Below are 216433 nucleotides of genomic sequence, written 5' to 3'. Positions count from 1 at the left end.
ACTGCTCCTGGACAAAATGGGGCTTGCTCCAGGTAAGTCATGTTTGTGAATTCCCCATTTTACTCTGGTGAGCATCATAGGTGACACTAATAGAACCACCTATTGTTAAGGTTGCACAACACTTTCCATTAGAAGAACCTGTTTTCAGTCGTGTCTAACTTTGCCAGACTTTGACTGCATGTGCTGAAATTTTCTGTGCTGGGTGTATGCCTGAGGGTGAATGTTTTTGAAAAATTTCACTAAAATTATTTAGCCATTTCTGAGACCAAGATTAGGGGGAAATACAATGTTTTATCCAGGTTAAAAAATCTGTCCAACCATTTTTTGAGAAAATATTGCACTTCTATGCTTTGATGCGGGCACTTGACGTTTGGCAGGGGTACCCCTGCTGCGAACACAAACATGGCCAAGTAATAAGGCTCACAAAAATTGCTTGGTACAGTTTGTTAAAGTTTGGCAGTTTAACTCCCCAAAGATTCCACCTGTAAAGTCAAGCTCCATCCTAGAGCTTCACAGGTTGAGCAGGACTTTCAGCGTGATTGCAGGGGTAGGAGGGGGCAGCTGTGGTTTGATGCCAGGCACAGGAACTGAGAGCAAGGACAAAGTCTCTCTTGTGCTTCTCCTGCTGCTGCTCAGGCAGCATGGAGGCAATGGAGAAAACAGCCTGGTTGAAACGCAGACACATGAGAAATGAGGGTGGGGCAGAAATGATGTGGGGAATGGGGACGGGGGGGCAGGAACCAGTGGGAGGGTAGCAGCCAGCGAGCAAGGGTCAGAGGGGTGAAAGAGCCAGTGGAGGGAGGGGGCTGGACAAGAGTAGCGGGAAGGGGAGCGGGCAGGAGCCAGGGGATGGGAATTTGGAAAGGAGAAGAGAAGAGGAGAGGGAGTCTGGTGCCCAGAAATGGATGGTTGGAGAGGAACTGAGCAGGGAAGGAGGTAGTAGGTAGACTAGGGACACACAAAAGCAAAGTAGGGACAGAAGCATAGGGAGAGGGGTCAGGAGCTGGGATGGGTCAAATAGATAGGAGAAGAATAGAACAGATAGGGGCCACAGGGGGAGAACGGTCTATAACCACTGGAGCACATTCCCCAAATCTGAGTGCGTGGCATAGCAACGTGGTACATAGCATCGCAGCATCACTACTCAGGTTGGGCCTGGCTGCCCCTCTGTCATGGAGAGCAGCGCCCTGAACAGCTGAAAGAAGAGCAGCCAGTTGTGTCGGATTCACACCAAGGCCAGTCCCGGCGCAGAGAGTTACTGTATGACTGTTTATTGTTATTCGTGAGAAGGTAGGGGCCCAAACATTATGTTTGCCCATGATGGGTTAATCCAGCCCTGCTGAGCACTCACAGTTGCAACTGAAATCAATTGGAGTTATGCATATAAAGTGCTATAAAAATGCTAAGTACTCTGGAATATCCTACTCTAGGGGTCTCAAACTGGGCAATCAAAATTCGTGGACACATTTGCAGTGTTGATCTTCATCTTTCTGTGCTTCTGTTCCTCAGATGTAAAATGGGTATAATCCCACCTAATCTCACAGGGATGACCTTAATACTGGCATTTTGAATTCTTGCCTTTGCATCCTGGGATTGCTTTTAAAGTAGTTTTTTGGATGTAATATATACACATACGGGGCACACAGCACTGGTGGGAAAAAAAATCCCCTAGTACAGGCAGGGCTTCAATCCTCCACCGTTAATAAGCATTTAACTGTCTTTGTAAGGTGGGTTCAACTATTTTTTAAACCACAGGAATCAGATAATGAGAAACTTTCATCTTATTTCTATAGAATCAAAACTGAGTGTCTAAGTGTTATTGCAGTGCAGGAATGACTAACTTTCATGCTCACAGGAAGAAGTTATTTCATAACATGAATGTCTTTGGTATTTCTACAACTGGGGTGCCCAAACTTTACTTAACTAAGGGCTGCCACTAATTTGCATAACATGGAGCCAACTGCAGTCACCTTTATCTAATACAAAGGCAAGGAGATCACAAGTCCCAGTATGCAATATGGCCTATCTGCTAATGCTCAGGTAGAACACAGACCTGTATTCTCTGCAGCCCACACAGCCGTACTAAAGGTGAGAGAGGCTAAGGGCCACATTGTAAAACTGTTTGAGTTGCACTGCAGCAGCCTTTAGTTTTCAAGAGACAAGGTGGGTGAAGTAATTTCTTTTATTGGACCAACTTCTGTTGGTGAAAGAGACTTTCCTTCAAGCTTACACAGAGCTCTTCCTGAGGTCTGGGAAACAGACTCAATTTTCAAGATCTTGTGCAGGAACATTTTGGAATGTAAATAAAATCAGCTACATCACTACCTTGCAGCATTGCCAGCTCTTGCAACGTCTTCTTGATTGTCTGGCTGGGCCGAAAGAATGACAGGAGACATTAGATATGGGTTTAATCAGGCCGCAACTTTATTATTAGACAGATGTCTGGGACTAACCCGGCAGATAAAATGCGTACAGTGCAGGTGTAAAATTTATGTCCCTCCAGCAGAGTCACAGCCGGGACCTTACCAATTCCAGCCAATTGTGGGGGAGGGGGGCCTTCCACAACTCCTCACCATTTATCTAGGTCCCTCCAGCAATTCCCTTGCCATGACTTTATCAATTCCGGGGGGTGAGAGGGGGAGGGGCTTTCACCAGCTCTTCCCCCCCCCCCTTTTCATCCAGGTCCCTCCAGCAATTTTCTTGCAGGGACTTTACCGACCACCCCCCTTGTAGGAGGGGTTAAGATGGACTATAATGATGGGGAGGTTGGCTCTGCTGTACCAATCACAGGAGTCCACAACTGCCCCCAGCTTGCTCAGTTACCAAGCACCTCTCCTTAATTCCTTTTCCAAGCCATTTTTCCGTTCTTTTGTGCCTTAATAAGGAGTACCTGCACTGAACATCCGCCACAAGGACGTGCCAGCCATTAGCTTGGCAGCCTCCTCCGCACACCCAGCTGGGTTCCCAGACATCTCTAAATGGTCTTTTGCCTAGCAGCCCTACTGGGGAGAAAGAACCCATTGTCTCATGTGTGATCATTGAGGGGCACCAGCAGCTGCATTGTCCTTGACTCGGTACTGGAATAACCTCCCTCCATGGAGGGCTGCATAGGCGACTCACTCTCAAGATCCTTGAACTGACAAGACTCCTTAAAAGAAAATGAAATAAACAACTTGTAAGCTGGAGCTGAAAATCTCCATTCCGCCTACCACATCACATTCCAAGGTTCCAGAGAGCCCAAGGCATGTGCTCGGGTTCACTGCTAGCCCTCTGTTGCAAGCTCACAAAATCTGTCAAACTGGAAAAGAGATAAGGCGTCTGCTATGCCATTATCCATCCCTGGCATGTGCTTGGAAGAAAAACAGATGTTGAAGGTTAAACATTGTAGAACGCCCTTACCAACTTCAGAACCCTGTGCAATCTGGAAGTTTGGCGACTGATAACCTGAACCACTGCCATGTTGTTGCACCAGAAGTGCACCCTTATATTAGCCAGCTCTGATCCCCAAATGACCACCGCAACTAAAATGGGAAAAAATTCCAAGGAGGTCATGTCATGCACAATCCCTTTTTGTGTCCAGGTGGTGGGCCATTTTGTGCACACCATTTGCCTTGATAAAACACTCCAAAACCTGCACTCCCTGCCACATATGAGTGTATTTTTTATGCCCTTTGTAATAACCATTGCCACCTCCACAATGATACCCCATTAAATTGACTCAGAAAACTTTTCCACCCCCTCACGTGTTCCTTCAGACGTCTAGTGACTGGTATGCAATGGTGTGGCCTGGCTATGCCGGCCATTGCTGCTGCCCGCCGGGCATAAAACAGGGCAACAACCCTGCAAGCAAAGTTCAGGGTGTCCCAGGCGAAGAAAAAAAAAATTATCCAAATAATGCACTCCTTGGTTTAGTCCCGCTGACCGCACCACTGCCCAGTGCAACATTATACTGAATTACTGAAAAGTTGCCCAGGAGACTGAACAGCCCACGGGTGTAGCCTTGTCGAAATAGAATTGCCGGCAGGCGTCGTCTCGCAAACATGCCTGTATCTACAGGGGTTGTGAAAACAACCACCATCATTAAATGCCCAGCAAATACTATTACGTGCCTGGGGCCCCTCCCGAGCTTGTTGCAGTATGAACAAACCCCTGGCGCCCTCGGTGTTCATGCACTGCAACCACAGCGTGTGATGCCACCTTATCCCAGTTTGTGTTGCTGCCCTTAATAAAACTGCTAATTATAATTAAACCAGGACATGTCCCCAAACATATTGTGTGGCCGCCTAATTATATCCATATACTTAACCAAGGCAGGGCTCCTCTGTGGGGAAGCGTTGCCTTCTTCTCCCGGCCAGCCAGACAAACCCCTCCCTGCTTAAAGTGCAGGGTGGTGAATCTTATGATTTTGATCAGAATTTTCAGAGTTTTGCTGCAAACACAAAGAAAGGATGGATAGAAACAACTTTTAAAACTTTATTTTAGAAGTTTTATTCCTAGATGGTCTAAGGCTGCGATGTTTGGATTTGGATCCAGATTAGGTTTCAATGGTGCCAAAATCCCAGGAGCTGTTCGAGTGGGATTTTTGTCAGCAAATGGCAATGAGAGCTGCTGTTCTTGGGAAATTTCCACTATCTTGAGCCAAAATCTCTCAGATACTGTCCTCCCACTATTTCTGCAATGTCCCAACTAGATCTGAAAAACAGCTACCTTCGAGTTTTGGTTTTGTCAAAGATCCAGAATTTCAAATCTGATAAACCCTTGTCCTTTCCCTTTGAAATTTAAAATATTTGGATTTGAGATTCTGATTCTGGCCAGTCTCCAGATTTACTGCAAAAGTTTTTTGTTAGAAGTAAAAAAGTGAAAGAGGAAGAGAAAGAAGAGACAAGGCTAAGGATTTAGCTACACTTGCAAGTTAGAGCATATTAAGTCAGCCCCGGGCTGAGCCCCTAACTCCTGAGGTGTCTACACTGGCAAGTCACGTAGAGTGCCTGGACTCAGCGGCTGGAGCACTCCTGGTACTCCACCTCCACAAGAAGCATAACGCTTGCTGCGCCCCGTCTGGAGCGCCGCAGTGCCAGTGTGGACACCCTGGTCTGTTAGTGTCCTCTGATCGGCCTCCAGAAGCGTCCCACAACCTGTTCTAGCCATTCTGGTCATCACTTTGAACTCTACTGCCCTGCCCTCAGGTGACCAACCATCAGACCTGCCCTTTAAATTCTCTGGGAATTTTGAAAATCCCCTTCCTGTTTGCTCAGCAAGGTGTGGAGTGCTCTCAGCAAATCTTTCCAGGTGACCATGCCTCCACCCGCCAGGCGATCCCCAGTATGGAGCAATGGCGAGGTGCTGGACCGCATCAGTGTTTGGGGGAGGAAGCTGTCCAGTCCCAGCTGCGCTCCAGCCATAGGAATTACAATACCTATGGGCAGTTATCAAGGGCCATGATGGAAAGGGACACACTGCCATGAAGGGTTAAAGTGAAGGAGCTGCGGAATGCCTACCACAAAGCGCGGAGGCAAACCACTGCTCCAGTGCTGCCCCTGCAACCTGCCGTTTCTACAAAGAACTGGATGCGATACTTGGGGGTGACCCCACCTCCACTCCGAGTACCACCATGGACACTTCAGAGGCTGTAGCAGCAAAGAGTTCAACAAGGCAGGAGGAGGAAAGCGGGAGCGAAGGTGCTGAGGAGGAGGGGGACAGCCCAGCATCCCTAGATGCATGCAGCCAGGAGCTATTTTCATGCCAGGAGGAAGGTAGCCAGTCGCAGCAGACGGTGCTTGGGGAAGAACAAACAGCAGAGGAGGTGCCCGGTAAGTGGCTTTTATTTTGGGAAGGTAGTTGTTTGGTGTGGGCTCTTGGGGCAAGGAGAGTTGCAGAAAGAAGGGTTAGGGCTGCATGCATGCCTAGATGCAGAATAGGGCATTGATGTGCTCTCTCACATTGTGGTACTGGGCCTCAGTGATCTCTTCAAAGGTCTCATGCAGAAGCTGGGCAATACCCTTGCGCAGTTCCTTGGGAGAGCTACTGTGCTCCTTGTCCCAGGCTAACATGTCCACGCCACTGTGCTGTGAGGGGCGGGGAGACCATTGCTGCACACAGGCAAGCGGCATAAGGGCCAGGGTGGAAGCTGCATTGTAGTAGAAGACCCTCCCTTGCTTCCCAGGTCACCCTCAGCAGTGAGATATCTTCCAGGACAAACTCCTGTGGAAAATGTGGGGACTGTGTTCAGCATAGGGGCCCCTTGCAGCTGTTAGCTCTCCCCAAGGCACAGAAACCCAGAGGACAGTACAGCCATGAAACAATCAGTCCCCCTTGCCCTGTGCTTACTCACCATTTTGGGGCTCCTGTGGCTTATGTGCACTCGCTTTGGGACGGGCAATTTCTGCTATTGTGTAGACTGTACTTGCCTTTAAGTACGGGGGAATCATTGCTCTGTCTGATGTGAACAATGCTGCCTCTGTTAAGTGTTGCATTTTGGCTTTATAGATGCACCCTTGAGATCCCAGCCATCCTTGTTATGAATGGCTGAAAGATTCCAAAGAATCAGGAAGCGTCCATGAAAAACCAAAGAGGACCTGCTGCAAGAAGTCACGCAGCCATGCAGCACTCCCTTACTGAAAATCAAAAAGTACAGGAGTGGCGGGAGACCAAAAGGAGGCTCTGCCAGCAGAATGTGGATCGCCGGCACCAAAGCACAGGGCGGCTCCTAAGCATTATGGAGCGCCAAGCAGACTCGATACAGGCATTCGTAGCACTGCAGACGGAGCACATCCGCCCCCGCCCCCGACTCCCACAGCCCTTGTCCCGCAACTCTTTCCCTTGTGCCCCCATGTCACCGCCAACCCACTTTCCCCCACATCCGGGTTCTTATCACCACCAGCTGCCTCCAACACCTGTAGCTTCACCACCCAGCCCTGCAAACTACAACCCTTACCCACTGCACTCAACCCCCATCACCATGCAGTATAGCCAGCCTGAAGTGCAGCACTCATTACACAGCACTCCAGACAGGAAGGCTGAGTATGATAACAGGACATATGCAAATCTGTGATTGTCCCGTTCCCCACCCCGCCCCCTTCCTCCTCCCACACAGCACAGATGTGTCATGCCCTTTCTATTTTCCAAGCAGTTGTGTTTCTTTTCAATAAATGGATTTTTTGGCTTTGAAAACATACTTTATTGCACGAAGTAAAAGATACTGTAGCCCAGGAAAGCAACAGGACTGCAAGTCAGTGCATGATACGCAGCAAACACAAATGCCTACTAGCCCTGGAACCACTGCACTTCACTCCCGTGCAGGGCACCAGACATTACTGGTGGCTTTCAGCATCGAATTGCTCCCTCAAGGCATCCCTAATCCTTGCAGCCCCGCGCTGGGCCCCTCTAGTAGCCCTGGTCTCTGGCTGTTCAAATTCAGCCTCCAGGTGTTGAACCTCCATGGTCCATCCCTGAGTGAAGCTTTCACCCTTCCCTTCACAAATGTTATGGAGGGTACAGCACACGGCGATAACCGTGGGGATGTTGTCATCGGCCAGGTCCAGCTTCCCATACAGACAGCACTAGTGGCCCTTTAAATGGCCAAAAGCACACTCAACAGTCATTCTGCACCGACTCAGCCTGTTGTTGAACCGCTCCTTGCCTCTGTCAAGGCTCCCTGTGTAGGGTTTCATGAGCCATGGCATTAAAGGATAAGTGGGGTCTCCAAGGATCACAATGGGTATTTTGACTTCCCCTTTGGTGATCTTCTGGTCTGGGAAGGAAGTCCCGGCTTGCAGCTTCCTGAACAGGCCTGTGTTCCGAAAGACGCGTGCATCATGCACCTTTCTGGACCAGCCTCCATTAATGTCCATGAAATGCTAACAGTGATTCAAAAGCACCTGGAGAACCATAGAGAAATACCCCTTCCGATTTATGTACTTGGAGGCTCGGTGGTCTGGTGCCAGAATTGGAATATGCGTCCCATCTATCGCCCCTCTGCAGTTAGCGAAACCCATTTCCGCAAAGCGAGCCACAATGTCACTCATGTTGCCCAGAGTCACGGTTCTTCTGAACAGGATGCGATTAATGGCCCTGCAAACTTACATCAACACGATTCCAATGGTCCAAACTGGTTAACGACCAATTGGTAGCTGTCTGGAGTTGCCAGTTTTCAGATTGCAATAGCCACCACTGCTTCTCCACTGGCAGGGCAGCTCTCAATCTCATGTCCTTGTGTCGCAGGGTGGGGGGGCGAGCTCCTCACACAGTCCCATGAAAGTGGCTTTCCTCATTCGAAAGTTCTGCAGCCACTGCTCCTCATCCCAGAGTTGCATGACGATGTGATCCCACCGCTCAGTGCTTGTTTCCCGAGCCCAAAAGCGGCATTCCACGGTGGTGAGCATGTCTGTGAATGCCACAAGCAATCTCGTGTCATATGAGTTACGCGAGTTGACATCATCGTCGGACTCGTCACTGTCACTTTGTAGCTTAAGGAGTAACTCGACTGCAATTTGTAACGTGCTGGAGAGACCCATCAGCATATTCCTCACAAGTTCGGGCTCCATTCCTGCAGACCGAAAGGGAAGACAGAGCGCGCAGTACAAAAAACGTTGAAAGATGGCGCTAAATGTGGACGGAAGCACAGGGATTGCTGGGATGCTAAGTGATGCATTACGGGGCATTGAGACAGGACCCAGAATGCCCCCCACCCCCATCCCACAAGCCACAGCATCAGAATGGGAAGAGGTGCTCTGTGGGATAGCTGCCCATAATGCACCGCTCCCAATGCCGCTGCAAGTGTCGCAAATGTGGCCATGCCACTGTGCTTGCAGCTGACAGTGTGAACACATGGGAGCGCCTTCCCTGCTGCGGTCTGCAAGTGTAGCCATGCCCCAAAATGGAAAATATCTTGTACATACTTCCAGCTGTCTCTTGTACACAGTATTACCATAGTATTTGACAAGTTAGCTAGAGATGAGTATGAGCCAATTCCCCCATATCCAAAATACCCCTGAGTTTTGGGGAATCCTGTTTGAACTTCATCATTGTCCACTACAATGGTCTGAACTAATTCATTGTCATCTGAATCAAAATCCTGGGTCAAAACACATCCAAATGTAGGGGAAGTCTTTATCTGTTTCTCAACATGGTACCTTGGACCAACTCTGATATTTACAGTTACAGCCTGGAACCACTTGTACAATAAAGCTAATCTTATGTTTACATATAGTCTTCAGTACACATGGATCTCAAAGCACTTTATATATTTTTCTAGCTGATTATACAAACTCTCTTCATCCACCAATAAAGCACAGCCACAGGCGATGAACAATAGCAACAGTTAATATTGCATTATGTTATGTTCACAGCATACACACAGAGAAAATAGAACAAAGTACTCTTCTGGAAGGTTGCAACATAGCATTACTTTATTTCTTAGAATCCTGGACCCTAACCCACAACAACCACAACAGAGAGACAGACGTAGCTGGCTGCTGCCTAAAGTAGATGGGCATAATGCAATTCACCTTGCTCCAGGCTGGCTCTTTCCAGCCTGCCCATGCCCCAGACAGATACAGATCACATGGCTTTCCCAGAATTCCATAGTCTGCAAACAGGACTCCTACAAATTAAAGTTATATAGCTTATACTTCTAACACAGTGTTCAATACGCCACACACTAAATTGAAACAACAAAAAACGTAGGTAGCAGAATGTAACTGTCTTACGTAAGTTCAGAGAAGGGCTAAAAAATCAGATCAGAGTAATTGGAACATGGACAAAACTAGTTGGAGGCAAAAGGTTCAGATCACTAACAGTCAAACCATTGCATAATACCCGAGTACATGGCCATCATCTTGAGCCATATCCCATCATCTCCACTGAAGTTCTTTTAATGATAAATTGGTATTGAATTGGTTGGAAACTGACTTACAGTGTCCTTCATAGGACTTCTCACAGTATAATAAATGGTATCACTTTTCAGTGAGTGACTCACCACAAGCAGGAGGGTCAGATGTGCAAATAGCTGTTCCAAAAGTCAGACAGTGTTACTGAACCTTTTTACACCAGCTCCGAATTTGGCCCTTTTGTAATATATCTCAAAGTTTATTCATGATGAGACATGCTCCTTACTTTATGAACTTTGGCGAGGCTGCCACAAATAGGTGGAGCTTACTTTCACTATTATAACAAAGTACCTGTTGATCGGCACATAGGACCATGTTTTGTTCAAAAGAAGAAGCCACTTCCTTTGACTTGCTTTATTTTTTTAATAAAGCAGAAAACTTTTTTTTTTTTTGCAATTCCTCTTTTACTTCAGTGCCTGGCAACATTGTATGTGTACATGCTCGTGAACAGTTCCTTCTGCTCATCATTTAGTTCGTTATTCTACTTTCTAGGTTGAGTGTTCCCAAACACATGAGCCTTAGGACCTTCCTTGCCCTTGACAAAGGTGCCTCCCATACCATCTGAAACATGGATAACTTGTTTTGCTCCTGCACCTGTTGAAAGGAAAGCATTTCATAAACACAGGCTAAAACCACAATTTCATCTCTGCTATCTTATCTTCATCTGATTTCTGATCTGAGGCACACTGCTCCATAAGAGAGGTACTACGGAGCATAATGTTCACAGTGGTGTTCAGCAAGCACAAAGGGGCATTTTCAGTAATCAATGATTGTGGGACTAAACAATACCACTAGCAGCATAGATCAAAGATTCATAGATTCCAAGGCTAGAAGGGACCATTGTGATCATCTAGTCTGACTTCCAGCCATAGAACACAAGCCATAGAACTTCCCCAAAATAATTCCTAGAGCATAGCTATTAGAAAAATATCCAATATTAATTGAAAAATTGTCAGTGATGGAAGATCCATTACAACACTTGGTAAATTGTTCCAATGGCCATTTGCATTCACTGTCAAAAATTTACCCTCATTTCCAATCTGAATTTATCTAGCTTCAACTTCTGACCATTGAATCATGTTACATCTTTGCACTAGATTGAAGAGCCCATTATTAAATATTTGTTCCCATGCAGAAATTTATAGACTGTAATCAAGTCACCCCTTATTCTTTTTTTTATTAAGCTAAATAGATTGAGCTCTTTGAATCTATCAATGTAAGGCATATTTTCTAATCCTTTAATCATTCTCATAGCTCTTCTCTGAACCCTCTAAAATTTATCAATCTCCTTCTTCAGTTGTGGATACCAGAACAGTATTCCAGCAGTGCCAAATACAGAGGTAAAATAACCACCCTACTTCTACTCAAGATTCCCCTGTTTATGCATCCCAGGGTCTCTCATTAGCTCTTTTCACCACAGCACTTTGTTGGGAGCTCATGTTCAGCTGATTATCCACCACGACCCACAAATCTTTTTCAGAGTCACTACTTTCCAGGGTAGAGTCCTCCATCCTGTAAGAATGGTCTACATTCTTTGTTCCTAGATGTATACATTTACATTTAGCCCTATTAAAAATCATATTGCTTGCTTGCGCCGTTTACCAAATGCTCCAGATCACTCTGAGTCAGTGACCTGTGCTCTTCGTTATTTACGAACTTTTGTATCAACTGAAAATTTGCCAGTGATGATTTTATGTTTTCTTCCAGTTCATTGATAAAAATGTTAAATAACGTAGGACCAAAAACCAATCCCTACAGGACCCCACTGGACACCCACTCAATGATGGTTCCCCATTTACAGTTACATTTTTAATCCATTTAATGTGTGCCATGTTAATTTTATATCATTCTAGTTTTGTAATCAAAATGTTGCATGGCACCTTCTCAAACACTTTACAGAAGTCTAAATATATTACTTCAACACTATTACTTTTATCAACCAAACTTGTAGTCTCATAAAAAAAAAGATACCTAGTTTGACATGATCTATTTTCAATATACCCATGTTGACTTGCATTAATTTCATTACCCTCCTCTACTTCTTTATTAATTGAGTGTTGTATCAGTCGCTCCACTATTTTGCACAGGATTGATGTCAGACTGAAAGGCCTATAATTACCCAGATCATCCTGTTTACCCTTTTTTAAAATTGGCACAACAATAGCTTTTTTCCAGTCTTCTGGAACTTCCCCAGTGTCCCAAGACTTATTGAAAATCAACATTAATGGTCCAGTAATCTCCTCAATCAGCTCTTTTAAAACTCTTGGATGCAAGTTATCTGGACATGCTAATTTAAAAATGTCTAACTTTACGAGCTTTTGTTTAACATCAATATTGTTACAATGTCAGCAGGTCGTCCTCATCACAGGTTTGTAGCAATCTTTTATAAAAACATATTTTCTTATATTAGTTGTGCACAGAATAACTGAATTATAACAGGAAGGTTTCATATGTCAAGAAAGTTCCTACTATGAATTACCACTGCACAGTATCACAAAATGAAAGTTATATATTCTACAGAGAGCAAGAGAAATCATGCTGTCATTACTCAAAGTTCAATCTTGCAAGCTACTGAGCAACTTTTGTAAGCTGCTGAGACTCCTTGTCTCCCATTGACTTATGGAACCAAACCTTCTCTTTACTCTATCAATGTTAACTGCCTGAGTAAGGAAAGCACAATTTATGCTGTGAAATGTGAGTGAAACCCTGGCTGTATCAAAGTCAATGGCAAAACCCACATTGACTTCAGTGGTGCCAGAATTTCAACCTTTTGAAAACACATTATGGGAACAAAACATTAAGGCTGCACAATTAATCACCTGATAATCAGTAAGTGCCAAAGTTATGGTTTCAAGTGCACCCATAGCTCTGTTTCCTGGTGGGTGTGTATGGTATAAAATAGACTTTAGTTATAATATCACAGATTTCTTCTGAAATATAATCTAATAGATAATTTATTGTACAACATCATTGTAATTGTTTATCCTTCTATTCTTACAGTATTGTCATTGCCGTGTAAAGTGTCTCTCACACATTACAGCACTGTACAAATAAAAACAATAATATATTTATTGACAGAATTTGTATATGATAAGTTTCCTTCTCACTAAGATATAGGTTTTTCAGAATTTAGTCAGCAGTTAATCAACCACCAGCAGACTCTTTCGTAGATTCAATACCATGATGAGGCATTTAACTACAAAAACATCTTAGTTAGGAAGATAAAGTAGAGGCAATATACACTGCAGCAAATTTTCGATATTACTCTGAGTGGTAACAGATAACCTGCATTGTATTAATTTGTGTCGAATACCATTAACTGTTCAGTTTTTATAAATGACTCATGGATCCTGGCATAGACAGAGTAGTACTTGGTAGTAAAAGATGTTACATGTAGGCATCTAAGACATAAAATGACATATTGCATTTCAGAAACGCAATGTGGAGCATGTAATTAACAACTGTATCATGCTGTATGTGCACAAAGGGGCAGAATGAAGATTGCATTTGTAATCTTCACTTTGACATTTCATGACTCGAGTATTTACCATGCAATCGTAATGTTCTCTCCATGTAATTTTTTGTCTAGAATTTCCTACTTTGCAGGGAGGATTTTAAAGACAAAGGACAGAAATAAGACAAACATAAAGAGAAGGCATTTTACTCGTTTGAATTTCAAAATTCTGCTGACCTGTCAAGAATTCTAGAAGCACAGTATTTCGCTAGCCGTCACAAGAATGCCCGGCTCGCATGCACCTTAGCATAGCCATGGGGGAGATTTCTTCTCCTGCAAACTTTCACAGGTATGCAACTGTGGAAAGTACTCTCCTCAGCTGGAAAGGTCCTACAGTGCCTCAGGTTCCTAAGATGTCTCCCTTCAGCCTGCCTTATAAATGGTACAGAAATCCTCTCCCTTGCCCCTTAAAAGATATGCAGTTCCTAAAGATAGCATTCTTGAAGTGCCCTCAGAGCTCACACCTCAGCTTCCACGCACCTTATACAGTGTGCAGCAGCTCCTCCAACCCCTCATTCTTTTAATTTTCACTACACAGATAAATTAGCCACAACCCTGGGCGCAATGAGACAATGATTAGTAAAGCAACAAGCCCTGCCCCAAATTATTTTGATTTTTTTGTATTATGGCAGCACCTAGAGATCCAGGCCCTGTTGTGCTAGGTCCTGTACAAAAGAACACAGACACAGTTCCTGCCTCAGAAAGCTTACAATCTAAATAGTCAAGTCAGACTAAGTGTGGGAAGGAAAATAGCCAGAGGTGCAGTGATTTACCCAAGCCCAAACAGCAGTTCAGTAGAACACCCAGGAATACCTCCCAAGTCTCCTGACTTCCAGTCTAATGTATTAGCCAGTAAGACCATGCTGTCACTCATACATGCAAATGTTCTGCTCCTATGCAGAATAGAATTGTCAAATCAAAGTCAATTTTCCCTTGGAACACAAAAGCATGTCCTATCTCTGAAGAATTACCACTCATCACAGTGATTTATTCTGTGTGAACAGGCCAGTGCAGCGCCCACTTAGTGCTGTGTGAAGTTTCCTCTCCATTTGCACGGCCTCTTTTAGCTGCTTCTTTCTCTTTTCTCGAACATATTTTGCTGTCTGTCATTCTGAACGTACTGGTTGCTTTGGTCTGTTGATGACACACACTTCCTAAAATAATAAAATTAATAACACCCAGTGTGTATCTAGCACTTTTCATCAGTAGTTTTCAAAGCGCTTTGCAAAGGGGTCAGGATTATTATCCCCAGTTTACAGATGGGGAAACTGAAGCACTAATTAGCTTCGCTATAATTAGGAGTAACCACAATTGGACTAGAATAACTGAAGAAAGTAGCCTAGTGTCAAGGCTTACTTAGCAGATAAATCCCACTGAAACCCTATTTTGAAGACTTATATGGGACTTAGGTAGTACACAAGTCTTGTGCTGACTATTTGCATGGGTATACATTTCACCGTAAGAATGGGAAGAGATGTTATGATCCCCTAATACTCAACAGTTTGTCGGTATTTCCATTACAAGTCCTCTTTCAGGAGTTTGCAATTTGCTAAAAATATTCTCCAGGGTGAAACTTGGCATGCAAAAATTCTCAGCCATTCATTTATGTTTATTACATTTTTCAAAAATATTTTGACTGGGTTTTAACACATTTTCATTATTCAATCCCCAGACATGTACTCAAAAGGGGCAGATCCTCCAGGGAGCTTTGTGAGTTTATATCAGCTGAGAGTTTACTCAAAACTGTCTTCCTTTTTAAGTTAAATATTGTAGTTGAATAGCCTGTAAAAAACTGTTATTAACTTTCCATAACTGTTGTTCTTCGAAATGTGTTGCTCATTTCCATTCCCATGTAGGTGTGCGCCTGCCATATGTACTGCTGCCGGAAAGTTTTCCCTCAGTGTCATCTGACGGGTTGGCTCTGGTGCCCCCTGGAGTCGTGCCCTCATAGCACCGGTATATAGGGCCCTGCCGACCCGCCTCCACCTCAGTTCCTTTTTGCTGGCTAACTCCAATGGGGGAGGGGGTGAGGTTGGAATGGACATGAGCTACACATCTTGAAGAACAACATTAATGGAAGGTTATTAACTGTTTTTTCTTCTTCGAGTGCTTGCTCATGTCCATGCAAATGTAGGTGGCTCTCAAGCAGATCTAGGAGTAGAGTTCGGAGTTCATTAATGAGCAGACTGTAGCACTGCTCTGCCAAATCCAGCATCATCTCTGGCCTGCTGAGTGATGGCATAGTGCAATGCAAAAGTGTGGACTGACGACCATGTAGCCACTCTACAGATGCCCTGGATTGGGACCTGTGCCAGGAATGCAGCTGAAGATGCTTGTGGCCTTGTGGAATATCCCGTTAGGGTTGGGGCAGGGACCTTTGTTAGGTCGTAGCATGGGCAGATACAAGAAGTGATCCACAATGAGATTCTCTGGGATGAGATTGGAAGACCTCTTATCCTGTCTGCCACAAAGAGTTGAGTAGTTTTCCAAGATGATTTAGTCCTTTCTACATAGAAGTCAAGAACTCATTTGACATCTAGTGAGTGAAGTCTCTGTTCTTGGCTATAGGCATTGGTTTCAGATAGAAGACTGGCATAAAAATGTCCTGGTTACAATGGAATTGTGAAACCACCTTCAGAAGGAAGGCTGGGTGAGGACGCAGCTGGACCTTGTCCTTGAAGAATACCATGCAAGGAGGTTCTGAAGTAAGGGCCTTAATCTCCGAGACCCTTCTAGCCAAAGTAATGGCCACCAGAAAGGCACCATCCAGACAAGTAGAGGAGAGAGCACATTGCCAAAGGTTTGAATGGGGGACCCTTGAGCCTGGATAATACCAGGTTGAGATCCCAATGTGGGATTGGTTGTTGTACTTGGGGATACAGCCTGTCCCGGCCTGTGAGGAAACGACTACAGATTGAACACCGACAGCCCTTGCTGCTCCCTAAAAGGACCCTTCAAACCATGGACCATCCAGGCTATGAGATAAAGGGACTCATGACAGAGGAGGTTCAGGTGACGTAGGCAGCCGTGGTCCTGGGAGATCAGATCTGGAAATGGAGGTAGGCTGATTGGTGTTTCCACCGAGAGATCCAGAAGGGTGGTGAACCAATGCTGACCTGGTCAGGCCAGGGCTATCATGATCAGGCTCGTTCCTTCTGACCTTCAGCAGAACCTTGTGTAAAAGCGGAATGGGAGGCAATGCATAAAAGAGATGGTCCTTCCAAGAGAGAAGAGATGAATCTCTGAGCAAGCCTGGGCTGTGATTCAGGAAGGAGCAGAACTGCAGATACTTCCTGTTGTGCCTCGTCACGAACAAATCTATCTGGGGAGCTCCCCACCTCTGGAAAACATCCTTCACGATGTCTGGGCAAATGGACCACTTGTGATTGGAGAAGGATCTGCTGAGACGATCCGCTAATTCATTCTGTGCCCCCAGAAAATCGGAGGCTTCAAAGTAGATTGAGTGGGTTATGCAGAATTCCCACTGGTGAAGGGCTTCATGGCACGGGTGAGAGGAGCAAACTCCACCCTGTCTGTTTATATAGAATATCGCTGCCATGTTGTCAGTAAGCGCCGACACGCACTTGCCTTCCAGGGCGGGGCTGGAACTCTTGGCAGGCAAGGCACACTGCTCTGAGTTTCCTCACATTGATATGTAGCTAGAGCTCTGCCTGGGATGAGAGGCCCTGGGTTTTGAGTACCCCTAGATGAGCACCCCCAACCCAGAGCAGATGTGTCGGTGACTAGAGATATTGATGGATGTGGTCTTGAGAATGGGATACTTGCACCTACTGTCCTCAGGTCCAAACACCAGAGGAGCGTGGTGATCACTGAAGGGGGAAATGTGACAACCATGTCCAAGCGATCCCAGTCCGGCTGATACACTGATGCTAGCCAAGTCTGGAGAGGTCTGAGTCATAATCTTGCATGCTGCACCACGTAAGTGCACAAGGACATGTGCCCCAGGAGTTTTAGGTGGTTTCCAGCCGTGGTGGTGGGGTGGTTTCTGAGACTCTCTATGAACATGCCTCGGGCCCGGAACTGGGTCTCCAGAAAGAAGGCTCGGGCCTGGACCAAGTTGAGGACCTCCTCTATAAATTCAATTCTTTGAACTGGTGAGAGTATCGATTTCTACATGTTTATCAACAGGCCTAGCTTCTTGAAGGCTGACAGTATTAAACTTACATATGCCTCCACTTGGGTCTTGGTCTGACCATAGGCACCAACTCCATGGGTGCTCCAGGGCTGGAGCACCCATGGGGAAACAATGGTGAGTGCTGAGCAGTGTTCCCTCTAATTTTTCCCACCCATGTGTAGAATTAATTTTATGTGCACCAATATGAAGGTGGTGTGTGACACATCATCTTTATATTGGTGCACATAACAAAATTAATGTGGTGGGGATGGGGCCGAAGGGTTCGGAGTGTGGGAGGGGGCTCAGGGCTGGGGAGAGGGTTGGGGTGCAGGAGTGTGAGGGCTCCGGCTGGGGGTGTGGACTCTGCGGTGGGGCCGGGGATGAGGGGTTTAGGGGTGGGGCAGAGGGTTGGGGTGCCGCACCTGCGCTGGGGGAGGTAGGAGCACCTCTCCCCACCGTGAGAGATCTGGGGCTGCAGGATAGGCACCCCTCCCCCAGCCCCAGCAGGTCGGGCTCCTCCAGGGTCAAGCCAGGACATGCTGCCCCGACTGCCAATCTGGCCACGACTGGGCCTGATCCTGCTGCTCTGGCTGCGCTGCCCTGGCCGCGGCAGGTCTGGGCCGCAGGCTGTGCTGGGGCCAGGGGAGGGGTGCCCTTCCTGCATCAGGTTGGGGGCTGGTCCAGGGCGGGTTCCCTAAGAACCTGCGCGGCGCTAAATAGGCTGCTTCATGGCTGCCCAGCTTACAGGGAACTTAGGTGCTGAGCACCCACCGGCAGCCCCCTATCAGCATCTCCCCCTCCCCCCAGTACCTCCTGCCCACCAGTGGGCCCAACCGATCAGTGACTCCCCCTCCCTTCCAGCGCCTCCCACCCGTCGCAATCAGCTGTTTCGTGGCATGCAGGAGGCTCGGGAGGGAGGGGCTGGAGCAAGAATGCGGCGTGCTCGGGGGAGGGGGCACAATGGGGCGGGAAGAGGCGGGATGGGTATGGTGGGGGTGCGGCATTGAGGGAAGGGGTGGAGTGGGGGTGGGGCTTGGGGCAGAGCCGTGGGACGATTACCTCCCAGCACAATGAAAAGTCAGCACCTGTGGGTCTTGATCAGCCAGTCGTTGAGATAAGGAAAAACCTGAACCTTTTGCTTCCTAAAGATGGCTGCGACAACTGCAGGCCGAATGGAAGCTGGATAAACTGGTAGTGTACCTGGTTCGCAATGAATTGGAGGAATTTCCAGTGACCTTGGAAGACTGAGATATGAAAGTAAGCCTCCTTCAAGTTGAGGGTAGCATACCAGTCCCCTGGATCCAGGGAAAGGATAATGGAGGTCCAATAGACCATGTAGAAAATCAGATTCTTCATGAATCTGTTGAGGTTTCGCAGGTCCAGGATGGATCTGAGACCGCCGCGGGCCTTCGGAATTAGCAAATAGTGGGAGTAGAATCCTCTGCCCTCTTAGCTCCAGAGGAACTTTCTCTACCACTCCCATTTGCAGGAGTGTTTGCACCTCCTGGATTAGAAGTTGCTTGTGAGAAGGGTCCCTGAAGAGGGACGGGGAGAGAGGGTGGGAAGGAGGAGAACAACTGAATGGCAGGGTGTATCCCAGTCCTATCGTGCATAGCACCCAGCAGTCTGAGGTGATATGGCCCATACCCAATAGAAGTGTGATAACTGGTCCACAAAAATTGGGGAAGATGGATCCAGACACTGTCCTGGTATGCTGTCCTTGAGCATACCCTCAAAAGTTTTGTTTAGACCCCAATGATTGTCTGGCGGGGTCAGACCTATGGGCCTATGAGAACTGGGGAGGAGGCCTCCTTAAAACTCCTGCCCTGCCTCTTATTGTAGTCTTGCTTTGACTGAGGCTGGTAGAAATGGGGCAATGGTTGGGGCTTAAAATGCTTCCTTATAGGAGCCGGTGTGTGCAACCCTAGGGATTTTAGGGTAGTTCTAGAGCTTTGAATCTGTTTGCTCTGAAAAGAGTGATGTGCCCTTGAAAGGGAGGTCCTGGGCAGTTTGCTGGACCTCATAGGGGAGGCCCGAGGCCTGCAGCCATGAGCTTCTTCTCATGACCACAGCGGAAGTCACGGTTTGAGCAGCAGAATCCGCTATGTCCAAGGCTGCTTGAAGGGATGCTTTTGTCACCGGTCTCCCTTCCTCTACTAGAGCAGAGAATTTGACTCTGGACTCCTGTGGTAACAACTCTTTGAACTTGGACATCACGCCCCAAAAGTTGAAGTAGTAGCAGCTCAGGAGCACCTGTTGGTTGGCAATCTGTAGTTGGAGCCCTCCCGGTAGAGTATACATTCCTGTCAAAGAGATCCAATTTTTTAGCATCTTTGGCCTTTGGGGGAAGGTCCTTGCTGCCCTTGTCTCTCCTGTTTGTTGGCCGCTGATACCACTAGCAACCCCAACGGAGGACAGATATGTAAAAATTCGAACCCTTTTGTAGAGACAAAGTACTTTTTCTCCATCCTCTTTGCTGTGGGTTGCAGCAAGGCTGGAGTCTTCCAGAGGACCTCAATAAGTTCTAGAATGGCATCATTCAGGGGCAATGCCACTCCTGACAGACTGGAAGAGGCCATGATGTCCATCAAGGCAGGGAGAATTCAGAGATATTCTCTGCCTGGACCCCCAGGCTTTGAGCAACTATTCTGAGGAGCTCCTGGTGAGCCCTGTAATCATCCTGAGAGGGCTCAATCGAGTCCCTGCTACCGTCTCGTCAGGTGAGGAAGATGAAGATGCCTGCATGGGTATAGGGCCTTGTTCTTCCTTGGTCCTGGAAGGATCCCGCGGTACCGGGTCCTGGGGTTCCTTGCTGGGCCTGGTACCGACTTGAGGTTTTTGCACCAAGGATGGTGGTGAGGGGAGCTCTACGTGCCAAAAAATAGAGTACGATTTCCTCCAATGTGACCCCTCAGCTGGTTGAAATACTTAGGGGTTCAAGAAGGGCCACATTGCACCAGCATTTGCCACTGTGCTGGCCAGGCCATTGGTGGGATCTCTTGGCTCATGTCAGCCATCAGATAATGGTGGTCAGATCAATGCTGGCTCCTGTGGGAAGTATAAGACTCCGCCTTGGAGTCTAACTGAGAGGCGTCGTTTATTGGCGACTATGGTGGACCAGTACTGGCTGGTGCCGGAGAGCAGAGGGAGGCAACCAGCTCTCTGCCATCATTGCTGGTTTCCCTTTCGACGGCACCTGAGGCCTCGGTGCCGCAGGAGATCTTGCCTCTGGTGCCAGTTCATGCCTGGGGGATGGCGGTACCGGGTGTAATAGTAGCTCCCTTGCTGCCCTGATTGCCTTTGGCATAGATGGTAGTGCCAGGGCTGTATCCCGATGGCTCGGTCTCTTCCTGGGGCAGGAGTCAATGGTACTATTGGGGCAGCTGTTGAGTCTGAGTGGCCTGGCATGGCTTGCACTCAGCTGACTTCCCTGTGAGCAGCAGACCTTGGAATTGGTGAGCACCCCCGGTCCATCTTCTGCTGCTTCCTCTTCTGCACCGATGATTGGGAGCAGGCTGAGAGTCCCGTTGCAGTGTGGACCTCCTCTGCACCGGAAATGCCTGATGATGCTGAGAGTCCCAGGACGTGGAAGAAGAGTCCTTCCTCGGTGCCGGATTGGCAGAGCTGCACTGTCTGTCCATCCCTCAGAGAAACCAGAGAGCTTCTCACCAAGGTGGAGGCGCTCATTGCTGAGACAGCATGGCTCGGCTCTGAGGGGGGATGGAGAGCTGCCTCCATAAGAAGGAATTTGAGTCTTTGATCCCTGTCCTTGGTATGGGGCTTGAACTCCTTACAGATCCTGCAGCATGCCGGTCAATGGGACTCAAAGGCAGCTAGAATGGGGCTCACTAATGGGCCTGGGCTTGTGGCAAGCTGCACACAGTTTAAACTCCAAGGACCAAGGCGTACCCTGATGCTGGGTAAGTGGGAACCCCAGTAAGCAGGGTTCCAATCTACTAAACAAACTAAATTCTAAATTCCAACCACTATAATTAACTATATACAGGTAGAGAAAACTAAAGTCCACTTAGAGAAATACTTGCGTGAACACAAGGACAAGCTGAAGTTCCAGCAACTATCATGGACAGTAAAAAGGAACTGAGGGGGAGATGGGTCTGCAGGGCCCTATATACCAGTGCTATGAGGGCGCGACTCCACAGGGCGCCAAAACCAACCCAACGGCTACCAATGAGGGAAAACTTTCTAACATGCACACACTGGAATGGACATGAGCAAGCACTCGAAGAACGATGTTGACATTCTTTGGTATTTTCAAAATAAAAAATGGCTAAGATGTACAGATTTTAAAGGCCACTACAGGGCAAGCACAGTTATTTCCCAAAAAGTTATTCACGTCAAGAACGCTACACCATTTGCAGCTAAATGCCTGTCACACTGTGCAGTAAGTTAATACAGACTGCACACTTTTATTAGTACAAAGAATGGACCCTGTAGTGGTCTTGTGCTGTGAACGAATAGTCAGGAAAATTACTAACATACTTGAATCCCTTGAAAGAACCTCAAACCCAATTGCATCTGAAGGACAAGCACATGTGTGCGGTTCTTCCATTTTTTCAGATTAAACCAGAGCTACTGATCCTGATTCTCTCTTCACACAGGTTTTGCATTGGTGTAACACTAGAGTTTTCTACTGACTCACAGTCCTAATGGCATCTCACAGCAGTGTCAGGGGAATCAGGGAATTCTAGGGGCAATCACATTTAAGGGTGTGATTTAAGAACACAACTATCAGAAAATTCAGCATAAAGGCACAAGTTACACCTTTAACTCACTTCATTGATCTTCTAAATACAGCACGTCTCCAACCATGGTCTTACACAGCACACATGCAAGCAAAACCCAAGCAGTGTTATAGATAACATGTAGTATTTTAGTCTTTTCTCACTTTGGTGAGTTTAAAGCCTTTAACAACACTAGGGTGACCAGATGTCCCGATTTTATAGGGACAGTCCCGATCTTTGCGTCTTTTTCTTACATAGGCTCCTATTACCCCCCACCCCTTGTCCCGATTTTTCACATTTGCTGTCTGGTCACCCTAAACAATACATACTTGTGGTTTAGTGTTCTGGTATAAATCACTTCCTTAACTAGTGAGCAAGAACGAAATCTATTTCTTGTAATATATGAAAAAGGAGGTGGGAGTGGGGGGGAATGGTGAGATCTTCAAAATATTCAGCTTGGGGAATTTGCTGGGTTTTTTCATTCCTTTCTCAAATTACAAACAAAGAACTGCATAAATGTTATTGTGCTACAAAGAGAAGCCAGATGAAAGAGCACCACCTTGCCTCGTAAGGCTCAGCCCTCTGCACAGCATGAAGCGGAAGGGGAGTACACAGACGAAGCTACTTTTTGCTGGAGGAAGCAGGTATCTCACGGCTGACAAGTGATACATGGATCTCATTCAGTCACCACCCATACGATGCTGACTAGATTAGGAAAGGCAGAGCAGTCTTCGTTTTTGGTCTTCTCTCTCTGTTCCTGCTCGCTGCAAGGCACAGAAGGGTTTTTACTGAAGCACTAGAAGGGGATTTTTTCAGGGACTATTAGAAGAATATTACATTTAATAAATGTACCACTAATATAGCACAGGAGAAAGAGCTGAGACAAGAGCTTCTCAACAGCCACCACCACCTCTTGGCCACCACCTCATCAGCCCCTGGTAAGCCAGCTCTGCTTGTCTTATTTTCTTATAGGTGTTGTGCTTTCAGAGACTGAATTTGGCAGTGCAAGGAAAAAAATGACTAAGTGGTTGTTTAAATAGGACCTTATCTGAAAAGCATCTCTAATTAACTAATTGTATTTTAGCTTTTTTGGGAACAGACAGAGATCTAGTTTTAATAAGACAGTACAGTGTCTATTTTCGGCAGAATGAATGTCTTTAAACAAGTTTTCTACTAGGCTGTACTGTAACCATTGTGATTAAGAGGTAAATTTACCTACAAAATGATTTATGTAACACTGCTGGAAAGTTTAATCTGCTCAATTTGGACAGGCTAGAATACATGGGATTTTGCTAGAGCATTTCTCCCAGTTTGATCTTTGTTTGGAGGTGTGTGTGTGCGCACACGTGTGTGTGTGCATGCACGCTCTGTCTTTTCTGAGTGACTTTTTCTTCATGTGGATTGAAAGAAGTTTGAGTGCTATTCCACAATGCAAGTGAATTACTGTACAACACTGCTCCTCCCAAGTAACCAGGAAAGTGTCAACTCTGATCTGCCATGTTTTCAAAAGGTTTCAGGGAATTTTAGTCGGCTTTGGAGGCTTGTACGGGGCTCCATCTCAGGATGGTCTGAACATTTGTCCACACCTCACAACCATCGAGTTCGATAGCCTTCAGCACGATTCACCAGCTCTGCTCTGGAGAGGCTGTTGCTTTGGCAGAGCAGTGTGGTTAGCTTGCACCGCGCCTACCTTTGCTATGCCTAGCCACTGTTACATACACACCTACTCACTATTGATTGAATTGAGGCATCTACGTGAGGAGTCAGGCTAGGAGCAGGGGGGCAGAGGAAGGATGCACTACGCGAGTGGCAGTGGCAGCAGCAGGCATCCTGGCTGCAGAGGTGCTCCCCAGCAGCCCGAGCGGCACCATCAGCAAGTGATAAGACCAGAAAACCAAACCACAAGTGTGACATGATAAAAGGATCTAATTGAATCCCACCAAAGTCAGGAAATGGTCACATTCTGTGTATCGTCTACCACACTGAGCTCATGTTTTGCTGCACAGACCCTCTGTGACAAGACACGGTTTCGAAAGACACGTGCTATTGTAAAGCCATTGTGCTTTGGCACAGTGAGGGAGGCGAAGGGTGGAATTCAAGTTTAAAGATGCATTTCTCTGACATAGACTTCTTGTTGGGCATTGGGCAAGTTTGTGTACCTCAGTTTCCCCATGTGGAAACTGGAAATAATACTTACCTACCTTGGACGGGTGCTATGAGCATTAATATTATGTAACATGCCAGATAAGTACTGAGGAGACAACATTTAAATATACAAAAAGGCAGGAGAGAGAGAATAAAATGAAGGGTAAATACAAACAAAATAGCGGTGCCTAAGAGTTCCCTGTTGAAAAGGAGAAAGATAAGGAAACAGAGCTAAAGAGAAGGAACATAAGAAACAACCCTTCTCCCACCCACGGAGGCACTCAGAAAGATGATTTATTTTTCGTATTTATTTGTATCGTACTTAGAGTTCCAACTGAGATCCATTGTGCTAGATACTACACAGACACGTAGTGAGACAGTCTCTGACCCAAAGACACTGTGGTCATGATAACAGATGGGCCAAACCAATGCTGGGAGGAGATACAGACGTGTAGGGCGGCGAAGTGACCCACTTCCCTAAGATCTGGGAACAGGTCAGTGGAAGAGCCAAGAAAAGAACTCAGGTAGCAAGACTCCCCATCCTGTGCCCAATACACTTGATCATGCTGCCTCCTGTTGCAGTAACAACAGTAAACAAAACAATATTAATGCCTCACATTTGCAACCATAAAATTAGAGATGGGCGGAACTTACAAAACTGGGATATGGATTTACAACCTTCAGAGTTTGGGGTGCACAGATTTGGAGTTTTGAGCTAGCACGCTACTAAGATAAAAGAGGTGTGAAAAATCTGGGTTCAGATTCTGAACACTGCTGGCCCAAAATTCGGGGGGGGGGGGAAGGGGTTAGCTGTAGGTTTTCAGTTCAATCCCCTCTCTGCCTACTGAGAACACAAGGCGAAAGCACATGCAATATAAGATATTTTGTTCAATGACTAGTTTGCGATGTAGATCTTTCCAGTGGGCTTGGGACCCAATCAATTGTTAAGGACCAAAAAAATACATATCCCTGCAGTATGGCAATTACAGTAATTATGTTTTAGCAGCAATACGCAAAGAATAATAGCAGTTTGGAGACATGACTTCCCATTTCAGAGACCCTCACAATAAGCAGTTAGAAGGCAACTTTCTCAGTGTGCTGGTTAAAAGGCAGGTAAGGACCCATCCTATTTCAGCAGTATCTATTGTGAGAGGAAACAACAGCAAAGAAGAGGGAGTGCAAGGTTCATTATATAGTGTGTGCAAGTAAACAGCCTTACTTTTGAGTGCAAATAAAGGAGACTGGGTGTAACCAACATTTGAATTTGTCTCCTTACCTTTATGTGTTGGAAAAATGATACCAACTAGTTTTATTTGACGTCTAAAAGTATAGGTAGGAGCTACTGACTCCCAAGCCAACCTGGAGCCCTGGTGTATTAGAGCAGCAAATGGGAAATCAGGAACTTTACTAAAGACAGAACAACGTTATTGTCTTGGGGTGCTTGGGTGAGTAAGGACCACATTCAAACTGAGTGGAGAATTCAGGATTTGGCCATATACACTCAGCTGAGGAAAAGTGTTGATATAATCTATAGCTATTACAGTTTGTAATTGTACAAGGTTTTTAAACAGCCACAAATAAATACAGAGATATGGTTCTTCAAATGGATACTTTTCTCCTTGCTCCCTTTTCTGGCACAGGCTGTCAAAACAAAAGAAAGTTATATTTTATTGACCTTCCCCTTCTAAATTTCCCCTCCTCTATCATGTAATTTTCTATTTGAAATTCCACATCTCCCTCTCTATAATGATACCATGTCTCATCCACCAGACATGTTTTACAGGCAGCAACAACTTCTGACACACTGTGACACAACACCCCCTGCTATTAGTTTCCAAGCTAAAGGGTTCTGAAGAAAAAAATAAGTCACAGTCTTTGTTCAGAATGTTACACTAAGATCACTAGGAACTGAGTTTCCCAAATGACTAAACCTGCTCATCATGGCTCAGAACATACTCAGAGTGTGGAAATTCGCTGTTCAAATGAGAACTCTCACTTCTTTTGTATGAGAGTCTACTAAAGTATGAGAGTCTACTAAAGTACAAAGCCTAAGTAGTTTTATCATCTGTCAAAACAGATAGTGCACATTATTAGTAAGCTGCTAATGTCATGTCTTTTCTTCTGCCAAGGAGAAGTCCACAGAATGGCTACCACTGCTGCTACTGTTGCATCTCAGCTAACGGTCTTCACTTACAGCAATGAAAGCAGCTGCGACGTGTATAACCACCACTTTGCAGCGAAAGTAATTTTTTCATTCTTTTACACTGTCCTGCTGGTCTTTGGCTCTTGTGGAAACGTCCTTGCCCTTTATGTCACCTTCCACCGAGGGAAGAAAATCAACTCAACTGATCTCTACTTAATCAACCTTGCTGTGTCAGATGCCCTTTTCACGCTTGCTCTGCCTGGAAGAATTGCTTATTACATCTTAGAATTCAACTGGCCTTTTGGAGACTGGTTCTGCAGGGTGACGGCATTCATCTTTTACATGAACACGTATGTGGGCATCTACTTTATGACATGTGTGAGTGTCGACCGCTACATCGCCGTTGTCCACACCCGGCGGCTTGGCAGATTTAGGAAAGTGAGCAGAGTGAAGTATATCTGCATGCTGATATGGTTCATTGTGTTCCTGCAGACAATATCATTACTCTTCAGGCCCATGACCAAGAAGATAGGAGATAAGCTGACCTGCATGGAATATTTCAACTTTGAAGAAATTCCTAAGTTGCCATTTATCCTTCTGGGGGCTTGCATGATTGGATTCTGCCTACCAGTGGGAATTATATTAGTTTGTTATGTGCAGATCAACCTAAAACTGTGCAGAGCAGCCAAAGAAAACCCCCTGACAGATAAGAATGGGCACCACAGAAAGGCTTTCACAATCATACTGGTTGTGCTCCTTGCAGTTGTGATCTGCTTTAGTCCTTACCATTTAAATATCATTCAGTTCATGGTCAGAAAGATACTATACCAGCCATCTTGCTCAGCACAGAAAGCCTTCAAGATGTCTCTTCAAATCACAGTGGCTTTTATGAACATGAACTGTTGCATTGATCCAATAATTTACTTCTTTGCATTTAGAGGGTATAAGAGAAGACTCCTAAGACTATTTAGAACCAGTGGCTCCGTTCCATCCTCCTCCACTGGAAAGTCATATTCAGAAAGCAACAGCAACAGCCACAACCAAGGAGTTTGCTCATCCTCAGCTTAGCTATAACATTTTCAATTTGTCCATGTCTACTCAGAGCTCTTATCTTAAAATTACCCATTGTTGCACTGGAGAAATTCCATAGGTGGCAGCAAAGGTGGGAGCATAAGTATAGACAAGTTGCTGGTGTCTTTGCCACTGTATCATCTAACACTCGCCACAACAAGATGGCATGGTAGTAAAACCACCAGCACCTCTTCCACACTTATACTCCCACCATTCAATGGAGCTGACCCTGTGGCAGGAGAAGGGTCGAAATCTTAAGAAAAGAGTTGGGTATCGACAAGGTCTTAGACCAAGATATATATTTTTACACACACACACACACACGATATCAGAAGTCTGAGCAGTCACCATTTTATGATTTCTGAAACTTGTTAAAACAGCATGGTATTAGAAATTCATTACAATTTGAACATGTATTTCTTATAGAAGTTTATGGCTTGGAATTCAGTAGGTGTACAAACTGTACAAACAAATGGACAGAGTGAGAGCCTCATCTTCTCAATAGTCGTTAAAATAAACAATTAAAACATATTCATAGTCCTTTGGAAATGGCATGCACAAAACTGTGCTTTATACAGAGCACAGCTTCTTGAAAATGGTAAAAAGTCTGTATGTTTGTTAAATCTGGAATGATGCTCTGAAATAGTAAATATTCAGGTATTAATCCAGTTCAATTAAAGTGATGAAGCAGCACGATGAAACAACTAATCGCACCCAGTGTTCTATAGCTATTTGACATGAAGCCAGTCTTCCATTTTCCTGTCTTGTGATTGAAATTGTACTTATTAGCATCTACTGGACTCTGGGAGATGGCTGAAATCAGTAGCAGGAATGTCCCTCTTTCAAAAGTCTGACCTCATCTGTATAATCCCAGAGTATCTACAGTATATTTTAAAACTGAAACTGACTCAAAATTTCTCAGATTATCTTGTGGCTTGATATGTCTGTACTGTGGAAAAAGACAAATCAGAACTGCAACTGGCCACAACAATTCCTGTAACAAGTGAATGTAATCTAATAATTAGCAGTGGCGAGCTGCTAAAAAAAGAAGTTTGGACATGAGGGAAGCTAAATGTTTTCATTCTACTTTCAAATTTAAGATTGTAAATTTATTTTGAATATTAGGGGCTAAGCGTACATTGGATTGTCAAGTGTGGAATATTTTAACACAATTTAAAGGTTTTCAGAAAAAAACAGGTCCCTATTTCTGCCCCATTCAAAATGGTCAAAAGCAGTTTCGTTGTCTCAAGTTATTCTAGACAAACCATATGTAATAGGAGGTAACATAGTGCAATATTCTGAAGAATGTAGATTTTATAAATTATTTGGAGTCACAGATTCATCAAAGATAGGAGCTCACCTTACAGAATAACTTTCCATTCTGTTTGGTGTAAAACTGGCCAGCTAATTTTGTTGGAAGGTATTTTAAGCTATAAATGTCTTTGCAAATGAGAGTCATGACAAAGAAATAGAGACAAAGAGTTTGTGGGTTACGTATGGTTCTAGACGTATATAATAATCATTAACAGAAGAAAAATAAAAATGTAGGTCTGGAAGGGATTTAGTGAGGCCAGCCCGCACTGAGGCAGGACTAAGTATACTAAGACCATCCCTGACGGTAGTTTGTCTAACCTGTTCTTAAAAAACTCCAATGATGGAGATTCCACAACCTCCCTAGGTAACCTATTCCAGTGCTTAACTATCCTTATAGTTGAAAGTTTTTCCTAATGTCTAACCTCAATCTCCCTCACTGCAGATTAAACAGATTACTTCTTGTCCAACCTTCAGTGAACATGGAGGACAATTGATCACTGTGCTCTTTATGACAGCCTTTTAACATATCTGAAGACTGTTATCAGGTCTCCACTCAGCCTTTTTTCCAAGTCTAAACTAATCCAGTTAAAATGCCCATTATGAGGATAAGCCCCCTAGAAAGATTTTGGCCCAATCTCAGAATCTGAACAGAGGAGGATAGATAGTAGTTTATGCTTTGCACATTGCCCATCTTTAACCTTTTTAAGGAGGAGGGTGATTGAGATCTTTGAAGTTCCTCCATAGAGTTAGTTTATAACCATTCTCCTGAGGAGGTGGAAGAGTAACATTACAATTTTTATCAAACATCAATATTTTAAAAATGTATATGTCTAGCTGCTTTTCAAGACTTTACATTAGAAATTTCAGATTCTGTATAAGATCTGGTGACGAAATTACTTTGGAAATCCATTCAAATAGTTGAGTACAACAGAGAGCACAAACCAATGCACCCATTTTCTCTCATACACACACTATAAGAAGGCTGAGGGAATAAAGAGTCTTTTAAAAATTCTTGGAAAACCTCACACACACTTTCCTTTGTCAAACAAGACTTTTGCCCCATGATTCTTTGTGATGGGTAGGATATTTTTTTTCCCCAAAAGAAGCCTTGTCTTTCAGACTGGTTCTGTTCTTCATTGCATTTTCTTCTTCAAATAAAAACTTTGTCTTGTGAATTGCAAACTTTATTTTTGCTTGTAATAAAGCTTCCAGGTGTTCTTAAAATGATCTCAGTTGTTGGAACAGTAGTTAGATCTGGTGTCCATGTATTGCTCTTGCACAAAAACCCTCCTTAAAATGCACTTCTTCCACCAAACCTACTAAATTTAAGCCCCTTAAATTAGAAGCACTATTACACACTTATTTTTTTTAATTGCAATCAGCACCTGAGAGGATCATGATCTAAATGACAAACCAAACCAAACCAAGGTGATGATTACCCTGTGCAAGGGGCACTCTCTAGTCTCACTGAAGTCAACGGGAGGTGAAGCTAACAGCACCTTGCAAGACTGAGCCTCAGCTCATAAAATCAGTGAGGTAAAGACAGCACTTTCCTCCGTGTTTTGTACCTTGCTGATGGAGTCATTGGAGTTTTGTTACAGCTGAATGTCCTGTTTTGGAGCAAACATTTGAGATTACAACACACCTGTGACGGGTTGGATCACAGAAACCCCCTTGGGACTGCCACCTGATGTGCTGGGACTACCTTTGAGCCTGTTTTCCCTGGCAGCTTGGGACTTCAGTACCCTGTGTTGGTGAGCCAGACACGCTAGCCTGCTGCAAACACAGACCGAGGTCTGAACCACATCTCCCAACAAGCTGCAGGTTTAACTGAAAACAGTTTAAGAAGTGCTCCTGTCTCCAGCACCCAGATACCCAGTTCCCAATGGGGTCCAAACCCCAAATAAATCAGTGTTACTCTGTATAAAGCTCATACAGGGTAAACTCATAAATTGTTCGCCCTCTATAACACTGATAGAGAGATATGCACAGCTGTTTGCTCCCCCAGGTATTAATACTTGCTCTGGGTTAATTAATAAGCAATATTTCTCAGATTACCTAGTGGCTTGATATGTCTGTACTGTGGAAAAAGACAAATCAGAACTGCAACTGGCCACAACAATTCCTGTAACAAGTGAATGTAATCTAATAATTAGCAGTGGTGAGCTGCTAAAAAAAGAAGTTTGGACATGAGGGGAGCTAAATGTTTTCATTCTACTTTCAAATTTAAGATTGTAAATTTATTTTGAATATTAGGGGCTAAGCATATGTTGGATTGTCAAGTGTGGAATATTTTAACACAATTTAAAGGTTTTCAGAAAAAAACAGGTCCCTATTTCTGTCCCATTCAAAATGGTCAAAAGCAGTTTCATTGTCTCAAGTTATTCTTGAGACATACACCAAAGAGCATGCAGCACAACCTTAACCCAGGTCTCTCAATTCTGCATGCCTCCTGCACACTTCCATTTACCAAACTACACCCTTCCAGCACTAATAGTTGTAGATCTTTTGTATCTTGGAATAGGGTAGTTTGGTAGAAGACATGATGAAAAGCTGTCATCACTAGAAGTGTGTATTAATTTCCTATGGTGTCTACAAATGCCTTGTGGGGGACTCGACAAACAAAAAGATTTTATTAAATATAAAAAAGTAGGATTTAAGTGGTTCCTAGTAATAACAGACAGAACAAAGTAAATTACCAAGCAAAATAAAACAAAAACACGCAAGTCTAAGCCTAATACAGTAGGAAACTAAATGCAGGTAAATCTCACCCTCAGAGATGTTCCAATAAGCTTCTCACACAGACTAGACTCCTTCCTAGTCTGGGTCCAGCAATCACTCACACCCCTGTAGTTACTGTTTCTTTCAGGCATCTCTTTGGGGTAGAGAGGCTATCTTTTGAGCCAGGTGAAGACAAAATTGAGGGATTTCCCTGGCCTTTTATATTCTCTCTCGTGGGCAGAAACCCCTTTTTTTCCTCTGCAGAATCACAGCTACAAGATGGAGTTTTGAGTCACATGGGCAAGTCACATGTCCATGCATGACTCAGTTCTTTACACGCCGACGCCATTGTTTACATGTTAGTTTGAATGTTCCCAGGAAAGCTCAGATGCAGATTAGTATCTCCCAAAGTTCACTGTCAGTTAAGTGTTTCTTGATTGGGCACTTACTGAGAATATTTCTTTCTGAAGAAGCTGACCAAATGCTTCACCGAGGCTACTTAAAACTCAAAACACATTGAGATACAAGTACATAGCCAATATTAATAACTTCAACTACAAAAATGATACACACATACAGATAGCATAATCATAACCAGCAAATCATAATCCTTCCATAGACACCTTACATGACAACCTTTGTAGAATATTTGCTGCAAATATATAACAGTGGTTGCAACAATGATCTATAAAGTCACAGTTTATGTCAATAACATCACAACAACTATTTATTATTTATTTCTGCCCCAAAGAGCTCGGATTCAAACAGACAAAAGGAAAGGGATAGGAATACTACATACACTACATGTCAAGTGTTCAAGGTATTACATTGGCCACAATAAGTAACATAATGGTGTGATAACACAATGAATTGTCCTGTCATATTGTAAATATAAAGATTATCCCATAGTAATCACAATTTAATCCTAGGGCTTGATTCAAAGCTCACTGAAATCTATGGAAAGATTGGCTTTGGATCAGTTCCATAAATCATTCCATTCAAGAGCCAGCTCTGTTTAGATGGTACGAGCTTTGGGATTCATGCTGTGTCTTCCTTTTTCGTTTGTAAAAATGTAACGCAGCACTGCCATCCTGGTCTGCTCTCAACAAATAACTAATAAATAACTAAAGTACAAAAACACTTTGCTGAGAAGCAGTCAAGGTGGCCAGATGCATAACATACCTGGCACAAACCCACAAACCCAAGAAATGTTATGCCATTCAACTGTACGTATCCTCTACTCCACCCACAGCCACACAATACTTCTTACCATTACCGCAACGACCATACACCAAAGAGCATGCAGCACAACCTTAACCCAGGTCTCTCAATTCTGCATGCCTCCTGCACACTTCCGTTTACCAAACTACGCCCTTCCAGCACTAATAGTTGTAGATCTTTTGTATCTTGGAATAGGGTAGTTTGGTAGAGGACATGATGAAAAGCTGTTATCACTAGAGGTGTGTATTAATTTCCTATGGTGTCTACAAATGCCTTGTGAGGGACTCGACAAAGGACCCTGGTGCCCTGGAGGTTGGTTCTGAAGCTGTGCCACAGAAGTATAGCATCATAGAAATGTAGGGCTGGAAAGGACCTTGAGAAGCCATCAAGTCCAGCCTCCTGTGCTGAGGCAGGACCAAGTAAACCTGGAACATCCCTGGCAGATGTTTATCCAGCCTATTCTTAAAAACCTCCCTTGGAAGCCTATTTTAGAGCTTAACTACCCTTATACTTAGACAGTGTTCCTAAACCTAAATCTCTCTTGCTGCCAATTAAGACCATTACTTCTTGTCCTACCCTCAGAAGACATGGACAACAATCGTTAACTGTTCTCTTTATAAGAGCCTTTTACATATTTGAAGACTATTACTGGGTTCTCACTCAGTCTTCTTTTCTCAAGACTAAACAAAACCAGGTTTTTTTAACCTTTCCTCGTAGGCCAGGTTTTTTAAACCTTTGATCATTTTTGTTGCTCTTCTCTATTCTATTTTATCTGACTCAAGTTCTTTTATTGCTCTCATCATTGTGGTATCTGGACACCTTCAGAAATGACATAATCAATGTAGCTAACATCTGTTACTTGTGGTTTGTCCTTTCTCCCATCCCCTGCCTAGGAGGAAAAGTGTGTGAGCTGATGGAAAAAAAGACATTATCCATCAGCTGCTGCACTTCTTTGACAACTAAAATCTCCTTTGTCAGAAGTTGAACATAAAACTTCTTGTTGTAGAATAAAATTCGACAGAAGAATGCAGCTTTTATGATGTTATGCACTGGCTATTCATGGTGCATAAGTTTTCAGTGGTTGAATAACAGCAAAAAAAGGCATTTAATTTCTAATAATTTCTACTCAAAGACTATTGAGTGTTCCAGATCTACTCAAGGTTCTTTTGTATGTCCATTTGTGTGCAGAGAGGCAAAGTTTTTTAGAATATATCAGTGGATAAAAAAGTGGGGAGAAAGGATCAACCTGACATGGACAAATTTCAACAGCAGACCAAGTTCAAACAGATCTTATTAAAAGTTTATGAAAAGAAATCAGAAAAACAATACTTGGAAAATCAAAAGGGCATAAACGCTAACACTAGGTGAAATTTCACACTGAAGGGCTACCTCCACGTAAAGAAAAACAGGCATTTAAAATTATGACCCAAATTAAGCCCATCTCAGGACACAACCCTAACTAAGGAGCCACAGTAAATGCCTCTATAATAATGAACTAATAAATATGTTAAATGCCTCCCTGAGTGAGGAGGGATCAATTTCTTATATCACACAATAGTTATTAATGTGAACAGAGCAGTTCAGCGTCAGTTAAGTAAAAGACTGGGAGGTTTACATTTTGACACTTATATGGTAAACTTTTTGCATTCTAGTCATGTCCAGAAATTATAGTTTTCACCCAGGAAAGCAGAAAATATCTAATGAGGTACTTATCCGGTCTCCAGCTGCATGGCAACTAAGCTCCTCCCAGCTACTGAAATGCATAAATGAGAAATCACCATCTCTCTCTCTCTTTCCCTTCCACTTCTTAGAAGAGAGATATTGATTAGTATATGGATTTTGTGAATGAATTGGTATGTTGTATGCCTGTGTGTGTGTGTGTATACGTAAATTGCTCCTCCATATATCTTGTAGGAATGAGTCCCATGGTCCTTGCTGTGAAAGCTGTGTGTTTTGCTCCCTTGCAGCTGATCTTTATGGAGAAAGAGAACAAAAACTCCTTGTAGTGAGTGGTGCTAGATCCTGCTGTGGACTTCAGGTAGTCCAGGAAGAGATTCAGCCACCCCAAATAGCTGTTTGGAACATGTTTTGGTGGGTAAGAGGGATCTCTTGTCTATAATAGAGCCTCAACATAAACCTGTACAAAACCTTTGCATTTCAATTGGTCTGCTTCAGCCCAAGTGTTTTTGTTTTTTTTTTTAATTAAAAATGATCCTGTTGCAAATTAATTTAAAACAACATAGTAAAGAGTATACAAAATTTTAGGCACAATAAACTTTTTCTGTATTTCATTCATCTGCCTCATATGTCATAATTCACTCATAAAATGTGTAATCAGTTAACACATTAGCACAACAGTTATTCTGTGGAAATCTATTTCCTGCTATTCAGTTTGTAGGGTAAGTATATTTACTAAGAATTGATTTAATCCTTATTCTTATCAGCCACTATATGTAACTGAATCTCTTCTGCTTTTGCTCTGAGCCTGACATTTTTCAGTGCAAACATACCTTAAATTACCATCGAGATTCTGAGATTAGATACAGGATACCTGCACAGGGACGCATATAAAAGCACTCATACTAAAGCAGCACAGAGATAACATCTGAAGAACAATGTTCGGAATTTGTAAACCACAGGGTTATATGTATAGCATACATATATAACAACCCCACACTTGCAGGGAAAAAAATTGAGCTGTTTTAAAGCAAGATACATACCATACTTATAAAGTCTAAATACCTGTGCCCAGCCACCTTATTCACTATGTGACTTTATAAGCTGCCAGTCTAACCCTCCACCAATCATTTTTACATTCCTATGCTGTGGTTTGATGGAGGTAGAGAGAAATTTCTTCTCTGTAAGCATCCTTTTGCAAAATCAGTATGAATGGAGCATTTTATTATCTTATTTCATAGAATCATAGAATTACAGAATATCAGGGTTGGAAGGGACCTCAGGAGGTCATTTAGTCCAACCCCCTGCTCAAAGCAGGACCAACACCAACTAAATCATCCCAGACAGGGCTTTGTCAAGCCTGACCTTAAAAACTGCTAAGGAAGGAGATTCCACCACCTCCCTAGGTAACGCATTCCTCCTAGTGAAAAAGTTTTTCCTAATATGCAACCTAAACCTCCTCCAATGCAACTTGAGACCATTACTCCTCGTTCTGTCATCTGCTACCACTGAGAACAGTCTAGAGCCATCCTCTTTGGAACCCCCTTTCAGGTAGTTGAAAGCAGCTATCAAATCCCCCCTCATTCTTCTCTTCCGCAGACTAAACAATCCCAGTTCCCTCAGCCTCTCCCCATAAGTCATGTGTTCCAGTCCCCTAATCATTTTTGTTGCCCTCCGCTGGACATTTTCCAATTTTTCCACATCCTTCTTGTAGTGTGGGGCCCAAAACTGGACACAGTACTCCAGATGAGGCCTCACCAATGTCGAATAGAGGGGAACGATCACGTCCCTCGATCTGCTGGCAATGCCCCTACTTATACAGCCCAAAATGCCATTGGCCTTCTTGGCAACAAGGGCACACTGTTGACTCATATCCAGCTTCTCATCCACTGTAACCTCTAGGTCCTTTTCTGCAGAACTGCTGCCGAGCCATTCGGTCCCTAGTCTGTAGCGGTGCCTGGGATTCTTCTGTCCTAAGTGCAGGACTCTGCACTTGTCCTTGTTGAACCTCATCAGATTTCTTTTGGCCAATCCTCTAATTTGTCTAGGGCCCTCTGTGTCCTATCCCTACCCTTCAGCGTATCTACCTCTCCCCCCAGTTTAGTGTCATCTGCAAACTTGCTGAGGGTGCAATCCACACCATCCTCCAGATCATTTATGAAGATATTGAACAAAACCGGTTCCAGGACCGACCCTTGGGGCACTCCACTTGATACCAGCTGCCAACTAGACATGGAGACATTGATCACTACCCGTTGAGCCCGACAATCTAGCCAACTTTCTATCCACCTTATCGTCCATTCATCCAGCCCATACTTCTTTAACTTACTGGCAAGAATACTGTGGGAGACCGTGTCAAAAGCTTTGCTAAAGTCAAGGAACAACACGTCCACGGCTTTCCCCTCATCCACAGAGCCAGGTATCTTGTCATAGAAGGCAATTAGATTAGTCAGGCATGACTTGCCCTTGGTGAATCCATGCTGACTGTTCCTGACCACTTTCCTCTCCTCTAAGTGCTTCAGAATTGATTCCTTGATGACCTGCTCCATGATTTTTCCAGGGACTGAGGTGAGGCTGACTGGCCTGTAGTTCCCAGGATCCTCCTTCTTCCCTTTTTTAAAGATGGGCACTACCTTAGCCTTTTTCCAGTCGTCCGGGACCTCCCCTGATTGCCATGAGTTTTCAAAGATAATGGCCAATGGCTCTGCAATCACAGCCGCCAACTCCTTTAGCACTCTCGGATGCAGCGCATCCGGCCCCATGGACTTGTGCACATCCAGCTTTTCTAAATAGTCCCGTACCACTTCTTTCTCCACAGAGGGCTGGTCACCTCCTCCCCATGCTGTGCTGCCCAGTGCAGCAGTCTGGGAGCTGATCTTGTTCGTGAAGACAGAGGCAAAAAAAGCATTGAGTACATTAGCTTTTTCCACATCCTCTGTCACAGGTTGCCTCTCTCATTCAGTAAGGGGCCCACACTTTCCTTGACTTTCTTCTTGTTGCTAACATACCTGAAGAAACCCTTCTTGTTACTCGTAACATCTCTTGCTAGCTGCAACTCCAGGTGTGATTTGGCCTTCCTGATTTCACTCCTGCATGCCCGAGCAATATTTTTATACTCTTCCCTGGTCATTTGTCCAATCTTCCATTTCTTGTAAGCTTGTAAGCTTTGCAAAGGTCTGAAGCAATGTGTAAAGGTGAATAGGGAGTGGAATGCTGAAAGAGCTAATTAAAACCTAATATAGATATCAGTTTACCTTTAAAACCTTTGTTTCTTCCAGGTAGCGAACCTGAAATAGAAGTACAACTATTATTTGTATGTTTCAATGCCTCCAGAACTAAGCCCTAAAACAGTATTGCCACCTAGTGGTCATGCTTGAATCTTTTAAGTCACAGCACAGTACAGTAGAATTCTTTAACTGGAGAATGCAGAGTACACTTTCTTTTAACATTTTTAAAATCGCTAATTTACAGTTAATCATAGCAATCTGACAGAAAAATAGGTTCTTACCAAAACCATGATTGCTACTCAGTATGAATTCAAAATATCTTAAACATGATTTTCATGGAGCAGACTGCAAAATTTACTTGTAAAGAACCCGGTCTCACATCCAGAAAATATCCCAGTTATATCAACTTTAATTCTTATCCAGACAAGAATATGACCAAAAAAAAGTAAGAGTTTTAAAAGGCATGCCATCAACATGAAATCTAGTCAATGAAATAAAAAAAAAAGAGAGAAAAAGTAGATTCAGATATTAGACCTTCCACCGGCTAAATTTGTGATTTTACAACCACTTTCCCTTTTTTGGGGTTATAAATATTCCCCTATTGAAAATCTTCCTACAAAATGTGATTTTTAAAGTTGACAGTATCCCTTTAATTTTAAAATTTACTAGTCTGTATTCAAAAAGTATTAGCAATTATTAATGATATTTGATGACTTTCATATTAAGATTAATTTACAATTGTAAGTTATAAAGTCATATTGCAGTTGGACATTTCTAAACTAACTTGTTAGGATCTAACCTATTGTAATACTAAATTGTGTTTTAATAGAAAGAAGGAAAAAATTGTAGTTTTTCAAATTAGGTTAGAGCATAGACTTTTGGGTGTGTGTATAGACATATATAATTGTATATATTTTATATGCACACATTGTGCAAATTGATATTTCCTTTAGCAAATTTGTGCAGCGAGAGTCCACGTGCATGACTCTTATGCACCAACAACTTCAAACACAACATAAATCTAACTGTTTCCTGATTTTTTTCCTGCACTTGATGCAACCATGACAGCAAAGCCGGTAAGAAGCTGTCAACTAGTAAGCTGCTTGGAGGCAGATCCAGTTTGGCTTTCTCATTGGCCTTTTTAGACACCAATCCAGAAAAGACTTTAAGGCAGGGAGATGTAGCATTTGTGCTGTTTTTGACCCAGACTCTCAGTATTCATAGGATGAAATTGAAAATGAGGAGGAGTCAAATGCATTGGAGGAATTCATGCTCGAAGAGCGTTACATGATTTGTACTGCTTTGATACAGTTAAAATGAAAGATGACTTAACGAACTCATGCACGGTAGACTAGCAGATGAAGCAAAAGGAGTTTTTTAAAAGAGGAAAAAGAAGTTGGGACCCTCCAAAATCTTTGTGGTCATGGAGGGAAATATAAAAGTGAGGGCTACCTAAGGAGAAATTACAATGGCAAGAAGTACTTTGCAGTACCACAGGGCCTCCAAGAGGGTGTTATAGCTATTTAGGCAGAAGGCTGAAGAAAGAGAGTATCTTTTTTGTCATCTGATCAAATTAATTTAGAGCTGGGATGTTTCACTAGTGACTGACAGACAGGCAGTTGATTTTTATACAATACACCTGAGAGTTATCCTGTTTAAGTGAGGAAGCAAAGGTGACTAGTTAATGGCGATGGCTAGGGTTCAACTAGGCCGTTATGCAGTGGTGTAGCATATTGACTCCTCTCCCATGCTGCAATTTTGTGCTTCAGAATCTCAGCAGTGTAATAATAATAATATATAACCGTTTTAATAGTAAATCTCTAGCTGTTATGATTGCAATGAAAACCTTGAAAATGTGAACCAAGTGTAACTAATGAAACAATATCTTCCTGAGTCTGGAAAAATAGTTCAGTGATGAGAACTGCACCGTGAGGTGTGAGTTAATAATGCTGACATTTAAATCATTGTCTCTGGGCATCTGAATGATTTTATTCCTCATAAAAGGAAGTAAGGAAGGAGAGGATCATAGATCTGCACCAGAATATCTTATTGGCACCATGAGTGGGTGACATTTTGGAGATAATACCAACTTCCCTGCAGTCAAAGCCCAAGTGACTTAGCAAGACTCACCAAGGGGGAGCCAAGCCCGCCCTGGAACCCAGTGGAGCACTGACAGCATGCACAATCATATCTGAACATCTGTACAACATCTGAACCATTCCTCACTCTGGCAGCTTGCATGGGTGGAACTTAGAGAAGTACGACCACCTTTCAACCCTGCCCCCTTCCCAGTTTGAGTCTTGGAGGTGATGGTTCATGCTATTAAGCTAATAGCTGAGAGCACAGCTTGAACAGGGAGGTCTGGGGATGAGATAACATTATCCTCTGGAAAAATAACTTCTGTACAACACACATTTATCCCACCATTTCAGATGTTTTGAATTAAAAATATTTAATTTAGAGCAGGGGTTCTCAAATTTCATTGCAACAGGACTCCCTTCTGACAACAAAAATTACTACACGACGCCATAAGGGGGGACCAAAGCCTGAGCCCACCCAAGCCCCGCTGCCCAGGGTGGGGGCCAAAGCCAAAGGGCTTCATCCCCAGGCAGGGTGCCTAATAACCTGAAGCCTAAGCTGGAGCCCCAGGTGGTGGAGCTCAGGCTTTGGCTTTGGTCCTGGATCCCAGCCAGTCTAAAGCCAGCCCTGGAGACCTCTGGAGACAGGGTCATGACCCTCTTTGGGGTCCTGACCCACAGTTGGAGAACTGCTGATTTAGAGACCACCTTTCTTGTGAGATGACAATAAAATGCTGCCATCCAAAAACACATCTACACACAATGTATGTTCCTTGTCCCCAAGTAATGAGCCCCTATACTACTATTCTGGGCAGGTGAGTGGGGGCGACTGAAGGAAATATTTCCAGTTTTTCTGAGGTGCATATGCAAGTGGCAAAGGTGGCAGCTTATCACCCGTACACTCCAAACAAATCCTCAAAAACAGCAAGGGACAAAAGACTAGGTCTTCTGTGTCCTTTGTATAGGAAATTTGATCCCAAACAAAGGTAAATCAAATCTAACTTTGATGGAAAACAAAGGTAGTACTGTAGTTCCCTCTGATGGCATATGGACTGAGAAGTCTCCCACATTTCCGCAGGAAGAACACTGGCTTGCTGGGCATGGGGGAGTGGCCTTGGGCCATCTATGTAACAGGCCTCTCTCCCTTCAGTCTGGGAGAGAGTGCCATAAAAGTACCCACGCTGGTAGGGATAACAACACTGTAGAAAACCTAAGATTTGTTTTTTACTTTCTTTTTGCTATTTTGTTTTATTGTGGAACAGTGTAAGTTGTGATTTCAGTGCTCACTGTCTTTTTACCATCCCATATACAAAGGAATGGAGTGAAACTGAATCATTCCTCTGTCAAACAAGAGAGGGCTCCTCTTGAACACTGAACTAGCCACAGTGTTTCACCAATTTTCATTAGATCTGACAAACAAGATTTAGCTTTGAACTTCTGTAATTTAACAGCTCATCTTTGAATAAGGGGCTGTACTTTGAGAGTCTTTAGCTGTTTGATTTTGCAACCACAATCAAAGCAGTTTTCAAAATGAGAATTATTTGGCTGCAACTCTTTAGACCAGGGGTCTCAAACTCCCAGCCCGCGGGCCATGAACCTCCCCAATGTGGCCCGTGGGACTCCAGCAGCTTTGGGGACGGATCTCTCCCTTGGCCCCACCTGCCGCCCTAGGGTGAGCAGACAGCAAAGGTGAAAAATCGGGACGGGGGTGGGGGGTAATAGGAGCCTATATAATAAAAGACCCAAAAATCAGGACTGTCCCCTATAAAATCAGGACATCTATTCACCCTATGCCACCCCCGGGCGCCCCCCCCCAGGGGCCCCGGCAGCGCAGGGGAGTTGAGTGGCATCTGCCTACTTGCTCCAGTGGCTGCTGGCCCCTCCCTGCGGCCCCGGGGTGGGATGGGACTGTGCCTCCACGCGCTGCCCCCGCCTCGAGCGCCCCTGTGGCCAATGGGAAGCTACAGGGACGGTGCCTGGGGGCAGCAGCATGCAGAGGCCCCCCGGCCTGCCCCGACTTGGAGCCCCAGGTAAGCGCAGCACCCCCTCCCCCATCCCAGAGCCAAACTTCCTCCCAGAGTCTGCACCCCAGACCCCCTCCCCCACCCAAACTCCCTCCCAGAGCCTGCACCCCAATCCCCTACCCCAGACCTCCTCCCAAATCCAAACTCCATCCCAGAGCCTTAGGCAGGTGGTGGGCGGAGTTTTGGGAGGGGCAGAGTTTTGGGGGGCGGGTTCTGGTTGGTATGAGTGATATTATTGGCCCACTGGGAGGATTTGAGGACTGGCAGTGGCCCTAAGGTAAATTCAGTTTGAGACCCCTGCTTTAGACCAACAGTAGAAATCCATTTTCTAAAGCTAAAATACATTTTAAAATTTAATCCTTACAAAAAGTAAACTTGAAGTGCTAATGTATACAATAAACACTAATATACTACTACCAGATAATTGAGGATGTATAAAATAAAGAGCTTGAGGGGAAATTGTTTTCTCATTGTGGAAAAATTTTGAGATTTAAAAGCTTTTTGTCCCAATTGGAATGAGAAAAAGTCAAAATCTTGAAAATGCTCAGAAACTAGAACAAATAAATTTGGGGCCAACAAAATGTTTCATTTCTACCAATTTGAAATGTCATGTTTCAATTTTGACCTTTTCATATTTTTTAAATTTTTTAATACAAATCACTTAAATTTCAAAACAAAACGTGACCTTGAACAAAAAATTGAACTTCTCATTTGGAAAATTTTGAAACAGGGCATTTTGACACTTTTGAAACTTTCCTCTACAAACAAATTTTTAAATGGGAAATGTGTTAAATTGACTCTTCCCTGCAAAAAGCTTTGGTTTTGACAAATCTAACTTTGATGGAAAAATGTTTTGTTGAAAAATTCTTGATCAGCTCTAAAAAAATATTAGTCCAAGTGTAAGCGGGGGAATGGTCCCGCTATTGTGGGGAATTTTCATGGCTTATACACTACCCCAGTGAAGTGGGCTAGCGAAAGGATCTGAGTCCTTGGCTCCCACTTCCTTTACCCAAAGGCCTGCCTGACTTCAAGGGCTCCCCTTCCACTCTGCTGTGTGGCGGAGTCCTTGTAACCCCAATAAGTCTGGGCCCAGGATTCCTGGGGGGCTCAACCCCCAACCTCGTTTTGGTCACTTAGGACAGGGAAGAGGGTGTCCCCATTCTGGGGTGCTCTCTCGACACTGGATGCTCCCCTGACGCACTGATCGTTACATACAGTTCAAAGCAAATACAATTTATTACACAGCAATCAATTAAAAAAAAAAAAGGAAAAAATGGGAAAGGTTAAAGGAAAACACAGAACCCCACTCTGTGGCAAGGGAACATCACAACCAGCGTCTCTGGAATGTAAGGGAAGTTCAGTCTGTTCCTTACAAGTCCCAGGCCCCTTCTCAGGCCCTCGCTGTGCTGCCAGGATGCTGTGGGTCAGACACTTGCTCTGGTGGTGCCCACACACCCTCAGGCACTAGGAGGCAGGGCCCTTCTTCCCAGAGTCGCCCCCGCTCCGTCAGTGTTTCGATCCCCCTCCAAGTCTTGCCTGCAAGGCGTCTGGGCTGGGGGTATCTCCCTGCGTTGGCCTGCTGCCCAGGGTCCCCCTCGCTGTCCCCAGCTGCTCACCGTACCCAGCTCTGGACTGCTCCAGCCCCACCTCCACTCTGCCTCAGCACAGCTGCTGCTGCTGCTCTGCCTCCAGCAACCTGGGCTGCTTCTCTGGCCCCTCTGGCTCTGGTTGCTACAGCTCTGCTCCCAGGACAGGTCTGCTCTGTGACACTGCTTCCAGCACTGACCTGCTTCCTGGGCTGCTTTTCTGGCCCCTCTGGCTGGCACAGCTCTGCTCCCCAGCTCAGCTCGGCCCCACTCTGTCTAACCCAGGCAATTCCAGCTCACACAGAGGACAGGACCCCCCGGCCTCCTGACTCCCTCATTAGCCTGTCTGCCCTGTCAATCAGGCTGACCTGGAGCATCGGCCTCTCCCCATTGTTCCTGGGGACTGTCAGTCTCAGGATCCTGATTTCCCACTGATCCCTTCCCCTTTCTTTTGGTACTGGGAGCTAGCCAACCAAAACACCCCCACTGAGTTTTAGTGTCCCCTTACACAATGGCCATCTCTCCCTGAAATTATATGGTAAAATCAAGCTAATCAATGCCAGGTTTTTCTCTCTAGTGAATTGACAATTGATTTCTATTCATTTATCAAGGTAGGTACAAATACAAAAAATAGTGTGCATGTTCATAGACAAACTAGATTGCAAAGTGTCAAGCGTGGTTCCTAGTGCTGTAAAGTTTGGGCACCTCTGATATATAGTTAAACACAAGTACAATAAATGCATACATACAGTAAAAGAGAGAGGATTCCTGGAATGCATCTTTTTAATTTTCTTTTAACCAACCCATATTATAGCCACAATAAAACGTTCCAGAGTTACATACAGCATCATAACCACATATGTAAGATGGCTGAGTATTTTGCCAAGTGTCTCGGACTCCTAGGATGTATTTTGCTTGGTTTTGTACAAAAATATCTGCACATAATCTTTTGCTTAAATAATTAGTTTCTTAAGGCATCAATAGGCACTACAAACCACAGCTATGTATATAAGAAGCTAAATGTTACTGTAAATTTAATCATTTGAGAGGTAGTAATCTCTGTCCCCTATACTGTGAGAGGAGGACATTTCTGACAAGTACAATGTCTTCTGGAGAGAGCTCCACCATATTGCACCTTAAAACAAAGGAAAGACCCTGGGAACCTGCTGTTCCCACTGTAGAGTTCTGCAGTCATCCCATGGAAAGCTATGTGTATTTCCCAAATACCATACAACAGGTAAAGATCTCACTCTGATAAATTATTCTCATCAACAGAAGCTTCATCATTAAAGAATGTTCTTAGCCTTAGTGAAATCTGTGATAGTGACCACTACTTGAGACTCTTAGGCTGTTTGTCTATACTGCAGCTGGGAGAAAGCTTTCCAGCCCAGGTGGACTTGTGCTAGCGGGACTCGAGTTGGTGCACTAACAGCAGCAGCATGGACATTGAGGCTTGGGCGGCACTCAGGCTCCTTGCCCACCCGACACACTAGGTCTGAGCTCGGGTGGCTAGAGCCACGTCCACCCTGGTATTTTTAGCAAGCTTGCTCAAGTGAATCTAGTGCAAGTCTGTCTAGCTAGGTTGGGAGGCTCCCAGCTGCAGTGTAGACATACCCTCCAGGTGAGACTATGGTTTTAATAAAGTCAATGACAATTTTGCCACTCACTTCAACAGGGCCTGGATTTCGTCCTTGCAGCCTTTTCCTATAGAAAATCGATTTGTTTTCTGCTAAAGGGAAAGGGCAGACTCTTTCTTTTGCCTCTTCAAAAAATGTCTGGAGTGCACTCAACATGGAAACCATATCATCTCACACATTTAAAAGTAGACTGGACAAAGCACTAGTAAATATGCTCTAAGGAACTATCTTGCACATACATGGAGATGGTCTACAGCAGGTGACCCAACAGACCTTTTCCAGCTCTAATTTCTACAAGTCCCACTTTGCTGAATGAATCACCTTCAAAATTTCTTCAGTAGAGTCTGGGATCAAAAAGAAAAAAAAAGTTTTTGTATGAAGACAATAGAAGACTGCAAGCATTTTAAGACAGGGGCCCTGGGTGAAATCCTGGCCCCTTTGAAGTCAAATGGGAGTTTTGTCGCTGACTTCAGCAAGGCTAGGATTTCACCCAATATGTTTGTACATTCATAGAGTGCCTACCACAATGGACCTAGGTCTGAATTGGGACACCAGGATACCACTGCAATATAAAACAAAAATAAAATATTTAGACATACAGAATATTAATCTGCAAATACTCTAGTAATGTCCTGAACTGCACTCTGATTACATACTTGCAAATTCTGAGTGTAAAATCTGTACAGAATCTGGATGCAGCTCTATTGGCCCTTGTTTCTATAGTAGGACAGTATCTGGAAGGGTATCTGTTATATTTAATTTTTTACTTTTACACTGGGTAAGATATAAATAAATAATTCTGTCCATGGGTAACTGATTCTATCTGCAATTATTTATCACCGTTTATGGCCACCTATTATACAATTATTCTGATAATGATGGGGAGACTTTAGACGCGTTTTAAAATAAAAAAGTATGACCTCTTAGACTTATACTCCAAAAGTTTTAAGTGAGCTGCAAATCAGCATACTGTTTTTGAACAGATTCTTTTTAAGGTTCCGGGGCTTCTCTTTATGATCCAGGCAGTTTTCAGACTTAGCAGACTCCAGACATCTCCTTAACCCATGCAAGAAAAATGCCAGTCATCTTTATGTGAACAAAATAATATTTCACTTAAAAACGCAGGAAGAGTATACAAAAAGACTGCAGCTGCATGCAAATACCTCACGTTACAACGTTCACAAGATAAAATAATGGTCTCTCATTTCAAATCTCTTAATCAGTCCAATGGAAATTAAGACATGAGCACAATAATCTGTATTGTAAGTACATTATGTACCTAAGTGTGAACAAAATCTGATGTTATTTTCTGTTCATTTTGCAGAATACTGTAAAGCTGCCATTTTCAGAAATCCCAATTATCCCCTCATTTTGATTTCTAAAATATAGTTCTCCCTCCTCTCTCTCTGCCCCCTCTGTTCTCTTCTTCCCTTCCAACTTCTTACTCCACCCACTTCATTCTCCACGACATCTTCAGTCCTGTTCTCAGTCATATATGTATAATACATATAGTACGCACATATATAAAATACATGTTACACATGTATATATTATACATTTAAGTGCAAAACTCAACTTAACTTTAATTATGGAGCTAGAACTGGCACCTCCATAATAACTGGCTTGATTTGCTGGGGTGCTGAGTACCCAGTAACTCCCAAGCTGAGGAGGCACAGCACTTCTGAAAAAGAGGTGAAATATGTATATTTATCATTTTAAACTCTAAAACCCATTTCTTGCGCCCCTGCCATTAGACTCCTGTTGGCTTGAGTCAATCCTTCCAAAGGCTAGGCTTCCAGTCAGTGACTGACAGTAAGTGCAGCCTCCAACAGTACACCGAGGGTGGTCTGCATCTATAACAGTGGAAAACTAAGACCAGACAGAACCAGAAGAATGGTCTTTTCCTCTGCCTGGTTTGTATTTTTTTTTTTAAAGAAATGTATAGGCTGCTCAAAAAACCAAAACAAACACACAGCATCACTAAACTAAACACATCCATCATGTTACCATGGAAATCTGCCCAAATCAAATTAATGATGTCAGGCCTGATTTTATTGTAATCAGCTAATTCCTTTTACCACTTCCATTCAAGTATTTTCATGCTGTCTGATCTGTATAGTCATCTACACAATTTGTATAGTTTAAATTTATACCGGTCACTTAATGTAACCTGCAATACGCACATAACAGTTCTGGTATCCTACATGAATTATGGTATTGAATGACAACTTTTATTTAAAAAGGATTTTGAGAGAGAGAGAGAGAGAGAGAGAGAAAGACAGAAAATATTACAAACATTAATAAAACTTCTTGATGAATGACATGTTAGTCACATAATTCTTTATGGAAATAACATTACCCACCACATCTGAACATTTTCTCATTACTGTGATCAAAAATCAAATACTGTAAAATATTAAATAAGAGTTACAGTTTTAGAGCAAAGAAATTGAAAAAAGAATAGAATTGTAATTTTTCCTGATAGGTAAATTTAGCTGTTTGCAGCAGTTTGAGTTGCTTCTGTATTTCCTAGTTATTAATAATGATAATATCTTTAATACTGATTTAAAAGAGAAAGACACCAAATTTTTTAAAATAAATTTTGATGATATCATGTAACATATAGAGATTCAAGTTACTTTTAAAGAATAACCAGAACAGTAACCACCACTTTATTTGGTGGTTTAGGAACAGTCAGTGTCATCCATTAACACTACTTTGAAATATTGCGTATAGTAGACATTTCTTCTTCTTGGCTTTTGCTCTTTATGAGTCTATCCAGCAGGTGGCTTTGATCCTCTTTCTGCTGGTAGATAAACATATCAACTAAAGTTTTTTATCAGAAGCGATCATCAGTGCTGCAGTAGGAAGTTGGTAGCTACATTAAGGTCATTATTTGAAGCTCTCAGAGCTTCCAAAGCATCTACCCTGGAAAATCCCATTTCCATAAGTCGTGCAACCTGTAAGAGAAATAAAAAAGAACACCTTTAATCACAGTTTTATTCATTTTTCCTTTTAAAGTTATCATATAGCAGCAAAACCGTATGGTTTATTACTGAACAGTCTGTGCAATGACAGGTCTTTTTTTTTAAATATCACTTATCTGATATGACGTGGTTGGATCAGCCAGAAAACATTACTGCAGTTGATAAAATACAGTTTGCAATAAAACAGTAATTCCAGTGGTCAATAGGTACTTGAGAAGCATCTTTTACATGCTACAATATAATTTTGATGGCTAACTTTTTGCCTGCCAACTTTCTTTTATACATGCTGACTCAAACAGCACTGCATTTAAATCCAGTTTTGTTCTATGTTATAACACAGTGTGATACATTCAATATCTAAATGGATAAATCATACCAGTTTCAAGCTGGAGGAATTGTAAAATCTACATTTTTTTATTGGGTTTAGTTATAAGTGAAAATCTGACTGATTTCTTTTGAAATAGTTTTATTTTTATTCCAATCACAGCTGACAGTAAATTAAAATTTTTGGCAAAATTCACCAAATGGTCATGGCAGCAGAAGCACTCACTATTACGCCCTTACTGGGGGATAAGGCCTGAAACCAGACAGCATAGCCCCAGAAGTGGTAAGCCACAAGCAGGCTGGGAGATACTTTGATTCGTCCTCCACTGGCAGGTCCCTATGGAGCCTGCATTGAAGATTAAAACTGCCCTTCCCCAAAAGGAAACATTGAGAGATGGGTAGGTATCAGTGCAACTGCCTGTTCCCTCTAGGGCACAGCAGCAAATATGCATTTTCCTGCATCACAAGACTAATAGATTTCCAAGGGACATTGTGGTCCCTAGTCTGACCGCATGTATAACACAGGACACAGAACTTCCCCAAAATAATTCCTTTTTAACTAGAGCATATCTTAACAAAAAAAATCCAATCTTGATTTTAAAATTGCCAGTGATAAAGAATCCATCATGACCCTTGGTAAGTTTTTCCAAACGTTAATTACCCTCATTTTAAATATTTATGTCTTATTTCTAGTCTGAATTTGTCTTACTTCAACTTCCAGCCACTGGAGTTTGTTATACAGTTCTGTTGGACTGAAGAGGTCTTTATCAAATATTTGTATCCAGTCACTGCTTAACTTTCTCTTTGTTAAACTAAATAGATGGAGCTCCTAGAATCTATTTATCACCAACTAATCCTTTAACCATTCTTATGGCTCTTCTCTGAATCCCTCCAATTTATCAACCTCCTTCTTGAATTGTGGGCACAAGAACTGCACACTGTATTTCAACAGCAGTCACCACAGTGCCAAATACAGAGGTAAAATAACTTCTTTCCTCCTACTTGAGATTCCTCTGCTTATGCATCCAACAATCACATTAAGCCCTTCTGGCCACAGCGTTGCACTGGGAGCTCATGTTCAGCTGCTTATCCACCATGACTCCCCAATTTTTTCAGAGTTACTGCTTCCCAGAATAAAGACCCACCATCATTGTAGTATGGCCTACATTCTTTGTTCCTAGATGTGTATTTTTTACATTTAGCCATATTAAAATGCAAATTATTTGCTTGTGCCCAGTTTACCAAGTTATCCAGACCTGTCCTCTTCATTATTTATCACTTCCCGAACCTTTATGCTGTCTGAAAACTTTATCAGTGGTGATTTTATGTTTTCTTCCAGGTCATTGATAAAAACGTTAAATAGTGTAAATAGAGTGAATCTAGCATTTGTATCTGGAAATGTAGACTGTGCATATTCTGAACATAATTTTGACTGGATGTTGGCAAGAAAGCTACATTTTGTTTTTTTGGCAGTACTTTCAGTATTGTAACATTTATCCTGGATTTCAAAAATATTTTCCTCTGATTTAATCTATGCATATATTACTAAAGGTTTTGAAAACTAATAAATTGTCAGGTTGTCAAATAGGTCACTGATAATTTTTGTGTGAGTGTCCCTTTTAAATGCAACATTTATGTCTCATCTTTATGGGAAGAATGAATTATGCTACTTTTGACATCTTTGCAACAATAGTCTCACATCAAACTAGATTTCATACCAAAGCAGCATCTAAAAGTCCCTGTGTGGGGAAAGGTGACCAGACAGCAAGTGTGAAAAATCAGAATACTTTTTTTCCTCCCAGGTGGGGGGGATAGAAAAAACCTGTAATATCGATCAGGACGGGATAATATCAGGATGCCTGGCCAGGGCCAGCCCACAACATTTTGGCACCTGAGGCGGGGAGCTCAAATGATGCCCCCATGCCCCCTCGCTTGGGCCAAAACTTGGAAAGGTCCCAATTCTGACTTCTTCCTGTTCTACTCCTCTCATGGTACTGCTCTGCTACCTACCCCAATAAAGGAGAACTAGCAATTTAAAATGCCTTGTTCAAAAATGTTAAGTAACACTTAACTTTCAAAAGCCTGAACAGCAAATGTAACTTTTCTTGTCTGCATAGTAAACACTGGCATTTTTATCTGTTTGAATAATCAAAGTGGTGCTTTCCGTGCCTTCTTGGTTGCAAAGATTTGAACTGCTTCCTGAAGGTCATGCTCTATTGAGATGGTTGCAAGGCCAACCAGCCTCTCCTGTGTCATTGTGGAGCGTAGATGTGTTTTTATTAGCAGCTTCTCCAAGCTGAAGTTTTCTCCACTGGCAACTGTTACAGGAAGTGTTAGAAGTATGTGCAGAGCAACTAAAGCATTTGGAAAGAGGGCGGTCATCTTATTTGTGTACATATATTCCAGAACAACCTTTGGACTTGATCTCACCTAAATGTATCTTGAAAGGGCTTTCAGTTCCTCCCCTAAATCACTCGCATCAATATTGTGCATGTCATCATGTGTCAACACTGTCTCTAGTCCCTGCATTGCTGGTGTAGGTCTTTTTCAGGTATAATGAGGAGTTTTGGAATATTATACAACATCCCAAATATACTGCTGTGTTCCTTGAGCTGCACGAAATGTTCTTCAACTGACTGTATTGCACTATCTAGCACCTGGTTAAAGAATTCAACTTCGAATTGTTGTTTGGGGTCTCTTATGGAATTATCCCATGCCTCGTAATCAAAATGTCTTCTTCTTCGGTGATTCTTGTATTCTTGAATGGGTGGGAAAATAGCTTCAGTGTGAAGATCCTCTGCCAATCTCTGTGCACTCTTCAGAACGTTTTGAAATCCCTCATTTGACCGGTAAGACTGTAGGTATGACGTTGCTTTGTACAGTTGTTCCATTGCTCCAGATATATCAAGGTCAACACCATGGAGTCTCTTGCTTACAACATTTATTTCAAACAGTATGTCATGCCACAACACTAAGCCACACAGAATTTTGAAGTTATGTATGTTTCTGGTGATTCCATTTCCCTCTGCCACTGTTCTCCCACGAACAATTCCTGTCATAGCATTATCCTTCATAATGGCAACATCTATCTTCCCAACTTGGTGTTTGATAGGCTTTATCGCCTCCACTCGACTTTCCCATTGTGTGGCCCTCAGCGGTTTCAGTGTCAGAAAGGATGTTCCCAGATGTTGCTTCAAAGTTTGCCATCGATGAGTTGATGCAGAGAAAAATACACAGATGCTTTGAATTACATTAAAAAAATTCAGCAGCCTCACTAGAAGCTGATGCTGCATCACTGACCATCAAGTTCAATGAATGAGAACTATATGGGACAAAAAAAGCTCGAGGGTTCAACTCTCGGATCCGTGTCTGCACTCCTCTGTTCTTTCCTCTCAGGTTGGCACCATTATCGTAGCCCTGACCTCTTATGTCAGCTATCACAATTCCCATATCTTCCAGCTTTTTAAGAAGCACATTTGTCATACCAGCTCCTGTAGTATCATCAATGTCAATAAATTCTCGAAAATGCTCTCTGACAGTCACCACTGCAGGGACATTTTCACTAGGTTCTGGTGTTGTTACAAAACGCACCATTAAAATCATTTGTTCCGTATGGCTGATGTCAGGAGTGCAATCCAGAATAACAGAGTAATATCTTGCTGACTTCAGATCTGCCACAATCTTCTGTTTGACTTTTGTTGCCAGTAACTGTATGATCTCATTTTGAATTGTTTTTCCAAGGTAGTGTTGTGTGTACATTTCTTTGGTGGTTTCAGAGTAACAGCCGTGTTAGTCTGTATTCGCAAAAAGAAAAGGAGTACTTGTGGCACTTTAGAGACTAACCAATTTATTTGAGCATAAGCTTTCGTGAGCTACAGCTCACTTCATCGGATGCATACTGTGGAAAATACAGAAGATGTTCTTACACATACAAACCATGAAAAAATGGGTGTTTACCACTACAAAAGGTTTTCTCTCCCCTCACCCCACTCTCCTGCTGGTAATAGCTTATCTAAAGTGATCACTCTCCTTACAACGTGTATGATAATGTTGCCGGCACCCAGTGCCGAGAGGCTAAACAACAGCTGGAGTTGGTTCGCTACCCGGTATGCTACACCCGATAATCACAACGGGGTGGAGAAGCAGAAAAGTTTATTTGCAGCTGCAAAAAGGTACAGGGAGAATAAGATCTCAAATCCTGCACACAGAGCAGGAAGTTACACAGGCTTTTATACATCCTTTTTTCCAGCATACTTATCCAATAGCAAGCTGCCCTAAGTATCCATATAGCCAGCCAATCCAGTTCCCAGCTAGTTCTCTTGTTCTCTGTATCATTTGTTAAACCATACATAAAGCTCCTTTATTCAGCATTTTTCTTCCATATCTGCCCTGTTTGGCCTTGTTTAGTTTCAGGCAGTCTGACTCTGCAACATATTGTTGCAGATCCTCAGCATAACTGCTGCGAGTGCCTCCAGGCGGGGGGGCCAAGGACACTTGGGCCTAGTACGCAGAGCTGCTGTGAGTGCCTCCAGGCGGGGGGGGGGGGCCAAGGACACCTGGGCCTAGTGCGAGGGGGCTTCATCAACACTCGTGGTCTTCCATCCCCTCGAGTTACCTAGTGGCCATGTCCCAGTGTCCCCAACAACTATCAAGGTGGGCCATTTCCAGCACAAATCCAGGTTTTCTCCCCCCCCCCGTTTTTTTTCCCACCCACACAAACCCACTTTCCTGTTGGTAATAGCTTATCTAAAGTGATCACTCTCCTTACAATGTGTATGATAATCAAGGTGGGCCATTTCCAGCACAAATCCAGGGTTTAACAAGAACGTCTGAGGAACGGGGGAGGGGGGGTAGGTAGGAAAAAACAAGGGGAAATAGGTTACCTTGCATAATGACTTAGCCACTCCCAGTCTCTATTCAAGCCTAAGTTAATTGTATCCAATTTGCAAATGAATTCCAATTCAACAGTCTCTCGCTGGAGTCTGTCCTGTAGTACGTGACTTCTGGGAACTCTTCTGGCTCTATCAATCTGTTTCTTCACTTCCGCTGGTGGGTATTGTAGTTGTAAGAATGCTTGATAGAGATCTTGTAGATGTTTGTCTCTGTCTGAGGGGTTGGAGCAAATGCGGTTGTATCGCAGAGCTTGGCTGTAGACGATGGATCGTGTGGTGTGGTCAGGGTGAAAGCTGGAGGCATGTAGGTAGGAATAGCGGTCAGTAGGTTTCCAGTATAGGGTGGTGTTTATGTGACCATCGTTTATTAGCACTGTAGTGTCCAGGAAGTGGATCTCTTGTGTGGACTGGACCAGGCTGAGGTTGATGGTGGGATGGAAATTGTTGAAATCATGGTGGAATTCCTCAAGGGCTTCTTTTCCATGGGTCCAGATGATGAAGATGTCATCAATATAGCACAAGTAGAGTAGGGGTGTTAGGGGACGAGAGCTGAGGAAGCGTTGTTCTAAGTCAGCCATAAAAATGTTGGCATACTGTGGGGCCATGCGGGTACCCATAGCAGTGCCGCTGATTTGAAGGTATACATTGTCCCCAAATGTAAAATAGTTATGGGTAAGGACAAAGTCACAAAGTTCAGCCACCAGGTTAGCCGTGACATTATCGGGGATAGTGTTCTTGACGGCTTGTAGTCCATCTTTGTGTGGAATGTTGGTGTAGAGGGCTTCTACATCCATAGTGGCCAGGATGGTGTTATCAGGAAGATCACCGATGGATTGTAGTTTCCTCAGGAAGTCAGTGGTGTCTCGACTCTTCTTAGATGCTCCTGGAGTATAGCATCAGCACATACAGCTGATCTGAAGTGCCGCCCAGTGCTAGGTTTTGGGTAGCAAGCATTCTCACAATGGCAATGAGCCTTTTCAGAACATTTTGCCAGTAAAGAGACTGATGCAATCTTCTCTTGATGCTGATCATCTATGGTGGCCTTTAACCTTAGTCTCATCTCAAGCTCTTTCCACCTATGGAATGCTCTCTGGTGACTTGCTGCCTTCTCATGGCATGCCAGATTTCTAGCCAGATTTTTCCAGTCCTTTGTTCCTATAGAACCCAAAGTGGCTGGAATATTAGACTGGAAGAGTTTGCCACAAAAACAGTATGCAGCATTCTGAGTTTTTGAGTACATAAGCCATGGCCTCTCACTTTGTCACCATTGGGGATTTCACGCCAGTAATGTGTTCGATGGAAACTTCTATTTTCACTGTCTTTGGGGAACATGAAGTTTTTCACTTGCTGTAGCCCATGCAGGACAAGGAAGTCCCTCAGGCTACTGCTCAAGTGGGTCCACAGTCCTGGATCATCTAGACTTATGGAACTAAACTCAGCAGCAGCAGCTGTTTCTTGCACCTCCACCACACTCTTCTGTGGTCTACACTTTTCTTCAGGAATGTGCATGGTTACATCCATTTGAGATGGAGATATGGATGGTCCAGTAGCTGCAAAACTGCACTCTGGCTAACTGGAAGATCAGGCATCTCCTCACCACTCACATCCTCACTGGGGCCGGAAAGCTCACCGTGAACATTTGTGTCTATATATCTCAGGAGAGCTCCTTCCTGCTTAGATAGAAAAGCTTCCTTTGCTTTCTTTCTTTGTCTGAATGCTGCCCCAGAGGGCCATTTTTTTCTTTCACTCATGACTGCTGTTCTGTGCCAGCTATAGTGGCTCTCAACACTCAATTGAAGGGGACAAATAAGCAGGCTGGTAGCAGGGCCTGAGTGAGGGAAAATATCAGCGTCTTAAGGCCCTAACTGACTCCTACTAATTCAGTTGACTGCCTGTTCTCCTCAAGAGGGCTCAGGGAAGCAGCAGGAAACAAGAAACTCCCAGAGAAGCTGGTGTTAATCAGTCCAGGCTCCTGGGGATGCTAGAGAGGTACATAAGAGGCTCCTCCTCCTCTCTCTCTCCCTGCAGCTCCTGCTGCTTTCTGTTATTCCCTCTCACCTTTTCTCCTGCCTGCCTGTTACGTCTCTTGTGCCCTCTTTCCTCCAGCACAGCACTCCACCATCTCTGTGCATCTAGAGCAGAGAGAATACATATGCACCAGCAGCAGACACAATTTTCTACACTCCGGGTCCTAGTGGCACCCCCCTCACAGTCTGGCACCTGAGGCAGCAGCCACCTCAGTTCGCCTCATGGTAAGGCCAGCCCTGCATCTGGTCACCTTAGATGGGGTTTACCAGGTCTTCGTGATCCCCTGCTGGAGGACCCACTGCTCTACTACATCCCACCCCAGGAAAAAGCTTTCTGAGAGGAAAAGGGAAACGATCATTAGACCTCTGGGCATAGGCACCAACTTTTACTTTTCCCAGGAAGTGCTCCACCCCCGCTCTGCCCTGAGGCCCTGCCCCTTGCTCCTACCTTGCTCCTTCCCCCAAGGCCTTGCCTTCTCTCTGTCTCTTCCCACCCCACTCTCCCGAGTCCCCAACCTCACTCCGGCTCCCACCCCCTGCCCTTACTCCACTGATGTCCATTCCAATTAGGTGTTCGCACGTTGTGTGCACAGATGTCGGAAACTTTTTCCCTTAACAGCTCCTGTCAGGAGGGCAGGGGAATCCCCTAGAGAGGCGCCCTTATGGCAGTGTGTATATTGTACCCTGCTGGCCCAACCCTCCTTCAGTTCCTTCTTGCTGTTGACTCAGACAGAGGGGGAGGGGTATGGGTACTGTAGTGGACATGAACAACACATCTCGAAGAACAACAATTACGAGAGGTAAGTAACCATCTTTTCTTCTTCAAGTGCTTATTCATGTCCATTGCAATTAGGTGACTTCCAGGCTTACCATCAGAGGTGGGTAGGAGTCATGGAACGATTGACTGAAGGACAGCCCTGCCAACCGCTGCATCATCTCTGGCCTGCTGATTGATGGCATAATGGGCTGTGAATGTATGCACTGAAGACCAGGTAACTGCCTTGCAGATCTCATGGATGGGGCCTGCACCAGAAAGGCAGTCGAAGACGCTTGCGCTCTGGTCAAATGGGCTATGATTGCTGGGGCTGGGATCTTGGCCAACTCATAGCACATGCGAACGCAGTCTGTGATCCAGGGCGATATGTGTTGCACAGAAATTGGAAGGCCCGTCATTCTACTGGCTATGGCCACAAACAATTGCGTTGATTTGTGGAAAGACCTCGTGCACTCTGTGTAGAACGTGAAGGCCCTTCGAACATCCAGCATGTGTAAGCTGTGGTGCTATGGGCTCGTATGGGGCTTTGGAAAGAACACTGGCAGACAAATATCCTGTCCCATGTGGAATTGGGAGACCAGTTTGGGGAGGAATTTAGGGTGCGGTCTAAGCTGCACCTTGTCCTTATGAAACACCATGTAAGGGGGTTCAGAGGTGAGAGCTCTCAGCTCAGAGACCCTCCTTGCCGACGTAATGGCCACCAGGAACGCTACCTTCCATGAAAGGTAGAGGAGGGAACAAGTGGCCAGGGGTTCGAATGGTGGGCTCATGAGTTTGGAGAGGACCAGGTTCAGATTCCAGGTTGGGACTGGAAGACGAGAATATGGGTACACCCTCCAGTCCCTTAAGGAAGCGCAACACCATGGGATTTGAGAACACCGAATGCCCAGATTCCCCTGGATGGAAAGCTGAGATAGCTGCCAGGTGCACTCTGATACACGAAAGAGACAGGCCTTGTTGCTTGAGGTGTAGCAGGTAGTCCAGAACAATCGGGATAGAAACCTGGAGCGGTGGAAGATGTTTGGGTTCACACCAGCAGGAGAACTTTTTCCATTTTGCCAGATATGTTGCCCTGGTAGAAGGTTTCCTATTACCAAGGAGAATCTGTCTCACTGGCTGAGAGCACTGGCTCTCCATGGGATTTAGCCATGGAGTTTCCAAGCCATGATGTGCAGAGACTGTAGGTTTGGGTGGAGAAGGCACCCGTGGTCCTGTGTGATCAGATCTGGGTAGAGGGGCAGGGCTATCGGGGCATCTTCAGACAGCTCTAGGAGGAGAGTCATGTACCAATGCTGCCACAGCCAAGACGGGGCAATCATGATTACCATCACCCTCTCCCTGAGAATTTTGAGCAGGACCTGGTGGACCAGCAGGATTGTAGGGAAGGCATACTTCAGCCCCTCGCCCCACAGTATTAAGAACATGTCGGAAATTGAACCCAGGCTGTGGTTTTGAAATGAGCAGAACTGAGGGCACTGTCTGTTGTCTTTGGTGGCAAAGAGATCTACTTGGGGATAACACCACCTTTGGAAAACTGACTGCATGATGTCTGATCTGATCGACCATTCGTGAGTCTCATAGGAGCTGCTGAGGTGAACTGCCAGCTCGTTCTGTACCCCGGGGTGGTAGGATGCTTCCAGCTGAATGGACCGGGATATACAGAAGTCCCAGAGGAGAAGGGTCTCGTGGCAGAGGGGTGAGGAGCGAGCTCCGCCCTTTTTGTTTATGTAGAACATGGCAGTGGTGTGGTCTGTCAGGACTCTCACGCTGTGACCTTGCAAAGTGGTGTGAAAGGTTTGACAGGCCAGACGAACCGCTCCGAGCTCCTTCAGGTTGATACAGACGGGTATGTCATCTTGCGACCACAGATGCTGTGTTCTCAGATCCCCTAAGTGTGCATCCCAGCCCAGATCTGATGTGTCCGTTATTAGCGTCAGAGAAGGATGGGGCGCAGCAAAGGGGACTTCTGCACAGACTACTGGTCAGTCCAGCCACCAACACAGGGACTCTCGGACCTGCCCGGGTATTGTTACTATCAGGTTCAGGGGGGTCTCAGGACGGGCAGTAACATGCTGCGAGCCATGCCCATATGGGCCTGAACCTCAGTCTGGCATGCTTGACCATGGACGTACAGGCTGCCATATGTGCTATTAGCTAATTCCTTACATTCGTGGTGGGGTATTGTAACATTGTCCTGACAATTTGCTCTATGGCTTGAAATCTGGGCTCTGGAAGGCTCGCTTTCACCTGTACTGAGTCCAGGATTGCCCCTCTGAACGCTATCCTTTGGGAAGGTATGAGTGACCACTTGTGTATGTTGAGGAGGAGCCCCAGTCTGTGAAAGCTGACAGTTGTCACTTGGGACTGTACCTGGTCCGTGGATCGTCCTGTCAGTAGCCAGTCACCGAGGTACAGGTACACTCAAATTTGCCTTTTTCACAGGAAGGGCACCACCACCGCCACGCACTTGGTGAACACGTGGACAGACTGAATGGGAGCACCGTGAACAGGTAGTGCTCTTGGTTTATTACAAACCGGAGGAAGCGTCTGTGTGCCGGATGGATGGCAATGTGGAAATAGGCATCCTTCATGTTGAGGTCAGCGTACCAATCTCCTGGATCCAGTGACGGGATGATAGTGCTTAGGGAGACCATGTGGAACCGGAGCTTGACCATAAATTTGTTGAGTCTGTGAAGGTCAAGAATGGGTCGGAGATCCCCCTTTGCCTTGGGAATTAGGAAGTAACGGGAGTAAAATCCCTTTCCCCTTAGCTCCTGGGGAACCTTCTCCACTGCCCCATCTCGAGGAGTGAACGGACCTCCTGCATAAGTAAGTTGCTTGTGAGAGAGGTCCCTGAAGAGGGACGGGGAAGGAGGAGAACTGGAGGGAGTATCCCACCTGTACCGTGTGTAGGACTGAGCGGTCCGATGTTATACAGGACCATGCACGGTAGAAGTGGGATAGCCAGTTTAAAAACCAGGGGAATGGATCCTGGAACTGGGTTGGTAGGCTGTCCTCGAGTGTGCCTTCAAAACCCTTGCTTGTTCCCTGGCTGGGGTTTATTCTGGTCTTGGTTAGGCATGTTATTTGACGGCCTACACCTGTTATTTCTGTCCTGTCTGTGACATGGGTTGTGCCTGGGGTGAGGTTGGTACTGCCTCTGCTGCAGAGGCTGGGGCCTGAAGGGCTTCCTCGGGGTTGCTGGTGTATGCATCCCTAGAGATTTCAGCATGGCCCTAGAATCCTTAAGGCTGTGTAGCCTGGAGTCAGTTTGCTCTGAAAAGAGGCCCAAGCCCTCCAAGGGTAGGTCTTGCAGGGTGTTTTGGATCTTGGGGGGAGGCCAGACACCTGTAGCCACGCTGAACACCGCATGACCACTCCTGAGGCTATGGTTCTGGCCGCAAAGTCAGAGTAGGGGTAGGAGTAGGGTGGCAGAACAAGAACTCGTAGCCCTTGGATGGGGCGAAGTATTTTCTTTCCACCCCCGTGGCCGTTGGTGTGATGGAGGCCGGGGTTTGCCAGATTGTATTGTAGTTGCTCTGTATGGTCTTTATCAGAGGAAGCGCAACTCTGGAGGGACCTCCAGGAGCCAGGATGTCCACCATCGGATCCTCCTGCTCGACAGTTTCCTCCACCTTGAGGCCCATGTTGAGGGCAATCCTGCGGAGAAGCTCTTGGTGGGCCCTATGGTTGATCAGTGGCGGTCCTGAAACTGATGTATCTGCCACCGCTTCGTCTGGGGAAGAGGAGGACGTGAGCTGCTGTTGGTTGCCCTTGTCCTGACCTTCCTGTAAGTCCTCATGGTCCTGGGCTGCGTCAGGGCCCGACGAGGCTGCCACCTCCTGAGACGTTGCCTGTCTTGGTAACAGCGCGAGCACTGGACCTGTCACTGTCAGCTGCTCTTGGGGATCCGAGGGCGGTCTAGAGAGTGTGGCCTCTCTCACCCTCAAGGTGTGCCTATATGGTGACCTAGAGTGGCGTCGCATAGAGTGCCCAGACCTAGACGCTCTAGAAAGAGTGCCCTGTTGTTGATGATAGGCCCATGGGGTCCAGAAAGGCCACTGTCCTAGAGGTGGCCACTGTGGCTGCCACACTGTGTGGGACTCTCTGCTGCTCACGGTCCAGTGCCTGTTGTAATTAGAGCCACTGGAGTTGGCTTCGGAGCCGGAGGATGCCGACGGAGAGGACCAAGGCAGTGCCGATGCTTGAGCGGCCACAGGATGCCATGAGGTGCGAGTTGGGGACCGGTGCCAAGATGATCGGGACCGCGAACAGTACAAGGTGTCCCAGGACCGGCGTCTCTCATGTGGTGCTGGGGAGGTAGTTGGCACTGTGCTCCGGTGCTGGGCGACTGCCGGCATCATGGAACGGTGCCTAGTCGCTGACGAGGGTGCCGTGGGTACATCGGCCTCCAGTGCCGTAACGTTGCGTTGGGTCGTGCGTGCCGGGGAGTGGCATTACACCGAGCTTGAACGGGAACGGTGCTGTATCGGTGACCTTGAGTGGCACACCATTGCTGGTTTCCCTCTGGACGGCACCTGCCTGGGCGGTGCTGGAGGCTTCTCCCTGCATGGGAGGGGATTTGGCGCCGACAGCTCGATGAGGTTCTTCGCTGCCTCAAATGTATCAGGAATGGAGGGGTGTTCCAGGACCTCTTCCAGCCACTCATTGGCACTGAAGTCGTTGGGCACCAGATTCAATGGGGCTTGTGGTGCCAGAGTCGACGGTGCCCGTTCCTGGTGGGGGCCTGCATCCTGTTTATGCATGCCAGGAGCCTCTCTAAGCATCTTGGTTGCTCTTTGAGGGGAGCGCCCTCTTTCCCCCTTCTTATGACACTTAGCCGGTGCTGGAGAGGTTGAGCGGTTGGTTGGCCTGCCTTGGTGCCGGTGATTTGCGGTGCCAGATCACGCACCGATGCCAGGACACTTCTGACCGAGGAACCCGAGCCTGGTACCAGGTGGTCTGGGCCCACTGTTGCAGCGCGGCCTCCATGAGCAGCTGCTTAAGACGAAAGTCTCTTAGTGTGTGGCTTGAAGGCCTTGCAGATTTTGCAGTGCTCAGCCTGATGCACCTCTCCCAGACACCAGAGACAGGAGTCGTGGGGGTCGCTGTTGGGCATAGACGTGTGGCAAGTGGCGCAAGCTTTGAAATCCTGGGCTTGCGGCATTCCCCGCACCCAAGGCTGGTGCTGGAACTAACTCCCAGACACCTAAAACTACAAACTGTATCTAACTAACTTGATAACTATCTAAGAACAACTCTAACCAGAAAAACCAAATTAGCTAAGGGATAACTCGCAAGTGAGAGAGAGAAAGTTCCAGTGCCGTCAGGGACGGTAAGAAGGAACTGAAGGGGGGTTGGGCCAGCAGGGTACTATATACAATGCCATAAGGGCGCCACTCTAGGGGACTCCCACCGTCCCGATGGTAGCAGCTAAGGGAAAAAGTTTCCAAAGTCTGTGCACGTGACACACGCACACCTAATTGGAATGGACATGAACAAGCACTCCAAGAACATAGCAATTCCTGTCTTATTTTAATGAAACAGAACTGTATTTACTGAGTTTTATACTGCACATGTGTAGCCATTCACAGCTGGCATAAAATTTTTATTTGTGTTATGTGGCTTGATGTGTATACATGACGGCATGTGGAAATTTTAGAGGGCAAGCTCAATGAAGGAGAATCAAAACTTCCCTAATAATAGCTCCACACATATTCAACATGAATAATGCAAACCAATTGCCATTCTCCATTTGTTTACCATATTTGAATAGTAAAACTAGCTGGTTGTTTTTTAAAAAAAAAGCTATATACAAAGCCAGAAATTCTAAAATAAATTTGCAGCTCTAATCCCATAAAAGCAATTGCATTAGTTCAATCTGTCTTTATGTTGTAACTGTCATTTAGTATTCTCATTTGAGCTACCAACATATTAACTGTATAGAGGGTTACCACAGGTATAATGTTACAGATTATGATAAATAGTACATGTAGCCAACCCCTCATCCATTTAAATTATGTTTTAAAATACAAAAATATTTACCTGTTCCTCAGAAACCTCAGCAGGTGGAGGTGCCTCTTGCTCAGACTGGCGATTATCTTGATAATTTGCATGATGTCTACGACGTAAAGGAGGAAAGAGTCGATTCCAGTTAATCACCCTGCCCTGAAACCAGATATTTATTATTATTAGTCCTTTAACCCAAAAAGGATATAAAAACTGACAGTTTTGTATCAATTGTATTGAATAAAATGTTTATTTCAAACAATAACTTCTATAATATCATAGTCTTTAATAATTACAGTACTCAAAAGGATATATTTTCTTGCTTTACTAATTAATCAAAATGTTTCTGCTACATTAAGGAAACATATACTAATAAATAGGAGCTATCTGTTGTATTTATTTCCTGTTTAAGGCTCATGTTAGCATTCCATATGTGTTGAAGGAGCTGCAGCCCACCACCATGAAGGAGAGCAACTCTGAGTTCTGGTCTCTTGTTCCCCAAGTAAACAGAGGTTTGACTGCTTCTGTTGCAACAGACATAAAACCTGATCTTTCACTTGCTCTGTGTAGCTGCCTGGAGTTCCATGCACTGACTGCAGGATCAAGCCCATAACGTCAAGATGTGTGAGCACTTTGTATTACTTAACAGCAGCTCTGCTCACCGATTAAAGGTTGGAATCGATAATTCTGAAGTCTAGTTCTCCCTGGGCAGAACGATAGTGGCTGAAACATAGATCATCACAGATGGGAAAGGCAAAAAATGCAGGAGATTAAGGAGGAGGCAATGAGTGGATTTCTCAGGGCACCAACAAAATCACAGAGGTAAACTCAGGATAAAGCCTACTGAGAATGTCTATGATACAGTTGCCATGTAAAAGTTTTCTACAGCCATCACTGTACTATCTAAGTGCCTGTATGAATCTAATACAGTTGAAATGACTTTGAAAACATTCTCCTCCTTGCCTAGATTTACTCTATTAAATATCATGTTTCACATTTTGGCATTGTTCCAAAGTAAATGCATTTTGTACAAAGTGTGTTACAAAAACAGAAATTTAATTTAAAATGTAAATGTAACCAAACAGAATTGTAAAGAATTGAAAAAGAAATTGTAAGGTGCTTACTTTTTAAAGTATAACGAATACATACAGTAACGTCAAGTGTTATTTACATAATTGCCCAGAGGTAACAGTGATGTATCAGCAAAGTTTTTTTTGACAGATTATGGGTAATATTAGAACCACTGCCCATGAAAAAAACATCTGTTCCTTTACAATCTTTCTATTTTATGTGTTTTTTCCTGATGCTTGTGTGTCTAAAAGGCAGCTTGTTCACCCTCACTCCCCGTGTCTCCCTCCCTCTTCTCTCTCACTATTGTGGAAAGTCCTTCTTCCTTTCATTTTGTATGGGATCTGGGCTTCCTTCCTGCAGCTGCTCTATTTTGGGCCTAGAACTCTTTCTCAGAAGACCTTCCTCTTAAAAAAAGTTATTTTTTTTCCAGCTCTGCTTTTCCCTTTAAGCTTCGTTGGGCTGGGGCAATTAATTTAAAATCTAACCAGAATGTTGCATTAATTCAGTTTCGTTTGTATTTATTTCCTTTAAACGATCAAGGGACAAAAAGACATTGGTGTATTTAACAATGTATTCCAAGAAAAATTGATGTATTGAAGAAGGTTGTCTATGTTATGACATTTTTATTCTATGCATTGGAAATCATAAGGCATCAGACAGTCAAAAAATGTGCTAATTTATAAATGTACTGGTCTATCTGACAACTGAAATAAGTGTAGCTGCCTTTCCAACTGTACCTATAGCATGGTTAATTACTTATTTATTCTATTTGGTCTACAAAATCTTCACAAGTACATGTTATTTGTCAACTGACACTGCAAAGGGACACCCTATCTCTCAGAAATGAGCCTTCTATTTGGCACCCGCAACACACAAAAACAAAGTGTTTTCAATCTTTAAAAAAGCAGTTTCTGTACTAAGTATTTAGAGCATCACTTTAGCAACAGACATCTTACTAAACTACGGATGCAGATAATGTAGTAAGAACAGATTCAAGCAGATACCACAGTGACACATTTCCTAGAAATACCTACATCAGATCAGATAAGTAATTTTTCACAGCTTTAAATTGCCTTTAAATCATTTCACTGGCCTTTGGATCTAGGTCCCATTATCCAGTATTCTTTATTTATTAATTATAGGGAATATCATAAATGCAGCAATAATACGATCAGGCAAATCTGTAAAGTGTTTAAGGTTTAGCACTATATAAAAAGCTGAGAATTTAACTAAATCCAGCCCCAGAGCAGGTAGGATGGAAAAATCATCATGAAGTCAAGTAATCCCACATATGCCAGTTTTTAAAAATAGACAAAAAGGGGAGGGAAAAAAAAGACTACTGCCAAGCCTTGCCTTACAGGAAATCATTTTCAGACCCTCCCCCCACATTCATACACAGTTTTATGGCAAATATTAAATTGCAGTGTATTTTATGCCCCCTAACATACTTAATATGCAAATATCCAGGTACACTTCAGAGGAATATCTGCACTATGGTCGACTGACCTGACTGAATGGAGCGTCTCATCTTTTAAAGGGTCATCTATTATTAGCACACAATTTCTATGCAAAAGGAGCATATTTCATTGTAGATTTGCAATTGGCCTCTCCGCCACTCTCATTGACAGTGACATCTGTTCCAAGCTGTCTGGTGACATCCAAGCAGAGCTTGTGAACTGGCTGTTTATTATGTGAACTAAATTCAAATTTAATGATAAATAAGGGAGAACATAAGAGGTTTCAGACCAGGCAATTCTAACTGTGCCACACCGCTCACACCCAGAGTCAATCCCAACAACTTTTTGAGATCTCCCAGGTATCTTGGACAATGGTAATCTCAAGACTGTCCCTAGGAAGATGTATGTGAAATCTCCCCCTGCCTTTCCCCATTCATGGTTCTCGAAAGCCGCTGCTGCTCGTGTTTTCTACAGGGGAGATGGGACTACCAGCTTGTGCCTCTTTTCTTAGCTCCGGTTTTAGTGCTCTACTTTATCAGTGGATGGAAGTCATGAAAGAATTACTGGAAGGAAGGAAACTTTCCCTTTGACCTCCCTACTTGTGCACCCTATTCCTCCGAGAGTCGTGGGATGGCTTTTTTTCCAATCTGGGTCTCGAAGCAGCAGAAAGTTTGTCACAGTGAGTAGGCAGGATGTCGCCATCAGCTTTCAAACATTAGTCCCTAGAATTGGATGCTATGAGGAAAGGAGCTGTAGAAGGTCTATTCCCCATGTCAGGAGCCACCCCCTCTCTCTTAGGGTTGACCTGCATTATTTAGAAACTGTTTTAAAGTAAGGGCTTGCTTCTTAGGCCACAGCAGAGAAGACAATTAAGTTGCATTACCATTAAAAATCAATGTTAGGGCAGAAATGATCAAGTTGCTGACAGTGCCTTCCCCACCACAGTCTCGTAGCTGGGAGAGGTTTTGTCTAGGCCAGCAGGGGAAAGTAAACGCTTGGACATTTTAAGGAATGCACACACCCTGCTCAGCCTCCTCACAGGTTTGAGGGGGGGAGCTCCTTGGCGATTGGTTGGATAGAGAGATGTAGCAAAAGTCTAACGGCTCCACAAACAAGGGGAGGTCTTATGAACCCTTCTTCATGCCCAGGGCACCATTCCTCACTAGGAATGAAAGCTCCTCCTTCTGCCCACTGGGATTAGAATAGGGGCGGGTTTGGGGGCCTTGCTGTGAGCATCGTGCTAGTTGCCCTTTGGGGGCTGGGAAGGAATTTTTTTCTCACTGCCAGATTGACCTGGGCAGTGTGGGTTGGTGTTTTCCTTTCTCTCAGCACCCCAGGGACCCAGTGGGTATATCAGGTTGTGAAATTTATTTTATCACAACTTGGCAGGTGCCCAGTGCAGGTACTCTTTCAATCGGGGGTCCTGTTCCCTGATAAACCAGAATTGGAAGCAGATTAGGAAAAGGCATCTCCTAGAGAAGGTGGGGAATGGGCTTGGGGCTCCAAATGGCTGGAACGGCAAGGAGACAACCCTCTCGATTGTCACAGGAGAGTGGTGGGGTCCCAGCAACAGTTCTGGGAGCATATTAAAGGGATGAGGGGCTCACAGCATCCCTCCGCAAGGTGGTACAGGTTACAAATGAAGGATGGTCTGCACAGGACAAGTCACTGCTGGATAGTTCCCAGATATGTTACTTAATTAAGCTGTGAACTAGTTAAACCACTTTCCTGGTATCTCATCTTTCTGCGGTATACAAGACAATGCATGTTGCACATAAAAGACATACACGCCTTTTTGTATAGACTCAGGTAGAGTCATTTATAGTAATGAACCTAGTTATTCAGATCATACACACAACAAAAAAAGCACAAAAGTGCATTTTACTCAGTGTTTGCAAAATAAAAAAAGTTATATTTTGGGCAGCTACTAATTGTCAACTAAATAGCAATTAAACATCTGTCAATCCTATTCACTTAGATAGAGAAAGAAAATGTGTTTTAGAAGTTTTCTTGAAAGCTCTGTAAGCACTCAGATATTTTGATAATGCAATGCATGTGCCTGAGTTAATGCCAGCTTGCCATCTGTTTGCACAAACAGGAAACACCTCCTAATATCTGACCTCTACACCTTTTCTAAAGACGTAACCACATAGTGAGAGATGGAAAAAAGGAAACAGCTTTTGCATTTCATTTTTTAAATAACACACAATCTGCCCCGTACTCATAATCTACACAATAGGAGATATTTTGTGCAGGGCCAGATATTCTGACTGTCCCAGTGGTTTTATGTAAGTTTTTTCTTTTTAAATTAAGGCCTCTAATGTGCTAAAAGTAATTTCTCAAATATTTCCTTTCTGATAAAACTTCATACAAATTTTGAATTTTACTACTACCTCATTCAAGGAGAGGGTAATAATCCCAGGTGGGGGAAAAAAGAGACTATAGGCTTTGCTATAGAGTGAAAGTTTTAATATTTCTTGTTTTAAGACAGATGTAAAAATAGTGTCATTAACTCTAGCTAAGAATTTTATACTGCCACCCACTATGGTATCTGAGTACCTTCCATGAATAACAATAGCAAAAAGTTTCTGGTGAACTTCATGGAGTCTCTGGCACTTCTCCCATTTCAGGGTCAAAACTTTGCTTGGGGTAGGATCTTGGTTTTGATTTTTTTGTACTCTAAGCCTGTAGAGGTTTAGAGTACAAGGAAGTGTCACTGTTGTGATTGTCATTCTTATGTTAACAATACTTTTTGAAACAGGAAAGTTTTGCAGTGATTCCTAAAAATGGTCAGACTGAATTTGCCTGATCTCCTCTGGAAGTTCATTACATAGCCATATCCCTTTGAATAAGAATGCTTTGTCTCTAGTGCTCACTTGCTTCATCCTGGGTTATGGATTGGTGTTGCACCAGACGAATGCAACTGTCACATAGATTCATAGGTTAACATTCGGTCTTTGATGTAGCTGTGGTTTGATCCATTGATTACTTTGAAACTTAGGACCAAGGCCTTTAAATTGGCTGGGAGCCAGTGAAGGGATTTGAGTATGGACCTGATATGCTCACAGTGGCCTAAGCCATGGAGAAGGTAGGCAGCCACATTCTGCAGCACCTTTGGAGTCTGTCCATCATCTTCACACTCAAATGGTGAGTTACAGCAATCCAGATCAGCGGTGACAAATGCATGGACCACTGTGGCCAGGTCCTTGTCCAGAAAGAAGGGATGACTTTTCCTAGCAAGTTGGAGGTGAAAAAAGGCATTTTGGGGAACTGCTGCTTCCCAATCATCCAAGCTCAGTGTGCAGTCAAACAGGACTTTGAGGCACGGCACCACTTTGACAAATGAGGGAGACAATATCTTGGCTCTCTCTTAAAAGCATTTCTCTTTACAACCAGCATCATTTGGGTTTTGCCAGGGTACATTCGGAGCCAGCTCTTCTGTGCCAAAGAGCCGATTTCCTGTATGCATTCTGACATCGTAGCCGTGGCAGTGGTTGCATCAGTTGAGAATGAGACATAGTTTAGTGCCCATCCTGTTGGCAGCTGCGACCACAGCATTTCATTCTCTGCCCCGGTGGCCTCATGTATATTGAAGAGAAGAGGTGATAGTATGGATCCTTGGGGGACCCTGCAGGTAAGGGCCTTTAAAGAGGAGGAGGACGAGGAATTGCCGACCACCACTCTCTGAATTCTGCTGGAGACAAATGATTGGAGTAACTGTAGTGCTGGGCCATCTACTTCTGCTATGTCAGCTAGATGCATCAGCAGCATCTTGTGGACTAGGTGTGTCAAAGGCTGCAGACAGATGCAGCAGTATGCACAGGGAGATTTTACCTGTGTCTGTGGTCATAAGGAGGTCATCTTTTAGTGCTGCTAGATGTGTCTCTGGGCTGTGCCCTGGTCTGAATCCTGAAATGTGAGGCAGTCAGGATGTTGACTGATGCTACATGTTGTTGAAGGTTGGTGGTTAGATACTTAAACTCACCTCTACTCACTTCCTGTATACAAAACCTGTTCTTTTAACAGAAGTAAAGACCAAGAAGAATCTAAAATAGTAGATTCTACAATTGTGCTTTGAGGAGTACATTTTGTAAGACACTACCAATGAAAATGTAAAAACAAAGTACAAAGTACAAAATACATTGCAATAAATGTGTACAACTGCTGTGTGCATATACAGGGCCTGTAAATGATTCAGTGAATGAGTGCATTAGCCTTTCAGCTCTGGAAACCTGGATTCAAATTCTGTCTTAAGCTACAGATGGAAATAAACTTTGCAGTCTCATCCTGGTTGCCCAGTTGGTCAGAATCACCACCGCAAAATCCGACATGAATGGCAGTCTCTTCTCAAGAGAGGCACACAAGCAGAATAGCCAGGGGGTTGCAGGTCAGAATTAAGAGAGCTGTCTGGGGAAGCGTGCATAACACTTGCCTACACTGTGCTTCTTAAGCCAGTGCTATTACTGAATTTTATATATCAAATCCGACACATTTTCCAGAAAAATACAAACTAAATAAGTTACAGGAAATAGAAAAATACAGATAATATCCATATCCTGTATAAAAAGCTAATTAACTGCAAACATAATTGCAGGGGTAACAGCTTTAGAAAGATAGTTACAGCATGATTTGATGCTGAAGTTCTTGATTCCTCTAACTATATTTCTATAAAAAGGAAAAGGCAAACTTAACTATTCTATCCAATCTAAATTCCAGATATTAACTTATTAAGCGCTGGGAACCTATACATATCTACTAAAACAAATGAGCAGCAAACACAGCACTGTACAAGGCAGAAAATACACATTCCTAAATAAATCTGATGATGGAAAGGTTTAAACACTTAGCAAAAGAATGACCATAAAAACCTAGCCATAAATTAAATCCAATTATCACCCATCAACATCGTGAAGCAAAGCCCTGCAATTTGTTGAAAGTAAGAAGTGATTGGTATGGCAGATGAGGACCTGCTATATAATAATTTTGTGAATATTGTATGTGACCTAGTTATTGAGATAGACTGTACAGCTATATTAGGGTTAGTGTAATGTTTATTATATGCCTATATTGCTTTAATTCAATGGGGGCTGTCACCTGGAATAGAAGACAGTGGCTCCCAGATAGGAACATCCCACAACACACTTGAAAGGCAACGGGGAAAACTGTTAGATTTGAGGATTCTACATTCTATCTCCAGCAAAGTTGCAAGCCTTGTTTAGCCAATGCTGGAAGCTAACAGATCAAAGGGTTATAAACAGCTAAAAAGCTATTTGGGTCCTGCAAGAGCATATCAAAGACTGAGCAAGATTTGAAGACACTCTCCCCAAAGCAGTGAGAGAGAACTGGTTTGTGAGTTAAGGGATCAGATTGTGCCATCCAGACCACAGAGGTTTTGGGGTGTCTAGTGGAATCTTACACCTACCAGGAGCCCCATGTGGTAGATGGCTAGACACCTGGTAAGCTAGACATATGTAGAGAAACCAGGAGAGGTAGAGGTGCAGTAATCCTGGTAATTGTGACAACTGGCTACTAATTTAGAATATTTTCTATGTACTATAGTAGCACCCACTAGTGCTTCTATACTTATGGGTTTGTCAGTTTCCATGAATAAGGTTTAGAATAAAGAGTGAAGTCAGGAAAAGAAAGTGCAGCAGGCTCATTACCTGCATCAGTACCCAGAAAATTTAATATTTTAATTAATTAAGAGCCTAAATTTTTAAATTTATGGAAACGTGTCAGTAAATTGCAATCAGAAAAGTGGGGACATACTTCTGGACTACATCTATGGACTTGGACACATTTGAACAAACAGGTAAGAATACCTGAGTAAAACTGAGTTATCTACTTTTGGGAACATTTCTATTTAAAATGGTGCATTTTAGAAGCAAGCACAAAAGAAGCCAATCTCGGTAGCATCCAAAGAGTTTTTATACTTGGCAAGCTTTGAGTAGCAAGCCCCTTTCGGAAAAAACTTTTGCTAAAAAGAGAGGTCAGAGAATAAATTTTTATCCAGCTGGATAAGTAAGGAGGCAGCACCACTGGCCACACAAATTGATATTAACTACAGTTATTAGAATTCTTTACAGTTTGCTCCTAAAGCCCTATATGTTACAGTACTCAATGCAATGATAGCATATGAAAAGGGTTAAAAGAATGAGTGCATGCCCCCGACCCAGGGTGGTTGTGAACTACAGTATTTAAGATTTTATTTCACACTCAGATTGGAGGCACCCAAGTGTTTTATTTGCACAAAATAGAATAAAGTCCTTCATGTGCTCTAGATTCCCTTGGTGGTAGCTGGTGCATGCATTTGACTATCATCTTTTCAGTTATTGTTGCTGTAGGAAAGGCAGGCCTAAGTAGTGAGTTTTGCATTTCTCTCTGAAAGTAGACAGAAATGCAGTCATTCTTCCCCTCTGGGAGGTAGTTCCATAGTCTTGGCCCTGTAGCTGAGAAAGACTTGTCTCCTGCTCTCATGAACTTCATTCTTGAGGATGACAGATTTGCAGTTCCCGCTCCTACTGAGGGAAAGACACCAAAGTGTGGGCCCCTTACTGAATGAGGGAGGCAACCCAGTGACAGAGGATGTGGAAAAAGCTAATGTACTCAATGCTTTTTTTGCCTCTGTCTTCACGAACAAAATCAGCTCCCAGACTGCTGCACTGGGCAGCACAGCATGGGGAGGAGGTGACCAGCCCTCCGTGGAGAAAGAAGTGGTTCGGGACTATTTAGAAAAGCTGAATGTGCACAAGTCCATGGGGCCGGATGCGCTGCATCCAAGAGTGCTAAAGGAGTTGGCAGATGTGATTGCAGGGCCATTGGCCATTATCTTTGAAAACTCATGGCGATCAGGGGAAGTCCCGGACAACTGGAAAAAGGCTAATGTAGTGCCCATCCTTAAAAAAGGGAAGGAGGAGGATCCTGGGAACTACAGGCCAGTCAGCCTCACCTCAGTCCCTGGAAAAATCATGGAGCAGGTCCTCAAGGAATCAATTCTGAAGCACTTAGAGGAGAGGAAAGTGATCAGGAACAGTCAGCATGGATTCACCAAGGGCAAGTCATGCTTGACTAATCTAATTGCCTTCTATGACGAGATAACTGGCTCTGTGGATGAAGGGAAAGCAGTGGACGTGTCGTTCCTTGACTTTAGTAAAGCTTTTGACACTGTCTCCCACAGTATTCTTGCCAGCAAGTTAAAAAAGTATGGATTAGATGAATGGACTATAAGGTGGATAGAAAGCTGGCTAGATTGTTGGGCTCAACGGGTAGTGATCAATGGCTCAATGTCTAGTTGGCAGCCGGTATCAAGCGGAGTGCCCTGGGGTTAGTCCTGGGGCCAGTTTTGTTCAACATCTTCATTAATGATCTGGAGGATAGGATGGATTGCACCCTCAGCAAGTTTGCAGATGACACTAAACTGGGGGAGAGGTAGATATGCTGGAGGGTAGGGATAGGGTCCAGAGTGACCTAGACAAATTGGAGTATTGGGCCAAAAGAAATCTGATGAGGTTCAACAAGGACAAGTGCAGAGTCCTGCACTTAGGACAGAAGAATCCCATGCACCGCTACAGACTAGGGACCGAATGGCTCGGCAGCAGTTCTGCAGAAAAGGACCTAGGGGTTACAGTGGACGAGAAGCTGGATATGAGTCAACAGTGTGCCCTTGTTGCCAAGAAGGCCAATGGCATTTTGGGCTGTATAAGTAGGGGCAATGCCAGCAGATCGACGGACGTGATCGTTCCCCTCTATTGGACATTGGTGAGGCCTCATCTGGAGTACTGTGTCCAGTTTTGGGCCCCACACTACAAGAAGGATGTGGAAAAACTGGAAAGAGTCCAGTGGAGGGCAACAAAAATGATTAGGGGACTGGAACACATGACTTATGAGGAGAGGCTGAGGGAACTGGGGATGTTTACTCTGCGGAAGAGAAGAATGAGGGGCGATTTGATAGCTGCTTTCAACTACCTGAAAGGGGGTTCCAAAGAGGATGGATCTAGACTGTTCTCAGTGGTAGCAGATGACAGAACAAGGAGTAATGGTCTCAAGTTGCAGTGGGGGAGATTTAGGTTGGATATTAGGAAAAACTTTTTCACTAGGAGGGTGGTGAAACACTGGAATGCGTTACCTAGGGAGGTGGTGGAATCTCCTTCCTTAGAAGTTTTTAAGGTCAGGCTTGACAAAGCTCTGTCTGGGATGATTTAGTTGGGGATTGGTCCTGCTTTGAGCAGGGGGTTGGACTAGATGACCTCCTAAGGTCCCTTCCAACCCTGATATTCTATGATTCTATGAAAAAGGCCAAGAGGCTGGGTGAGTGAAGAGCACATCGGGGAATGATAAAATCCATGAAATGAGGCGTGGAGTGTTACTGTGAAGGGAGAGAATGAGAAAGTTTAAATTTAATACAGGATGCAAAGTGAGAATCAGTAGAAGAATTTGAAGAGGAAATCACATGCAAGCAAGACAATCTTTGCATCAGGCTTTTGGAATGACTGAATTAAAGAAAGATGGGTATCAGAGAGGATGAGATTACAATAACCAAGAAGGATTATAAATGAGGTATGAAGAAGTTATTAGCTGCTGGGATCAGACTTCAGAAAATTTGTAGAGAAGAAAGCACAAGATCTGTTAACATATGAATGTGCTGGAAGGAGAGACAGAAGACATGCTAAGGCGTGCAGGTCTGAATGGTAGGAAGGATGGCGGTCTTGTCTACAGTAATGTGAAAAAGTGAAGACAGAAAACGGTTAAGGAGGGGAAATAATAAACCTGGTTTCGACCAAGGTGCGCTTGAACCTCAACATGCTGCACTGTGTGCTGAAAAAACAGTCTCCAGCTGCTCCCTGCAAGTTTTGGGCCTCCACTTGGCCGTTTTCTACCTCTTTGCTACATCTTATGTGCCTACTTCTGTGTTCAGAAACAGTGTCACCAGTGGCTGGTTGCAAGGCAGAAGCTCCTCATCCAGCTATTTGTAGCTCAGCCACCTGTCTGCCTGCACGTTTTTCAGTGGGAAATGAAAGTCATATCCAGTCTCTGTTCAGAGGCTGATGTACGGATGCGGTAGCTCCTCCCCTCTTCCAACCAATGCTTTCACTTGAGCCTGGTACCCAGCAAGAGGAACCTTAAGGGGCTGGAAAATGGAAGGTATGAGGGTGGAGGAGACCTGGCAAAGGGAGGGAAAACAAAGCAAGAAGATGGAGTAGCCGTAGGAGGGGACCTTAAAATCCCAGAACCCTACCTTGAATAGAAGGAGGAGAGAGGCTGAAGAGTTAGAGAAGTAGAAGCAGCCACCCCTTCAATCCTAAAGCTCCAGAAGGCACCAGCCAATGGACCTAAAAGAACTTCCCCTGCTTGCTGGTTCTGCAGAGTGACTTTGTGGCAGGCGGAGGACACTCAGGGAAAGGAGGTAAAGGAAAAGAGAATGTGAGCCAGAGAGTAGCTGGGGAGAAGAAAGATCCAAAGAAGAAAGACTGGGGATGGGGACAAAGAGACACGCAGATAAGGGAAAAGAACACATGGGATGGGGGGGAGAGCTGTGATGGGGAGTACAAGGCCCAGACTGCCCAGGAGAGAGGACTGTCCCAATGAGCCCCCACTCTGATACACCTGTAGCATGTGTCAATAAGAGAACTTGTAGGCTAGTAAATTTTATTTATTTTCAAGAGTGTGACTATATACACAACATAAAATTTATATTAATCTTTCAGAATTTTGGAGAGGGTGGAAGCTAAAGAATTCTTCATCTATGGAGCAAGTTCACCAACAGCCAGCATTATGGGCGTGAAAAAACAAACAGAAAATGCTGTGGTAATTGTATAGAAAAGAAACAGCAACTGACATAACAATGCTGTGGTAATTGTATAGAAAAGAAATAGCGAGCAATTGACATAACTTAAACATAAGTTGTTTAAGCACAGTAGCCATAGTAACCAGCAACCAAGACAAGACCAATCATTTAACTACCATAACAACTACAATTTTTAAAGAAAGACTATTATATGCAGATACCAGTATCAATCTATCAGTAACAATTTATACCATAATTCAAAAGGAGGTACATCAGGTAGCAATCTGGATGATCCAAGCTCAAACCCTACTGTGGATTCATTCTACTCCTCCAAATGCTTGTGTGTCCAAGAGTACAGAAGTTCTATGAGTTATTCCACTGCACTCCATGTTACCCTGGGTTTGGGGCATAACAGCTAGAGAGAATGGGAAAGGAAATGGAAATTTTTCAAAGAATAAATGCCAATGAACCTGTTTCCATAGAAAGTGCTCCAAGAAAATCCTGCTTTAACAAACCATTGAACAACACAGAAGGAAAGAATAAGGAGTTGAGAAAATCTTTTACACTCCTAATTTTTGGGGTAGCAGAGAGTAATCAAACGTATTTGCCAGCAGCTGAATACTTTTTTTTCCAGTCTCTTCCACTGTGATGTTCTCTTTTTTTCAGTTCTTCCACTCTATTTTTCAATTTCTCTCTCTCTTCTCTTATTTTTTCTTCAGAATTATTTTATTGTAGCCCCTTTGGGACTTACTCTTCAGGCTACTGCATTATCCTGTTGTTTGCTAATTTTGCTTTGGTCAAGTCTTTCTTTCCCTTTTCCCTTCAGTTTATTATTCTTTGAGGTATTCAAACTTAAAGAAGAAAGGTGAATTAAAACTCCCCCTTAAATCTCCTCCTAAATTTTGGGATTTAAAGTTGAACCTCTTCTCCCACCTAAATTGCAGTCTTATTGTGTGGGATTGTCTCAACTTGCTGGGCTCATTGCAACAGTTTCTGTATTTCTTCTAGAGAACTGAAGTACAGATTTGCTATGAAAAGTGATTATAAAAATGGTACCTTCTTAGGGATAGATCACAGCTTGTCCTGTTTGCTGGGGTAAGGGAAAGAGCATAAGGAAACTCCTTACTCCCTTGAGCTGGTGCACCATACCTTTCTGCATGCAGAGGAAAATCGGCTACTCAGAACTCCTATGTTCCCCACCTTCGGCAAATAGGTGGGAATGGGCAGGTAGGGTCAAGAAGTGCATGGAACCTTGACTCCACTTCCCCAAATGCACCTGGTGATGTAGCTATACTGGTATGTAACGGTGTATATGCTGCAACAGGTCACACCTGTCACAGTTTACTCACTCCTGATGTAACAGGGAAATCAGGAGGGGGATTGAGAGTCCAGAAGTCAATCTTCCTCTTGGGCTGGTTTGGGGGAAGCATAACAATGTGCTTGCTCTAGACTACCTCACAAATTGGCATTCTCCTAGTGTGTATTCAGAGCCATATTTGCTGACTTTAATTCTTTTTTTAAATGTATTTGCTACCTTCTACTACTGTCAACCTTACAGAGCCAATACAGCTCAGGAAGAGTGAACCAGATTCTCTTATAGTTTGTATATCACCAGAAGATTATTATCTAGGTTTCAGAGTAACAGCCGTGTTAGTCTGTATTCGCAAAAAGAAAAGGAGTACTTGTGGCACCTTAGAGACTAACCAATTTATTTGAGCATAAGCTTTCATGAGCTACAGCACACTTCATCGGATGCATACTGTGGAAAGTATAGAAGATCTTTTTATACACACAAAGCATGAAAAAATGGGTGTTTACCACTACAAAAGGTTTTCTCTCCCCCCACCCCACACTCCTGCTGGTAATAGCTTATCTAAAGTGATCACTCTCCTTACAATGTGTATGATATCATGATAGCTTTTGTAGTGGTAAACACCCATTTTTTCATGCTTTGTGTGTATAAAAAGATCTTCTATACTTTCCACAGTATGCATCCAATGAAGTGAGCTGTAGCTCACGAAAGCTTATGCTCAAATAAATTGGTTAGTCTCTAAGGTGCCACAAGTACTCATTATCTAGGTTCTAACTGTCAGGTCACCTGTGCAACCCCACTGTCTTCAGATTACACACCCAGTTACACCTGTGCAACCTCACAGTCTTCAGATTACACACTTAGTTACACCTGTGCAATTTTACTGTCTTCAGATTACACACTCAGTTACACCTGTGCAACCTCATTGAAGGCAATGGGTTTGCATAACAGGAACAACATAATCTGAGGACAATGTTAGACCTCAATCTTCTATTTATTTAGGAAGTTTTAACAAGTTTATAAATCACTGCTATGTAAATATCAGAAACAATCATTACAGCAACAAGCTTTTTTTCAAAGAGACATTATACAGGAATATAGCCATCAGATCTTTCTATTAAATAGGATGTTACTATATTACACAGTAAGAATCATTACAACACCCAAGATACATTGTTTCTAGTGATTTTATTAAATTGAGTGAAATTGCTATATATATATTTAGCAGATCAGGCATATCTATCAAATGTTAACCGTCAATAATATTGGACAGGTGCTTTTTTTGTTGCAGATGAATGCAGTTTGGTTCAACACAAATTTTAAAACATTCAGGTATTCAATCATGAATTGGACCATTTTTCATTTTTGCTTCAACACATACTGGAATCTCTGAGCCCTGCTTTTGGTGATTTGACTGGCATCCAGTAAATTCTATGAGTCAAGAAAAACTGGTTACTAGCTTTGCATACCAGACCTTTCTAAAGTTTTGATAGATTAACTCCATCGCCTTCCCTTCGTTGACTTTGCTGGGCATTCACTAATATAGCAATAAGGGACTCAAGGACAGGGGTGAAAGTAAGTTAGAGGACTCACCAGTAAGCCGGATTCCTAAGCAGGGGGCATGGTCTCAACCAGAAGAGGCGGAGCCTTAAATCCCCGGGCCCTTTAAATCTTGATTTAAAGGACCAAGGCTCCAGCTGCGGTAGTGGCGGCTGGGAGCCCGGGACCCTTTAAATCACCCCCGAGCTACCAGCTGCAGAGGCGGCTGGGAACCCTGGGGCTCAGGGGCGATTTAAAGGGCACAGGGCTCCAGCTGCCGCTACCGCAGAGGAGCCCCGGGCCCTTTAAATCACTGAGGAGCCCTGGGGGCTCCTGGCTGCCACCACTACCCCAGGGCTCTGGGCTCCAGCAGAGCTTTAAAGGGCCTGGGGCTCTGCTGTCGTAGCAGCTGCTGGAGCCCCGAGCCCTTTAAATCCCCACCTGAGCCCTGCTGCCCGAGCCCTGGAGTAGTGGCGGCTGGGCTCTGTCGGGGATTTAAAGGGCCACGGGGCTCCAGCCGCCGCTACTGCCCCAGCCCTTTAAATCCACTCTGGAGCCCCACCGCCGCTACCCCAGGGCTCGGGCAGCAGGGCTCAGGCGGGGATTTAAAGGGCTCCAGGGGGGGTAGCGGTGGCTGGAACTCCGGGGCCCTTTAAATCCCCACCTGAGCCCTGCTGCCTGAGCCCTGGGGTAGCGGCAGTGGGGATTTAAAGGCCCGGGGCGGTAGTAGGGGCTGGAGCTCCAGGGCCCTTTAAATCCCAGCCAGAGCCCTGCCACCACTACCCCAGGGCTTCGGAGGCAGGGCTCAGGTGGAGATTTAAAGGGCCGGGGCGGTAGCAGTGGCTGAAGCTCCGGGGCCCTTTAAATCCCTGCCACAGCTACCCCAGGGCTTTAAATTGCCCTCTGGGAAAGCCGGTCCCGGTACGGCGCACCGGCTCTTACCGGTACGCTGTACTGGGCCGTACCGGCTTACTTTCACCTCTGCTCAAGGATATGAGTAGGGTATTGGTGAACATGTCATGTGCATTATGAAGTGGTAAGCTAAAGGCTAACTGCCTTCTTATTTGACTGAAGTGCATGAATAACCTCGTAATGGGAACAGTGGTTGTAGCGGAAGTGTAGGGCAAAGAAAAATTAAGATATGCTATTAAAATATGGTTCATTTTTGTTTTTTTAAAAACTTTTTCAAAAACTATTTTTGGTACGAGATGGATTATTCAGTGCATCCTTCCACAATAGAAAACAGTTCTTAGGAGAAGGACAGGACAAAACAATAAGGACACATTTCTTCACCTACTATTTTGAATGTATTTACTATTTCTTTTTAATTTTTTAAAATCCTTTTTAAGGTTCTCCTGATTATTTGGGTCCTTTCTGCCTCCTTTTATTTCCCAGAAGTTTAGCTACCCCTGTTTGTGGCCAAACAGCCACTTTCAGTTTAGTTTCTCTTACAACAACTAACTTTGGAGCATTGAACAGTTCCTAGTTTAGTTTTTACAATAAACACTATGTTAAAAGTGATTGCTGGCAGGGCAGAGAAAACGGTTTGCAACTGTTGGGGTTGTACAACAAGACAATTTAATAAAATTAAAGTGAAGCTAACTATGAAGAATAGAATTATGTTACCAGGAAGGTAAATGAGGGACTGACACTAGAGCTGTTCTAAATTGCCTTAGGTAAAATTCATATAGTGTTAACACACAGTACAGGACAACCCTGCAGTACATTTCTGCAAAGGGAAAGACTAGCTTACCCAGGAGTACTTTTCAACCCAAGCTGTGATTTTATCTAGCATTTTATTTAGTGTATTCCCTCAGCTCAGTTGTTATTCTCTTTTTTAAATACTAAGATCACTCTCATATAAACTATCTTCCTTTGAAAATGATACCCAGAAATGCCAGGAGGGCCAAACCCCTCATGTTTTCCCCACATCTTCAGACAGACGTCATCCTATTGACTCTTTTAGGCTAAATTAAATTCAATAGTAGATAGAAGAGAAGTCTATCAGTGTTTTCAACCCTAATGCAAACCACACTTTTAAAGCAACTAGTTTTAACCTTTTACATTAGTGCATCTTGTTCAGTCAGGCCAGATCTTTCTCCTCCTTTCCTTTCCATACTAGCACCACCCAGCACATAACATAGCAGCTGAATGTACTAAAATTCTGAGGGATAAAATGCAATTCAGCTCTCACACAGACAATTATTCATTCTCATGTAGCTTGTAGTTAAGTTACAGAAACCAGAGGTTCATATGGATCTTACATGTTCACCTGGCTTTATTACTAGACTGCCAATATATGCCCCCTAGGAGAAATGCAATTCGAGGCACCAGCTGCTTTATTTTACTGTCTTACATGGACAAGTAGGTGAGCATCTGCCCTTGTCCACGCCATCAAAACTGAGAAAAATAAAGAGACTAACAATCTAATTAATAGGCAAATAAAATGTAAGCACTAAAAGCAGTAACAGGAAAGCACTGTGGTTGACGTCTATAGGAAAATTAGAGATCGAGAATTTTTTGTGCTTTTATAAAGAAACAAGCCTGGTGCAATATGGGTGATGTAATCCCTCCTATTTACCCATGCAAAACACCTAACTACAGAGCAGATTTTCAAACTCTCTGAAGAGGATGGTAACTTTTTTGACTGCCAGCATGGTCTGGAACAACAGGACATGCTGAGTTTTAATTGTGGCTCTGTCACACACCCTTGTCAGCCAGGCCTACTTGTCCAAGTAGTAGTGGTCAGAGGCCAGGAACAGCACCAAAGATCAGAGCTGTAGTCAGGAACCAGGAATCAGAGCCAAGGGTCACAGCCAGGGCCAGGAGTCTGAGAGTGAGCCGAGAGGCTGGTCCATTGCTATGGCTGGCAGGGAAGTCCACCTTTTTGCATGGACATTTCCTGGAACTCCTTCTGGGCTTAAATACGGTGCCTGGACCAATCCGGAGCCATGAAAGAAGCTGTCAGTACAGCCTCCTGAGGTACTACTTCCTGTGGTCTTTATCTCTGCCGGATCATCTATTGACAATGTACAGAGGTCCAACATGGCTGCTGCGTAGCAGCACAGAGGTAATGGCTATCAAGCAACCTGCAGTCCTGGGTTCTAGTCCCCGCATAACCTCACAACTGTGGGCTTTGATAAATCACTTCACATCTCAGGCTCATTTTGCTAGTGGTAAAACAGTGCAATGCCACCTACCTACCCCTAAGTTGTTTTGTGAAAATTATTTCATGTCTTATAATGAACTTTAATAATATAAAACCTACATAAATGTTCGCTAACATTACAGAAGTCTATGAAATAGTAATTACATAATTCCAACAGGGAATTTTTTAAAAAACAAGACTATACTTGTTCCTAAACTAGATCCACAAATTATGATTAATCAAAACCCCCTTCCCTCCATATTTCCATTACTCAGCATAATCATACACCTTACAAATAATTTATCTATACCTGCTGTTGTCTTTGCCGTCTCATCTGTGCAAACTGAGACATCATGATTTGATGATCCAGTAATTCCATTCTCTGCTGTCTCTGGATGTCCACTGTTGCTCCCATTCCTACTCGAATCTCGTTGGATGGTTCTGCAGATGAGAATATTGGTTCAAGAGTCCAAGAAAATATCTTAGCCAGCCAGCTGGGAACACAAAGCACCTGATGAACTTTTAGCATACTACTGCTGTAGCACATCCCAGAAATCTGAAAGCAAAAGCAAAATGTTATAACACAAAGCCTTAACTGGCTGACAGAGGTATGTTTTTTCACTTTTTCAAGTCACATTTCATTTGGTGTATTTAGCCAGAGTCTTCAGTGGAGAATCCATGTCTCAGAGAATACGGATATAGCACTGTGGGATTTCTTCACCCTACACTTCCACTACAACCACCAATTATTATTTTTAAAAGTCTGCAGATTGCATTACTTGTGACTCAAGTGTATTTCTTATTTCTTTGTTTTAGGGGTAAAGACAAATACCAGCTCAGTGACTTGCTATAGGCAAAATTCAAATAGCTAAAGCTTTTGATCTCTGGTAAAGCAAATGATCCTGGCTGGCCCTAAAGTGGATGTGGGGAGATAGGACCTTGATAACACAGTATTGTGAAGATTTTGGGCACTTGCTTTAAAAAACACCCAAGAGTACCCCATGGCCTATGCGCCACGTTAAATCCCTGGAGCTGGGGAATGTGAGCCAATCAGTATTCCTCCTTCCCCCTGCTGACCAATGAGTGCCAGAGCCTCCAAAAGGGGGAGGGAAAGAGGAGCTACCTAGTGCCTCCCAGAGTGTCTCTCCCTCCCTTTCACCGCTGACTCCATCAAGTTCCCCAACCCGTTGAGACAGGTGGGTGGCATTTCTGCTTAACTCCATGCCCCTCACCCCCACACAGAGAAGAACAGATATAGTCAAGTTTAAGCTTTAATAGTGGGGATTTCATAGGTCACATAACTAAACTGTTACCTCTTTCAGAGTACACAGACTGTTACCTTAAAATAATTAAATCTAGCAATTTTTCTAACAATTTTTTTTTAAAGTTCATCAAAACCCTATTAATTTTTTAAATGGCAGCACTAGAGAGGTTAATGAGTCTAATGAGAAACTTCCTCTTCCTATGAGATTCCTTCTGTAGTACCCTGTTAATGGGCCAAGTCCCTATCCCACTTTCAACAAAGTGCACAGCCTACAGGGTCCACATTTACCTCCTCTCTGGACTTTTGCTTTATTGCTACCCCAAAAACAACATGAACTTCAGCCTGTGTTTCATCTATAAGAATGGCTGTTTTTACGGTTTTCTCCAAGGCTACCTCTCTGTCCTAGCTCCTTACATCCCACTTGGCACTAACTGGACCCACCCACAACATAAGTCATCATAATAGCCACCTTGAATTCCATTACAGAGCTTTAGCCCCTGCAGCTAAGATGACTCAACAGAAGGGGCCACATTCCTTCAGAGAGTCTTAGTGTCTGCATGACCCAAGAACCTCTGAATGCCAACTGGCAGAGGGCACTGGGGTGTAGAGGAGTACAGAGATTCCGAGGGTTCACCAAAAGAATGTCATGTAAGGTCTCTAATGAAAGTCACCGGTCATCATAATCATTGTGAGATGTACGTATGGAGAATATGTGAAGAATTATGTATATATATTAAAGTTTATGTTTTCTAGGTCACAGTTAAAAACAGGTCACTCAAAAGTAGTCTGTCTTGAGACAAATTCTTCTAGGCAGGTTATGGGAGACACTTATCTCCGGGGGGGACGACCACTGTGCAGTGTGTCCTACAAAAGGAGTCTGCTAGCATTCTAAGATAAATGCTAATGAAGAGATGGTGGAGACTTCAGAAAAAATCCAACAGGAAGAAATAAACAGTTAATCTTCAGGTGAAAATCAAAGGTCTGTTCTGGTATATTTGGAGGAGCAAAGAGACATCCTGGTATTCTTCATCTAGGAAGTAAATGCACAGTTTGCTTTATGAAAAAATGATCTCTACCCAAGCTTGGTGGAGAACACTGGAGAGAAGTTTGGGTGAGATAAACTTATTTAGACTGGAGGATAACTTCTTAGTTAAATTTAGGCTTTAGAATATGCATTGTGGTATGCTGTTTTACATATAACCTTTTGTTCCCATCTCTCTCACTGCTTTTTATTTGAATCTCTATTTTTTCCTAAATATTTATTTCCTTATGTTTTATATCTGAACTCAAGTGCTGTGCGTATGACTTGAGTGGTGGTCCAAAGTAAACCTTGTAAACTGTGGTACAGTGTTCAAGGACCACCCTTCCCCCGAGAAGAATACCTCCCTTTTCTCCACCTTTTGTCTCTTTTTCTAGTGCATTCTCAATGAAATCCTCATTCTCAATGGATGAACAATAGACATTTATGTAATCAGCAAAATGCAACAAAGTTGATTAACATGTACTTTTTCCTTTACTTGCAGCAATACATTCTACATTCCATACAGAGGTTAGTAGTGTACAAGCAAGTAAATATTAAATGAATGTGGGGTGGTTATAATCCTTGCACATCCTTGTTGTGATGATCATGTTTACAGTTCTCTTGTGCCATCACTGGTCTCTTTCTGTCTATGTCACACAACGCTATCACAGTTTATTGCTTGTGGCATAACAGATCAGAAAGGCATGTCACAAACACTGACATTTGTGATGTCACAAATGCTGAAATGACTGTAATGCTTCGCAGGGCACCAAGGGCAGTGTGTCATCTTGTTACCATCTGCCTGCAGAGTGAGGGAGTCTTACCTGTACCTGCTAGCTCCTTAACAAAACCAGCCTGATCACCACTTACGCAGTCTAAGTATATCTAGCCCCTGTTCACTTGATACCCATAGAAATCCCATATCCTGTGTTCCCGAAGGAATCATAGAACTGGAAGGGACCACGAAAGGTCATCTAGTCCAGTCCCCTGCACTCAAGGCAGGACTAAGTATTATCTAGACCATCCCTGACATGTGTTTTTCCAACCAGCTCTTAAAAATCCCAAATGATGGAGATTCCACAACCTCACTAGGCAATTTATTCCAGTGCTTAACTCTCTGACAGGAAGTTTTTTCTAATGTCCAGCCTAAACTGCCCTTGCTGCAATTTAAGCCAATTGCTTCGTGTCCTATCCTCAGAGGTTAAGAACAACAATTTTTCTCCCTCCTTCTTGTAACCACCTTTTATGTACTTGAAAAGTGTTATGTCCCCTCTCAGTCTTCTCTTCTCCAGACTAAACAAACCCAATTTTTTCAATCTTCCCTCACAGATCATGTTTTCTAGACCTTTAATCATTTTTGTTGCTCTTCTCTGGACTTTCTCCAATTTGTTCATGTCTTTCCTGAAATGTGGCACCCAGAACTGGACACAATACTCCAGTTGAGGCTTAATCAGCGCAGAGAAGAGTGGAAGAATGACTTCACGTGTCTTGCTTACAACACTCCTGCTAATACAGCCCAGAATGATGTTTGCTTTTTTTGCAGCAGCGTTACACTGTGGACTCATATCTAGGCTGAACTGAAATGAAGTTCCCCGTATTCAAAGAAAGGTTTTGATTGGCTTCCAAACCTAGACCAAGGTTGGGCATGGGAATGGGAGCTTTTTTATTTCCTCCCAACTATGTCCCACATCTCTACTAAAAATCTATTATAAGGGAACTAAACCTACACCAGAAACTTGCCAATGTCAGTCAGAAACTAGTCTATGGCTATCAGCACCATAATATGAGTACCCGCTCAACATTTTTCTTTACTATCCAGAACAACTAGTAGAAACTATTGAGCACTCATCTGTCCATTTTTTAAAAACCATTGATTTTCAAAACAAGCTATAACTTAAATGAGCTCAGTAGGTAACAGCATAACGTTACCATCCGCAACAAGAACAAAAAACAAAGCAAGTGATGACAGTTAAAGGAAAATCTATATCAGGCTTGACAAATCCTGCAGTATGACTAATGGTGTTTTAACCACAAACAGAACAATCTCCATGTCAATTTCAGATACAATCATAGCTCTGAGTCACTAACAGCACACAACCAAGGGGCAGCATGTAGAGTTTCAGTACCTTAAATGTTTTTGTCCCAGAAGGGCTAGAGTGCACTAAAGAGGGTTAGAAATAACTATCCTGACAAAATTTTATATAAACTTATATAATTTTTATAGTAAATGGTTATTACCATAATGTAAGCTCAATACTAAACTACAGAACAAAAAGCACAGTGTGAGAGAGAAGACTAGTAGGTGAGGGACCTAGTGGAAAAAGAGTGGTATATACCGCTTGTGTGTCCAAAATATGTGTGTGTGTGTGTGTATAACCTGTGACTAGCTTGGTCATTGGGTGCCATTTGCATGATGTTTCAATAGGTGGTTTTTATCCTGGCAGTTCCCATCTTCCTCCCTCCCCCAATTTGCAGATGGGGTACTGAGGCACAGAGAGGCTAAGTGACTTGCCCAAAGTCATACAGAAAGTCTACGTCCCAGGATAGTGCCCCACAACTGGGTCATCCTTCCTCCTGTGTCCAAAGTATACTGCCTGGCAACTACAAAATTTGAAGGAAGAGTTCTCTGCAGCACAGTGAGCCTGCATAGTTGATCTGCAGGACATTAAAATGTCTCAAAAAGCATAAATGCATGGACGAATCCATTCAATTGTGAAAAACACTGTTTAAATGTACACAGTTTTAATTCATCCTACCACTTCCATATTTGTTAATTTTTTCGTTAGTGTCACTTCAGATCCTTCATGATTTACTACTGCAGTTATAAAGCTATTTGCTGGACGTGCGCGCACCTTTTAACACATCACTCACTTCATTCTAAAATATTTTCATGAAGTCTAATCTTTTGAGGAAGAGATTATTTGCATATTTCCAATAAACTCTTCAAGAGTGGAATTATGTACAGTGAATATATCTTGTGATGCAGCTTGGTTTAATGTCATGCCCACATTTTAATGTCACATATTTCCAAAGAACTTCCTCTTAAGCTAATTCACATGCAGAGCTTGGTTTGTATCATGTTAAAAACAAGACTTGAAAAAGTATAGGTATAGAAATTTTGAGTTACTTTTCTTTTTGTAAAACAAGATTTTATTTTTGTTACTGACTTTTTGAGAATCTCTAGTGGTTCAGGTCTACTAATTTACCAGTAAATTATGTTAATTACAGATCATTCAGTGATCAAACTGTATGTATCTGACCTTAAACAATAGATGTCTCATTGTTGAAAGGCTATTGCCCACATAGCAACAAGTATTCAGAAGTTTAAAAACTTTAAAAAGGAAAATCACTGTGAAAGTACTTGTTGGCAGTTGCTAAAACAAAACAAAAAACAGTAGGAACATAAAACATTTGGGATTTTGATCTGCCAAAGTAAAATTTATCTGGGTTGATATTTTTCTGGTAGCTTGAACATCATAACTTACAACATTTTCCAACACAATTTTAGGACCCACTTCTACAGCATGCTGACAGGCCACTCACCATGTTGCAAAATATTTGGCACATTGAAGATGTGGGGCCCTTACTCTGAAAGGATCTTTAATTATTTATTATCTTTTACAATTTCTTAACTTTATGTCTTTCTGCTAGTCCTTAACATAAATTCTTTCTAATCCAGCCCCCCACATGCATACACACAAAGTCAGCTACCTCCCAATGCCCCCGCCCTCCCAAAACATTAGACCTTTAAGAAAAAGGAAGTAGATGTGGTTTTTTTTACATTTGGTAAAACAAACACAGAAGCTCTAAGACGACACTCTACGTGACAGACACATTTCTGTGTTATTTTACTAAGTGAAATGTTTACAATTTAACTAGCTTTATCTGAAATCCATTAAAAAAGGAAAACTAAGGGAAATAAGCAATGGATAGACCAGTGTGCAAAGTTCTGCTCATGGAGAGTTTTTCTGTTTAATGGATCCGCGTTCACATAGATTCAAAGATTTTAAGGTCAGAAGGGAACATTTAATTATGTACTATGACTTCCTGTATAACACAGACCAGAATTACAACAGTAACTTGTGTGTGACTAAAGCATCTCTTTCAAAAAGTCTCGATTTGAAGACGTCAAGAGACAGATAATCTACCACTTTGCTTGGTATTTTGTTCCAGTGATTAATCACACTCAGTGTTAAAAATGTGTGCCTTATTACTAATCTGAATTTGTCTGGATTTAACCTCCAGCCATTAGGTTAAAGAGCCCTTTATCTTCATGGGGAAAAAATACCAGGTCCTACTTATACATCATAATCAAGTCACTTCTCAGTCTTCTTTTTGATAAACTAAACTGATTGAGCTTTTTAAATCTGTGATTGTATGGCAGCCCTCAGATCATTTTTGTGTCTCTTTTGTTCAATATTCTTTTAAAAATGTGGACACCAGAACTAGTTACAGTATTCCAGTATCTGTCTCGTCAATGTTGTATACAGAGGTAAAAATCACCTCCCTACTACTCACTGCTCCCCCTTTTATAGATCCAAGTATTGCGTTAACCCTTTTTGCTACAGCATCATGCCATGTTTTTCCACTCTGACCCCCTAAATCCTTTTCAGAATCACTGCTTTCCAGGATATAGTCCCCAATTCTCTAAGTATGACCTGCATTCCTTGTTCCTAGATGTATGACTTCGCATTTAGTTATATTAAGAGGCATTTTGTTTGAATGGGCTGAGATTACCAAGCAATCCAAACCACTCCATGTGACTGCCGGTCTCATCATTATTTACCACTCTGCCAATCTTTGTGTCATCCGCTAAATTTATCAGCAGTGATTTTATATTTATTGATGAAAATGTTGAATAGCATCAAGCCTAATACCAATCCGTGGATCCCCATAAAGAAACCCTCAGATTTGATGATTCCCCATTGACAACTACTTTCTGAGATCTATCAGTTAGCCAGTCCTTAATCCACTTAACATTTTAAGCTGAATGTTTGTGGTACTAAGTCAAAGGCCTGACAAAAGTGAAAGTGTATTACATCTATGCAGTTGCCTTTATCAAATTTGTAATCTCAAAGAATGAAATCAGGTTTGTTTGACATGACCAGCTGACTAGCATTAATTATATTCCTATCCTTTAATTTTTATCAAATGAATCGTGTATCATCTTTTCCATTATTTTTCCTGGAATTCATGTCAAGATAACTGACCTATAGTTACACCTTGATCATCCTTCTGCCCTTTTTGAATATCAGCACAACATTAGCACTTTTCCAATCTTCTGGAATTTTACTGGTATTCAAAGATTTATTAAAAATTAATATCAGCAGGCCAGAGGTCCCCTCAGCCAACTCTTTTAGTACCTTGGTTTCAAGTTATCTTGGGCCTGCTGATTTAAAAGTGTATATCCCTTGGAAATGTTGTTTAACATCCTCCCTAGTCTAATGGAATGGAAAGTATTTCTTCATCCTCATGTGGTACGAGTACCTCATCCTGCTACATCCCTACATCCCAAATACAGAACAGAAATATTTACTGAATGCACCTGCCTTTTCTGCATTATCATTAACAATTTTACCATCTCCATCTAATAACTGGCCTGTATCTCAGCTAGGATTTATTTTGTTCCTAACACATGTCCCTTCCTTTCACCCCACCCTTATTGCAGCCACTAACTTCTCAGACACGTGAGCTTGTTCTCTTCTGGAGACCATTCTCTTTGGAGTCCATTAATGTAACTCCTTTAGTGTCTGGTGGGGTCACTATTGAAAGACCTAATGCAATCCCTGAGCTGAATGTACTGCCTCCACAGCACATTCATCCATTTGTAACCTGAATTTGAGACCAAAAGTGGTAGTTTAATTTGGATTTCTTCTATGGCAGCACAGCACACTATCCACATACCACTTGGCCAAGCCTTCCTTACATAAAATCTTGTTGTCTATTCAACACAGGTTTTCCTAAATGCACATTTCTGTGGGCTCCTCATTTTTGTTTTGATGTAATTACAACAGATATTTGATGACTAGAAGGTGTTTCCTTGGGACGTGAGACTGTATCTGTTGTCATCTGCCTTATTTTCCCTTTTATCCTTTAGTCTTCCAATGCTGACTTCCAACTCTAACACTCTCACTCTCTTTGTTGACTTTCCTCTCCCAAGTAGATAGACATCTTTCATATATAAAATGTGTATAATGTATAAAACAGAAAAACCAACAAGAGGCTGGCACTATAACAAAACATGTGTGTGTTTTTTAAGGTTGTGATGCCTTTCCTTCCCCAGACCTGACTCCCTCAACTTTTTCCATGACTTATTATTCTATACATTTCTCCCTGATGTACTTCCCATTTGGTTATTCCACTTCCCCCAACGCTCCCCTCATTTATTTTTTCATTTCCCTGACCTTTGAGTTGCTTCCTCCTCTCACACTCAATTATTTCATACATTGTTTTCACCCATCCCTTCCACTCCTCTGTTTGTGTTCAAAATGCTAAGTGACAAGTTCACTGCTCTAAATCTCTCCGAGGCAATACCTTCAGAGGCTGAAGATCACTCTTTACTGCTTAAAAATAGCCATTCCCATTTAGAAAAATACAAAGCATGTACATAATTTTAAACAAGTGAGAGTAGATCTTCTGACTTCAGTAGAACTACTCTCATGCTTAAAGTAACATATACAGTATTGCCAACCTCAAGCATTCAAAAATCATGAGACTGGCTAAAAATCATGATCTCTTTAAAAATAGTAAATTTGGGGTTCTTTTCTGATTTCTGAAGCTTTCAGATACACATTGCTTCACATTTTCAATCTTTTGGCCACAAGCGTAAGGGCTAAAAACTTACTTAAAAAAACCCCAACAACTGGGGCTTTAAGAACTACATAAAATATCATAGACTCGTGATAAAATTGCAAGAGTTGGCAACATTGCCTATGTGCTTAACTACTCTCCTGAATAAAAGCCAGAATAATATACACAAATAAAAAAAAGGGCTAGTGCACATTACTGTTGCATATTGGTCTACTTTAAACCTTAACAGAATGAAAGAATTGTGTGAAAATGAATCTGAATGTCAGAGCCCTAAATATGAATCTCCACATATATACCTTTTCATGCCCGTACGATACATAAATGAAATCTGCTGCCTTAGTTTTCAGTGCACTATCCACAGCGATACACAATACCATTTAACTTTGGAAAATAGTGTCAATACTGTGCCTTCTGTTACATCAGTGTAACTCCAAAGTACTGAAGGCAAATGTTTGACAAATAGTTTCTAGAACATACCCTCATCCTGAGCTGCACCGTTAAAGCCAATTCAGACTCCAAATCAAATTTTGTTTAATGTGTACTTTACTGTACATTTTGATAACCTAGGCGTATTGTTATTCAGCTGATGCTTCTGTAAATGGCCTAAGCCTAAAAGGTTTTATAGAATACCTACCTAAATGCAAGTAGAATTATCTTAAGCATAAGTCCTAGAGCACTCCAGGAAAATTCATAGCTAGATGTGTTCTGATTTTGCACCAAGATACCCATATATAACTAACTTTGAAATATTTTGATTTCAGGGTGGGGAAGGATTTGGGGCAAGACTTACTTGTGGGGGTAGATTCATTATTTTAAACACACATTAAATAGCACAAACAGCCTAGGGTATCATTTTGTACCATAACCAGGCCTCCATTTCAGCAGTAGTTTTAGATTTGTTGAAGGCCCATTGTAAGTGTGGTCATGTCACTAGACAGTACTAAAAATGTGTTTGAACCCCACTTGGAAAAATAATTCCTCTTCTTATGGAGAGCATAAACAAGCAAGTATACTTCAATTTTAATAAAACAAGTGTGTTGAAAAACAGTATCTCCTTCCCTCCCAGGCTAAAAAGTCTTGTTTGCTTTAGGTACGTACTGTTCAAGATGTAATTTCAAGCCATGACAAATTTTCAGTCTAAGGCTTGGTCTACACTTATGCCGGTATAACTATGTCACTCAGAGGTATGGATTTCTCACAACACTGAGAGATGTAGTTATACTGAACCTAATCCCCAAGCTCTCCCTTGGTGCAGGTAATGTCTTCACTAAGCACTACAGCAGCGCAGCTGCAGCGCTGCAAGTGTAGACAAGCCCTTAGTAAAGTTTATGCTTTCATCTTCAGTGCAAGGGAAAGTGCATTACATCACATCACAGTCAAACTATTTTGAGAACTAACCATTCCCCAGGTCTCTTCAAATAGTTAGTTTGGTCATTTCATTCTTACTACCACAGTAAGAAGTCTCAAAACATGAAAGTGTTGATTAAATGTTTTGCTTCTCACCATTCCCAGTCTCCTCCAAGAAGGACAGACCAACCACTAGTGTGAACACCACTAGAAAAAGAAGCCTTGGCGCACTGGTTACTAAATAGATAGATTAAATAAACAGAAAAACCAACCCAACGCCCATCCCTAAATACTTAATCATTTTTATTTGTAGTCCATGCCAAAGAATACTATTAATGCAATGTCAAGATTGAGAAATCAAGCATTCAGAAGTCAGGAAATGCAGAGTTAAGGTAGAACTTTCTACCTTAATCTGTCCCCTTGTGCTGATGCCTTAAAATACAATGTTTATATCATTTTGTCAAAACATACAATATTTAGTACAATATAAATATAAAGTTGTATCAGAATGTTCAATTTAGTAAATTATAACGGAGTACACACAGACGTCAGAGTAGGTTTGGTTTTTAAGTCTCAATGATATCTACAAAGCAAGTCAAATTTTAAGGAAATTCAGTACTTTTACAGTTAAGAATGTTTAAAACTCAATGCCCCAGAGTTTGAGACAATACCCAATTTGGTTATGGCCTAGAGAAGACTCAGACTATCCCAGATACTGAGATATGTATAGTACAGCCTATTTAGAAAGCAAACTACTACAAAATTGGCACACGTTACACTGGGTATAAAAGACAGACAGACATTTCAACACATACACCACAAAAAGGGAAGAGGCTCTAACAGACTCAATTTCCTACTAAATACAGCCCCTTGCAACACAGATAGCAGAAACCTTGATATGTGGAACTATGTGATGATAATGTTATGTATATGTACAGAAGGAACTCCACGTTACGGTTAGGAAATCTCATCTGCTGGTACCAACCTGAGTTTAGCTCTTGACGCAGTTATGCTGTAGCTAATATTGAGTGAGCCTTGACATGCCCCTTATATTTCAATCCTGCAAGAGTATAACAATGAGAAATATAAACTGACCGCCAATCAGAAATGTACTTCTTTAGAGAGAAGCTGATTTTTGCGTGTTTAATGCAGCATATAAGTAGACAGGCCATTTTAAGAAACTGTGCTTGTGTATGAAAAAAAAACAAGAAACCTTTTTGTTTCCAGGCTTAACTAGGTTGGGCAATGAGATTGGATAAACCTGTTGAGAAGACTGTTGGTTGAAAGTAAACATAACAAAGACAAAAGTCCATGTTATAACGTTAAAAGTTAGTGTATGGTGTATCACCTGTATAGCTTGCAGGTGCCTGTTTTGATTATATAAATTGCTACCAGAAATATGTCTATTCATATAAAGCAGTTTGAACTTACACAAACCTGGGGGCTCAAAAGGCTCAGTTCTGTGGAAAACACTATTACCCCCACAACATCTACAGCCTTGTCTACACTGCCACTTTACAGCACTGAAACTTTCTCGCTCAGGGGTTTGAAAAAACACCCCCCTGAGCGATGCAAGTTTCAGCGCTGTAAAGTGGCAGTGTAAAGTGGCTGCTAGCTACTCCCCTCATGGAGGGTGGTTTTTTAAAAGTGCTGGGAAAACTCTGCGACTACACAGCTACGTGCTGCAACTACACAGCCACGTTGGTAGTGAAGACATACCCTAAGTATTTATTTTTTGGATGCACCAAACGTTTCATACCCCTGACAAAGCCCATTACAAGAAACTAAGTTAAAAAGAGGTCTCTAAGTTCTTGACAGATTAGCATTATATGTTAATTTTTAGGTCAACACTGTATAAGTGTTTACAATATTTTTTTCTATATCATACTGTTTGCAGAGGATCTTCCATGAAACTTGTTAGTGACATTCTTTGCATAGCATTCTGTCCTCTCAATAGCTGAAATGACCAGGCACATACTGGTATACAAGAGATGTGAGCAGGATTCTGTATTTTCATAGTAATTACAAGCAATGGTACTGAGAAATACCTATTTTGATCTTGTAGAGTAAAAAAGTAGCCTCTAATGTGTATTCTACACTGACACAAGTTCAACAATCCAGAAAGATGTACCTGAAGCCAAGCTAGAAACAGGATTTTTTCCCCTTCGATTCTGATGATAAAACGTATATCCAACTCACAAGGAGATACTACACCAAATCTGTGATTCCGTTATTAATGATGTTGGAAGCAATCCAACTTCATACTACAAACTTTCCAAAATTTTCCAATAACTATACATGCCATATCAATAGATATATTTGTAGATATGTGTATTTTTGTCACTACTGGGTCCCCCTCAAACTATTCAGTAGCCACTGAGAAGGGACACAGGAGGAGGAACAACTCAAAGTTGTATTACTTCCAGTCTGGTTTTTTTGCACAGAAACCTAAGAGTTTTGCAGGGAATGGTGGTGCAGAGAGGAATATCCTCCCCCTGCTCCATCTCAAGTATGAAGAGCTCCAATCAAATAATATCCAGACAGAGCAAAAAGAGGAAGAAACAGAATTGCATAGGTAGCACTACCACATGAAAAGAGGGAAATTTGTGTGTGAAGTGCACCTGTGCTTGTAGCTCTTTGGGGGCTGACCTGACTCAGAGTGAGAAATTTCCCTTAGAAGGGACCCAGCTCATCCCTTTTGCTTGGTAACTTGCACGTGTATATCATTAGTCATCATTTAGTTGACTGGACTCATTTGGTTTTGTACTTGATCTTTAACTTGTAAAAGAGAACTTATTGGCCTAAACAAAATATATGAGAACTTGACAACTATTCACAAATGAAGCAGAGTACATTTTGATGCTTGATAAGAGCAGAATTTCAACAAGAGCCAGATTTCAAAATCACACTATGTTCAGGCATTTGGGTGCCTAATTTGTCTTTTTAATTAACACAATGGGCACTCAAGTGCAGAAACTGTGTGCAAATGATCAGTTACACATCTAACTGGCTGCAATTAATGCATACTCAAATACGTGACATTTTGCATGTGCAAGTCTGCATGCACAGTTCTGAAATCTGGCCCAAATTAACTAGTCAATTACACAAAATCAAGAGTAGTACTATTGTGACAAAAACATAAATATATAGTTTGCCAAATCAAATATTAAATACCTTGCAGAAATATACACACAGATGTTATAAAATGTTTTTGCAGTGTTAAATGTGAAATATGAACCACTGTAAATGCAGACTTTACATTTAACGTAATAAAATTTTACTCTCAACTGTTTTCTGAGCTGCAAAATTACCACTTTTCTCTCGCTCTCTCTTTTTTTTTTTTTTTTTTTTTTTTAAGTAAAAAGGAAGCAACTGCCTATATTTAGAGGAGTGATGGTTATGTTATGCAAGAGACATCTGGAATACAAGAGATGTATTTGTTTTCTGAATTACAACACTGATCTTATGATCAGTCCTTCAGCCGATGACACAGGCAAAGCATGTCTCGCATAAGTATTATGGACTGAAAAATATCAATTTGTACTAATGACTTGTTTCATAGCTATAAACCAGGTGTTGACTTAAAATGATACGAAAAGCTAAATGATATTTTGAAGCATTTATTCTAACAGTGAAAGTTCAGTGTCATGCCTAACAAAATTTTGAGGACATACAAAGTTTAAAAGAAGAATCTCAGTGTCTCACTTCTGGGAGCACAGGATGATCATAAAAAAGCATCTTGATTGCAATGTAAACTGTATCATCATTTAAAAGTGTTGCAATGTTAACAGCTAAGGTGAAGAGGATAGCAGAGGGGCAGACTTCACACCTCACCCAGCTAAAGTGGGGAAAGTTATTTCACACCTTTCTTACCGCTCCTGTATGGTGACAAACGGTTGTTTTATACACATTCTACAAGGGTGGCAAAGCATGAAATTACATCATCACAATGAAAAGGCTAGAGAACTGAACGTTAAAATGAAAGCCTACAGTCTGTTAAAAACAGATAATAAAATACGTGGGTGAATAAAGTATATAAACAATACTTTATTAGAATTAACATTTCTACTGTATTGTGAATATTAATCATGATGTGTCTAAAGCTACACACATTGCACTAAAATGATACTCTGAGAAAATGATGCCAACCTGCAAATTTTAGCCAAGATAGTCTGGTTACTCTTTATAAAGAAGACACTTCTATTGTCAATCTGCCTTTAGAATCAGTCTAGCTAGTGTCCTGGTACTTCTGAATTTAATACTAGAATTTTTATTTCCATTACTGTTCATAATTTGCTGCTGCTCAGAAACTGGATAATTTGCATGAATATGATTAGTAAAAATAAAAAACCTCCACACTTTTACAATAAGATACAAGGTTATTTTTAGAGCATCGGTAGGTTGGAACATAAATTTATCAAAGTGTTCAAAAACATCACACACCATTTTTGAAATAGTAATACTTACCAGTCCACTTACGGCTACAATCCAGATGTAGGAACCAGAGGTTACGAGCTGGAAGATATAAGAGTAATGATTTTAATATGGGTATTAATATTTACACAGATGTTGTTGTCTGATTTACTATCCCCTAGTATTATGGTAGGACTTGTGTCTATCTCCTCAAAAAGAAAAGGAGTACTTGTGGCATCTTAGAGACTAACAAATTTATTTGAGCATAAGCTTTCGTGAGCTACAGCTCACTTCATCAGATGCATCCACTGAATGCATCTGATGAAGTGAGCTGTAGCTCACGAAAGCTTATGCTCAAATAAATTGGTTAGTCTCTAAGGTGCCACAAGTACTCCTTTTCTTTTTGTGGACACAGACTAACACGGCTGCTACTCTGAAACCTATCTCCTCAAATTAAACAGTCAGACTCATCCATTTTTGCATAAATTCAGTTCCATAATAGCAGTGGCACACTCCAGAACTAAAAGAGATGGAAAAAGCAGGTGGGATCTGTCAGCTGTTCTTTTCCCACAATACTATGCATTTTATTTTCATTTAGCATTATTAAGTTCAACATAATGCTTTACAGGAAGTCCGTTTATAAGCTACAGAGCAAAACAAGTTTGAAAGACATGTTTAAACAAAGGAAGTGACTCAGCAGCTCAGAGGGACTGGGAAAGGAGTCCCAAATAGAGGAGGCAGCATAAGTTAAAGGAGCAACTCTTAATTGTGTAGTCATGGAGTTGGCCCAGAGTGGAAGTCAAGTTTTAAGAACTGAAGTTACTCTACCCCAGTGGGAAGTTTGTGGATATGAAATCATAGCGTTAGGTTCGAGTGAGTCCATAAGAGAACTGCATAGGACAATAGAGGGGATCCATTATTTGAATTAAGGTATAGATATTTAGTCACCTGGAGAAGGTCAGCCTCAGTGCAAGGAAAGGGCTGAAAACCAGACTGAAATTGGTAAAGAAGGTTCTCTCTTCTGCCTCCATCAAAACCATATGAAAAAGGCATCTCCTCACGGAGTCCTTTCCTATCTTAATCACTGGCTTTTGCTTTCTTACCTTAGCTTCCTAACAAATAGGTCACTGCTGCTGCCAACCGCTCTGACTTCACTCGAACTTTCCCTGTTGCATTCACAAGTGCTACTGCCACACAAAGAGTGTGGAGCACTCATTTACCCTTTCTTCACTCGTGAATTATGATCTCATCTCAAGTCACCCTTTTTGCAGACAGATTCTGGAGAAAGTGGCCTCGTTCTGGATACCTCTCACAGAACAAACAGATAAGGTTTCAGAGGGATCAAGGCAGAATGAGGTGCTTGAGCACAATGCAGAAAAACCCTCCAAGTGCTCAAGGACATACAGGAGGGAGGAAGGGTTGTTAGAGAAGTGGACATGAGTCAGTATTCTGAAACTGGCCTATTCATCCCAAAACACACTTAACCATGTTTTATACATTTACTGGTACTTTCCATTGGTAGTTTGAGATATTTTTGAGTCTTCAAGAATGTGTATAAATAGGCATAGTTTCTTATAAATGTGCAAGTCTCCTGTTACATAAATCACCCATTCATTTTTAGAACTTTTTGTGGCTACTAAGGTATTCGGTAGATGAACAAATATTTTCTCATTAATTTTCCTCCTTACGCTTTTTATATTATGATCCACATAAGTTTAATGTCAGATTCTTATTGACAAGTTACCAATTTTATTTGTCAGATGGTAATGCTGAAAATGTATGAAATGTATGAAAATAAAATGTATGAAATGTATGAAAATAAAATATAGCTATCAAAATCGTTAATCAACCAGATTCTTGCTGCCGTCAAACACTCGCAGAATCTTGCTGTGAAGTTACATTAAAGTTATTATATATATATATATTCTTTCCTGCTTCACATGGCAGGAAACAAGGAAATAAGAAAAATTCAGTTAATGTCACATCAATACAGTGGTTGAGCTATCAGTATTTTTGTTAAAGTAAAAAAGATTAATCAAAATAAGAGATTTCATAACTTGGACTTTACACCTTTTTGTGGGGAACGACAGACATAGAAGTTAATGAAATAGCAGTAATCTTGCATACTGGCTCATCTCATCCTGCTACAGTAGGTCACTGGCATTTAGAAATCCCTACTGTACATATTTGTCCTCCTTGTTTTACGTGGTTTTATAAGGCCTGAGGGCCCAGATTATTTGAGGTATTTAGGCGTTGATATGTTCAGTTTTGCAATGCCTAACTGATTTAGGAGACAATCACATTGTCTGGGCCATGCTGGAAGAAACACAGGAGCCAATGAATGTAGTTCAATTAGGCAGCAAATTTATTTATGTAAAATATCTGGGAATAGCCAACAATAAATTGTAGTGTGTAAGTCATCATTATTTCTTTAATCATTTCCATGTGTTTGAGAGGGCTGCTGTCAGACCTCCTTTCCAACCTGGGCCCGGCTATCCTCCCCTTGTATGAGGATTAAGGGGGCAGGAAAAAGAGGGGGATTGGCCCACTCTGATTCTATGGTTAGGAGGGTAGGTGTTGCCAACCCAATCCCAGTCAGAGAAGTCTTCTCTGGAACTCCCTGGAGTACAAAGCCCTCCCTCTCTGGTCACCTGGAAGGGCAGTGCCCACCTCCCCACCTGGTCCAGCCACTTCCTGATCTCTCCAGGTAAACCATTCCCTTCCTCCATCTCTACCACCAATTGCAGAGGGGAGCCCTTCGAAGGGCAACAACCCCTTTTCTTCTAGCCAACTGAACAAAGGACCCACCACATACACTTGCAGTGGACACATTTTCAAAAGTTATTTAGGCATTTAGGAACCTAAATCGCATTGACTGTCAAAGGGATTTTGGCTCCTAAGAACCTAAAACCCTTTTTAAAATGAGATTTAAGCTCCTAAATCAGTTAGGCTTTGCAATGCTGAGCGCAGCAACACCTAAATACCTTTAAAATGTGGGCCTAAGATGAAATGTATGGGTGGAAATATTACAAAATTAGCTAGAGGGCATGCAAAATTATAAACTGCTTCAATGAAAGGTGAACAAAGAAGCACATACTGTACCTGTAAACCCAGTATATAGACCAATGTCTTGTTTGTGATGGGAAATTGGCCTAATATTTGTGTCACTTGCATCCTTGGAATGGAGCAAAAAAATGGTACAAACAGAGCAAATACAGGACCCAAGCTGTGAAAGAAAAAAAATATATATATAACATAGACAGTAATTAGAAATGATTTCAAAAGGTCTCAATTAACAAATTAATTCCAAATAACTTAATACCTATCTTAATTTCTTAAATACATTATGCAATTGACATTTTTGTATGTTATTTTCCCCAAAATTTAGTTGGGCTTTTTATACTGTCATTCTTTTTTGTTTGTTTGTTTGTTTTCCTTATTTGTCAAACTAGCAACAAGGACATTTTATTTGGAAAAATACACACTTTGCCGTAAAGATATTATATACATTTTGAGGACTGATCTTGCTCATATTGCCATTATTCATGTAGCACCCAAAGTGTAATACATGCTTTACAGACAAAGATACAGACAAGGTCCTGCCCTAAAAAAAGACAGTCAAAATAGATAAATGATAAGGGACGGAGTGATGGAGGCATCAGCAAATAATTGAACATCTTCCACAGCATGGGAGAGGCAGAAGCAAAGGAAACCACACACCTTCCCATGTGTAGGGTGGGGAGGGGGAAAGAGAGACAAAAATTTCACTCAGTTCACCCACAGGGGGCACAGGCAGAACTTTTATATAGATCACCAACAGGAAGGAAAATAACAAAACCTTACTCCAGGACAAAGATGCTTTTTTGCTCCAAACAGGTGAGTGGCAAGTAAAGAGTTATATGGCACAAGAGAGAGAGGAGAACAGTGCATTCTACAGGGCTGCCCTGTTATCCATAACTCAAAGTGCCTACAGAGTCTGTAAACCCTAAAAGGCAAATCTCGGAGAAATATTCCTGACTACCCAGCTTTGCTGCTTCATGTTGCCAAGCACTCTGTGGAGTGTGGAAGCTCTTAAAGATAACCTGATCCCCACTTCCCAAAACTTAGTAAACATTTCAAATATAGAAAGAAAATCTACACAAATTACCTGACTAAAACTTCATTATGCTGAAGTTAAGGTTGAAAATACAGATCTGTATCTTAAGGGTAAAAAGAAACTTTAAAAAAATGTAGTTAAAATAACCAGCAGCAATTAGAAACTCAGGATTTTTAGAGTTAAGGTGCATCTTGTAGGAAACAAGCTTTGGAACTGTGGAATTTAGATACACAGATAATAGCAGTTCTTTACAAGTCATTCTATTGTCTATACTTTTAAAATTCATTAATAAAATAATAAATACAACTGTGTTAAATAAGTAGACAGGAATACTCACAGGCTTGCTGAATTATAATCAAAGCTCCTATTTCCACAGACCCTCCCAAAGAGAACTCTCATGGAACACAATGGAAGTTCTATAAGCAGAGCAGCAGCATGGTCAGGACCAAATAATTTGCTGACATGCTCACTCCACTTTCATTTCACTGATTGGGTTAATAATGGTGGAAATGTACTTATGAGTTAAACTACTATGAACAACCAACACAGAAGATTCAATATATATGGTCGAAATACAATTTTCATGCTGCTCAAAGAATTGTGGCTATGAATATTTCCTTTGGTTTATGCTCTACCAGCTAAAGACCTCCCTTTCATCCTCTCTGGAGGTTTCAGTTCTTTAGTTTGGTTATGGGGGATAAAAGGCAATTTTTAACATCTTCTATTTTATGCATATGACAAAAATACATGACATAAAATTCTAACTGAAGGAGAGATGCTGAACAAAATACATTGATCAGTTTTACACATTTTCCCTCACATATAAAGAAAAGATATCCATATAAACATAATATACAACATCCTAACAGAAATCTGAATTGTTTAAGTTGTAAGAATTCAAAAGCAGGGCTAAAAGGTATAATATGTATAAAGACTCATTCTACATGACTGATTGCATAACTTCCATTGGATCCAATGTACCCTGCAGCATATCAGGTATAAGAAAGAAGAGAAAAATAAAGAAGAGTCCTTCTCTCTCTCAAGACCACTCCCTGCCAATAGTGCATGAAAATTGTTTTGTCTTATCACTGTCAGAGAAAAGAGTAGTTTGGATACCTAATTTAGGAATATAGGCTCAAGAATGGAAGCAACAGTTCCCTTCTCCAAAATGTCTTTCTTCAATACAAAAATATCATATGGAAATAAATTGTGTAGCTTCACCCACACTTGAGAATAAGCGTATCCTGTACCCTTGAAAAATTACTTCTCTGCTTCACCCTAAGAATAACAAAATACCTTTGTAAGGCAGTAACTAAAAGGAACAATCCAAATGGACATATCCTGCAAATCAGAATCTATGCACCCTCACACCTTTATTAACGTGAGTGATAAGATTTTTAATGATACTTCATAAATCCAGTGTCTACTTTAAGCTTCTGAAAAGACCTTCTGCAGAAACATTATGTATGTAAAGGTATGGGAAAGACATTTTCCAGTTCTGGATAGAAGGTCTAGAAACTTCATTTATTTATTAGCTTTCAATACAACTATGTAAAGTTTTATTTTCAAAATATACAGATTTTTATTATTCTTTGTTGTACTTTAACACTGTTTCTGGAGTGTCAGCCTTATTTAACTCTGCTACCTTGCACTTCTGCAGTAAAATTTATTCGCTCTTTATATCCTGTTACGGGGCAAGGCCAGATGGCTATGGAAAAGTAGTGGGAGAGAGATATATTAGCTCCAGGCTAAACAAATCCCTGGTATCAGGATAAGTGAAATGGAAGCTGCTCCAGGTCAATTAAGACACCTGGGGCTAATTAAGAACTTTCCAGAAGGCAGGGAGGCTAGGTTGATTGGGACACCTGAAGCCAATCAGGGGCTGGCTGAAACTAGTTAAAAGCCTTCCAGTTAGTCAGGTGGGTGTGCATGTCAGGAGCTGTGGGAGGAAGCTGTGCTGTTGGAGAGGCTGAGTAGTACACACCATATCAGGCACAAGGAAGGAGGCCCTGAGGTAAGGGTGAAGTGGAGCTTGAGGAAGTGAGGGCTGCTGTGGGAGAAGTAGCGCAGGGAATTGTACATGTTATCTTCCTAAAAGGTCAGCTACTACAGCTGATACTATTAGGGTTCCTGGGCTGGAGCCCGGAGTAGAGGGTGGGCCTGGGCTCCCCCCTCACCTTTGCCCCCTGATTAATTGCTGAGACTGGGAGACAACAGAGACTGTGCAAGGAAGGATAACTTCTCCTCACCTCCCTTGCTGGCTTATGATGAAAATGGCTCAGTAGACTGTGACCCTTGTCTCTAGAGAGAGAAGGATTACGTGGAGGGTCACAGTGAGCCTCTGAGGCTAGCAAAATCTGCCAGGAAACGTGGGACCCACGGAAGCAAGGACAGAGCTTTGTCACAATCCTTATAATAAACTATATCAAATCACACAATACATAAAAGAAACTAGAATGTGTTATACAAACTTACTTTAAAAATTACAGTACAGTCTTGATTTAAGTTTCAATAGTATCTACAAAATAAGACAACCTGGAAGAAAATCAGTTTACTTATTTTAAAGTTATGAATGCATAAAGTTGACAGTCTGCAAATTTGAGGCTGTTCAACAAATCTAAGATGCTGTAATTTAGAATAATCAGAACAACATAAGACTGGTCATACTAGGCCAGGCTAATGGTCCATCTAGCCTAGTATCCTGTCTTCTGACAGTGGCCAATGTCAGGTGCTTCAAAGGGAATGAACAGAACAGGGCAATTAACCAAGCGATCTGTCCCCTTGTCATCTAATACCAGCATCTGGCAGTCAGAAGCTTAGGGACACCCAGAGCATGGGGTTACATCCCTGATCATACTGATAGTCATTGATGGACCTATAAACATATCTATTTCTTTTTTGAACCCAGTTATAGTTTGGGCCTTCATAGCATCTTCTGGCAATGAGTTCTATAAGGTTGACTGTGTGTGGTATAAAGAAGTACTTCCTTAGGTTTGTTTCAAACTCGATGCCTATTAATTTCATTGGGTGACCCCTGGTTTCATGGAGGGGTAAATAACACTTCCTTATTCATTTTCTCCACACCATTCATGATTTTATAGCCCTTTATCATATTCTCCCTTAGTTATCTCTTTTCCAAGCTGAATAGTCCGAGACTTTTTAATCTTTCCTCAGATGAAAGTTGTTCCATATCCTTAATCATTTTTTGTTACCCTTCTCTTTTCTATCTCTAATATATCTTTTTTAAATGGGGCAACCAGAACAGCACACAGTATTCAAGGTGTGGGCGTACCAGGGATTTATATAGTAGAATTATTTTCTGTGTTATTTATTCTTTCCTCATCATTCCTAACATTCTGTTAGCTTCGAATGTCATTCCAGATTGAGCTGAGTTTTCAGAGAATTATCCACAACTCCAAGATTTCTTGAGTGTTAACACCTAAATTAGACTCCATCGTTTTGTATGTATTGTTGGGATTATGTTTTCCAATATGCATTACTTTTCATTTATCATCTGCCATTTTGTTGCTCACTCATTCAGTTTTGTGAGATCCCTCTGTAATTCTTCTGAGTCTGCTTTGCCCTTAACTATCTTGAATTATTTTGTATCATCTGCAGACTTTGACACCTAACTGTTTACCCCTTTTTCCAGATCATTTATGACTATGTTGAACAATACTGGTCCCAGTACAAAGCTTTATGGGACACTATTTACCACTCTACATTGTGAAAACTGACCATTTATTCCTACCATTTGATTCCAGTCTTTCAACCTGCTACTGGTCAATGAGAGGACCTTCCGTCTTATCCCATGATTACTTACTTTGCTTAAGAGCTTTTGGTGAGCGTCCTTGTCAAAAGACTTCGAAAGTCCAAGTACACCATGTCCATTAGATCACCTTTGTCCACATATTTGTTGACCCCCTCAAAGAATTCTAATAGATTGGTAAGGCATGAGTTCCCTTACAAAAGCTGTGTTGACTCTTCCACAACAAATTGTGTTCATCTATGTGTCTAGTAATTCTGTTCTTTACCATAGTTTCAACCAATTTGCCTAGTACTAAAATTAGGCTTACCGGCCTGTAATTGCCAGGATCACGTCTGGAGCCTTTTTTAAAAATTGTCATCTCATTTGCTATCCTCCAGTCATCTGGTACAGAGACTGATTTAAGTGATAGGTTACATACCACAGTCAGAAGTTCTCCAATTTCATATTTGAGCTCCTTCAGAACTCTTGGGTGAATACCATCTGCTCCTGGTGACGTATTACTATTCAATTTATCAGTTTGTTCCAAAACTTCCTCTTCTGACACCTCAATCTGGGACAGTTCCTTAAATTTGCCACCTAAACAGAATGACTCAGGTGTGGGAATCTCCCTCACATCCTCTGCAGTGAAGATTGATGCAAAGAGTTCATTTAGCTTCTTTACAATTGCCTCATCTTCCTTTCCTTTAGAAACTTAATTGTTCAGGGGCCCCACTGATTGTTTGGCAAGCTCCCTGTTTCTGATCTACTTAAAAAAAATTGCTGTTAGTTTTTGAGTCTTTTGCTCATTGCTCTTCAAATTCTTTTCTGGCTTGCCTAATTATATTTTACGTTTGACTTGCCAGAGTTTATGCTCTTTTCTATTTTTCTTAGTAGAATCTGACTTCCAATTTCTAAAGCATGCCTTTGTGCTCTAACCACCTCTTTTACTCTGTTAGTTATGGTGGCATTTTTTTGGTCTCCTATGCTTTTTTAATTTGGGGTATACATTTAATTTAAGCCACTAATATAGTGTTTTTAAAAAGTTTCCATGCAGCTTGCAGGCATTTCACTCTTGCGACTGTTCCTTTTAATTTCCATTTAACTAGCCTCATTTTTCTGCAGTTCCCCTTTCTGAAATTAAATGCTGCTATGGTATTTTTCCCCCAACAAGGATGTTAAATTTAATCATATTATGGTAACTATTACAAAGCAGTTCAGCTACATTCACCTCTTGGACTAGATCCTGTGTTCTATTTAGGATTAAATAAAGAATTGCCTTTCCCCTTGTGGGTTCCAGGATTAATGGTTTCTAGAAACTTTATCTCTGCATCCTGTTTTAAGGGGACATGTACCCAGTCAATACGTGGATAGTTGAAATCCCTTTTATTAATTATTATTATTATTATTGAGTTTTTTATTTTTAAAGCCTCTCTAATCTCCCTGAGCATTTTGCAGTCACTGTCACCATCCTGGTCAGTTGGTCGGTCGTATATCGTTACTGCTATATTCTTATTATGAGAGCATGGAATTGCTATCCATAGAGATTCTATGGTACAGTTCGATTTATTTAAGATTTTTATTATATTTGACTCTGTTTTCTTTCACATATTATGCCATTCCCCCACAAGCACAACTTACTTTGACATTCCTATACATTTTGTACCCAACTGATTGTCATCATTACACCAAGCTTCTGTGATGCCTATTATATCAATATCCTCATTTAATACCAGGCACTGAAGTTCACCCATTTTAGTATTTAGACTTCTAGCATTTGTAAGCAAACATTTATAAAATGTGTCACTTTTTAATTGACTGCTTTCATGTGGTGTAATTGAATGGGATTCTTTTTCATTTGACTATTTTTCTTCAGGTCCTACGTGTACTTTATCAACTTCTATCCTCTCCTCTTTACTAGGATATAGAGAATCCCTGTTAATAGATCCTCCCCTATAGGAGTGTCTGTCCAAACCCAGTGCTCCTCTGTACCTGTCAGCTTTTTCCAAAAAAAAAAAAAACCCAAAAACCCACATACCTTTCCATTTTGCCAACTTTTTCTTTAAATTTCACATCTTATTATCTAAGGAATCCATAATCACAGCAAGGTAATGGAGTATACATGCATACATCCATCATAAAATTGCATGCAAAAGTAGTATTATCAGAACAGTGATCATATATAACATCCAAATGTTCCCTGACCTGTGAGATTATAATTCCCTGTATTTTGAACAAATAACTTCACAGTTTGCCAAAACTGTAGTGTACTTTTCAGGTTTTATTCCTTCTGTACTAAATAATGACTCAAAACACACACACGCTTTACTATTAAGACTACACTTAAGAAGGGAAATTACAGAAAGGAATTTCCCATGACCACTACTGCATTTTAACGCAGATAATAAAACATTAAAAGTTTCCTTAAAGGTTAATATCCACTGCAAATTGCAACAAAGAAACAGAAAATGTCATCTCAAGATCAGGCCAGTGACACATCTAATCCAATATCCTGTGTCTGACCATGGCCAGATTCCAGATAACTGAGAGGATGATGCAAGAAACATGAAAACAGACAATCAATTATTGGTGACAGCAATCAATCAGCAACTAGTTTATGCCCTGAAAGATTTGGGATGATGCCCCTTAAAAATCATAATTAACGTAACTGCAGATGAGATGCTCTCCTTGTCCGGATGTCTCTTTATTTTTTTAATATTACTAAAATGTTGGTCTGAATATCTTGAGGCACTGAGTTCCACAGGCTAATTATCCATTGTGTAAAAAATATTTCCTCTTATCAGTTTTAACTTTGCTTCTTTCCAATCTCATTTGCCATGCTCATGGTTTTTATACTAGAGCTTCTGATTTACTTTCTTAACACCATCATTATGTTCTGTACTTTTATCATGCCCAGTTTTATTCATTTCTAACTCCATTCTGTAACACTAGTTCTATGTCAGATTAATTCCACTGAAACTCAGTGGAGTTTCCTCAACCTAATCCAGCGCAACAGAGTAGAATCAACCCTCCCGCACTCGACTGTTCAATTCCTTTTAACAGACACAATAGTTAATATCAATCTATTAGAAGATCTACAGCAAACTCGGTTGGTTTTTTTTAAACTTTTGCCCCAACAGCAAAAGTAGTTGCACACAATACCATAACTGACTAGTCATTTTACCTCAATATTTCTTCACTCTAGCTGCAATCGGCATTTAGCAAACAACTATTGCATGGTCTGTTTTTTGCTTAAGTAATACATGTTTACGTTAAATAGAGAGGATGATCTTCACAGCAATATGAGATTGAAAAGGCTTATTCACTCATCTCATTAACAATGATGGATTGGTTCCTACATTTTTGACTGCCTTGGCCAGTTCCATTTCAAATGTTCAAAACACATTTGTTACAGAATTTCACTGGGAGACGACTCCCTGTTGTTGGAACTTCTGATATTTACTCAAACTTTATTTTATTTAGTTTATAAAATTTCAATACATACCTCCTACTTACACCCATTTGGACTTTACATGGGTTCTGAATAATTTCAGTTTCTCAGAGGAGCAAAATCGTGACATTGTGAACAGCTCAGTACAGATACAGACCAATACAGAAATAGTTTAAACTCTCTCTGAATCAGGGGTATCAAACTCATTTTGTGCAAAGGGACATGTTCTGCACTTTTAATTATGTTATATGGGGCATACATTTAGGACTATACACTCCCATTGATCTACAACTGTTCTTCCAAAGATGTCAATGGGAGTTGAGCACATGAATCAAAGGTTGAATATGGTATTTATATCTGACTAAGGCCTAGATCCTGAAATTTATAACACATAAGTAGATGCCTGTGTCCACTTCAATCCTTACAGGCATAACAATCTACCCACACCTTGTAAATTACAGGACTGAATCTAAAACTTTGAATTAATGTAATTGTTCAATAAGGTATTATCCCAGTCAATATCACTCAGTGGGAAAACATGCTCTCCTTTAGGGCCACTGCTGTTTTTGGCCTTTCCTTCTCCTCCTTCACCATCTTCATTTTCTGTCCCTCCTCTCTTTGTTTCTCTTCTTTCTTCCCTCTACATTTCCTTTTCTGCAGTAATTCCTAAACCCCCTCCCAAGTGGATTCACTCTCAGCCCTTTCCCCATTCTATCCACAAAATGATCAGCTATAAAATTTATGCTGACCTTTCAGGTGTAATCATTAGGATTTAGAGTCAATACCACAATCAGATAAATTGGGAGTTAAGGGGGAGGGTGGGAGAGTGGTTGTGACAATTTCTCAGAGCCAAAATTTCAGACTATCTACAAACTGAGTTTATGTTCTGTTCAGATTTGGAACATTACCTTTGCAGCCATGAGGGTTAGAAACTTACATTTTCAAAAAAGTGAAAGCTTAGAATCTGAATATGAACAGAATAAACTTCGAACATGCCTCACGGATAACATATCCAGCCCACAGACCTACAATGCTGTACATTTACACGGTCATCACAATGCTGTACATTTACACGGTCATCACTTAGACAAGTACATTCAATGCTCTACATTTGTAACCCAATGCTCTACATTTACACGGCCATCATTTAGACAAATACATTCAATTTTGATACCCTCATTGCAAAACAAACATAGCAAAGGTTAGGGAAAAGCAGTATGTTATACATGTTATGTTATTTGTGTTGTATATTTAAAAAAATGGAAAGGAGGGTTTTCATAGCCTAGAAGTTTAAAATGACTCAACCTATTTTGTATGGAACACAGGAAAACAAAACCAAGGATATTCTGTAATGCAGAGGTGTATAAACTATGGGCTGATATAGAAAAGATCAGTCAGGCACTCCTACTTATCCTTTTCTTCAAGAGAAAACGACAATACTCAAAATTTAAAAAAAAATTAAACAGTTGAAAATTAAATACTTTTAAAATTAGCAAACATCAGTGCAAAGTTTGGGGAGAGAGAGATCTGGTTTTACAACCAATAAAGTAAAGATTAGGGAGCTGATCATGCAGAGGTACTTCTGCAAAAATCTCCACTATAGTTAATGGAAGTTTTGTGGGAGTAAAGTTTGCAGAAATAACTCTTAAGTGATTTCACTTGGAATAACCCATTATACTACTGCTATTACTAACTACTACACATTTTTCTTTAGTACATACTGTCTACAGAGTGCCATGCAGAAACATAAGCTAAAACATTCATGCCAATTAAATTTATTTGGGCTTGAGAGCAAGAGCCCTGAGAAAACTGCAGTTAATGCAAAACGCAACACTACGCCTCCTAAGTAACACAAGTTACCAAGAGCAAATCATCTCAATGCTCCGCTGTCTGCTGGCTACCCACAGAGCACAAGGTTAAGCTTAAGGGGTCAGTCCTTACTCTGAAAATGCTAAATAGAATCCAGAAAACCTAAAGACTAGCTCACCCACTGGGATCCTCAGGCTAATGGAACTGTTCCCAGAAGAGTGAAGCTCACCTATACACAAGATAGGAATCACTTGGGAGCTGGCCCCTGACTATATAACTCTTCCTCAAAGGAGAGGACCTGATCTTGGGAGGAAGGATTGCCTTAAAATTATGGCCCTAGACTAGGACTCAGGAGACCTAGGTTCTATTCCTGTCTCTGCCACAAACTCCCTGTGTGACCTTGGGCAAGTCACTTCATAGCTCTGTTCCTCAGTTCTTTCTGCAAAAGGGAGATAATGATACCTGCCTACCTCACAGAGGCACTGTGAGGATAAATTCACTAATACCTGTGAGGTGCTCAAATATTAAAATAATGAAGCCTTTATAAGTCAGTAGATAGACAGAAGTACCAAAACTGCTCAAAATACAAAGTATATTTCTTCGATCTTGCATTCCCGAAGAACACAAACACACTAGCTTACATGCAACCCTCCTACATACAAAACCACCCAAACAAGCAACCTACAATGATGATTTGGAAATTGTCTGTACAGCTTACGAATTCCGTCTGAGCTCTCTGTATGCGTCTTTATCAGACTGCAAACTGGGAGCTGGCTGCCTTCTCCATTGTCTCTATACCTCCAGGTTGGACAGAAATTCCAAGCGGTAGTGGTACAGGGCTGTCAACACAGAAGTTCATTAAATTGGGACCATCTTCTGAATGTTCTAGAGCGGTGAGGAAGATGAGACAGGGAACGTGTGTAGGGGTTATTTTTGTATAGATCTGTGTTTTTTCTCGTGCTATTAAAGAGCAATGGAGGTTTGTGTGCTATATATTACAACCATCACCTGCCACACTGGATCCAGCGGTTGAATTTCCTCACAGCAGCTTAGTGAGTGGACATTCACTTTCTTGTTTCAATGTCCTAACTCTGGAACTGGCAGTCAGATACTCCAGTGACAGGAGTGGCATAATAACAGAAACCAAGTAGTGAAGAACTCCAGCAGTGTCCCTCCACTCCAACAATTACCATACTGTCACATCATGCTAGCTGGGGGGACCCTGGATCAGCTTTCTGTGCGGCCCAAGAAAGTGCATTCTAGTAATCTAATTTATCAAAGATATGCATGATGGTATCAGATCAGGTGTGAGAAAGGGCTGGTGACATTTTCAATGGCAAAAGCAACCTTGAAAAGGACGACAGTTAATATTCCAATTATTTTTACATTATTATTTATCATGCACTGGGACCCACTGTGCTAAGAAGCTGTACAAACACAGGACAAAAAGACAGTCAGCCCTTGCTCAAGTATCACACCCATATTTATACATTTCTGGTGGCATACTAAGTATTTTTACTGCTGGGCACAGAGTGGCGGTATTGCTCTGTCTAGTCACGTGTAATTTGTGTAATTTAAACATTAGTTTCTCTCTCAATTCCTCATAGAAATGAATTCTATTCTATGGTAAAGCATGTAAAGATGCAGCTTAACTCCTCCATCCCTGCCCTTCCCCCACCCCCACAAATTAAAAAAAGATACATTACTCCAAAGCTCTTCTGAATCTGGTGCTGGAACAGAAATACACCACAAGGGCCTTGTCTAATGAGGTGCTGAAAGTCCTAACCAACTACTCAGCTCCATGGATCTGAGGGGGCTCAGCATCACTGAGGAGGCATTCAGTATCTTAAAGGATCAGACCTTTTAGTAATCTACTTCCTAACTATGCCTACTCACTCAGATTTTAAAAACAGGTCACTAAACCAGACCACTAAACACAGCCCAGTTTTTGCAGAACTGATCAGTAGGAGTTTCTGGGGGAAATCCCAGGTAATTCTAGATCCGTCGTAAAAGCAAGTGACAGGATTTTCCATCTGTCATTGATCTTAATAACTTTGTTAGCAAGTAGAAGATTTAACTATTTGAAAAAAAAAAAAACTGTTTACCCAGAAACAAAGCTGACAAGAGCTTACCTTAAAAGTCTGAAACACCTTTCCTTTCATGCCTCCTAATGCATACCAATAAAGCCAATTTTTTGGGATCAGTTTTAATTTTTTACAATTATTTAATTATTTGTGGCACTTTTCACATGTGTATCTTATACCTGTGTTATTTATTATTTGCAAACTTAATGAGAAGGCACAGTCCCTAGAATGACTAGAATGTTTACTACAGTGGTTATCAAACTGCAGGTCGTAACCCAGTACTGGGTCGCAGAATGTAAGGCACTGGGTCGCAGTGGCTCTGGTCAGCACCGCCGACCGGGCCATCAAAAGTCCCATCGACGGTGCTACCTGGCTAGGGCAGGTTAGTCCCTACCTGTTCCGACGCCACGCTGCACCCCGGAAGCAGCCAGCAGTAAGTCCGGCTCCTAGACAAGGGAGCCACAGGGCTCCACACGCTGCCCCTACCCCGAGCACCAGCTCCTGGCCAGTGGGAGCTGGGGAGGGAGGGGGGGAGTTCCTGCAGGCGAGAGCCACCTAGGAGCAGACCTGCTGCTTGCCGCTTCTGGGGTGCAGCGCGGTCCACGATGCCAAGACAGGCAGGAAGCCTGCCTTAGCACCCCCGCTGTGCCGCTGACCGGGAGCCATCCGAGATAAGCCCAAGCCTATGCCCCAATCTTCTGCCCCAGCCCTGAGCCCCCCAAAACCCAGAGCCCCTTCCTGCACCACAAACCTCTCATCCCTGGCCCCACCACAGAGCCTGCACCCCCAGCCCAGAGCCCTGACCCCCTTCTGCACCCCAACCCCTGGCCCCAGCCCAGAGCCCCCTCCCACAGCCTGAACCCCTCATTCCTGGCCCCACCCCACAGCCCTCAACCCCACGCCCTAACCCTCTGCCCCAGTCCTGAGCTCCTCCCACACCCCAAACCCCTCATCCCCAGCTCCTTTGGGTCGCAGGCATCGACAACTTTCTTCAACTGGGTCACCAGAAAAAAAGTTTGAAAACCACTGCTCTACTACATGCAGTGTTGTAGCCGTGTCGGTCCCAGGATATTAGAGAGACAAGGTGGGTGAGTAATATCTTTTACTGGACCAACTTCTGTTGATGAGAGAAGTTTTCAAGATACTCCTTAAGAAGAGCTCTGTGTAGCTTCAAAGCTTGTGTTTTTCACCAACAGAAGTTGGCCCAATAAAGGCTATTTCCTCACCCACCTTGTCTACTCTACTATAGACAGTTTCAAAGAATATCTTTCTAAAATCTGCTATGATATCGAAGCACTGATACTATGAACATGTACCACTGAGAGTACTATTTTTATATAGTACCTATCACCATGTCATTTAGTTGAATAATTTGCAAAACATTTTTAAATAAGCACTGATTCTTAAGTACAGAGCTCTTTGCCACACACAAATTTAAGATGCATTCATTCTTTTGAAAGTAACATGAAAAGTTTTTCTTTCTGGAATTTTTAGTTGGTTAAAGATTCAACTAAGCAAAAATCTTGGTAAAGTCCCTTCTATGGAAGTTAGTGATACATAACTTCTAGGGGCTTTTTGTTTCTAGTTACTCTTTTCTGAATAGATTAATTTAAAAAGAAGCAGAAAGACACCTCAAATAGATAGGTTTTTCACTTCCCTTAAAAACTCAGGTAGCGAATCAACCTCAGAGTACAGAAAAAATAATGCAAGCACAAGGGGGGGAAAAATATCACCACTCCATAAAAGGACAGTCCCACGTAATCACTCTTAAAAACAATAAGCAAAGAGGAAACGTTCATAGTTAAACTACACTGCCATATACAATTGCTGCACAGAGGATCTAAAAAGCCACCGATATGTAAGTACTGAAAAATAATTTGCTGTTTTAATTGAAAAACAACAAACAGTTCCAGGAAGTTAATGTATTCTTGTGTTGTACTGAATTTTTTCATTTGGCTGAATGGATATATTCTTTCTGGGTGGGAGAGAGAAATGTCAACAGGAGAAATTCTATGCCACTAAGACAGTGTATTCAGGCAAGTTACAATAGAGAGACTATGTGTTATTATTTTTAATCCAGGTGCTAATTCATCTTTGGGTCCAGCGATAAACAGGTTGAATTAAAATGTTTTATTTAGAATATAGCCTTTTGAAAAACAAATGCAAAAGTTGACTGCAGCATTAGGATTGACAGTTTTTTGCGAAATAATGTAATTAAAACCATACCAATGTAGAGACTAATGTGGAAGAAAATATTTTTCAGTAATTATTTCAATGTGTCAAACAAAGACTTCATATTTCTAAGTCAAACTTTCTCTCTCTCTCTCTCTGCATAAGTCACTCAATGAACCTGTAAGATACTTTAATAGTTTGAGAGTTTCTGAAACCACACTTGTACTGCGGCAGCAGATAGCTTGTAGTATCACAAATATTTCCATGCTATGAAACAGTCTTTAGGCTATTCTCAGCCCAATGCTTCTCAATCACAACTCTACTCATACGTAAAAACAATATAGCAATGATAATTTGCCGGGGTGCATGTAAGAATTTCTCCATCTTTTGACATAATATTGTCTTTCAAAGCTTTTTCTGTATAATTACTCCTTTTTCCAAAATGCAATTGCTTAAACTTTTTGCCCCAAAATATCTTCATATGCTGAAGTTAATGTAATGTTACCGGCTATTGGATTTTTAAAAATATTCCCTACTTAAATAGACTGATAACTTTTTATACTGCAGTGGAACATAAAAAAATAAAGCTTTTCAAATTAAACAACTCTTAATTCTCATTTAACTTTTCAAACAAAATAAAGACAACCCACAAATCTTTGAGCACATGGACAGCAAAAAGATCAGAAAAGGTGAGCTTTGGTAGCTATATGGATCATTAACCCAACAGTTCATATTGCTAGCACTTGAATCAGCTCCCTTTGAATAGAGAGACTGTAAGCGTCTCGATAATTGTTCTTTAACAGCCAGTCACTACAGTTATGTAGCTTTTAATAAATAAAACAGATTAAACAGACTGCACCAGGACAGATTACACATCAATAATGTATTTATTATAAGGGAGAGTGCTTTCAGTGCTAAAGCACAAGTTGTCATTTGAAATGTTACTTGATTTTAGGAGTGTTATTTTAAATGGTTCAGAGTTTTTCCACTGCTACATTGTTTGGTTCTTTCCTTATTCAGTTTAAAAATTTTAAGCAAGTAAATGAAAGGAGTTTAGTTGTCTCAACATCAGCTTGGTCTAGGCACTAAATCATGCTAACAGCTATAGATGTTACACCAGAGGACTCTCACATTTTTCATAACCCACAAAGACCACATGCAGAGAGAGAAATTCATTAAGTGGACACCTCCTCTCCCATTCAGCCAGACCACACACACTATCCTCCCCTTGTTCACAATCACAGAGCATCACTATGAAAACTACAGCACTTGTTTACATGCAAAAGTAATATTACAGAAGTATTTCATATATTTTCAAAGCTGTCTTAATCCAATATAATCAATGAAAACAAGGAGTGCCAGCACCATGTAACCATCTAGCTCTTTGTGGACCAGCAAATGATCCACCAGTTTGGGAACCTCTGTTACACTATGCAACAGATAAGTTCCTTTCCTATACCTTTAATGCCCACTGTCCCCACTACTACAGGCATCTTTCCTGCAACAACAAAATGGGATGTGTGTATGAGAAACCACTTGGGCTTGTGCTCTCTCTCCCTTACACACACACATGCTCTCTCTCCCCTCTCCTGACAATGCCAGGACGTTTCAGACTTATTCAAATCTTTTATGCACTAGTGGTTTAAAAAGAATACTTGTGGCACCTTAGAGACTAACAAATTTATTTGAGCATGAGCTTTCGTGAGCTACAGCTCACGGCTGCTACTCTGAAACCAATGGTTTAAAAGTTACCTTTGGAAGCTGAAATGAAATTTGTTTCCTTTCCAACATGTTTTTTGCCCATCACTCATTTATCACTCTAGAGTGGCAAATGAATGCTGGGCAGACAAATCTTAAATATTTATTTTAGAGAACAAAAAAAATAAGCTAAGATTTGGATTTTATTTCTAAATATAAAAGTGGAATGGTACATGACCAATAACTAGGCAGTAGACATTAGACGTCCTACTGCACCTTCATTAGCTTGTTGAACAAGCAGTACTTCTGTTCTTCCCCTTTTGTTTACACAAATGTAATTGAAGTTTCAATTACTTTAGAATGCAAAAGACTACTGTCATAAAACATTATCCAATGTACAGTTAAAATCTCCCCAGGAAATAAATATGATAAATTTCCTACAGAAACACCATGGCTATGGACCTGTTTACCATGCCCAGGCAGCAACTTAGGCATCCACTCCTCAGTCATAGAGTTCAGATTTCACTGGATCTAGACATACCACTGTATTCTGGGCACAGCTCAACAGCCCTGAGAAATCTGAAATCAATACGATATATTAAAAACACCACATAAGAAGGCTGAGGTGTTGGAAAGAGGCAGAATGGTCTAGGGCAAGCCTTCCTGCAGCCCCTCAATCTGTTTTGAAACCTCGCACATTTTCAAAGCTGCTGATGCACACCAATCTCTCTCCTAAAACGTTCTCTTGCACTCATTTAGCATGCAATTTTCTAACATTCATAACTTCGTTAAAACTAATATATTTTGATTAGCAAAAATGGCTGATCAAAAAAAGATGTCCGAGGCTAAAATGGGGTGTGAGTGAGTCCCTCTGCCTAGGTCGGGGAAGGAAGGAAGAAAAGAAATCCATCATGTTGACAAAGGTTAAATAAATATACTCAAACCTTTCATATTATTTCTACTCTGTCTTCAATATAGCGCTAAGACTGCCCCCAGATCCCAAAACTTTTCTCAACTTTTCTTGTAGGTCACCCTTGCAAGAAGCAGGCAAATTAGGAAATTTCATAAGGATAAGAGCAATACACTAATTAAAACAAAAAACAAACAAAAATCCCACATCACTACAGTGTCTAATTTTGCTCCATCCTGAAAAAGGTCTCCCGACAAATCTCAAACCACAGATCATTGGAGTCAAGCCAGCAGAGAATTTGGTGGCTGGACACTCTCCCTTCCTCACACCCTCCTTCTATTCTCTTTTTAACCAATTATAAAATAAATTATTATTATTCCTTGCCTTTTTGTTAAAGAAATATCACGTGAGCCATATTAAAGTAAATAAACCAGTCTTATATAGAGAGTAAATAACAATTGCCTTTCCACTCTTACAACGTTTGTTCTCCTCCAAACAATAAAAATTATAAAGACAAAACGATGCATAGATCGCTTCAATTGATGGATAATGTTTTATATGTGGTTGTAGCCATTTATACATGCCATACCCTGGTGAGAAGATAGATAATAGATTCTTTTCATTCATCCATATTATAGCAAAAGGAGAGAACAAAAAGAAAAGGTCATGAAAGCTTATGATCAAATAAATTTGTTAGTGCTACTACTCTAGAACAAAAAGAAAAATTCAGTCAGCTAGGCCAGTATGGGGAAGAAATAGTTGCATCTCTTATATACAGTACAAATGTATACAATCTAAGACCCCAATCCTGCAAATACTTATGCATATATTTAATGTTATGCACATGAACAGTTCCACTGAATTTAATGGGACTACATGCATCTGTATAGTTAATCATTTGCATAAGTGCTTGCAGGATCAGGGATTTTGAATTAAAAACTTCTCAAGGCAGAAGTCATGGCTTTTTTTTTTTTTTTAATATGGAAATAGCACAATGGGGACCTTATCCTGGCCAGGACCTCTGGGTGCTACAACAGAAATATAGAACAAAATATTATATTATCATTTAGTAACAACTGTCTAATTCAATGAAAGAGTGCTAATATTTGAAAAGGGCAAACAGGATGACCTGGGTCATAGGCTGGTGAGTTTGACATCAATCATGGGCAAAATAATGGAAAAGCTGATATGAGATTCAATTAATAATGAATTGAAGGATATTAATATAATTAATGCCAGTCAACGTGGTTTTATGGAATATAGTGTTTGTCAAATAAACTGGATTTCAGTCTGGGATGAATGAAGGTAACTGCACAGATATCATTTACTTAAGCCATGTCTACATTACAGGTGCTACAGCAGCATAGCTATGGCGTTGTAATGTAGATGCTTCCTAGAGTGAAAGGAGGGATTTTTCCATCGCTGTATTCAATTCTTGCACTCTACCACTGACCTAACGCTGCTTATGCTGGGGGTTAGATCTGCTCACACCCCAGAGTGATGTAGCTTTGTCAATCTAAATTTTAAGTGCAGAGCAGGCCATATGCTTATGGAAAGCATCTTAGTACAGCATGGCATTCTAATTAAAATATTCACACTGTACAACATCAATAAAGTGCTCATTAAATAGATTAAAAACTGGCTGACAGATCTCAAAACGCAGCTTTTTAATATCATCAAATGGCGGGTTTTCTAATGAGTTTCTACAGGGATCAGTTCTAGGTCTGATGCTAGTGAACATTTTTACCAATGATCTGGAAATAAATGCAAAATCACTGCTGATGAAATTTACAGATGACACTCATACAGAGCAATGTGGATAATTTGGTAAACTGGACCCAATCAAACAAAATGCATTTTAATACAGACAAATGTAAGTTTATATACCTAGGAACAAGGAATGCAGGCCATGCCTACAGAATAGGGGGCCGTATCCTGGAAAGCACTGATTCTGAAAAGGATTTAGGGCTAATAGTGGACAAGCAACTCAACATGATCTCCCAGTGTGATGTTGTGGCAAAAAGGGTTAATGCAATCCTTAGATGGATAAACAAGGCAATAAGTAGGGAGGTGATTTTATACTGTGTCCAAGTCTGATGTCCATATTTTTAAAATGATATTGAAAAATTGGAGGGGGTGCAGAAAAGAGCCAAAAATGATTTGAGGGCTGCCTTACAGTCACAGACTTAAAAAGCTCAATCTGTTTAGTTTATCAAAGAGAAGACTGAAAGTGACTTGATTATGGTGCATAAATATCTTCATGGGGAGAAAGTAAGGTACTAAGGGCTCTTTAATCTAGGGGAGACCAATGGCTGGAAGTTAAATCCAGACAAATTTAAATTAGAAATAAGGCACACATTTTTAAAGAGCAAGGGAGATTAATCACTGGAACAAAATACTAAACAAAGTTGTGGATTCTCCATCTCCTGAAATCTTCAAACCAAGAGTGGATGCTTTTTGGAAGATATGCTTTAGTCAAACACAAGTTATTGTGATCAATACAAAGATAACTCGTGTAATTCTATGGCCTGTGTTATACATTATTAAATGTTCCTTTCTGGCCTTAAAATCTATTAATCTATGAATCAATGCAATCAAATTATTTGCAGCCCACAATGCACCCGCATATACCCATTCTCATGCATTGTCTCATTCAGACACAACTAAAAATCAAAACAACCATATCACTATAACTTTCTTCACTACACTAGAAAAAGAATGACTTCCAGTAGCATGAAATATCCATTTTGTATTCTAGGAATTGTGACAGTGTGTTCTAAAGTGCTAACTTAATAGTTATGTTTTTCAAACCTCTACATTAAATTAACTTGACGAGAAAAGCATGATAAAAAATTGAGAATTGACAATTCATGCAGGTGTAACACTAACAAACAATTAAAGTTCTATTCACATTTATCAGCCTAATATGCAGAGCAAGGAAGCAAACCATTGATATGTCAAGGGCATCAAAGTGTTTGCTGAAATTCTCTGATACCGTTTTCTTGATACATCTTTCTAAGGTACAACACAGTTTGTAAAACCACAGTTCATCTCTATTATTTTCTTAAAAAATTAACCAGACGGAAGGACTATTTCAACATAGGTGACATGAGGGGGGTCATTTGGTTTAACAATATAATTAAATAAAATCATTCCAGTAGCAGTTTTTGGAGATTGCTTAAAGACATATCGTGACTCATGACAGACAAAGTCACTGGGGTAAATCACCAATTCAGTGCACAATGCCGAATTGAACCAATGGCTCAGTGGGAGCACAATGCAATCATACCAAGGTGTGGGAGTAGGGTGACCAGATGTCCCAATTTTATAGGGACAGTCCCGATATTTGGGGCTTTTTCTTATATAGGCTCCTATTACCCCCCATACTCTGTCCCAATTTTTCATACTTGCTATCTGGGCAGCCTATGTGGGAGTCAAGTCGCTGCTTAATTAGGCTGAGGCTTGGAACACTGAAGAAGTGATCTGCTCCACTTTTAGTCAGGCAAGAACACGTAAAACACTACTGCCCTTTTCTACCACCTAGTGGATTGTGATAGAGGTTTGAGAGAAGGAGTCATGTACTCTAGTCACATAATGAGCTATGCAATAATGATTACTGCCAAGAAACAAACACAGGGCAGCCTGGATATCAAGGAACAGGGAAAGACCACTCTTGGACTAATTAATAATACTCTAGACACCTTCCTCTAGGAAGTAAGTTTCCCCTTAATGGTTGCCAGTCCAGTGTTACCAAGAAAAGGCAAGACCAATCCAGCCAAGATTCTCTCTCTGTACATCTGTGTTTTTATACCAGGCACATCAGCCTGATATCTGAGCAATAACAGACTACTAACAGCTTCAGTTCAGCATAAGAATGCAAGTAATATTACACTGTAACATAGCAGCAGAAGTCACATTTATATTTCAATTTTTATTTTAATAAAGGCTACAGATACAATTTATGAAAGTCTATTCTTGCTTAGAAAAAACAGGTTTCAGAGTAACAGCCGTGTTAGTCTGTATTTGCAAAAAGAAAAGGAGTACTTGTGGCACCTTAGAGACTAACCAATTTATTTGAGCATAAGCTTTCGTGAGCTACAGCTCACTTCATCGGATGCATACTGTGGAAAATACAGAAGATGTTTTTATACACACAAACCATGAAAAAATGGGTGTTTATCACTACAAAAGGTTTTCTCTCCCCCACCCCACTCTCCTGCTGGTAATAGCTTATCTAAAGTGATCACTCTCCTTACAATGTGTGTGATAATCAAGGTGGGCCATTTCCAGCACAAATCCAGGGTTTAACAAGAATGTCTGAGGAACCGGGGGGGAAACAAGGGGAAATAGGTTACCTTGCATAATAACTTAGCCACTCCCAGTCTCTATTCAAGCCTAAGTTAATTGTATCCAATTTGCAAATGAATTCCAATTCAGCAGTCTCTCGCTGGAGTCTGGTTTTGAAGTTTTTCTGTTGTAATATCGCAACTTTCATGTCTGTAATCGCATGACCAGAGAGATTGAAGTGTTCTCCGACTGGTTTATGAATGTTATAATTCTTGACGTCTGATTTGTCATCTATTTCCCCTTGTTTTTTCCTACCTATTACCAGCAGGAGAGTAGGTGGCGGGGGGGGAGAGAAAACCCTTTGTAGTGATAAACACCCATTTTTTCATGGTTTGTGTGTATAAAAACATCTTCTGTATTTTCCACAGTATGCATCCGATGAAGTGAGCTGTAGCTCACGAAAGCTTATGCTCAAATAAATTGGTTAGTCTCTAAGGTGCCACAAGTACTCCTTTTAGAAAAAACAGTATTTTTCACTAGGAAAAAACTATTTTTTCTATATTGCAGTTATATGTATTTGTATAGTATGTACTCTGTATATTAGAAATATTTATAGATTAGTTCTAGGCCAGACTGTTCATTTTTGATTATTACATCAAGAGTACAAATCCCACAATTCCTCAAGAATAAAAAGTAAGACACAATTATTCCGTGAATATGTTTTAGTTTGTTGCCATACTGCAATGTGCTTGATTATCATAAGTTAAGGATTTTATATATTCTTTTGGAGTGGGTAATGTCTAGTCACTTGAGGGAGAGCTGGGTGGAAGAGGGGTACCATAGTGGGATGATGAAGGTGTGGCCAGAAAAGATCAAATACAAGAGATGGAAATAAGGAACACCAGTTTCCTGTATTTAAATGCTTTTAGAAGCACCCAGGAGATTAGATAGATTTCATCAAGAGAGGAGAGAAGAAGTAGGAAAGGAATCCTCACGAAGATAAATGCATTATTAAAAATGACCACTCACACCATGCCAAAATGCTCTGGATGATCCATAACCAATTCAAATAAAATTAAAGTCACAAATATAATTATACAGCAATTCTTAGCAAGTGCTTTTGCATAACCAACAACTAATGTAAGTTTGCTTTCATGAACACTAAATAATGGACATTACTTTACACCAGGTTTTCCTATTCAAAGTACTGAAGCTTACTTACACAAATTCAAATTAGGCTCTCCACTGAAAGCATGAAGAAGCTGTTACTTCAAGTTTATCACTTGAAAAAGCTCAGCAATCCCTAGGCTCAAACAGGGCAAACTAAACCCCAGAAAAGCTGTAGCCAAGTGTCTTAACCAAGATATAAAAATCCATTTCAGATTTTAATTCCAACCCAGAATTAAGTATTCTGATATCCGGCACATATTTTATGATGAATCTTCAAGAAACAGCTGCCACTGCTTACCAGTAATATTTATCAGTACCAGTTGTCTGACCATTCTTTCTCTCTCAGTCTTCTGTAATAGTACAACTACAGAGATGATATATTACCTGGAAGAGTCTCTCTCAAAGATGATCTAGCTTAATATAACTACCCTGACATTAGGCACTATATGGAGATGTTTATAGCTTAATTTAAGATCTGAAATATGTGATCCACACATCTACAGATTTATTTTTTATGGAGGACTGTATAAACTGCTGATAATCAAGCCAGGACTCAGTGACCAGGCTAATACTATGATCCAGTATGTACTATAAGTAAACTGAATTGTGACCAACTTGAAATAAATAGGACATTCTGATCAAAGAGTCAGAGTGAAGAATATCAATCTTTTAATTCTTCTGCATCTTACTGGAAGGAAACTGTACATTGTAAAATTAATAATCTGGAACATTTTAGCAATGTGTTCTGATATTTTCTATATAATGTATTTATTCAGACACAGAAGTCTGAAATTGTTTTTAAATGTTGTCTACTGAATAATACCTCAAAGGGGACACACAATACCTCCAAAGCACTTGCAACCCCTCCCCGCTTGGTATCATCCACAAACTTTGTAAGTGTACTCTCTATGCCATTATCTACATCACTAATGAACATATTGAACCGTACTGGACCCAGGACCAATCCCTGTGGGACCCCACTCGATATGCCCTTCCAGCTTGACGGTGAATCACTGATAACTACTCTCTGGGAACGGTTTCTCAGTCTTGAACATTCAGCCCCACGAGGTCACACTGGCTTCTCAACAAAAGAGCTGTCTCAGCTATTGGAAACCAGCCAGGACAGAGCTCGTGAAAGTTCTAACACCGCCAGCAACACTACCCCGCATAAATCAATTATATCCTGTGGCCAAGGCATTCGTAGGCCCCAACAGCCAGCCTCGAGTGGCTACAAAGAAAGTGTGAAGGAGACTGTAGTCTTAAAGACTAACTTTCAAACCCTTCTATTATTATTATTATTAATTACACTGAGAAAAGTGTGCTATGCACTTTCATGGAAATGGAGACAGGCACCATTCTTGAAGCACTTTTAAACTAAATTCAAGCATGACACATGAGGGTTACAGACTGACAAAAAGGGGGAAAGGAGAGGAAAGAAATGAGTTGTAATAATCAGATCACCCATGAGTAACGAGTAAGGCACGTTCACATAAAGGCGGCTTCATTAAATTAGAGTTGTTTTGTTTTTTAAATCTCACTAGCAGCCTCAAAAATGTAAACCAATCTTCTAGTGTTTACACAATGAAATCTGCTTTAAAAAACTGAGCTAAAATGTTATGCATAATTTCACTAAGCAACAACTAAGGAGGAACATAGCAAAAGAACACACATATTTTAAGGGTAGTGGTACCAAGGAGGGAGAGGAATTATTTTGTGTGGTTCACTTAGGTGTAGTTAGGTGGAACAAGAAAACCTTAAGAAAATTTAGTCTGCATGGCAAGAGAAAATTCTTGTGGAACAGTCTCTCAGAGAGAAATGGTGGAAGCCCCATCACTTAGGGCATTTACAATTAGACTAAACAAAGCACTAGAAAAGCATCATAGTGCACATTCTGCAATCACAAGGAGATGAACTGAATGTTGTTATAGGTCTTTTCCATCTCTAATTTCTATGATTCTATTACATTAGCTTTTATATTTACAGGCCCCAAAAACCAAGAGTTGCAGACCTGGAGTCCCAAAGGCCTGCTAGATCAATCCTCTCCTCTCATATTTTTAGTAATATATTTAAAGCTATTCTGAATTTGCTGTATTGCCATTTAGTCAACAAGTATGATATATTATACCTAGATTACATGTCTGTTCCAAGAACCACTGAAGAAGGTTTGGAAGGTTTCAGTTCAATTGTTATAGGCAATACTAACGTTGTAAAAGCCTGGTCTCTATAAATTAAGTTCTCGTTACATGTTAATATAAGTCACAAATTTCATATCACTGACAGAACCTCTTAGCAAATTAAAAAGAAACAAAAAACAAATAAAAACTCCCTAAAATTCACAGAAACAACTTTTTAAAGGTTTCTGTAGTTACCTGACCTTTGGTGACTTCACATGATTATGTGTCATTTTACTTTTAAACAAAACTGAGGGCTGCTTTTTTCCCCCAGGCTTCTTTAAAAGTTCTCTCTCTAACCTCAAACATTTATTTTCTAGAAAATGATATTCTTCTAACCCAGGAATTCCCCAATTCATCCAAGTTTTGCTTTCTGCATGCTTTTGTTTTCTTTTATCAAAGCAAGAGAGCTGAACTTTTTTTAAACCACCTTAAAAAAAACGATTTCATCATAAGCAAGTTTCGTTTCAGGTTTTACAATGTTGGCCTGCTGCAAGATCAGTTGGCTGCTGCTAGGGGGAAGAAGTTGGTTTATATTTATTACAAAATGTTCCCTTTTGTTTTGTTTTTTGTAGAGCTATGGCATTTCCTACGGAAACACCAGTTGTGAAAATGGTCACTGTCACGATAGCTTTCACAACTCCTCAGACAAACAACTCCACCTGCGACCTGTATGAACATCAAAATACAGCAAGGATCTTACTGCCTGTGTTTTACAGCTTTATTTTAATTCTTGGTGTGCTTGGAAATGGACTTGCCCTCGTTGTCATTTTTAAAAACAGAAAAAAAATCAACTCTACTACCCTCTATTCCATAAATCTTGTCCTCTCAGACATTCTTTTTACTACTGCCTTGCCTACACGAATAGCATACTATGCACTAGGATTTCATTGGCCATTTGGAGAAACCCTTTGCAGACTAACTGCTCTCATATTTTATATCAACACATATGCAGGTGTAAACTTTATGACTTGCTTGAGTATTGACAGGTTTTTTGCCGTAGTCCACCCTTTTCGATACAACAAAATCAGAAGAATTAAACATGCCAAGTATATTTGTATATTTGTCTGGTTTCTTGTATTTAGCCAAACACTTCCATTGCTCATACAGTCCATGACAAATGAGGAGAGAGGAAGGACTACATGTATGGAATATCCAAACTTTGAAAAAATTCAACATCTACCGTGGATACTTCTTGCTGCCTGTTTAATAGGGTACATCATTCCCCTTGAAATTATACTATTTTGTTATTCTCAAATTAGTTGCAAACTTTTTCAAACTGCTAAGGAAAACCCATTAACTGAAAAATCAGGGATAAACAAAAAGGCCATCAACACAATCATTTTTGTAATTGTTGTGTTTGTCATCTGTTTTACTCCTTATCACATTGCAATTATCCAACACATGATCAAGAAGCTTCAATATAATCCTTTGTGCAATGAACAGCAAACGTTCCAGAAGTCCCTCCATTACACTGTGTTTCTGATGAATTTTAACTGCTGCATGGATCCTTTCATCTATTTCTTTGCATGTAAAGGATACAAGAGGAGGATAATGAAAATACTGAAACGTCAAGTTAGTATATCAGTTTCAAGTGCCGTCAGGTCAGCTCATGAAGAAAGCTCACGTGAGATGAGAGAAACACACATGACTATACTTTCAAAACCTTCAAATGGAAAGTTATAAACTGAAAATAAACATTCCAATAATGCAAGTTTACTGGGCCTTCAGTAAATACTGTTTATGCTTCCTGCACAGCAAATTAAGTAAGATTGTTTCACAGTATTTTGGAAATCAAAGGTGATGTTGGACTAAAAAATAAATGGTCATGTGAAAGCAAGAAAACTCAAAATTAGCATTTTCCAAGCTGAATCACTTTGACCTGGCTTCATGAGTTTTCCAGGAGATTTCCACCATTCAGTATTGTCCTGCAACTTTCCATTCCTGGATTTTAGAAAAGCTTGATTCACACTATATACTAGTACTCTGAGAAAGGAATAAACTAAAAAAAGCTAATAGCTCAGAGTGACTAAAAACCAACACATCTGAAAAGGGATAAACATCTGACTGATCTCCAATTTAAGCACTCATTACTAATATGGTGTGTTATGTGCACTGGACTGACAGGGCAAAGGTAAAGACATAAAACAAAGGAAATAACTTTTGAAGGAAAATAAAACTTATATTTTTCATGGATAATTATAAATCTGTAATTTAGAACCTTTTGGAGGCAGGGTTGGATTACAGTATTCGGAACATGAACATCTTATCTAAATTTATTGTGGATAACTTTGTGAGAATACAAGTGAAAAAGAGTTAAGACACTGTTAGTTTGTAAAATTTTGCATGTGTAAGTAAATCTAAAGAACAAAGAGAGCATTGTTTCCCACAAGTATCCAAGGGTCTTCAAGGTTCCTGCTAAAGTCACAGGTTGCAATAACAATAAGATAAAATATTCTAGAAATGGGAAGAAATGTTTATAGTTGAAATGTGTTAAATTTGTTCATTTTAATGGGAGGAGTGACCACCTCTTCTTGGACACTGTTTATGTGGAGGGTTACTATATGAGAACAGCAGAAGATGGAGCAAGCTTCACCATCATGGTTGCTGCTGCCCACACCATCTTCTGGGTTGCACCACAACACCATGCGGCCTTCATCGTTCTGAACCTGAAATATGCCTTGACAAGACCAAGCCATAGTGGGAACAGATGACATCACTATCAGAGGTGCTAGAACAATTTTTCTAGTGGGGGTGCTGAGAGCCATTGAACCAAACTGTAAACCCTGTATATAATGGAAACCAGTTCAAGCCCGGGGGTGCTTCAGCACCCCTAGTTCCAGCACCTATGACCACTATCCTATACGCTCACCTCTGCCCTCACCTTCCCCACCCCAGAATTAGCTGACTCCTGAACAACAGCTAGGATGCCAGTCTTTGGTTCCTGCCATCATACCCTTCCTCATGTGTCATGTTCTTTCCCACTTTATTTCTCCTTTTTTTCTATTTCTCGTCTTCTGTCTAATAAAACTCTGCCTTAGCTGGGCAACACAACTTTGCAACACTGCTGTGAGCCTGTGAACAAGAAAGGCAAGCTAAAAACAATGCCTTGAACAGCCCAACGCTGGTAAAAGATTGCCAGATCTCAGAGTGGCAATAAGACCATGTGCTGTGTCTGTGTCTCCTCAGCAGTGAGGTTGCAATTGAAAGTCATCACCAGATAAAGAAGCTACATTTTCTATTTTTGCTATTCTTTATCTCCCCCTATACGTGAGTTCACCATGTTTAAAGGAAGCAGGACCATACTTGAACAGCACAGCAGCAGCAGCTCAGGATCAACTAAAGTAACTTTTTGCTCATTTCCCCACAAAAAAAGTGCAGTTAATACCATCTGAAGACTATCAACCGGAGATTTCCAACCATAAAAGACACTATACAGCTGAAGGGAAATGGAACAAGGAAAACTGTTACAATGAAAGACTTCATTGTTTAAGTTGTAAATGCTTCCACTGTTTTTTCTTCTTTTCCTGTCTTTTTATTAAAAAGTTAAAAAGATGTTTAATGGTAGCTGTTAACATGGCAGTAAGTCAGCAATAACTTGTCACAAAATCACACTTAACTGTTTAATGTTGTAACAGAAAACATGGGTTTTAGTAACATCTTATTCCTGTTGGGCGTGTGACACCCCCTTACCACTACAGATTCCATACTGTTAATGTCTATCTTTCTACTTATGGCATGCATTTGGTCTAGTTTTAGATTGGAAGACCCTCAGAGCAAGACATTTCTGTATATTTGCCTGTAAAATGTCATGAACACAAACAGTATGTCACCATATAAGCAATCACTTATGTATCTCCGTTTCTTTAACAAATAAAATCAAAGCACAAATTAGTATTAAAATATTAACTCCCTCTTTTCTCTATGTTCTCACATCTATCGTTCTGTTATTTTTAAATCTAAATATATATATTAAAACTAAACAACTAACTTCATGTCAAAATGCTAGTTTTCCTTGAGTAAATAAGGACTACAGCACTGGTCCAATTACATAATAGTTTATTTAAGAAAAGTCTTACATAATGTGCCCCTTAACTCTTTTTTCCTTATTTTAATACATTTGCTCAAATATTTAATGAGACACCATCTTTCCATAAAATAAAGACCTAGAGCTGAATTACATGGTCTATTAAAATACCTACTTTAAACGTAATTTCCTGATGGCATTTTACCGTGAGTAACAACTGTTTGTTTTAATGATTTCTCTCATAGTAATTTAATGCATTATGTAAAGAAGGGTATAATTAGTTCTAATTTAGACTAGATTCAGATGAGAAGCAGCACCCAATTTGTAGACCTTGAAATCAAATTGAAATATAATGTATTGGGAGAAAAATCTTTCAGTGTTCTCTGTCTATTTAGATTCTTCTCTAGCACCCACCCACACATCTGAATATGCCCCCAAATGAACTAGAAATAAGAAAGAGCTCAAGAGGTGGATGAGAATTCTTCCTTCTCCCCCCCGAAGAGGTTGCAAGAATATTTTTTAGTGTGTGCATGCAAGTGTGTGCATGCATCTCCTCTTCCTCTTTTCATACGTGTTGCTGATGTTGTGGAAAGGCAAAGCTAAAGGAGTGAATTTCATACTCATTATAAAGGCAGTAAGGTCTGTGATCATCCTTACTTCCTCTGGTCTTAGTCTTGGACCAGATGCCAATAAAGCTCTGTTTCCCCACTCTCACAAGAACAATTTGTTGGTCGTTTCTTCTTTTCTGAAGGGCGTAACTCTGGAAGGAAGTTGTGTTTCCTTAGCAAGAGGCATCACTCTTTTAAGTGGTTTAGTTAAACGCCCGGAGGGCCTTAAAATCACATTTGTCATCTTTAAACGTACCTAATGTCCTATGGGGAGTCAATGGTGATGTGTTCTTAGCAGCTACTGCTGCTGAGGTGGGCTGTGCTGTGTTTTGGATCAGGTAGAGCTTTAACAGTAGTGTACTAATTCCTAAATACAGTGAGCTGTAGTAATCTAGTCTAGAAGCTACAAAGGCATGGATCACTTGCCAGGTCAGTAACAGAAAGCAAGGGGTGTAAGCCTTATTACCAGCCACAGATGGCAAACTTAACTCTGTGCATGTCCAGAAAGAATGAGGAGCCTAAGAGAATTCCCAGAGAACAAAACTATTTGGTAATCTGAGGGCAGACTCCTTCAAAAACATAAGATGCTACAGTTTTCCAGCTCTTCAAAAGGCGTCCCTCGTTCCATCAAAATCATCTCTGTCTTGATTTGATTTAGCTTCAGCCAGCCTTCATCCACTTACTAATCTCGGCCGGGCACGAGAATAGTTATGTAACACTGCTATCAGCAATGCAAGTAAAACAGAGCCTGGTGTCATGTGCATATTGCTGACTGTTGAGACAATGTCTCATGACCTCTCCTAGCAGCTTCACTATAGACAAAGAACAAGATAAGTGATCAAATAGAGTCTGCCAAGTGGTCTGTTGGAGACAAGACTTTGCCCATCACATTCACAATGTGGCCTGAAAGGAAGGATATCACCCAGTGCAGGAGTAATCATATTAACCTTTGCTATGTCTCCAAAGCAAAACAATATACTCTGGTCAATTTATCAAATGCTGCAGAAACAACTAATATTATGAGACGTATACATCCTCCACTGTAATTTCCATTGCATGTTGCTATCTGAAAACTTGACTATGCCAATAAACTCAAATCCTGATACTCCTCTCACGTTGGTGAGAATCAGGAGTAATTCTAGTTTCATACCAGTATAAATGAGAAAAGAATGAAGCCATGTGTATGTATTGGCATAATAAGATATTTTATATGATTCACTTCATTAATGTAATAAATGACATCTTTAATTACTCTTAACCATGATTTAGTATATAATCAAGTTACTAATGATCAGAATTGCAATTCTACAAATGTTAATGACTCATTTTTTGTTACAGGTAAAAACATTACTGTAATTCATTTAAACTGGGGTTGCTAAATTCTATCTTCATTTGGACTTTCCTCTAAGGTCTTTATGGAAAAAAAACAGGTGTTAATCAATGTTCAGTTTTAAATGAATTATCTAGGTTCAGGGGAGTCTTTATTGGATAACTTATGTGATTTATAAGAGTTGCTAAGGTTACAACAGCAATGAGATGCGGTCTGTGTTTCGAAATTGTTTCTCAGAACAGCACAAAGATCAAGATGTCACTCTGCAGTAGTAGTAGTAGACAAGAACAGGAAGCAAGTGCACCTCCACAGTTTTAAACATATTTGCTTGAAACATATTTTATTGCTTATTTTCACAACATCACCCCTACAAGCTTTAACCTGATTAGCCCCTCTCCTTTGGAAGTGCTGGGTATGAGTTACTGTCTGTTTCTCCATCTACTGGTCCATTGCTGGTGGCTGAACCTTCACTCACTTTGCAGTAACAGAGGCCAGACAGAGGGCATTTTAAATGGAAATAATATTGAGGAGTAGCAGCAGGCCATATTACAAAACTGAGGAGGAGGGCTACAAAATATTAGTGCACAGGAGGAACAGACAGAACCCTTGCCACTTGTTTACTGTAATCTTTTTTTGTTTAGCATTCTACTATTGAAGAATATGGGGAGGGAGCAGGATTCAGGCAGGTAGCATACTCTTTTGGAGACAGTTTCTAAGGATTTAGAGAGGTGAGAAAAGAGGAAAAAAGTGACGTTGCCGGCACACTGCAGAGTGTGGGGAACAGAAGAGTGAACCCCCAAAGCCTCAGAAGGTATCAGAGGGCAGCAGACGGCCCTCTGAAGTTGTCTGGAAAAGAAATGGTTGCAAGAAAACAGTAAAAAAGTAAACAGATTCCAATGCCTGTTTGGAACAAGGAAGAGGATAGCACCCAACATACAAAGAAAAGGAGGACTTGTGGCACCTTAGAGACTAACATTTATTTGAGCATAAGCTTTCGTGAGCTACAGCTCACTTCATCGGATGCATCCAGTAATGCATGATTTTGACACCCCAAATAAAAGGTGAAAAAAGCAATTTTAGTAGTATTTCACTTTGTGGTTTTGTGTATCTAACTCTGGATGATAATCAAAACCCCAAATGTCACAAAGCTCCACTAACTACAAACCTATTAGAGTTACAAAAATAGTGTGTGTAACTGAAATAATGATTGTGACCATCTGCTGTGACTACCTGGGTTAACGTGGGGAACAATTAGTTCAGCCTAATCTTTTGAAAGAATTGGAGTCATAAAGGGATCTATTGTCCTGTTTAATAACTTACATTTTGCTTCTGCTGTAAATCTCTCTGCTTATCCACTATGATAATCCCGTGGTTTAAATTTTAACAGCAGGGAGGCACATTCCCCACTCCTCCACCTCCCCAAAAAATGAGCATGAGGGGAGAGAACAAACTTGACTAACTAAAACATTTTTAGATGTCAGTGTTTACCTGGAATAATATATCAATACACAATATTTTGCCTTCAGCTGATGAACCTGTACTCTAATTTTTGCAGAAAAAGTGTGGGAAAAGATAATCATTAGCTTGATTTTTTTCTCCAAATTAGCATTCCTTTTTTAAAAGTTCATATATGCAAAGTTTTCCCTTAAGGCTGTATATCATCTTTCCATAACACTTTTATTTCCTCACAAACTGGAGGTCATGCATCATTACAATGGAACATGACAGCTAGGAATATGAGAATTGCCATGCCAGATCATGACATCTAGTCTGCTATCCTGCTTTAAACAGTGATAAGTACTAAATGATTCAAAGGAAGATGAGGGATGCCTCATAATATAGGAATTTTCCCCTTAGGACTATTTTCTTCCTAATCCCAAGTAGTTCTTGATTCATTTATATCCTAAGGCATAAGCACTGATATAGCTATTGTAGGTAGCAAGATTTATAACCCTTTATAACCGTCCAAATACATGGAACCCTTTTATGGGCTCATATCTACTATAAAAAAAAAAAAAAAAGGTTAAGACCTTAGGCCAAATTTAGCAAAGCTGGTGCAAAAAGGCATATAGTTCACCTCCATAAAGAACTAAAGCCCGCTGGCTCCAGACATTCATCCTTCTGCAGATTTCTTCTTTCTCACCTATCCCAATCTCTCCCTGCTCTGAATGATTGTCCTTATTTTGTAGATCTCTAATAACGAAGTGCTTGGTACTTTCTACTCTACTAAATAAAAAGCAAATTACTCCTGGGGGAATTCTGCACCAAAAAATTAAAAAGTCTCCATATTTTATTTGTGAAAATAACACAATATAATCACACCAGTTTCAATTATTTTGGTAAGTTATTTCAAAATACCTGTCAGCAACTATGTCTGTAACAATATAGACAACAAAAAAGATTCAGGAAATGTTTTTTGACAAATAGATTCCTTACTAAGCATATTAACACAGAACTTTGAATAATAATTCATTTAAACTACAACACAGAAATGTATTTCCTGCACCTCTCAGAAGCAGTGCAAAGGCTTGGGGGAGTCAGGGGTAACGGAGGAGATGAGGGAAATGGAAGTAATTGCTGGGAAGGAGCCTGGGAGCAAACTCGGAGGGTTGTTGGGTGTGGGTGGGAGAAGCATGGAACAAGTTTTTTTTGGGAGGGGGAGGAATTGTTAGGTGTTCGGGAGAGTGGCTTCTTAATGCAGCCTAACATCTCGTGTGGTTACTTTGACACCGCTTTCTACACAGCAGACATTTTGACTGACAATGACTCACCCAGAGAGGTTAAAGTTATATTAGAGTATGACAGGTTCAAATTAGGGCTGTCAAGCGATTAAAAAAATTAATCAAGATTAATCATGTAATTAAAATAATTAATTTGTAATTAATCATGCGATTAATCACACTGTTAAACAACAATAGAATACCATTTCAATATTTGTGTATGTTTTCTACATTTTCAAATCTATTGATTTCAATTACAACACAGAATACAAAGTGTACAGTGCTCATATTATATTTATTTTTTATTACAAGTATTTGCACTGTAAAAAACCAAAAGAAAGTAGTGTAGTGCAATCTCTTTATGATGAAAGTTGAACTTACAAATGTAGAATTATGTAAAAAAACCCTACATTCAAAAATAAAACAATGTAAAATTTTAGAGCCTGCTAGTCCACTCAGTCCTACTTCTTGTTCAGCCAATCACTCAGACAAACAAATTTGTTTACATTTTGCATGAGATATTGCTGACTGTTTCTTGTTTACAATGTCACCTGACAGTGAGAACAGGCGTTCTCATGGCACTGTTCTAGCTGGCATCGCAAGATATTTATGGGCCAGATGCTCTAAAGATTCGTATGTCCCTTCATGCTTCAATTACCATTCCAGGGGACATGCGTCATACTGATGACGGGTTCTGCTTGATAACGATCCAAAGCAGTGTGGACCGACACATGTTCATTTTCATTATCTCACACTGGTACCTTGCGTTTTGTCAAACCTGCAGTGAAAGTGTTCTTAAAATGAACATGTGCTGGGTCATCATCTGAGACTGCTATAACATGAAATAATGGCAGAATGTGAGTAAAACAGAACGGGGGACATACAATTCTCCCCCAAGGAGTTCAGTCACAAATTTAATTAACACATTATTTTTTAAACGAGCGTCATCAGCATGGAAGCATGTCCTCTGGAATGGTGGCCGAAGCATGAGGGGGCATATGCATGTTTAACATATCTGGCACATAAATACCTTGCAATGCCGGCTACAGAAGTGCCATGCAAATCCCTGTTCTTACTTTCTGGTGACATTGTAAATAATGACATTGTATCTCCTGTAAATGTAAACAAACTTGTTTGTCTTAGCAATTGGCTGAACAAGAAGTAGGACTGAGTGGACCTGTAGGCTCTGAAGTTTTACATTGTTTTGTCTTTGAGTGCAGTTATGTAACAAAAAAAAAAATCTACATTGTAAACTGCACTTTCACGACAAAGAGATTACACTACAGTACTTGTATGAGGTGAATTAAAAAATACAATTTCTTTTGTTTACAAATATTTGCACTGTAAAAATGATAATCAAAAATAATATATACTTTGATTTCAATTACACAAAATACAATATATATAAAAATGTAGAAAAACATCCAAAATATTTAATAAATTTCAATTGGTGTTTTATTGTTTAACAGTGGATTAATCCCGATTAATTTTTTTGAGTTAATCACATGAGTTAACTGCGATTAATCAACATCCCTAGTTCACATAATTTATTTCAGTATATATCACTTAGCATTTGCTAACAATAAATTTAATCCATCATTCTGGCCATTCACTTAACTTTCTTAAATTCCTCACAATCTTCTCTAGTCTTTCAATAACTAAATAATTTTGTCAACATGAAATTCTGCTACCTTCCCATTCATCCCTCTTCCAGATCACTAATAAATATACTGAACAGCAAACATCTTATTACAGTTCATTGGTGCAATCACCTGTTAACCTTTTGCCAAACTGAATAATAGACTATTTATTCTTTCTCTTCACTAAATAAGACACTAGTACAAAGCGAAGCAACAGGAAGACATCTTCTTGGTAAACTGTGTCACTAAACAGATACGCTGTTGTGTTTTGTACAATCTGGCACTTTATCATGATGTATCATCACTTTATCATCCTACATACAACTTGGTACTTTTTACCCATATAAGACTCACTGATCTGCAATTTGCAGGATCATCACAGAGCATTTTTGCAACATAATGTATTTATCTATCCTCGAGTCCTCCAATACAATAAATGATATTTTATGCATTATTTTTGATAGCTAAGTCACTTCATTCTTAAAATATATTCATAACTCTTGGATGAATACAATCCAGTCCTCATTACTTACTACATTATAACCAAGGAGATATTCCGTATTACCATAAAATGAAATTGAAAACTCTGAACTACTGTTCATAAAGATAATTTACAAATTTAATACCGCAAATTCTTGTTCCTATTAAAGTTGTTTTTGTACAGTGTGGGTTTGGTTTTACACTTAATTTTCCATTGCAAATATAACAGTAACAGCTTTTTTGTAGCAACATGTTTTTTCAAATAAAATATCTTCTCTTTTTCTATCTTTATCTATCTTTAAAAAAAGAAACTTTTTTTTAAAGCCAACAACTAACAGCTCTGCAGTCCCGGAGATTGTTGCAACAAAATCATTTGGCTCCTCTGCAACTTCAAACAAGAAAAATAAGGATGTTGCAGAGCAGCTCGGTGATTTCTTTGCAACTGTCTTCATCATAAAAGTCCATCCCAGAGCTATTCTTTGTAGTCAAATATCAAAATAGAAGTTGTTTGAACAAAGTGATGACTTCTCAAAAAGTATGTGTTCATTTTTTTTTACAGATATAACTGTGAGCATAAAAACAAATCAAAAATAATGAACAAAATAAACATTAAAAAGCCTTGTTACTTACACATACACTGAGTCTTCAAATTCCCTTCCTGATCAAAAAGAAAAGGAGTACTTGTGGCACCTTAGAGACTAACCAATTTATTTGAGCATAAGCTTTCGTGAGCTACAGCTCACTTCATCGGATGCAGTAGTTTAAAGACTTGAAGGACAGGTTTCAAATTTCCTAATAGTCTAGTGGACCTACTATCTTGCTAGCTGCTTCTCATATACTTAATAACTTTGTTCTTTGTCACCTGTCTTTAGCTATTTGCTCATTAAAGCCCCAGTCATACAACTACTCCTACCTGGAGCTCCACTGAACTCACTGTTATTAAGCAGTTAAACAAAAGTTACTTCTTGAACCAACTTTTGTCTATTACATAGGTAAGTCAAGAGTAGTCTCTCCTCTTGTGTGCTCCAGAGTTAGCTATTCAATAACTTATTTATGAAGTCATCCAATCAACTGCTTCGCATTCTGTAAAGCAGCCACATTTATTTTACAAAAATATGGTAAACACAGGAGCTGAATGGGAAGACTATTGTTACTCCTGCTCTGAGGAGTTCTTCCCCAAGAACAGGTACCTAGCAGTACTGTGTAATTTGGAAGAGGGAAGGAGTAGTGGTAAGGAATTCAGTCAGGAGACATTTAGAAAGCTCAGTCTGTGAGGACCATGAGATGAGAGAAATGATGTACCTGCTTCATCCAAGGATATCAGATTCTAAACAAGAAGGTAGACAGATCAGTGAACACCAAAGAGAAACCTGTCAGCATGATGCAATTCTTGACTTCAGCATGGGGAACTTATTTTAATTGTCCTATTTTTCCTCAAACATAAGATGATAGAGGGCACCATCAACATTAAGGCAAGTTTAAACAAAAAAAAATCTAAAACTATCATCTTTTCAGAAAAGTTTATCCCAAGCCTTTGAAAGTGTACTGAGGATTTCCTTCTGCATTCCAAGGGGATTTCCACCTCCCAATCTTCCCCTGCTCTGGCTATGCATGAAGAACAAACAAGGTTACTACACTTCCCCACAGAGGAAGGGAAGGAAAAATCCCTGTCTCCAGGCTTACTACCAGCAAGAAAAGCTAGTCTCCTTACAACTAACCCACAGCTGGACTGAAAATATGGCCTTCTAGAAATCCACTATAACAGCAAGTGAAAAAGAGAAGCCTTCCTTACCAGTCCCCAAAGTGAAAGACTCTCTTGCCAGGTATGTTTTCTCCTCTTTCAAGGAGCCAATTTATTACAAAGCTTTTGGCAAAAGGAAAAAAAAGTCATAAGAAGAGTTGTCACTGTACTGTGTCCAGTTTTGTTTGCATCACCTTGAGAGAGATACAGTAGGGACTGGATAACTGGTTACAAGTACAGTGGACCTTCCATATGAGTGTATAAAAAGTAGGATTATTAAGCTTGACAAGGAAGAGTTGACTTGACTGAGGTACAGTGAAAAAGTGACTGCAACAGAATACACCCCTGCATTCACAACTTACAGACTATTGTAATAATGTTTGTACAAGGTATACTCTGTGAGATATTTAAAAACTCATAAGTTGCTGAACAATAATATAATAGCAAAATGCACACAGCAGCATTATATGTGAAGTTATAAACATAAACTGAGATCATGACTAAAAGTATGTTTTCCAGATAAGTTTGGGGAGTGGCCAAACCAGTTCCTCAAAGACAAAGGGCAAACTGATGTCTCAGCCAGGTGTAAACAACGCTGATGGACCATTACCTGCTAAGTGGCCATTCTTTGGCAAGAAAGGGGGTAGGAGACAAAAAAAATCTACTTTTTAGCAAAGAAACATCAGGGAGTTTCCTTCCACACAGCCTGCCTGTCACCTTGCTCCCAGCTGAAAATGCTTCTCAAAGGGGGGACAGTACTACAAAAAGGGGCAGTCACACACACACCTCCTCTTTCTGCCCACTGCATTCTCTGCACCTGAAAAAGACAAAGGAAGCAGCTGTTGGACTCTGGAGGAGGGATCCTGACCTAAAGAGTTTGGTCAGTAAGACTGGTGAGAAAACTTTGCTTTGAATCTAATATAGTTTGTTAACTTAGCTACATTTAATCTTGTTGCATTTAATTAGTTGCATTTAATCTTTACTTTTCTTGTAACCATTTCTTATTTACACTCACTTAAAATCTCTCTCATTGTAGTTAATAAACTTGTTTTATTATTTTATCTAATCCAGGGGCTCTCCCCCGGGCCCTGGCTGCTGCGTCGAGAGAGAACCGGGGGGGGAGATATGGGGGGGAGTCCTCTCTCCCCACTGCAGCCCCAGACCAGCCTGCACCCCAGCCGGAGCCCTCACCCCCACACCCCTCTGCACCAGCCTGGAGCCCCCTCCCACATCCTGAACCCCTCATCCCCAGCCCCACCCCAGAGCTTGCACCCCCAGCCACAGCCCTCACCTCCCCGCACCAAGCCCCCTCCCACACGCTGAACCACTCAGCTTCACCCCCACCACACATCACCACCATATTGGGGCACATAAAATTAATTCCACACATGGATGTAAAAAATTAGAGGGAACATTGGACTTAACATATTTGTACTGTCCAGGAGAGGGCTGAGTTGTACAAATACATACACTTCTGGGTGAAGATCTGGGACTAGGGGTGTATTGGGGTCACCCTGTAGCATAACTAAGGCTGGTAAGAGCCAAGGTGTGGCTGGCTGGCTGCAGCACACACAGACATCTTTGGGAGTGATTTATATGCTGGAGGCTGTTTGTGAGCAATCCAGTTGGAGGCTACAGCAGCAAGGCATTCTAAAGGGCAGGAGTGACACAGCTACCCATTAGTCTGGATTGTGCCCCAGTATGTCACAATGATCACTTTCCTTTTAGTTTTATCACATAATATGAGAACAAAGACTATGAAATTAAAGATTAAAAATTAAATTCAGACTATAAGAGCGTTAATATTTCTATATAGCATAGTTAATTTGTGACTTTTTTGTGCCAAAAGAGAGAAAAAAACAGCCTGGTTAGCTTTTAAATTGAAATGAATGATGTTAGAACCTTTAACAGTATTTGTAATTCTGTAATAATATTGGCAATCAAACCTCACATTTCATGATATAACCTAATTCCCAGTGAGAAACAGAAATTCTCTTCACTCTCTGCAATGTGCAGCACTGCACAACTGTTTAAACTGGCTAGGTGCATAATGGGGATTTTTCACGTGCCTGCATTGTGTTATGGCAAATTAAACAGACTATTCCACTAGCCTGTTATACTGAATAGTGGTCAGTAGGTGGCAGCATTTATGTGATCATTATCAAAATCGGGACATCTGGTCACCCTATGTTTGGTGGACCCCTGAGAACCACTGGTTTAGAACCACTGTTGTAGTGCATAGTGATATGGGTCACCAAAATGCTGGAACTTCCAAGAGCAACAGTAAGAAAAGGAGTACTTGTGGCACCTTAGAGACTAACCAATTTATTTGTGCATAAGCTTTCGTGAGCTACAGCTCACTTCATCGGATGCATAAAGTGGAAAATACAGTGAAGAGATTTATATACACACAGACCATGCAAAAATGGATGTTTACCATACACATTGTAAGGAGAGTGATCACTTAAGATGAGCTATTACCAGCAGGAGAATGGGGTGGGGTGAGAGAAAACCTTTCGAAGTGATAATCAAGGTGGGCCATTTCCAGCACATTTGCGGGCGCGGGGGCGGATGAGGAATAAACAAGGGGAAATAGTTTTACTTTGTATAATGACTCAACCACTCCCAGGCTCTATTCAAGCCTAAGTTAATTGTATCCAATTTCCAAATTAATTCCAATTCAGCAGTCTCTCGTTGGAGTCTGTTTTCAAAGTTTTTTTGTTGAAAGATAGTCACTTTTCGATCAGAAATCGAGTGACCAGAGAGATTGAAGTGTTCTCCGACTGGTTTATGAATGTTATAATTCTTGACATCTGATTTGTGTCCATTTGTGTCTGATTTTACGTAGAGACTGTCCAGTTTGACCAATGTACATGGCAGAGGGGCATTGCCGGCACATGATGGCATATATCACATTGGTAGATGTGCAGGTGAACGAGCTCCTGCTGGTATTAGCTCATCTTAAGTGATCACTCTCCTTACAATGTGTATGGTAAACATCCATTTTTGTGTGGTCTGTGTGTATATAAATCTCCTCACTGTATTTTCACTTTATGCATCCGACGAAGTGAGCTGTAGCTCACAAAAACTTATGTTCAAATAAATTGGTTGGTCTCTAAGGTGCCACAAGTACTCCTTTTCTTTTTGTGAATACAGACTAACATGGCAGCTTCTCTGAAAAGAGCAACAGTGCAGCATAGAAGACAGAGAGGGTGCATCTCTATGTCAATGGCAGTACCGAGAGTGTAAGAAAGGGGTGAAGCACTCTTATATTCCATTTAATTCTGGACATGCCTAGTGACATGTGAGCATGGGAAGGTCACTGTCACAGCCATACTAGCATCCCAGTAACCCTATAGACTATTTGAAACTTTCATACTTCCTCTGTTAAAAACTGTGCACGGACTAGCCTACCCAAGTTAGCTTGAATCCAGCTAGCACAGGTAACAATAGCAGTGAGGACAGTGCAGGCTTCAGAGCAGGCTAGCGAGCCAAGTACATACCCAGAGTCTGTGCCGGGCTGGTACTACCTGAGGCCTGCATGCCACTGGTCTTCACTGCTATTGTTACCCTCTCTAGCTAGCTGTATTCAGCCTAGCTCAGGTGGGCTAGCCTATGCAGATCTTTTGCTATGAAGACATACCCTTAGATTTTTAGAACCAAGAGAGGCAATTATGTTTACCTACTCAAGCCTCCAACATAGCACAGCAAAGAAAAAAGGGATCCCTGATCCTTCTAGCAGCAACTGCACCTCTCCTCAGATGGTACTGTGAGCTCTGGTACCTTGCTGCAACTAATCTCTGGATCAGCACATGTACACCTAACAGAGGGAGAGTCCACAGAGTCAGCAGGAGTGTATGAAGAGGAATAATGATATAGCATTTTGTTGAACATAATACAGAAACTGGTAGGTTATTTTAGAGAGATGTCAGGGTTGATTTAGTTCCTGTGGCAATTGCTAACTCTAGGGGGGCAAATTTAGGTTGTGTGCAAGTGTGGTGTGATAGACATTACCTTAAATCTATATTTCCTAGTTTTCAGAGGTTTAAGTATAGGTGCATTTCACATGCTACAAGGGTACAAGGCACTGCCAGTCAATCTTGAATCTGCAGTACATTTTTGAGCAGCGAATATCTGTACATGCTTCAGCAAACTAAGCCCATATTTTAAAATATAAACCAAAAAACTGGAGTATTTATTACATTGGTGAGAGGAAGTTAGCTGATTTTATTATTAATGATTTGCAGCTAATATGTGCAATCTCAATTTAGTAAAACGAAGTATGCTTAATACCACACAGCATATGTCTAAGGGTATTTCATTCAGCTCAGTGAAAAATTTTCCCTTTCAGTGAAAGGCTAGAGCAGGGGTCAGCAATCTATGGCACGTGTGCCAAAGGTGGCACGAGATGATTTTGAGTGGCACTCACACTGTCCAGGTCCCGGCCAGCGGTCCCAGGGTCCTACCGCCAGCCCCCTGCCACCCAGGGTCCCGTCCACCGGCCCTGCTCAGCCCACTGCCACCCCTGGGTCCCGACCACCAGTCCCGGGGACTCTGCTGCCATCGTGGGTGTGACGGGTTGGATCACAGAAACCCCCTGGGAGCTGCCATCTGATGTGCCAAGACTACTTCTGCTCCTGCTTTCCTGGCCTGGCAGCTTAGGACTTCAGTGCCCTGCCTAGTTTGAGCCAGACCTGCTAGCCTGCTGCTAACCCAGACCAGGCCTGAACCACGTCATCTAACAGCTGTAGGCTTAACTGAATGCAGTTTACAGAAGTATTCCTGTCCTTGACACTCAGATGCCCAACTCCCAATGGGGTCAAAACCCTGAATAAATCTGTTTTACCCTGTATAAAGCTTATACAGGGTAAACTCATAAATTGTTTGCCCTCTATAACACTGATAGAGAGATATGCACAGCTGTTTGCCGTCCCATACTCTGGGTTAATTAATAAGTAAAAAGTGTTTTTATTAAATGCAGAAAGTAGGATTTAAGTGGTTCCAAGTAGTAACAGACAGAACAAAGTGAATTACCAAGCAAAATAAAATAAAACCCGCAAGTCTATGTCTAATCAAACTGAATACAGATAAAAACCTCACCAGTTCGAGTAAGCTCTCTTTTACAGACTAGCCTCCTTCTAGTCTGGGTCCAGCAAGCACTCACACCCCTGTAGTTACTGTCCTTTGTTCCAGTTTCTTTCAGGTATCCTTGGGGTTGGAGAGACTATCTTCTTAGCCAGCAGAAGACAAAATGGAGGGGTCTTCCAGGGGCTTAAATAGACTTTCTCTTGTGGGTGAAGACCCCCTCCTCTCTCCTATGCAAAGTCCAGCTCCAAGATGGAGTTCTGAAGTCACCTGGGCAAGTCACATGCCCATGCATAACTCACAGTTTTTACAGGCAGAAGCCATTGCCCACATGGTATCTTGAATGTCTCCAGGAAGACTTCTTATGTGGACTGGAGCATTCCAAGATTCATTGTACTTTAAGTACTTCTTGATTTGCACATTCCTTTCTCAAGAAGCTGACCAAATGCTTTACAAAGGTTACTTAAAAATCAAGCCAGTACACAGCCAATATTCATAACTTCGAATACAAAAATGACACATGCATACAAATAGGATTAATAGTTTCAGTAGATCATAACCTTTACAGAGATGTGTTACATGGCATATGTCGCATAAAACATATTCTAGTTATGTCTTATATACATTCATAAGCATATCTCCATAAAGCCTTATGGGGAGCACAGTCACAGTGGGGTCCCGGCCGCCAGCCTGGGGCTCTGCTCCTGGTCTCGGCCCGGGGCTCTGCAGCCACCCCCAGCTGTGGCCCACTGGCCCCAGCCTGGGACAGTGAGGGGTGCAGACAGGGGCAAGAGGGGGCACAGCTTAGTAGCCCACCTTAAAAATTGTTCCAGTGCCACTGTACTGGGATATTTTTAAGTCCTGATTTGCTGCTTACATCACTATCACATCACGTGGAACAGCGCATTGCATTTGACGTTGTGAGTGCCGTCTGTTGCAATTTTTTCCCCCCACTGTAAGTTGAGGGGTACATTTGACAAAATGTCAGCTCCTAAGAAAGCAAAGTTAGATGTCCGTTCATTTCAGCCTTCTTGGACAGACAAATTTGGATTTATTCAAAAGAAGGACCATGCTGTTTGTGCTTTCTGTTGTGAAAGTGCTGTTTGTCCCACATCAAGTGTTTGACGACATTTTCAAACGAAGCACGAGGAAAACCTTTCTTGATTAAGCAGACAAGACTGATCAAAAAGGCAGTGGCAGGATATGAGATGCAAAGCAGTGTTGTTAAATGCTTAAGTGTAAGTTAAAAATCAAGCCACAGAAGGAAGTTACAAGATTGCACAGTGCATTGAAAAATTGGAAAGCTGTTTACAGATGGGGAATATATAAAGTTTTTCTCAGCAGTTTGGAGGTTTTGTTCAATGATTTTCCAAATAAAGATGCATATCTAGAAAAAAAGAACTGCCTGTCTCTGACAGAACAGTTGAGATACGCGTAAGCGAAATGGCAGAAAACATTAACGAAAAGCAGACAATTATATTCAAAGACACAGCAGCATTTAGTGTTGCCGTTGATGAGAGCGTGGATATAAACGACGTTCCATGTTTGGCAGTTGTTGCAAGATATTGTGCTTCCAATGAAATCCAAGAGGAACTTTGTTGCCTAAAACCTCTGCATGGCACAACAAAGGGGGAAGATATAGCGGAATCTTTTGTAAACTGTTTTGAAGAATGAGAGTTGACATCAGAAAAATATTTTGTGTGACAACAGATGATGCTCCTGCCATGGTAGGAAAACAGAAGGGATTTGTAAAGTTACTTGAAGATCAAATTGGCCTCCCAACAGTCAAATTTCACTGTATCATCCATCAAGAAAACCTGTGTGCTAAAATTTCTAAATCAGAGCTTAATAATGAGATGAATACAGTGGTGCAAATTGTAAATGTCCTTGTTGCTCGATCTGATTTGACTCACAGACAGTTTCAAGTACTGTTAGAAGAGATGGACAGTTCTTATAATGACATTCCACTTTACAGCAACATTTGGTGGTGTGACAAAATTCTGTCCTTGCCTCTGTGGGTCCTGCGTTTCCTGGCGGATTTCGCTAGCCTCAGAGGCTCACTGTGACCCTCCACGTAACCCTTCTCTCTCTAGAGACAAGGGTCACAGTCTACTGAGCCATTTTCATCATAAGCCAGCAAGGGAGGTGAGGAGAAGTTATCCTTCCTTGCACAGTCTCTGTTGTCTCCCAGTCTCAGTGATTAATCGGGGGCAAAAGGGGGAGGGGGGAGCCTGGGCCCACCCTCTACTCTGGGCTCCAGCCTAGGGACCCTAATTGTATCAGCTATGGTAGCTGACCTTTTAGAAACATGTACAATTCCCTGGGCTACTTCCCCCACAGCAGCCCTCACTTCCTCAAGCTCCACTTCGCCCTTACCTCAGGGCCTCCTTCCTTGTGCCTGATATGGTGTGTACTACTCAGCCTCTCCAAGAGTGCAACTTCCTCCCATAGCTCCTGACATGCACACCCACCTGACTGACTGGGAGGCTTTTAACTAGTTTCAGCCAGCCCCTGATTGGCTTCAGGTGTCCCAATCAACCTAGCCTTCTCCCTGCCTTCTGGAAAGTTCTTAATTGGCCCCAGGTGTCTTAATTGACCTGGAGCAGCTGCCATTTCGCTTATCCTGGTACCAGGGATTTGTTTAGCCTGGAGCTAATATATCTATCTCCCACTACTTTTCTATAGCCATCTGGCCTTGCCCCGTCACAGTGGCTAAGCCATGGCAAGGTTTTGGTGCGCTTTGTAAACTGTTTTGATGCAATCAAGGCCTTTTTGTTGGAAAAAGGACAAAACTACCCCGAACTGGATAATGACAAATGACTGTGTAAGCTCATGTTTCTAACTGACATCACCGCTCACCTAAACAAACTCAACCTCCGTCTCCAGGGTGCGGGGAAAATGGTTCTGGATCTTTATGAAACCTGGAAGGCATTTGTTGTAAAACTAGCAGTTTTTTCTCGGGATATTCGAACTTCGACTTTCCACTATTTCCAACACATAAGAGCTATTGACATATTGCACTGTCAGTGTCAACGAGATTGGCATATACATGCAAGAATTGGAATCAGAATTTTCTGACAGATTTCAACATTTCCAGTGATTTGGCCCAACGATTTATTTTCTAATTAAACCTGAAAAGTTCAACGAAAGCAACTTGGATTTGTCTGTATTTCAGTAGGTGGGTGTTGAAGATTTCGAAATGCAGCTCATTCAGTTAAAAAGCTCAGAATTGTGGGAATCAAAGATTGGAGATCTGCAGAATGCACTTAAAGCTACAGAGAGAGATCATGGGGCCTTTATTCTGACCTGCTGGACATCCCTGCCAGTGAAATTTAACTGTTTGAAGAAAATTGCGTTTGCAACATACCTGTGTGAACAGGTATTTTCACACATGAAATCTGTCCTCTGTCCCTCTCGAAGCTGGTTAGCAACTGATCACTAAGAAGCCTGTGTGCAGCTTAAAGTATCCAAATATATGCCAGACATTGGAAAACTCAGCAAGGAAAAGCAAGGGCAAGGATGACACTAAACTGGTAAGATCTGTATTTTAATTTAAATTTTAAATGAAGCATCTTAAACATTTTAAAAACCTTATTTACTTTACATGCAACAATAGTTTAATTATATATTATAGAGAGACCTTCTAAAAACGTTAAAATGTATTACTGGCACGTGAAACCTTAAAAAGAGTGAATAAATGAAGACTTGGCACATCACTTCTGAAAGTTTGCTGACCCCTGGATTAGAGTAATGATCACATAAATGCTGCCATCTACTGACCACTATCCAGTATAACAGACCAGTGAACTAGTCCATTTAACTTGCCATAGCATGACGCAGGCACTTCCAAACTCTCAGAAAGGGGAAAAATCCCCATTATGCACCTAGCCAGTTTAAACAGTTGTGCAGTGCTGCACATTGCAGAGAGTGAAGAGAATTTCTGTTTCTCACCGGGAATTAGGTTATGTCATGAAATGTGAGGTTTGATTGCCAATATTATTACAGAATTACAAATACTGTTAAAGGTTCCAACATCATTCATTTCAATTTAAAATCTAGCCAGGCTGTTTTTTCTCTTCTTTGGAACAAAAAAAGTCACAAATTAACTATAATATATACAAATATTAATGCTCTTATAGTCTGAATTTAATTTTTAATCTTTTATTTCATCTTTGTTCTCATGTTATGTGATAAACCTAAAAGGAGAGTGATCACTGTGACATACAAGTTGATATGTTATTCTCCTAACTCCAGACATAGAAATAATACATGCAAACAAATAGGATGAACACACTCAGTAGATCATAAGCTTTGTAATGATACCTTACAAGAGACCTTTTGCATAAAGCATATTCCAATTACATTATATTTACACTCATAAGCATATTTCCAAACATATGGAGTGCAATGTCACACCCTCCTCCTGAACTTACTGCCAGAGTCTTGGACACTGTCCATGGCAGAGGCAGTACATGTAAAATTCCAGTTTGTCTCTGGTCACACACCCTCCCAGTACCTTTAAACCCTATGATGTCATTCTTAGGTGTCCTAGCAAAGTTCTGGGTTCCTGGTCCCTGGGTGCCTGAAAACATGTTGGGGTGCAGTATTGCTAACAGTATTCAGGTAGCAATATCGGTTAAAGTGTAGGTGTCTTGGCATTTAGCCACCAATGCCATGAGGCAGCGTGCCTCAGTTTCCCCTTCCACACAGCAGTGTTGGCCTGCTATGCTTCTGCTGCTGTGCCAAGCTCTAAGCATGTTTACAGGTATAAGCTGAAAAGCAACATGCTTGTGGGACGGTCTGTTACCAACCCTAGCATGTACAAACGTTTTTTTCCATAAATGAGGTAGGTTCCACATCTTTAAAGGGTTTACCATTAGTATTAACTCCGTTGTCTTGACCCAAAGATGAAGTACCAAAAGACACAAGATTAACAGTCAATTTATGACAGACAGACTTTGTTCACAGTTTGGCTTGTTCAGTGTCTATTCCATTTTTCAATCTCTTTGTGTACCATGGTAGGTTCTCAGATAGATTCTTCTTCCTCTTTGTAGAAGGTGCTCAATTCAGGCATGTGTTTGAGGTTTTGGCAAGAAAAGGGTACACTGCAACCATGCCTGCCCTCAGCCCCTCCCTCTGGAATCTCTTTCTGTTGGACCCCACCCCTTTGTGAAGCTTCCCAAATGCAAAGTTTTCCTTCTTCCAGCCTTGAAGAGGCAGTGTTATCTCTCACAAGGGTAGCAGGAACATTTTTCAATGGAGTGCTTTGGATTGGTAAGATTCCCTTGGTTACCCCATTCTCTGTTCCCAAAAAGTCAGCTGGGTGGACTCTCCCCTCCAGGAGATCTGAGCCCCAGTCTTCCCTAAAAACCTGATTTACAGGTGAGGGGTCTAGCATTTTAGATGCAGATCCTTCACCCTCCTCCTGGGGAAAAGCCTCACTACAAAAGGTGGGCAGACCCTCCAGTCCCCCCTCACCTTCCCTCTGGACTTTGCTCTCTGGGCTCCCCTCTGAGGCAGACACTCCTTCCAAAAGGGAAGGTGACCCTGATCCAGCTGTGGGCTCACAGCTACCAGCTATGACAGACCCTTCACTGGCCAGCAAAATCCCCCCTCCCCTTTCACTCAGGTTGGGCTTGCTTCCAGCTACAGAGTCCTTGGGGTCTGTTCCCACCGCAGCAGTCACCAGTCTTCCATCTCTGGGATACATATTTCTGTGCACCCTAGTGAAGGACCTGTCCCCTGCTGACCTGCAACTTCCTGGCAGTCAGCAGCTGGGAAGGCCTCCCTGTTACAAGGTGGAACATCCCTCTCCCCGAGGAAGACAGAACAGGAGATGGCTCTATCCAGCCCTTTCCCTAGAGACCCGCCTTGAGCCCAGGGGCTACAGGAACTGGTTAGGACCATCCCTGCCCCCAAAGCTGCATTCTCCACTGCTACAGAAATATTAACGCTCTTATAGTCTGAATTTAATTATTAATCTTTTATTTCATCTTTGTTCTCATGTTATGTGAATTTAAAGAGGAATTAAAGAGACCCTCTCCTATTCCCCCAGCAGCACATGTGATTTCAGCCTTCCCCCCCGGGGCTTTTAGCACAAGAGTCCTTCTCGCTGCTAACAAACCCTGGGACAGATTCTGCCACATCAAAAAAATCATTCCCCAGTAGAAACAGTGCAAAATTGTGTGTCACTGCTGCAACAGGCAGTTTAGCCTGCAAATCACCAGTTTCCATGTGTACCATAGCTAAAGGTGCAAGGACTTTGTAACCTCCCACCAATTCTAATTCTGCCATTTTTCCTGGTAACAAATCCTTCTCCTGGATCAGGTCCCCCCTGACCACGGAAATTTCTGCACCAGTGTCTCTGCATCCTTGGAGCACTTTGCCATTAAACTTAACAGCGTGCACATGCTCAGTGCTTGGTTGTGTATAAGCAACCTTTACAAATCCTGTGTGGAAAGAGGCAGCAGCCTGGGATACCCCTATGCTCTGAGAAGCAGCAGCTTGAGTTACGCCGCCTGTTCCCACTCAGCCAAGGACATTTATTCCTCAGGTGCTCAGTGGACTTACAGTGACAGCACTTTCTGGGCTTCTCTGCTTGTACAGGAGACTTGGGCTGAGTAACGGGGGATGGGGAGGTGAACGCCCAGCCTCCTTTTTCCCGGGGTAAAACGGTGATTCCACCCACCCTGTACCCCTCTGTCGGTGGTTTATGTTTAACTGCAGCTTGTGACTGCTCGTCAGAGCCTGCAAACCCAGCTAATTCCCCAACTGCATTCACCTTTTTGTCTCACAAATACTGTTTTACATCATCACTGCACATATTCAGGAACTGTTCCTAAGTAACCAAATCACACATTTCTTCAAAGCCTGTAATGCCTTTTCCCCTCACCCAAACAAATCTCTCATTTCATTTACATAAGCCACATTACTCAATCCAGATCCCCTCTTACGACTCCTGAATTTAACCCTGTAGGTTTCAGGTGTAATCTGAAACTGTTTCAAAACCAGTTCCTTAAATTTACCATCGTTTGAAGCATCATAAATAGGCATCTTATGGAATATGTCCAGAGCTCTCCCAGTCAATTTTGCAACTAAAGTGGTGATTTTTTGATCTTCAGGAATTGCATGGAGAGTGCACAGTCTCTGAAAGGTGATGAAATATTCAGCAATATCACTGGATTCATCATACTGTGGACATAACCACTCCCATTTATGGATTTTGGGGGAAGTAGAGCCAGCTGCTGAAGGGTTTTGTCTCTTCCACTCCATTACAGCCAGTTCATGCTTCTGTGTCTCAATTTGGGCCTTTATTTCTCTGTCTTTTAACTCCAGGGCAGCTTTTTGTGTTTCAATTTGAGCCTGTTTCTGGGCCTCCATGGTTTCCCTGGCCGCAGCTGCTTCTTTGAGCCTCATTTCTGCCTGCCACATTTGAAACTCATGGTCCTTTGCCTTGTCTTCCGCTTTCAGTCTGGCCAGCTCTAGTTTTGTAGCTGTCTCACTGGTAGTCATTTTCCTGCTTTCTTGTGCTTATTTCCCTCACTCGAAATAAACAAACAGAAAACAACAAACCACTAACCACTCTTAAAATCACCACCAGTGTCTCAAAGCAATCAGCTGTGCACAGATCCTGTTTGACTACACCACCATGACGGGTTTGGTCACAGAGACACCCTTGGGACTATCAACCGATGTGCTGAAACTACCTCTGAGCCCATTTTCCCTGACATTTGGGACTCCAGAACCCTGTCTTGTTGAGCCAGACATGCAAGCCTGCTGCATCACAGACCCTGGGTCTGAACTACGTCCCCAAAGCTGCAGGCTTTAACTGAAAACCACTCAGCAGGTACTCCTGTCTCCAGCACCCAGACACCCAGCTCCCAATGGAATCCAAACTCCAAATAAATCCGTTTTACTCTGTATAAAGCTTATACAGGGTAAACTCATAAACTGTCCACCCTCTATAACACTGGTAGAGAGATATGCACAGCTGTTTGCTCCCCCAAGTATTAATCACCTACTCTGGGTTAATAAACAAAAGTGATTTTATTAAGAATAAAAAGGAGGATTTAAGTGGTTTCAAGTAATAACAGACAGAACAAAATAAGTTACTATGCAACATAAAACAAAACATGCAAGTCTAAGCCTAATACATTAAGAAACTGAATACAGGTAAATCTCACCCTCAGAGATGTTCCAATAAGCTTCTTTCACAGACTAGACTCCTTCCTAGTTTGGGCCCAATCCTTTCCCCTAGTACAGTTCGTGTTAGTTCCAGCTCAGGTGGTAACTAGGGGATTTCTCATGACTGCAGCCCCCTTTGTTCTGTTCCACCCCCTTTTATAGCTTTGGCACAAGGCGGGAATTGTTTGTCTCTCTGGATCCCCATCCCTCCTTCTAAATGGAAAAGCACCAAGTTTAAGATGGATTCCAGTTCAGGTGACATGATCACATGTCACTGTAAAACCTCCTTCTTCATAGCCTAGTAGCTGGAAGACACCTACACAGGAAGGCTTGAAGGTAAACAAACCCATTCACAGTTCATGGATTCTGAGGCACGACATAATGGCTTCCACTTAACATGTTTACATTAGTAATACAAGTTTATATCTTATTATCCTAACTCCAGACATAGAAATAACACATGCAAACAAATAGGATAAACATACTCAGGAGATCATAAGCTTTGTAATGATACCTTACAAGAGACCTTTTGCATAAAGCATATTCCAGTTACATTATATTTACACACATAAGCATATTTCCATAAATATATGGAGTGCAACATCACAGTAACCTCCATTTATTGTGAAACAAGAGTGACCAGATGGGGATGTATTCCGGAATCCCCAGGGCAAAGATAAAAAAGTGTTAACATATGGGAAGTTCTTGGGGATTTTTTTGGAGAAGGCTAAGTAGACAAGTGCAGGTTGGGCTTAGGTAGCTCATGTTCACCAAATTCTAATTTTATCCTAGGCCATGTCTACATTAATTTTTCAGAATATTGTGGAATAAACCATTCCGGAATACATCCCCATCTGATCACTCTTGTTTCAGAATAAATGGAGGGTACCTATCTGTAACTAGAGGTACTTCAAGATGTGTGGTCCCTATCTGTATTCCACACATAGGTATGAATGCGTGCCATGTGCTCGAGTCTGGAGAGTCTTAACAAGCAATGTCCCTCCTCATGCTCCAGACAAAGGGCATAAGAGGCAGTGTGGGCTGATGCTACTCCAGATCCTGTTCTTACCATGAAGCCAATAGGCTCTGAAGCAGGGTGGGCAGAGAGCGAGTAGTGGAATACAGACATGGACCACACATCTCAGAGAATCTCCAGTTACAGGTAAGTAAACTCTATTTCTTAAAATGTCTATCCCTATGTGTAGGTCACACATGGATGACTGACAACCAGTATTCAAACCAGAGGCAGGTCTGAGGATGTCAGCAGTAAAGGTGCTTGAAGTCCCCACAACTGCATCTGCAGCAGAGACCTGAACTAGTGTGTAATGTTTTGTGAATGTGTGAATAGAACTCCAGGTAGCCACTCTGAATACGTCCAGTATTGGCACCTCCTGTAGAGATGCTGTGGAAGCAGCTTGTGCTCTTGTGGAGTGTGCCCTTACCCCTTCCGGAGGAGGCATATGCATTCATTGGTAACACATGATGATGCAACCATAAATCCATTCTGAGATTCTCTGAAAAGATATTTCTTGTCCTTGTGACCTTCTGCTATAGCAAGAAATAGTCTTGATGATTTTCTGATTGGTTTGGTCCCGAGAATGAAGTATTTTCTCTTCAACAGAAGCATGGGGTTTCAGGAAGAACACAGCTAAGTGGACAGGTTGGTTGGCATGGAATTCAGAAATTAATTTAGGGATGAATTTAGGATGAGGGTGAAGGGAGACCTTCTCCTTGTGAAAAATGGTAAAGCGTGAATCAGCCATGAGTGCTCCCATCCCATTCACCCTTCTGGTTGAAATAATAGCAACTAAAAATGTGACCTTCATGGAAAGGTGGGACATAGAGCATGTGGCCAAAAGTTCAAGTGGTGGTGAGTATTGACAGGACGAGACTGAGGTCCCACTGAGGTGTTTGGTTTAACCACTGACAGGTCCTAACTAGGCCCTTCAGGAATCTGTTGATGAGTGAATAAAAATGGAGCGTCCATCTACTGGAAGAAGGAAGGCACTAATCACTGTGAAATGGATTCCAAGGAGCTAAAGGAAAGACCCAAGTTCTTCAATGACAGGAGATAATCTAAGATGACTGAGGTATCTGCAGATTCTGAGGAAACAAGAGACAGACTTGTTGAAAGTCTCTGAGTAAGGATAAAAGGGGTAAAAAAACAAGGGTGATCTCATGGTAGGGGTCTACTACAGACCACCAAACCAGGAAGAAGAGGTGGTTGAGGCTTTTTTTAAACAACTAACAAAATCATCCAAAGCACAGGACTTGGTGGTGATGGGGGACTTGAACTACCCAGACATCTACTGGAAAAATAACAAAGTAGGAAACAGACTATCCAACAAGTTCTTGGAATGTATTAGAGACAATTTTTTATTTCAGAAGGTGGAGAAAGCTACTAGGCAAGAGGCTGTTCTAGATTTGATTTTTACAAATAGGGAGGAACTGGTTGAGAATCTGAAAGTGTAAGGCAACTTGGGTGAAAGTGATCATGAAATGGTAGAGTTCATGATTCTGAGGAATGGTAGGAGGGAGAACAGCACAATAAAAACAATGGATTTCAAGAAGGCAGACTTTAGCAAACTCAGGGAGTTGGTAGGTAAAATCACATGGGAAGCAAGTCTAAGGGAAAAAACAATTGAAGACAGTTGGCAGTTTTTCAAAGAGACACTATTAAGGGCAAAAGAGCAAATTATCCCACTGCGTACGAAAGATAGGAAGTATTGCCAGAGACCACCCAGGCTTAACCAGGAGATCTTCAATGATCTAAAACTCAAAAAAGAGTCCTAGAAAAAGTGAAAAGAAAAGGAGTACTAGTGGCACCTTAGAAACTAACCAATTTATTTGAGCATAAGCTTTCGTGAGCTACAGCTCACTTCACTTCACGGCTGCTACTCTGAAACCTAGAAAAAGTGGAAACAGTTTAATCAGTCAAATTACAAAGGATGAATATAAACAAATAAACACAAGTATGTAGGGACAAAAGTAAAAAGGCCAAGGCACAAAATGAGATCAAACTAACTAGGGACATAAAGGGTAACAAGAAAACGTTCTACAAATACATTAGAAGCAAGAGGAAGACCAAGGACAGAGTAGGCCCGTTACTCAATGAGGGGGGAAAGACAATAACAGAAAACGTGGAAATGGCAGAAGTGCTTAATGACGTCTTCGTTTCAGTTTTCACCAAGAAGGTTGGTGGCGATTGGACATCTAAAATAGTGAATGCCAGGGAAAATGAGGTAGGATCAGAGTCTAAAATAGGGAAAGAACAAGTCAAAAATTACTTAGACAAGTTAGATGTCTCCAAATCACCAGGGCCTGATGAAGTGCATTCTAGAATACTCAAGGAGCTGACTGAGGAGATATCTGAGCCATTAGCAATTATCTTTGAAAAATCATGGAAGACAGGAGACATTCCCGAAGACTGGAAAAGGGCAAATATAGTGCCCATCTATAAAAAAGGAAATAAGGACAACCCACGGAAGTACAGACCAGTCAGTGGAGATTGTGATAAGAGAGGGGACCAAAAATCAAGGTCTCTAAATTCTATGATGCCTGCGTGAAGGCTCAGCTGGATGCCAGTAGTAGAATGTTTGTGGAGGGAGCAGTCTTGGCCTATATGCCTGCCTGTGACTTTTTCTCTTCGGAGCTGTGGTGTAAATTCCCAAGAGGAGGAGGATCGATCTAAAGCAGTGTTCCCCAAACTTTTTATGTTGCAACCCCCTTACCCATAATGCAATCTATCGATGCCCCCGCCAGGGCCAGGAGCGGAGTCAGGGGCCAGGAGCCAAGGCCAGAGCCAAAGCTGCAGCTGGGGCCATGGCCAGGAGCAGAGCCAAGCCAAAAGCTGGGTGCAGGTGCCGCTCCTGGGAGTAGGGCCGGAGCCGGACTGTGGTCGGGGGCCGAGGCCGGAGGCCAGGGCCTCAGCTGGGGACAGGGCTGGGGCTGGAGCGGAATGAGGGCACAGCAGGGCTGAGTGGCACTCCCTCCCTGCCCCCCTGAATGTTCCTCTGTGCCCTCCTATGGGGACACACCTCACACTTTGGAGACCACTGATCTAGAATCCTTCAATGAGTGCAGAGACTCATTAGTATTATCACTGAACAAGTTGGAGTCAAATCGTAAATCCTCTGTGGTGTTCTGCACCTCCCTGGGGAACCTCAAAGAGTGAAGCCAAGAATCACACCTCCGAACCATAACAGTGGCTAGCTCTCTAGATGCTGTGTCTACTGCATCCACCTCAGCTTGCAGGGATGTTTCTGCTGCTAGTCTGCCTTCCTGAATGAAGGATTGAAATTGGGGTCTGTCTTTCAAGGGGAGGTTTGTCTTAAAGTCTGCCAATCTAGAGTAATTGTTAAAATCGTATTTCACTAATGAAGTCTGATAGTTAGCAATACAGAATTGCAGGCTCCCAGAGGAGAATATTTTTCTTCCCAAAGGGTCCAACCTCTTTGAGCCCTTGTCAGATGGGGTGGTCTTAAGATGTTGTAACCTTGCTCTTTCCATGATGCAGTAATCATCTTAATGCATTGCAGGATGCCCCATGTAGATGCAAAGATTGGATTTTTCCTTAAGGATGTGGGTAGCCTCTTAAGATACATAAAAAAAAGAGAGGGAACCAAATGGCATAGCTAAGCTTTTTTCAATCTCAAACCAGGCCTGTGTGTATACAGAGTTACTGGGGGGGAGTGAGGGGGAACCACCTTACAATAGGACACATTTGGAATGCTACACAATATAGATACAAATCTGGCAACCTCATATCTCCAGTTCCCCTGGATTTTTTAAGGGTCTTGTGTGACAAGCAAGCCTGTGTTTTATCCCATATAAATTTCATGATAAGCCTATTGATTTGAGCAAGCGAAAGACCTTGAAACATAAAAGGCTAATGGTTTAAGTCAATCTTGGACAGATACTCATTTTTGCTATTTTTATTCTCCCCAGAAAGGATAGAGAGAGGAGACACCACCTCTTTACATCCTTGGAAATTTATTTTAATGTATAGTCCATATTTATAGAAACACTTTTGGGAAGATTAGGACAAATTTTAACACTTAGATAAGTTATTTTCTTGCATATTTGAGATGGAAAATACTGAAACTTTTGGATATATGCATTGCAAGAGATCTTTCCAAAAATATCAGCTACATTCAGTAATGATGGGATTGAGGAGGAAGAATTCTTCAATGGTACAAAAATGTTGCCAGCATATAAACGGATTTTGTATTCTTTCCTGTTTATGGTCCCACTTTCAATGGCTGAGGGCTGGCATATGTACATTGTCAGTGGTTCAAGAGAGACATTAAAAAAGAGGGGGGAAAGGGGACAGCTCTGTCATGTCCCTTTTTCTAGATGAAATGTGGGAGAAATATTTCCATTAGTTGATAATGAAGTGTGTGGACAATCGTATAATACATTGACTCAATTCAGGAATACTGGTCCTGATCTAATTGATTTTTTTTTTTTTAAATCAGAAGCTCTCTTTGCATCTAGAGATAAGGCTATGGAGCAGCGGTTCTCAACCTATTTACCATTGCGGGCCACATATGCGGTCCGCAATGTGTTACGTGGGCCGCAGATTGAGAACCATTGCACCAGACACACAGTGTTCCATCCAGTCCTGGGCTGCCAGCCTGCCCCTTCCCCTCAGGGACAGAACGGCACCACGTGCCACACCGACCCCCTGCTCCCTGTCAGACCGGAGCAACCAATTTTGGGCCACAGCTGTGTGCTAAATGGAGCCACAGGTTGAGAACCACTGCTATGGAGGAAACATCTGATATCTGAGCTTGCTGGATCAAGTGAGCAAATTTTCTCATATTATCAACAGCCAATCTTTCTTTAATAAAACCAACTTGACGTGTGTATAAATGATGTGATGATGGCATTCAGTCGTGTCGCTAAAATTTTTACAGTTATTTTGCAATCTGTTTTATATAGAGATATGGGGCGGCAACCACCTTTGTTATTCTTTAATATGAAGGTAATTAAAGTAGTTATGTCACAAGACATGGTTCCTTTTAGGAATGTTTAAGTGAAGACTTTTGAAAGAATAGAAGATAGCAGATTACAATATGTTTTGTAGAAATCTGCCAGAAAGGCATCAATCTCAGGAGCTTTGCTGGAATTCGTATATTTATAGCCTGTTTGATCTCTTGTGTTGTGATAGCTTTATCCATAAACTACACTTGTTCTGAACATAGGGTATGAAAAGGTAGGTTTTCGATGAAATGATCAAATTGGTCGACTGCTTTATATAAAGCTTGATATAATTAATCAATTTAAACAATTCTATCTGTTGTTTCAAGGACAACACTCCCATCTTCTTGTAATAAGGAAGAAATATTGTTGGCAGATCGTTCCATCTTAAGTGTTCTGACAAGTAGTTTACCTGCTTTATCTCCCCATTCTTAATACCTTTGTTTGACCCTGTTGAGTCAAATTCAACCTGGCTGGATAAGTATTCATTATAGTTATATTTGGCATTGATTAGAGAATGTAGGAGATTTTCATTATTGGGCTCAGTCTTGTGCGTTCTCTGCAACTCATCTAGTTCCTTGTCCAAAGAGTCTAGTAACATGAGTTCCTCTTTTCTTTTGGGAGGCATACTTTATGCACTCACCCCTTATGGTAGCTATCAGAGCTTCCCAAAAGATGGTATCTGAGGTAAATAAGTGCTTATTTTCTTGTATAAAGTTAGAGATGACTGAATCAAGTGTGGAACAAAACTTTGCATCTTTCAGTAGCAGAGTGCTCAGCTTCCACCGAGAACAGTGGTTCTCAAATTGTGGGGCAGGACCCCAAAGTGGGTCATGACCCCGTTTTAATGGGGTCGCCAGGGCTGTCATTAGACTTGCTGGAGCCTGAGGCCGAAGGCCCGAGCCCCACTGCCCAGGGCCAAAGGCAAAGCCCAAGAGCTTCAGCCTTGGGTGGCGGGTCTCAAGTTACAGGCCCTCCGCCTGGGGCTGAAGCCCTTGGGCTTCAGCTTTGGCTCCCCCGCCTGGGGCGGTGGGGCTCGGTGGTTGCCACTGCCCCTTCCCATCCCGCGTGCGCGGGGCAGAAGGGCGTGGGTGGGCTCAGGCTTCAGTCCTCCCTCCTAGGGTTGTCTAGTAATTTTTGTGGTCAGAAAGGGGTCGCAGCACACTGACGTTTGAGAACCCCTGACCTAGAAGATTTTAATGATGTGTAACCAGCATCTATGGTAAGTATAACTGGAGCATGATCTGAAATTAATTTATTATTAATAGCTACTTCTAGGCATCTTGCAATCAGTTCTGAAGACACAAGAAAAAGTCAGTTCTGGAGTAAGAAGAACGTAATGTACAGTGATCCTCCTTGGGGTATCCCTATCTCAACATATTTTTTAAAAAAATTCATTCATTAATAAATGAGGGTTGGCCTATTGTGCTTTGAAAGCTGGGTCTCATGTAATTGGATCTGTCCGATGTCTATCTAGTGTAGCACTCCAATCACCTCCCAGTACTACAGGAATGCCTTTTTAATTGGAAAGAATATCTGCAATGTCTTTAAAAAATTCAGAATTACCTCCACTTGGACTGTAAATGCTTCTTAGAATTAACATTTTTGAGTTGAAACAGCCTTCAAGAATGTATCTTCCTTTGTGATCACACCAAAACGGTATATATTGAAAGTCATATTTTTATGAATTAAAATGGATGTGCCTCTGCTCTTAGAATTCAATGATGAATGATACTCAACACCTAACACATCATCTTGATTCTATCGGCATATATTTCTGCTACATGAGTTTCCTGAAATAAAGCTAGATGGCACCTTTTTTTTTTAATCTGAGGTGTCTCAGGATTTTAATTCTTTTGAAAGGTTGATTAAATCCCATTACATTCCAGGAGCACACTCTAAGAAAATTCATGGCAAAGTTTTAAATGATATATTAAGACATAAAACCTAATTCTAAAGAGATGCATTTTCCCGTTAATATTGTAAAATTACATCTCTAGGGTACCATCTGTATTTATACATATTAGATACTGGTTAGTTTTAAATGAATGTATGCCTTCAATTAAGCCTCTAAGAATGTCAGGTATACAAAAAGACCTAAGTTAAATATCATTGTCTTCCAAAGTTTATTTGTAATAGAAAACAAAAAAATAGACTTAAAATATATTTGCATGTAGAGATGTTTAGACTATTATTAGATAATATAGGATGGGGGGAGTGGCTGGAACTGAAGGCAACGGGGATCAGAATGTGCACACACTGGCTTGTTTTAAGTCAAATATTACCTTGTAAATATCACTGGGTATTCTAGAACATGGATAAGATATTCCTGCCTACAGAAACTTTTATGTATTCATAAAGACTCATCACATGTAAATTTACAATTGATTTGGTAAATCAAATATAAAATAGTGTAAAATCTAAATATGAAAAATACAATTAAAATTTTGTTAATAGTATGTCAAATACCCTGTACATAATTGCATAACTAGTGCTATTTAAGGTTTAGGGTTATAGTCCACTTTATGTGTCAGGAGTATTGACTTTTCCAAGGGACCTGTGGTTACCATAATACAATCCATCAGAGACAGAACTAGCCAAGATATTTTGTCTAGCAATGCAAGTTGTGATGATTAGTGAGGATAATACTTCAGTCATTAGATGGTGCTATATACCCCAGAAAAATGTTAAACTGTTACTCAATGCATTGCAGAGCTATACAGTTGTTATTGCTCAATTCCAAAGGAGATCAATAGAAGAGTTCAGCCTAACTGATTATCTACTAGGAGCTGGAAGATTATATAAGCAAATGTTATTATCTATAAATAGGGTGACCAGATAGCAACTGTGAAAAAACGGGACAGGGAGTGGGGGGTAATAGGCACCTATATAAGAAAAAGTCCCCAAAACAGGACTGTCCCTATAAAAATGGGACATCTGGTCACCCTATCTGTAAGGATACATAGGAAAACAAACTGATTTTTAAACTTGAGGCATGTTTTTTATGATAATAAAATCATTCCGCTATTTTTTGCCAATCCTGGTCTCAGTCTTTCAGGTGTCTGCCAAGCTACAGATGCATTTTTACAAACTCTTGTGCAGCCTAATATATCCATAGTGAGGGTGGATGGGTACTTGATGCTCTTTTCCAGCTCTCTCCACCCCCAAAGCAGAATGCAGGTAGAAAGCAGAAACACGTACGCAGACATTCTCAGAAATCTGCAGTCCTATAAAGCACCTATAAAGTATGCACAAATCACTCTGTGGTTCATTGTCCAAACTTGAGCCACCCTGGAGAGACAACTTTCATCCCAAATAACTTTTGAAATATTGCTTCCCCCAAAAGGGCAGCGGATGCTGGACAACAGCAGACTTGAACCCCAACTGTGTGATATCAGTTTGGGGTGGATCAGAGCAACAGTTTGAGCCCCAGCTGTATGCAAAAAAACTATAAGAACTGTAAAAGGTTGATGTCATGTGATTTTTGTAAGGGGCACTATATCTTACGAAGCCCTTGCTCAAACCACCCCAAATTTAACCACTAACCCCACACCTATCCCAAGCCCTAATGAGGCACAGCAAATTTCAAGATGATCTGAGCATGCATGTGGGTTATAATGCATTTAGAAAAATCAACTGTTAAACAGTAAACTAATCTCAACTACAGTGGTGTTTACCGCCCCACTATCATATAAACTTAAACAGATTTCAGGTTAAGTTTTCAACAAGTAAAGGCTGTGGTTAGTGCCCAATGAAGGTACGTGAACTCACCCACAACAACAAGCTTGGTAATAGTTAACAGATTGGGATATTGGAGACAGGCGTTTCCTGCACAGTTGAAGAACTGGCCTGAATAAGAAGTCTGAGTCTCCGCTTTCTTTCTGAGGGACACATTAAGCCTAATGGTGGTAAACTGAGAGAGAAGGAAAACATGCAAGATATAGCTTGTTTCCTACTAGGCTGAAGCTGTAGATAACTGCTCTCTTCAGATGCAGAACTCTCTGTATCCCCTGTGAAGCTCACACAGTGCAACAAAAGGCCAGGTGACTAACCCATTATGAAACTAGTCCCCTTTTACTATGCTAGGAATACAGCAGTATGACAGGGAGAGAAAGAAACTAACCATGAGTTGCTTCCTTCCAGTGAGAATGACCGCATAAAGACGACCCCCAACAAAACCATATTCTTCCCTCACAGTAATTTCACAATCATGACGACAAGGGAAACAAGACGGAGTGGGGACCTGATAACAGTCTTCAAATATGTAAATGGCTGTTATAAGACTGAGATCAATTGTTCTCCATGTCCACTGAAGGTAAAACAGAAAAGAATAGGATTAATCTGCAGCAAGGGATATTGAGGTTAAATATGAGGGAAAACTTTCTAACTTACTTGGAATAGGCTTCCAAGGGAGGTTGTGGAATCCACATCATTGGATGTTTTTAAGAACAGGCTGAACAAACATCTGTCAGGGAAGGTTTAGGCATACCTAGTCCAGCCTCAAAGCAGAGGCTGGACTTGATGCCTTGTATTTCTCTGATTCCATGAAACACATAATACTGGGCATTTATTTTAATAGGAGCTGGAAGTAGGGGTAGGCAGCCAAAGTATGCGCTTCTTCTCTTCTTGTTGACAAGAAAGTGGACTAAAAGAAGGAACCAAAACCAAGTAATTCCCACAACAGAAGCAGAACCTCTGGGGGGTAAAACATAGCCACCAACCCTCTCACTCTTAGCACATCACCACATTTAGGGTATGTCTTTACTGCAGAGTTAACCTGGAAGATTGGCAACCTGATCTTAGTACCCACACTAGCCTAGCCCAGGACTGAACAGCCACACCACAAAGCCATACCAAAGTAACTGTGTCTTCACTGGTGCTGCACTCACCTAGGGCTCACTAGGGTTTCTGGGGGCATATCCCATGGTGCCTGGTGCTGCAGTACACTGAGCCACTCTGACTTTTTCCCAGAGAACTATGGGAGAATGAGTCTGTCCTTCTGAGTACATGCAGGGAATTAAGGGAAGGCATTGGAGGACTATCAGCACTTGAGTCGTTTTTCCTGCATCCTCACTATAAAGTGGGCTGGTTACCAGCCCAAATGATAGCAGCATCTGGATTTCAGTTCCTATCCCAGGATGGGCCAGGAAGCCGAGTTGAAAGCACCACTAAATTCAGGTTAGAGACTTGTGTGTGTCAACAGGAGCCAGGTTAGAGAAAACACCCAGACATAGCTAAGGTAGCCAACCTGAGCCAAGATGTCAGTCACTACCCTACAACAAAGTCACCATCACAAGAGATGCCAATTAAAGTCCATCCCTTTAACCTTCTCTTGGCACTGTAGCATAGAGGAAGAAGATAACTTGAAACAAGATCTCTATACCCTTCACTGGTAGTCCAATGAGGCAACTACATGGCATCTTCAACTTCATCTCCTGTTCAACAGGAGAGAGAGCAAGGCCAGCCATTTTCCTCTAACATGAACAGCAACCTGAGGGAGCTCACTGCACAGCATCCCTCCCATCCCGAACTAAACACACAGCTGTTTTCCATCCAGAGCCAGAATTAATTCTGTACTTGTTTTGCATTTTCCATTTGTTTATATGGTATACTGTATGTTACTTCTCAAATAATAAAGTATTCTTGTGGGGGGAAGGAGGAGCTCGGCACCCTGGATACTCTCTTCCATGAGTTCTGCATAGGATCCAGCGCGGCATAATGAATGCTGGAGACCAAGAAAAAGCATTTCAGGGAACTTTTACTCAGTCTGAAGATATCACACAGGTGATTCACTCCACTGTAAGTGAACTTCAGTGTTCTAACATTGTTGAACTACAACACCAACTGCCACCTTGCAACCCTTAAAACACACTAGTTTCTTAAGATGTTTAACATTTTATGATTAAGCAGTGTCTTAAAAGATACAATTTTACAAGCAATCACCACAAAATCATTTGTGAACAAAAGCTGCAGCATCCTGAGAAGCTGGGATGTGTTAGGTGTCTGGGGGGGGTTGACTGGCTAGAGTTTAATGCTTGTTTCATTTGGAATGACTTTGAAATTATCACATGCGTAGCTCAAGATTAGTTCCTCTAAACTAGTTCCATACGAAACAGTTAAAGATATCTCACTCTCTGACTATACAACCATGCACGCTGACGTGAGTGATGTAAATACCTATCCACTAAATTCAGGCTGAGGCCAACAACCCATTTTCATAGAGAAGTGACAGGACTCTAGGTCTCTAATAGAATGCAGTGATGCAAATTAGGACTTTGATTCCACTTCACTAAGGCCCAAATCCTGCAGGTCTGTCTTGATCCTTACTTCTGAGAAACTCCTACTGACATTATTGAGAGATTTGCTAGAATAAAGATTAAGAACTACAGAATTTTTCACTATATGATGAGTGTCACTGTAATACATACAATAATTGCCAAATATCTAAAAATATATAAAAAATTTCCAAACAGATTTTATCTGGCCCTGATAAAGAAGTATAATTAACATGGGACATACTGAAGGGCTCATAACATTAAATTTTTTATTTGATTAAAAAAAAAAGATGTCATTTCTCTGGTCAAAGGAAATACTGAAAATACTGATGTTTCCCTTCATGTGCCTTTTATTAAAAAAATTGATCCCCAGGTGTAAGAACAGTTTATAGTGTTTTTCTGGCAAGCTCTCAGATGATGGCTATTTAGTATTATTTTAGAAAGCTATAAAGATATTAAAGCACCATTACTTTGCCAACAAGAATATATAGATATAGATACACAATGCATACAAGTAATTCAAGCTTTCTATTTCAAATGTAATGAGTTTCTTTCATTTTCAGGCTGACTACCAGTTCAAGGCAATGCAAGTACAATGGGGATTTCCACAAGAGGAGATTATGGTCTGTGCAAAATATTTAAAACTCTATTTATCAGAAACTTCCTTTTAACCAAAACTTGGTTATTTCCCTCATGCAAATAATGTATTCAATAAACATCAATTATCCAAATATTTTTGATATTCCCAAAACACTTCAGCCAAAGGGAGTTAGTTGTATTATGTATGCTCTGCAAAGAAACTGATTTTAAAGACAGAAATATTATAAAAGCATACCTGCTGAAAAATGTTAGAATTCTGTCAGCTGACAAACCTGGCAAGTTAAAGGACATGATCGGTCTACATACAAATTAACAAAAATGTTTAAAATACATATAAACCAATAAGAGAACCCAGAGCTGGCTTCATTACGTCATCATTTCCTGACTATGCAGGAGGGTTTCTATTTTAGTAAGTTTAAGTTGGACACACAGAAGCAAGTCTAAACCTTCTACAGATCAGAGGGTACAAAACAAGCATCACTGAAGTAACTTTATAGTGCATAAAGGTAAGTAATGTTTGATCAATTATTTTCATGTTGAGCATAAAAGTAACTTAGATGTCAATATTTATTATTAAGATTGACTTCCTTCTTTAAAAATATGAATTGTTCTACAACTAATAAAAGGAAGCTTAATTCCACTCCTAATAAGGACTTTAAATAACAGCTGCATTATATGACTGTAAATTCAAGCAAACAGATTTTTTTTAACACCACATGCAGTCACAGTATTTTAATAATTAATTGAACCCTTCCATAAGTAACAGGTAAAAATCAATGTTGATGCTAAGTAGTTTAGATAGTAAAATGATTTGCATATATTGAATGGGCAAACATACTGGACCTTGCTGATTACCATAAATACACCCAAACTACAGAAGATTTATGCGGACATTTGATGGAGGCAGAGAGATGGTAACAAAAAAAAAAAAATGTATGCGTCAAGAACCCCAAAAAACTGAGCAATCATTCCAAAAGTAGTTTAGCTCTTTATAGATATAGATTTTATATGTATAAGTGTACTAGCTCTCAGTCAAAATCAGGAAGAACCAATTCTGCCTTTGTCCTGAAAGTCCCCAAAACAGCACTCAGGTGAGCTTATCATCTTGACTAGTTGTTCACACACCACCCACAATTTAAAAAAAATATATATAAAAAATGAATGACAATACTTGTATGGATCAGCAACAAGAAAGTCTTTTCACAATACCCTAAAAACCTCCACTAATCATTAAATCTTATCATTTGGAAACCAGTGACCTCCTTTAAGACCTTTTGATAAATCCACTTATTCAGTTTAAACAGCTAAATATTCCCATCACTAAATATAGTAATGGGGGCAAAATTCTCAGCTCAAATGCACACAATGAAGATCTACATATACTGCTCTCTCATGGGTATTAATGGATATCCATGCATGCAGCAAAGGCTTGATTTCAGTCATAGTTGCATTTATTTATACATACATCAAACCTCCCCGCCCCCGTCCCCAAAATACGTAGGTATTTCTTACCTGTGTAGCATCTACATGCCAGACTCCTGACACACATTTTAAAGCAAATAAGGTTGGGAATTAGGTCTTCAACAACAATTAAAAAAACCCTCGTTGTTACAATATGTGCCCTCATTTACTTGTCTCAGAATGGCACATCTAATAAACTAACTAGACCCTACAAGTAAGCTACAGGCCACAAGCAACATGGAGTATGGATGAGCAGATTTATGCATATACTACTATTGTACACTGCAATCATTATATTTATAAAATTTGTGTAGGAGCTCAGAAGTATATCACAGGCACTTAATCACTATAGAGAGAAATCTAAAACCCATAAAGAGAAAGAAGGAATGAAAAGTTTGAGGATACACACTGCCTAAAACAAAAACAAAAATGTAACTGTTGCTGGGAGTGTTTTCAGGAGTCAGTTCCCAAACATGTTGGTATATTTCCCATAATACTGATTAATATTTATACTTACATTTTATTAAACAAATTTTTTGTTATTTTTTTTGTAACTTCTTAGGAAAAGAATATCTTTATGAAAACATTATCAAAATTGAATTGATTGATCGGTAGATAAGATTTCATCACTATGCTGCACATTAACAGAATCCCACTTTTGGGATGTGTCCCATCCTTCTTCTGATGTGCCTCAATATCTTTTAAAAATATTCCTTTTAATTTGACCCATCCTCTGGGCCGACCACTTCAGAGGCATTTCTGAAACTCCCTCCAAATCTCCTTCCTTGTCACCACAATACACTACATAATTTTTCCATTCCGAATGTAATAGTCCATTTTACTTTATTGCCGTTACACTAACATTTTCACTTTAATGACTAAATCATCCTCAAATAATCAGCAACATTTTGTATGAATGAGAAAACTTCATTGAGACCAAGAGGATAGGATTTATTTGTGTGTACAATGAAATAAACTACAGTTCCATTATAGAGAACAACAACAAAAAGTGAGAGAGATAAAACCACACATTTCAAGGCAGAAGTTAACCCTAACTGACAGGGATTAGGAAGAAATTTCCCATATAGACAGGTCATGTCATTATTGTTCAGTATAGGGGTAGTCTCCTCAAAAGCATCTGTAACTGGCCATTTTCAGCCAGAATATTGGACTAAACAAACCATGGGTCTAATCTGGAAGCTCTGTATTAGTAAGTAAAGTAGATGGCAGACATTACAGTGAAAAGATAAAAGATTAAAAAAAATACAGAGAGTAACAGTGAACTAAATTACTCTTTAAATGCTTTTGTCACTTACAAGCCTAAAATGTCCACTGACACCTCATGGAAATTGCATTCCTCTGCTGCTTGGGAAAACCATGAGCAGTATCAGTCAGGGACTGGGAACTATTCAATTACTGGGGGCAAGGAGATCTCTCTCTCTCACACACACACGAAGGGTATTGGGGAAGGAATAAAGTAGCAGTGATCCCAGCCCACCCCCACCCCCAAGTGTCAGGAGGCTGGGTCAAGGGTCGAGTAATAGAGAACCCTACCATACACAAAGCAGCCAGGAGGCTGCAGGAACACTAGAACACATTCTTCTTTCCTTTCAGGAACTACGAAGCTGGGGGAAGGGTACAGTAGCACAGGCACACTGGCAACCACCAAGAGGCTAAGGATGTCACATAGTAGACCACTGCACCAAAATAGGGTGGAGAAAGAAAGAAAGTTTCTTGTTCTCTTTCAGCAGCTGAGGTAGCAGCATGAAACTTCAGTTTTCAAACACTTATGACAAAGAGGCTGATACAAAAAATGCTGACCCTTTGCCCAGCAGCTTCCCACAAGGACAGTGCCGTGAAATTTGCATGGTTCATTCTCCATTGCGAATTTTTGTATTAAAATAAAAGTTATAAATGTAGTCTTCTCACTAGTATGTATCTGGCAAATTTTTTTCAAACCCTGGGTATGGATACTATACTTAGAATCTAAGTAGGTATTAAGCTACCTTTTTCTTTTTTTCCATTCATATGTTCTATTGGGAACTATGCAGTTTGTAGCTAAAATTCACAACTGATATTTTTCCTTGTGTATAGGAACTACACCAAATTTCATGTTTATTTGTTCTTTTTATTACTCAATTTTAGTAATTAATTTTTAAAACAAAATATACTTTTGAGGAGTATTTTCTTTAGAAAAGGCTACTTACAAAATTTAAGGACAAGTAGAAGAGTTCTGTTTAATTTGCAACTGTTTAAAACAGCAAACTTCAGATACTGTAAGCTCATGAGAGCAGGGACTGTCTTTTTGTTCTGTGTTTGTATAGCGCTTAGCACAGTGGGATCCTGGTCCCTGGCTGGGACTGCTAGATGCTACAGTAACACAAACAAACAAAAAGCGAAACATAACAACACTCAGCAATCACTGACTTCAAATTTTCTCATTATATTTAGGAAATCCTTTTACAAGACACATTTTTAATTAGTTAATTTTTTTTTAAATCTATAATTATATTTTAATTTACTGTATTAAATAACACATCACTCCCTACAAGTTTGATACTATATGTAATCTCTTTGGGGCAGACATTATGTTGATAGAGTAAGCCTAGCATGTTTTGGGAGTTACAATAATGTATTTTTATTTCTTGACTGCAATTATTTTTAAATGAGTTTTAAAAAATAATTGTGGTCAAGAAATAAGAACAACCTGTTTTGCTTCTATACAAATTTCCAACTCTAATTTTTATTGTAATTTAATTACTCATTATTTACTTCATTTGTTCTTAGGGATTATGTTTTAAGAGGAAAAAAATATGAATGAATACCATCAGAATCAAAACATTATGCCAGGAAACTGGCACCCAGAAGAGTACAGGATTGCATCACTTGTCTTTTATAGTTTTATATTCATAATTGGATTGCTAGTGAACATCACTGCACTATGGGTCTTCAGCTGCACCACCAAGAAAAGAACAACTATAACAGTCTATATGATGAATGTCGCATTACTTGACTTAATTTTTATATTGTCCGTACCTTTTCGGATAACCTACTATGCAAAGAAAGCTTGGCCATTTGGAGATATATTCTGTCGGATTCTTGGTGCTTTCACTGTGTTTTATCCAAGCATTGCTCTGTGGCTGCTTGCTTTTATAAGTGTTGATAGATATATGGCCATTGTCCAGCCCAAACACATCAAAGAACTTAGGAATACAAGGAAAGCTCTGCTAGCTTGCATTGGTATCTGGATAATGACCCTTGCATCAACTTCCCCTCTGCTATTTTTATATTCGGATCCAGATAAAGCCTCAAATTTTACTACCTGCATGAAGATGCTCGATATCATCCATCTAAAGGAAGTCAATATGTTAAATTTTTCTCGTTTGATTTTTTTTTTCTTGATTCCCCTGTTTATCATGATTGGATGCTATCTAGTCATTATTTACCATTTTGTCCATGGCAGGACTTCCAAACTGAAACCCAAAGCTAAAGAAAGATCTATAAAAATTATAATTACTCTGATTGTGCAAGTGCTTGTCTGCTTTGTGCCCTTCCACATTTGTTTTGCCTTCCTGATGCTGCAAGACGAAGACCAGAGTTACAATCCGTGGGCAGCCTTTACCACCTTTCTCATGAATCTCAGTACGTGCTTAGATGTTATTCTGTACTACATTGTTTCTAAACAATTTCAGGCTAGAGTCATCAGTGTCATGCTTTATCGCAACTATCTTCGAAGCGTGCGCAGGAAGAGTTTTCGATCTGGGAGTTTAAGGTCACTAAGTAATATAAACAGTGAAATGATATAAAAAAATCAGAAGATGCTTATAATGTGGCCAAGTGACTTTCACTGAAGTCTGACATTTCAACTTGGTTATATTCAAGAATGCTCTGGAGTTTGCAATATTGGAACACATTAGATCTGTGGTAGCATAATTGTGGGACAAGTGGAATACCAATGAGTTAAAATATGTATGTTTCATCAATGTGTTTTACATTTTTCACAGTAAATCCAGGAGAACTAAAATATTTATGATCTACCGTCTGGGGGAAGCAGGCAAATAAATATATTGTCCATGATGTACTGCCTCTCAATCAAATGTAAATATTTCCAGGTGTAAAAGAGTCAATGTCCATGCTAGTGTATATACAATTTAAATAAAGCACATGCAGCTCTGCAGAATTTTAGTGTGACCACTAGTTAACATATCTACTTATACATGATGCATTAAGATTTTATATTTACATGCCAGATAGTATATAAAATCAAAGTATCTATTATATTCATAAGTTCAGCTTTTTCCAAGAGAACAAAAACATGAACTGAAGAGAAAGTTTCTTTAATTGATATTTACATTTGGTTTACATAAAAGAGATTTTATGTAGCTGTATTTTGACACCCTAAAACTAATGAAATTCTGTAATCACAAATAAAAAGTACACTGAATAGTAGAAGAGATAAATTATTCAAATTGTTAATTATTTCCTGTAAGTGTAATATACAACATCGCTAATGTCTGGAATACCCTAAAGCTTAAAACAGATAGTATATACTTTGTTCCCGAATAATGGATTTCATTTATACAGACATACAAATAGTGTTCATCCCACGTCTAATCTTTCCGAATACTGACACACTACAAGACCCTTATAATAGCTAACCTTAGAAAGTCTAACAAAAACCACATTTTTTTAGTGGGCTAACTACAGTATAACTTTCCACATGCTTATGAGAATGTCTAATGTTTTTTCATCAGATATACTAAGGATCAGAAACCGAAAGCCCTTACATTTGACATTAGAAAACAGTGACTATAAAATCTTTTCTTAATACCAAAGAGCATGCAGCATATGGAAACCCCTAACTATGTGAGGTTGACCACTCTAAAGCGTGAACCTAAATGCAAATACTGAGTTAGCCATCTAGTTTTCTGTTCTTTTTATTATACAAATCTCAAAAGCAGCTTATTTGAAACTGAGCTCCTAAAGAATCTTAAGCTTTAAACACTTCACTCTTCAAATATGAAATGCAATACACATATACATAATGTCCTATAAAACTCAAGAGTTTTGAAATGTGAACTAATGAAGTACCTTCCAGTATGAAATGCATACAGTTTTGCATATTTTAAAAAGTGAGTTACAGTAACATTAGTTTTGTGCTTTCAGCAGCATAGTTAACACTTAAAAGACTGTGAAATAAAAACAAATATTCAAGAACACTGTACTGGGTAAAGCTTAAAAGATGCCAGCACTGCAAGGTAACTCCTTTTAGTTACTCCAAGACAGAGAAAAAGACAATGTTGTGGAATTGAAAGTCATCACAAAGTGGAAGTGTAATACTAAAAATATTTCAACTCTACTGCAGGTCATATTTGGAAAATAGTGTTATACAAATGAATATTAATGCCAAGAACATTTACGTTTTACAAAAAGGATATACTGCATTTGAAGGGTTACATTAGTAGGTTATTTTACTCAAATCTGTGCTAAGTAATCCCTTGAAATAGTATCTAAGACAAAACCAAGCCCATTAAGAACTACTTACAATCCAGAAGGCAAACTGCTGATGGTGATGCCAAATGCATATTGCACAGCTTCTACAAGGAGAAGATCAAACAAAGCAGACAGCATCCAGGAGCCAAATAAAAAGGACTGAAAAGGAAAAAACAACACAGATAAGTCCCAAACATTAATTAATTAATTTAACTGGAGCTAGTTAATTCTATAAGATTAAACATATGGATGACATAAAGCTCTGAGGCAGAAGCTCTAATTTTTAAAGTTGAAAAAGTCTATTTTAATAGTTCAATTAAGCTAAGTTTATTTCCTTGAGCATTACAGGACAATTTTACAACATGGGTTTACCAGACCAGTCTCTCTCATCTTCAAGAAGTATAAAGAAGTGGATTGTTCAATAAAATTCACTTTCACGGACCACATAAAACTTGCTGTACCCTACCAACATTTTTTTCTTAGATTGAGCCATTAGTTATAACATGAAAAAATGCTAAAAATGTTCTGTGGTTATTCAATTGTGATTTACGGATAAAAATACCAATTAAAAATACATTAATTGATTAATGGAAATAAAATCTCAATTAAGAATAAACCTTAACATAATATTTAAAATCCAACATGCTAGTCAAAAAAATTGGTTAGCTTACATAATATGAAACAAAGTATCTCTCCACAAAGACAACAAGATAAATATCTGACAATAATGTGAGACCAGAGGATTTAGCAATCATTGTGGGTATTGAAAATGACAGAAGTGGCACTTACTGAAAATTTTCGGCTGCCATATCTTCTTTCAAATATCCTAAAGTTATAAATGAGCAAGCTATTGCAGAACGCATCTTTCAGATCAAGACATACTGTTCTCCCAAATACAAGTCTCCAAATCTAAAATATAAAAGCACCAAGATATTTAATTCTCTCCCATCCTTCAGAGGATGTGTGTTTAGGTTTAACATAATACAAAAGAGGAGGAAACATTTAGTGACAACAGTCAGAGTAAATACAGTGGTCCACATATTTCTTTAATCATTTTCCTAAAATGATTAGTAGATATTAGAAAGTTTGTTTAAAAAAATAAAACATTTTCAAGTAAGATTTTCTTTTTTAAACTATCTTACTATTCAAATCAAATCAACTCATCTTCGATAGTTCACATTTACAAATACTAATATACCATGCTTTCCCCAGATACTTGCATATAGCAGTGCTGATAACAGAAAAATTTGGTTCCTTTCAACAGGGAACTGCTACCATTAACTATTTTTCAGCAGCATAAAGAAAATCAAGTGATTTTAGGACTCCCTTTAGGATGAACTGCAAAGCAAAAGTTAAACAAAATACGGGTTTGCCCTTACTGTTCCTTTATAATGTAAAAAACTTTTTCTCCAATATTTTATTCTGCTTGATTCCTATACTTGAACTATCAGAAACATCAGGTCCTCATTTCCCTCTTTTTACGTAGGACCTTAATGAGATATTTGGAAGACCTGAACAGTGATATTACATGAAGCTGTAATCTGAGCTGCTGGGATGAAGCTCTCCCTCCCCACAACTGAATACACAGAGGCCATGTCTATACTTCAGGGAATATAGCAGCATATCCATGGCATAGCATAGATGTAACCAACAGCGATGGAAGGGGGGTTTCCATTGCTGTAGAAACTTTACTTCCCCAAGTTCTTTCATCAACCTATTTGCATTTAAACTGAGGGTTATGTTGGTATCGCTACGGCTATGTGGATTTTTCTCACCCCTGACTGTTATAGCTATGTCAACCTAAATTTTAAATGCAGACCAGACTGAAAACGGCAATGACATAAGGAATCTATTCAGCTTCTCATCCTACCCAGAGTGGGATTAGGAGTAGCGGGGATAACTAAATCATAATCTCATGTGATACTACTGTTCAGGTCTCTCAAAGCTCTTTGGAAAACCTCCAGAAAAAAAAAATAGGACAGTGACAACCTAGTATTTTTAACTTAAACAAGCAGAAAAGACTGGAACTAAACAAAAACAAACAAAAGTCCTTCAGAACAGTCTTTATGCAGCATGAAGAACCAGTCAAGGGCACATTTTGGGGAGCTTTTCAGTTGACCTTTTAGGGTCTGAAGACAAACACATTTGGGGAAGATAGTAAGAGTCACTTGTTAGCTCTTTTCTGCTGAGCAATGGTATGCAGCCTCCAAAAATGAAGAGCACTTTACAGTAATGTTATTTAAATACAGAATATTGTATTGAAGATTAATATTGATACTAGAAGGCTCTTTAATTAAGCAGACAAAGGCATTACAAGATTCAATGCCTGGAAGCTGAAGGCAACCAACTTCAAACTGGAAATAAGTTGCAATTTTTTAACTGTGAGGGTAATTAGCCAATGGAGCAGACTACTCAAGCTTATGGCAAATTCTCCCTCATTTGGAGTCTTTACAATGAGATTTTGTGTCTTTCTAAAAATGATGCTCAAGTAATTGGGCTAGATGCACGAATCTCTGGGTGAAAATCTATGTCCTGCGTTATGCAGATCAGGCTAGATGATTACAATACTCCCCTCCACCACAAAATAAATCGATGAACACAACAAAATTATTCCTATTCACATCAAAGGATCATATACTATTAAATGTGTTTGGCCATGTCTACACTAGCAAGCTTACAGTGGCACAGATGTACCAATGCAGCTGCGCTGCTGTAAGATCTCTTGTGTAGCCAGTCTATGCTGACAGGAGAGAACTCTCCCATCAACATAAAAAAACCCTCTCAACGAGCGGCACTAGCTGTGTTGGCGGGAGAAGCTCTCCTGGCAACATAGTGCCGTGCACACTACCCCTTATGCCAGCAAGAATTACGTTGCTCAGGGGGATGGGGGTGTTTTTTCATCCCCCTGAGCGACACAAGTTTTTCCGACATAAGTGGCAGTGTAGACATGACCATAATTTATGCTCAAGTTATACAAGGCTCACATTCTCCTCTGTTGAAAGACAGATGATGAAATAATATCAGCGTCCCAGAAGAAGAAAATGAGAGGTACTCTGACGGTTTGTTTTAGCAGAAGTGAAAAAAATCTCTCATGGGTGGCGATATGGCCTAAATGGGAGTAGTGATGGTAACAGATTGGTGATTTAAGGACTTGCCTACATAGGAAGTTAGCACAGCAGCTAACTAACTAGCCAGGTGGACTAAAGTGCCTTTGTGCAGTTTGGCTAAACAATTGTGTTTTAAATTCACACCCTATCTTTTTATGAACTAACTTCCCAAGTAAACAAGCCCAGAGTCCAAGACAATGCAGGTGGGGGAGGTGGGGGAGAATACTACAGGAGAAATACACTGGGGAATCAAGGAGGACAGAGTTAATATTTAGAAATCCCTTCCCCTTCTACATAAATGAATTTAAATTTACCTGAAAATCCTCTTTTACAGCTTGTAGGTTATATGTGAAGAACTTCTGATAATGTTGGAAGAGCAGAGTCAATAGAACCGACAGGGCACTTGGAACTAATAAAAGACTCTTTGACAGAGGTGCTTTATCTTAAAAAAAAAACAAAACAACAACAACAACAAATCCTCAGAGTGAGAGACCTCAGATTTAAAAAGCAACTTAATAAAACAAGTGAAAGGAGGATGAAATAGCACTGGAATCAGCATGAAAGTTCATAAGATGTCACAATAACCTACTATGACAAATGTTGATGGGAAAAGGTACGAAAGGGAGACAGAAAGATTGCATTAGTCCAAACAAACAGGCCTGCGGATATAATTCAAGGACTGTGTTAAGATCATGCTTAGTAAACAAGGAAAACGCGGAATAGGAAATAAATGAACCAAAACTGGTTTGTCAGAAACTAGGCCTAAATGGTGACCAACATAATGAGGGGAAGGGCTATTCCACGCATTTTTCCTTTATGGGGTCATTAAAGAAAGAGACTTCGGGAGAAAATTTGGCTACTGGAGTGAGCTTCACCATCATGGTTACCACCTTGGCCCTTCTTAATCCTGGTCCTGAAATATGTTCTGACTGGACCCAGGCCAGAAAGAAGAATCACAATGATACCGCCCTTTCTACCAGCTCCAGCTCTATCCCAAACACCATGTGGGATGTGCAAGTTTCTCTCTCTTCCCCATACTCCATGTATCCTTTTCCTTCCCCACCTAATTTATTTTCTTTCCTATCTCTCTCCTTTTGTCTTCTGATTAATAAGAATCTAGCTTAGCTGCCCAACACTGTATATTCTGAAAGCCTATGGTCAGAAGAGGCAGCTAAAAGCAATGCCCTAAATAGCTTGATTCTGGAGTGAGTTTGTCATGTTTCTGAGCAGCTGAAAAGATCATGTCCTGTGCCTGCGTTTTTCCAGCAGTGAGGTTGAAGTGAGAGTCACCACCAGACACAGAAGCTGCATTTTCTCTCTGCTGTTCTTTTTTCTCCCCTTTTGTGTGCATTTGTCTTGATTTGTCTTCTAGGAAATGGGATCAGACTTTAACACCATCACCGCCAATGAAGGCTCCAGCCCAGCTCTGCTAATTTTTTCTCTTTTCCCCAAAAGGATGTCTTTATTAGCATCTTTAATACCATCCCAAGAAACTGTCAAACCAGTTTTTTTCCCTTCTAAATATTCTTGTCAGCTAAAGGGAAAGGGAACAAGGGATGTTGTTAAAATGAAAGCCTTATTTATACTTACATGTCCAATGCTTTAACTGTTTTTCCTTCTTTTCTGTATCTTTAATAAAGTCTTAATTTCTAATGCTCTGTTTGCAGTGGTACTAAGCAAGTTGAGGTTTCTGTATACCAAACCTTGTTTAACACTGTTTAACACTGGATAATGACCGGATCTTGTTAACACCTTTGACTCTTTGGGCCTATATATTCCAATTAAATTAATACTACAATGGTTACTTGCACTTGTACTTTTACTAATCTCTCCCCAAATTAATAATTTGATTATTATTAAACCATATGCCAAGTGTGTCAAATACATAGAATGGGATTGTTGTAATCTACCTAGGAAGACGTTTCATATTGCTTGTTATCTCACCACGTACAATCCACAACAAGTAGGACAGACATTTTGTTGTTGTTCGAAGCAGATAGAGTGTTTTATTTTTGCACTGTACCATGGTTTAAACAAATTATGTAAAATATTTCATTCTAATAAAAAATCCCATTATAAATGCTTTAAAAGGGGGAATTGATACTATAATTACCCAAAACCATCGTAACACAGAGTTAAGGTTGCCCAGTAGTGCCTCATGCCCTTCCAGAACGGAGAGTGGCTGACCTGTTGAAAATTAGCAAAAGACTTAAAGTACCCCCACAACACAAACTTAATTCTGGCTACCATAAACTGGCAATAGCCACTGGGTTAAATAAGGGTGATGCAAAGGTTAAGCTACCAAGAGAAGTCGTGGAAGCAACTGCATTAAATTAAAAAGACACCAGAAGGTTGGAGGCAGTACAGATGAGAGTTCTTCAAAACATGGCAGGTGTAAAATGGAATGATTTTTAAGACAAACGAAGAAGTTAAAAGGACAGTAGAATGTGAAATCAGAGTACAGGACTGGCTATAAATCTAAAAGATTATGATGGTGCAGAGACTGCTGAAAACAGGTGATAGGATGCCAAAGAAAATAATGCAAACATAATCAAGATCAGTCTGACTGACTACACCATAGGACATCGTACACAGGGACACAATCAGGCTGGGTTTAATGAAAGAACAAGCCATGGACAGGAGTGAATGGCAATGCTGTACTACTCCATGTCTGCAAAGATGATCTGGGATGAAAGAGAGTGAGTGAGCGAGTGCAAAGCTACACAAGAGTAAAGGGACGATAAGATATAGCAAGTCTGAGGTGGTTTGTGTGAGTGGGCACAGTGTTTGAGTGTAGGCAGCTCCTGTTTGTTAGGCCTGACCTAAACTCAAGTTTTGCTCAGACAAAGAGGTGTTGTTCAACTTTATCCTGCAGTGCTCAGATGTTCCATTCTCTGTGTGTTCTGTAGCATCTACGACAGTACATTGCTAATATGTGGTTAGGACAGAATTAAGGATGCATTGTGGCGTGTACTATAACTTTTCATTTTTTGGTTTTCAGAGGTTTAAGCTTAGCCCTCTCCACACTCTGGAAGGACACAAGGTACCACCAGGCAACCTTAACTCCATGTTAATGAAGGTTTGGGGCATTTAATTTCCTTGGTTTAAAAAAAAAAAAGTTTCTCGGCACCTTCCCACATACCTCAGCCCAGCTCTCCCTCTCCATTGCCTCTGGCTCCTCAGCAAGGATTACCCCACCCACAGAATGCACTGGCTGCATGGCCTTTTCTTCCATGCCTTTGCATCATCTCCTTGTCTCCCATTTCTCTGCATGTCCAGCACACACTAGTTCTTCCTCCTCAACCATCCTCTCCAGGAAGAGGCAGGCAACAGCACAGGGCGTGCAGGTTGAAGAGCTGTGGGGAGGATGCAACAGCAGCACAAGGACTAGCATGAAGTCACTAGAGACATTTTTGGCGGGCAGGAGACAGACATGGAGAGGCGTGGATATGGGGACTTTTGGGGGACAGAGGCGAACTTCACCAACTCCTACTGCACAACTCAGATCCCCTCCTACTCACCCCAGATTCCACTGTTCTGACCCCTCCCATATTACTTTCAACTGCTCAGACTCCCCCAGCGCTACCTTGGCTCCTCTAACATTCGCTTCATCATACCATTGATCTGACCACCCCCATCCCACTTAGAACCCTCCATACACGCACCAGCTCCACACTCCCACTTGACCCTACCCGCCCCATGTAAATTTAGAGGGGTCACAGGGCTGTAAGGAGTGCATGTACCAGGTAGAAGCAGGAAGGAACAGGAGAGTGGAGCATCATCTCTACTCCAAATCAGGGCCTAGTATCTGGGAACAAGGCTATACACATTCATTTGAGGCACAGGAGGCGCACGGAGGTGTGAAGTGAACATTCAGTGAGCTATTCTCAGCCAAATGAGAACACATGATGAAGATGGATACAGCCTGAAACAATAACTCTCAGACATCTGAATTGCTCCCATTCGTCTCAGTGGGAATGGTCATTCCCCTTCCATTGGGCTTTTAGTATCCTGGCTCACACACGAAGGGCAGATAGAAAGGCCCAGACCACCTCTATAGAAGGGCAGCGCCAAATCGCAGCTCACGCTCAGGGGGTAAAGATCCCCCAGATCTTGGTTCAAACATGTGGGATCTCTGCCCTTCCCAGGGCTGGGGGTCACTGCTGCCCCATTCCCCTCCACCTTCACCCTTTACATGAGGCACATCCTCCTCCGATCCCCAACCACTGCCCTGAGAGATGGGGCTGTGAATGGGAGGAATCTCTCACCCACTGCCAGGCCCAGCCAGGACAAGGGGAATGAGGCAGAGAAGGTGTGGGGGAGAAAGCCTTCAAATGGAAGGAATGACAAGGCCCCTATTAAATTACTAAATAGTGGGGGTGGGGGAGAATATACCAATATACCCTGAAAAATGTCTAGTAGGCACCAAGATGGATCCACTGTGAGAATGCCCCAACTACAACACCTGCTGCACACTAGAAAGGTGCATATCTGGAAAGAGAGTATGGTGATGAGTGGGGAGGAAGATAGTACAGACCAGTGGTTCTCAACCAGGAGTCCATGGCCCCCTGGGGTTCTGCAAGCCCTTTAAAGGGGGCTGTGGGGCCCCACGGCTGAAGCTCGGATCCCCGACGTCCCCCCTTTCTCCCTCCCCATTGGGCTGAAGCTGGGAGGCGCAGGGCTGAAGCCCCGATCCCTGGTGCCCCCCATGGGGCTCAAGCCAGGAGGCATGGGGCTGAAACCTCAATCCCCAGTGCCCCCGCGAGGCTGAAACCGGGAGGTACAGGGCTGAATCCCAGAGCCCTGAGCCCGGGTGCTCTCTTTGGGGCAGAAGCCCTGAGCCCATGGACAGAGTTAGGGACATAGAGGGCATTCCCCCACCTCCCATTCAAACTGCAGCGCAAGTGCAAGGCAGTCCAAGGGCAGCTCCACACCTCTCCCCACATCTCCTCTCCCCGCCCCCTGGTCCGGTCGGAGGCAGGAAGCTGGAGCCAGACAGTGTGGGGCAGTTGCTGCTCTGGCTGGTGCATGGTCCAAAGCACAGCATTCCCTCCTCTCTGCTGGTGCCCCAGGTTGAAGCTGCTCCTCAGCTCCCAGCCCCCTTTGCTCCCACAGAGGCAGTCAGTAAGAGCCCCCCGGGTGGGGAGACCCAGTTCTGTGGCTGGCAGACCCCTCCGGGAACAGGGACCACAGGGGAGTCCTCCCAGCACACAGCCCCTAATGCCCCTCTCCCTACACTCTGTGCTACCCCGATGCCTGCACACAGCCCCTAGCCACCCCCCTCCCTGCAGCCTGAGCTATCCCCTGCCTGCATACAGCTTCTAGCTGCCCACCTCCCTGCACCCTGAGCTACCCCTCTGCCCACACTCAGACCCTAGCTACCTCCTCCCTGCACCCTAAGCTGTTTTCAAGCTTTTTGAGCTAAGCTCCCCTCCTCTGAGTTATAATTTTTGGTTGCATGCCCTCCCCACAACCCAGACCGTCTGGGTGGCCTTCTGAGTTGAGTCACGGGGTGGAGGTGACACTCCCTCTCTGGACCCCGCCATGTGGAGGTGGCTCAAGCCCCGCTGGTCCCAACCCCCGAAAACAGAAGTCAAACTACACCTCTGCCAAAGGCCTGTGCGCCAAGGGCCCCCCCGCCGGGCCCTGGAGTTTTTAGAATATGTCATGGGGGGCCTTGGAGAGAAAAAGGTTGAGAACCCCTGATACAGATGATCTCCTTCCTCTGCACAGGTAACACACATGGAGAAAAAAAATGTACATTAAGCACATAAATCCAGAATAGTTCTAAAATGAACCTCAAGAAATGGAAGAACCCCAAATTATATGCAATCTGTTCCACTGTACTGCATATATGTGACTACTATCAACAGCATGGTTCTTTCTACATCCTTTAGTCATGAACTTCATAGCTTTGAGTGTCAGCCTATTGGTGATATTAAGTGTTGTTGCATGTTACTTATGTTGGCTGGAGGTGAAACCTGACCCAGCTCCTCCTCCACTTGGCATCAGAGATTTAAGAGGCAGCTTATATATAAATTATTCTATCCATATTAACTCTACTTTATTACAAATATGACTTCTTAACTTACTAACACTGATCTTTCATACTAGCTTTTTTCATTACGGGGTTTCCACTGAAGTATCTTGTAGTGTCCACTGTCAGAAAAAGGACAGCGTTCCTCTTTTCCTGCCATGCATTTTAATTTGGGAAGAGAGAAGGAAAAGAGAGAAAACATCAAGCAAAAGAACATAGTGAAACAGTTTTTATGTCACAGGGAGATACAAAGAATATCTTATTCTTAAAAATATGTTGCAATCTGAAACAGTAAGCTATGCACTCCATAAAGTCACTGAAATTCAAAAGCAAGGATCAAACATGTACAACTATTAGTCAAAATGGAAGACATTCCTCAACCACTACCCAAAAACACCCACCTATCATTTTGATACCAGTGAGCTAATCTTTAACAATGAATACTTAGATTACTTTATCAGTTTAAAAACATTAGACAGTTCTCAAAACCCTGTAACAATTTACCGTTAAAGTTGATGTTACCAAAAATCTAGGTAACAACCGATAGATAGCTGGCTAGACAGTAGTTAAAGATGGTCTCCCATTGTGATTTATATTTTCCTGTAATGATTTGATATTTGTCTTTGAATTTCAATAATTTTGTGAGTTTAAAGCAAACTTTAACACTCTTTTCACAGTTCAATGTAATATGTAGTGCAAAAAGGAACTAAAAACTCTCAAGAGAGAAGTAGTTTCCATAATGGCAAACTATTTTTATAATGAAGTTAATGCACAGTATTTTACCATCAAATGATTACGCCCTTGAATGTGCCACAAAAGTAACTTTTGAATGTGTTTATTATCTGCATGAAGTGTAGATAAATATTTTTACTAATGCTCTGCATTTAGGTTTCACTTCAGACTTTTCAACCTTACCATAGAGGAAACAAGCATTTAGCTATTTTTACAGATGTCACAAAGTGAAAAAACCACAGTAGCAACTAACCCGTAAATATGACAGTCACCCACAGGGAAAGTCACATGAATAACAGTAACCTCAGTTCTCTGTAAAGTCCTCAAAATGTCATCATTGCCTGGTCCAAATAAACTATTAAGAAAGATAAACACTTCTAGATTAACCATTTTACAAGTTTACTGAAAATGTTAGAGAACCAGCTGGACAGTGGCAGTACATATTGCCCTGCCATTTAGCAACATGTAGGTTTATAACCAAATATCCTTTCCATAGGGCAGGCCTGACTGGAACACTTTCAAGTGGCAGACCATGCCATGACAAGCACGCCTACCTCAGTTTCCCTCCTTCAGAGTCCCGAGAAAAGGTGCAAGGGTCCGCCCAAGTACAAAGATTGTCCTTGTAGGGTTCATTTATTACAAAGTCCCATGCACATATATGATAACAAAAGTCCCACAACCATAGTCCAGATTTCCACCAGCATATTCCAAACAATACATGCAACATGCAGTCCTAGCGTCCCTCACCACACCCCGACTCTCTAGTTTAGCGCTCTCCTGTCCTTGCACCAGAACAGCTACCACAGCCCTTCCAACCTGAGTGCAACCCTGATCTTCCCAGCAGGAAACCCCACAGCCTCTCTTGCCAAGGGAGCATCCCTCACTCACCACTGTTCCTCTGGGTCCAGCTCTCCAGCCCTGGACTGACAGCAAGCAAGCGTCTCTGCTGCTCCCCTGTCTTCAGCCCTCTCTGACCCTTGGCTCCAGCTCTCTAGCTTACAGAGCTAGCCTGCATCTGCATCTCCATCTGCTACTGCTTCTGCCTTCAGCCCTCTCCAGCCCTCTGGCATGGGGATGCCAGCCAGCAAATGGCTCTTGCTGTTCTGCCTTCAGCCTTCTCCCAGGTCCCAAACATATACTCTTCAAGTCAATTCCTCCCTCTTATCAGGGAAGGCCTGCAGAGAGTTTTCTGCATTCGGCAGCTTACCCCACAGACCTGCTCTAGTCTTCTGACTGACTCTCAGCCGGACACTCTCTCACTGGACCTCGCCCCGACCTTTTATAGCCCCTCAGTACTGCCCTGCCCTCTTAATTGGCCAAATGCGAGTACCTGTCCTGGCACAGGGTAGCTGGACCTACTTCATTTACCGGGGCCAGCCAACCTGTGACAGTCCTTAACGATGACTGCTTATAGGAAATTGGTGAAGCAACAGTCTCAGACCTGGTCTACACTACGAAGTTAAGTCGATGTAAGTCGCCTGGTATTGACCTATTTGTACATGTCTACGCTTAAATTTGTCTCAGCCAACGTAAGCAATGTAGTAAAACCACCATGTTACAGCAATGTAGTAAAACCACCATCCCGAACGGTGTAAAGCTATGACTGACCTACTTAGCTTGACACAGTGTGAGTGTAGACATAGCATGACCTGTGTCGACTCTAGTAGTCTTCCAGCAGCTACCCCACAACGCCCCATTCCCTGTGACTGACTTCTATGGACACAATTTTAAACTCTATTGCCCTGGAGTCATAGAGCCCAGAAGCCACTCCCACATCTTGAAAGCCCCCTGCGTGTTTTTGGAACACCTACCTCAGCAAGCACACCTAGCAGATCATTTATGTAGTGTGCACCTACTCAACTGACTATATTGCCTCCACGCACACAGAGAGGAGCCACATGTTATCCTGCCTGGAGTAGATCGGAAATCCTGCATTTCCTGGGCCTGTGAGGAGAAGAGGCTGTGCAGGCATAACCAAGGGCCAGCCGTAGAAACGTAAACATCTATGAGTACATTGCCTACATTTCCCATGCAAAGGAATACGACAGGGATCAGCAGTAGTAAGTGTGCAAGCAAAAGAACTTTGCGAGGAATAACACAAGGCCAGGGAGCACCACAATAGATATGGTGCTGCACCACAGACCTGCCACTTTTACAACCAATTGCTTGCCATACTTGGTGGAGACCCCAAAAATACCATACAGATTCTCGATACCTCAGAGGAGCAGCACGAGACCCCTGCCACAAACAGCAAGGAAGAGGAGGAAGGGGGCAAGGAACCCCAGTCATGCCATGAGCCAGTGCCTGTTCAAGTCTCCACCAAAGTCTAAACAGACCCGTCACGTGAGGGCAGATGAACCTGATAAAGGGGAAGGAAACTCCCATGTGACTGTAAATCCATGGGACAACTGTCTGTTTTTATCAGCAGCTTCTGGCATGGCATCTTTGACTTGTGATGCCACATGGTATGTTGTGGGGAGTAGTGAGCAGCAAACATGAAGTTCTCCAAAGACTGCAACTGGTGGAGAGTTTGGGACTTTTGATCCTGTACGTCAAACCAGGCTCTGCAGCATTTGGAATTGCTGCCTGAGAAGAACCTTCATGTTCTCTTGTATTTTCTACTACTTGTCCTGCTAGCACTGCCTTTCTCCTGTCCTCTGTTGTTCTCAAAGCTGTCGGTCATATTGGCCCTTGTAGCTCTTGGTTAGTAGTCTGATGCAGTACTGGCTTGCAGACCATGTCATTCCTAGTCCTCTTCTTTCTCCTCGTCAGGGTCAGGTGTTCTGGGGGCATACGTGGGACACCCCCATTACCCCTACCACTCCATGCCAAGGGACAGCAAGGAAAACCACAGCTTCACATATACAGACCTGTGAGAACCACAATTGAGAAAACAAATGTAGTCTGTTGTGGCTACACATACACCAAACAGACATAAACCCTTACTTTCTAATTTTAAAATTTTCACTCTAGTTAAATTATGCTAAAAATGTGTATAACATTGCATGTGGGGGGTTTCGCACATGGATTTTCTACACTGTTTTTCTCTACTCCAAGTGCTATTTTGGGGATAATCAAATTATCTTTATTAGTTCACAACAAATATTGCAGAATGCATAGTGATTGTCAAGGCAAACAGCTAAATGCACACCAAACCCCACAAAATTCATAGCTTCATGAAAACCCTCAGCCATATTTAAAAATGTACAGCAAGCACCACACAATTCACAGAAACACCCAAAGCTCCAGGCCCAACAGAACAGATACCAGCAGGCAAAGACTCACAAATACATATTAAGAACAGGAGTACTTGTGGCACCTTAGAGACTAACAAATTTATTAGATTTAGTCTCTAAGGCACCACAAGTACTCCTGTTCTTTTTGCGGATACAGACTAACATGGCTGCTACTCTGAAACAAATACATATTGTAGATTACACAAGACAAACAAATCCATCAAAGCAGCAGAGAACATTACTGCGGCTGACTGCTAAAATGCTCTTTCAAAGCCTGTCCCAACCACATAGCTACATGTTGGGCTCTTGTAACAGCACTTGTGTCTGCTGTTCAAAGTCACACAGCTGCTCAACCTCGGCCCTCCAGCCTGGTGGCAGCTTTTCCCCCTTTGCCTCAGATATTATGCAAGACACAACAGGCAGCTATAATCCACTGGGCTGTTCTTCTCAGTGAAATCCAGTCTAGTCAGTAAGCACTGCCAGTGTCCCTTCAGTCTACCAAAATCACATTCAACTGTCATTCTGCACCTGCTGAGCCAGTAGCTGAATCTTTCTTTGGGGCTGTCGAGGTAGCCAGTATCCAGCTTCATGAGCCAGAGGAACAAGTGATACGCTTGATGCCTCAGATTCATTATTGGCATTTCAGTATTGCCAATGATAATCTGCTGGTCAGGAAAGAATGTCTCTGCTTTCAGCTTTCCGAAGAGTCCTGTGCTCTTAAAGGTGTGAATGGCATGCGTCTTCCCTGTTCAGCCCACATTGTTATCGGTTAAGCATCCCCAGTGATCCACAAATGCTTGCATAACCATAGAAGAGTAGCCCCTCTGTGGCAAGGTGGGCTAATGCCAAAATAAGGATGGGTGCGCCATCTATCGCCCCACCGCAGTTCAGGAACGCCACTGCTGCAAATCCATCCACTATGTCCTGCATGCTGCTGAGACTCACAGTCCTGCATAGCGGGAGACGATTAGCAGCCCTACATGCTTGCATGACAGCAGCACCCAATGTAGATTTTCCAGCTCCAAAATTAGAGTGGTAGCAACGTGGCATTGCATGCTTCCAAACTGCTATTGCCACTTGCCTCTCCACAGTCAGTGCAACTCTCATTCTGATGTCCCTGCACCGGAGGGCTTGGGCAAACCTGTCACACAGATTCAGGAATGTGGCTTTTCGCATCTGCAAGTTCTGAAGCCACTACGTGTCATCCCAAACCTGTATTACAATGTGATCCCATTAGCCAGTGCTCATTTCTCAAGCCTAGAAGCTGTGCTCCACCATCTGTAACTGCTCCTTGAAAACAGTAGCACTTTTTAATTGTTCTTTGCTATGTTCCTCAGCAAACTATCTTCAAAAAAACGCTCATGAACCTAGTTGTTGCAAAAAGGAAAGGAGTACTTGTGGCACCTTAGAGACTAACCAATTTATTTGAGCATAAGCTTTCGTGAGCTACAGCTCACTTCATCGGATGCATACTGTGGAAACTACAGAAGATCTTTTTATACACACAAAGCATGAAAAAATGGGTGTTTACCACTACAAAAGGTTTTCTCTCCCCCCACCCCACTCTCCTGCTGGTAATAGCTTATCTAAAGTGATCACTCTCCTTACAATGTGTATGATGATCAAGCTGGGCCATTTCCAGCACAAATCCAGGTTTTCTCCCCACCTGGATTTGTGTTGGAAATGGCCCAACTTGATCATCATACACATTGTAAGGAGAGTGATCACTTTAGATAAGCTATTACCAGCAGGAGAGTGGGGTGGGGGGAGAGAAAACCTTTTGTAGTGGTAAACACCCATTTTTTCATGCTTTGTGTGTATAAAAAGATCTTCTGTACTTTCCACAGAATGCATCCGATGAAGTGAGCTGTAGCTCACGAAAGCTTATGCTCAAATAAATTGGTTAGTCTCTAAGGTGCCACAAGTACTCCTTTTCTTTTTGCGAATACAGACTAACACGGCTGTTACTCTGAAACTAGTTGTTGCAGTACTTCTTGCAGGTCTGCAAATACGGTAGGATCATACGTCTTGTATTTGAAGCATTCTTGAGAGTAGCGCAGAGCTATGTGAGCACCATACCCCTGTCAGAGACCAAAAAGCCCCACATGGGTTTGAGAGATTTAAAAAAAAAAAAAAAAGCATGAAAATTATGGAATATGGATTCCATTATGTGACAGAAGAATTTGCACACTGAGAACTTGACCCTTAGCTCCTAGGGATCCCGGGGCGAGTCATTACTAACCCACACAACAATGCAAAAATGTCCCAAAAGGTATTGCACTGGATGGTGGCATGTGGCGCACTGTCATACGTATCCATGGTCCACTGCACCTTGCACACAAACATTCCTGGTGATTACACACAGCTCCAATGCAAGCAGCCAAGTATGCATGCACCTGAGTGGTATACAAACTGCAGCAGCTGTACACCAATGTAACTTCCATCAACCAAAGTTTATAATGTAGACATGGCCTATGATTCAATTCTGCTGCTCCTATGGCATGCCACCACTCTCTCAGCTAGTAAGTCCATCAATTAGCACTAATGTCAATTACTAAGAAAATACATGTACTTTTTCTTCCAACCCACCAGTAAAAGTTAAACAAAAAAGAAATGTGAAGCAAGGCATTTAAGGGTAAAAATAAAACAAAAACATGCTCCCCGCCCCCCAAGAATCTGGTCTAGACAGTGGCTCTGAAACACTGCACAGCATTTCCTCTAAATAAACAAGTACATCTGGGACTCAAGGTCTCCCAAATATAGAAGTAAGGTATGGCACTAAGGCTAGTGTTCGAAGTAGAGTGTGTGGAATGCCATGTGAAAATCCAGGATGCAAGCAGAGGCGGTGAGTTATATGGGCTCTTGGTGCCTGGGCTCCAGGAATATTCAGGGCCCAGGGGCCCGGCTCCACCAATGTTTGGAGCCAGATCTCTCCCCCAGCCCTGCCTGGAGCATCCCCCAGCCCCCGCCTGCTGCCCCCTCCCCCCGTGTGCCCCTCCCCCGGGGTCCCAGAGCATCCCTGCCTGATTGAAAGCAGGCAGCTGCCCTGCCGCTTCGGGCTGCTCCCCTCTCTCCTGTGTTGCTGGCTGCTGCTGCCTAAGGCTAGGCTACAGCACACGAGCGGCGCTGGCGGCAGGCTGAGGCAGCTGGCTGCTGCTACACCTGAGGAGGGGGAGGAGACGCACACATGACTGGCAGCCCTCCCCTCTCCCGGCACCCACCGGGAGGTGACACCAAGGGCGCTTCCGGCCAGGAGACATCTGGACCTCACTCACCAGAGCAGCTGCTGGGGCTTCGATGAGTGTCTGACCCTGTGATCCGCCCCCGTCCCACCCAGCCCACAGTCACCACTCTTGCCCCACATTGTCAAGGGGCAGCCCCATCCCCCGTGAGGCTACATGAGGGGCAGCGGGCTGCAGCAGGGGAGGAGGCCACATGTGATGGCAGCCCTCTTTCAACCCTCAGCACTCACCCACCACAGGGGAGACGAGGGGGCTTCCTGGACATGAGCAGCTGCAGCTTGGGTTAGTGTTGTGACACCCTGCGCCTCCCCCGCCCAGTCACCGCTCCTTCCCCACTCTGTGCAAGGGGCAGCCCCATCCCCCATGAGGCTACGGTGAGGGGTAGCAGCAGAGGCCACAAATGAGGGCAGCACCCCTCCACACCGGCACCCACCCATAGGAGAGGCGAGGGGGCTTCCTAGACCTGAGAGGGGCCCTAGGAGCACATGCAGTGACAGAGGTGAGTGTGCTGCCAGGGGTGGGAAGGGGAGCCCCTCCCCCGGAGCTTGCTGATGCCAGCGGGGAGAGGGTTGCGGGGAGTCCCCCGCTCTAGCCCTAGTCCCAGGGCAACCTGTCTAAACCCCAAGCTCCTCATCCCCAGCCCTGCCCCACCCAGAGCCCGCACCTCCAGCCAGAACCTGCATACCCTGCACCCCAACCCTCAGCCCCAGCCCAGAGCCTCCTCCTGCACTGTGAACTCCTCATCCCCAGCTCCACCCCAGAGCCCTCACCTGGGGGAAAAAAACACACAACTTAAATTTGGTGGTCAGTTTGCGGTATGATCGTGTTTAGCACAATACTTCATTATTTTACACCCTTTAAAGTATATAATTGGTTGTATACAGGTAGAACAAAATATAATATATTGAAGCAGGCAAGTGCTACTTCTGACTTTCCACATTTAATTGGCCCTTGTAATCTTGTGGTGCCGGCGCATTTTAGCTTCATTTTATCCCAGCAATAAATTCTTGATTGTAGGACCAGTAATAATCAACAATGGATACATTCTTAATAAAGTTACCCAGAGAAAAAGAAGAAAAGGATAAGTGATGGCCTGAGCTCAACACCCAGCTTTCAAACTGAAGTTATACAAAAGAAAGATGTGGCAAATCTCCAAGATAAGAAAAGGAGTTTTCAGCAATCTTGGCTATCAAGATTTATGTGGCTGGAGTACAATAGCAAATTAGACAGAGCTTTTTGCTCAGTCTGCAAAAACTGTTCTGAAAAGAAGATCTTAATATTTTCTACGAAAGCCAAACCACCGTTTATTTCATCTGGATTTCAAGATTGGAGACACGCACTGCATGGTTTTATATCACAGGAAAATCCAGCTGTCACAAGGAAGCAGTAATGAAGTATTCTGCTCTGCAATCGCAGGTAAATGTTTCTGCACTAATGTCGGCCAGTTACAGAAAAGAATCACAATCAGCTAGAAATGCACTTCACAAAATTTTGAACAGTGTTCAGTACCTAGCTCAACAAGGAATAGTATTAGGTGGACATAATGAGAGTGATACAAATCTGATGCAGCTCTTGTTGCTAGGCAGTACAGATTCAGAGGAACTGAGACAGTGGATTAGTTGCACAAAATACAAGTGGCTGTCACATGAGGTTATTAACGAAATAATATAAATGATGGCAAGGATGGCACTAAGACGAATTGTGCAAAAGATAAAGTCTTCAAAGTTCTATGCCATTGTAATGGATGAGACTACCAATTTGTCAAGAAAAGAACAAGAAAGTTTTTCTTTAAGGTTCTTTTCTAGTGAAGACTGGGAGATTTATGAGTTTATTGGGTTTTACCAAACTGTTGCAATGGACACTGCTTCTCTTTTCAAAATTGTGGAAGATGCAAATCACACCTGAGAAGTGTCCTTTCTGAATGCCTGGGGCAGTGTTACAACGGAGCCAGTAATGTGTCTGGCAAATCTACTGGGGTCCAAGCCAGAGTGAAGGATCGAGAGCCGAGAGTGGAATTTGTGCACTGTACTGCACATTCCCTTAACCTTGCCACGCAGGATGCCCTGCATAATATTCAAGGATGTCGTGATATGTTTTTGAAGGTGAAAGATCTCATCAATGCCTTCAGGGAGTCACCAAAGTGTATGGCAGCTTTCACAGCAAAGGGGAGCCTTCTTTATGACCATTGTGCCCAACAAGATGGACACTAAGGATCAGTAGCATTAAATCACTGCTCCACAATTATGAGGCCATGATGAACTGCCTAAAGGAATTTAGTTACTCTTCCGATGAATTTGGCTCAAAATGTAATGGATTCTCGAAGCAACTTCAATCTTTTTCAACGTACTTTACAATAACAGTTCTTGTGAAAGCCATGGATCCTGTAGAAGAAGTAATGCAAAAATTCAAAGCCCAAACATGTCATTGGCAAGTGTTACGAAGAAAGTTGGCCAGTTGCAAGAGGTGTTGAGTGGGATGGGCACCGACTAATCATACAATCACTTCTGGGAAACAACAGTAGAGAAGGCAAGAAATCTTTATTTAGATGATCCTACACTCCTGAGAAAATGCAAGCCACCAAGATGGCTCGACCATGGAAGCCTTCCCTCACACCTTCAGTGACCCAAAGAGTATTTTCATCGAATATATGTCGGGATCATTGATGTTTGCAAAGCTGCCATTGAACAGAGGTTTTCAACAGAAAGCTTTATATTCACAGTAAAATTAGAGAAGCATATAACTGATGCAGCAAATGGCTCAAAACAGGACACTGTCCCAATAGAAATGTTGAGTGATATTTGCACATCAAGAAATTGCCAGCTTAATTCGGTGAGCGAAGTGAAGCAATTTCTGAAACAAAACAAAGGCTTGAGTGACATATTGTCAGAAGCTACAATTCTCCTGAAATTATTCTACACAATTCTGACTACAACCTGCACCGTTGGGCGATCATTCAGTTGCCTACGCAGACTGAAAAATTATTTGCGAACGACAACGTGACAAGAACGTCTAAATTACTTGGCATTTCTGCACATTCATAAGAACTCTACCTCTGAATTGGACATTGCAAGTCTCCTGGATGACTTCATTTCAGGAACCAAACAACTACAAAAAGTGTTTGCTGCTTCCTGAAGAACATCGCAAAAGAAGGGGCTATATTTGTTTTAGTTTTAGAAAGTATTTTCTTTTGAGGGTTATTGATCCAAGAGTGCTTGGCTCTTTCCGTATTCAAAAAAGAGTATTAATTTATATTTGATATTCTTAGTTAAATAAATTTTTCTTACGATAGTAATATTATGCAATAAAGGGAAACTGTTAAACGCTTACTGTTTCCAGTCCATTTTTACACTATTTTAAAAAATATACATCGGCTTACAAGGTTGGGGTGGAGGGAGCCTTAAGACTTGTTCTGGGCACCACAAAAAATTATACAAGCCTGCCACCCCTGGATGCAAGGATAACCTTTGGTCTATCTCATTTTTGCCCAGAAGGGATTACAAACATCAGAGATGATGCTCAGAGGTCTTGAAGCACAATAGCACTCCCACAGTCCCACTCAAATGACAATTCCTTCAAACCTCAGGTTAGAGCAGCATTGTAGTCACGGCTTACACATTGAGATGAACAAGGAGAAACTGCAGCCAAATATTTGGTAGGATCACTAAACATAAGCTTCCCAGAAATGAATGGGCTCTTCAGAGAGCATCTTCCCCACTTTTTTTCCAAGCAGAAAGATAAATTTCCGTTCCCCTCCTCTCCACTCCCAACTGTAATTTAAATGCAACACAAAAAACATCCATGTTACTATTCCAGAAGATAGTCGCACACCACACAATTCAGTATAGGAAACTCCACTGGTCTCCATGACATAATGGAAACTAATTTTAAAAATTTAGTTTCCACTGCCTTTAATAGTCATTTTTACCCATTTTTATATTTAAACTGTGAAAAATTTTTACACAGTTACAATGAATCACAGAGAAATTATCACACTTTACTCATTAAAAGTTCCATGATATTCTAACTATCCCCAAGCAGCACAAGTTTAATTAGCTACCATATGCTTGGGGTTCTCATTAGGACTGTGGAAGAAAGGGACAGCACTGAAAGTTTTCCTTGGAATGAATCTACTTTTCTAGTCTCCCTAAAACAAAACTCTGAAAGTATTTCATTTCTGAGTAAAATTTACACACACACACACACAAACCAGGGACATAAATCAAAACATTTCTGCCAAAAACAAAAGAAACTGTGGAATAGGCAGTGAAGCACTGAAGTCTGGATGAAAAACTCCGGATCAGCGTAAGTCCACTGAATTTTACACTAACCTAAGCATCAGGGCCTTACCCTTCATAAAAATAGTAAGAGAGCTTTGTTGACACAGACTGGATCAATGAAATACTCCACTAGTCAGACAGGAATATGGCTCCAAGATCCGGTTCAGAACTGAAATTACTCAGAGATGGCTAATGACTTTCCAGAATTTGTTCAAGACAGTAGAAGTGTCCTACTATTATTAAAGGGATGGAATAAGACATAAAAGACATAATTCCCACAGACCCTGCAAAAACTAAACCTATCGCTGGCACAAAATATTACATGGCCAACTGAAATACCCTGGTTCAGAAAGTGACTCCTGCTCCCAGTTCCTTAGCGTCAGGCATACAACATAGTCACACTACAAGAATACAGGTTTCAGAGTAGCAGCCATGTTAGTCTGTATCCGCAAAAAGAAAAGTAGAACTTGCGGCACCTTAGAGACTAACCAAGTTATTTGAGCATAAGCTTTCGTGAGCTACAACTCACTTCATCAGAGGCATGCAGTGAAAAATACAGTGGGGAGATTTTATATACAAAGAGAACATGAAACAGTGGGTGTTACCATACACACTGTAACGAGAGTGATCAGGTAAAGTGAGCTATTACCAGCAGGAGAGGAAAAAAACACCTTTTGTAGTGATAATCAAGATGGGCCATTTCCAGCAGTTGACAAGAACATGTGAGGAACAGTGGGGTGGGTGGGTGGGTGGGGAATAAACATGGGGAAATAGTTTTACTTTGTGTAATGACACATCCACTCCCAGTCTTTATTCAAGCCTAATTTAATGGTGTCCAGTTTGCAAATTAATTCCAATTCAGCAGCCTCTCATTGGAGTCTGTTTTTGAAGTTTTTTTGTTGAAGAATTGAGACTTTTAGGTCTGTAATCGAGTGACCAGAGAGAATGAAGCGTTCTCCGACTGGTTTTTGAATTTTACAATTCTTGATGTCTGATTTGTGTCCATTTGTGTCTGATTTGTGTCCGGCTCTTGTCCCCCAATGCCCTTATTCTACTTGTGCTACATTGATAACATCTTCATCATCTGGACCCATGGAAAAGAAGCCCTTGAGGAATTCCACCATGATTTCAACAATTTCCATCCCATCATCAACTTCAGCCTGGACCAGTCCACACAAGAGATCCACTTCCTGGACACTACAGTGCTAATAAGCGATCATCACATAAACACCACCCTATACCAGAAACCTACTGACCTCTATACTTACGTACATGCCTCCAGCTTTCATCCAGACCACACCACACGATCCATCGTCTACAGCCAAGCTCTACGATACAACCGCATTTGCTCCAACCCCTCAGACAGAGACTAACACCTACAAGATCTCTATCAAGCGTTCTTACAACTACAATACCCACTGGCTGAAGTGAAGAAACAGATTGACAGAGCCAGAGGAGTACCCAGAAGTTACCTACTACAGGACAGGGCCAACAAAGAAAATAACAGAAAGCCACTAGCCATCACCTTCAGCCCCCAACTAAAACTTCTCCAGCGCATCAGCAAGGATCTACAACCTATCCTGAAGGACGACCCAACACTTTCACAAATCTTGGGAGACAGGCCAGTCCCCGCTTACAGACAGCCCTCCAACCTGAAGCAAATACTCACCAGCAACCACTCACCACACAGCAAAAACACTAACCCATGAACCTATCCTTGCAACAAAGCCCGTTGCCAACTGTGTCCATATATCTATTCAGGGGACACCATCATAGGGCCTAATCACATCAGCCACGCTATCAGAGGCTTGTTCACCTGCACATCTACCAATGTGATATATGCCATCATGTGCCAGCAATGCCCCTCTGCCATGTACATTGGCCAAACTGGACAGTCTCTACGTAAAAGAATCGATGGACACAAATCAGACGTCAAGAATTATAACATTCAAAAACCAGTCGGAGAACACTTCAATCTCTCTGGTCACTCGATTACAGACCTAAAAGTCGTAATTCTTCAACAAAAAAACTTCAAAGAGACTGCAGAACTGGAATTCTCGTCAACTGCTGGAAATGGCCCACCTTGATTATCACTGCAAAAGGTTTTTTTCTCTCCTGCTGGTAATAGCTCACCTTACCTGATCACTCTCATTACAGTGTGTATTGTAACACCCATTGTTTCATGTTCTCTGTGTATATAAAATCTCTCCACTGTATTTTCCACTGCATGCATCTGATGAAGTGAGCTGTAGGTCACGAAAGCTTATGCTCAAATAAATTTGTTAGTTTCTAAGGTGCCACAAGTACTCTTTTTCTTTTTACAAGAATACAGGTGCTGCTTGTGTCACCACTTTACAGCATATTTTGATGACTGATTCACTATAGTGTTGGCAAATGCAAACAGTGAGAAGTGACACAGTTGCAACAGTTTTTTTCAGCCAAAGTTTGTGAATTAACTATAAATGTGGGGAGCAGCATAGTGACCTAATGGTTAACATGTGCACTATCATGTCAGACATCTAGGTTACATCCTGCTCTTGTGTTCCCCAGGTCAGAAGGGCTTGGAAGTAGAGCTGTCTGAAATTTGGGAATTTGGTTCACAGGGAATTTCCGTATTTTAATAATATGCTTTTATTCCAATTTTGGAACAAAAGCAAATTTACCAAAAATGTCCTGGAAAACCAGATATCCCCAAACTTTTCATTTAAGAAACACTGAAATATTCTGTTCCTGAAATGAAATGTAAAACTGACATTCTTGACCATTTCAGGGCTGCTAAACACTGAATAGCAGAGGTGGAACTGGCAGAAATGTCAATTTCACAGCTGGCAGGCTCCCTTAACCCTACCAGCTCCCACCCGGAGGTGTGGACCCTGGAACTCTGACAGGTTTCCAACAGAAACCTGCCTATGATTTTGTGAAAGTTTTGTCAAATTTGTAACAGATCTGGCAAAACATTTTACTATAACTCTGGATACAATTTTGTGACAGTAAAATTGGCAAAATTCACAGAACAGTCATAGTAAAAATATACAAAATCAGGGTATGGTCAGGGAGACCAAAAAATGTGTAACAATTTAACAATAAAGTATTATAGTGTAACGAAGAGGCATTGACACTGACCCACAGGCTGGGTGGCCCACTGAGATGAGTCCCAGGGTGGAGGTGGCACTCCCTCCCCTTGCCCTGCCTCCTGAGGCTGAAGCCAAACCGAAGAACTCGCGGACATCTCTTAAAGATATGGAATCTGTGACCTCCATGAGAAAATTGTATCCATAACTATAACGAATGGGCATTTTCCAACTATACTAGGTTTCACTGGAAAATTTCTGACCAGCTCTACTTGGGAGTGCTGCAGAGGCAACAGATTTGGCTCCTGAAGAGGTGATCATTTTTAACCATTTTTAAAAAGATACTGCTAAGCTTAGAAGCAAGTCCCCTCCCATTTGTTCCTTGTTTAGAAAGATGTAGACTACAACCAAGGCTACCCAAGTGGCAGGATTAAATTGGTAAGGAGCTGAAGGAGGCACAGCATTTTGTTTTTAAAGAAATTTTTTCAATGGAAAATGGAACAGAACTAAATTCAGCCAACACACAGAAACTCATCTAGGCATCCCCCTCTGTCTCCAACCACAGAACGTATCATTTTCTTACTATTCGCATACACTGCAGGAAACAGGGGGTCTAACATGTTCCACACTAGCTTCCTGGTACTACTGAACAAAATATGAAGTAATATTAAACCAAGCAATAATCTGATGCTTTAGGTTTAGGGGGATTTTATTACTTGCATAACTGCCTGTCAGTATGCATACTACACTACAGCTTGGTGTGTGTTGTGCAAGTAGCAAAGCACAACAATCTATTCTTGCTGTGGTGATTTTTAGCAGCCTGGTAGCATAAATGTCAGAGCACTACAGGCCTCACTCGGGGGTAAGTGCAGGTGATGTTCCAGTAGGAACCCTTAGGAAAAGATTCAAAGGATGGTAACATCTGGCAACACCAGAAATATCTGAGACTTTTAGCAACAGATCCTATTAGGATCTTAGGAACCCCTTTATCAAATGATCCCAAATTTGACCCACTAACCTTACCCAAGGCCCCAGTGGTGCACAACCATTTTCAAAACAATCACAATACTCACACAGATTTCTTGAAAAAATGGCTCTTACACAGAAAGCTTGGCTCCACCCTAACCATAGTGTGACAAGAACTGCCCCATTATACAGTAACAAAATAAGTTCAGGTAGACCTACAATCACCATTTCCTTACCTTACACTACTCCTGGTCTAGATATTTGAAAATGCAACCTCTCAGTACCTGGCAGTCAAGGTAGATTAATTATACAACTGAACACTTCTTAGGGATGGAATCAACTGATCTCTTTTAGGAAATGTACTCAAGCTCTTCAAAAAGAAAAGGAGTACTTGTGGCACCTTAGAGACTAACCAATTTATCTGAGCATAAGCTTTCGTGAGCTACAGCTCACTTCATCGGATGCATACTGTGGAAAGTGTAGAAGATCTTTTATAAACACAAAGCATGAAAAAATACCTCCCCCCACCCCACTCTCCTGCTGGTAATAGCTTATCTAAAGTGATCACTCTCCTTACAATGTGTATGATAATCAAGGTGGGCCATTTCCAGCACAAATCCAGGGTTTAACAAGAACGTCTGAGGAAGGGGGAGAGGGTGTAGGAAAAAACAAGGGGAAATAGGTTACCTTGCATAATAACTTAGCCACTCCCAGTCTCTATTCAAGCCTAAGTTAATTGTATCCAATTTGCAAATGAATTCCAATTCAACAGTCTCTCGCTGGAGTCTGGATTTGAAGGTTTTTTGTTGTAATATCGCAACTTTCATGTCTGTAATCGCGTGACCAGAGAGATTGAAGTGTTCTCCGACAGGTTTTTGAATGTTATAATTCTTGACATCTGATTTGTGTCCACTGATTCTTTTACGTAGAGACTGTCCAGTTTGACCAATGTACATGGCAGAGGGGCATTGCTGGCACATGATGGCATATATCACATTGGTGGATGTGCAGGTGAACGAGCCTGATAGTGTGGCTGATGTTATTAGGCCCTGTGATGGTGTCCCCTGAATAGATATGTGGGCACAGTTGGCAACGGGCTTTGTTGCAAGGATAGGTTCATGGGTTAGTGGTTCTATTGTGTGGTATGTGGTTGCTGGTGAGTATTTGCTTCATGTTGGGGGGCTGTCTGTAGGCAAGGACTGGCCTGTCTCCCAAGATTTGTGAGAGTGTTGGGTCATCCTTCAGGATAGGTTGTAGATCCTTAATAATGCGTTGGAGGGGTTTTAGTTGGGGGCTGAAGGTGACGGCTAGTGGCGTTCTGTTATTTTCTTTGTTAGGCCTGTCCTGTAGTAGGTGACTTCTGGGAACTCTTCTGGCTCTATCAATCTGTTTCTTCACTTCCGCAGGTAGGTATTGTAGTTGTAAGAATGCTTGATAGAGACCATGTAGGTGTTTGTCTGTGTCTGAGGGGGTTGGAGCAAATGCGGTTGTATCGTAGAGCTTGGCTGTAGACGATGGATCGTGTGGTGTGGTCAGGGTGAAAGCTGGAGGCATGTAGGTAGGAATAGCGGTCAGTAGGTTTCCGGTATAGGGTGGTGTTTATGTGACCATTGTTTATTAGCACTGTAGTGTCCAGGAAGTGGATCTCTTGTGTGGACTGGACCAGGCTGAGGTTGATGGTGGGATGGAAATTGTTGAAATCATGGTGGAATTCCTCAAGGGCTTCTTTTCCATGGGTCCAGATGATGATGTCATCAATATAGCGCAAGTAGAGTAGGGGTGTTAGGGGACGAGAGCTGAGGAAGCGTTGTTCTAAATCAGCCATAAAAATGTTGGCATACTGTGGGGCCATGCGGGTACCCATAGCAGTGCCGCTGATCTGAAGGTATACATTGTCCCCAAATGTAAAATAGTTATGGGTAAGGACAAAGTCACAAAGTTCAGCCACCAGGTTAGCCGTGACATTATCGGGGATAGTGTTCTTGACGGCTTGTAGTCCATCTTTGTGTGGAATGTTGGTGTAGAGGGCTTCTACATCCATAGTGGCCAGGATGATGTTATCAGGAAGATCACCAATGGATTGTAGTTTCCTCAGGAAGTCAGTGGTGTCTCGAAGGTAGCTGGGAGTGCTGGTAGCGTAGGGCTTGAGGAGGGAGTCTACATAGCCAGACAATCCTGCTGTCAGGGTGCCAATGCCTGAGATGATGGGGCACCCAGGATTTCCGGGTTTATGGATCTTGGGTAGTAGACAGAATATCCCAAGCTCTTCAGTTTACCCACCAGAAATGTCTGAGACTTTCGTAATGCTCTCAGCAACAGATACTCCCAAATTTTAACTGCTTTTCCTTTCATATCACCAAGAAAACCTATAGAATCTACATCCCAAGCTTACTTGGAAACAGCATGTGGGCAGCTTACAGTCCAGCAGCAACTGCCAATTTAAATTCAAACTCATCATTATCTCCTCTTCTTCATGACTGAATAAATATTTGGAGTGTCCATTAGTAGTTTAACTTTTAATAGAGCATTTACTTTGTTATATTTTATTTAAATTTTATTATTTTTAAATTACATTTTGTTAGGCACCCAGAGGCTTTGGGATGTGAAATTCAATATAAATAAGAACTATTTATGAGTGCCATTCCCATGAACATTTAAAATGATAGGAATAAATACAAAGATCAAGCATCCTCCTTAAAGCACAGATAATCAACAATCCACAGGGCAAGTCTTCAATTTAGATTTAAAACAATGAACTTAGACAGACATATGAATGTAATCTTCATTTGTTTTAAATGGATATTAATTTCTCTATTCCACCACATTTGATGGTTTTCCGTAACAACTCTTTTCCTTTCATTAAAAGTTTGATATTGTGATTCCGTTATTCTATATGACCAGGGCTTATGTTGGGAAAAAAATTACTTTTTTTAGCATGCTACTTTCTAAAAATCTAATTCCCTTCATGCTCTCCCTATGATTTACAGCACAATATTGTCTGATATTTAGTTATCAAACATTGCTGCTAGAGAGTGCAGAGGCTGCAGCATGTGAACTTGGAGGGACAAGGGTGGGAGGGATGGGGAAAAAAAGAGGCACTATTAAGATAAAAGGTCAAAAGTAAGCCTGAATAAGGCATGGATTAAAAACTTTAATCTATACATTATGTAAAAATAAGAGCGTTGAGGATTCTTGGGCTGTATTTTCACTTTAGAGCTTTACATAAGCTACTTCACCCATGTTATATGTTGTCTACAGATATCATGGATGGAATTACAGCCTTATAAATGCAGTCTCCTGTTATTTATTCTGTTTTACTCTAGATTAGTTAAGGAAAAAGAAAGGATTTAAAATACAAGGAACATGCACATTAGTGTTTTAATCTAAAAGGAATCACTCAGTTATCTAATGTTGTAGATGAGAGAACAGTTTAAAGTAATCAATTCATAAGCGCTAATTACCTCTAGCAAGAGTCATTGATTATTTTCCTGTCACTATCGCAGAAATGAATAAAAAAATTGTAGCACAGAGCAACCACTTAGATTTACAGGGGAACATATTTGAAACATATTTCAAATAATTATTAAATCATTACATTATACATTATTTATACAGATTCTAACATGATTTAAAAGAACACGTGAATGAGCCAACACTATATTTGAGTGTGTCATTTGAGTATGACACTGGCCCCTTTCAGACTGGTCAGCTGACTCCCCCACTTGCCCTGGTTGGACTATAAGAGAAGGCACCTGGGCAAATCATGCCTGACAGTCAGTCAGGAAAGGGTCAGAGGGAGTAGACAAGGGGCTCTCACTACTTGCTCCTTGGAAATAGGGAGACAGGTTAGAAGCCAGGAGGCCTGGGTAGTGGGAACAGGAGCAGAAGAAGCTGGAAGTCCCCACGGATGGGGGGCCTGGGAACCTGTTGAAAGAAAAGGATCTCCAGGGGGTGAGCACTGGGAGGCAATGTTTCTCAGTTAACACACTATGGGGGAATCCTGTAATAGGCCCCAAAGCAGAAGGAATTGAGAGAAGCAAAAGGGAAAATCCCCTAAGAACTACAGCTCCAAGGGGGCTGAGGAACTGTGTTTGTGAGGTTTCAGAGCGGTAGCCGTGTTAGTCTGTATCAGCAGAAAGAAAAGGAGGACTTGTGGCACCTTAGAGACTAACAAATTTATTTGAGCATAAACTTTTATGGGCTAAAGCCCACTTCATCAGATGCATGCAGTGGAAAATACAGTAGGAGTAGGAAGACATATATATATTACAAACAACATGAAAAAAAAGAGTTGCCATACCAACTCTTAACGAGACCAATCAATTAAGGCGGGCTATTATCAGCAGGAGAAAAAAAACTTTTGTAGTGATAATAAGGATGGCCCGTTTCAAACAGTTGACAAGAAGGTGTGAGTAACAGTAGGGGGAAAATTAGTATGGGGAAATAGTTTTTATTATTGTAATGACTCATCCACTCCCAGACTTTATTCAAGCCTAATTTAATGGTGTCGAGTTTGCAGATTAATTCCAGTTCTGCTGTTTCTCATTGGAGTCTGTTTTTGAAGTTTTTTTGTTGAATAATTGAGACTTAGGTCTGTAATTGAGTGTCCAGGGAGGTTGAAGGGTTCTCCGACTCGTTTTTGAATGTTATAATTCTTGACGTCCGATTTGTGTCCATTTATTCTTTTGTGTAGAGACTGTCCGGTTTGGCCAATGTACATGGCAGAGGGGCATTGCTGGCACATGTGAGGGGTTTTACCTACATTTGAGAAATGAAGTGCCTGGAAAAGACTTTGGGTGTAGCAGTGGGTCCTTTGTGGGGAATGGCCAGAACCTTACAGTGTGGTTCTTAGAACATTTTCTAGACTCCTATTGACACAAGAAAATAGATTGGAAAGAACTTGTATAATAGGTTCTCTAGATCAGGAATCGGCAACCTTTGGCACACGGCCCGTTAGGGAAATCTGCTGGCGGGCCGTGACGGTTTGTTTACCTGCAGCGTCCGCAGGATTGGCCGATCGCAGCTCCTGCTGGCCATAATTCACTGTTCGAGGCCAATGGGGGCTGTGGGAAGCGGCATGGGCAGAGGGATGTGCTGGAACAGCAAACTGCAGTCAACGGGAGCTGCGATTGGCCGAACCTGCGGTCGCTGCAGGTAAACAAACCGGCCCGGCCCGCCAGAGGATTTTCCTGATGGGCCGTGTGCTAAAGGTTGCCAATCCCTGATCTAGACCAAACAGAACAGCCATGTTACCAAACTGTTAGAACCCTAGTCTTTTTATGCCATGCGTACACTTGGAATTAAAAAAAAATCTCACCATTGATAACTCTAAACTAGAGAAGGCTCCAGCAGCTCCTGACATTTTTACCACTGTGTCTATGCCTTTACTGCACTAGAGATGTCACTGATGTGAATTTTTTTCTCTAAAAATCTCAATTGTATGCATGGCCATAAAAAGACAAAGGTGGTAACATAATTTGATAAAATAGTAATACATGGTTTAGTCTCATCTACACAGGCAACTCCAAAACATTAGGGAACTACCATATTCCTAAACTGACAGAATTTGTAATGTGGATTTGCCTTTAATATGTGAATAGTGTCATAGGCATAACATTCCATTTTTGTTTCAGAATGTCTTTTCATTATAACCCCGTTTTCATTCACTTGCTACTTTCCCAGAAAGTTAGTTCTGAGTCTAACATATTCTCAGTCCAAGATTATCTTAGCTTTTGAAAGTCAGAAGGAATTTTATTCATCGGGTTTAAAGTTATTCACCCATATGAGTGTTTTCACTAGCAGATGCACTTCTAATGTGCTCTTTAAAAATATTTTTACTTCATCAGATAACTAATAGCTGTGCATTAAAAACTTCAGCATTGCAGTATTGGTTAAAGATAACTATTTTTTGCTTTAGACGATTTCAAACAGAAATTTAACCTTATATTGTTGTGACAAATGCAAGAACATCACCATCAGCAATCACAAGCACTGAATAGTTTTTTGTAAAGCCTTGTCTACTGTAGAAAGCTATACTGGCAAAGATTTCTAGAGGAGACTCAGCTTATAACAACAAAAGAGTTATTTTGCTATGCCTTCAAATTACATAAAATAAATGACTAAAACCTTTTTTTGACAGTATAAACTGCACCTATACTAGGGCTTTTGCTAGCATAGCTATGTCAGTTAGAAGTGTGATTTCTTTCACACTCCTAACCAACTATGCCAGCAAAACTTTTAAGTGTAGACCAGCCCTAAATCAATAGCCTAACGTGCACCATCTATGAAAAACGTATGTGCATACTACTGCTCTTAATTTAACTCAGATTAGGAAGTACATAAAATGTGTGTGTGCATATATATACACACACATACCTTCTTTGTATGCATATGTGTATGTGCATACACACAAGTACATGTGAAGGCTCTCTTTGTCTGCCCTCCATCTGTGATTTGCAACTTCAATTTTTTCAATAAGTAAAGCAGTAAGAGAATCATCGGGGGGAAAAAATTCCCCCACACCCTGCAGTGCCAGTTTACTGAGCCTAGATATTCTGTATTTCGAATCAACTGCAATACTTATCTGCTCACACTAAGGGCTTGTCTTTATTAAAAAACTTGTGTATCATTTAACAGGGTTGTAAAGAATCCAGTTAGATGACACAGTCCTGACCATAACTTGCTCTGGTCTACATTGAGTGTAATGTCATAATTCACATTGCGTCAGCTCATTGAACTCTTTACTGTCATTTTAAACACAGTTAATTTTTTGTAACGTACATCTTCTCTGAGCTTGTTTAAAATAACATATCAACTTGATGTGGTGTTGTGGCAATTTTGGTGCCAAAATATTAAGAGAGACAAGGTGGGTGAGATAGTATCTTTTCTTGGACCAGCTTCTGTTGGTGAAAGAGACAAGCTTTCAAGAAAAGCTCTGTGTAAGTTCGTAAGCTTGTCTCTCTCACCGACAGAAGCTGATCCAATAAGAGATATTACCTCATCCACCTTGTCTCTCTAACATCAACTTGACATCTAGTCACTTTAAAAAAGTTAAAGACTACATTTTTGCCTAAATTACCCTGCTAATTACACTAGTTTTTATAACATTTTCCTACTTTCAAAAATATTTTTCTATTCCTTATTACATGAAAGACCCACACAAACAACAGGGGAACTTGCCTAGTCAGGGCAACAGACTCTTTATTGGTGGACTCCTGAACCCATGTACAGTCAGTTGCAAGGTCGTAAGTAGCTGATATTTCACAGGAGGAAACTGTGGAACCAATTGTACAAAGTGCAGTCAAATGCACATTGAAACTGAGAGACCTGCCCCCTCTAATTTCACAGAATCATAGAACCGGAAGGGACCTTGAAAGGTCATCTAGTCCTGTCCCCTGCACTCAAGGCTGGACTAAGTATTATCTAGACCAGAGGTGGCCAACTATGGCCTGCAGGACTGGCCTGCCCAGCCCCTGAGCTCCCGGCTGAGGAGGCTAGCCCCCGGCCCCTCCCCCACAGCGATACCACCACGCCGCCAGCGCTCTGGCCTGCCGCTCCTGCCGGGCAGCGCAGGCGGCATGGCTGGCTCCGGCAGGGCTACAAGCTCCTGCTACTCTGAGCAGGATGGTAAGGGGGCGGGGGGGCGTTGGATAAGGGGCAAAAGGTCCCGGGGGGAAGTCGGGACAGGGAGCAGTTGGATAGGTGTGGGAGTCCCCGGGGCGGGGGGGCTGTCAGGGGGCAGGGGTGTGGACGGGGGTCAGGGCAGTCAGGGGACAGGGAGGGTTGGATAGGGGGCGGAGTCCCAGGGTGCAGATAGGGGGTTCCGGGAGGGGGTGGTCAGGGGACAAGGAGCAGGGGGGGTCGGATGGGTCAGGGGTTCTGGGGGGGGGGTCAGTCAGGGGACAGGGAAGTGGGAGGGGATGGATGGGGGGCAGGGGCCAGGCTGTTTGGGGAGGCACATCTGTCCCTACCCAGCCCTCCATACAGTTTCGCAAACCTGATGTAGCCCTCAAGCCAAAAAGTTTGCTCACCTCTGATCTAGACCATCCCTGACAGGTATTTGTCCAACCTGCTCTTAAAAATCCCCAGTGATGGAGATTCCACAGCCTCCCTAGGCAATTTATTCCAGTGCTTAACCTCTGAGGACAGAACAAGAAGCAATGGGCTTAAATTGCAGCAAGGGCGGTTTAGGTTGGACCTGAGGAAAAACTTCCTAACTGTCAGGGTGGTTAAGAAGAACAATTTTTCTCCCTCTTCCTTATAACAACCTTTCATGTAGTTGAAAACTGTTATCATGTGCCCTCTGAGTCTTCTCTTCTCCAGACCAAACAAACCCAGTTTTTTCAATCTTCCGTCACGGGTCATGTTCTCTAGACCTTTAATCATTTTTATTGCTCTTCTCTGGACTTTCTTCAATTTGTCCACATCTTTCCTGAAATGTGGCGCCCAGAACTGGACAAAATACTCCAGCTGAGGCCTAATCAGTGTGGAGTAGAGCGGAAGAATTACTTCTTGTGGCTTGCTTACAATACTCCTGCTAATACATCCCAGAATGATGTTTGCTTTTTTTGCAACAGCGTTACACTGTTGATTCATATTTAGCTTGTGATCCACTATGACCCCAGATCCCTTTCCACAGTACTCCTTCCTAGGCAGTCATTTCCCATTTTGTATGTGTGGCAACTGACTGCTCCTTCCTAAGTGGAGTACTTTGCATTTTTCCTTATTAAATTTCATCTTATTTACTTCAGACCATTTCTCCAGTTTGTCCAGATCATTTTGAATTTTAAATCCTCTCCTCCAAAGCACTTGCAACCCCTCCCAGCTTGGTATCATCTGCAAACTTTATAAGTATACTATGACATTATCTAAATCATGATGAAGATATTGAACAGAACCAGACCCAGAACCAATCCCTGCGGGACCCCACTCCTTAGGCCCTTCCATCATGACTGTGAACCACTGATAACTACTCTCTGGGAACAATTTTCCAACCAGTTATGCACCCACCTTACAGTAGCTCCATCTAGGTTGTATTTTACTAGTTTGTTTATGAGACGGTCATGCGAGACAGTATCAAAAGCCTTACTAAAATCAAGATATACCACATCTACCACTTCCCCACTATCCACAATGCTTGTTACCCTATCAAAGAAAGCTATCAGGTTAGTTTGACATGATTTGTTCTTGACAAATCCATGCTCACTGTTATTTATCACCTTATTATCTTCTAGGTGTTTGCAAATTGATTACTTAATTATTTGTTCCATTATCTTTCCGGGTACTGATGTTAAGCTGACTGGTCTGTAATTCCCCCGGGGTTGTCCTTATTTCCCTTTTTATAGATGGGCACTATATATATTTTCCAGTCTTCTGGAATCTCTCCTGTCTTCCATGACTTTTCAAAGATAATTGCTAATGGCTCAGATATCTCCTCAGTCAGCTCGTCAACTCTGAACAACAGTAAGTTACTTTATTTGCAGAAAGAAGTGTGGGTTTTTTTTTTTTTTGTAAGTTGAGAGTCCCTTTACATAAAGCTGAAATGTGGCTGCAAAAGTAGTCTATAACCAGCTTGTCTGGCATATATAGATCCAGGCTAAGCCATGGGTCACCCAGTGTTTTAAGATCACTTCAATACTAGATGGGAGCTAGTTTTCCTGGCATAGGCGTTATTGTGATACAGATGGTGGGTAACACACAATTAACTTCAGTAAGAGGAAGGGGGGGGGAGGGGGAAACAGAGAACTAGATTAGGACAATTAAACCAAACTGTGCTCCGCTTTCAAAGCAGCATCTCTGCGGGGAGGAGAGAGGAGGTTGTTTCCACCGATGCTGGTGCTGCGAGGGGAACCACGGGTGATCGCGCACACAGAGTGAAACCCAGCTCCAGTGCCCACGGCGGGGACAAGACGCAGAGCGGAGCGGAAAGGCCCCCAAGCGGGGGCGCCTTCTCTAGACACCCCAGAAACTCCAGCCTGCTCGGGGACGCGGGGCGGGGCTCGCGGCGGCTCCCCTCCCCCCCCCCCCCGGAACGCGGACACTGCAGCGCCCCCGACACAGCAACGCCCGAGAGGGGGCGCCGCCGCCCCAAGCGCCCCGGCCCCGCCCCTCGGGCCAGGGGCTCCCGATACTTACACAGCCCGTTGGAGCCGGTGCTGGGGAACATGGTCCCCGGGGTTGGAGGCGGGGGGAGGGGGAGGAGGAGGAGGAGGAGGAGGGGGAGGGGGGCGGCGGCGGCGGCGGCGACGGCGACGACGACGACCGGCCCAGCCCGCCGGGGAGTCTCCCGAGAAGCCCCAGGAGGTTGGAACCAGCCCGAGGAGGCTCGGCGGGGCCCGGGGACGAACTGTAAGGCGGCCGGGATGGGCCAAACCGGGCCGTCCGTGAATCCCCGGCGCCCTCTTCCGGTCCCGCCGCCTCCCCGCAGGCCGCCCGAAGCGGAGAGGGCGGGAGCTGCCGTCGCCCCCGCTGCCGCCGCTCTCGCCCTGCTCCCCGGCCCGCGCACTGGGGTTACGCTCCTGAATCGCCCCTGCCCTGGGCCTACTCCCCCCGCTTACTAACCGTTGGGTCTGTGACCTTCCCCTGCGCTGTGCGGACCCACCGCCCAGCCACTCCCCGAGGGGGACGAGTTCCCCGCCGCTGCCCCTGCCGTAGGCACCCTTGCTTTGGGCGGGGGGGCGCCGGCTTTTAGAGGCTCCGGCAAGCTGGCTGTAACTGTACTTAATGTATTAGACAACAGATGTGTGCACGGACGAAGGCCCTATCCTGCAAAGGCTACACAGGTGCTTAACTTAATGCACTGTGACTAGCCCTACTGAAGTCAAATTAAGTTCTCACAGGATCAGAGCCTGAAGGTGGAAAGATATTTACATACGGAATAGGCCTCTTTTAAACTTAAAAAGACAGTGGTTGGTAAGAGTCTAGTTTGTGGTACTTCAAAAGAGGAAGTAAATTGTTCATGGTGCTGCCCTGCTAACTTCATCCTTGGGCTTTTCATAAATGAAAAAATGAAGGATGCAATAATACCCTTTGTAATTTACCACATAATATGAAATTTGATTTTTAAAAATCAGTTCCCCATTCAAATGCCTATAATAAATAGAAAATACTTAATAAAACTACTTGCTTTATCACTTCAATAAGTAAACAGTGGATAGTTTTTGTCTGTAATTGCAACCATGCGCATGTACATTTGAATGCTGGACTTTATGCGGTATGCCCAGATGTCTTCCCTGTTTTAGTTTGCTGACAGCAAAGTAGAATTGTACAAAAGTCCTGTTCCCTGTCATCAGACACACTGAGTTATGTTCTGGTGTTCATGCTTCCCGTTGTAATCAACATATAAGTCAAATATTTCGCCTATCAGCCTTGATAGCCTTTTCATAGTATGGTAAGTAAGTGAGGAAAAAGTGTTTCATAGTTAGCTTTGAAAAATGAGAGGACAAAGATGATAATACAGGCATAAGTAGAAATTTGTTGTTGTTGATAGAGGCTGACGCACCAAGCCAGATCTGTTACTTCCTTAATGGACACAAATAATCTGGTGAAGTTGTTTGCTAAATAAACTGCAAAATGCTGTTGTCCTTATTTGTTTTGTTGCTGAATGTACTGGAACTAAGAAGAAGTATATCTAAGAAATTGTTTGATTTCAGCAGAATTGTATTTTTACAGCTTAGTATCTTTGGTACAGGGGATTCTTTTTGATCTCCAAAGCAGACTAAATACAGCCCTAAACTGAATTAATTGCTGTTTCAACTATTTTTTTCAGTTCTTCTGATTTGCAATATAAAAATTGTAGCAACCTGCATGGAGCTTGGAAGGAGGAGCTCAAGTTGCAGAACAAAAAAGTTTGGAGGAGGTACCAGGACTTCATTCTGTATGCACATGGCTGAAACATTAGCTGTGGTTGCAGCATCTCTGCAAATAGTTCTCTTAATATAGAGCCAGTTTCCTTTTACAAGCATGGAACTTTTTCTTGTCATTACCCAGCACATGGTACATGAAACAGGAGGGTTCATGAAGAATTACTTGACCTTTACATCTGCCTGAGAATTATGCAGATTAGTACTCACAGACCTGAAAAAATACAGAAAAAAATAGATTTTTGAAATTTTGAGATTATTTCACTGCACCCATAAAGGACCAGATTATTAATATATAGGTTTGGGCTTTCCATTATAATGCTTCATCCTTGATGCACATTCTACAAGAAAATATTTTCTTTAATTCTGTCATTCTCAAGATGAATCTTATTAAAATAATAGAGTTAAAATTAACATTTGTAATTGTCTCATTTGAAGCTGAGGCAATTACAACACTGCAGACTTTTGTAACCAATTTCATTCAGACTTGGTATCACCAAAAAGCTGATATTTTTATGACACCAAGTTTGAATCAAGTTGCCAAGTGGTTGTGGAAATACTACTCGTGTTAGAATGGCCCTAGGTAATTATTTAACATAGAGAAGTTATTGTATCAGACTTCTATCAGACTTTTCTACTGGTTACAGTCCACCATATTGCAATTTTCAGAGGCTGGAGAGTAAGTTAGGATATGTCTACTCTGCAAATAAAAACCTGCAGTTCATTGCAGTGTAGACTTCCAGGCTTGAGCTGCAGCCTGAGCTCTGAGCCCCTCCCACCTTGCATAGTCCTAAAACCTGGGCTCCAGCCTGAGCTGGGAAGTCTACACTGCAATTAAACATTCCATTAGCCTGAGCCCTGCGAGCTTGAGTCAGCTGGCCTGGGTCAGCCATGGGTGTAGAGTGTAGATATATCCTTAGAGGTCTGAGAACAAGACTTATGCTGTGTTCAATGTACACATATGTATCCGACTGATGGAGATGGTAGAAAGGGAGCAAGAAAGTGTGGGTTTGTGTGTGCAATAAAAATGGAAACCTGTGTGTTATATTAGCATGTCACTATACAGCACTGAGAATGGATCTCATCTGGTACAGCACAAAATACCCACTAATCAAAAACTTAAAAAGTTTCAAGATAATATATTTTCAAATACTACCAAATTTAGACCATAATATTAGATACATTCCTTAAATTTTCCTATAAGATACTGAACTAGCTGTAAATAACTAAAGTTTGAAAGCAGTCATGGGAAGACTCTATAAAAAGTTAAAGACTGTGCATCTTATGCTGCCAAAATATTGTAAAATGACCTTAATGAAAATGAGATTATAGCCTGAAATCTTCGCAATACCTGTATGGAATGGGGTAGAGAACACTACATTGCTGTACTAAATAAAAACATCTGTTTTTATTTCTCTGTAAGGAGTTGCAGTATGGAGAGACAAGAGAAACTCCAATTTGAGGCTTACAGTTCTGATAACAGAGACTTCAGGCTCAGTTTTGAAGGTTCCCCTAGACTGTTGCTCCTGCAAGGTAGGCATGTGGAGAGAAACTTTTCTTTCACCAGACAATTTTAATGTGTGGCAAATGATTCTTAACATTCAGTTCAGGAGTTGGATGGAAATCAATACAATTATATCTCTGAAGGATTTAAGCCTGTGTTTTGTTGAACAGGAATGGACGTAAGCAAGTACTTAAGTGATTTGCTGATTGGGGCCTTATTTATTATAATCTACAAGCAAAGTGAAATAGAATTAGTAATGGTGCTGGCACATAACATACCAAACTCCTCCACAGTGGTCAATATTGCCACCTTAAAAGCTAGAGACTCCCCCAGGTGTCACAAGTTGCCTTTTGACCCATTTGCCATTATTTAAGGTTGTTGTGTAATTCTGTAAACATATTACTGAATCTTTAAAATATGTTCTAGCACACTTGTATGAAAAATGTTGTATTTCTAATTATTATGCCATCCTTTTTTTGGCTTTAGATCAGTAGATATAAGAAGCACATTTTGCTCAAGAGAAAACTACACACATATATGCTGTAAAATAACTCTGTGGAAGTTTCCTTACAGAAATATAGTGGATACTAAATTATTTCACCTGAAACTGGAAGAGGACTATCTTTTGAGGGCTATACTTATATAGTTAAAGCAGCACATTCCTGCTAGTTTCAGAGTAGCAGCCGTGTTAGTCTGTATTCGCAAAAAGAAAAGGAGTACTAGTGGCACCTCAAATAAATTGGTTAGTCTCTAAGGTGCCACTAGTAGTCCTCCTAGTGTGGCCAGAGTTATATTGGTATAAAGTATCAGAGGGGTAGCCGTGTTAGTCTGTATCCACAAAAACAATGAGGAGTCCGGTGGCACCTTAAAGACTAACAGATTTATTTGGGCATAAGCTTTTGTGGGTAAAAAGCCCCACTTCTTCAGATGCATGGAGTGAAAATTACAGTTGCAGGCATAAATATACTGACACACGAAGAGAAGGGAGTTACCTTACAAGTGGAGAACCAGTGTTAATAAGGCCAGTTCAGTCAGGATGGATGTGGTCCACTCCCAATAACTGATGAGGACGTGTCAATACCAAGAGAGGGAAAATTACTTTTGTAGTGAGCCAGTCACTCCCAGTCCCTGTTCAAGCCCAAATTAATGGGGTTAAATCTGCAAATGAATTTTAACTCCGCAGTTTCTCTTTGAAGTCTGTTTTGAAGTCTCTCCTCAGATCCTACGCTACCTAGCTATCTTCGAGACACCACCGACTTCCTGAGAAAACTACAATGCATTGGTGATCTTCCTGAAAACACCATCCTGGCCACCATGGATACAGAAGCTCTTTACACCAATATTCCATGTGAGGATAGACTACAGAGCTGTCAGGAACAGTATCGCTGATGAGGCCACGGCACACCTGGTGGCTGAGCTTTGTGACTTTGTCCTCACTCACAACCATTTCAGATCTGGGGACAACTTATACCTTCAAGTCAGTGGCACTGCTATGGGTAACCGCATGGCCCCACAAAATGCCAACATTTTTATGGCTGACTTAGAACAAAGCTTCCTCATCTCTCGTCCCCTAGCGTCCCTCCTCTACTTGCGCTACATTGATGACATCTTCGTCATATGGACCCACGGGAAGGAGGCCCTTGAAGAATTCCTCCTGGATTACAACAATTTCCACCCCACCATCAACTTCAGCCTGGACCAGTCCACACAAGAGATCCACTTCCTGGACACTATAGTGAAATAAGTGATGGTCACATAAACACCTCCCTATACCGGAAACCTACTGACCGTTATACTTACCTACATGCCTCCAGCTTCCATCCAGGACACATCACATGATCCGTTGTCTACAGCCAAGCCCTAAGATACAACTGAATTTGGTCCGAAGTCCCCTACTACAGGACAGGCCCAACAAGGAAAATAACAGAACACCACCGGCCATGACGTACAGCCCCCAACTAAAACCTCTCCAGCACAACATCAATGATTTACAGCCTATCCTGGAAAATGATCCCTCACTCTCACAGACCTTGGGAGGCAGGCCAGTCCTCACTTACAGACAGCCCCCTCACCCTGAAGCAAATACTCACCAGCAACTACATACTACGCCACAGGAACACTAACCCAGAAACCAATCCTTGTAACAAACCCCGTTGCCTACTCTGTCCCCATATCTACTCTAGCGATACCATCAGAGGACATAACCACATGAGCCAAACCATCAGGGGCTCATTCACCTACACATCTACTAATGTGATATATGCCATCATGTGCCAGCAGTGCCCCTCTGCCAGTTTCATTGGCCAAACTGGACGCTGGACATACATAAAAGAATAAATGGACACAAATCAGACATCAGGAATGGTAACATACAAAAGCCAGTAGGAGAACACTTCAATCTCCCTGGACATTCAATAACAGATTTAAAAGTAGCCATCCTTCAACAGAAAAAATTCAAAAAGAGACTTCAAAGAGAAACTGCAGAGCTACAATGCGTTTGCAAACTTAGCACCATTAATTTGGGCTTGAATAGGGACTGGGAGTGGTTGGCTCACTACAAAAGCAATTTTCCTTCTCTTGGTATTGACACCTCCTCATCAACTATTGGGAGTGGACCACATCCACCCTGACTGAATTGGCCTTATTAACACTGATTCTCCACTTGTAAGGTAACTCCCTTCTCTTCATGTGTCAGTATATTTATGCCTGCATCTGTAATTTTCACTCCATGCATCTGAAGAAGTGGGGATTTTTACCCACAAAAGCTTATGCCCAAATAAATCTGTTAGTCTTTAAGGTGCCACCGGACTCCTCATTGGTATAAAGGTGGTTTGTACCAGCATAGCTATTCCCATATGGGAAAGGAAGCAACTATACTGGTCCGTTTCAGTAAAAAAATAAAATAAAAAAAACACCCATATATCCCTAACCAACGTAGTTATACAGGTAAAATTTTCAATTATAGACCAAGCCATAGTGGTAATTTAGACTTTGCATGTAGATACCCTGGTGATGGGAGACTATTAAAAAGCCTAGCTAGATAATCTCTCTCTCTTGAGTTTTGTGGTGTTGTATGATCACATATGAATTAAGCAGATATTCTACATTATTTAAATGTAAAGTATTGTCCACTTTGGAATTAAATTAGGTGGCTGAAATTATTGGACTTAACACTTCTCTTGGAATTGATCCCAGAACAGGAAAGCTAGTACTTATCTGCTAAGCCACTCAGTACAAGCTTAAAGGGGTTTGTCACTGCCCATGTGTCAGTTTAAATTTCATCATTTACGTATTATATTTAGCTAGTGTGAACAATTTGGTAGATTCAGAATAAACATTTAAATTACCGTATCCCCAAAAAATGTAATTAGAAAGTATATTGTTAACCCTTCTAACATGGCTAGCTGAACATTTTCTAGCTTGTTTTTCCCTTACATATGCAATGTTTTTGAACCAAGTGTAAATACTAAGACATCTAAGCTCTAAGGGCCAGTTCAGCTATCCCTGCTGTACATCAGAGGATTAAAAAAAATAAAAGTCTCTGTGCTAACACCATATGATTGGAGCTCTGCGCATGTGTGGAGGTGGGGGAACATTTGTGCAGGTGAATGCTGTGAGCAGCTGTCTCGAATCCCATGATTCCCTCCAAGAACAGCAGATTTCTGAGAAGAAATCCATGCCAGAGCTAATGCTTCAAAAAGCATCATCACCTCCCACTATGGTTTCAAACACTCATTCCCAGTTGGAAAAGGTGTGAGGGAAAAAGGATGTATTGTACAACTACAGGGCAGAAATCCATGGTAACTGAGCTTGCTGCCAGGAAGTTGTAGGAAATTAGGGAAAAAGATGAAAGGCAGGCTCTCTACATGGATGTTCACTGGGTGGGAGTCAAGCAGAGGACAAAAATTCGGATCACTTGTCCACAATTGTGGACAATTGTGGAGCCCAGCAAGGAAATGTAGTTGTCTCCATGTCTGAGTTGTGGTATCATTCTCTCACAGAAATTGAATGGAAATATTATTGCTGCTGTGATTGTCTGAAGCAAAGGTTCTCAACTTGGTGTTCGAACTAAAACTCTAATGCAAAATCCTAACAGTGATCTCATGTGGTTTATGTCAGCTATCTCAACAGATCAGCACATCTGACTGACACACATTCCAGGCATTTGGGGCATTATTTTGCCTTACCAGGGAGGAGGTCAGTGTTAGGTTTTGCATTAGAGTGCAAGTTTGATAAAGTTGGAGTAGATATTGCTTTTAAGTATCTGTTGGAGATGAAAGAAAGCTTTATGGAGCATTGGCAGGTGTTTTTGATAGTGTTGTGGGAAACATGAAAGGAGAAAAGTATGCACAAGTCTTCCCCTTAAATTCTTATGTTTGTGCTTGTAAAGTTCTGCATAGAGCTGGTGTGCCGTGCCACAACCTTTACTGTCACTAAACATGGCTTTTGTTTGTTAATTTCCTAATTTTTTTTTATAAAGCGTTGGGGTAGCTCAGTGGATAACTCCTCAGAGTCAGGGAGAAAGGGAGCTGTGCCTCCCTGGGAATCAGAGAGAGAAACTACTACAGCCGATCCTGACTATGTCAACCCTTCTGAAATGCGTGAGAGGCTGTGGCCTGCCTCAGTAAATTCTCAGTGTGTCTATAACATTTTATCACCATTTAAAACAAGAGCACCAAGAACAATCCTCCAAGTTTTAGCAATGACAACATAACCTCTCAGTTGGAGGGAACATCACTCACTTCCTGAAACACTGTAGTCTCTCATGGACTTCCAGAAATTGGATACAGCCAGGAGCAGCTAAAGCTTGCCTGCTTTACACCAGCAGCTTTGCCAATGCTCTGCCCTTTCCTGTGTGCCCCAAATCTCTCAATATAAAGTACATTTCTCAACATGCCAATGTGGGGCACCTGCAAGTGTGATGGTCAGCACCAGGGATTGAAACTACGATTTCCAAAGCTAAAAATCATTTTAGCTTGTGCTAAAGAATCTGGGTCTCAAGCAGAGAGCTAGCACAGACTTATATGTATCCTCTGTGTACTGGGCACAAAGGGGAACACAACACACACTGAACAGTGGCTTAAACAAGCAAAATGTGTGACAATGACTGAAATGTGTATTTTGGTGTTTCACAGATTTCTCAGAGTTTTTTTTCAAAGTGATCTTCTCACCGTACGAATCATATTCAACTATACCATCTTCCCACACAGATCAGCAGCAGGATCTGAAGCCTTTGACCTTCAGATCCTTAGCTTAGATCCTTATTATTTTTGAGGTGTAGAAGTATTTGCTAGGTCCTTTGTAGACCAGCCACTGGAGGAGGACTTGACACATACGTGTAACTCACTGTTAAAAACTGTTTACTAGTCAGTAGTAGAATATTGGTGACAGGAATGCTAAATACTATTCCTGGCTGCGGAAGAGGAGGGTGGTTTTATAGGCCTGGTCTACACTACAAACTTAGGTCAACAGAAGCTGCCTTATGTCGACCTAATAATATATGTGTCCACACTACCAGGTCCATTCCGCCGACATAACTCAATTGTTACGTTGACTTAATTACTCCATCTTGTTACCCGCAGAATCTACGGCACTCTGCCTGTACCCTACCAAGGGCTGAAGGCATGACCAGGTTAATTTAGGCACCCTCTTCTGAGGGCTCAGAGTGTAAGACACCTACCCTTACCCACAAGGCTCAGGAAGAAACCTGGTCAATTTTAAGTACCCATCCCTGCCCACAGGGCTCAGGACTCTGCGGGACCTTTTCCCAGGGAAAGAGCCTTACACAGCTGTGCTCTAAACATCTATTTATGAGCCACACATACAGAATATATATGTCAAGCAAATCTATTATGCTCACCACTCCCAATATACAGACACATTTCACCTGATAGCCAGTCAGGCTCCACACATCGTGCTCGTTCAGAGGAGTGAGAATTCTAGCAGCTTGATGTTGAACTGCAGTCCGGAGATGGTTCCCAAAGAGTATTATTTTTCACTTACCCATGTTATATGGGTAAAACTAGCTACCTCCTTCAAATGCACTAAAACTATCAGATTATCCTGTCCCCCTAAGTAACAACAAATTTAACCAATTACACACTGGCACCTATGTATCCTCCTTCCTGCCTTAGTTTTTTACACTTTATCTTTCATGCCCAAATTGGAACTTATTTATGACCTTATTATTTGTGCAGAAGGTCAACATCAATTTGCTGGTCAAAGCTTATCTTATCTATTTTACCATTTGTTGGGTCCCTCTGTAACCTCCCTAAAACTTTCCAGTACCTGGGTGTCTCTACTTTACAACCCTTGGTGTTATATCTTGTTAGGGGCATTCCTGAGGTGAGGGTGCCTTAGCAGGAACAGAGCATTTTTTTCTTAATTTCAATGGTGAAATCGCTGAGTTTCACCCAAGGCTGGTCAAGGCTAGTTTAGTATGGGGATGAGTTAAGTTCCAGGCCTATAACCTCCACAAGAGCCATAACGCTTAATTCAATGTTGATGGGTCGACAGAGAAGCAGTGTAGACGCGGCATTGGTTAAGCCAACTGAATTGGCCTCCAGGAGGTGTCCCACAATGCTCCACTATGACCGCTCTTGTGATCGTTTTCAACTCCGCTCTACAGCAGCCAGGTGTACAGGAAACAGCCCCTCCCCTGTTAAAGCCCCAGGAACTTTTGATTTCCCATTTCTTGTTGATCAGCGTGGAGAGCTTGCCAGCCCAGCTGATCATGGCAATTCAACACCCCAAACACACTCCAGCCTGGAGTTCACAGGAGGATCTTATTGGTCTGTGGGAAGAAGAGTCTGTTCAGGCAAAGCTCCAAGCCAGCTGGAGAAATGTTGACATATAATAGAAGATCACTTGGGGCATGGGGGAAAAGGGCTACACCCAGGACACGCAGTAGTGCTGCATGAGAATCAAAGAACTTCAGCAGGCATACCAGAAAGGAAGGGTGGTGAACGGTCATTCTGGTTCTGCACCACAGATATGCCACTTCTACAATAAGCTGCATGCAGTTCTCAGCGGTGACCCCACCACGCGGCATGGCTACCTCACCGGAGTCGGAGTCCCGGACCACCTCAGGCAACAACAAGAAGGAGGTTTTGAAGGAGGAGGAGAATGGGAGACAGGCGAGTCAGGGAATCCATTCTCCCCAAGAGCTAGGAGCTATTTTTAACCTTGGAGCAGTCCAGCCAGTTGCAGGACAGCATCATGGCTGAGTCTGATACTGTGGAAGGCGCTCAGGTGAGTATGAAATTCCAGTCAAACTCTAGGGGTTACATGCGCTTATATTTTATTGTTAATATGAAGAAAAAGTGAGGTGCAGTGATTATCTGATTCCCAGTGGCCACTCCAGCTATGCAGAGGGTGTCCCCTAGAAAAGACTGTTTATGTGCACAGGGATGGCCCAGTAATCCTCCATGGAGATCTCCAGGAAACTTTCATGGAGGTACTCTGCAATACTTTGCAGAAGGTTTCTGGGGAGGGTAGCCTTATTTCTTCCACCATGGTAGGACAATTTCCCATGCCACTCCAGTATTAATTCTGCTGGCATCATTGCAGCACACAGCATAGCTGCATAAGGACCAGCTCTGTACCCAGACATAGGAGACTGATATCACATAGGGTCACCTAGGGAAAATAGTGGTAGTTTTCACTACAAGTGCTTGTACCGCAAACAATAGAGCATGTGATCCCCCCACCCATGGTGTGTTCCGGGTCCCTCAACCATGGTTTCTCTAACATGGTGGTAGCTTGAGTGGCAGGTATCGGCATTGACCTAAGAATCTGCAAGTCCAGGGCAACTACGACCAGCAGTGTTAAGGGAAGTCAGGGGTCCTTCATTCTCCTGCACCTGCAACACACACACCATGGAGCCACCTTGGACAAAGACCGCACTTTGGGAGCCTCAACGCTGGTCTCTGGTCTCCATACACCATCCTTGTTGCGAAGGGGAGGGAGCATTGTCCACCTGTCTACCTGTGCTCTCAACACAGGCTGCCACAAGTTGCAGCACAAGGCCCGTCGCCCGTGCCACTGGGCCATGGCTGGAAGAACCAACTTGTTCATTGAATAGCTAGGGATTCTGATTATGTTCTGGCTTGCACTTCAGTGGAATAAAGGGAGTGATTTTTAAATAGCAACTGTGGTTGACTTGTGCTTTGCATGCCTTACAGTGGAAATCTTGGCCTTCAACTCATCCTACACACTGGCGGAGAAACTTTCCCAGGTTAGAAGACAGAAAAACTGAATATGTGATGACTTGTTCAATGAGATAATGAACACCTTTGGGACAGCGGACATGGAGCAAAAAAGCTTGGAGGATTTCACTGTCTATAAAACTGGACATGGACATGGAGAGCAGCCTAGGAGCATGAGCGTGGCACGCAGGATGAGATGCTGCCAATTATGAAGGAGCAACCAGACATGTTGAGGTGTCTGATTGAGCTTCGGGAGAAACAGCTTGAGGCTAGACTCCCTCTGCAGCCCCTGCAGAATGACTGCAAACATCACTGTAATCTCCCTCCCCAAAACGTTCCAGGAGGCGGGGGAGGAAGTGCAGTATCCCCTCCACTCATCACCAGGGGAGGATATTAAGAACAGAAAGCAGCCATTGGATGACCTTGGATGAGCAAGACTACTGTGCTTTTACAGACAAGCTAACTTGGTTTCTCCCCTCTCAGTTTTATCACACCATTTGTCCAAGGTTACATTTTTTATTAGTCTTTGAGTTTCTTTATGTTTGTGCAATAAATGTTAATGTTTTGAGAATGAAATACTCTTTATTTATTCCTAGCATGGGGAGTTAAGGGGGTTAGGGGCGGGACAGGGAAACTGATGCAATGGTGGGATGCTATGGGAAGACACAATTCAGATAAGCAGCACACATTACTGCAGGTCATTAATGAAAGGGGTTTTCAAAGCCTCCCGAAGACGCAGTGCTTCTCACCAGACTCTTCTTATTGCCTTGGTATCTGGCTGCTCAAAATAAGCAGATAACTTATCCGCCTCCATGCCCCACCCCAGTGGATACCTCTCTTCCTTTGCCTCAAAGATATTATGGAGCACACAGCAGGCACTGATAACAATGCAGATATTGGTTTCACTGAGGTCAAACCTAGTAAGCAGACTGTGCCAGTGACCCTTTAAACATCCAAAGGCACATTCCACCACCATTCTGTACTTGCTCAGCCTATTGTTGAACAACTCTTTACTACTGTCCAGGTGTCTGGTATACAGCTCCATGAGCCATGGATGCAAGGGGTCTCCCAGGATCACTATTGGCATTTCAGTGTCATCAGTGGTTATTTTGCAATTGGAAAAGAAAGTCCCTACTTGCAGCTTTCTGAACAGACCTGTGTTCTTAAATATGCACACATCATGCACCTTTCTCAACCATCCCACATTCATGTCAGTGAAGCACCCCGGGTGATCCACCAGCGCTTGCAACACCATTGAAAAGTATCCCTTTCAATTTATGTACTCTTTGACAAAGTGGTTTTGTGCCAAGATAGGGATATGCATGTCATCTATCATCCCGCTGCAGTTAGGGAACCCCATCATGGCAAAACCATCCACTGTGTCCTGCACATTGCCCAGAATCACTACCCTTCTTAGCAAAAGTCATTTAATGGAACTCCTCACTTTGATCACAACAGCTTCTGTGGTGGATTTACCAACTCCGAAATGATTCCCCACTGACTGGTGGTAGTCTGGCATTGCAAGCTTCCACACGCGATTGTCACTTGCTTCTCCATTGTCAGAGCAGGTCCCATTTTAGTGTTGCTCTGCTTCAGGGCTGGGGAAAGCTCTGCACACAGTTCCTGGAAAGTGGTCTTCCGCATTCGACAGTTCTGCAGCTACTGCTTATCA

At 41.8% G+C, this 216433-nt stretch overlaps 4 protein-coding genes and 1 long non-coding RNA gene across 5 annotated transcripts; 4 read left to right on the top strand and 1 right to left on the bottom strand.

Moving 5' to 3' along the window:
• The first annotated feature begins 26566 nt into the window (after positions 1–26566).
• LOC141982485 (G-protein coupled receptor 183-like) lies at positions 26567–27634 on the top strand. The gene has a single exon (XM_074944634.1). The coding sequence runs from the start codon at positions 26567–26569 to the stop codon at positions 27632–27634; it is 1068 nt and encodes a 355-aa protein (XP_074800735.1).
• Positions 27635–44234: 16600 nt separating this feature from the next.
• On the bottom strand, positions 44235–203366 carry UBAC2 (UBA domain containing 2). Its single transcript, XM_074962994.1, has 9 exons — positions 203324–203366; positions 171943–172070; positions 169311–169430; positions 168574–168680; positions 98405–98528; positions 95357–95404; positions 80758–81003; positions 62173–62295; positions 44235–48082 (listed from the first exon to the last, which is right to left on the bottom strand). The coding sequence occupies exons 1-9, from the start codon at positions 203352–203354 to the stop codon at positions 47975–47977; spliced, it is 1035 nt and encodes a 344-aa protein (XP_074819095.1). The 5' UTR covers positions 203355–203366; the 3' UTR covers positions 44235–47974.
• Positions 123475–124648, top strand: LOC141982481 (G-protein coupled receptor 183-like). The gene has a single exon (XM_074944620.1). The coding sequence runs from the start codon at positions 123475–123477 to the stop codon at positions 124579–124581; it is 1107 nt and encodes a 368-aa protein (XP_074800721.1). The 3' UTR covers positions 124582–124648.
• On the top strand, positions 165842–166834 carry GPR18 (G protein-coupled receptor 18). The gene has a single exon (XM_074944606.1). The coding sequence runs from the start codon at positions 165842–165844 to the stop codon at positions 166832–166834; it is 993 nt and encodes a 330-aa protein (XP_074800707.1).
• A 3041-nt stretch (positions 203367–206407) lies between the features above and the next one.
• On the top strand, positions 206408–215232 carry LOC141982474 (uncharacterized). Its single transcript, XR_012638097.1, has 4 exons — positions 206408–206583; positions 207763–209223; positions 213546–213805; positions 214738–215232. It is a non-coding gene; the product is annotated as an uncharacterized LOC141982474 (long non-coding RNA).
• The last annotated feature ends 1201 nt before the right edge of the window (positions 215233–216433 follow it).

The sequence above is a fragment of the Natator depressus genome, chromosome 1 (assembly GCF_965152275.1).
Source record: "Natator depressus isolate rNatDep1 chromosome 1, rNatDep2.hap1, whole genome shotgun sequence".
NCBI classification, from domain to species: domain Eukaryota; kingdom Metazoa; phylum Chordata; order Testudines; family Cheloniidae; genus Natator; species Natator depressus.
The sequence above is the reverse complement of the archived record's forward strand: the minus strand, read 5'-3'. Positions and strand labels throughout refer to the sequence as shown.

Bases quoted from the DNA above. Each gene is read 5' to 3' on its own strand.
- LOC141982485 (XM_074944634.1), top strand. From the start codon at position 26,567: ATGGCTACCACTGCTGCTACTGTTGCATCTCAGCTAACGGTCTTCACT.
- LOC141982481 (XM_074944620.1), top strand. From the start codon at position 123,475: ATGGCATTTCCTACGGAAACACCAGTTGTGAAAATGGTCACTGTCACG.
- GPR18 (XM_074944606.1), top strand. From the start codon at position 165,842: ATGAATGAATACCATCAGAATCAAAACATTATGCCAGGAAACTGGCAC.
- UBAC2 (XM_074962994.1), bottom strand. From the start codon at position 203,354: ATGTTCCCCAGCACCGGCTCCAACGGGCTGT. The intron at 168,681-169,310 runs GTAAGTGCCACT...TTTCCTTTTCAG, and splicing joins ATGGCAGCCGAAAATTTTCA to TCCTTTTTATTTGGCTCCTG. The intron at 48,083-62,172 runs GTAAATATTTTT...TTTCTCTTACAG, and splicing joins CTGAGGTTTCTGAGGAACAG to GTTGCACGACTTATGGAAAT.